General features: G+C 39.3%; 2 protein-coding genes across 11 annotated transcripts; one reads left to right on the forward strand and one right to left on the reverse strand.

The window, feature by feature from the left end:
* Window positions 1–41103: 41103 nt before the first annotated feature.
* PRKAA2 (protein kinase AMP-activated catalytic subunit alpha 2) lies at window positions 41104–112376 on the forward strand. Of its 2 annotated transcripts, none has more exons than XM_039473639.2 (9): window positions 41104–41242; window positions 73005–73146; window positions 88758–88851; window positions 89727–89871; window positions 91106–91193; window positions 93238–93462; window positions 101132–101636; window positions 103228–103354; window positions 104593–112376. In XM_039473639.2, exons 1-9 carry the CDS (start codon window positions 41149–41151, stop codon window positions 104829–104831), a joined length of 1659 nt encoding a protein of 552 aa, XP_039329573.1. In that variant the 5' UTR covers window positions 41104–41148; the 3' UTR covers window positions 104832–112376. The 2 variants fall into 2 exon arrangements, with proteins under 2 accessions (XP_039329573.1, XP_074236983.1); XM_074380882.1 differs by lacking the exon at window positions 41104–41242 and adding an exon at window positions 42420–44552.
* Window positions 112377–113855: 1479 nt separating this feature from the next.
* Window positions 113856–223135, reverse strand: FYB2 (FYN binding protein 2). 9 transcript variants are annotated; one of them, XM_074380877.1, is made up of 20 exons: window positions 222700–223135; window positions 194165–194912; window positions 190671–190832; window positions 188921–188954; window positions 169821–169930; window positions 163995–164029; window positions 156918–156949; window positions 154934–155030; window positions 153090–153249; window positions 146202–146388; window positions 145962–146002; window positions 144146–144209; window positions 142685–142783; window positions 140315–140343; window positions 138446–138506; window positions 129118–129201; window positions 126236–126329; window positions 117137–117293; window positions 116994–117027; window positions 113856–116670 (listed from the first exon to the last, which is right to left on the reverse strand). In XM_074380877.1, the coding sequence occupies exons 1-20, from the start codon at window positions 222706–222708 to the stop codon at window positions 116649–116651; spliced, it is 2259 nt and encodes a 752-aa protein (XP_074236978.1). In that variant the 5' UTR covers window positions 222709–223135; the 3' UTR covers window positions 113856–116648. The 9 variants fall into 9 exon arrangements, 6 of the variants coding, with proteins under 6 accessions (XP_074236978.1, XP_074236979.1, XP_003921560.1 ...); XM_003921511.3 differs by having other exon boundaries at window positions 113857–116670; window positions 146202–146316; XM_074380878.1 differs by lacking the exons at window positions 138446–138506; window positions 140315–140343.
* Window positions 223136–266478: the final 43343 nt, after the last annotated feature.

Consider the following 266478-nt stretch of genomic DNA (forward strand, 5'->3'; position numbering starts at 1 on the left):
GCCCAGTGAAACGTTTCTGTTTCCTTAAATCTTGCAGGATGGGAAAATGAAATCGAGAATGACGCAGACATAATAAGCGGGGCCTTTGCACGAAATGTTCCCTCTGTTGGCGTGCTCCCCTTCTTCAGACCTTTACTATGCTCACCATATCTGCATCTCCCCTGAGGCCCTTGCTTTATTTTTCTCCATAGAATTTATCCAACACTGTGTATCTACGTGTTTGTTTCTTTCCTGTCTTCCCCCCACTATCTTTCACACTCTACTGAGTTAAGAACATTCGTCTTTTCCCCCCTTCTTTCTCCTTGATGCTTGATGCTTGGTAAATATTTGCTGAATAAATTAGAAAATAAATAAATGAGCAAGTGAATGAATGAATTTAGGAGTCGTGAGGATGGCACACACACAAAGGTCTCAGGCAGAGTGCATGATGCTTTAAGATACAGTTGAATTTGTGTCCTTATTTGAGGAGGCCTGCTTCATTGTTATTCATTAGATAAAACAGACAGCTATGGGGGGTTCATCTCATAGCAGCCCACGTTCCAAACCAACCCCACTGTTCTCAGGAATTATACAGTCAGGTTCACTGTTCATATTTGCTGATTGCTTTCTGTCTCCCCAACCTGGATTGTCCCTCCCCACTTAGACATCCTTTTCTCTATTCTTCCCTCCTGCGGCAATGTTCATTGGCTTTTATCTTGCATCTTAAACTGGTGGGCAATTTTTTTTTCTTTTCTTTTCTTTCTTTCTTTTTTTTTTTTAAGACGGGGTTTCACCATGTTGGTCAGGCTGGTCTTGAACTCCCGACCTCAGGTTGATCCACCCGCCTTGGCCTCCAAAGTGCTTGGATTACAGGAGTGAGGCACCACGACTGGCCCACTGGTGGGCAATTTACTGGGCTTTACCATACTGAGAAAATGTCCAGGTTAACCTAGTTCAAATAAAAGTGAAAAGTTTAATTAAGACAAAATTCAGGTGAAAAGTTAAGGAAGGAAACCTTAGTAACATTCTTTGAATATCTAATGCATGCTGGTTCTAATGCATGCTGGTTCCTTTAATATGTATTATCTCTTCATATCAACTCAGTGAGATAATAGCATTAGCTACCACTTACATCTGTTTACTATGTGCCATCCCCAAGCAGTTTGCATATATTATTTAATATGTATCTTATTTAACAACCGTGTGAGATAGGTGCTATTATTATCATCCCCATTTTGGGATTAAGAAAATGAGACTTAAAGAGATTAAGTAACTTGTTCAAGATCATACAACTATGCTCAGGACAGAGCCAGGCTCCAAATGCAGGCAGCTAGAGGTTCAGAGTCTGTGCCTTTAACCAACAAGCTGTGAGAAGCCAGTAGATTATTAGTTGGCTACTGTAGGTTATGTTATCTCTATCTTACAGATGACGGAATCAGGAAAAATCATAATGGTTTTCAATGTCACATAGCTAGTAAATGGCAGAGCCAATATTTAAACCCAATCTAAACCATATATCAAACAATTGATGTATGTGTCTAATTGGTTATTTTCAAACACATCTCAAATTTAGCTTATCTAGAACTATGCCTAAAAAGACGCTTCCCCCAGGGTTTCTCAATCTAAGTAAGTGGGATCTCTCCATCTGTTCATATCCTTCATGCCCTACATCCACTCAGTCTGCAAACTTTCACCGATTCTTTTTCCAAAATAGACACCAAAGTCCATCTCTTCTATCTGCCTTGACTTCAGCCATCCTTTCTTCCTAGCCCACTGCAATAACTTTTCATTGCTCTCCCAGGCTCTACACTTTCCCACTTCTAATTCTCCCCACACCAGCCACAGAATTTTTTTTAATGGAAATTGGATTATGTCACTTGTTAGCTTAAATCCCTCTAAATCTTTTTAGGGGGGGCTTCTGATAACACTTAAAATCCTCATACTGTAGCCTTATCTAACTGCACCTTATTTTCCAACTTTTTAATACACCTTAAAGACATTGGCCTTCTCCCTAATATCATAAGTACTATGATATCTATCAACTCACTGATATTAAGTTCCTTCCCAGTATGGGGCCTTAACATACGCTACTCCATTTATTATGTTTTTTTCCCTCCTTTCTTCTTTTTTTTTTTTTCTTTTTGAGACAAAGTCTCACTCTGTCTCCAGGCTGGAGTGCAGTGGGGCGATCTCAGCTCACTACAATCTCTACCTCCCAGTTTCAAGTGATTCTCCTGCCTCAGCGCCCCCACCCCCCACCCCGGGTAGCTGGGACTACAGGGGCATGCCACCATGTTGAGCTAATTTTTGTATTTTTAGTAGAGATGGGGTTTCACCATGTTGGCCAGGATGGTCTCGAACTCCTGATCTTGTGATTGGCCCAACTTGGCCTCCCAAAGTGCTGGGATTATATGCGTGAGCCACCCCACCCAGTCTTTTCCCCTCCTTTCTATTACCTTACTCTCTTCTTTAAAAAACAGATTTATAGCAATGTAACATAGAAATGTAATTCAGGTATCATAAAATACACCCACTTAGAGTATACAATTCAATGGTTTTAGGATATGCACAAAGAGCATACCATCACCACCACCCGTTTTAGAACACTTTTATCATCCCTAAAAAAAACCACGGTGACTGCTGTGCCAATTAGCAGTCACTCCCTGTTTCCTCCAACCCCTCTAGCCCTAGGTAGTTCCTAATCTACTTGATGTCTCCATGGATTTCCCTATTCTGGACATTTCATGTAAATAGAGTTATACAATGTGTGATCTGAAACAGTTTGTTAAGTTCTTTGTAGATTCTGGTTATTATCCCTTTGTCAGATTGATAGATTGCAAAATTTTTCTCCCATTCTGTAGGTTGCCCAAAGAGATTGGGTTGAGAGGGCACAGCTAACCAGATACAGACAGAGCAATACCTATAGATATGGAGTCATCCCTCCTTGACCTACATTCTTCATGTCATTTTATTAACAAAAGTCTGCATCTTGGCCAGACACAGTGGGTCACGCCTGTGATCTCAGCAGTTTGGGAGACCAATGTGGGTGGAGTTCGAGATCGGCTTGGGCAACATGGTGAAACCCTGTCTCTACCAAAAACACAAAAAATTAGCTGGGAGTGTGGTATGTGCCTGTGGTTCCAGTTACTTACCAGCTACTTAGGAGGCTGAGGAAAGAAAAAAGAGAGACAGAGACAGAGAGAGAGAGAGAGAGAGAGAGCGAGAGAAGGAGGGAGGGAGGGGAGAAAAAAGGCTTAAGGACATTAGACATTTCTTCACATTTAATAGGCATGTTTTTTAATTCTCTATTGTAAGGGAGTGGCTGTCCTCCTTGAAGTACCTAATTGATTCATTTGATTAATCTTGACCTTGTTACAGTTAAAAATTTGGAGTCAGACAGACTTTACCACTTACTAACATGGATAACTGTGGGCAAGGTACTTTAGCTCCCTGCCCCTGACTTTCCCCATCTGTTAGATGAGGAGAGCACTGTTTGTTTTACAGTGTTGCTGTGCAGATTAAATAATGCATATGAAGTTTTAAATAAAATGCTCGATTTTGATAAGTGTTTTATATTTCAGCAACGTAATGGGACTGACTACTCTTTAGGAATGTTACTCTGTAATGAAGGATTAACTCTTCAAGTTTGGTAGCTATTTAAAAAGCTCAAATTTCTGAAATACAGACAGCTGAGAAAAAAAGTGTAGCGTCTATCTCAGGGAAACATATTCATCCAAACAGAAAGGGCAGAAAGAGGAAAACAACTGAAAGTTCAAGAGGCTGTTTAAATTCTTCCTAGGCTTTGTCATGTTGACTTCTGGATTATTTGATTACATCTAAATTCGAGGAAGGGTGATAGAATCTAAATTCCTCCCCTCTGTGACTTACAAGTTGCAAAACTGGTCTGAATGTCCACCTTTGCCACATAGAAAAAAGGCACCTCAGAAAAATTATTCCTTCAATACATAAAAATAATCCACTCTTGGAGCTAAAAAGACTCTTGGTGGTAGCGTGGACCACAGCCTCGTTCTACAAGAAGGAAATGAACCCAGAGAGACGAAAGAATTTGCTTACGATAGAGAAAAACCAAGATCCCAGGTCGTCCCATTCCCAGTTCTGTGCATCTTCCATCCCACCACATTGTTTTTGTCTTGATTTGCATGTGAAGGATTCTGTTTTACCGAAGAATTGAGAACAAGAAACAACACTTACCTTCATACATCTATTCCTATACTTTCTAATTCATAACTCTTTCACATGTGGTTTTCAACCAAAAACATTGGAAGTGTGTGATAACATTTTTTCATAGTCACTATGACTGGGGGTTACTACATGTACCTAGTGATTGGGACCCAGGAATACTGCATAATACAGCATAGTAAATATCCCACGTGAATACAACAGTGGTCCTGTTGAAAAAAAAAAAAATGACACTGATATGGGTCGACTGTGTCCCCACCTAAATTTCATCTTGAATTGTAGCTCCCATAATTCCCACATGTTGTGGGAGGGACCCAGTGGGAGATAATTGAATCATGGGGCTAGTTTTCCCCATACTGTTCTCATTGTAGTGAATAAGTCTCATGAGATCTGATGGTTTTATAAGGAGTTATTAAACACCTATAGCATACCATAGAACCCTGGGAAGGCTCACACCATAGTAGTAAGAGGCTCATACCACAGTAGTAGAACTCAACTAGTCCTAGAGTAAAGGCTACAGAGTACAGGGTTTACCCTAATAAAACTTAAAACAAGCCTCAAAAGTATCAAGCTGATCTTAAATCAGTTAGCATTCTTTTTACAAAGACATCAAAATTTAGATATTGGAGATCATAAAATCACAAGGTCTAACGTCCAATCAAAATGTCTGGGCATACAAGGAAGAAGGAAAAGATTACCCATAGAACAGACGTGGTGGCTCACACCTGTAATCCCAGAACTTTGGGAGGCCAAGAAAGGCAGATCACTTGAGGTCAGGAGTTCAAGATCAGCCTGGCCAACATGGTGAAACCCTATCTCTACTAAAAAATGCAAAAATTAGCCAGGTGTCATGGTGAGTACCTGTAATCCCAGCTACTGGGGAGGCTGAAGCAGGAGAATCACTCGAACCTTGGAGGTGGAGGTTGCAGTGAGCTGAGATCCTGCTACTGCACTCCAGCCTGGGTGACAGAGTGAGACTCTATCTCTCTCTCTCTCTCTCTCTCTCTCTCACACACACACACACACACACACACACACAAAGAAAGAAAGAAAGAAAAGAAATATAATAATAAGAAAGGCCAAGTGGAAGTCTCTAAAATTGCTCCACTTATCCCCAATATCAATATAATAACACTATATCCTGAGGAGGATAGAATGGACTTGTAGCATCCTTAAGGACCTTGAGGATGCAGGGGTAATGATCCTTGTATCTCCAATCGTCCAGCCAGTCTGGCCACTGCAGAAACCAGATGATAGATCCTGGAGAAAGGCGATAGACCACTGCAAGCACAACCAAGTAGCAGTCCCAATTGCAGTTGAAATGCTGGGCATGGTATCTTTATTAAAGAAGATTAATATGACTTCAGGTGCGTGGCATGTATCCATTACCTTGAAGGAGGTACTGTTTTCTACCACAATCAAGAAAAAGGATCAGAATCTACTCACATGGAATGGACAACTATATACATTCACAGTTTTTCCCCCATGGTTGTTATCTTCTGCTATTGAATACTAACAGTCCAAAGAGATTTGAACTTCCTGGATGTTCTGCAAAACATTATATCAATCTGTGATAACATCATATTGATTTGGAGGGATGAGCAAGAAGTGGTTCTCACACTGGAAGCCTTGATATGGTATGTGTACTTCAGTGGGTGGGTGATAAAACCTATGATAATTCAGGGACTTGCTATTTTAATAAAATCTTTTTTTTTTTTTTTTTTTTTTGAAACATGGTCTCCGTGTGTCGCCCAGGTTGGAGTGCACTCGTGTGATTTTGGCTCACTGCAACCCCCGCCTCCTGGGTTCAAGCGATTCTCCTGCCTCAGCCTCCCAAGTAGCTGGGATTACAGGCACCTGTCACTACACCCGGCTAATTTTTGTATTTCTAGTACAGACAGGGTTTCACGATATTAGTCAGTCTGGTCTCGAACCCCTGACCTCAGTTGATCCACCTGCCTCAGCCTCCCAAGTGTGAGCCACTGCACCCGGCCTCAATAAGGTCTTTAGAGCTCCAGTGGTCGGGCATATTTCAGAACATGTCCTCCAAAGCAAAACACAAATTGATGCATCTTGCATCTTTTCATAAATATGGAAGCACAATGCCTAGCAGGCTTCCTCAGGTTCTGAAGGCAATACATTTCACACCCAGAAATACTGATCACATATGGGGTATCATGAAAGTCTGTCAGCTTGGAGTGGAGCCTGGAATAGGAAAAGGGCTCCGCAGCAGATCCAGGCTGTGATGCAAGCAGCTCTGCTACTTGGGTCATACACTTTGGCAAACCCTATGGTGTTGGAAGAACCAATTGTGGAAACAATTGTGTAGAGTTTGTGATCTAGTAGAAGAATCACAATTCAGGTGGTTGGGCTTCTGGATCAAAGAAATTGCACCTACAGCAAAGAATTGTGTGCCTTTTGAAAAACAGTTCCTGGCATGTTACAGGGTCCTTATAGATAGAGAATGAGTAATTATAGGGCACTAAGTGACCAGGTGGTAAGAACAGGCCATCATGAGCTGGCTCTGTGAGCCCCCCAAGTCATGAAGTTGGGCAGTCCCAGATGCAATCCATCATATGATGGAAAATATTACACCTGGGATCAAGGACAAGCCAGATCAGAGGGCGTAAGTGAATTGCATAATCAGGTATCTCAAACTCCTAGAGAACCCTGGAGGAGATTCTTTCTCAGGAGAAATGGACTGCATGGTACAAGGGGTAGACTGTAGTGGCCGTAAAGGTGCACCACTCAGCTCTCCCTTCAAGAAAGAGCTTGCTGTTCAGTTGTAGCTGCAAAGAGTAAAGTCAGTTGACAGTCTCCTGTTTTAGCACCTTCAGGATTCACTTTGGTTTTTGAACTGAGACTTCACTTTTTCCAGGCAATCGCAAGCAAATGACTAAACATAGTGTATGTATGCATTGGACTGAATGTCTGTGTTCCCCCCAAATTCCTATGTTAAAGCCCTAACGTGTCAGGGCTCCCAAGCAGCTCTGCTACTTGGGTCATACAATTTGGTAGACCCCCCCCCTTTATGACTTGAGTGCATCCAACAGAGCCAGATCATGATGGATTGCTCTTACCACCTGGGCACTTAGTGTCCTGTAGTTACTCATTCTATATCTACCAAAACTGTGAATATATTTGGAGATATGGCTCTGTCTCAGCGTGAGTACAAAGGAAAGAGCGTGTGAGGATGAAGCGAGAAGGTGGGTGTCTGTAAACCAGAAGGAGGGCCCTCACCAGGAAATGAGTCCTGCTGGACCTCCATCTTGAACTTTCCAACCTCCGAAACTGTGAGAAAGTACATTTCTGTTGTTTAAGCTGCCCAGTGTATGGTATATTCTTATGGCAGTCCCCAAACAGACTAAGTCAGTATACTATAACCTGTCCAGTTAATACTCAATCAAGACTCTTAATCTTCACTCTAGAGCTCCCCATTAGGTTGGTTAAAACTTTGTCAGACCTACATTGCAGTCTTACGCCCTTCCTATATTGGTAATCCTTCAAAATATCTATGGTTTAGCATTTCATTTTTGTAATGCCAACAGATACTAAAATATTTTGAATCCTCCTCTTCTTTTCTTATGCAGACAGTAACATACTACCCTTGACCCTTAAGCAACATGGATTTAAACTGTGTGGGTCCACTTACACATGGATTTTCTTCTGCCTCTGCCAACCCTGGATAGCAAGACCAACTCCTCTTCTTCCTCCTCATCCTTAGCCTGCTCAAAGTGAATATGAACAGGATAAAAGCCTTTATGAGGCCAGACACGGTGGCTCATGTCTGTAATCCCTGCACTTTGGGAGGCCAAGGCGGGTGGATCATGAGGTTAAGAGATCAAGACCATCCTGGTCAACATGGTGAAACCCCATCTCTACTAAAAATACAAAAATTAGCTGGGCATGGTGGCGCACGCCCATAGTCCCAGGTACTCAGGAGGCTGAGGCAGGAGAATTGCTTGAACCCAGGAGGTGGAGGTTGCGGTGAGCTGAGATCGCACCATTGCACTCCAGCCTGGGTAACAAGAGCGAAACTCCGTCTCAAGAAAAAAAAAAAAAAAAAAAAAAAAAAAAAAAGAGCCTTTATGATGATCCACTTTCACCTAGTGAATAGTAAATTATTTCTCTTCCTTTTGATGTTCTTAGTAACATTTTATTTTCTCTAGCTTACTTTAAGAAGATAGTATATAATACATATAACATACAAAATATATAGTAATTGGTTGTTTATATTATCAACAAGGTTTTTGATCAACAGTAGGCTATTAGTAGTTAAGTTTTTGGAGAGTCAGAAGTTATATGCAGGTTTTTGGCTGTGCAAGGAGTCAGCACCCCTAATCCTCAAGTTGTTCTAGGGTCAGCTGTATACATATACATGTTCTCCATTTTGTTTTTTACATTTATCAACATATCCTGGAGATAACTGCATGGTAATGTAGATACATTTTTATTCTTTTTAAAAAAAATATCAGTGAGGTACTCTATTATATCAACGTGCCATAGCATTTTCTCTGATCCCCTATTGAGGACATTGTGTTGTTTTCAGTGTTTTGCCATCATCTCATTTATTTTAGATGGAGCCTGTATTAGTCCATTTTCACACTGTTGATAAAGACATACCCAACTCTGGGCAATTTACAAAGGAAAGAGGTTTAACAGAGAACTCACAGATCCGTGTGGCTGGTGAGGGTCTCGCAATCATAGCGGAAGGCAAGGAGGAGGAAGTCACATCTTATATAGATGGCAACAGGCAAAGAGTAAGCTTGTGCAGGGAAACTCCCCCATATAGAACCATAAGATCTTGTGAGACTTACTGTCATGAGAACAGCATGAAAAGGACCTGCCCCTATTATTCAATTATCTCCCACTGGGTACATCCAACAACATGTGGGAATTCAAGATGAGATTTGGGTGGGGACACAGCCAAAACCAGTCATGCCTTCCTAACAAGTTCCTCAAAGTTTCAACTCATTTCAGCATTAATGCAAAAGTTCATAGTCCAAAGTCTCATCCAAGATAAGGCAAGTCCCTTCTGCCTATGAGCTTATAAAATCAAAAGCAAGTTAGTTATTTCCTAGGTACAATGAGGGTACAGGCATTAGGTAAATACAGCCATCCAAATGGGAGAAATTGGCCAAAACAAAGGGTCTACAGACCCCATGCAAGTCTGAAATTCAGCAGGGCAGTCAAATCTCCTTTGACTTTATGTCTCACATCGAGTTTACACTGATACAAGAGGTGGGTTCCCATGGCCTTGGGCAGTTCTGCCCCTGGGGCTTTGCAGGGTACAGACTTCCTCCTGGCTACCTTCATGGACTGACACTGAGTGTCTGTGGCTTTTCCAGGCAAATGATGCAAGCTGCCAGTGGATCTACCATTCTGGGGTCTGGAGGATGGTGACCCTCTTCTCACAGTTCCACTAGGCAGTGTCCCAGTAGGGACTCTGTGGGGGGGGTTCTGATGCCACGTTACCCTTCTGCACTGCCCTAGCAGAGGTTCTCCATGAGGGCCCCAACCCTATAGCAAACTTCTACCCAGGCATCCACATATTTCCACACAACTTCTGAAACACAGGCGGAGGCTCCCAAACCCCAATTCTTGACTTCTGTGCACTCACAGGCTCAATGCCACGTGGAAGCTGCCAAGGCTTGGGGCTTACACCCTCTGAAACCATGGCCTGAGTGCTACACTGGCCCCTTTCAGCCACTGCTGGAGTGGCTGACTTGTAGGGCATGAAGTCCCTAAGCTGTAAACAGTATGTGTACCCTGGGTGCAGCCTGTGTAACCACTGTTTCCTCCTAGGCTTCCAGGCCTGTGATGGGAGGGGCTGTTGTGAAGACCTCTGTCACGACTTGGAGACATTTTCCCCATTGTCTTGGGGCTTAACATTCAGTTCCTCATTACTTATGCAAATTTCTGCAGCCAGCTTGAATTTCTCCTCAGAAAATGGGATTTTCTTTTCTATTGTACTGTTAGGCTGCAGATTTTCTGAACCGCTATGCTCTGCTTTCCTTATAAAACGGAATGCCTCTAACAGCACCCAAGTCACCTATTGAATGTTTTGCTGCTTAGAAATTTCTTCTGCGAGATACCTTAAATTATCTCTCTCAAGTTTGAAGTTCCACAAATCTTTAGGGGAGAGGCAAAATGCCACAAGTCCCTTTGCTAAAACATAACAAGTGTCACCTGTGCTCTAGTTACCAACAATTTCATCATCTCCATCTGAGACCAACTCAGCCTGGATTTTATTGTCCATATCATTATCAGCATTTTGGTCAAAACCATTCAATAATTCTTTTTTTTTTTTTTTTTTTTTTTTTTTTTTGAGATGGAGTCTCACTCTGTTGCCCAGGCTGGAGTGCAATGGCACAATCTCAGCTCACTGCAATCTATGCCTCCCAAGTTCAAGTGATTTTCCTGACTCAAGTTCAAGGGATTCTCTTGACTCAGCCTCCCGAGTAGCTGGGAATTACAGGTGTGTACCATCACACCTGGCTAATTTTTGTATTTTTAGTAGAAATGGGGTTTCATCATGTTGGCTAGTCTGGTCTAGAACTCCTGACCTCAGGTTATATGCCCTTCTTGGCCTCCCAAAGTTCTGGGATTACAGGCATGAGCCACCGCACCTAGCCAAGTTCGCTTTTTAATTTTTTTTTTTTTCCAAATCTTTTGAGATAGGGTTTCACTTTGTCACCCAGGCTGGGATGCAGCGGTGTGATCACAGCTCAGTGCAACCCTGACTTCCCAGGCTCAAGCAATCCTCCCGCCTCAGCCTCTCATGTAGCTAGGATTACAGGCACGTGCCACCAGGCCCAGCTAACTTTTTTATTTTTGTAGAGACAGGGTGTCCCTAGGTTGCCTGGGTTGAGTTGGCTTTTTAGACATGCTGAGACTGAGATGCATTTGATATTCAAAGATAAGTCAGTAAGCACTAGATGGAAATAAAGGTCAGGGGAGAGGTCTCAGTTGTTGCCATACATTTGTGACTCATCTGCAAATGGTGTAATTTGAAGTCATGGGTGTATATGAGAATGCCTAAGTATGTAATGAGGACAGGAGAGGCCTAGACCAAGCTTCGAGGACTGACGAGGCAAGCAATAGACAGAAAAGGAGGGGCACACAAAGGAGACAGAGAAATAACAGCACGTGAGTGTGAGTGGGGTGAAAAGGAAGCCAGCAAAAGGAAGTATACAAACGAGAGAGTGCATCGTTGTGTTGATTGCTGCTTGAGGCTGAGTTAAAATGAAGCCATAAAATATTATCATTAGATTGAGCAACAGAGAAGTCATTAGTAACTTTGACAAGGGCAGTTTCAGTGAAGTGATGGAGGCAGAAGCCTAATTAAAGTGAATTGAGGAGTAAATAGAAAGTGAGGTGAGAGAGTGGATACAGCTTTACCATTCAGAGAGGTTTAACTAGGATAGGAAATACAGAAGTATAGAAATACTGTAGCTGGGATGTACAGGCACGCATCAGCACATCCAGGTTTGTTTTTTTTTGTTGTTTTGTTTTGTTTTGTTTTTTCCCACTTTGTTGTAGAGCTGGAGGAGTATGTGAGATTAAGGGAGGTCTTTTACAGATGAGAGAGTATTTGAATACAGATGAGAACAATTCAATGGAGTGAGAGGGTGAGAGAAAAAGAGGAAAACAACGAAGAACCAACCTCCTGAGGAGGGCAAAGGGACTTAGATAAATACTGAAGAACTGGCCAGTCATAAGAGAAAGAACACATCATCAGGTGAGACAGGAGAGAAGGTGAGGGCAGATACAGATGGGTTCATAGATCTAGTGATAAGATTAGGAGACTGTGCCCATCTGATGGTTTCTGCTTTCTCAATTTAATTTGAAAAGAGGTTGTCAGTTGAATGTAATAGGGATGGAGATAAAGATTCTGTGAAACAGGTATCTCAATGAATACGAAATTGAGCTCATAGGAGAAATGTAGTATGATGGTTGGACAGTGCTGATGGCTCATTTTACTTGCCAGTGGGCAATAGGATTGTTCTTATGTACTTAACATCCTGGGTTGTAAATTAATCCAAACTGATCTCTGCAAGAGATAGGTCTGAAATAACAAAATGAAGACTTCACATATCTCTTAGCCCAGATCTTCCAAAAGCAGAATCTGATGCAATGAGTCTATGTTCTTTTATTTTATTAGGGAATACAATCCCAAGAAAGAATAGTTAAGGACAAGTACAGTGAAACAAGGAAGGAGGAAGAGTCAAAGTGAGGAGGTCATGTGAGTTGCTGCCAAGGGCTGTGCTCTTAAGAACCAGAACACACTGCATCTCAGGACTGCCCACTTAGAGGGGGAGGCAGTAGAAAAGAGGAAGACGTTATCCATTGATTGTGATCTATGAGATCGTAAGTTCACCTACTGGGCTTCCAGGTTGCACGTATCTGGATGCTTGCCTCTGCTAGGGTCTAGAACGGGCTGCAAGGCAAATGAAGCCCTGAGATGAATAGAAACAGGTATAAGGAACAGCCAGCAGAAAAGTGCTTTCAACTTAGGCCTCCAAAGGCACAAAGAACGTCTACATCCAAAGAAATCTCTGATACAATTTACAACCAGGAATATGGCTTACCTGATTTGACTAAAGTTGAGTAATACTTTAGAAACACAGATAAAATGGAAATCAGCTCATCTATTTCTGAAGTCATTAACAGACATCTCTTTATCTGGCTGGTGAGCTGATCAGAGATTTAAAAATGTTTTCTACATAGCTGGAGAATTTCAGATTTTATTTGGACACACACACGGGAAGCAATTTTAAAATTATTATCCTAGCAGGGCAGAAAACTCTCATGGGTTATTAATGGTTTTTTGCTTTTCTTTTCCTTTATTTTTTCCTTTGGTGTGACAGGGTCTCAAAGTGAGTTGAGAAGCAAATAGAAGGTGAGAACATAGAGACGACTTTCCCTTCAGAGAAGTTTAACTGGGATAGGAAATACAGAAGTGTAGAAAATAACTGGAGGAGAATGTGAGGCTGTTTTTTTTTTTTTTTTTTTTTTTTTTTTTGAGACAGGGTCTCAAAGTGAGTTGAGGAGAAAATAGAAGATAAGAACATAGATACGGCTTTCCCTTCAGAGGTGTTTAACTGGGAAAGGAAATACAGAAGTGTAGAAATAGCTAGAGGAGAATGTGAGATTAGGGGAAGTCTTTTAAAGATGAGAAAACTGTTGCCAAGGCTAGAGTGCAATGGTGCAATACCAGCAGCTCACTGCAGCCTCGACTTCTCTGGCTCAAGCAATCCTCCTGCCTTGGCCTTCCAAGTAACTGGGCCATACAGGCACACAGCACCACGTCCAGCTATTTTTTTTCCATTTTGTTATAGAGACGGATGGTCTTGAACTCCTTGGTTCAAGCAATTCTCCCATCTCAACCTCCCAAAGTGCTGGAACTGCAACTGTAAGCCACCATGCCCAGCCTTCATGTATATATATATATAATTTACATTTCTCTAATGACCAGTGATGATGAGCATTTTTTCATATGTTTGTTGGCCTCACATATGTCTTCTTTTGAAAAGTGTCTGTTCATATCCTTTGCCTACTTTTGAGTGGGTTTGTTTGTTTTTTTCTTGTAAATCTGTTTTAGTTCCTTGTACCTTCTGGTTATAAGTCCTTTGTCAGATGGGTAGGTTGCAAAAATGTTTTCCCATTCTGTTGGTTCCTGGTTCACTCTAATGACTGTTTCTTTTGCTGTGTAGAAGCTCTGAAGTTTAGTTAGATCCCATTTGTCTATTTTGGCTTTTGTTGCCAATGCTTTCAGTATTTTAGGCATGAAGTCCTTGCCTGTGCCTATGTTTTGAACGGCTTTGCCTAGGTTTTCTTCTAAGGATTTTATGGTGTTAGGTCTTATGTTTAAGTCTTTAATCCATCTGGAGTTAATTTTACTGTAAGGTGTCAGGAAGAGGTCCAGTTCCTGCTTTCTGCACACTGCTAGCCAGTTTTCCCAACACCATTTATTAAACAGGGAATACTTTCCTCATTGCTTGTTTTTGTCAGGTTTGTCAAAGATCGGATGGTTGTAGATATGTTGTGTTGCCTCCAAGGCCTCTGTTCTATTCCATTGGTCTATATCTCTGTTTTGGTACCAGTACCATGCTGTTTTGATTACTGACGCCCTGTAGTATAGTTTGAAGTCAGGTAGTGTGATGCCTCCCAGTTTGTTCTTTTTGCTTAGAATTGACTTGGTTATGTGGGCTCTTTTTTTGTTCCATATGAAGTTTAAGGTGGTTTTTTCCAGTTCTGTGAAGAAGGTTATCGGTCACTTGATGAGGATAGCATTGAATCTATAAATTACTTTGGGCAGTATGGCCATTTTCATAATATTGAATCTTCTTAACCATGAGCATGGAATGTTTCTCCACCTATTTGTGTCCTCTCTTATTTCGTTGAGCAGTGGTTAGTAGTTCTCCTTGAAGAGGTCCTTTATGTTCCTTGTTAATTGTATTCCTAGGTATTTTATTTTCTTTGTAGCAATTGTGAATGGAAGTTCGTTCTTGATTTGGCTCTCTTTAAGTCTGTTATTGATGCATAGGAATGTCTGTGATTTTTGCACATAGATTTTGTATCCTGAGACTTTGCTGAAGTTGCTTATCAGTTTCAGGAGATTTTGGGCTGAGACGATGGAGTCTTCTACATATACAATCATGTCATGTGCAAATAGAGACAATTTGACTTCCTCCTTTCCTAAGTGAATACCCTTTATTTCTTTTTCTTGCCTGATTGCTTTGGCTAGAACTTCCAGTACTGTATTGAATAGGAGTGTTGAGAGAGGGCATCCTTGTCTAGTGCCAGATTTCAGAGGGAATGCTTCCAGTTTTTGCCCATTCAGTATGATATTGGCTGTGGGTTTGTTGTAAATAGCTTTTATTATTTTGAAATATGTTCCATTGATACCTAGTTTATTCCGAGTTTTTAGCATAAAGGACTAATGAATGTTGTCAAAGGCCTTCTCTGCATCAATTGAGATAATCATGTGGTTTTTGTCTTTGGTTCTGTTTATGTGGTGAATTATATTTACAGACTTGTGTATGTTTAACCAGCCTTGCATCCCTGGATGAAGCCTACTTGATCGTGATGGATAAGCTTTTCGATGTGCTGTTGCAATCGGTTTGCCAGTATTTTATTGAAGATTTTTGCATCTATGTTCATCATGGATATTGGCCTGAAGTTTTCTTTTTTTGTTGAGTCTGCCAGGTTTTGGTATCAGGATGCTGTTGGTCTCATAAAATGATTTGGGAAGGTATTCCTTCTTTTTGGATTGTTTGGAATAGTTTCAGAAGGAGTGGCACCAACTCCTCTTTGTATGTCTGGTAGAATTCGGCTGTGATCTCATCTGGACCTTGGCTTTTTGTGGTTGGTAGGCTATTAATTGCTGCCTAAACTTCAGTCCTTGTTATTGCTCTATTCAAGGTTTCAACTTCTTCCTGGTTTAGGCTTGGGAGGGTGCAAGTGTCCATAAATTTATCCATTTCTTCCAGGCTTGCTGGTTTATGTGCATAGAGTTGTTAGTAGTAATATCTGATGGTTGTTTGTATTTCTGTGGAATCTGTGGTGATATCCTCTTTATCGTTTTTTCTTGCATCTATTTGATTCTTCTCCATTTTCTTTTTTATTAATCTGGCTAGTGGTCTGTCTATTTTGTTGATCTTTTCAAAAAACCAGCTCCTGGATTTATTGATTTTTTTTAAAGGTTTTTTGGTGTTTCTATCTCTTTCAGTTCTGCTGTGATCTTAGTTATTTCATGTCTTCTACTAGCTTATAATTTTTTTTTTTTTGATCTTGCTCCTCTAGCTTTTTCAACTTTGACAATAGGTTGTCAATTTTAGATCTTTCCTTGCTTCTCATGTGTGCATTTATTGCTATAGATTTTCCTCTAGGCATTGCTTTTAATGTGTCCCAGAGATTCTGGCACATTCTATCTTCATTCTTGTTGGTTTCAAAGAACATCTTTATTTCTGCCTTCATTTCATTGTTTTTCCAGTCAACATTCAAGAGCCAGTTGTTCAGTTTCCATAAAGTTGTGTGGTTCTGAGTTAGTTTCTGAATTCTGAGTTCTAATTTGATTGCACTGTGGTCTGAGAGACTGTTTGTTATGATTTCCGTTCTTTTGCATTTGCTGAGGAGTGATTTACTTCCAATTATGTGGTCAATTTTAGAGTAAGTGTGATGTGGTGGTGAGAAGAATGTATATTCTGTGGATTTGGGGTGGAGAGTTCTGTAAATGTCTGTTAGGATTGCAGGTCTGAGTTCAAGTCCTGGATATCTTTGTTAATTTTATGTCTTGTTGATCTGTATAATATTGACAGTGGAGTGTTAAAGTCTCCCACTATTATTGTGTCAGAGTCTAAGTCTCTTTGTAGGTCATTAAGAACTTGCCTTATGTATCTGGGTGCTCCTGTATTGTGTATGTATATATTTAGGATCATTAGATGTTCTTGTTGCATTGATCCTTTTACCATTATGTAATGACCTTCTTTGTCTCTTTTGATCTTTGTTGGTTTAAAGTCTATTTTATCAGAGATTAGGATTGCAACTCCTGCTTTTTTTTTTTTGCTCTCCATTTGCTTTGTGAACCTTCCTCCTTCCCTTTATTTTGAGCCTATGCGTATCCTTGCATGTGAGATGGGTTTCCTGAATATAGAACACCGATGGGTTTTGACTTTTTGTCCAATTTGCCAGTCTGTGTCTTTTGATTGGGGAATTTAGCCCATAAGGTTAATATTGTTATGTGTGAATTTGATCCTGCCATTTTGATGCTAGCTAGTTGTTTTGCCCATTAGTTGATGCAGTTTCTTCATTGTGTTGATGCTCTTTACCATTTGGTATGTTTTTGGAGTGGCTGGTCCTGTTTCTTCCTTTCTATGTTTAGTGCTTCTTTCAGGAGCACTTGTAAAGCAGGCCTGGTGGTGATGAAATCTCTCAGCAATTGCTTGTTCATAAAGGATTTTATTTGTCCTTCGCTTGTGAAGCTTAGTGTATTGGATATAAAATTCTAGGTTGAAAGTTTTTTCTTTAAGGATGTTGAATATTGGCCTCCACTCTCTTGTGGCTTGTATGGTTTCTGCTGAGAGATCCACTGTGAGTCTGATGGGCTTCCGTTTTGGGGTAACCTGACCTTTCTCTCTAGCTGCCCTTGGCATTTTTTTCTTCATTTCAACCCTGGTGAATCTGATGATTATGTGCCTTGAGGTTCTTCTTGAGGAATATCTTTGTGGCATTCTCTGTATTTCCTGGACTTGAATGGTGGCCTGCCTTGCTAGGTTGGGGAAGTTCTCCTGGATAATATCCTGAAGAGTGTTTTCCAGCTTGGATTCATTCTCTCCTTCACATTCAGATACACCTATCAAATGTAGATTAAGTATTTTCACATAATCCCATATTTCTTGGAGGCTTTGTTCATTTCTTTTTACTCTTTTTTCTCAAATCTTGCCTTCCTGTTTTATTTCATTGAGTTGATCTTCAATCTCTGATATCCTTTCTTTTGCTTGGTTGATTTGGCTATTGAAACTTGTGTATGCTTTGTGAAGTTCTTGTGTTGTGATTTTCAGCTCCATCAATTCATTTATATTCCTCTCTAAGCTGTTTATTCTCATTAGCATTTTATCAAATCTTTTTTCAAGGTTCTTAGTTTCTTTGCATTGTGTTAAAACATGTTCTTTTAGCTCAGAGAATTTTGTTATTACCCACCTTCTGAAGCCTATTTCTGTCAATTCATCAGACTCATTCTCCATCCAGCCTTGTTCCATTGCTGGTAAGGAGTTGTGATCCCTTGGAGGAGGAGAAGCAATCTGGTTTCAGGTGTTTTTATCCTTTTTGTGCTAGTTTCTTCCCATCTTTGTGGATTTATCTACCTGTGTTCTTTGTAGTTGGTGGCTTTCAGATAGGGTCTCTGGACGTCCTTTTTGTTGATGAAGTTATTTCTTTCTGTTTCTTAGTTTTCTTTCTAAATGTTTGTATTTAATAATCCTGTCTCTTATCTTTATCAGTAATGTTTGTAGTTTCCCCTATGCTTTCCTCATGATAGTGAGGGAGTTCTCATGAGATCTGGCAGTTTCCCCTGCACACTCTCTCTCTCTGCTGCTACCATGTAAAATGTGCTTTGCTTCTCCTTTGCCTCCCACCATGTGGAAACTGTAAGTTTCCTGAGGCCTTCCCATCCATGTGAAACTGTAAGTCAATTAAACCTCTTTCCTTCATAAACTACCCAGTGTCTGGTAGTATTTTACAGCAGTGTGAAAACAGACCAATACAATATCTAAATATTAAAGTTATTATCTTTTCTGGATGATGAAGTTAGGAATGGTTTTAAAAAATGTTTTGCTTTATACTTTGCTATTTGTATTAATTTTCCTATTATTAATATGTATTACTTTTATAAATCAGAAACAATAATATTTTTAGTTACTTTTCTAAATGTATGTTCTGTATCTCCACTAAATGGAATAATTTAAGGTCCAACATAATAAATTTGGGCTCTATGTATGAAAGAATCATTTTCTAGAGTGACAAAACCTTCCTGAAATGCCTCGTAGTATTTCTCTCTTCATCATTACATTTCTTTCTGTTAAAATGTGATTAGTTTTGGCCGGGCGCAGTGGCTCAAGCCTGTAATCCTAGCACTTTGGGAGGCCGAGGTGGGTGGATCACAAGGTCGAGAGATCGAGACCAACCTGGTCAACATGGTGAAATCCCGTCTCTACTAAAAATACAAAAAATTAGCTGGGCATGGTGGCGCGTGCCTGTAATCCCAGCTACTCAGGAGGCTGAGGCAGGAGAATTGCCTGAACCCAGGAGGCGGAGGTTGAGGTGAGCCGAGATCACGCCATTGCACTCCAGCCTGGGTAACAAGAGTGAAACTCCGTCTCAAAAAAAAAAAAATGTGATTAGTTTTTCAGGTTATGGACTAAATCCCCAGATTTTTCTTCTCTCATTCACTGACTGCTTAAACTATTCATAAAACAGTTATCAGTCATTTTCTTGTACTTAATAGCCCCACCTTGAGAGGCAGTGTGGCATGGTAATTGAGAACACAAGTTTCAGAGATGGGAGACTAGATTTGACTTCTACCCTATGACTCACTATTTGTGTGACTTTGGTAAAGTTAACTTTCTGTGCTTCTGTTTCCCCATTCATAAAATATGATGCCTGCAATTCCTGTCTCGTGCATTACTATGAGGATATGTGAGTTCATCCATTTGTAGTGCTCAGAACAGTGCTTGGTATATATCAAATGTTCTTGTGTTACATCCAGTCCAATCCATGAAACAAAAATATATGGAGAGCACTGCCATCACTTCCAGGAATACAGACCTCAGTGCTGAAGCATAAAGCATCCATTCCACTTATCTTACAAAATCCCTAGCAAGAACCATCAGGCAACTGATCCAGAAAAAGCCATCAGGGGATATATCCAGCTTTTTCTTTACTTTCCCAGAAAAGCAGTGAGCAGCAAAGAAGCTGGAGCCAAAAGAATGTGTGTCCTCCAACTCAAGAATTTTCTTTTTCGGATTTTATATCAGCAATATTTTCAAATAGAGATTTTGCCTTAGAGTGAGGCATCTGTACTTCATAATTAAGAAGGAACATAATGTCTTTGGCTTAGGTATCCTCCACAAAACAGGCCCTTTTAAAAACTGTAAAAAAAAATTTAATTATTATAAATTTAATTTTCCAGAAGGTAGGGACATCATTTGTTTTTTCTCTATATTCTTAGCTACAATTAAGCACAGTGCTAGAAACTGTAACCTATCCATTTATACCCCCAGGAGCCAACATATGCAGGGAACAGCAGTTTTTGGGGTGGTGATGAAGAACAAAATGTCAAGCAGTTTTATATGTTATCTTTGTAATTCACTCTCCATCATTCTTTGCAGTAGATAGGAGATGTAAAAGCTGAGGTTCTGAGAATTTAAACATCTCGCCCAAGATGAAATGCAAATGAAATCATGTCTGTTTGACTGTTTTCATTGTACTATGTGTTGGAAATAAGCAGGAATAAATGGATGAGTAAATCTGAGAAAGATCTGGAATTGTCTTTGGAGCTCCTCCTGTGTTTATTTACCACTGTATTCCCAGAACAGAGCACAGTGCATACTTCACAGAAAGAGCTCAATAAATATTTATTGCTAAATGATTGAATAAATAAAGGACAAAGGAACAAATCAAAGAATGAATGGGCAAAAATGACCTCTTAAAAGGGTATTTTCAGGCTTAATATTCAGTCTCATACATTCACTCTATGATGAATTTATGACAAATGCTTCCATTCAGTACCTAGAGAAAGTAGAGGAAGTAATTCATACTTACTTGCTGTAAGTGTAAATTCAGACCAACTGGTTCACAATCACCGGTGGTTTTATTTTTATAAAATAAAGACGTAATAAGTCTCCAGCTGTGCAACCATAAGTTTCATTTGTTTGGCTGTGGGTTCACTTGGAATTGGCAAAGGAATTCAAATACATTTGTGTAGTGTATCCTAAACATATTATTTTCTTTTTGATTCAGAGAACTTTAGGAAAAAAAATTTTGGTTTCATTTTAGATTATTATATTCTGACCCCCTCCCCCTCAAATATTTGGTCTCAAGCTGGTTTAAAAAAAAAAAAAATAAGTCTACAGGGACTCCTGGAGGAACGATTAGATGTTTCCTTGATGCAAATTAGCCCCTAACTTCCTCTTAATACATGCAAGGCAGAAACTCCTAAGTTTAACATAAAATGGATTTGTTTGTAATAAGATGTCAACATGATAAAAACACTTTAATACATCTGCAGGGTACAATGAAAAATTGTGGCAAAAAATCAGCTGTAAAAATACTTTTCATTTAGATCACAAATACCAGATACTTGAGGAATGAGTATTTGTCTTTGTGGAAAGAAGTTTATATCCCACTGGTACTTATAAAACTTTTCTCAATTTATAAAAGTAGGCTTTCTTGCATGATGTTAGAGTATATAAAACTATCTACACTGGGAATGGCATAACATCATCTTGGTTTATACAATTATATTTTCTCCCCTCACACATACAAATCTTCAACATTATAACTAATTTTAGAACAGTTAGCCTGCTTTGAGACAGCGAACTGCCTATAATATTGCAAAGATAGGCCGGGCGCAGTGGCTCAAGCCTGTAATCCCAGCACTTTGGGAGGCCGAGGCGGGTGGATCACGAGGTCAAGAAATCGAGACCATCCTGGTCAACATGGTTAAACCCCATCTCTACTAAAAATACTAAAAATTAGCTGGGCATGGCGGCGCGTGCCTGTAATCCCAGCTACTCAGGAGGCTGAGGCAGGAGAATTGCCTGAACCCAGGAGGTGGAGGTTGCGGTGAGCCAAGATTGCGCCATTGCACTCCAGCCTGGGTAACGAGCGAAACTCCGCCTCAAAAAAAAAAAAAAAATATTGCAAATATAGTGTAGTGAGAATAGCAGAAATATATCCAGGATAAATGTTAGTCATAGATGCTTTTAAAATTTTGGGATCCATTACGAATGTAAAATATTGAACAAGAACTCTTTCTCACTGTTTGAACCGGAATCTTGCTACAAATGAGGAAAATTACTCATGTTTCGTATTCTTGTTCTTTTTGTTATCACAATATCCTTGGTGTATAGTTATGTAACATTGTAGTCACACAATACTTTTTTATTTTATTTTGTTTTTAATGGTCACTGGTACTACAGAAGACTGAAGCATTTACTAAGCCTTAAGTTCTATTTTATTAGGGTAAAACAGAATTTCTGTCTCATGAAAATTATTTGCATTGGATTAGAATGATGTCAATAGATTTTATTATAAAAATGACTCACTGTCCTTTTAAATTTTATAATATAAGAAGAATCATGACAGATCCACAGCTATTGATCACACAAATATACAGACACACAGACATACCCATGGGTTACTGCCTGGCTCCTAAATACTTGCATCTTATGCATACACTCTGGTACTAAAAGGTGAAAACTTAGGTGTGTTAAGCATATTCCATAATCCGTGTATAACATTAGCTTTTTTGTTTTGAAAGTAAATTCAAATATCCTGCCTTTTGTTTATGTTGTTTGTGGCTTTTCACATAAGTGTGTTTATAAAGTCAACTCTTACATTAGTCACTGTTTGCTATAGTAAGAAAAAACCCCAAGATGTTAGTGGCTTATAATAATATAGATTTATATCATGCTTACAGGTCTTTTCATTGGCTACAGTTTTGTTGGGCTATATGTGTTTTTGCAGTCCTGGACTGTCTGAGGAAAGTGCTTCTTCTGGCAGAGATAAGTTCAAGAGAAGGAGCCAATTCATGCAGGCACATTTAAAACCTCTGTAAGGATGTGGTAAATTACATCTACTGAGTTTCCATTGGCTAAAGAAAGACACATGGCCAAGCTTCTTGTTGATGTAGTGACATGCATTCTTCCCATGGGGTGGGCAAGGATATAGGAGAGAAAATACTAGTTGAAAAATAACACAATCTACTATGACTACAGATTAAAAAGCTAAATCATATGCCTGAGTGACAAAAAGAGTTAAATACTAAAATGTCATCGTAAATTTAAGGACATTTTAAATATTTCTTTGGACAACTCCTTGCAAAGAACATGATTGCTTGGAAGCCAGAGTGGAAATTTAGAGAAAGAAATCTAATACATTAATTAAATGTAAGAAAGCATAAAACTAGAGAATATTTATGCCTCGTCTGGGTTTCCTTGGTACCTTGTACTTACCTCTATCATTTTACTTGTCATTATGCTTTCCGGTTTTTCATTTCTGAAGATAAAGCTTTTTCTTTTCTTTTTTTTTTTTAATCTTCATATACCCAAGGCCTAGTAAAATCCTTAGCACAGAGTGGGCACTCAATGAATGTTTGTTGAACGACTAAATGAATGCATGCATACGTAATCCAGAATATATTATTCTTACTATTCCTTTTTCAGTGGTAAAATTATTTATATTATGTAACATGGGAGAAGTAACATACTGTACTTGGTTTTCTCCTCCCTATTTTCTTTTTCTACCTGAGACTTTTCATTTTTCCTTCTCTCAATGAGGTTATCTTAAAAAAACGAAGTTGAACCCTCTCTGTTTGTTATATACTCAAGTACTTTCCTGCTAAGCTCTCTCTCTCTCACTCTCTCTCTCTCTCTCTCTCTCTCTGTGTGTGTGTGTGTGTGTGTGTGTGTGTGTGTGTGTAAGAGAGACAGAGATCTGTGCAAACAATTTTTATTCATTTAGAAAATATCACTGGGATGCTCACTATTCATTTACTATACTACTGATGAAAATCAGTTCTTGAATCAGTTCTTTCTACATTTATTTATTTTGTGATTTGCTTACTGGGAAAACCTTCAGAGATTGACATCACGTAGTTATGAGACTGTCAGGAGGACTGTTACTATACTACACCATTAAAAGCATTTCAAATAGGTTCTATAATGCAGTGCCTTCACAGTAAATAGTAGACAATAGAAAAGAATGACAAAGCTGATGTTAATTAAAAAAAAAAAAAAGGAAATAGTAGAATGCAAACTGTTTTCTATTACAATTCAACACATATAATAAACATTTCAATTTCTATAAGATTATTGCTAAACTCACTTGGCTCCATTGTGTATTTTTTTATGATTTAAACTTCACACTGAAGTCATGAAGTACTTTAAAATGAAGTTCATACAAAACTGCATCTTTGCAAGTCACCCGGAAATAGTACAGATATATCATCTCTACAATTCTCCTTGCTCCTCCAAACCAAGACTTTACAATCTGTAGTTATAGATAGACTAAGCATGTGTCAAAAGTAGAAAACTGTAATCCCAGAACTTTGGGAGGCCGAGGCGGGTGGATCACGAGGTCAAGAGATCGAGACCATCCTGGTCAACATGGTGAAACCCCGTCTCTACTAAAAATACAAAAAATTAGCTGGGCATGGTGGCGCGTGCCTATAATCCCAGCTACTCAGGAGGCTGAGGCAGGAGAATTGCCTGAACCCAGGAGGCGGAGGTTGCGGTGAGCCGAGATCGCGCCATTGCACTCCAGCCTGGGTAACAAGAGTGAAACTCCGTCTCAAAAAAAAAAAAAAAAAAAAAAAAAAGTAGAAAAATACTATTTCAATGTGGCTAGACAAAAGGAAAAGAGATCTTGACACTTAATTGTTCATGACAAAATTTTTGAGGACTTGGATATGATTTCTTCGTCTAGTTTTTGTTTTAAGTGATGTTGGCATTTTTTCCTTATAGGTCAAAATGGGATAGTCTCTAGTATAGAGACTAGATGAATTATCCAAAAATTGACAAAAAGCTTAGCTTGTTTTATAAAATATCAGATTTGGAATGGATATTCAGAAAGTTTAAATTTAGTATCTTAGACATATTATGGAAGAAATAGTAAAAATGATTGAAAATAGTTAATATTGGAATTCTCAAAATTTTTGTTTAGTGCAGAAAAATACTTGGCATATAGTAAGATCAAGTTCTTTGTATCTGATTATTACATCTAGTTGAAGGATTCCACCCAATGCAATCTAGGCTAAGACTCGTGACACAAATAATGTAGAGCTCCCAACATCAAAGGAGTGAGAACATACAAATTCTTGTAGGGATTTATTTTTAATTTATATTTGAAAAATGTTCCTAACAGACGGGAAAAGTAAGGGACTATTCATAAAACTTTCGGCTTGGTTTCACGAAAATGCTCTGTTTTTTGAACAGGAAATAAGGTATAGAATATGCTTTTAACCAAACTAGGAATTCATTTCACCAGTTCATAAAAACTATTTATTCCCTCTACAACCTATCCATATTATCTCTTCAAATGATACCTCTCAATAGATTAGTCTTTAAATAGAGTCCAAGAATAATTATTTATGGCACCCTTTTTCAAGAAAGAGGAAAGAGCGACCTCTATTTTTAATGTTGATAAATGCTAGGTGATGACCAGGTTAAGGGTTACTTGTGACCAAGAAACTTGCCAGAGTGATATGTTCCTGGTTTATCTGATATTATGCCAACCTTTTTCAGGTGAAAGCCTGGAGTTTGCTAGGGTGAGTCCAAATTTTATAGAATGCATTTTGGGCTGATGGCGATGATCAAGAGGTTGTTGAGCTTTTCAGACATTGAATAAAGTAGAAATGGAAAACAGGGCTAAGTATCAAGCACACAGAATAGACTTAACCAGTAAACTAAGAAGCAAAGGAAGAGGCAAGCGATAAGAGTTAACAACAGGTGTGTCTCTACAACCAGAGCCTTTCCAGCAATAATTCAGAAAGGAAGCTGAGTTTGGATTCAAGGAACGTAGTCCAATGTTGGGACTTAGAAACATGACATTTATTAAAGACAGGTTTGATCAATTCTATCTCAAAGAAAAAACAGCCCTCCTTGTCTTTCAGGTTGTTTTCATTAAGCAATTACCACATGACTTAGCTTTTGCCCTGCAGGCATCATAAAGATACCATTAGATTTTAGAATGGGGTAGTAAAGAAAAGGGCATAAAGGGTGTATAATCACTCTTTTTTACAAGTCTGTGTTTCCAAGTGTATTGCAGTAGTCAGTGAAAACAGGTAGCAAAATCCAGTTAACTTCTTTCCTATATAACTAAAGAGAGCTTGGTGAAAGAAATATAATGAGGTGTTATTTAAATTCATGAATTAAAAAGTAAGTAACTTGTTTTTAAATTATTTCATGGGTACAAATCTTCTCCTTGAGAAGGTAAAAGCCTTGAGGGCATTGTTCATGGGATAATTCTTTTGTATCTTGCATGTTAGGCATTAAAATATTCTTGAGGCTTGAATTACATTCTGAAAAACTAGCATTTAATTGACTGAAAAATGTTTCCCTAATGAGTAAACTTTATAGCAAACCAAATTATAATTAACTGAATGAGGCATATTAAAAGAAGTAGATGTTTTATAAAAGTGACTTAGAATCAGTACAAAAAAGAGAATACTTCTAAATTTATTTTTTTCATTGTTCCCAAAACATTTGAGAAATATTAGATAAGCCTTTAAATATACATTTAAAAAAAACAGAGGAAGATAAGATGATTTCTTTTTATTCTTCATGAGGGCATTTTAAAGCCCCACTTAGGAGAATACAGTTGAAGACAGTTTTGACCTCTGTTTTTTTGTTTCCTGGAAAAACTCATCAGAGACACCGTGATAAGCTTCTCATTATACATTATAATTTTTATTATTTTCCTAAGTGTGCCTGAAATTATACACAATTTATTAAGTAATCTATGTGAGCAATCAAGTAAATTAAATAATGAACAAATTTAAGAACAGGATTATGGTCTAGGTGTGGTAGTTTGTGCCTGTCATCCCAGCACTTTGGGAGGCTGAGCTGGGCAGATCACTTGAGCCCAGGAGTTTGAGACTAGCCTGGCCCACATGGTGAAACCCTGTCTCTGCAAAAAATACAGAAATCAGCTGGGCATGGTGGCAGACACCTGTAATGAAGCGTGAGGCACGAGAATCACTTGAACCTGGGAGGTGGAGGTTGCAGTGAGCTGAGATTGCACCACTGCACTTCAGCCTGGGCGACAGTATGAGACTCCATCTCAAGAAAAAGAACAGGATTATGGTGGCAGTGCCATTGCATGGTCACTCTGGAATACTGGGAAGGGTACTAAAGTATCAAATTTGCATGGGGACCTCCTCAAAACACGCTTTGTTCTCCCCCTGCTTCTTGTAGGAGAAGCTTTCTGTGGCACTCATGATGACACAAAGAGGACAAGCAAATTGGGGGAAATAAAAGCTGCCACCCATTTGGGGGAAAATGGAAGATGTTCCCTGAGAAGGTAAGAATTACCCAAGCGGTAAAAGAAAGAAGAAAGGTACGCTAGACTCAGGCAACTCAATTATGTTTTGCAAAGATAATCTCTCATGACTATTCGTGGGTGACGTCCCTTATGTTTTTGCTCAGCCCATTTCCTAAGAAATTTGTTGCAGATCCTGCATTGTAAAGAGCTGTAAAAGAAAGGAATAAAAATAATCTTTTCTTTTCTTTTAAAATTTTTTGTTATTTTTCGTAGCGAAGGGGTTTCACCATGTTGTCCAGGCTGGTCTCAAATTCCTGATCTTGAACCATCCACCTGCCTTGGCCCCTTAAAGTGCTGGGATTACAGGCATGAGCCACTATGCCTGACTCAAAATCCTCTTTTCAATTGGTAAAGGGTTGTAGGCACTATGAAGAGAAAACAAAATCCCTTCTAAATTTTGGGGCTCAAAATGACAGCAAATTGTGTGACACTCAATGACAGCTGAAGAACAAAGAGAAATGGAAATGAGTATGGTTCACTTGGGTTTCATAGAGAACAGAGAGCAGAATTTTGTAAAACAACAGGGAAAATCAGTTCCTGTAGCATTTCTGTTTATCTCCAAGGCTAGCTCGGCCTGAGAAAAGATAATTTTCAAAGTAAAGTTATTTTATTTGGGATTTAGTTTATGAAGGACAATATTATGTTCCTCTAGCCTATGCAAATAAATTATGTCTGGCCATAAGTAGTAATATATTAAATGAGCAAACCAGTTTTGCATAAAAGGCATGGTCTGACTTCTCTCCGGGCATGACAATGGAAATAAAATTCCTTCCTTTTTAAAATTCATTCATCACTACTTAAAGAATGACTCTAATGTGGACATTCTAAGTGGGGCAAGAGGTTGTTATAAATAGATACAAATAATGGTGCAAATGCAGTAGCTTATTGTTTAATAAAATAAATCATATCAGATTCAAGGGTGTTGCCTTTATACCGCTTCCAGTGGGTAAGGGTAGAATTATGCTGAGCACTCCAGGAATTCGTAGGGCTGTGTGCTAATCAAGTATAGCAGTACACAAAAAAGAAGAGTTGAGAATCACAGCTGTACAGGAATATAGCAAAGAATAAAAGTTTTCTTGTCCTTGGGCTTTTATTGTCACTCTAAATCAAGAACTGTCCTAGAAAGTGAGAATTACACAAAAGAGACAAAGCTACACGTAATAGAATGCCAGAGAGAAAGATTAACTCCAGCCAAGAATGATTAGAAAATTATTCATGAACCCACAAAGGGAAGCCTATCAGACTTACAGCAGATCTCTCAACAGAAACCCTACAAGCCAGAAGAGAGTGGGGGCCAATATTCAACATCCTTTAAGAAAAGAACTTTCAACCAAGAATTTCACATCCAGCCAAACTGAGCTTTATAAGCGAAGGAAAAATAAAGTTTTTTGTGAACAAGCAAGCACTCAGAGATTTCATCACCACCAGGCCTGCTTTACAAGAGCTTCTGAAAGAACCACGACACATAGAAAGGAACAAACAGTATCAGCCTTTGTAAAAAATACCAAAAAATAAAGAGCATCAATATAATGAAGAATTTACATCAACTAATGGGCCTAAAACCCATCAGTATGCTGCATCCAGACCCATCTCACATGCAAGGATACACAAAGACTGAAAACAAAGGGAGGGAGAAAGATTTACCAACAAAACGGAGAGCAAAAATAAATAAATAAACAAAAAGCAGAAGTTACAAATTTTGCCTCTGATAAAATAGTCTTTAAAGCAACAAAGATGAAAAGAAGCAAAGAAGGACATTATATAATGATAAAAGGATCAATGCAACAACAAGAAGAGCTAAAGATCCTGAATATATAATGCACCCAATACAGGAATATCCAGACATACAAGACTAATAAAGAGACTTAGACTCCCACATAATAATAATGGGAGACTTCAACATTAATATTAGACAGATCAATGAGATAGAAAATTAACAACGATATCCAGGACTTGAACTCAGATCTGGAACAAGCAAACCTAATTAACATTTATAGAACTCTCCACCTTAAATACACAAAATATACACTCTTATCAGTACCACATCATATCAACTTACAAGTTTAAATGAAATATTGGTTGGTCCTTGTTTGTTATTTTCTTCCCTCATTTTTTTCATGTCTCCATTATTAAGCACAATTATAGGCATACTCATATTTAGACTGCATTCTAGCCCGGGCAATAAAGCAATACCGCCATTCTCTCTCCCTCTTCCTCTTTCTCTTTCAAAAAAAAAAAAGAAAAAAAAAAGAACATTATTCATGAAAGTGGAAAAGGCTGAGTATGATTACATGCTGACTTTAAAGGATAAGGTGCTCTTCAATTGTTAAATAATATATTCTTAAAACACTGGGTATCCAGGTGCTGGGGATATAAAGCTAAACAGGATAAAATCCATGCCCTTGAATATTTTAGGCAGGGGACACATACCCCCCTCCCCCCAAAAAAGACAGAAAAATAATGTCATGGAACAAATACAGTGTCATACCACAATGTAGTGCTAGAGCAGAGGTGATACAGGGCCTCAGAAGAATAAATAGGAAGAAGCCTTCAGTGCTACTTGGGAAGGGATAGGTAAATTATGATAAAGTTATTTTTGAGGCCAGGCAGGGTGGGTCACACCTGTAATCCCAGCACTTTGAGAGGCTGAGGGTGGGGATCACCAGAGGTCAGGAGTTCGAGACCAGCCTGGCCAACATGTTGAAACACTGTCTATTAAAAACACAAAAAATTAGCTGTTATGGTGGTGAATACCTGTGGTCTCCACTGCAACCTCTGCCGCTCGGGTTCAAGCGATTCTTCTGTCTCAGTCTCCCCAGTAGCTGGGATTACAGGTGCCCACCATCGCGCCTTGCTGATTTTTATATTTTTAGTGGAAATGGGGTTTTGTCATGTTGGCCAGGCTGGTCTGGAACTCCCGACCTCATGATCCACCCAACCTCAGTCTCCCAAAGTGCTGGGATTACAGGTGTGCGCTAACGCGCCGGGCCAAGATAAAGTTATTTCTGAACTGAGATTTCATTCACTTATTAATCATTAATTTAACTAACATGCATTAAGTGCCTATTACGTTCCCAGTGCTTGCTCTCAAGGGATTAATAGTCAAATGGTGGAACAGACAGACATGTAAACAGATAAGTACAATGATGGATTTAATTAAATACACAAGGCGCACAGCATTATTAAAGACAGGGGGATCAAATGTGTGTGGGAGGGTAAGGGAAGGCTTCATAGAGGAGGTGAGTTTTTAAAAATGCGGAAGTATTTGTTAGGCTGATTGAGATGGGGAATATCAAAGATGAAGGAAGTTCCAAACAGTAAGAGTGAACGTAAAGGTGCAGTGGCCTGCTCCAGCTTGGTGTACACACAGGACTGACACAAATTTGACATGACTAGAGCTTTGGATAACAAAGATGAGGCAAGAAACCAGGTTGGTAGGAGCCAGATCATAGAGAGCCTTGAATCCAGATTTAAGGACTTTGATTTTTCTCTGTAGACCAGCAATTTTTAAACTGGATTCCACTACCTCCTTGAGTTGCAAGGAAGTTCATTAGGAAGGTGGTATGATTTGGCTGTGTCCTCACAGAAGAGCTCTAATTGTAGCTGCCATAATTCTCTCGTGTTGTGGGAAGGACATGGTGGGAGGTAATTGAATCATGAAAATGGGTCTTTCCCATGCTGCTCTCGTGATAGTGAATAAGTCTAGGGAAACTGATGGCTTTACGAAGGGGAGTTCTCCTGCACACGCTCTCTCTTACCTGCTGCCATGCAAAGCATAACTTTGCTCCCCCTTTGCCTTCCACCACGATTGTGAGGCCTCCCCAGCTATGTGGAACTGTGAGTTCATTAAACCTTTTTCCTTTGTAAATTACCTCATCTCAGGTATATCTTTATTAGCATTGTGGGAACAGACTAATACAGAAGGCAAAGAGCATGCCAAAAAGGCCAACTTTTGGGGGGCTGTGAACGCTAGGCTAAGGAGTTTTAAACACTAATCTTTAGGCTATGTAAAATTATTGAACACTTTTAAGGAAGGAGGTGATAAGCTAAGAACTGTTTTTGGATGATCAATCCACAAGATTTCTGCACTATTCCAGAAATCTGGAAGTCATCCTGAATTGCTTCATTGTTCTTCTAATTAATAACTAAGCAGTTGCTAAATCCTATTCATTCTTTCTCCTAAACAATCCTCAAATCCATTCTTTCCCTTCCTTCCTTACTGGGACTTTAAGTGGCTCAGGTCCTCATCATTTTTCCCCTTGTCAGATAAAAGAGCCTTTAACTTACTGCTCAGTAGTCTAATTTAGTCAATCCTATGCATAACTTGGTCATATCACTTCTTGCACTATTTTGAAATTTATTACCTATTTTTTCCTTTTCCTTTTTTTTTTTTTTTTTTTTTTTTGAGACGGAGTTTCGCTCTTGTTACCCAGGCTGGAGTGCAACGGCACGATCTCGGCTCACCGCAACCTCCGCCTCCTGGGTTCAGGCAATTCTCCTGCCTCAGCCTCCTGAGTAGCTGGGATTACAGGCACGCGCCGCCATGCCCAGCTAATTTTTTGTATTTTTAGTAGAGACAGAGTTTCACCATGTTGACTAGGATGGTCTCGATCTCTTGACCTCGTGATCCACCCGCCTCGGCCTCCCAAAGTGCTGGGATTACAGGCTTGAGCCACCGCGCCCGGCGCTCCTTTTACTTTTTTTAAACACAGTCTCACTCTGTCACTCAGGCTGGAGTGCAGTGGCATAATCATAGCTCACTGCAGCCCCGAACTCCTGGGCTCAAGGGATCTCTCTGCCTCAGCCTCCCAAGTTGCTGGGACTATAGTTATTTGCCACCACGCCCAACTAATTTAAAAAAAAAAAAAATTTTTAGAGACACAGCCTCACTTTGTTACTCAGACTGGTCTCAAACTCTCGGCCTCAAGTGGTCCTCCTGCCTCAACCTCCCAAGTTTCTGGGATTACATGCATGAGCTACCGTGCTCAGCTGAAATGTATTTCTGAAGTATATATGTTTTCCATTAGAGTACAAGTTCCTGGAAAACTGATGTGGAAGTTCCTGAAAGACTGTCATTAGGATTCACTGCTGTATGTTCTTCAGTTATTCATTCTCTCTCACACATCAGTTTGTCCTTTTCTACGAATCATACACGTAGCATACAAACATGCTATATTTTTTCCCTATCTTAAAAAATCTACCTTTGTTTCCATATCCTCCATTTGCTACTATTCCCTTCATAGCAAAACTTGAAATAATTGTATAGAACCACTTTCTCTATTTCTTCAGTTTTTTCATAAACTCACTTCACTCTTTCATCTCCATCACTCCACTACAATGTCACTTGTCACAGTCATCAGATCCAGTAGTTAACTCTTCATCCGCATCTTACTTGACCTTTGAGTAGCACTGGATACAGTGGATAATAATGTCTTAAAATAGCTGAAAATATTCTCTTAAGTTTCCCGTTGGCTTAGGGGATATTTCTTTTTGGGATCCTTTGCTGGCTCCTCTTCCTTTAATAGGTCTCTTAAATCTGGGATGGTTCAGTCCTGGAGTCTCTTCCTTTTGCTGTCTATATTGACTTTCTAAGGGATCTCCAGTCCTATGGGATATATGCTGATGATTTTGAAACTTGCATTTTGAGTTTGTGCCTCTTCCTGAATGCTGACGATTTTGAACCTTGTATTTTTGAGTCTGGGCCTCTTCACTTTGATCACAAACTACCTACTTGGCACGTCCTTTGGGATTGCTATTTAGCATCTCAACTTAGCATGGGCAGATCAGAATTTTTTCCCTCAACCTTGCTTCTTTCCCCCAACTGATTTCTCATAAGCCTTTGACATTCCAGTGGCACCCTTGCTCATCTCACTGTATGAGCCAAAAATCCAAGTCTTTTCTCTTTTTTGATTCCTTTCATACTTCTAATCCAACCACCAGCGAATTCTCTTGGTGCTAACTTCAAAATCTTTATGCCAAATCTGAATACCTCTCACCATTTTCACTGCCACCATCCTAGCATAAGCTACGATCAGCATTCATCTTGTCTACTTCAATAGTCTCTAAATCCGTTATTTTGCTTACACTTTTGATCCTTTAGACTCTTTTCCACACAGCCATCTGGAGTCATCTTTGTTTGTAATTCATATCATGAATACCTCTCACCATTTTCACTGCCACCATCCTAGCATAAGCTACGATCAGCATTCATCTGGTCTACTTCAATAGTCTCTAAATTCGTTATTTTGCTTACACTTTTGACCCTTTAGATTCTTTTCCACACAGCCATCTGGAGTCATCTTTGTTTGTAATTTATATCATGTTACTCTCCTGTTTAAAATCCTAAGACTATATTTGACCAGGTTTTTTTTTAAGCCTGAAGGTTTTAATACAGCTTACCCAGCATAATCTGGCTATAGGCATTCTAACAAACTCCCAATTCTCCTCCACACTGGACACATTGACCTTCTTGCTATTCCACCAGTATGCCTTTTTCACTGTCTCAGGACCTTTGCACTTGCTATCCCAACTACTTCAATGGCTCCTTCCTGTACATAATTCTCAGATGCTACATCCTCAGAAAGACTTTCTGACAATCTATATAAAATGTCTGCTCAACCCTCCCCCATCCCAGCTTTCATCTCTGTATTCATTTATTCTGCCTTTCCTTCACAGCACTTATCACTAACCTTACATTATATATTTATTTGACTCTTTACTTTCTGTTTTTTTCAGTAGAATGTGGCAAAACACTCTTTTCTTGACTTAACCCTAGTTAGACTCCTCTGAGCCCAGCAGGTCCTGTCCTTGGGCATGTCTTCAAGAGCCCAGTTTGAGCAAGAATTCTGCTAAGCCAATTTGGCCAAAATTCCCCACCCTCACTACCTGATCATTCTTGATACGTAACCAAATTTCTCACCCCTGCCCCATTTGCTGGCTAATGGCTGATCACCCTGGCCTGCCTTCAGCAAGAATCCTGTTAGGTCAGTTTAACAAAGAATTACCCCACCCTCCTAGTAATTTTCCATTCATCAACACATCTCATCCCTCCTCCTTGGCTATAAATCTCTACTTTTCTTTGCTGTGTTTGGAATTGAGCCCAGGCTCCGTCCCCTACTGCAAAACCTCATTGCATGAGGCCCCAAACCTATCACAATAGTCCCAAATAAAGTCTGCCTTACTGTCTTTAATAAGGGTGATGAATAATTCTTTTTTTTTTTTTTTTTTTAGGAATACTACCATTATAAGTGGTAAATAAGATAGGCTATACTATCTGTTTTGTTCATTGCTATGTTCCTTTTGTCTAGAATAGTAGTGTGCACTCAGTAGGCATTCAATATATCTTTGATCAATGAATGAATATACTTAGAACAAAGCAATGATATACTCAGAGAATCTAGAAACATTTAATCTGTAGAATAGCTTGTCATGTAACAATTTAAAAATATTTCAACCTTTTACAAGTAGAGGGTGAAAAGCTTATTAATTAATGCTTTAAAAATTATTAACAGAATTTTACAGAATTGAAACCCCAGAGTCTTGAAAGTGTACCTAGTTTAAGCCTACATCCAAATTAAAAAAAGAAATTGAATTATATGATTATTTTTAAATGTCTTTATTCTTGGAAGGAGAATTAGTTTATTATTTACAGAGCATTTAGAACTTGAAATTACCTAATTTATCTTAAGTTGGCATTAATCATGTCAAAGCTTAGTAGTTAACAGGATTGTGCCAACAGCCAAAGCATTAACACCCACTTGAGGTCATTAATAGAGTATTATAAAAGGCTTCAAACAATACGTATATTATATAGTTTTGTCAAGGGCTGTTTTAATTCCAATGGACAGCCATAACAGAGATGATAATCAACTCAAGGTGACATTGGTATCTCCTTAAACTTCTTCAGTTGAAAAGTACAGATAGTCACTGAATCTATGCCAGGAGGAAAATAATTGATTTAACTGATCTAAAAGTGTGTTTGAGCTTTTTTCAGACAAGCTGTCAACACACACATGAAAGCAAGATTCTAAAAGTGCTGTCAGATCCATAATGTTTATACAGCAAAGCAAACAACCTTTGTTATTCCAATTAATGCATCTGCTCATGAAGGCTGTCTGATCCAAAATGTTTTATTTTTTCTCAGCTGCACTGAAAATTATGTTGACTCATATTGAAGCAATTTAGAAATGTACTCAGCCACAAAATGAAAATGGATTATGTGAAGTATAATATTTGTTACTAGGGTACCTGCTAAAAATAACATCTCAAAATTATATATTACATTTCCTTTAAAGGGTTTTAAGTATTGTCACATGTCTCTCCTTATCTCTTTGAAGGGGGCTAGGCCCATGATAGTGTTCTCTCAACCTTACAAACCAATGATGATAAATATCAGGAGGTAAACTGTGTATAGGGAAAATAATAATGTGGCAAGATTAGTTTGTTGAGACACTTTGGTTGGTGACCTACAATACTTTACAGTAATTCCTCTATCTTTTTCCTTTGATTGTTTAATTCTAAAACAGTGAGTGGAGTTTGGGAGTTGAATGTCCCAACAACTGAAAAGTATTTTAGTATTTTATAGTCTAGTTCAACATTATTAGTTTTACCAATAAGAAGTGAAATGATCTGTTTAAGGACACATTGCTAAGAAGCTAAGATGGAACATTAACTCAGGAGATACACACACACACATATATATGACAGACATGTGTGTATACGCATACATACACACCTATGTAATTATATATATGTAATTTTGAGACAGTCTTGCTCTGTTGCCCAGGCTGGAATGCAGTGCTGTGATCTTGGCTTACTGCAATTTCTGTCTCCCAGGCTCAGGTGATCCTCCCACCTCAACCTCCTTAGTAGCTGGGACTACAGGGGCACACCATCAGCCTGGCTATTTTTTGTAGAGACAGGTTTTCATTATATTGCCCTGGCTGGTTTCAAGCTCCTGGACTCAAGAGATCTGCTTGCCTTGGCCTCCCAAAGTGTTTGGATTTCGGGTGTGAGCCACCACACCAGATTGTGATTTTTTTATTCTAAATACTGAGCTTTCTCTAAATAGTGAGCTTTCTCTACTACCTCTTGTAATCATGAATAATTATTGAGATAAATCCAAAAAGACTGGAATATTCAACAGTTAAAATGATTGGGTGTTTCAACAAATAGATGACATTTTTAAAAAAAAGAGTGGGAGGAGAAACCACTCTAGATTAAAAGAGATGTACCAATAAAATGGTAAGTGTGACTTTTTTGATCCTGATTAGCATAAGCCAATTGTAAAACTACATGCCTGAGACAATCAAGGCATATTAAGCACAGAGTGGCTATTTCATAACAGTAAGGAATTAGGGTTAATTTTGTTAGCTATGATATGGTTGTGCTAAAAAGAAATGTTTATCTGTTAGAGCTATGTAATGAAGTATTTACCAGCAAAATAATCTGGTTATTTAGTTTAAAATACTCCAGAGGTGGGGTGTGGTGGCTCACACCTGTAATCCTAGCACTTTGGGAGGCTGAGGTGGTTGGCTCACCTGAGGTCAGGCATTTGAGACCAGCCTGGCCAACATGGCGCAACCCTGACTCTACTAAAAATACAAAAATTAGCTGGGTGTGGTGGCATACACCTATAATCCCAGCTACCCAGGAGGCTGAGGCAGGAAAATCGTTGGAACCCAGGGGGCAGAGGCTGCAGTGAGCCGAGATTGTGCCACTGTACTCCAGCCTGGGTGAAAGAGCAAGACTCTGTCTCAAAACAAAAACAAAAACAAAAACAAAAACAAAAACAAAAACAAAAACAAAAAATGCTCCAGAAAATAAATTTTAAAAGTGCAGAGATAGATTGGTAAATGCTGACAGTGTTGATCATCACAGATGTTAGGATTATTTATGCTACTCTACTTTTGTGTATGTTTGAAGTTTTTCATATGAAATTTAAAAAAATGTAATTACTGAGTTTGTACTCCCTGTAAAGTACCACAAGCATGCTTCATTACTCATCAAGTGTCCAACTTTTTTATTTTAAATTGGAGACAACCATAGAAGCCCTATATCATGAATCTATAGATTTCTAAGATGCTAACCCATGCCTCTCTAACCTCACTAATGACTGCTACACTGAGATTTAAAATTATGCTTTGCATTTAACATGTGCATACATAAAATAAAACTGCACTCTTCTCTGTATTGTTGTTACTTGATTCTCTAGCTTAGTAACTAACCTTTTTAAAATTCAATTTAGCAAATATTTTGATATACCAGATTCCACTAGGCTCCAGGAACAGCAGGTGGGGTATGAACATATCATTTGCATATATTACATTTAAGTAAAAATACATATATGTATATATCTACATGTATGTATGTATGACATATATGATAGTATAATTGATAAATGCTATATTAGCTATATTAAACATGTACAATGGAAAATCTAAAAAGAAACATGTAATGAAAAACTTGATGAATTATGCTTAATGTCAGAATTATCTTTGTATTCTATTTAAAAATTTATGAAGAGGTAATCAGAGACTACAGCCCCAAAAATATAGAAAACAGGTATTATAGAGGTACGTTGGATGATTAATATATAAAAAATACTATTATTTTTCTTGATTTGGGGATATTTGTGGCATTTGTCAGCTTTTATAAATTTGTAGATAATTGTTTTTCACTTCAAATACTTTCATACCCAATTTTTCATTTTTTTTTTTTCTTAAAGAGGTTCCCCCACATTGTATAAACTTCAGCTGCCACATTATCTGAATCTGTTTGGATATATATATTTTGCCAGACACTGTCCCAAGAGCTAAGGATACATTAGTGAACAAAATAAGAGAAAAAAACCCTCTCTTCTTTTGTGAAGTTTAGATTCCAGTTGGGAGAAACAGACAAAACAAAAATATGATAAGCACATAGATAGTATGTCAGAAGGCTAGTGCTATGTAAAAAAGTTAAGGAAGATCAGGGATGGAGAGCACAATGCAGGGAGCATGAGTGAAATAAAACAGCAATTTAGGCCTGGCAAAGTGGTTCATGCCTATAAATCTCAGTAATTTGGGAGGCTGACGGAGGAGAATCACCTGAGTCCAGGAGTTTGAGACCTGCCTAGGTAATAGTGAGACTCTATCTCTTAAAAAAAAAAAAAATTAATTACACACAAAAAAATGAAACTGCAGCTTAAATAGGGTGGTCAGGGTAGGCTTCACCAAGAAGGTGTCTGTGAGCAATGACATGAAAGAACTGGTTGCTCATAATACCAAGGGTGTCTAATACAGTATATTAGTTTAGCGGTCCTGCATTAATGTCCTATTCAGGACTTATTTTAGAACATTTGAAGTGAAACAACCCCAAAATTTCAGTAGTAGGAGGGTAAAGCAGTAATAGTTGGTTCAGGGCCAAGAACTGAACACCTGCCTGGGCACCAGTCTTAGAGATTGATACTAAACAACAGGGGCGTGAAACCTTCATTGGAAGATAATAAAATGGCAACATTGCATTTACCAGAACATCTCTAGGGGTGACACCTCCAAGGGGCGTGACTCTTAAGGAGATCTAGTCTGATTAACTGTTGGGTTTTCTATTGCTGATTAGGATGAGGCAAATACGGAACCATATCTGGTGTCCAGGACAACAGAAGGCTCAGTGCTGCCACCAAGAGTTGTTTTTCTTATCCATGTAGCATTCAACCTTTCCTTTAAATAAAAGCCAGAAAAAGAACAAAAAGTACTTTAAATACTTACAAGTTTATAGGATATATTATTGGACTGCCAAAGAAATAATAAAAATATGAAAATGGAACCACAACTATGACAATTTTTAATTTTCTTAAGGCACCATACATTCTTTTTGTATAGGCAGCTGCAGTATAGTTGGGAGACTGAAGGACAAGTCAGAACTGGATATGAGTTTTGACTGCCACATTTTAGCCCTGGGGAAATCAGAAAGGGAAAAACTAAGTTTTATCATCTATAAAATGGAAATAATAATCTATCTTTCTTTTATGACCATTAAATGAGATAATTGTGTTTAAATGAAGTTCTTAATCAACAAAGTACCATAGATGTTTCACATAAGAATAAAACTATTAAGGTAGTCCACAGTAGCTATGTAAGAATCATAGTTACTAAGTATATAATAATTTATAGTATTTATAAACAAGTAGTTAAGACAGTATGAAATGCTTAACAATTTACATTGGTCTTTATGTAGCTTCAGGAAAGCAATCTAACTTAAAAGTGAAGACTTTTCAACATCTTTTAAGGGGATATTAGAGCAGGAGACATATACATCTCATATCTCAAAAGCAGAATAAGTTTTTTCTTACTCACTTGAATACTGAAGGAATGACCCTTAACCAAATGAAAGTTCAGCACAAAAATAACTGGCTATTTTCTCAAAATTGCCAGCTAGGTAGAGTGATTCCTAAATGATACTTCTTGTCAGCAAGAAAGATGATCTGAAGAATGAACAAGAATAGCCTCTATTTAACAGCTGTGATATCTATAATTCATAAGCTGTGATCATCTCTCATCAGATTGTCTTGATGTCTAGATGAGAATGTTTGAAATTTCTGTATTTAGTACTTCTCAGAAAACAAAGTTTTATTGCGTCCTATTCTTTTTGATCAATACATTTTAATTTACATATAAACAGTGTTCCACAGACTTCATGTTTGAGGAATGTGACCTTGAAACTCTATTGGCATGCAATGCTATAAATGTTTGACTAATCCTTAATTACTTATCCTCAAACAGCAATATTTTACTGTTTTAAAATTTTTATTTCATTGGTAAATAAAAATTATAGTTAGTATGTATATATTTTGAAATATATATATATTGTGGAATGGCTGTAATTCAAACTAATTAATACACATATTATATACTAATCTTTTTGTGTATGTGGTGAGAAGCAAATAAACTTTAATCACTGAAAGAAAAACATTAAAGAATGGACAACATTAAAGGAAGGAAGGAAAGGAGGGAAGGAAGGGTAGGAAAGAAGGAAGTGAGGCAGAGATAATCACTTTACTACCAAATTCCTTGCCAGTCTTTTTTCTTTTTTGGAGGTGGTGGGGGAAGGTCAGTCTCTTAATACACTGCCTAGGCATCATGCTTCTAATTTCCTCTTATCATTCTTTTCACTTCTATATCACATTTATTCTTCCTTCAATATGTGACCTTGTATTGCCCTCGCCCTTCACAATTCCACTGTCACCCACGTATTTTACTTTCTGGGGGCAGAATATTGTTTCCCTTTCCACGTCTTTCCCATTTCCCTCTCGTGCAGCTCTACCACATTTCGGCACTCTACGCTTATGTAAGCGTGGTAAAACTACATATGTATATAAGCATGTGCTAAAATACACTCGAGCCAATACCGTGACTGAGGTTTTTTGGAAAACTGTGGGCAAATTAGTTAAAATTGAGAGCTCTGGAGGAGAGGGTCTCTTTCTTCTACAGGAAAAAATAATTGGGAATTGCAGAATAAGCACAGGAGGGCAATTCAAGAGAGCACAGAGCTGTGTGCCTTCTCCCCGCGCCGCGACCTGTCTCCAGAAGCCTCAGCCGAGACTGGAGGCGCTTCCCGCAGGCTCTCCTGCCCTTTGCCCGGGGCCCTTCCTGCCGCCTCCGCTCCCGCCTCTTCCCTTTCACAGCCCCTCGCTCCCCACACCCCAGGCCCGTCTCTCGTCTTCCAGTTCGACTCCCACGCCTTTCCATTCCCTAGGATCGGGGGCCCCCGTGTCACTCCCCTATTTTCACTCCCTTCGGTTTTCCTCAAAAAGGGCTCCCCGCCTCCCTCGCGGCCCCGGCCCACCCCTCGCAGCACCTGCCGCTCCTTCCCCTGACTCGGACCCCGCACACCTGGCGCAGCCCCTCCCGCACTCCCGGCCCCCGCCGTCGCCGTCTCGGCCTCCGCGCTGCCCCCTCGGCCCCGCCCCGCCGGCCGCTCGCCCGGCGCTCCCCACCTGGGCCCGGCCGGCCCAGCGCCCCCTCCCGGGACCCCGCGCCCCTCGCGGCTCCGCGCGCGCCGGCCCGCCCCCCCCCGCCCCGCGGGGCCCGCTGCACTGTGGGTAGGCGGCGGCGGCGGCGGCGGCGCGGAGCGGCAGGCGGCGGAGCGAGGCCGCGCGCGCCGAAGATGGCTGAGAAGCAGAAGCACGACGGGCGGGTGAAGATCGGACACTACGTGCTGGGCGACACGCTGGGCGTCGGCACCTTCGGCAAAGTGAAGAGTTGAGTACGCGCTCCGGCCCGCCGCGCGGCGCTGCGAGGCTCGCGGGAGGCCGGGCGGAGCGGCGGGAGCCCCGGGCCGCGGGCGGGCGCGGGGCTGGGCGGCAGGTGGAGCGGCCCCGGCGGCGCGGAGCTGGGGCCCCGGGAGGGCGGCGCGCACCGCCTCGCACGGCACGGGCGTCCGGGCCCCGCGGAATCCGGAGAAGAGGGCGGGGGTGTGGGCTGCGGACGGGCGTCCTGGGTTCCAGGTCCCGCGCCCACCTGCCTTTCTGGAGGTCGGAGCAGGGCACTTCTGTCTTCTCTGGCCTCAGTGTCCACCTGTCCTCCCAGAGCCGCGTCCGCGAGGCGCCTCCCGGCTCGGACACTGTAGGCGGAGGGCCGGGGACCATCCGTGCTGTGAGGACTGAGGCGCCGCTTCGTGCCGGGTGCCCTGTTGGGTGCTTTGCATGGGATGTCATTGAATCTTTACAGTGACTTGGTCAGCATGTTGTCCTCACCCTAACGGTGGGAAAACTAGGACCCCTGGAGGTGTAGTAACATGCCCAAGGTCACACAGAAATGGGCAGTGCCAGGGCGAAGTCTAAGATGTCCTCCAATTCTGGTCTTGCTGGGAGGTCCCTGCCATCCCCAGATTCTTTCTTGTTCCAGGACTCTCGGTGGGTGGGGGCGACTGCCTTAGGGGATGCTCCAGGGCCGGAGGTTGTGAGTCTTTATTCCCAAACGCTGGAATGCAGCTGGGTTGAATCGCAGGTTAATTAGAAAGAGGTCTGAAGGTGGTTGTGTTTGTAAAATGGCTATGGGGAAGACTTCTGGGATAAGGAAGAGAAAAAGGTTCCTTGGTGTTTGGCGGATTTGAGGCTGAGGAGGTCATTCTGCTAAGGTCTGCCTTCATAAAGATAGGATCCCGTTTTGGGAGTCGAAAAACAGGCTGTCTTTGAAATGTTATACGTACTTTATCAGAGTTAAGTAACTAGTAAAAAGGATGGTTAAGTATTGAACTTTCATTTTTTTTTTTTTCCGTTAATTAGTCACATGGGATTTAATTAAACTGTCCTCTCTCCAGAATACACAGTCCATTAAAAATACTCTGATTGTTACAAATCCAGAATAATAAGTGAAACATTAGCTTTTTTTTTTTTTTTTTTTTTTAATACTCTCTTTGCTGAAGAAATGCTGGGTAGGCAGTCTGGAAGTTGTATTCTGAGGTCTCTGTTTCCTTGTAAAATTCATGTTTTAACCGCAAGTCAAGGCTGTTGAATAAGTAGAAGAGACTCATTGTTCATTCCTGTGGTAAGGATCAGCTCCTGTTTTCTTGCACATATTTAATACCCATTCATTTGTTCAAGCGCACCTGCAACGTGGTAGGCACTGTTCTAGGCAGTGAGGATACAGCAAGGAAAAAAGCAGCTTTTCATGGAACTTACAATCTAGTAGGGGAAGACAGTAATCAGAATATATGTAAAAGGCATGTTTAGTTTTATTGAGAAAAATGAATCAGGGAAGGAAAGATAGGGAGTTTTGTGAGATTGTCAGTTTTCAATAACGTGGTCAGACAAGGTGGTATTTTTGCAAAGAAGTAAAAAGTTTGCAAAATTATTTGCCATCCTGTGAGGGTTATGAAGTCCTGGGTTATTTTTGAAAGACCTTATAAATCGAGTGGATACTTAAAAGGTGTTTAGGATGAATACAGGAAGATCCAGGGATTGGATTAATGCCTGTAATGTTATTTGTCATTTAGTATCATTACTAAGGACTATTGTGTTACAACATAATACAATTGCTCAAGCAAACAGTGCCTTTGACATTTGGACAGGTACACTCTCAGAGTTATATAACTTAACCCTATGTCCTTTAAAATTGTATTAAAACTTTTTGCTTATCTTTTTAAGTTCTTATTTTGTAATATGAAGGTAGAGTAGAATACCTATCAGATCAGTCAGCCCATTGTCAAAGACAAATCTCTTGTGTATACTTTTGAACTGTCTCCAGGCACTGGCTTCTTAAAATATAAATGAACAGAAGGAACTTTATGAGAAATCCTTTTCCTGGAGAAACTCTGTCCAGTGAACAACCAGTTGAAGGAGTTTTCCTAACACTGTGCTAGATCCTCTCAAAAGTGATGCTGTGGCTTCCTATCCAAGATTAGGATCAGTAGAATTGTTTAATAAAAATTACAGAAACTGCTGTGGTCTACAGTTACTCATTTAATCATTCAAGGGACAGGTGAAACAAAAAGCCATTTTTTTTTTTTTTTTAAGAAAACAGCTTTATTGCCCGAGCACAGTGGCTTGTGCCTGGTAATCCCAGCACTTCTGGAGGCTGAGGCAGTCGGATCACTTGAGGTCAGGAGTTTGAGACCAGCACATGGTGGAATCCTGTCTCTACTAAAAATACAAAAATTAGCTGGATGTGGTGGCAGCTGCCTGTAATCCCAGCTACTGATGAGGCTGAGGCAGGAGAATCGCTTGAACCTGGGAGGCAGAAGTTGCAGTGAGCCAAGATTGTGCCACTGCACTCCAGCCTGGGCGACAGAGCAAGACTCTGTCTCAAAAAAAAACAAAACAAAACAAACCCAGCTTTATTTAGGTATATTTTACATATGAAATTCAAGTGTACAATTCTAAATGTACAATTCAATGATTTTTACGAATTTTACCAAATGTTGCAACTGTCATTATAGATCAGTTTTAGGACATTTGAGAAGACCACAGTAAGATTCCTTATACCCATTACAGTTAATCTCTTTCCTGCTCTCAGCCCCAAGAAATCAGGAGTCTGTTTTCTACCTGTATAAGTTTGCTTTTTCTAGGTACTTCTTCATAAACGTGATCATTCAATATATCATCTTTAGTGTCTAGCTTTTTATTTTTATTTATTTGTTTTGAGACAGTCTCCCTCTGTCCTTAGGGTGGAGTGCAGTGGCGCAATCTCGGCTCACCGGAACCTCCGACTCCCTGGTTAAAGGACTTCTCCTGCCTCAGCCTCCCGAGTGCTGGGACTACAGGCGCATATCACCATACTCAGCTAATTTTTGTATTTTTAGTAGAGACTGGGTTTCACCATATTGTCCAGGATGATCTCGATCTCCTGACCTTGTGATCCACCCACCTGGGCCTCTCAAAGTGCTGGGATTACAGGCATGAGCCACTGTACCTGGCCTTTGTCTCGCTTCTTTAACAATGCTTTTGAGGTTCATGCATGGCATAGCATGTGCCATTAGGTTCATTCCTTTTTATAGTTGAATAGTATTCCGTTGTGTGGATATGCCACATTTTGTCTACACAAAACCAATGGAACTAGGAGTATTCACATGTAAGTCTTTGTGTGGAATACATTTTCGTATACCTTGGGTAGATACCTAGAAGTAGAATTGCTGGGTCATCTCATAGTTTTATGTTTTACTCTTTAAGAAGCTTCCACGCTTTTCCAAAATGGTCACATCATTTTATAACAGTCCTATCAATGATGTATGATAATTCCCTTTTCTGTGCATCTTTGCCAGCATTTGTTATTGTCTGTCTATTATAGCCATTCCAGTGGGTGTGAAATAATATCTCATTGAGGCATTAACTTTGCATATTCCTAAGGACTAATGATGTTGAACAATTGTCTCATGTAATTTCTAGTCATCTATATATTTTCATTGATGAAATGTCTGTTTATATCTCTTGCTCATTTTCTAATTGGGTTACCTGTCATCTTATAAGTTGAGTTATGAGAATTCTTTGTGAATTCTGGATACAGATCCTTTAATGGATATGTTTTGCAAATATTTTCTTCCAGTCTGTGTGTCTTTTCATTTTCTTGTGTCTTTTGAAGTATAAAAGTTTTGAATTTTCATAAGGCCCAATTTATTAGTTTTTAAAATTATTTTATGGACTATGTTCTTGGTGTCACAGGTAAGAAATCTTTGCCTAGCCCAAGTCTCAAATGTTTTCTTTTATGTTTTCTTGTAAATGTTTTATTATTTTAGCTCTTTAATTCTGTGATCTATTTTGAATTCTTGTTTATGGTGTGAGGTGAGGTTCTAAGGTTAACTTTTTGCGTGTGATAACCAAACGTCCCAACAGTTTTTGTTGAAAGCAGGTGCCTTTTTAATTGTTGTAGATTTAAGACATTGTAAAATGAATTTCTACTAAAAAAAACTTAATAGTAGATTATTTAATTTTAAAAGGTTGGCCAGGTGTGGTGATTCACACCTGTAATCCTAGCACTTTGGGAGACAAGGCAGGAGGATCCTTTGAGCCCAGAAGTTCAAGACCAGCCTGGGCAGCATAGGGAGACACTGTCTTAAATGGATAGACATATAGACAGACAGATAGGCAGACAGACAGATAGATAAATGGTTATAAAAACATGGAGATGGAGAAGTGAGGAGCATTTTATATGCTTTCTTTCTTGACTTTTTTCCTTTTTCTTATTTGTTTATTTTCATTTTTTAGAGATTATGTTGGCCAGGCTGGTCGTGAACTTTTGGCCTTAAGCAATCTGCTGGCCTCAGCCTCACAGTATTGGGATTACAAGTGTGTCTCACCATGCCCAGCTTTGACTGTTATGCTAATTATAGATTTAGAAATTTTAGGCCAGGCACGGTGGCTCATGCCTATACTCCCAGCACTTTGAGAGGCCGAGGTGGGTGGATCACTTTAGGTCAGGAGTTTGAGACCAACTGGGCAACATGGTGAAACCCCTCTCTACTGAAAATACAAGAATTAGCCAGGCATGATGGTGCGCACCTGTAGTCTCAGCTACTTCGCAAGTTGAGGCAGGAGGGTCGCTTGGACCTGAGATGCTAAAGTTGCAGTAGGCCGATATCGTGCTACTGCACTCCATCCAGCCTGGGTGACAGAATGAGATTCCAGGAAGGAAAGAAGAGAGAAAGGAGCGGGGGAGGGAGGGAGGATGGAAGGAAAGGAAGGAAGGAAAAATGGAGAGAAGGAAGGAGAAAAGAAAAGAAGAAAGTTGCAGTGGGTCGATGTTGTGCCACTGCACGCCAGCCTCGGTGACACAGTGAGACTCCAGGAAAGAAAGAAAGAGAAAGACAGAGAGAGACGGAGGGAGGGAGAGAAGGAAGGAAGGAATGAAGGAAAGAGGGAAAAAAGGAAGGAAGGAAAGAAGAAAGGAGGGAAAGGAAGAAGGAAGGTCAATTTTAACTTCATTTGTTGATATATCAATTTATGGACCAAAGTTAGGTATAATAAGCAAAAATTGAAAATGGCAGTTTTAATAGCAGCAGTTTTAGTTTTAGTTTTTTTTTTTTTTAATTTTAGGTATATGGAAATTTTTCTTTTTTTTTTCTTTTTTTTTTTTTAAAGACGGGGTTTCACCATGTTGGTCAGGCTGCTCTTGGACTCCAGACCTCAGGTGATCTGACCACCTCCAAAGTGCTTGGATTACAGGCGTGAACCACCACGCCCGGCCTCTTTTTGTTAATAATTAAAGCCTTATTTAAAATACTTAAATTTTCTCCTTCATTAGTCTATTGTATTATTAGATTATTGGGGGAATGGTTTTGGAAATAGATTGGATGGTCTGTCAGTTTAAAAGTAATACTTTTTATATATTTAAAATTTTTCTCTATATTGGTTAAGTTCTCACTCTGGATACGGTAGAAATCCTGTTGGAGAGCTCTCATAATTAGACTTGCTCAGTTCTTACCTAACTTCTCTAAAGGTGATAGAAATTATAGAAGAATGGTTCTGTTGTTTGTGTAATATAAAGACTGGTTGAAAAAAAAATTACAATGCCAATTGTTTATTTAAAAAGAAGCCTGCATTTTCAAGGTGAGGAGTGGTATATATGTAGTTTATGATTTAAACAATTTTTTTTTCAACTTTTTACTCCAGAAATACGTTTATCCATATGTGGTTTATGAAATTATCATTATTCATTGGAATTATACACCAAGGGATACTTAGGTTCTTGTCAGAAAAGTCTCATCAAGAAATTACTCTTTCTATTTTTTAAATAGTTAGCTGAGTGGCCTACAGACTGCTTTCAAGAATTTAAGTAAATATTTTACTAATTCCCAACGTATTTTTGAGATAACAGGAAGGATAAACCAAAACTTAAAAAAGAAACAAAAACACGAAAAGTGTTACTTTATTTTGAAATGTAAATGTCAAGTCCTAAATGATAAATCAAATTTCGCACAACTGTCCCTTCAATTGATGGAACTAAAAGTTATGCCTATGGTATTTTGGTCCGTTGCTAGGATTTGTTTTTGACTTGCATGCTAATGTGGAATCCCTGAACAATTTGAACTCCCTAGGCCTTGTTTTCTTCCCCTCCTTTTTTTTTTTTTTTTTTTTTTTTAAGGCAGGGTTTCACCATGGTGGTCAGGCTGGTCTTGAACTCCCGACCTCAGGTGATCTGACCACCTTGGCCTCCAAAGTGCTTGGATTACAGGCATCCAATCTATGAGGTCCTTTACAGTGGTATTATTAAATTGATTTTTAAAAGATAATTCCAAAAAAGGGATGTATTTAATTATGCATCCTGGTTAATGAATATTTGAATTCCTGAAGCTGAAATGTTGATGTATTGTAGAACAGAGGAAAAGGAAACATATTTGTAACACTTCAGTGATAAAAGCTACAATTTGATTAAGTTGTTACTATATTCTAATCACTATGCTATATATGTACTGGAGTAATCCTCCAAGTTTGTTATTATCTCCATTACTCCCAGAGTAATCCTCCAAGGTTGGTATTATCTTCATTACTCTTAGAGTAATCCTCCAAGGTTGGTATTATCTCCATTTAACAAATGAAGAAATTGGGAATCAGATACTTTAAGTAACTTGTCCAGGGTTCCAGTGCTATTAAGTGGTAGAACTAGCAATCAAATTCAGAGTTCTCAGACTGCAAAGTGTCTAATCTATGGAATTTAAAGTGAAAATGCCTAGTATGTTCTGAGTTTCAAACCTACAAGGATATGATTTTCTATGTCTGCTTTTATTTATCAGAATTGAGAAAGTAAGATTTAAATATTTTAGTTCATATTTAGAGAGAATGTTTTTTGAAATGCCGTATATAGATGATTAAAATTTATATTTTTATTTTTCTAACTTTTACTTGGATGCCTCGATCTATTTCATTTCTTATAAGTCTACTGAATTCTGCCAGTTTTAATCCATGTTTCTTAGGAATATTAATGATTTCAGTGTGTTTACTCATATAAAAATAGTCTTGACTAAAGATTGCCAGTAACCTTTAGTAACTGAACTAAAGAGAACTTGTACAAATGATTTTATGTTCTAGAAAAAACATTGATATAAGAAGGTATTAGCTGTGGAATTTAATTCCATTTCTTCTACTAGTTGACCTTTGGGAAAAACCATGAAACTCTGAGCCTTTGTTTCCTCCTTTGTAATATGCCAATGATAAAACTTGGCCTGCCTACCTTCTAGAATAGTTATGAAGATCAAATGAGTTGAGGTACATAAAATGGCTTTGGAAAAGATAAAATGCTATACAGATAGATGAGACTATTGTGGAGATGATGAGAGGCATGGCAATTATAGGTAAAGTCTGCACCCTGTGTTAGGAAGTACTTATTTTCCACTGAAATGCCTTCAGTTCTCACACCAACATTGAGACAGAGCTGTAGTAATCTGCCCCTATTTTGTGATTTCCTAGGTTGAAGAAAGTTCTTAATGACTACTTTATCTGTGCTTTAGGATACTTAATTAATGTTTAGGATACTTATTGTTTATATTAAAAACAATATCCTTTATAAGTAAGTCATATAATTTGTTTTTTCACAAATATGGAAGATCAATAAAATAAGAATGAAATGGAAGTAATAGTGAAATAAAAGTGAATGTACATAACAGGTTATTGGGTAAATTGATTTTACTTTTGAAATTATGCACATTTTAAACAAGTGTTAAATATTGGTTCTAAATAATGAAACTGTTTTTTCTCAAATAGTGGATTAGTGATTGAATTAAAATCAGTTGAATTATTCTCTCAAACAATTAGGCAAATGAATTATGTGCTATTTAGGCTTCTTTTGCTGATATACATATATATATATATATATATATATATATATATATATATATATATATATATTGTAAATTTTTTAACATGATTTTGACATAGGTAATTGTGTCCTTAATATCTGAATGGATTTTGTTCATTTGGTGTAATCAGTTGATTGACTTTCAAAGGAAACAATGTTATAAATGATAGCTAGTTTCAGAGTATGTCCACAAAGGCAACAAGATGTAGCATATATATGTACTCTGTAGTATATTGAACTTAGAAAACCTGGTGTGGAACCTTTGTTCTATGTGACCAATCTATAAAAAAGAGAATAATACCATATGTTCTCTTCTAGTGTTGTGAGAAGTACATGAGAAAATGCACATAGATGAAAAGGCACTCAGAAGTACTTATGTACTTTTGTGTATGTAGACACCATTATGTACTTAAACCTGCAGTTAGCTGAACTGTGAGAATAATCTGTGATCTGGTTCGGAGACTAGAAATTTACTGATAAGAGAGAGGGAAGAATTTACTACCTCCTGTCTTGTTTTACTCAGGTCTTTTTTCTGCAAATGATTATGTTCAGAAACCTCTAATTCTGTAGAAGCTGCTCACTTTTCACCCTCTTCTGGGCAGCACTTGGAAGGCATATATACGCAAACACATTATGTGTGTGTATATATATCTTCCAGATCCCATGGTATCTATCATAGAAACTCTTGGAGGAAAGAGGCATATGCTGGGAAGGGGTAAAGTATGGGCAGCAGATGGCATTTAGTATGAATGGGTCATTTTAAAGTCATAGTCTACATGAAGTAGAACCAAATTAAGGCTATATATTTTTTTTCAATACAGAGACTAAACTCTGAGCTAAAAATGCCTTTCTACCAAACTTTTTCTTGTACGTTAAAACATTGAATATGTTATAAAAATGAGAGCAAATCTACCTAGTGTATTTATCAGCTACAAATATAAGAGAAATGTAAACCTTAAATCAGACTTATATTTTTATCTGTTATTGAAGTGACTGAAATGCATATGAAAAGCAATGTGTTTATTTTGAAATATGGTGAACCTTTTTATTTTTAGTATGGTGTTATTAAGGAAGGAATATCCGTGTAAATTAGAAAGTTTGTTTTTTTAGATGGAGTTTTGCTCTTTCGCCCAGGCTAGAGTGCAGTGATGTGATCTCAGCTCACTCTGTAACCTCTGCCTCCCAGGTTGAAGCGATTCTCTTGCTTCAGCCTCCGGAGTAGCTGGGATTACAGGCATCCTCCGCCACGCCCTGCTAATTTTTTGCATTTTTAGTAGAGACAGGTTTCATTTTGTTGGCCAGGCTGGTCTCAAACTCCTGACCTCAGGTAGTCCATCCACCTCGGCCTCCCAAAGTGCTGGGATTATAGGTGTGAGCCACTGAGGCCAGCCTATAAAGGTTTTTATAGTTTGATCATATATTGAGGTAATACCTTAGCTCCATGAACTTTCTCCCTTTTTCTTGCTGACAAAACCCTGCTTTATCTTGCTTCTTTTTGTAAAAACATTTCAAAATGTCCACTTATCTTACGGTCCATGTTAGTTTTCTTGAAAGCATTTGGTACTGCTTTGTAGTAATAATACCACCCCATTTCTTCTGAGATTCCCATGGTTTCCTTAATGATAGGGAAAATATTTTGTAGAGGAAGTATTAATAATTTTCGAAGCCAAGCAAATAATTTAATTTGATCTCGCAGGAAGATCTAATCTCAAATCCTTGAAGAGATAATGAGTAAGTGGCTGGCATAGGCCCTTAAAACATTGAATATGTTATAAAAATGACAGCAAATCTACCTAGTGTATTTATCAGCTACAAATATAAGAGAAATATAAACCTTAAATCAGACTTATATTTTTATCTGTTATTGAAGTGACTGAAATGCATATGAAAAGCAATGTGTTTATTTTGAAATATGATGAACCTTTTTATTTTTAGTATGGTGTTATTAAGGAAGGAATTTCAGGCAGTTATCTCTGCTAATAATAGAAGGCTTCTTCACCCCTGCAAGGGAACAGTAATCTTGCTTAAGTGGTGTCTTATGTTTGACAGTGTTTGCCTCTGATAAATTTTATGTATTTCTTTGGGTGATACCTTTGTTTTTAAAGTATTCATAATTCTCTTTTTAATCTGCCATTAGGTCTTTTTAAACAGCCCTTTATATGAATAAAGATAATTTATAAAATTTTGCTATGTCTCTTACTCTAAAAGTATATTATTAATATCCTTTGTTTTTTCAGAGCCATTTTTCTTCAAATTATATTTTTACATGCTATTAAGAACATGATGAACAGTATGTTCTTATTCAGTATCTCAGTTTCTAAATTATAAATGAATTATAAGGTAAGTTAAAACTGGCTGTCATAATATAACTAAAAATTTTAAATATACCATACTTTTAAAATTTTTCTTTTCTCTTTTTTTTTTTTTTGAGACGGAGTTTCACTCTTGTTAACCAGGCTGGAGTGCAATGGCGCGATCTCGGCTCACCGCAACCTCCGCCTCCTGGGTTCAGGCAATTCTCCTGCCTCAGCCTCCTGAGTAGCTGGGATTATAGGCACGCACCACCATGCCCAGCTAATCTTTTGTATTTTTAGTAGAGACGGGGTTTCACCATGTTGACCAGGTTGGTCTCGATCTCTTGACCTTGTGATCCACCTGCCTCGGCCTCCCAAAGTGCTGGGATTACAGGCTTGAGCCACCGCGCCCGGCCTTCTTTTCTCTTCTTTTCTTTTTTTTTAAGACAGAGTCTCACTCTTTTACCAGGCTGGAGTGCAGCTCACTGCAACTCTGACTCCTGGGTTCAAGTGATTCTCCTGCCTCAGCCCCCTGAGTAGCTCGGGCTACAGGTGTGCACCATCTCACCCAGCTAATTTTTGTATTTTTTTTTTAGTAGAGAGGGGGTTTTACCATGTTGGCCAGGTTTGTCTCTTTCTACTGACCTTGTGATCCACCTGCCTCAGCCTCCCAAACTGCTGGGATTACATGTGTGAGCCACTGTGCCTGGCCCATACTTTTTTTTTCTTGGGCAATATGATCAGTATAAGTTATTTTCATTTTCTTTTTTTAAAATTTATTTTACTGTTTCTAACTGCAGATACACACTTTTTTTTTTTTTTTCCTTTTATAGAGACAGGGTCTCATTATGTTGTTCAGGGTGTTCTCAAACTCCTGGGCTCAAGTAATCCACCCACCTTTGCCTCCCAGAGTGCTGGGAGTACAGACATGAGCTACCATGCCCAGCTCTTTTTTTTTTTTTTTTTTTTTTAATATGTTTGAGTATAAATTGGGACTACATGATATTCCATTATTGATTTCAGTTTTTCCAGCCTTAATTAATAGAATAATGCAATCCATATATATATTTGCTGTGTTTAGCCACATTAGATTTTAAGCAAAATATTTTTATCAGTGTGCATCTATTCATGAAAGATCTGCTCCTATGATCCAAATGTCTCCCATTAGGCCCCATCTCCAACACTGGAGATCAAATTTCAACATGAGATTTGGATAGGACAAATATCCAGACTATGTGAAGTGGCTAAAAGGCAGAAGAACAAAGCAGAGTTTAAGTCTTGGGAGACAACAGTTGGAGTTCACAGTTTCAAGGAGAGACTGATAAACAGTTGGGTTTTTGGTTGCAACCCTCTGAAGACTAATATCCTGCTTAGAATAAGCTTAATCCCAGATTGATCTGCCTCTTACCTTTCTTCTCTGGGGAAAAGTAGAATGGTCAGAGCCTCTGCAGATTTTCACAAGTAATGTTCATCATTCCAAGAGGCAGGGCAAAGATAAGAGAAACAGGTTTGTAGGGGATGCAGATAGTAAATATATCAGGCATGGAATTTTAAGTTACTGATACTTTTGTTTAAAGTGGAGAATTTTAGCAAAGGACTAGAATCTATAAAAAATAAAGGAAATTCTAGGACTGAAAAATACAATAATTGAATTAGAGCTCTTTAGATTCCATTGAAGAGAGGATTAGTGATTTGGATGATAGGTCAGAAGAAAATATCTAGACTGAAGGACAGAAAGACAAAAGGATAAAAAGGAAGTAGAAGGCATATATGGGAACACAATGAAAAGTCTAACACAGGTATTATTGGAACCCGTATAGAAAAACGTAATTGCTAGCCTCCATTTTGTTTTTTTTTTTTCTTTCTATAAAACGATAACCTCAGGTTTACCTTCTTTTAATACAGTTTCTCTGGACATATACCGAGATAAATGTGATTTATCATTTCTATTGCCAAACAACAATATTTATTGTAAAAATGACCTGTGATTGGTTAACTGCATCTGAACTGGATTTACCATTTCTACCAGCATAAAACTTACAGGGAAATAGACCTTCAGTTTCCCTTTAAGGTGTCTCTTCAAATTCAAGCACCTTCTGGTGGGAGGCTTAGAAGCTCCAAGAATGGGCTTATTATAGGATGTATTTCCAGTTTGAGGCTTGTGTATGCTGGAGTGTACTTTATTCACTCATATGGGCTTCACAACTTCGTGTACCCTTGTGTGATGAGGAGGTGTGGAAGTAGCAACTGAATGTTTCAAGGATTCCCAATGAAGATGTTTTTGATTATGCCATCCTGACGTTCTGTGTTTCTGTACTAAATTCTTAAAAAAAGCTAAGTAAAACTGATGTAACATTACCACCTTTTGTGTCCTGGAGTGTGAATGTCATCTTGAATCCAAGACCACTGATGGTCATACAGAGTAGGTAACACACAATTCCAGAAAAAGAGGACAAAGGGAATGGGGCAGAGGCAGCATTTGAAGAGAAAATGGCAGAAAGTATTCTAAAACTGATTAAATGCCTCAAGCCACAGATTCCGAAGTCCCAAGCAGAATAAATATAAGAAAACCATTCCTAGAGATATCATTGTGAAATTGCTCATAACCAATTCCCTTTCCTTGAGTCTCACTTATGCTGGTGTAAACTCTATCTATCCTTGTAGAAACGGAGGAAAGAAGTTGAGAATATCTTAAAAGCAGTCAGAGGGGAAAAAAGAAGTACATTATCTTCATAGGAACAATAATAAGTTGACTCTCAACTAAAACAATGAAAACAAGAAAAAAATGGAATGGTACCTTTAAAGAGATAAAAGAAACAAATGGCCAGCCTATAACTTTATGCCCAGCAAAAATGTTCTTTTAAAAATAAAGGCAAAATGCATTTTTATGCAAACATAAATTGAGACAATTTGTCAACAGAAGACATAGTAAAGGGAACACCAAAGGGAATTCTTCAGGAAGAAAGTGATCCCAGGTGGAAGCAAGAAATGCAAAAAGAAATGAAGGGTGTTGGAAAGTCTTAAGTATGTGGGTAACTAAATAGGTACTAACTATACAAAATAATATCATCTTGTGAGATTGAAAATATGTAGGAATGAAATGCAAGAACAGAAAAGGCATGAGAAAAAATAGAGTTAACAGTATTCTAAAGTCCTTGCTTTGTTTGGGAAATGTAAAAACACAAATTTTTGTTAGACTGAGGTAAGTTAAGGATGCATGTTGTAATATCTGGGGTAGTCATTAAAATCAAACTTGAGGCTCTAGAGAAAAAAACACAGGTCATGTTTCTCATTTTGTTTTGGAGAGAATTCTAACTCATTCCACAACTCTACTTTAAAAAGAAATTTTATGGAATATAAAATTATGTAGTCAACAAAAAAACATTCAGAGGCAGTTAATGAGAATGAAAGGGGAGTTGTTTGAAGACAGGAAAATAAAGGAGGATGAATAAGAAGGAGATGAAGTATGTGGAATAAGAGAGAAAGAAAATAGACACGTAAAGACTAGAGTAGGAAAGACATGAGAGAGTGCATGGTTTATAAAGCTTTGGGATAAGTGTTGCTGGCAGAGTCTACTGAATGCTAATACATTCTCAATAGTGTTAAAGAATTTATACCGGTAAACTTTTTTTCCCTCTTTTTCTTTTTCTTTTCTCTTCTGTTTTTTCTTTTTTTTGAGGCAGGGTCTCACTCTGTCTCCCAGGCTGGAGTACAGTGGTGCGATCGTAGCTCACTGTAATCTCAAACTCTGGGGCTCAAGTGATTCTCCTGCCTCCTCTTTTTATTATTATTATTATTATTATTATTATTATTATTATTTGAGAAACAGTCTTGCTCTGTCCCCCAGGCTTGAATGCAGTGACATGATCTTGGCTCACTGCAACATCTGCATGTAGTCCCAGCAACTTGGTCGACTTGGGGGAGGATCGCTTAGGCCTGGGAGGTTGAGGCTGCAGTGAGCTGTGAGCATGCCACTGTATTCCAGCCTGCATGACACAGAGAGACCCTGTCTCTAAATAAAAAAGCAGAATAAAGCATATCATGTAATTAAAGAAATTAGGTATAGAGCAAGTCTTTACTAAAAAAAATCATCTCCATAGATCTTTCCTGATCTATTTAAAATAGCCCATTTTCCTGTCACCTTGTCACTCTGCTTTCTTCATATATCATCTTTACATCATTGTTTCTTCTTTTAGGAAATTTTCTTATTTTTTTGCCTTCTAATGCACCAAGAACAACTATAATATTATACATTTATTATTTATGTTCTCTACCAGAATGCAAGTTCCATTTTTTTTTTCACAATTCAAGGCAATGCCTAGTACAGATCCGACACTCAGAACATATTTGTTGAATGAATGAATGAGCAAATGGATGTCTAGACTAATGGGGTAAGAACAATTAGGAGAAAAAAAAGTCTTTAAGGATATACAAGTTCATTCTCTTAGTAAAATTTAAGTTCATTTTACATATTTTATTAGGAGATTTAGAGACTCTTAAGACTTTCAGTCCATGGGTTATTTTCTTTTCTTTACAGCACCTCTTGATGAATAACCTTAGTATATCTGATCCTCACAAAGGCCACAGCCCTACCCCAGTCTTACTCTCTAACTGAACACAGCAATTCTCCATACTTGATTATTTTCATGCATTGTTCCTCCCTCCTTAGTCTGTCACTACTAGACTGTATGCAACTTCCATTTTTATCTATCTCTTCACTGTGACCTCCTTTCTCAAAGCTAATGCTAGAGATAATGTTTATCCTCTTAAGCATGCAAGTGAGCACTCTTGATACATTGTCATCAAGGAAGCCTGATTATTGAAGGGTAAAATTGCGTGAATTTTGAGCTTGGGTGTTAGAGGCAGACATACCATCCTGTCACTCACTGATTTCTGATTTCCAGTTTGCTCACTTGTAAATAGGGCATAATAATATTTACCTTGCAGGAGTTTGGGGAATTAAATGTATATGTAAAGTGCTATTTAATAAAAATGGTACTTATTTGATAAGTCACAGATCAAAAGGAAAGGAAGTCTCTTGCTTCCTTGTCAGAACCATCCTTTAGAGAACTTTATTTTATTTTATTTTTGTTGAGATGGAGTCTCACTCTGTTGCCCAGGCTGGAGTGCACTGGCGCAATCTCAGTTCACCGCAACCTCCACCTCACAGGTTCAAGCAATTCTCTGCCTCAGCCTCCCAAGTAGCTGGGATTACAGGTGCCCTCTACCACGTCTGGCTAATTTTTGTATTTTTAGTAGAGACAGGGTTTCACCATCTTGGCCAGGCTAGTCTTGAACTCCTGACCCCGTGATCCACCCGCCTTGGCCTCCCAAAGTGCTGGGATTTACATGAGTCACTATGCCTAGCCTAGAGATCTTTTTTTTTTGGCAGAACTAGCTGAGGTTTTATTTTGGACCAAAAAACAAAACAAACAAACAACAACAACGAAAAACCAGTTGAATTGTTTTGCAGCTGGAGGCATGGGCAAGGGAGGTCTCCAGCGGTTGAGCTCAGGGTTAGGGCTGAGCATCAGGTGAGTCTCCTGTTCCCGGTGCTTCCCTGCACAGTGGCCTCCCTCTGAGGCTGCAGGGCAGCCAAAGGAAGGGCAGGCTGGGAGGGGCTGCTGCAGCTGTTCACTTGGGCAGGATGTCAGAGAACTCGAGACACCAGCCTCCCATCATAGGTCTCAGTCTTCTTCACAACCACGACCTTGGTGGAACTCGTGCAGCCGAGGGAGCTGGAGCCTGTGCCAGAGCCAAAGCTGGAGCCCAGGTTGTAGCTGAGGCTGGGGCTTGTGAGGCCCCCATAGACAGAGCTCAGCCTACCTGCATAGCCACTGGTGGTCTTTGTAAGGATACTCATGCTCTGCATCCCAGACTCCAGCCAGCTCTCCTTGCCCTCCAACAGCTTTCTGTAGGTAGCGACCTCAATGTCCAGGACCAGCTTGACGTTCATTAGCTCCTGGTACTCTTGTAGCTGCTGCGCCACATCCTGCTTGGCCTGCTGCAGGGCGGCCTCCAGCTCAGATAGCTTGGCATTGGCATCCTAAAAGGCCAGCTCCCCACAGTGCTCGGCATCTGCAATAGTGGCCTCCAGGGAAGCCCTCTGGCCTTTGAGGCCCTCAATCTCAGCCTGGAGCCAGCTAATGTTCTGGTTCATCTCAGAGATCTCAGTCTTTGTGTGCCGGAAGTCATCCCCATGCTTCCCAGCCTGCGTCTGCAACTCCTCATACTTGATCTGGCACATGTTTGCCTCAACCTGGCTATGGTTGGCAATGTCCTTGTACAGCAATGATGCTGTCCATGTCCAGGGAGTGCTGTTGTCCATGGACAGCACCACAGATGTGTCTGAGATCTGGGACTACAGCTCGCAGGTCTCCTTTTCATGCAGTTGCCTGAGGAAGTTGATCTCGTCAGTCAGCCCTTCCAGGCTAGACTCCAGCTCCACCTTGTTCATGTAAGATTCATCCACATCCTTCTTGATGAGGACAAATTCATTCTCCATCTTTGTACGCTTTTTGATCTCATTCTCATACTTTTTCTCCAGCCCCTGCATGTTGTCAAGCTCCAACTCCAGCTTCAGCTTCTCCTGGCCCAGAGTCTCCAGCTGCCACTGAAGGTTGTGGATGTAGCTCTCAAACATGTTGTCCATGTTGCTCTGAGCCATCTTCTGCTGCTGCAGGAGGCTCCACTTGGTCTCCAGCATCTTGTTCTTCTGCTCCAGGAACTGCACCTTGTCGATGGAGGCAAACTTCTTGTTGAGGGTCTTTATCTGCTCCTCCTCCTGGGTGTGCACGGCCTGGATGTTGGGGTCCACCTCCAGGTTAAGGGGGCTCAACAGGCTCTGCTTGACTATGATGGTGGTGATGCCTCCCATGCCCATGCCGCTGGCCCCACCATAGCCTGCGCCCACACCACCCTGGAAGCTGCTGTTGCCCACTCAGGAGAAGCTTGAGGAGCTGATGCAGGCACCGGGCCCACTCATGTAGGAGCAGCTGCTGAAGGCCTGGGGGCCAGAGGTGGACACATTGTAGGACTTCTGGGTCACCCTGATGGACATGGTGGAGGGCAGGAGTGGTGGCAGTTGGGCTGAACTGGGTGGAGATTTCAAGAGCGGAGAAGCTGCTTCTCCAGCCTAGAGAACTTTAAAGGATTTTCAGGGAAAGGAAATTTGGAGAAGAGCAATGAGATTGTTTTGTTTCATCATGGACAAAGAAGAAAGCCTTGTGTTGTTCTGGCAGGAGTCTGGGGATGGTAGGGGTCAGAACATATATGTATTACGTAACGCTACTGACTGCCAGAGTTACGGCTCTTGACACGAATGAGTAAACGTTGCTGACCACCCCATGAGGCTCAACTGGCTAATACATGTTTAATCTCTTGGCTCGTCACAGCTTAGGTATATAGTGTCCTTCAAATGTTCTTAACTTTTTTTATTGTACTCCATATACAAAAATGTACCGGCATCTTTTACATAAATCCTCAATGAATTTTCACAGACTGAACACACCCATGTAACCACCACTTAGATAAAGACATAGAAAATGACCAGTATCCCAGCAGTCCCCTCGTGTCCCATATCAGCTACTATTTCCATCTTCCACACCACCAGTGGGAACCACTATTCATGGATAATTTCACCTGTTTTTGAGCTTAAAGAGACAGAATTCTACTGTATCTGGCTTGTGAGATCTATTTTGTTTGTGAGATCTATCTATGTCATTGCATGTAGTTGTAATTCATTCTCATTGCTATATAGTATTGCATTAAGACCATGCTATTATTTATCCATTCTGTTATTCCTGGGCATCTGGGGTGGTTTTTACATCTTGGTTATTATGATTAATGCTGTTTTACACATTCCTGTACATGTCTTTTTTCTATTTTTATTATTTTAGAAATACAGGAATTTGAAATCATATATGTAAATATTATTTTAGAAATAATGTTTTAGCTACTCTCACATTTCAGAGTCTTGTCATTACTAGGAGTATTTTTTCAGTTATCTACCATGGCTTTTTAGGATACCATATTTATTTTTATTTGTTTGAGATCCAATACTTTTGAATGCATATACAATACTGTAACAGGTACCTGCTAATATAACATTACAGCCGGGCGCGGTGGCTCAAGCCTGTAATCCCAGCACTTTGGGAGGCCGAGGCGGGTGGATCACGAGGTCAAGAGATCAAGACCATCCTGGTCAACATGGTGAAACCCCATCTCTACTAAAGGTGCAAAAAATTAGCTGGGCATGGTGGCGCGTGCCTGTAATCCCAGCTACTCCGGAGGCTGAGGCAGGAGAATTGCCTGAACCCAGGAGGCGGAGGTTGCGGTGAGCCGAGATCGCGCCATTGCACTCCAGCCTGGGTAACAAGAGCGAAACTCCGTCTCAAAAAAATATATATATATAACATTACAGCTATAGATTTTTTTCACTTGTCTTTTTGAGTTACAAGCTTCACTGTTCTGTAACCACTTAGTATACTGATTTTTAAAGTAGCTTTAAAAGAGTTATTTAGAATGATACTTTACATTTGTAAGTGTGAAATCATTCTTCAGGGATAATTATACTGCCATATCCTTGATATGTTATGTTTTTATTGTTACTGATTCCATCAGAAGTTTTCTCCCATGTAGTAAAGATTGATACATTTGTTAGGCAAGTGTGTCTTACATACAGTCATTTGTTGTTCAAAATAATTTAGAAAGTGTCTTCTTAAGATAAGGGAATTTATGAGAACTTGAACTTAGGAAGAATCCCTTTTTTACTGAAGTTTAACTTTTGATTAAGAAAAGAACCATCAGGTTATGTTTGGGACTATTTACATTTGAGAAAAAGATCTGACAGCACTTCAAAAAATTCATGGAAAAATGGAATTAAAAGATAAAGATAAAAATAAAAATATTTTAAATTTTAATTTCATTTTAAAAATTAAATACCTATAAGGTCTCACCAGGCTGGTCTCAAACTCCTGAGCTCATCTTATCATCCCACCTCAGCTTCCCAAAGTGCTAGGATTGATTACAGGCATGAACCACCATGCCCAAACTGAGGGTCCTGAGAATTTAACCGTGTTAGTGTAGTCTCTTTTACATTACTAACTAAAAGAAAATGGGTTTCTTTTAAAGGGTTTTTTTTTTTTTTTTTTTTTTTTGAGACGGAGTTTCGCTCTTGTTACCCAGGCTGGAGTGCAATGGCGCCATCTCGGCTCACCGCAACCTCTGCCTCCTGGGTTCAGGCAATTCTCCTGCTTCAGCCTCCTGAGTAGCTGGAATTACAGGCACGTGCCACCATGCCCAGCTAATGTTTTGTATTTTTAGTAGAGACGGGGTTTCACCATGTTGACCAGGATAGTCTCAATCTCTTGACCTCGTGATCCACCCACCCCGGCCTCCCAAAGTGCTGGGATTACAGGCGTGAGCCACCGCGCCTGGCCTGGGTTTTTTTTTTTTTTTTTTTAGATTAGGAAACAAAGTCAGAAGGAGCCAAGTCAGAACTGTAAGGTGGATGCCTAATGATTTTTCTTGAAAATTCATGAAGATTATCCTTGTTTGCTGAGAGGAATGAGCAGGAGCGTTGTCATGGTGGAGAAGGACTCTTTGGTGAAGCTTTCCTGGGAGTTTTTCTGCTAAAGATTTGGCTAACTTTCTCCAAACACTCTCACAATCAGATGTTGTGGTTGTTCCTTGGCCCTGCAGAGAGTCAATAAACAAAATACCTGAGGATCCTGAAAAACTGTTGCCATGAACTTTGCTTTGTTTTTTGTTTGTTTGTTGTTTTTTAAGAGACAAGGTCTTTGTGTCACCAAGGCTGGAGTGCAGTGGAGCAATCATAGCTCACTGCAGCCTGGAACTCAATAAGTGATCCTCCTGTCTCAGCCTCCTGAGTAGCTGAGACTATAGGCCTGTGCCACCAAACTTGGCTAATTTGAAACAATTTTTTTGAAGAGACGGGGTCTTGCTATGTTGCCAGGCTGGTCTCGACCCCCTGGGGGTTGAGAGGCGAGGGCTCAAGCAGTCCTCTCGCCTCTGTCTCCCAAAGTGTTGGGATTACAGGTGTGAGCCACTGCACCCAGCCCACCTTTCCTCTTCACCAGTATACATACTGTGCTTTAACTGGACCACTTCCACCTCTTGGTAGCCGTGGTTTGGCCTGTGCCTTGTCTTCAGGATCATATTGGAAAAGCTATGTTTCATATTCTGTTACAACTCTTCAAAGAAATGCTTCAGGATATTGATGGTACCTATTAAAAGTTTCCATTGAGAGCTCTGCTCTTGTTTGTAGCCTATCTGAGTTCAACAGTTTTGATACTCAGTGAGTGGAAAGTTTGCTCAACTTTAATTTTTTAGCCAGAGTTGTGTCAAACTGAATCAATTGAGATGTCTATGACGTTGGCTATGGCTATCATTTTTGCTGGTAATTGTCGGTCCTTTTCAATTAAGGCATGAAGAAGATTAGTTTTTTTTTTTTTTTCTTACAAACCAGTGTGGGTGGTCTGCTGCTGTGGGCTTCATCTTCAAAATCATCTTGTCAGCCAGGTGTGGTGGCTCAGCTCTATAATTCCAGCACTTTTAAGAGGCAGAGGCAGGAAGATTGCTTGAGCCCAGGAGTTTGAGACCAACCTTGCCAACATTGCAAGACCGTATCTCTACAAAAAATAAAAAATTAGCTGGACATAGTGCTGCACGCCTATAGTTAACGGCTTCTCTGGAGGCTGAGGTGGGAGAATCACTTGATGCAGAAGGTCGGGGTTGCAGGGAGTGGTGATTGCATCAGTGCCTTCCAGTGTGGGCAAGAGTGAGACGCTGCCTCAAAACAAAACAAAATAAAAAACTCTTCTTGTTCCTTCTTAAAACGAATTACCCATTTGTGAACTGCTGATTTCTTTGAGTCATTGTTCTCATAAACGTTTCATAAGACCTCAGTGATTTCACCATACTTCCATGAAAGCTTCAATATGAATTCGATGTTTGTTTTTGCTTTAACATTAGCAGAATTCATGTTGCTTTAATAGGGACTCTTCAGACTGATGTCTTATTCTCAGTGCCTCAAACTAGATCCTGTTTAAACATGTAATAGTTTATTTTGGTACAAAAGTTTTTTGATATCCATGCATAGTTTTTTCATAATATGCATTTCCATAAATGTTTTGAATTTTTTTCTTTTTTTAGTTCAAATGTTGTTTCCGGTCTATTATTTACTTATTTATATTTAATAAGTTATTTTTAACTTTAAAAAATATTTTATCTTTTCTCATGCATGTTTGTGTGTACAATTTACTGTCTGTTTTTAACAGTAGCACTAGGACTGTTCAGGACTCTTAGGAAATGCAAAGAGAGCAACCATTTTCCCATTGAGGATTGCTTTGGAGATAGCAAGATACAGGTTTTAATCACAGCTCTAAAACTGATTGCTTATGTGAATTTTGGGTAAGTTTCTAAACTCTGTGAATCTGGATTGTCTCTTCTACAAGAACTCTTGTAGAGTTTAAATAAAAAAATATAAAGTGCTAATGGAGACATACAAACACATGTGCATATGTATATGTCTACACACACACACACACACACACACGTACATACCAACAACCTGGTATGTATGAGACACACATTACCATTATTAATATCTGCCTTTCAGAATTACCTATTTTTTATTGATATCATAACCACCTTTCCTCAATTGCTTTATCTTTTAGGCCCCAGAATTGTCTGGTCTTTCCTGCCTAATACCCACTCTAGTTAGTTCCTTTCTTTTTTTTTCTTTTTTTTTTTTTTTTTTAAGACGGAGTCTTGCTCTGTTGCCCAGGCTGGAGTACAGTGGCACAATCTCGGCTCACTGCAGCCTCTGCCTGCCAGGTTCAAATGATTCTCCTGCCTCAGCCTCCCAAGTAGCTGGGATAACAGGCGCCGACCACCACACCCAACTAGTTTTTGTATTTTTAGTAGAGACAGGGTTTGCCATGTTTGTCAGGCTGGTCTCAAACTCCTGACCTCTAGTGATTCGCCCACCTTGGCCTACCTAAGTGATGGGATTACAGGCATGAACCACTGCACCCGGCCTAGCATGTTCCTTTCTAAAGTACAGTGTATAAGTACTTTTCTGTCCATTTCTTAGATCTTTGCTACGTAAAGTTTAAGTCCATAGATTAGCAGCATTGAAAACTGCTTATAAATACCTTAAAGGACTTGAGCACTTTTATGCATTGCCGTAGGTTATAATACTTGGGAGTGGAATCACTGAGTCATAGAGTATATAGTTTTAGTAGTTATTATGTACTTTGTGTCAATATATTGTTTTCCCAAGTGTTTGCACTAATTTACATTCCTCCAGCAACATGTAAAAGTTCCAGTTGCTCTATATCTTGATGGATACATGGCACTGTCTGTCTTTTTTATTGTGCTGTTCTGGTGGGTATATTATGGTATTGTACTGCATTGTGGTCTTAGTTTACTTTTCTCTGATGACTCATGATATTGAGCACCTTTTCTAGTTTATTGATCGTCTAGATTTCCCTTTTTCAAAATCTGTTTTTCTGTGAGACATATACCTTCTTTTGTAATGCCTGGACCTTGAGTAAATTGTAGTTCTGGTGCTGATGGTTATTATTTTTTCTATCGATTCTTTTCCATATTTAGCAGCTTCTGGAATGCAGTACTACATAGTATTCCTTGGAACTTGGAATATATAGATAATGACTTTAATAGGTATTTGTTGGTTTGCTCAGATATGAGAGTGATTAGCACACCCAGCTTACATATGCCTCATATTCTAAAGCAATAATACCAGCAGATTATTAGGCCTATATCATATATTCATGTACCCCATATTAGCATTAGTCATGCATTTTTTCTGTACAGTAAATAGTTATATGTCAGATATTGTGCCAGATGCTAAGGATCAATGATAAATGAGACACCGACCCTGTTCTGAAGTAGCTGGCCACTATAAAGGAGATCAGTAACAACAACAGAGTAGGTAATTACAGCACTTGATGTTAAGTGCCACCAGGGAGAGGACCTGTGGGAATACAGTAGAGCATCACTTAATTCAGACTGTTGAGTTAGGGATTGGGGTGCTAGTTAGGGAATGCTTACTGAAAGACTGTACTTCAGCTGAATTTTGAAAGACAAATGACACATAGACATACGATGCATTGAAGATTCGGTGAATGGGAATTTAAATGGTTCACATATTTAATGACATTCATTTATTCCACTCAATACAATTCCAATGAAGTTTGCTGAATTCTTATCATAAACTGGGCATGTGTTAGTTCTGGAAATGAGAGACACAGATTCCTTATGGGAAGTTCCAAATAGTTCTAAATGACTGAAATACAACAGTTGAGGTGAGGGAATGGTGAACGATGATACAGGAAAGACAGACAGACAGACAGACAGACAGACACACACACACACACACACACATATATGTAAATACTATGTGTTTATAACACGATATGAAGTTCATTCTGATTACCTTCTTATCCCAAGTTTCTAATTAGCTGCATAACATGCTGTAAGTGTAGAATGGGTACTTCCCAACATCAGTGGAGCCTCCACTCTGTATAGTACCATAATTTGTCTTGACCACCAGAGCTTCTATCTAAAATCATCATACAAAATTCTTGAATCTTCCCCTTGCTTTTCATTTTAGTCAGCTTGCTCCACCTGTATTTAGAGGGTGTACAGAAGACTAAATCTTTCTTACTACTAAAATATTTCGTAATTTATGGACATTTTGGTCAAAAGCAATTTGTGGAAAGAGAAGTATTTCTAATCCTGGAGTCTACAGAAAAGGAGATAGTGGAGCTGGCTGGGGACTGATACATATGCCTTCCTTCAGAGCCAAAACTTATGCATACTTGCTCCTCATTTCATTCATTCTTCCTCCCAACTTTTTTCCCCCTCCACTTCTTAAACTTAGGGTCAGTTTAAAGGTCTGGTCCTCAGACTGTTTAGGATCATGAGGGGAACGTTGTAACTGGTGGGCAAAAATACCACTCTAACTGGAAGTCTATGTCTCCAGCATCTAAACTTGGAATTCTGAATGTCACTTCTCCCAAACCCAAATTATTACATATGGTGTGTATTAATAAATTCTATAATACTTTTAATGTTAACGTATTATTTTAGACATTATGAGGTAAATCTTTTGTTGGGTAACCATAGATTGAAGTATAGTATAATCATTAAGAACAAAGGCTTTATAATCAGATCTGGATTTAAATACTGATTTTGTTCATTTCTAGTCAGTTTGAATTTTTCTAAGCCTTGGTTTTCATGTCTATAAAATTTCCTCATAGAGTCATTAAAGGTTTAAAATGAAACAATGTAAAATATTAAACATGTATATACACATATAGATACACACCTGTTAGGTATCCCTCACAGATTTGTGAGAAAGAATAATTGTCATTAAATAGCCCCTGCCACAAACCTGGGTTATAAATTGACTCCTGTGGACACCCTGAAGGATGATGTCCATTTCTTGGTAGTCTCTCTTGTGCCTTCACTTGGAGACCCTCCTGAAGGATTTAGTGCACATTTTTTTAGTCTAGATTTTAAGTCAGACCACCCCAAATATGTCCCAAAAATTCTAAGAAACTTTTTCAGTTATGGTAATACAATGGTAGACTTGATTTTATTTATATAGATAAAATATGGTGATAGACTTGATTCTACTTATTATATAGGCTGTTAATTTCCTGGGAGCACTATGATGGCCACAATTCCAAAGAGAAGAAAAACTTTTCAAGCACCAAGAAAGTACCTTACAAACCAATGCTGTACACCAGTCAGGGACTCTTTAGAGATGTAAGAAATACCACATTCAGCTCCTTGTTCAGTGGAGCATGTGAAAAAGTACTTAGGTTCTTTTTGTGGACTAAAGCTTTATTTGGCATAGTTCAAATTATTATGCAGTGTTTCCATAGCTTTTAGATTTTGGCAACTCTTTGTTTGATCCTAGTGGAAAAATAGATTATAATTTAGGCCTAAAATAATTATTTTTAAATTGTTCCTTTTGGTTGTTTCATTAGATATGATAATATCCTATATTGTATATTAAAATAGAATGAGGATGTATTTGATATGAATTACTGTGGGATGATGTACAGATACAGAAGTGTTCCGAACTATGCCTTATAAAACTATAGGGTCTTGCCTGTGGTAAAAAATGCTGGACTTCATATGGGAACGATATTGGAAATTTGAAAACTTACGATCTTTGTGTAAAGCAGTTGTGTATTTATACCTATATAACACAGCTGTGTGAAGTTGTGTCTTTCATATGAAGAAAAATGTGTCAAAACTGAAAAACATCCAGGAAGTGGCAACCAAAGTCATCAAGAGGCAAGAGTAGCTAAAAAGCTTTGTACCCTTCACTGTGGAATGATCTTCAGGGATATCATTAGAAAAGTCTTAGAGTTGGAAGGGGAATTAGCCTTGATCTACTCCAACCTGTTACTTAGTGCAGGAATTTATCTTATGATAATTCTGATAAATGGCTGAGCTTCCTTTGTTTGAATACTGAATGGGGTGCATTAAGAGTGCTGATTTTGGCAGGGCACGGTGGCTCACACGCCTGTATTGCTAGCACTTTGGGAGGCCAAGGCAGGCGGATCATCTGAGGTCAGGAGTTCCAGACCAGGCTGGCCAACATGATGAAACCCCATCTCTACTAAAAATACAAAAATTAGCCAGGCCTCCCTGGTGGTGCATGCCTATAATTCCAGCTACTTAGGAGGCTGAGGTAGGAGAATTGCTTGAACTTGGTTTGCGGAGGTTCTTGTGAGCTGAGATGGTGCCCCTACACTCCAGCCTGGGTGACGGAGCAAACTGTCTAAAAAAAAAAAAAAAAAAAAAAATGCTGATTTTGGGGACTTGCTGCTTGGGTTTAAATCCTAGCCCTGGCTACTGGGGTCTGCCATGGCCACTCACCTGCTGGCTGAGTGACCACTGGCAAATTCTTTTTTTTTTTTTTTTTTGAGACGGAGTTTCACTCTTGTTACCCAGGCTGGAGTGCAATGGCGCAATCTCGGCTCACCACAACCTCCGCCTCCTGGGTTCAGGCAATTCTCCTGCCTCAGCCTCCTGAGTAGTTGGGAATACAGGCACGCGCCGCCATGCCCTGCTAATTTTTTGTATTTTTAGTAGAGATGGGGTTTCACCATGTTGACCAGGATGGTCTTGATTTCTTGACCTCGTGATCCACCCGCCTCTGCCTCCCAAAGTGCTGGGATTACAGGCTTGAGCCACCGCGCCCGGCTGCAAATTCTTAACCTCTCTGCAAATTTTTAATCAGCTCCATTTCCTGTCTTATTATTGTCAGCATCTGTGTCCTTGACATAAGGGACCTGATCTCTGACCCCCTCCCATCTACTATTGAGAGTTGAACTGAGAATCAAGCAAATAATTGGTTATACATCTGGTAGAAAAAAAAAGTGTATTCAGCATACAGTAGTTACCTTTAAAAAAAGAAAATGTTAGTGTAGACCAGAGTGGTGAAAAGGAACTTTAGAGGAGGCTTCATGGATCAGACAGGTCTGTTAGTTGAAGGAGAATCTATTGACTATTCCCAGTTCTGCCTTCTAGAACAATAGAAATCAGTTTAATTCCTTCTCTGTGACAACTCTACACCTTATCAAATGTAAAATATAGAAGGTATAGTTTGGGTGAACTTGGATTTTTCCCCCTTAAAATTCCATAGCTTTAGAGAGTATTTTGTGTGTTTTAGCTAAAATTTGGGAAACACAAAATAAACCACTAATGGGTGATAATTTTGTAGAGCTCTTTAAATTTTTAATCTAAAAATTGTGTAGACTATAGATTACAATTTATTTCCATCAGCTCAAATATGGTTACCCAGCAAAATTGGAAATTTGAAGTAGATTCCAAACCATTTGAATTTTAAAATATTCTAATTAGTGTATTATTTAGATTCAGCTTTAAGTGACAAAAATCTTCAAAATAAGAGTGGCTTAAACAGAAGTATTTTGCTGTCTTATAAAAGTCTGAGCAGGTGATGTAGACTGTTGTCATACCTGATGGTGACAAAAAATATGATTTTCTGTTTCCTGTTGCTTTCCCCTTCTGAAGTCTGGTCTCAAGGTACAAATGGTGACTTTGATATGCCAGGCTTCAGGATGAAGGAAGGGATGAGGAAGAAGTTGCCAGGGACATTTCTGCTTTGTATGTCATTGACTGGAACATACTCATGTGGCCACATCTATTAACAGTTGCAAGAGAGACTAAGATGCAGGCTGTATGCTGGGTAGCCATGTACCCAGTTGTAATTTGGGAGTTTCATGTCAGGGAGAAAGAAAGGTGCAGAAGATACTGGAAGACAACTAGCAGTGTAATGTAATTAGTACGGCTACTTACCTGAGTAGGCATTCATTAGTTGTTCAGTGGATGAATGTTTCTAATTTTCCTGCCAAAGTAGGTATTGATCTGGATATTTACTTATATAGATGATAAATAATGACAAGATTATTTATTCTTAGTGTTTTTAGAATTTTATTTTTCATCTATTCTTTATGAGTGTGGTGTATCTGACAGTCTTTAGGCAGATGTAACGCTGTGTAAGATTTACTTCAGTTCATTTATTGCTGCTTTTTTCCCCCACCTAAAACTTGGAGGTGTGTTAAAAAAATCTCTTTTCATGTGTCTGTAATCAACATTTCTGGCATATGCTTAGCAAATGTTTTTAGCTTGAATAAATGAATGGGAATAAAACTTTGAGGCATCCAAGGCTTTTCTTTAAATTTTTTTTTTTGTTTTGCTTTACACAAAGAAGAGTTTATGTCTATAAAATGTGTATAGAAGAAATTCTTGACCTTATATCTGTATTTATTACAAGATTTTCAGGAATATTCTTTCAGCTTTCAGGTGGAATGTGGTTAAGTTTGGATTTAATTATGGTTAAGTACCAATTATGGTGTTAATAGGCAAAAAAAGGCTAGTATAATTCAGCAAAAAGGCAAGATTCTTAATGCATTTGGCTTTTTCAACCTCAGATACCTGATTAGCTTCTCAGTATGCTTAACCGTTTCAATGGAAAATGTCATTTTTTTTTCACTGCTTCATAAAGAAAATTTTTTTCTTGTATAAAGCCAAATGAGTCTATTATTTCGTCAACTATCATAGGCAAAGCAGTACTTGATCATTATTTTCTAAGTGAATTCACTTAATGTTTTGTTTGCGTGTTCTCCAGATTAACCATATGTCATTAAAAAACAAAACACCCATCTGCTTAGCTATTAGAGTCCTTGGTCTTACTTTTTGATCAGGAAAGATCACATATGTTCTCAGTAGACAGTAACTTAATTGTCAAGTGGGAAAGGAGGAATTTAATCTTCCATATAGTAGGGGTTTCAGCTCTCTTTATTTCATTGAGGCTATCAGGGATTTGAGGAGAGAGGTGTATTTTTTAGACCACCCTGGCAAGGTGTTTGGGTGTTATAAAATTTCCAAAGATGAGTAATAAACTACTCAGGCATGAAGAAACCGTTTAGCTTATTTTAATTAATAGAAAGTTCCTAGAAATCGATAAGATTTTTCTGGAGTCTTAGAAAAATAATTTGGAGTGTTAATAAGTTACATTGCTTGAACTTGATATGTCTCATTTTGTTTGTTTTATATGCTGAGAAAGTAACTTTCAAGATTCATTAAATTTTTGAGATAATTTACAGTTTGCAAAAGTTATTAAGATAAAAATAATCTCCAGTGACAAAAACTCAGTTCTTTCTAAATCATCGCATTACATGTTTGGAGTACTCTGACTGGGGTTATCACTGTGTGGTGGTTATGCTGACTGTGAAAGCAGACAGCCCAGGTCAGATGTTGTGCCACCACTTGCTGTGTGACCTCGGATGACTTATTTTTCTGTGCCTCAGGTTTCTCATCTATACACTGGATTATAATAATACTTCATAGAGTTGTGGTAGGGTTGAGAGAGCAGGGCAGCTACCACTTAGAATAAAGCTTAGCACATAATAAACAATAGGTGTCATTAGTGATCGCCTTTGTCATTAATGTTTTTGTCATAAGGAGTTGAAATATGACTCCAAGAAATATTTAGGAGATTATGTCAGCTGACTTTCATTTGCAGCATATACGCTATGTGCTATGAAGTGAAATAGAAGACACAGGTTTGGTGAGGAAGAAGGAGGAGAATGCTGAATGTAGTTTTTTTGTTTTGTTTTTGGTTTATCTTTTTTATGAACAGCGTCTCACTCTGTCACCCATGCTGTATTGCAATGGCGCCATTTAGGGTCACTGCAACCTCTGCCTCCCGAATTCAAGGGATCCTCCTGCCTCACCCTCCCAAGTAGTTGGGACTGCAGGCATGTGCCACCACACCCAGATAATTTTTTATTTTGAGTAGAGATGGGATTTTGCCATGTTGCACAGGCTGATATGGAACTCCTGGGCTCAAAGGAACGGCCCACATCGGCCTCCCAAAGTGCTGGGATTACAGGCATGAACTGCCATGTCCAGCCCTTGAATTTAGTTTTGAGTGTGGTGAATTTGAGGTGTTTGTGGGATATTAATCTTGAAATACAAATTTAAAGGAGAGACAGAGGTCACTGGCATATGGGTGATAATTAAAACTACGGGAGATGAATGACATAACGTAAGGGTCTACCTTGGGCCAGGTTTGAAACCTGGGGACACTTAACCTTCAAAGAGCAGGCAGAGGACACAAAAGAGACCATCTGAGAGTTAGTAGGAGAAACAGGAGAGAGAAATACCACCAAAAAGAGGTATGGTGTCTGATGAAACAGAGATTATAGTAATCTGAGAACTGAAAAGTATCCATGGCTTGATATTTTGTGACTCTTTGGTGTCCTTGGAGTGGAGGTAGAAACCAGATAGCTGTGAATTTAGGGATGGTGATAAGGGAGGAAAAGAAGGCAACAAATGTAACTACTGTAACTACTCTTTTGAGAAGTTTTGATGAGACAGGTTGGAAACTAAAGGAGGATACAGGATCAGTGGAAGAGTTTTGGAGGATATACGACTTGGGCAGTCTTAAGAGAAAGAGCTATTAGAAAAGAAAAAAAGTTGAATATGAGGAAAGTGTAGAAAAGTTGGGTTAAAGGTGAAGGTTGATGAGACTGGCCTTGAATAGGAGGAGGGGTATGGATAGAAGTAAGTCTTTAAGATAGAGGAAATTAGGGTTAACCTGTAATCCCAGCACTTTGGGATGCCAAGGTGGGAGTATCACTTGAGCCCAGGAATTCAAGATCAGCCTGGGCAACATAGTGAGACCCCACCTCTACAAAAATTTAAAGAAAAATTAGCAGGGGAGGCTGAGCATTCTTGTAGTACCAGCTACTGGGGAGTCTGAGGCAGAAGGATCACTTGAGCCCACGAGGTTGAGGCTGCAGTGAGCTATGTTCACACCCACTGCATTCCAGCCTGGATGACAAAACAATACCTTATCTCGAAATAAATAAATACATAAAAAGATAGGAAAAGTCACTCCTAATGACTTCAGGTTCTCTAAAGAAATAAAAAGGGTGTTTGTCACTGAAAGGAGAGTTAGAGAGATGTTTTGAGGAGAATGGTGAAAGTTTAGAATAGAATTGAGGAAAATAGGAGAGGTAGCTGACAAATTTGTTCCCGACTGAGGGATTTTTCATCTGAACAGTATTGAAAGATATCCCTGTTAGTGTGGATGCCATGAATGTGTTATATGAGAAAGCAGAAGGACTATATTTAACAAAGCGTATATTCATTTAGCATCTCTGTGTACAAAGCACTTTGCCCCAAGGAGATTCAGATGAGCACTGGTCATCTTGTCCAAGGAGAGTATGAGCTAATAGCTTAGGTTATGTGATTTGTCACAAACACAAATATTTATAATAGATAAAAAATGGTAAATGACACGAGTTTTATAAACATACTGTAACAGTTTGAACGAGATAGAAATTTCATCATACAGAGAGAAAATAAGAGGACTTTATGAAAAAGGCACAAAAAAGGGCTAATGTGAATTTTCTGTTGAAATAGTAATTATTGTGAATTTTTGATTTATCACACTATTTATTCTTCTGTAATACAATGACTGGCATTAAGCAGAAGAAGAGAAATGAGATTATTGAAACAGTGAGTTCTCTTCTGTTCAAATGATGTTCTAAAGTTGATTATATTTTAGAATATAGAATTCAGTAATCATTTTCACAAACATTCCATAAATATGAACATCTCTGTTAGGTGCAAAAGATACAGAGATGACTAAGATACAGTTTCTATCCTCAAAGAGTGCATACTCTAATAGAAGAAATAGAAGTACAAATAACTTCAGTTTTGTACAGTGACATAAAGATGGTATACAGGAGTAAAGACATTTAGGGCACAATGGAAGGAAGCATGAATAAATGATTATGTTGATATGACAGCATGTTTTTTTCCTTTTTCTTTCCCTTAGTTGGAGAACATCAATTAACAGGCCATAAAGTGGCAGTTAAAATCTTAAATAGACAGAAGATTCGCAGTTTAGATGTTGTTGGAAAAATAAAACGAGAAATTCAAAATCTGAAACTCTTTCGTCATCCTCATATTATCAAACTGTAAGTATTTTTGTATGTTATTATATCAAAGAGACACCTGTCTTAAAACGTTTTTAAGGATTTTATAATTGTTTATCGTTAATCTTTTATAATTTTTTTCATATATTCAGCAAGTATTAATTCACTTAACCTTTATCAATCATTTTTTGCATTCTCTTGGTTAGAATGAACAGGCATTGTTTCTAAATTGGTACTCTTTTCAAGTGATGAATGAAGCCTTAGAAGTTGATTCTTATCCAATTTTAAATGTCATTCAGGGCTTTGATATTTCTAGATTCTTTTTTATTTTTTTTTTCTAGTCAGTTTTCACTAACGTATCAGGGTATTTTCTCTTTGGAAAGATAGAAAGTATATGCCAAAGATTATTTCACGTAGTATCTTGTAGAACTGAAAGTAGTACTATAATCATAAAGCTTTTAGAAAGGCAAATGTGTTTTTTTTTCTCCTTGGGATATATTACAAACTTAAAAGTCAAGTAAATTGGAGATAAATAAGATAATTAATTGAAAGATAAATAATTATTTAAAATTGACTAGACTCTAGAAAATATAAAAAGTATGCAATAATGTGTTTCTTTCAATCATTTGAAGTTGCATTTTAATATTTCTTGAGAAAATATAATGTGCTAGACACTGAAAATTGTCTTATTTATCTTTAAACTTGGACACAGTTTTATGAAATAAGTATTGCTCTTACTTATTGAGCACCTGATAGTGGCCAGGAACTGTACCAAGCATTTTTTTTTTCAAGTTTCTGCTGAATGTATGGAGCATTTTACATATATAACGTAATATCATCTTCATGATCAGTGTCTAAGGCAGGCTTACTTTACAGATGAGGAAACTGCATCATCTAACAAGTAACAGTAACTTATCCAAGGCCACACCTCCAGTAAGTCACAGAGATGGCGGTTGTGGTCAAACCCAATTCTAAATGCCATGCTGTTAATGCTCCAGCACTGCAGTTTTTCTTAAAATTGAGAATTATATAAATTCATTTTAAAGAAAAAGTAAATTTATGGAACCCTGATTTTGACTTAATTATTTTTAATGTACCGTTACTTAAGTGTTTAGAAACAAAGCCCTATGTTTAAACTTTATATGTGTATAGTTTGAATACAATTATGAAACCAAAAGAAATTCACAACTTAAATGCAAAAAAACACAATGTAATCAATGGACTTAAAAGCAATATCAATAGTATAATATGACAAATAGTAGTGTTTTGTAACAACCAGATCACTGTTAGTGAGTTTAATAGTAGAAACAGTAGGATACGGTCAAATACTAAATTTATATTGTGATTCAAATAAGATTGGTACAGAGAAAGCATGTTCATATAAATATACTATTAAAAAAGCAGTATTAATATCTCTGAGATGTTCTTTGATAGTTCATTAATCAGACATTATATTTAGGCTGACCTTTGTCAGTGGGCAGTCTTTGAATGTCAGCATTAATGGGAACAACTTGATAACCCTGTGGAGTTATGTTGTTTACTTGATGACAAGAGGAACGTGTAAGTGTGGTGAGCAGAATAATACTCGCATCCCCATGTCTTATTTCCTAATTCCTGGAAATTGTGAATATATTAGGTTTGATGGCAAAGGGTAACATTGCTAACCAGCTGACCTTAAACTAGGGAGATTATCCTGGATCATGTAGGTGAGTCCAATATTAACACAGTGGTTCTTAAAAGTAAAGGAGAAGGGTAGAAGAAAAGAGTCAGAGAAAAAGTCCTGAACATGGAAACAACATCTGAATGATAAAATGTGAGAAGGACTCAACTGGCCGTTGGTGCCTTTGAAGGTGGATAAAGGGGAGCATGAGTCAACGAATGCAGGCAGTCTCTACAAGCTGAGAAATGCAAAGAAATTCTGCCGCAGAACCTTCAGAAGGTAACACAGCTCTGCTGACACCTTGATTTTAGCCCACTGAGACATGTCAAGCATTTAAGATAAAGAACTGTAAGGTAATAAATTTGCGTTGCTCTAAGCCACTGAGTTTGAAGTATGGCAGCAATGGGAAACTAATACAGCATCATTCTTAAAATCCTTAAATAAGTGGCTGGTCCAATTATTGATGAGACTTGGAACATTTATTTAGTCTTTACTGCTGTACTTATTATTAGTGAACTATGGCTAATTGGTGTTTTTAATGAAGGGACCCATGCAATGCATCTTACCGGCAGCATGAGTATGCCACTGATTGTTCAGAGCAGGCTTTCATGGAATTGGCGTTCCATTGGATGACCGATGATGACTCAGTTCTCACATCACTGCTGTGAAACCTTCATTCTTAGAGTAAGCTTCAATGTCATATGGTCTTTGCTTGACATTCACTCAGTTGTAAACATAAACAAAAACCAAGGTCCCTGAAATGGCATGGCGGTACTTGCTTATAAGGTTATCATCTAGGCCCCGTGTATTAGGTAGTCCAGAGTATGTATATAGAGGTTTTTAAAGATTATCCCAAGAATTAAAATTCTACCCATAAGCTTGGTGACTCACCTCTCCTGTCCTTTGTTTCTTTAACTTTAAAATGGGACACCTCATTTGAGGATTAAATGTGTTGGCATTGGTGTAATGCCTAGTATTTAATGAGCATTGGGCCACAGCAGGAATTAGCAACTTACAAACTAATTCCACTCCTCTTTCATTATTTTAAACAGTTTTCACTTAACTGAAACAGTTCATCTCTGACTTCAACTCCTTATTTTTAATGACTTTGTTGTAGTTACTGGGTAACATCTAAGCTAAATCTCTTTGCTCTTCCCCACTAGGTGTCCACTTCCTATGAGAAGAGAAAGGTGAAATGGCCAGACTGAAAGTGTCATAGGCTAGAATGGAAGTGGAGAAGGGAAAGATCTTTCTGTATTTGCCTTATACCTGACCTCATCACTTAAAGACTCTCAGGAAATTTTACCCATTTGGGTATGAGTCCTACTATCTGTACAGTTCCTAAAAACACAAATCAGATGTTATCGATAAGCAGTTGCAATTGTCATGAGGATTCTAAGCCTTCTTTTCCTTTTTTTTTTTTTTTTTTTTTTTTTTTTTTTTTTTTTTTTCAAACAGAGTCTAGCTCTGTTGCTCAGGCTGGAGTGCAGTGGTGCAGTCTTGGCTCACTGCAGCCTCCGCCTTCCAGGTTCAAACAATTCTTGTGCCTCAGTCTCCCAAGTAGCTGAGACCACAGGCATGTGCCACCACACCACACCCTGCTAATTTTTGTATTTTTCATAGAGACAGGCTTTCTGCCATTTCACCAGGCTGGTCTCAAAGTGATCAGCCTGCCTCAGCCTCCCAAAATGCTGACATTACAGGCACGAGCCACTGTACCCGCGCATGAAGACTTATTTTTGATGTCATATTTTTCAGTGTTTTCTTGCCTCCATTTCTATATTTACTTTCAATCATTTTATTTTTGTTTGATAATTATCTCATTCTGATATGGAGCAATTATTCTGATATATATAGCAATTATTTAATTGCTGTTTTCTGAAGGAATTATAGAAGATGGTCAGAGTTGCTCAGAAATTAATTGGCAGAGGTGAATTTACAGCTTAAAACTTTTGGCTTATAGACTTGAGATTAATTTATTCAGCTACATTGCCTCTTTAATTGTAGGTCTGATCTTACAACAAAAAATTCACGTATTCTTACTACAGAACAAATTTATTGACATAGTCTCTAACAGTGTTAGTCATTTAAACAGAGAGAGCAACCTTATCCTTTCAGTGGTTTTCTTTTATGTAGTCTTGGCCTAATTGTCAGGAATAGTTTTCTTGTTGCAAAAATGAGCCTCTAGAATTAGTAAGAAAGTTTGAGCACTGAATCCCAAGAATGAAGGATATTTATTGCATGGTTTCCTTATTAACCCAAATTGGAAAAAAAATTACATATGAATAGCATCAAACCCAGTGGTAGAAAATTAAGAGGAGAAATAGGATTTAAAGAAAAATCCAAACTTCCCATGAAGTAGACTCTGTTGAATTGACTTTTGTCCCTGTTTTTCTTTCCTCCATAGTTCTTTTTTTTTTTTTTTTTTTTTTTTTTTTTTTTTTTAAGACGGAGTTTCGCTCTTGTTACCCAGGCTGGAGTGCAATGGCGTGATCTGGCTCACCGCAACCTCCGCCTCCTGGGTTCAGGCAATTCTCCTGCCTCAGCCTCCTGAGTAGCTGGGATTACAGGCACGTGCCACCATGCCCAGCTAATTTTTTGTATTTTTAGTAGAGACGGGGTTTCATCATGTTGACCAGGATGGTCTCGATCTCTCGACCTCGTGATCCACCCGCCTCAGCCTCCCAAAGTGCTGGGATTACAGGCTTGAGCCACCGCGCCCGGCCTCCCTCCATAGTTCTTAATGCAACTTGATTTTACTTGATCGAAAGATGAATGCTTGCTGTTCTGGTGGAGATGATTTTGCCTGTCTAATTCTTTTTAATCTGTCTTATTTAACCTATGGCCAGCTTTTAACATCATTAACCACCACCTTGAAATGTTGTAGGCTCTAGGTTTCCATGACACCTCAGCCTTCTGTTTTGTTTTTTTCATTCTTGTTCCTTCTGAAAACTTTCTTTTACAGGCCTCTCTTTATCTTCCTGGCTGTTAAATACAGTATTGTTGCATTTAAGTACACCGAGTTAATTTTCTCAGTGAACCCTCTTTTGATGATTTCATCTACTACCATGGTGCCATTTGCCATCTCTATGCTAAAGATTTCCAAATCTTTATGATTTCTAGCCCTTTTATTTCTCCTGATTTTTGAGCACATTTGTCAAACTGTTTATTGGATGTTCACGTTCTTTTTTTTTATTTTTTAGACATACTTTTGCTCTTGTTGCCCAGGCTGGAGTGCAATGGCATGATACGGTTCACTGCAAACTCTGTCTCCTGGGTTCATGTGATTCTCCTGCCTCAGCCTTTCAAGTAGCTGGGATTACAGGCATGTGCCACTACACCCGGCTAATTTTGTGTTTTTAGTAGAGACGGGGTTTCTCCGTGTTAGTCAGCCTGGTCTTGAACTCCCTACCTCTGGTGATCTGCTCACCTTGGTCTCTCAAAATGCTGGGATTACATGCCTGAGCCACCATGCCCAGCCTTCTGGATGTTCACATTCTAAAGTCACTGAGTCATCTGAAGCTAAATTTTTCTCTCTCTTCCACACTTACTCCTCCTCTATTTTTGGGGGGCAGGGGAGTGGAAGGGAAGTAAATGAAAATACCATTCATGCAGTTTCCCAAGCCCCAAACTTGGGCATAATACTTAATTTCTTCTTTTCCCTTATTTCTTACATACAATAAATCATTAAGGTCTACACTTCTTTTTCCTAAGTGTCCTCTGAATTTCTTCATTTTTCCTTGCTCTGTCAGGTTACCATCTTTTATTTGTTGAACTTCACTGTTTCCTCTGCTTGGAATACTTTATCCACATCTGCCTCTCCCTAGGCTGCCAATTCCAACTTGTCTTTTAAGTGCAATTACATTTTACCCTTGAACAGTATGGGTTTGGACCATATGGGTCTACTTATGTGTGGATTTTATTCCGCCTTTGCTGCCCTGAGACAGCAAGACCAACCCCTCTTCTTCCTCTTCCTACTCAGTCTACTCAGTATGAAGATGACAAGGATAAAGGCCTTTATGGTGATCCATTTCCACTTAATGAGTATTCAGCATATTTTCTCTTTCTTATGATTTTCCTAATGACATTTTCTTGTCTCCAGCTTATTTTATTATAAGAAACAGTATCTAATGCATTTAACATGCAATATGTGTTAATTATTTATGTTATCTGTAAGGCTTCTGCTAAACAGTAGGTTATTAGTAGTTAAGCTGGGGAGGAGTCAAAAGTTAAACGTGGATTTTTTACTGAACAGGGGTTGACACCCTAACCCCCACATTGCCTGAGGATCAACTGTACCCCTGAAAACCTGCTTTACCCAGTAAGACTGGATTAGGTTCTAACTCCTCTTTGCTCCCAAAGCACTCAATGTTTACCTTTTCCAAAGCCCTTAAAGTGCATTGTAATAGCACATTTTCTTGTTGGTATTTCCCGCAAAACTGAAGTACTTAGGAGCAGGAATTATGGTTTTGTTTTCTTTTATTCAAATTTTTATTGAGCACCTACTGTGGGATGGGTGCTGTTCTAGGCATAGGGGATATAATATTGAAAGATGAAGTCTCTTTGTTGTGTTTTTTATGTTCTGGACAGTAAGGAAACAAATTAACAAGATCACTTTAAGCAAAGATAAGTGCCATGAAGAGAATGAAACTTGGTGCTGTCACAGAGTGTGACTAGGAAGGAAGAAGGGCTAATTTAGATTAGGTATGAGGAAGCCTCACTGAGAAGATAGGTTTGACCTAAGACCTAAGTATGATAAAGACCTAGACATTTGAAAATCTGGGGACAGAGTGTTTTCAAAGCCAGGGGAAGAGCAACATCCAAGAGGTGAAACAAACTTCAAGTGTCGTAGGCAAAGGAAGATTATGTAATCTCAGGAATGGAGTGAGGAGAAGAGAATTAGTTCAGGAATTCAAAGAGTAGATGGTGATCAGATAACAAAGGGATTTGAAGACCTTTCTAAGAGCTTTGATTGTGTTCTAAGTGGGAACTTTTAGAGAGTTGGAGAAATGATGTCATGAGTATAGTATGGAATGAGTATGGTGGCAGAAGTAGAAGCAGACAGACCAGTTGGGAAACTATTGCTACACTCTACCTAGGAGATTATGGTGGCTTTAACCAAAGTGGTAATCTAGATTTGTGTTGTGTAATACAGTAGCCACTGGCCACATGTGGCTGTGTACATTTAAATTAATAAAAATGAAAAATTTAGTTCTGTGGTCAAACTAGCCACATTTGAATCACTTAATAGCCGCATATGTTTAGTGGCCACTGTGTTGGACAGAGCAGATAAAAAACATTTTTATCATTGCAGGACCTTCTATTCAACAGCCCTGTTTTAGATGGAGAGAAATTGATGGATTTGATACGTATTTTGGAGAGAGAACTAATTAATTACTGATGGGTTAGATAAGGGAGGAGAAAGAAAGGAATTTATTTATTTATTTTGGCATAAGCAACTGGGATTTTGAACTTCGGTTGAGCAACTAGGTAGTGGTGTCATTTTCTGAGATGGGAAGAATGGAAAAGAAACATTAGAGAGGGGTGAAAATGAAGGATACTGTTTTGGCCATATTAAGCTAAGAATCCCATTAGACATGTAATGGAGATATCATATATTGTCTTTATCTCTCCAGCATCTAGCACAGTAGTAGGTATTCAGTAATTACTTGTAGCTCCATATAGAGTTTGAACAAGGTCCTGATGGCTCTAGGAGCCCAAGCAAGAACAAAAGAATGAAAGTGTAAGGAATGTGATATATTGGGAGCAAACAATCTGGTATGACTGGTTCACAGAGTATATATAGGAAAGTGGAAAAATATGGCCAGAAAGACAGGTTGTTTGTTGATCCTTTCATTTAACAAATGACACCATTTAGGCACTAGGGATACAGCAGCAGACAAAAAGGCAACAACAAAATCCTTGCTATAATGGAGGTTGTATTAGGGTGTGGCGGAGGGGCAGTGGGGAAATAATAAATCTCCTATTATATGATATGTCATATATTTAGACAGTGAGGAGATGAGGGGATATGCCATGTAGATATCTGTAGGGGGAACGTGACACATGGAGGGAGCAGCAAATACAAAGGAAAGTGGAAATTCCTGCAGGTCAGAGATCACGGGAGCAGAATGATCTAGGAGGATTAGAGTAAGAGATGAGGTCAGAGACATAAAGCCAAGCTGTGTAGGGCATTACAGGCCACTGTAAGGACTTTGGCTTTTACTCTTGATTAAAATGGGAAGCCATTGGAAGGCTTTGATGAGAGGTGTGATGTGATCTGACATATGTTTAGATTGTAGCTGAGCAAGAGTTGAAGCAGGGAAACCAGTTAGGAGTCAATTGCAGTAATCTGTGTAGATAATGTTGGTTTGAAATAGAGCACAGTGTGGAAGTGTTGAGAAGTAAGCATGTTTTGTATGTACTTTCAAGGTAGAGTCAACAGCATTTGCTAAAAGATAAAATGTGGGTTGTGAGAGGAAAGAAGTTAACGATGACTCCAAGGCATCTGGCCTCGGCAAAAAAACCAGGATGGAGTTGCCAGTAACTGAAGTGGAGAAGATTGTAGAAGGAACAGGTTTGAGGTGGGATGTTAGGGGGGTGGTTTCAACAATTTAATTTTGGTTTTATGAAGTTGAAATGCTTAATTAGGCATCCAAGTAGAGATGTAAGTAGGCTGTTGAATATGTGAAATCTGGAGTTCAGGGGAGAGGTATAAGCTAGAGAGAGAAATTTGAAATCCATCAGCAGATAGACTCTATTTAAGATATTTAAAGGCGTAAGACTGGATGAAATCACCAAGGTTATGAATATAGATAAACAAGAAGTCCAAGGACTGAGCACTAAAATACTATGATGCTAACATGTCTGAAAAATTAGGAGGAACCAGTAAAGGGAATGAAAATGGTTAGTGGAGTGGGAGGAAAATTAGGAGAATCATGTATCTTGAAGCCAGGAGAAGAAAGTGTTTTAAGAAAAATCACCGACCATCCCTTTTACTGATGAATATTGAGTAAGACAAGAACTGAGAATTAACTGTTTGATTTGGCAATGTGGAGGTTGCTGCTGTCTTTGAAATGAATCATTTTATTGGAATGATGAGGGCAAAAACCTGATACAAAGAGTTTAAGAGACAATATGAGATAAAAAAAGGGGGGATAGTAACTATAGGCAGCAACCAGAAGGGAACGTGGAATCTAAACAAGGTCTGCTTTTTAAAATGGGACATATTATAGAATGCTGGTATGCCAAAAGGAGTGATTCAGTCAAGAGGAAGGAATTGATACAAAAGGAAGAGGGGCTAATTATAGAAGCCAAGTCCTTTGGTAAGTGTGGGAGAGAATCCATTGCATAGTTGGAGGAGTTAGTCTTCGAAAGTATATGACCATGGAGTGGTTGGCAGTATATGGTGTGGGAAAAGATAATTAGAAATAAGGTGTTCAAATAACTTAAAGGCCATATGTTAAGATATTTAAAGTCTTAAGACTGGTTGAGATTACCAAAGATATGAGTATAGATAAACAAGAAGTCCAAGGACTGAGCTCTAGAGCACTATGATGTTAACATGTTTATATCACAGATCATCTATAAGGATATCACTTACCTAAAACAGTGACGGTAGTAGCAATAGGGAAAAAGACATTAATTCAGAATGAGAGGGAGTTAGTAAGAAGATTGACTAATGACTACAATGTGGAAAGGTATTAGGAGGTATTATCTGATGTCCTGCACTTCAAAGACAATGAGATTTTTGAGGGAGGAAGTTTTGGGTAAGAATTTCTTTTAGATCAGAGTTCGTTCATTACTCGACTATGCAGATTTGCCAGCATTTAACATTTCATTAAATTAATGTGAATTAATGCATCTAGCCTCTGACCAACAATGGCTTCTAATGTATCAGAAAAAGAGATACATTATATATTTTGGCTGGAGGTATACTACACTACCTAGCCTTTCAAATGAAAACAAAAATTGCAGAAATGAAACTGAAATCTGATCACTCTTAAATCTCTAGATTTAACAATGGGTTAGAAGTTGTACATTCTGCTGCTATAAAGGAAACAAACAAAGCTGATACTGTGGAATCCTCTTTAACACAAGCCAACTGGTTTCTTCAACAACAACAAAAAATAGATGGAGGAGCAACCTATGCATTAGAAGAGACATAAGAGACAAATCAACCAATTACAATATATTGATTGTGTTTGTATCAAGAAATCTTCTGATTGGATATTTGATAACATTCATGATTCTTAAAATTTATGCATGATAACAATATTGCATATTGTGCATACACATGCATACACACATTTCTTAAAGTTACCCTTTAGAGATATGTATGGATTTCTTTACAGAGGACGTGAAGGCCAAATTCATTGTGAAATGTTGGTGTAAAACATACTTTTACAAAGTTAATAACTACAACATTAATTAACTTAGACTCTAGATTGTTATAGAGAATTTGAGTTATTCCATATGACCATACATAAATAAGAAAAGCACTGCCAACTCAATAAACATGGGCAAAAGACACAGCATTTTATAAGAAGAAATGTGTATGATGTTTTGCAAGTGTTGAAGAATATATAAATTCACCACTTTTCTAAAGATTTTAGCATTGCCAGACTTTCTTTGGAAAACAGTTGGCATTATCTTTTCAGTTGGAACATACACAATAACTGTGACTCAGCAGTGGACTCATCAGAATATGTCAAGGAGAAAATCTAGCCATGTAGAAGAATGTTTGTCTTAGTCCATTTTTACATTACTATAAAAGAATACTGAAGGCTGGGTAATTGATAAAGAAAAGATGTTTAATTGGCCCACAATTCTGCAGGCTGTACAGGAAACATGGCGCTGGCTTTTGCTTCTAGTAAGGGTCTCAGGATGCTTACAATCATAGCAGAAGGCAACTGGGAGCCAGGCTGTCACATGGTGAGAGGGGGAACAACAGAGGAAGGAGGAGGAGCCAGGCTCCTTTAAACAACCAGCTCTCTCATGAAATGAGCAAGAACTCACTTATTACTGAACCAGTAGTGCTAAACCATTCATGAGGGATGGATCTATGCCCATGATCCAATCACGTCCCACCAGTCCCCGTGTCCAACATTGGGAATCACATTTCAACGTGAGATTTGGAGGGGGCAAATATATAAACCATACCAATGTTCAAGCAGCAAATAATAGCAAAATTGTAGAAACAACCTACTCTTTAGTGGTAGAGTAGATGAATAAATACAATAGGGTATTGTATTTATTAATGGTCAAATAAAATAACTATAGCAAACACAATATGGATGAATCTCAGTAAAATAACTACTAGAATATTACATAGAGCATGACACCTGGTTTTTAAAGCAAAGGCCAGTGTAACATATATATGAGTTATTCTTATATATGAAATATACATAGGTACAGTGAGGGGATACACACACGTATGTACATATATAAATGGTTTAAAAGAGGTAGGAAGGAAAGGATAAACAGGACATTCAGGATGACAGCTACATTGGGTGAGAAGCAGATTTTCTCCTTGACATGTACTGATGGGATGGGGAATACAGATCCCTGTATGAATTAGATGGAGCTGTTGTCAAGGTCTTGGCCTTTTGTCTGAGTGATGGGTTTGTCTGTATTACCTTATTAAAAATAGTAATTAAATAAAAGGATATTCATGGACTACTGAAGACAAGTATCATGAACCAAGGATGATTGCTACATTTCTATGTAACTGAGTTCTAACTAAAGAAAAATCTTATGTGTATGTAGATACATAAATAATATAAAATCTTAATAGATTTGACCACCACAAAGGTGTACTCATGAATGTTGATTTTTGGCTAACTTTAGAAAGATTTCTGTTTTTGTTTTTGTTTTTAAATTTTTATATACTGTTTTATGTGGATATTGCCTAAAAATGCATATTACTTGGTCAACTGGAAAATGCTTAGGACTTCTCTGGATAATTAATTTTTTTTTACCAATTATAAATGCTGTTTCTGAAAAATTTTTAAAGCACATTAGTTTACTTCTCTGCTGTACTAAGAAGATAATACTGACACGTATGAGTGATACATGATTGAATTTCCTATAATACTTCAATATACTTGTAGTTTAGAAAGCACAAGAGATTTGACTTACTCAGGCCAGTCTTAGAACGTAATCTTGGAATTTGCCTTTTCCACTAAATCCTTAATGTGAAACTGTCTTCTTCAGACTTCTTTCTTCTGAAATTTGTTTCCCTTTGTCCCCACCCCATTCTGGTTAGGAATAGAGACAGGGAAATTTTATTGGTTGAAGTTATGCTGTAATTTTGGTATGACTTTTCAGTTTCAGATTACTCTGGTTTTGGCTCCAAGCACTCACATTATTTAAAAGTGCTAACTTATACATTTACTGAAATACCTACTTTGTTATAGGTAATTTGCTAAATACAAATTCATTAATCAAATTATTGTAATAATAAAGACATACAATTACAAACTGAAGTGCGTATTTTGAAGCTCAGGAAAACGGATCTGTGAGTGCAAAAAGGCACCTCACCTGGACTTAGGAAGTGACTTTTAAGCTGAGATCTAATCAGCGCTCGGGTCATAGTATAGGATTCAGGTCAGTGAAAACAGCTTATACAAAGGAGTTGTAGCAGGAGGAGGTACAGCATGACTAACATTGAAAAAAGTAGTTTGACTCGGTGTTGTGACTCAAAGGTAAGACCAAACAGAGATGGCAAGGGCCTGATGTTTTCAGGACCTAAGAGCAATGGGAAACCTCTGAAAATTCTAAATTGGGAGGCTACTGGAGATCATATTTATATTTGAAGAGACTCTTTATTTAATGTCTGTCTTTCTGGCATAACTGTAAACTCCACAAGTAAAGGCACCTGCGTTTGATTTCACCAAGTACAATACAAGTAGGTACTCAATAAATGTTGTATCACCATATAATAGCTCAGTGTCTGGCAGACAGTAAGTGCTTAGTAATATTGTGGTTTTCAATGCTCTAGACTGGCCTTTAGTGTGAGACAGTGGCTGCTAAGGATTTAGAGGTCTCATAAAATAATTCCTTCCAAGAATATCGATTGAAGACCCGTGATATACTCAGAAATGACACCCAAATTTATTTATTAGAATGTTATCACTTTTCTTTTGTGCCCCATCTAGGATGTACAGAGCACAGAAATGATAGAGAATTGTTACTAAATCAAAGCAGCCTACAGTGAGGTGTGATAGCAGATGCATCTGCCCTACACTATTCAGTTTACATGATCACTTTGATGCCTGTAAAGATAGCTTTTATAAAACTCTGAAAGCTTATACACACACACACACACACACACACACACACACACACACACAATTTTTTCTAGAGCTCTCAGTATAATTACCTTCCCAAAGTTCATTTGAAATAGTCTAAATTTTTCTTTAGTTATATTCATTTATTTTATATAAATTAGGATACCTTGCCATGTTTCTTCCCAAAGACTAATGATTGCTATTAAAAATATTTCTTCTGGATGGGTGCAGTGGCTCACGCCTGTAATCTCAGCACTTTGGGAGGCTGAGGCAGGTGGATCACGAGGTGAGGAGTTCAAGACCACCCTGGCCAACGTGGTGAAACCCTGTCTCTACTAAAGATACAATACAAAAAATTAGCCAGGGTGTGGTGTTGTGTGCCTTTAATCTCAGCTACTCGGGAGGTTGAGGCAAGAGAATTACTTGAACCTGGGAGGCAGAGGTTGCAGTGAGCCGAAGTTGCACCGTTGCACTCCAGCCTGGGTGACAGGGCAAAACTCCATCTCAAAAAAAAGAAAAAAGAATATATATTTTCATTCTGAAAATTTATAATTATTTTCAATATTATAGCTCTAATACTTTGCTTTTTTCATGCATTTAATTTATACATGGTATGTGCTCTTTTAAAATATATAGTTATATTACCAACTTTCCGGCCAATTTCTTCCTCCTCTTTATTGGGAAGTAGTAACCAGGCCCATGAACTAGCACATACTAGCATCTGTGCACATTAATAAAAGGTGCCCCATCTGGGTGGACAAATTACCAAAAGGTTCTGCTGTGTCTGACACATCCTATGTCATGACACACAACTTGAAGGAGAGCATCAGCTCCTATTTGTGCCTTCTGCTGGGGCCCTTTAAGCCATGCAAAAATGACACAGCTATATAATTAGTGGCCCTAAGTAGTAACTAATTATAAATTAGATACTGCTCATAATCAACCAGATGATAGATAAACCTTTATAGACAAGCAACTTATTTCAAAAAGTAGAATAATTTTTCATTTATATAAATATCTAATGCAACCTTAAGTTAAAACATTAATATTATAGGTTGGGTACAGTGGCTCATGCCTGTAATCCCAGAACTTTGGGAGGCCGAGGCAGGCAGATCACTTGAGGTCAGGAGTTTGAGACCAGCCTGGCCAACATGGCGAAACCCCGTCTCTACTAAAAATATAAAAATTAGCCGGGCATGGTGGTCCATGCCTGTAATCCGAGCTACTTGGAAGGTTGAGACAGAAAAATCGCTTGAACCCAGGAGGTGGAGGTTGCTGTGAGCCGAGAACTTGCCACTGTACTCCAGCCTGGGTGGCAGGGCGAGACTTTGTCTCAAAATTAAATAAAAATTAATATTATATTTAATTTTAAAGTCTTCAAAACTTGGTTTGGTAAAATTGTGTGTAGGGGTATAAGTTGTAGTTTTTGGGAAAATATTTTATTTTACCAAATAAAGCTACATTTTAAAATTATTTTTTAATGTGCCCAGCTTTGGGTACCTAGAAACACACAGACACACACACACACACACACACACACACACACAGAGTTAATTTTTCATGATAGAAATTACCATTTACAAAAGTAAAGCGGTGAGACCCCATGTATGTTTTATTAGCTTTAACAATAGTCAATTCATTGTTTTATCTGCTTCCCCCCCATTTCCCCTACACCACATTATTTTGAAGTAAATCTCAACATTATCTTTTTAATCTGTAAACATTTCAGTATCTACTCTAGAAAATACTTTTTAAATTCTAAATAACATAAACATAGTGTCATTATCACATCTTAATTAAAATAATTAACAACATTATCCACCACCTAATCAGCATGTAGACTTTCTTGATTATTTCATAAATGGTTTTTAAAGTTGGTTTGAATAAGAATCAAAATAAGTCTATATAGTATAATTTGTCAAATTGTCTCTTGAGTTACTTTTAACATATAGTTTATCCTTTCCCTTTTTTTCTTGCATTTTATTTGTTGAAGAAATGGTCATTTTTCACTTTTTGGATTTTGCTGAATATATCTCTGTAGTATCATTTTCCATGTCCAGGAAAAAATATATATGATATATATATGTTTTACAGAAATGAGGTCTTGCTATGTTGCCCAGGCTAGTAAAATACTGATTTTAGAGGATATGTTCCACTTAACTGCCAACATGATGCCTATGCTTTTCAAAATTTGTTCCAGGAAATCATGTTGAAGATCACTTATTTTCTTTTCTTAGCACTTTATATATGTGCTGTTTTAGTTTTACTGTCAATTCCCCAAAATGTTGCCCTGACCTCAAGTGATCCTCCCACCTCGGCCTTCCAAAGTGCTGGGATTAAAGGGATGAGCCACCATGTCTGGCCCAAGTATATTTTCTACTTATCTTTAAATATATAATACCTCATCTTCTTTGCCTGTAAACAAATTTTGTTTAAATGGAAAAATTAATGCTTAACTTAGTTGTTGAGAGGGAAAGATTTCAAAAATTAGTAAACCTGAAAGGGAGAATCTGAAGGAATGGCTATGAGCCTCAAGAAATAGAATAATTTTGTAATGCTCCATGTTTATAGCTCTGTGATTATTTTGAAAACATAAGTCGTCTTAAAGTATTATAAAACATTGAAATATAAAAGAGTAGAAATGCCCTGTTGATTTTGGTCAAAGTAACATATTTTGTTAACTTTTTTTATTAACCGAAAAGATACCAGGTGATCAGCACTCCAACAGATTTTTTTATGGTAATGGAATATGTGTCTGGAGGTGAATTATTTGACTACATCTGTAAGCATGGACGGGTGAGTAACATACCATCTAGTACACTAAACTTCTAAACTAATAAGGCGCAAAGTATTGGGAAATAGCACACTGCAAAGATATTGTCAAGGTTGAAGTTGTTTCTATAATAATGCTCAAGTAAAGATATACAGTGTTAGACAAAATTTCTTGTATACCTTTTGAAATACTGATTTTAGAAAACATGTTCCACTTAATTGCCAACATGATGCTAATGCATTTCAAAATCTGTTCCATAAAATCATGTTGAGGATCAGTTATTTCCTTTCCTTTGACATATGTTCTGTTTTAGTTTGTTTTACTGTCAATTCCCCAAAACATTGTGCATAATGATATTAATTGAAATTTAAATATTACTGCTTAGCAACAACAACAAAAAAAACTCATCTATTGACATGTTGAGCTTTGACAAGCTTTTGGTTGGATGTTTTGTCTGATTTGTTGAGAATTCCAACATCATTCTAGCTTGCTTAATTTTATTTAGCCTTATGAAATTAAAATTCTTGTTAAATAGCTGTCCCTATTATTATTTTATTATTATTATTATTATTATTATTATTGAGACAAAACCTGACTCTGTTACCCAGGCTGGAGTGCAGTGGCGTGATCTAGGCTCACTGCAACCTCCACCTCCCAGGTATAAGCAGTTCTGTCTCAGCCTCCCCAGTAGCTGGGACTATAGGCACATGCCACCATGCCCGGCTGAATTTTATATTTTTAGTAGTGATGGGATTTCACCACATAGGTCAGACTGGTCTCAAATTTCTGACCTCAGGTAATTCACCTGCCTCAGCCTCCCAGAACGTTGCGGTTACAGGCCTGAGCCGCCTCGCCCAGCCCCAGATATTCTTAATGCAATTTCTTTTATGCTTGATAGGTTGAAGAGATGGAAGCCAGGCGGCTCTTTCAGCAGATTCTGTCTGCTGTGGATTACTGTCATAGGCATATGGTTGTTCACCGAGACCTGAAACCAGAGAATGTCCTGTTGGATGCACATATGAATGCCAAGATAGCTGATTTTGGTATGTAACTCCAAGGTTGTTTAGGAATGTGCTAGCTACCTTTTAAAGCATGTCAGTAACAACTTATAGAACTAAGAACTTTCCATTTCAAACATGTGCATCCTGTACCATGTAAAGGGATTCGTTGAAATCTCCTTTGCAGCTTTTTCTGTTCATTTAAAAACACTTTAAAAATGCGGATACCTCTAGAGAAGTTAGAAGGCTGTCATTAAGATAAATTCATTCAATCTGCATTTTCTCCTAAGAAAATGATGCATAACTGTTTTGTTTTGTTTTGTTTTTGAAGAGAAGGGAGGAATCCCAAACTTCTTTGGAAAGTCTCATGAAAGTGTGGGCAATTTCCCTGATGAATGCATATAAACAGAGGTACCTGAAAGTTTGCATGTAGTTTTGGAAAAACACCCTTCTGAATTGATCCACAAAGAAGTCCTTAGGGTAACATAACTTAATTAGAGCATAGTTTTTGTCAGGAGTAAAAGTACATAAAATGTGATTTTTATACTCCAAACACTTTCTGGGATAAACATACCTTAAAAGGATGCCTTAATAGGGTATTTGAGAAAAAGATTAGGAAGTGAGAGATTAAAAAGGTAGACAGGTGCCGGCTAGTGTTGCCTATTGTGATCTTTACCTTGTCTTTAATCTAAAAACTAGGAAACTGCTTTTTCTATTTCTCTTCCTTCTCTAAATCATGAAATTCATTTAGTGTTATCACTCAACTAGATTTTTGGTTCAATAGATTATATTTTCTATGTTGAATTAAATATTTCTAAATTAAAAACTTTTGGAACATAATCTCTTTATGAGTTGGAGCCCATCTGGTTTCTAATTATAGAATTTAAAGAGGCTTTTGAAAGCATACAACAAAAAAGTAGTAGTTTCTGTTTTATTCTTTCAACTATGGAAATAGATAAATAATATTTTGATGTTTTCATGTTTGGGAAAGTTAATGTGCTTCAGAATAACCTCATTTGTGAAGGGAATCAACATTTTTATTTAGAAAGAAAATTTAGTTTCACTCATACGTGTGATGTTCTTTAGCTTTTTTGTTATAGTGTAAGCACTCTGAGACAATCTCTTTCAGTCAAATGCTTTCCACTGCCTTTTGTAAAAAATAAAATAACTAATAAACGATGCATGGAGGATTAAAGATTTGAAATTTTGTTCATGTTTATATCACTTTATTTACTTTTTAAAAAATCTAGCACCAGATAAACATCACTTTTATTTTTAGGATTATCTAATATGATGTCAGATGGTGAATTTCTGAGAACTAGTTGTGGATCTCCAAATTATGCGGCACCTGAAGTCATCTCGGGCAGGTAATAATCAGTGAAGCATAAACTTTTTGTAATCTTGTGTTCATTCTGATAACATTTAATTATATTCTCTTTGGAAGGTAAGATTTTAACATGGTAGAACTGGTTGTTCATTTATTTTTCAATTGTTGAAGGGATAATGGTTATATTAAAAAATTTTAAACATTTCATTTAGATGTCATCATGAATATACCTATGAAGTTTTCCCCATTAGAAAAATAACTGAAGTAGATCCCGATTTAACATCTCTTTTATTTTAGAAAAGTATAGATAAGAAAGTAAGAATTTGCAAAATATAAGCTAGTGTCATTATTTATTTATTAGATACAGTTCTTTAACTTGCATATTTTTCAAAGTGTATACACCATTGTTTTATGTTTTGTCTTTGGAAGAATGAGACTTTGGGGGACAATATTGTTTCATAAAATTAAACTACACAAATAGAGATTGTGTAATTACTCATATAACTGATTCATTGGTGCATTATAAAAATGTTTATACAGATTGCAATGGTAAACTCAAGTCTTTCTACAGTGATCAATGTGTGATTTTTAAAAGTTAACAGAATCCTATGAGTGAAAATATGGTAAAAGTATTATTGCAAATAGCAGATACAGTATTATCTTAGTCCATTTGGGCTGCTGTAAGAAAAATATAATAACGTTGATGGCTTTTAAACAACAGAAATTTATTTGTCACAGTTCTGAAGGCCGTGAAGTCCAAGATCAAGGTGCCAGCAGATTTGGTATCTGGGTGAGGGTCTGCTTTTGATAGACTACTGTATGCTCACTGTAACTTCACATGGTGGAGGGGAGGGGGGATCTCTCTGGGGTTGCTCTTACAAGAACACTAATCCCATTCATGAGAACTCTGCGCTAGTGACCTAATCATACCTCTAAAGTTCCCACCTCCTAATACTATCTCCTTGGGGGTTAGGATTTCAACACTTGAATTTGGGGAGGCTGTAAGCATTCAGTTCATTGCAAAGAGTTTGAACAATACAGCAAATGATGTAAACAATTGCCATTTTTATGTAAACATTATATCCTTTTTATTGGAATAGAGATTTACTTTGTTAGAGATTTATTTTGTTACCTCAAACCCAGGTTTGAGTTTGATAATATGCTGTCATGGGAATTGTAATGCTGTAAGAGGAAAAAAAGGAATAACACTATAAGCATAGGTTATCTGGATCAAAGCTAATTTTAGTCATATGAGCTAGGAAGTGCTGAGAGTGAAAGTGCTAAATATGCAGGATAATGTGATACAGGATAAATACTGTCTACATAGTACTAATATAGTACTTCAATGTTTAAAAAAAATTTTTTTTTTTTTTTTGGAGACGGCATCTTTCTCACCCAGGCTAGAGTGCAGTGACACAATCTTATCTCACTGTACCGCCTCCTGGGCTCAGGTGATCCTCCCACCTCAGCCTCCTAAGTAGCTGGAACTACAAGTGTTCACCACCATCCCTGGCTACATTTTGTATTTTAAGTAAGAATAGGATTTCACCGTGTTGCCCAGGCTGGCCTCAAACTCCTATTCTCAAGCAATCCACCCACCTCAGCCTCCCAAAGTGCTAGAATTACAGGTGTGAGCTACAGTGACTGGCCTTAAATATTCTTTAAAGGTGTGCCAGGGCTAAAAATTCTATTATATGTATATTTTCTTGTAATAGTTCTTTAAGAAAAAGATTTAACCTATACACTATAGTATTTTTTCAAGTTTATGGTCATCTACTTTTGTTTCCCTCAAAAATCAACCACAGAAAGTGTTTCATTTTTTAATTAGTATGTTTTCAGTTAAATGAATTCGTGACAAATAAAAATACCCTATTCACTTGGCAGACTTGAATAGTAATTGGCTAGCCTAATTATTCTCTTTGAGGAGCAACCGTTGAATATTGGGGAGTGGCCATGGACTTCAGTAAAGACCTTGGAAATAAATATGTACTGAAGGTAGACTACCTATATATAGAAGTAGGATACATGTAGAGAGAAATACTGATACTTGCATTTTAGGTTTGTGCTGTCATCTTTTTTCTTAGATTGTATGCGGGTCCTGAAGTTGATATCTGGAGCTGTGGTGTTATCTTGTATGCTCTTCTTTGTGGCACCCTCCCATTTGATGATGAACATGTACCTACGTTATTTAAGAAGATCCGAGGTGGTGTCTTTTATATCCCAGAATATCTCAATCGTTCTGTTGCCACTCTCCTGATGCATATGCTTCAGGTTGACCCACTGAAACGAGCAACTATCAAAGACATAAGGTGATTCTTATTTTTGTTTCTGTTACGTATATTTTCTCATAAGAATAGTAATGATGTTAATTGCATGATTCTCCTAAAGTCTCATTTCCTGCCCTCGCCACCTCACCCCTAGCCAATGAAGAGAAGGGGAAGTACCAGTGCTTCAGCCATATTGAACTTGTCCTTGTTTCTTAAACCTAACATAGATTTTATGTCTTCATATCTTTGTTTATATTATTCTCTTTGCCTTGATCCCTTTTCTGTTTTCTTTTTTGACCTGATAGACTTCCATTCATTCATTAACATTCCACAGGTGCTTTTATTTCTATTTTGTCAACATTTTGTTCATGCTTTTCTTATTTAATTCACATCCTGTATCTAGTTGTTTCTCAGTGTGTCTTTTTTTCTTTCTTAAATTATGATATTAGGGTAAAGAGTGTGTCTTATTCATCTTTACTTATATAATGCTAAAAGGCCTGGAAATATGGTATGTTTAGAAAGTGTCTGAAAAAATTTCAAATGGAGAAATAGAGTGAGATTTATGTATTTTACATATGGTTAAAAACGTAGAGCATAAAATGTTTTGCTAAGTTTTTGATTTCAATAGCTGCTACTAGGCTTACTGTGAAGGCGCTTGTATCACGTGAGAAACTTTGGAAAGTGCCATTGCTAATGCACCTATGAATATGACCTTTGTATATCACATACCTTTGTATAGTAGCAAGATGATTCCTTGCATTCTGCTTATCTTATCAAGGCATGTTTCTTAGAAGTTTTTTGTTCTTACCTAAGATTTCATCCATGTTTGTTTACAAACACATTCTTTTGACATCTTTTCAGAACTCTTCCTCTTCTCTTCATTAGCCAGCAAAGACTTTTTTTTTTTTTTTTTTTTTTTTGAGGCAGGGTCTCTGTCACCCAGCCTGGAGTGCAGTGGTGTGATCACAGCTCACTGTAGCCTCAACCTTCCAGGCTGAGATGAACCTCCCATTTCAGCCTCCTGAGTAGCTGAGACTATAGGTGAAAGCCACCACACCCAACTAATTATTTTTTGTATTTTTAGTAGAAATGGAGTTTTGCCATGTTTCCCAGACTGGTCTTTAACTCCTGGGCTCAAGCGATCCACCCATCTTGCCCTCCCAAGGTGCTGGAATTACTGCACCCAGTCCCAGAAAAGACTCTTTTGAGACCTCTGATCTTTGGAATTTCTTTCTTTTCTTTTTTTTTTTGAGATGGAGTCTTGCACTGTTGCCTGGGCTGGAGTGCAATGGCACAGTCTTGGCTCACTGCAGCCTCCACCTCCTGGGTTCAAGCAATTCTTCTGCCTCAGCCTCCTGAGTAGCTGGGATTATAAGCACCCACCACCACAACCAGCTAATTTTTTGTATTTTTAGTAGACACAGGGTTTCACTGTGTTGGCCAGGCTGGTATCAAACTCCTAACCTTGTGATCTGCCTGCCTTAGCCTCCCAAAGTGCTGGGATTACAGGCGTGAATCACAGTGCCCAGCCAACCTTTGGAATATTTAAATGATGGCTGAGGTAGCTGTTTATGTGACTGCTGCTGATTTCTTGCAAGCAAGGACTGATGATTCCTTTTGCATTTATGTATCATTTCCTTTTCCCAGCCTTTCTTCAGTGTTCCAAACCTCATGTGCAAAAATATAAAAGTGTAAATTAGCCATCAGATTTAATTATAAAAATGAACTTAGGAGGAAATAAAGCCCTTTGTGTTTATAGTTCTTTAGCATATATTGTTCTCTTAATTGACTATTTTTTAAGAAAATTAGACATGCTGATGTATTTGCAGCTGCTTGTATCAGCATATACATTTAGAATAGTAATAGGTTGGGTGCAGTGGCTCACCTCTGTAATCCCAACACTTTGCAAGGCTGAGATGGGAGGATCACTTGAGCCCAGGAGTTCAAGACAAGCCTGGTTAACATAGTGAGAGCCCATCTATATTAAAAAAAATTTTTTTGCCAGCTTGGTGGCTTACACCTTTAATCCCAGCACTTTGGGAGGTCGAAGTGGGCAAATCATGGGGTCAAGAGATCGAGACTATCCTGGCTAACATAGTGAAACCCCTTCTCTAGCAAAAGTACAAAAAGTTGGCCAGGTGTGGTGGCACAGGCCTGTAGTCCCAGCTAGTCAGGAGGCTGAGGCAGTAGAATCGCTTGAACCCTGGAGATGGAGGTTGCAGTGAGCCAAGACTGTGCCATTGCACTCTAGCCTGGGTGACAGAGACAGACTCTGTCTCAAAAAAACAAACAAAAAATTATTTTAAAAGTCAGGTGGTAATAACACTGATTTGTTACTTTAAAACAGATGTTTGTATATTTATAGACTAAGAAAAATGTCATATGTTTACTGGTAAAAGTTAATTTGCACATAGGTAGATGGCATGAAACTATCATTCATCTCTGTACTTTAATATGATAACTTGAATCTATAGTTTTCATCTCTTTCTACTTATCTATATTCAGTTTTTTAATGTTTTGGGATTCTTTTTATTTTTTAATTTTTTTATTTTTTTAAGAGCTGGGGTCTTGCAATGTTTAGCAGGTCTTGAACTCCCAGCCTCAAGCAGTTTTCCCATCTTGCCCTCCCAAAGTGCTAGGATTACAGACATGAGCCACCACACCTGGCCAATGTTGGGAATTTTTGATTTGATAAAATAGAGTTCAGTAAGGAAAATAGTTACTAATTATTGAAAAATTACAAAATAGCAAGCATTTTGCTATATGGCTTGACTATGTTATTGCATTGATTTTTCATAGGTAGCTATAAATCATTTTACAAACCATGAAATTGAATCCCAGAAGGGTTATGTCATGATTTATGTATCTGTTTGCCCCTATTAAATTATAAATTACTTTAAATTAGGGACCAATTATTAATTCATAGCAAAATGCACAAAGTCTAGCACATATTAAATGTTGAGTAAATCTGTGTTTGTTGAAAATTGCACAGCTAATTAGGAGCATAACTGGGGCTCAACTTGGAACTTAAACTGAATTCAAAACCTGTGCTATTTCCACAATTTCAAATTGTATCAATTCTATGACATCTGTTCTTCTGTTAATCTATCATTTTATTTACATCTTATGCTACTATATACTTACTGTCTTAATATTATTTTGTACATCTATTATTTTCTTGTAAGATAGCCATTGGAGGTTGGAAAATATATCTCTATATTTATTTGCTTATTTAACCATTTTTGCTTTAATTCATTCAATCAATATTTCACATCTGCTCTGTGCAAGGTCTTGTGCTAGGTGCTGGGAATATAGTGGTAAACAAGATAGATATTGTCCTCACAGAAAACACATCTTTGTGTCCCCTAGGTACCTTAACTTAGTAATAGTATTAATGTTATTATAGTTAAAATGAGAGGTCTGAAGTTCAACTGAGCACGAATCCCAGTGCTTCTGTTTCTTAGCTATGTGCACTTTAGTTACTTCCCACATACATTAGAATTTGGGGGAAGGCAGTCGTAGATTGAACCATGTCAAAGTGCCATTTAAGTAGTCTAAAAATGAATATCAGAAAATGCAAATATTCAACTTGATATAATTGAAGCTTTTAGAACAATGTCTAGAACATAGTGTTAGCTATTAACCTTTTAGCTGTACTTAAAGAAATTTGGGCATATCATGGGGTTTCTAAAATTTGATAGTCTTTATAATCTAACCTTAAATCATATATCAATTTCACATTTCAGCTAGTAGTGATAGAAATACATAATTTCTGATGCCTGTATAATAGCCCATGTGAAGTGAATTGCTTTTGTCTCAGATGAACTTCCATAAACATTCTAGTCACTGATCACTTTGTAGAGTTAGTTCAGAAACTGACTCCTGAAAATAAAAAGCTTTTAAAATTGGTAGTTGTTATAAGAAATTATGGTCATTTGACTAAATTAATGACTTAGAAATCAAAATTTAGATGTTTCCTTATTTTTTAAAATTAATTTTAAAAATATAATTCACATATTATAAATTTATCCCATTAGAGTGTATAATTCACTGGCTTTTAGTATATTCACAATGTTTCACAATCTTTACAGCCATCTAATTCCAGAACCTTTTTATCATCCCTGAAAGAAACTATACACAGTAATAGTCACTCCCCATTTCCCCTTCCTCCCTAGCAACCACTAATCTACTTTCTGTCTTTATGCCTGTTCTGGACATTACATATAAATGGACTCAAACTGTATGTGGCCTTTTGTATCTGGCTTCTGTCATTTAGCATAATGTTTTTAAAGTACTTTCCTACTGTAGATGTATTAGTACTTCATATTTTTTTGCTTGAAAAATATTCCACTGTATGAATATACTACATTTTGTTCATTAGTTGATGAAGATTGATTTTTTTCCAATTTGTGGCTTTTATGACTACTGTTGCCCTGAACATTTACACACAGAATTTATATGGTTATGCTTTTATTTCTCTTGGGTATATACCTAGAGTTTATAATTGTCATATGTTGTTGTTGCTGCTCCTGTTTGTTTGGTGATTTCCTGATCTGATTCTGCAAAATCTGTATTCTTTTCTTTTATATGGCTACCGAAATCTCTCTTTGGTTAGCTTAATGATCAGCTATTGATTATACAAAAATTTTCTTAAATACCCTGATCTAGTAAGTTTCCCATCCTTTGCTGATGGGCTCTGTGTGCATGTTGGGGTATATCCTCAGTGCTCCGACAGGCAGTTTGTAACTCTGCCTTAGCCTTCATTTCCTGCTTGTGCAGAGCCTCAAAATCCACCAGTGAAGACAAATTAGGGCCCTTTCAGTTTTTCCTCAGGCAAACACACAACCCTGCATTTGTTTCTGGCCTTTCTGAGTCCCAGAAATACATCAGAACTTTCCAAAGACCTCTCTGGAACTTGTGTTTCCTAATTTTTCCTTTTAAGTGTCTTGGTCAGCTTTTCATTTACCCAACTTTCACTGCTGCTTCAGGTATGTTAGGATGTTAGACAGTTGCCATTGATTTTTTTTTTTTTTTTTAAACAAATGCCCTGGGGAGAAGGCTGTTTGTGAGAGTAAGCTCTGAGTCAGGTCATGTAAAAACCAGGCTTGTGAGTGGGAGGTTTCCAGAGAACTGCTAGGTAAGTAAAATAATGACAGTTCTCTCATGGCATTCTGTCAGACAGAACTCTCTCTGACAGTTCTCTCAGTTTGGGGCAGCTATATACTATTCTGCTCCTCTGTTTTCCCCACCCCAATGCCCCAGTGGTTGTTAAGCTCCTGGTTTTCTCAGTTCTGTGATTATGAGGCTGTTGGTTTTCAAGGCTGCCATGGAACTGGACAAAGGGAAATGGACACAGGACAACTTAAAAAGCCACGAATATCACCTTTCTTACTGAAATTCATCCATTTTTCTTGAATAGACAGTCTTCAGATTGTTGCAAGCCTTTAGTTCATTTCCAGGGTTCTGAAAAAGTTGACTTTGACTCTTTTTGCTGGTATTTTGCTTTATGAAATAATAGATTTTTCCAGTTTATTTTGAAAGTGTTTAACTTCTCTATTTGTCATTTTTAAAATATTAGACAAGTAACATAATTTTTTTGTCTTTTGTTGCTTCTTTTGTATCTGGGTGTGGTGGTGCACACTTGTAATCCCATGTACTTGGGAGGTTGAGGCAGGAGAATCACTTGAACCTGGGGGGCAGGCGGAGGTTGCAGTGAGCCGAGATCACAGCACTGCACTCCAGCCTGGGCAGCAGAGTGAAACTCTCTCTCAAAAAAACCAAAAAAATTAGAAAAGATCTATCTCAGTTATTTTTATTGCTAAACATTAATAGGTGCTTAATATTATTATATAGCAAATAAACACATGAATGAATTTTTGTGTTCATACTTTGTCTATTCATATATTTATTCAGCATTTATTGAGCATTTACTCTATACTAGGTAGTGGGGTAGAGCTAAATAAGGTGTGGTCACTATTTCAAGAAGCTCTCAGTTAGTGGGCAAGATTAAGAAAAAAATCAATAACTATAAGAATGTGTTGTGATAGAAAAATCTAGTAGCTGTAGAAGTTTTATCTTTGTACATATCCTCAGGGTCTGACACACCATCATTTCTCACTTGGACTATTGCAACTAGCATCATCATCATCATCATCATCATCATCATCATCATCATCATCATTTTTATCTTTTCAGTTCAGTTTTTATACCACAAACAAAATGATCTTTACAGAATGATAATTAGGTTATGTTACCCCATCTCTTTAAAATCCTTCAATGATTTTCATCAACCCCCAGTTCAAATTATGAGATTTCCTTTTTATAGCGTCCAATTCTTAGAAGTATCTGATATCATATAGCACTCCATCTCAACTCATTCTGCTTTCATGATGTTGAGCTCATTCCAGTTCCTAGAGCACAGCACAACTCTTTTTTGTCTCATGGTTTTTGCACATAATGTTTCTTTTGCTGGGAATATCTGTTCCCCAACTATTTGCATAGCTGACTTCTGATCATTCTATTGTCTGCTTAAATATTACTCAGAGTGGCTTCCCTGATCACCCACTTCTCATTCTAAATTAAACATTCTCATTTTACTCTATGCAATTTCTCCTGCAATATTTATCTCAGGATTTGCTTATTTGTAACTGTATTTCTATGTATATTTGTTTAATCTCTATTCAGCTAAAATATAATCTTTGTGAGGAAGAGTGTTTCTTTTTGTCCATGGTATTTCCTCAGTAAATATTTATAAATAAATTAGTCAGTGAGTAGAAGACATTCAGTCAAAATTTGACTTATCTTCATTTTCATTTGCACTTATCTTAGGGGAAGCCCAGTTCTACCAGGTAGCAATAATCTTGAAGAATTAGTTTGTGTTAGATGAAAAGGGTTTGGCATTCTAGGATAACAATAGTAACATCAAGCACAAAGCCCCAGAAGTATGAGAAAATATGGCTTAGGAAAGCAGTTCTCAAACTTTTTGATTTTAGAATCCTATAACTCTGAAAAATTACTGAGGACCTCAAGAGGGATTTATTTTAATGTAGGTTATATTTATAAATATTTACTATATTACAATTAAAACTGAGAAATTAAGAGAACATTTAATTCATTAAAAAATAACTATAAAGCCACTATGTTAAATAATACATCTTTCATGAAAAATAACCATACCTTCCCAAACAAAAAAAAATTGTGAGACGAGACATTATTTTATATCAAAGACAGCTAGGTTCTCATACCTTCTTCATTCAATCTGTTGCATTATTTCATATAAGTTGAAGTATATAAAGAAGATATGATCTCAGATAAGTGGTTGGAAAAGAAAAACATATTTATTATTATTAACACCAACTTTATCATTAAGTATTGGGAAGCTGTTAAACTCATACAAATAATACAAAATTTTAGTTTTGCTTGAAAGCTTGAATTTTGTCATTGGCAAAAAATATTGCTGGTTGTTTTCCTTAAAGTGATGGGCTTGCTTTTTTCATTTTTGAGAGAATTTCAGCCAAATGCTCAAGTCTTTTTAACCATAGTTCTTCAAGGATAGTGGGTAATTAATTTGCTCAGTGTCACATAGCTAGTAAGTGGCAGAGCTAGGTCTAGAGACCAGATCTTTTGATTCTATTATGTTGTATTGCCCAATGTCTAAATTATTTGGACTTGCCAAAGCATGTCTTACAATAGTGTATTGTGTTTTTCCTAGAGAGCATGAATGGTTTAAACAAGATTTGCCCAGTTACTTATTTCCTGAAGACCCTTCCTATGATGCTAATGTCATTGATGATGAGGCTGTGAAAGAAGTGTGTGAAAAATTTGAGTGTACAGAATCAGAAGTAATGAACAGTTTATATAGTGGTGACCCTCAAGACCAGCTTGCAGTGGCTTATCATCTTATCATTGACAATCGGAGAATAATGAACCAAGCCAGTGAGTTCTACCTCGCCTCTAGTCCTCCATCTGGTTCTTTTATGGATGATAGTGCCATGCATATTCCTCCAGGCCTGAAACCTCATCCAGAAAGGATGCCACCTCTTATAGCAGACAGCCCCAAAGCAAGATGTCCATTGGATGCACTGAATACAACTAAGCCCAAATCGTTAGCTGTGAAAAAAGCCAAGTGGCATCTTGGAATCCGAAGTCAGAGCAAACCATATGACATTATGGCTGAAGTTTACCGAGCTATGAAGCAACTGGATTTTGAATGGAAGGTAGGAAATTATAATGTATTAGGATCATTTGTAGAAGCCATTTTTCTATATGATAAGCTGCTCTGAACTGCTGAGTTGAGTACTAAGCACAGTTTTTTTCTAGTAATATACCATGCACATTAAAAACAAACAAAAAATAATCTCTATAAGGATAAAAACCAGTTGATACCAGAAACCAACATATTTCGAATTATAGAATAGTGTTCTTGGTCAAGAAAAAAAGTAATCTTCTAGAAATCATCTGAGAAAATAGCTTACTGGTTTCAGCATGCATCATAGCGATGGAAAATCATGAGTGGCTTCAAAGATAGTTTGTTTTTACTTCCTCCTTTTTTAGGGAGGTTTTTTTCTTTTTTAGGGGACAGAGGCAGGTGGCTGTAATAGCTACTAGTCAATACAAATTATACCATCACACATATTTATTCAGTCAATAAACACTTTAAGTTGTGATATTCTGTCTTCTTTGGCTAGTGCTTTTAATGCTTATAGTACATTTTCCTTACTCTCGGCCCACAGTTTTGCTTTTCTTAAAAATTAGTGCTCGATTTCATTCTAGTTCTGTTTGAATATGTGTGTGGGGAGGAACATTTTTCCATTTCACATATGCCTTTCACTCTTGTTTTCTTGAGGATTATAAAGGAAGAAGAAAAATGTTCCAACTTACCATGTAAATATAGATTTGACATGTTCAAATAAATTAATCATTTTCATTTTATTAATTGTACATGAATATTTTCTTAAAATTATATAAAAAACGGATCTCTTTGTTTTGAAGCAGTCTTTAGTTAATTTAAAAAGAGATGTTAACATCTTTGAAATTCTGTACTGAAACATTTTTGAAACTAGTATCACAGATGTTTTGAAAATCCAGAATATTCGATGCAGTGGTTTTTTTTTCGTTTTATTTATTTATTTATTTTTTTGAGACAGAGTCTCACTCTGTCACCCAGGCTGGAGTGCAGTGGCGCCATCTTGACTCACTGCAACCCAGGGTAAAGTGATTCTCCCACCTCAGCCTCCCTAGTAGCTGGGACTAGAGGCGCCCGCCACCACATTTGGCTGATTTTTTTTTCTTCTTATGTTTTTGTAGAGACAGAGTTTCACCAAGTTGCCTAGGCTGGTCTCAAGCTCCTGGGCTCAGGCAATCTACCCACCTTGGCCTTCCAAAGTGCTGGGATTACAGGCATCAGCCACTGTGCTTGGTTCTCTTTGTTCTTTCTGCTCCATAATCATCTATGAACATGTTTAAGCAGAGACTGGGCAACCAAATTATATTCAATATTTTAGAGTTGATGTGTATCTAGAGTGAAGGCTAGACTTCATGTAATCTGTGGGTTCTCTTTGTTTCCTTTATATTTCTCTTTTTTTTTTCAGTACCCCAAATTTATTCAAGTAGTTTTTCCTTTAAATCTTAATTGCCATATGGTACTACTAGTGGGGGTTAAATAAATGCTAAATTACCAGTAATATAAAAAATTATTCAGATATTCCTTTCCTACCTCACACATACTAATTGCTTGTTTTGCCATTTTTTGCAATGAAAAGGGAGATATTTTTTAGTTTATTATTTTTAAATGATTTTTCACTTTAGGTAGTGAATGCATACCATCTTCGTGTAAGAAGAAAAAATCCAGTGACTGGCAATTATGTGAAAATGAGCTTACAACTTTACCTGGTTGATAACAGGAGCTATCTTTTGGACTTTAAAAGCATTGATGGTAAGGAAGCTATGCATGCATGAGCTCTGAGAAGATAAAATTTGGCACTAGTTGACCAGATGTTAAAATCGTCTCGAAGACATCCGGTGGGTAGGTCCTGCACTGGTTTTTAAGTAATCTAGACTTAACCAAAATGTAAGTGACATGAAAAGGATGGAAGACATGTTGAATACCCCTTACCTGGAATCTTTGCACAAGAAGTATGTCCATGGCATAAAAGAATCATTTGAAGTGTTGGCCGAGGAGCACAAGTAAGGAACAACAGAGAGGCAGGCTTTACCTTTTAAATGAACTGACTTGTCAGGGCTTCGTCAGGTTTCTCCATTCATGTTTTATTAGTTAGTATTGTAATGTCTAAACTTTCCCTTTCATCACCTTTCCTCATCCTGGGTGGCCAGGGTGACGAAATAGGTCTCTATTGGGATTTAGGTTGGAAATAGGTACCCATGGCAATCAAGGAGCCAAAGGCGTCAGGGAAAATTGTCACATCCAAGAACTTAGTGTGTGCTGAGGATTAAACCTGAGTAAACCAAATGTGATTATTCATTTCAGAGGCCCAAGTGGGAGAAAGCCCGAATAAACCAAGGGTCAGGTGATAGATGGAACAAGAATGGAACTGAGTTTAGAGTTAGGGAAGTTGTTTTAAACACAGCATTTAAATTTTACTCTTGAGCTACCATCAACTATGTATGGTAGTGTTTATATGTATCCCAGACCTCTTCCATTGAAATTACATGTTGTTGCTATTAAATTGCAAATTCTTGGGAATGACTCCAGACCTATTACATCAGAGTTTCTGGAGACTGGTCCTGGGAATCATAGAATCTGCAGTTTTAACAGGATTTCTCTCACTTTGCACCCTGTCTTCCCAAGGCAGTGTATCATGGTAACTTTTATTTTCACCTTAATGATTTTTTTTGTTGATATGCTAGAAGAAGATAAGTTGTCAAGAATACACTTCACATGCAGAGATAATATCAATGACAAATACTCCAATTTGAGAAGGACTTAGGGACCACATTTTGACTCTGTGCTAGTGTTGTGATTGGTAGTGATGTTTGTTAAGATTGTTGGAAGGAAGAGGACTGTGCTCCTAAAACAGTGAAACATGACATATTCAGTATTAAGTTGCCCTCATTCAGATGTGTTTACTTAATATTCTGAATATTGTAATTTCATAGGTAGGGTTTGGGCAATTATGCTTTTAATATAAATTGCTCTTCTTTGTCCTATTTCAGATGAAGTAGTGGAGCAGAGGTCTGGTTCCTCAACACCTCAACGTTCCTGTTCTGCTGCTGGCTTACACAGACCAAGATCAAGTTTTGATTCCACAACTGCAGAGAGCCATTCACTTTCTGGCTCTCTCACTGGCTCTTTGACCGGAAGCACATTGTCTTCGGTTTCACCTCGTCTGGGCAGTCACACCATGGATTTTTTTGAAATGTGTGCCAGTCTGATCACTACTTTAGCCCGCTGATGATCTGTCTCTAGTTTCTTTCTGTTATTGCTCTGTGAAAATCAGATATATTCTTTAAATTTTTTTCTTACTTTTGGATAACATCTGCTGCAATACTAATTGAGACACATGAATTATTTCCAGGGGACACACAATGCTATTGAAGTTACTGAAAACAAAATATCTGACATCTTATTTACTTGTAGAAATCTGTAATTTTATTGTGACTATGATAAATTCACATAGGCAGTATCTTTAATAGGTTAATATTGATGAGGATTTTAAATTTCCAATAATGAGTTCATTACAGATGATTAACACACCACACTGGCGAACCATCTCGATGTAAGGGTGGTTTGGCAACACCTCCTTGTTTTACTGTTTAGTGTAGATAAGTCCAGTTTTCTTCCTAAATTTCAGTAGGCTTTCTGCTGTGTTTATCCCCCCATTTTTTTTTTAACAAAAGATGATTAAAAAGTAAAAGAACCGCTAGTAAGATATTATTTAAATGTTGAAATCTTAAAAACCCGCCCTCAAGATTTCAGAAGCCAACTTCTGACAGTATTTTTACAAATACTGCCTAGTATATTCAGCAAGAAGACTGGGGTCATGTAACAGGTAAACACAATTTTCAGATTCCTTAAAAACAGCTCTAACTAACTCAGGGTTTTATCTTGTGATTTCCCTGAATAATATGTTTATCTTAAGAGCCTTCAAGTTTCAAATTGGTATTGAAACATCTGGAATTGCAACAATTTTTGTCTTCTACGTAAACTTACATCGTTTAAAAAATGCCTTCAAAACCTACCTTTCTCAAATTCTTTATGACTCTATTATTTTTGCATTTCACCAACAGTGATAAAATAGTTAAAGGATCAACAGTTCTTTAAATGAGAATTCTTATCTTTGATCTTCATTTTGTGTGTCAGGTGTTAGGGTCCTAGCGCACCTCACAATGCTAATTCTTCATTGGAAGCCACTCCCTTCACTCCACCTATCCTAGTCACTGCTATCTTTGTCTATTGTGTGATCCTCAGTGGTTGAATGATACAGCTTTTGAATTTTTTCTAGTTTCAAGTTTGAAAACACTGTTCTGGACCTAAGGGCTTTTGTACACTTCCAAAGCTTGATAGGCTGTGACCTTCACTGTTGAACCTGATAGGGCAGGGAAGCTTTGAACATCAAGAAAAAAAAAATTATCTCTTAAATAAGTATATATATATATGTATATATATATATATATATATATATATATATATATATATTCACACACCAGTGCTTTTAAGCAAAAACCAGTTTTTTTTTTTTTTTTGCTTTGTGCAGATAATAGTTTATTGATTATGTTTTGTTTAAAGTGTTTTTAAATTATGTGTGATTTATCTAATTTGTATTTATTCATTTGTTATTTTAACTGTCTTATTTACCTGAATTACCCTAAAAACACTAAGCTCTTGAAAACAGAAAAATGACATTACCTGGAAAGATTTCTCTTTGCCAAAAATAATGTATGTACCAAGAGGCAAATGACAATGTTAGACCAAGTTTCTTCCATGTTAGTGGAAGACAGGCGGGTCTGTCTTTAAACATTCTTTGAATCAGGAATTTGTATTGTTTCACATCATATGACTTTGCAGATCTTTTAAAAACTGATGTTAAATACCTTATTAGTTCAGCTTCTTAATATCAAAATAAGAGAATGGTTCACCAATTTGGGAAAGAGGGCGGGTTGCCATTTGAGATAGTTTAAGGTTTAATTATTGAAAGATTGCCATCTTGTGGCACCAAAGGGTAATTAAGTGATTATTTGTATAGGGAAAAGCAGTCCTGCTGTGTTAGTCTGATGTGCATTATAGATATGGGATAGTTTTGGGTTCTCCAAATGGGTACATACCTCTTTTGGGAAAAACAGGGCCACCTCATAATATTTGCCTGGTTATGAATGGAATTAACTTAGAAAAAAACAAACTAATCAGCTTAACCCTAATGACAAAATACACAAAAGTTTTGAAGGCAGAAGGAATCTAGTGGTGTTTTAGCTCCATTGGTCTAATAGATAAGATATTAAAAATTTGTTCATATCAAAATTACCTTATATGGATGATTGCCATGTTTTTTGAGTGTTAATTTATTTACTGTTTTCTAAATCTTGCCAGTATTTATGAACAGCTGTAGTTTGATAATTTACTGAATTTTAGAACTAATGGTCACAGCTTGGGTTCTTTTATGTGCATCCTTTTAAAACAGCTATTTCATGAATCTAGGTGGTTGGTTTTTAGAGAATATTTCGGAAGACATAGTCCAGCACAATAAGGTAGAACATTGTTACAGCAGGCTTTTTGTTGCTTGTGGGCAGATAAAGGGAAAGAATCAGTTGTTAACCCCGAATTTCCATATTTCAGTCTTGTAAACTATGGATGTGGTAAGTAGATGTGGGCTAAGAATAATTTCCTCCAGTTAAGACTCTGGAGGAGAGCTGCTATTATTAGGTTACAGATAAGGCCTTAGTTATATCATGGAAATGGACTCCATGTGCTTCGAGAACTGCATTTCCCAAAGTATATCCTGTGAGATGCTCCACAGAAAAAATGACCGCATGGACTAAGTTTGAAAATTGTTGCATTCAGTTTTCCCATCGAAGGTGACAATGGATGTAAGCATTAAAGACTGACAGGTCTTTCTGTGAAAATAAGAAAACGATGTAACTTTGTTGAAGTTTGCTTTGTCAAATTTTTCATTTAAAAAAGCTTAATATCCAATGCATTTTTAGGAAAGTATTGTCCCAGAATGCCATAATTAAGGTAGTTAATAATTAAGTTAGCACTTCCTTTTATCAGTTGTTGGGAAGAATCTGACTGAAAATTAGAGTCATTTTGTTTTAACTTGTAGACAGTTTCATCAGGAGTGAATGCTGGACTAAATAGAATTTTTATGTCTGCAGCTTGTTGCATGACATCTTGGTTTTCTTAATCAGCTTGTGTTATTTTTTGAGTGCAACTTTATTCTTATGGATGAGTGACTGAAAAGCCTGAAACAAGATTACTTGTTAAAAAAGTCTAAGAGACTAGTGACTCACGCTTATGCCTCTATGGATGATAAATTCTGATTCTTACTTTTAAAAGAAGTCACTTATTCTTACTTTTAAAAAGTCACTGATTCTTTTAAAATGTGTAGTCAGTGAACATTTTCTAAATGCTTTATGATACCATATGAAGATCTAATTCCTGTTGTGTTTCAATATAGAAATAGGTAGATACCTTCTCAGACTGAATACTGTATACAGAGAGGGAAGTAGGCAAACCATTTGCAAGTTGGGTTTTGGTTTTGATTAACAAACCTTTTAAGAGACACTTTTGTAATCTCTAGTGTTTACATTCCTTGATACTAGGTATCTGTAAAGAGAATCCAGGAGTCTAAATTAATCAGAAATAATTATATTTCTATGTCAGGGTATTGGCTATATGTAGCACAAACAGTTCTCCATTTTCTGCAAATGCGTTTTTCAGGACAGTTTTATAATTCTGGGTTTGCTTTTTCTTATTCCCTAGCCAGTTTGTACTCAGGGAATACAAATTGATTTTTACTGTTAAATGAGACATAGTTTAGAAAATAATCATAAATAACTATTACAGATTTTTGATCGATTTGGATTTATCTGTAGCATCTAATAATGTACAGTGTACTGAGTTAATGTAGGTGCTTCACCTTCCATTTATAAAATGTAAACACCTGGAACATGCCTGCCACAGATACCACTTTGTTCACTGGTTAATAATTTACATCCTATTAATGGTTGTAAAATCTCAGTATCTAATTGCTAGACATGTTCACAATTTTGTCTGTTTTTATTTGTTTTTAAAGTCCCCAATTTTTTCAATCTGGCATTTATTTACTTGGTTCTCCTGTGTCACCCTGTGGCTTTTTAAATAGGGAATGTAATTTATTTTAATACTAGTTCTCAAAGACTCTATTAAAAACTCTGGATGAGGGATATGTGCAATCTGTTGGTAAGACACATCCTATGTTTGGCCTCATTTTTATAACTCCTAAAATGGGAGAGGTAGATTTTAACACTTTAAGGTACTTTTGAGCTTTAAAGTTATTTTCTGCTTTTTCATATGATTGTGTTAGTGTTCACTTTTTATATATTTAGAGTTTTTATACTAGTGTGAATGTTTCTGTTTTGATTTGGTAAGGCATATCAAAGGTATATACTTGAATATTTTTCTAAATACAGCTGCCAGAGGAATGCAAATAGCAAAAATCATCCAGAAAACCAAACATGGTGAAACATCATGTCCATTTGGCATGAAGCAAAGCATTACAAATTTGGAGTAATGAAAGTGTTCCATATATTTTTTATAGTGATTTTTCGATCTAGAGACCCTCCATATTGTTTACTACTATTATAATAACTTTGTGAGGTAACCAGGAAAAGCATTTTTGCCATTTCCAGATGAGGAAGCAGGACCAGAAAGCTGTTCATAGAGCTTTAACGCCATGCAGGCATTCAGCAGTGATCAATTGCTCTTTATAGGAAACCACCTTTCCTCTGGGGAAGAACAGTCTTGAATTAATAAAACATCAGAGTGGTTGAGTAATAAAAATAAACACAGATGTATTGCTTTCAAGTCTTAGAGTGGCATAAAGTAGTCTTAAATAAATAGTTCTTAGTTTAATTATTTGAACCAGTTGACTGTACTAACGAGATGTAATTATCTGAAGTATTTGTTAGCATATTGGTTTTTGTAAATATTGCTAAGTTATTGAGGGTGCTTAAAATACTGAAGAAACTTTAAGACATGATTCTTCTTATAATTTTATGTAATTCTCATAGCACAATCATTTTTAAGAAAAGAAAACTAGGCCAGGTGCAGTGGCTCATGCCTATAATCCCAGCACTTTGGGATCCTCAGGTGGATCACCTGAGTCAAGAGTTCGAGACCAGCATGGCCAAGATGGTGAAACCTCATTTCTATTAAAAATACAAAAATTAGCCAGTGTGGTGGCAGGCCATGTATAATCCCAGCTACTTGGGAGGCTGAGGCACAGGAATCTCTTGAACCTGGGACGCAGAGGTTGCAATAACCAAGATGGTGCCACTGCATGCCAGCTTGGGCGACAGCACAAGACTTTGTCTGGGGGGGGGGGGGAAACTAGTCCTAGTCCCTGACCTAAATTTTTATAGTTTTTGACTATTACCTGAATTCGGCTTATCTAAATTTCATATGCAGATCGATAATTTTTCATTTTGTATTTATAGTAGATGATATATTTTCATAGAGTATAGTTCTAATTTACAAACACCTAATTATTATTAGCTTGACAGAGTTTCTCCCAAACCTTACAAAACTTTGAAATGTACTTAAGTTTGAGCTTTAAAAATTATAAAAACTTCATTTAAGCAAGTTGCTGGCATCCTTACTAGCCTTTCCACATATAATTGTGATGCATTTGATGTCACTGAACAGTAATAGCATGAAGAACAGGTCTCACAGTCTAGACTGGATTGAGTTTTAATTAAACTTCTTCAGCCATAGCCTGATAAGAATCAGGCTGGGTCTAGGAGAGTTATCAGACTGTAGGCCTGTATTAATTTTGCAAGCTAATGTTAATGTTTACTGCCAGTGTTGCATAGCAATGCCAGTTTCCAGTTGTGACTGTGTATGTGACTTTTGGTAAAAATGGTTTATATCTAAAGTAGTTTAGATTTTATGGAAGTAGCTCATGATTGTTTGGACAAGCAGGGTAGGCAAACTGCAATTACATTTAAAGTGTAATTAAATCCTAGAGTAGCACATTCTGGAAAAATGAAAGAGTTTTGAATTTGGAGAATATCAAGCATGAAAACTTTTTTGAATAATACATAGAATTTTGACAAGGTTCTTACAGTGCATACAGTGTAACCTTTTTTGAGGCAGGTGGGTGGGGGTGGTTGCTACTTAGTGTTGATTTAAAATCTCAAAGAGGAACAAAAATATTCTAGCCAAGGAGAATTGCATTGTTAGTTTTTTTTTTTTCTAATTTAAACGTGCATTTTTCAGTTACACATTTTTTAAAATAAGTTTTGCTACCAAAAATGACCATTTTTCTAGACACATAACATTTTCCTAAAGTGGAAAAGAAATGGATTCACTGTTCTAATAAAAACAAAACCAAACACTAAATCGTGCCTTCTCCCTTAAATTATAGGAAGAGTAATAAAATCTTGTTCAAACTATATTTTATTTTTTTTAATCCCTCTCAGTTCTCCTTAGATCTGCCTCCTACAAATGATCATGTTTGCATCTGTCCAATTGAGTTCCCTTGGCCAAACTTCACACTATCGCTATCAGAGGTTGTTCGCTAAATGTATTTTTCTACTTTTTTTTACGTTGATTGACTTTATAAGTCACCTTGGACATTTGGCTGCCTTCTCATGCTTTAAAAATTAATGCAATGAACAGCAGTTTTTACATTTTAACCCTTTAAAAAGTTTGTCAAGGAAACAACTCAGAGCCAAGAACAAAGTCTAACTTGGAATCTGCTTCTTCCTTTGGCTGCTGAAGCAGCAGCAAATCACATAACCTCATTTAGTTTTTCCATTTAAAAGTATAGATAATAACCTACCTCACAGATGTGTGTGAGAAACTGTTTGAAAGCCCTTGTTTAAATACAGGGTTTATATCCCCACATTCAATGTAAATTCCTTTTTTTAAAAAAAGAAAAAGTATCTTTGATACTGATAGGATGAGTATCTTGATTTTTAGATAAGATCACAGTTTCACAAATTGTGTTCATAAGTTACATTTATTATTTCTTGAAACCTCAAATATTCAAATATCAAACTTGTCCTTTGTTGTAACAATATTCAGAATCTCTTCAAGTGTTGGCTGAAGTTGCCTTAATGTACCAAAATACAGCTCTCAAGACTGTTCACAATTATCTGTGGTTGTACAATGTTTTGAACAGTTAATGTAAAGTTGTTATAGAACTGTGAACTCTAAGGATAATATCTTTATTGTTTTAGGAAGAATGGTTGTATTCTTTGTCATATATGCTTAAATATACAGTGGATTTTGAGTGCAACAAATAAAACTGAAAGTTAACAGCCATTAGGTTGTGTCATGACAATCATAATATAAGATATAACATCTTCCTTTTTTCAAAAACATCCTGCATTAATTCATTCTTAGCCTACCTTTGAAAAAAAATCCATTGACCCATTGGAGTACTTCATTACATATTTATTGAAAAAAAATTTAATTGTTAAAATTGGGACCACTTTTTATAATTGGTTTCAGGGAAAAAAATAGACTTTCAGTGCTAGTGTGTTCAAATAACTCAGTTTCAAGTTTCAGTTTTGTTTGTTACATACTTTTTGTGAGTGTTACATGATGTGGGAAGGATTTGTCTTCTAGTAACCATATGGAAAAGATGTCTTCCTGAATTACACAGCACTTCACAGTTACAGATTCTCCCTAATTAATGTTTGCACTGTATGAAACTCCTAGGTAACACAGAGAAGCAGCCTGAGTGCTTATAAGCTTTTTTCACAAAATCAAATTAAAGTTTCTGGTTAATTTGAAAGCTACTTTTGTTTCTGCTCCGTCATTATGCTGATATTCTGCACACCAACTAATAGTTACAAGAAAGTTGTTAGTGGAAAAGATTGCCTATGACTCATTGGTGATTTCACACCATCTTTGTTCGTTTTTGTCATCTTGTACTTTCTAGTTTTAACTTGAGCTATTGCATGAGTTTTCTATTGTTGCTGTAACAAATTACTACCAACTTAACAAAATACAAATTATCTTATTCTGTAAGTTAGAAATCCAGCGGGCTCACTGAAAATTTCTACCTCAAGTCACACAGGCTGAAAACCAAAGTATCAATGGGGCTGGGCTCTGGAGGAGAATCTGTTTCCAGGTGCATTGTTGTTGGCAGAATTTCATTCCATGCTGCTGGAGAACTGATGTCCTTGTTGCCTTTTTGGTTGTTGGTTAGGAGTCATTTAAATCTTCTAGAGGCCATCGTTCTTCCTTGGCCCATGGCTCCCTTCTTCTTCAAAACCAGCAGCAAGGGGCTTATGCTTTGGAGCTCTCCTTCCTTCTCTTCAACTACATGTTTCTGACATGCTGAGACTGACTTTACCACCTTCCTTTTCAAATTTTAAGGGCTCATGTGATTAAACTGGGCCCACCTGGATTATATGCTTTTTGAAAAACATACTCCTCATGAAAAAGAAAAATGCAAGCATATTAAAATCAGGATACAAAGGTAAAGATTTCAATCCACTTTTTCTAAACTTTTTTAAGGAAAAGAATGGATTTGTTTTTATTAGTGAAAATATTTTCTATTTCCTAAATTGCATAGGTAATAGATGCTTTCTATAAGAAATTTGAAAAGTGAAGGATATGGGAAGAATATGAGAAAAATGTCACCCATAAGAAGAGGTAGCCACTTCTTAGTTTTGTTATTATATGTTCATATTTTTCCTCTTCCATTTCTTCCCCCCTAGAATATACCTTTTAAAAGTTTTGAAGATTTGCAGGAGAGGGCCTGGTCAAGAAGTTTGCTACGCCATTTTGGAAGAAGAGTGAGTATATCAGAGACGAACTCAGAAGTGGGAAGGGAGGTCTTGGGACATCTTAAGGTTGCTAGAGGGCCTGGCCAATATATAAATGAGTTTATGGGTAGGCCAGTGTTAGCGTCTGTTACAGTAAAGTGTTTTATTATGTTATCTTTTTTCTGATGATCCCATTATGTTCACTATGTTTTTATACAAAATTGAAAATAAAATATAAACTTAGTCTTTCTATTGAAGCTTTACACTCAGCTAGGGTTTCTAGGAGACAGATGACATCTGCTTAGAATGTCACGGAAGTCTTAGTTATGGTGTTTACATTCTTGCAGATTAATAATGTGAGAAGTATAGTTTTGATGCTTTGATTCAAAGAATGGAGGAAATGTGGCTGATATTAGTGAAACAAACATAATTGCATTAAGTATGAATAAAAAGGATAGAAAAACAATCATTTTTTTCTAAAAACCTATACCATATCAAATAATAATAAAGTACTAGTTTATATTACACCAAATAGTTTATACTTAAAAATAATATATACTGTTTAATAGGCTTTTAACACTGAACATTTTTTCTGTCTACACACACAAAAATTACATACCAGTCATTCTTTCAAGACTTATCATTTGAAGTTTAAAAATGTATTTTTGTTTTCAGCATCTTTCAACTTCAGTAAAAGCCAGGTACACAAATGATACCACTTACATAGTAGTGTGTATTAAGGATTTTAGACCACTTTTATATTATTACATTATAGCATAACAACTACCCTGTGAAGTAGACAAGATGAGAGTTATTAGCCCTGTTTTATTTTTTTATTATTTATTTTTAGGTGGAGTCTCACTCTGTCCCATAGTCTGGAGTGCAGTAGCGTGATCTCAGCTCACTGCAACCTCCATTTCCCAGGTTCAAGTGATTCTCCTGTCTCAGCCTCCTGAGTAGCTGAAATTACAGGCATGCATCAGCACTCCTGGCTAATTGTTGTGTTTTTATTAGACACAGGGTTTCACCATATCAGCCAACCTGGTCTCGAACTTCTGACCTCAAGTCATCTGCCTGCCTCGGCCTCCCAAAGTGCTGGGATTACAGGCATGAGTGACTGTGCCCAGCCTAGCCCTATTTTAATAATGAGGAAATTGAGATGCAAAGAGCTGAGTCGAATTAGAACAAGGGGCCATGTAATGAGGTGGAAAGTGCAGGGGACAAACCTATCTGAGTTCAAATTTAGTCCCATTGTTACTCCAAGATTTAAAATGCTTCATGGCTTGGTGAAGTGGCAAGAGTGATATGTGGTATATGATTCTCTGTTGGACAGGATTATTGCATGGAAGATATCTGCTCAACATAGTCATTTACTCTTCTTGCCTTGTCTTTTATAATGCCTACTCTAACAGTGATTGTCTTGGAGAGCAGGAGAGGGCTGCAGTGGCCTCTTACTGGGTAGTAAATTTAGTTTGGGGCCCCAAACATCGAGTTTGGTCTCTGGTCCCAGCAGAAAGATATTTCCAAAATTTAGTACCAGGCTTAATTTCATCTCCCAGAAAAGAAATCTCAAAGCCATTCCCTAATTCTCCTCTCTCACCGCTACATCTAATTAGTCACTAAGACATTCTGTTTTACCTGTGTAATACCTCTAACGGGGCTTCTATCCCATATATTTCTTCTATTGCTGCTGTCTTAAGGTGTAATGCCATTTTGCCTAAAATATTGCAAAAACAATTAGTCTGTCCTCCATTATCCATATGGCTGATTGCTTCGCATCTCCCAAATATCTGGCATTTTCTTACCATCCTCCAAATATGCCATTTTCCTATTGCGTAACCCTAAACTGGCTCCTTACTCTCTAGAGGAAACAGTACAAGTGAAGTCTGTCACATTCTAGCCCCACCTTACTTCATTCCAAACAGCTCTTGCCATTTTCCACCAGACATCTCACACTCCATTTACTTTGAATTTTTTCATAATCACCAGACAGAGCATGGGTCTTTCATCTCTATGCCTTGTCTAATAAATAAACATATTTAAAGGTCAAGCTTCAGTTTACCTTCTCTGTAAAATGTTTTTTAATCCTTTAGCTGTTCCATTCATATCTTAATTATGTTATTTGTAATAATCTCTGTGTTCCCTTCTCTAAACTCTGAACTTTTTGAATACCTTTTATTCTTGTCTTTTAGAATAAGCTTGGCCTTTATTGGCAAATGTCATTTGGAACATGAAAAAAAGAAAAAAGAATGTAGAAGCTTTAAAAAAATGGCCTCAGTATAAAGAACAAGGCCATGGAAACACATTCCATCATGCTTGTGAAGGCCAGAATCATTCTGCTTGAAGAACTGAGTGAAATTCTTCAGTTTTTCAGTGCCAAAAAAGCCACTTAAACATTTGAAACGGTTAAATGTGTATGTGGAATTTATTTCTCTTATTAACATGCAGTTTACCTCTTTAAAAAAAAATAAACATTACAGTTCAGCTTTAAATTTTTATTTAATTCCGTATAAATGAAAGTACATAAGAATGCTATTATTTGAACAGGTATTTGAGCATAGACAAAATAATGCCAATTGTTCTTATTGTGAACAAAAAGATGTTTTAAAGTAATATAGCATATGTATTATTTTGTTAAGTATATTTGGATCCTTCTTAAAATGATGGGTAAGCTTAGGAATAAATTATTCTTCAGCAAACTATTCCCAAAAGAAACCAATGTGGAACAGTATTCATATCAGTTAATTTTTGTGATAAAGTAAAAGGACATGTATACCTTGATTTTTTTTTTAAGACTGAGCCATAATTACTTTAAGATTATACCTTAAACTTGAGTATTTAAAAGCACTTCATTACGCTATTTACTCTTCAGAATTAAATTATTCCAAATTTGAATGCACAACATCTAGAAATTACAAACACTCGTGTACTAATATTAGAAGCAAACTAACCATCTGCACAACTGACTAGGTGCCATAAGGCATGATTTCTAACTTTGGATATGGCTCATTAAATAAGTGCTCAAATGCTAACACATACTGTTTCACATTCTCTTGAACTGGCAGTGAAGTAGATACTGAAATAGACATTGAAAGATAACCTTTTAGGAGTAAAACCAACATCTAAATGTTGAGGATTTGTTTTTATTTTTCTCTTTTGAGTTCTGAACCAAAGTTTCCACAGATTCCACCATCTCAGAATTTAGACATGTAAACTGAAACTGATGTAAGGCAGGACTAAGATCTTAGGACTAGTTCTCCCTTGTGCAGACCATAGCATTTGATCTTGATCTTCTAAGGTGACCAACTTTGATGCCTGAGAAAAAAGAAAAGCATGCAAACGTTTTAAAATATAGGACAATGAAACAGTGAGTGAGAGATTTCTAGGGAATTTCTGATCTAGTTTAATATGTTTGTGTTTCTTTAAAATGTTTATAAAGCTGTGTAGAGAAGTTAGATGGCATACTCAGGAGACACAATAATAAAATCTCTTCCAATGTAATCCTTATAGAATAGGGTACTGCATGTCTAATTTTTTAAACTTCCTGAATTTCAACAGATTCGGTAGTCTCTTCAGACAAATGTATACAACAGGGTATTAAGAACTCATGATGTAAAGTATAAAATCGAACCACTTACTTGAAATCTAGATGTTCAATGAGCACATATCCATCTATAGAAACAAAAATCACTGTTAATTTGAAAGGTATAGAGAAAATGCTTTAAGGTTTTTTTAAAAAACAGTGATTGAAATGTTGTGAAAGATAAGCAAATAAACTTACATTTGCCTTTAGAATTACGACATATCACTAGATTTTGCTCAGTGGTGTCAATGACTTCCAGTTCTTCTCCAGGGGTTATTGGCAAATCAAATATTCCATTTTTTGAATTACTTGAACAGGCCACTGCTGTGTTGATGACAATAATCTCTTTGTTGTACTGGAATGAGAAATTACTGATCAGACCATTCTTGCATAGTTATTTTTTATAACAAAATTAATGGAGGATATAATATAGTAACCTCAAAATAAACTCAAGATACTATTGACTAGTTAAATAACACATATGGGAATAGAAAATAGGAAGGTGTGCAGTTAAAGGAAAGTCATTTAAGAAAATAATAGTATAATGCTGCAATCTCACATTTGTTTAGTATGATTATATTTTCAAAGTGTTTTTCACAACCATTATTTTTTCTCTCAGATCTTCTTAACAAATTATTTTTAGTTCTGGGGTACATGTGCAGGATGTGCAGGTTTGTTACATGGGTAAACGTGTGCCATAGTTGTTTACTGCACCTATCAACCCATCACCTAGGTATTAAGCCCAACATGCATTCACCATCTTTTCTGATACTTCCCTCTGCCCACCTTATCCCCTTACAGGCCCCAGTGTGTATAACCATTATTTCATTGTACTAGAATGAGCCCTGGTGGATGGGGTTGTAATGTAGGTATGAATTCAGTACCATGGATGGTAGCTAACTGTTCCATTTAAAAATTTACCTACAAACTCAGAAAAGAAGTTAAAAAACAAAAACAACAACAAAAATTTAAAAACCTCTGTGTAGTGCCTTAGAGTTTATAATATTCTTATATACTTATCATTTCTAGAGGACATTCTTTCCACCCTTTTTTTCTGTGTGAGCTTATATAGCTATAATACATGTTATTTTAAAGTAGTGGGAATTGGCTGTATCTAACTGGGGCCAATTCCCATTCTCCTTTTGTATTCATAGGCAGGCAGGCATTTTGATAAAAACTCCCAAGAAATTGAATTCCTGACCATGGAAATTTTTTCCTGAAAAATTAGCTGGCCTATACATCTGCAGTACACTACCTTCTAATGCACTGAAATCTGTTGACCACAAATAAACAGTTCGAGAATATGCAGCTTAGATTACAGATACCAACTTCTAGGGTAACCAGATATCTCCCTTTGCCAGGGACACTGTCTTTTTATAACTAATGTATCTATCTATAACTTTATGATTAAGAGAGCTTCCTTCCACTCTTAGAAGTATCCTGTGTTTGGATAATAAACTACAAGATCAACCTATACCAAATGAGATCTGATCTACAGGATAGATTTTTCTTTCACCTAACAAAGTAATTGCTTCCTTATTGGCTTCTTACCCTTTTCAGGCCATTGCTCACTGTGAATTCATAGTGATTTCTTAAAATACAAATCTGATTAGGTCACCCTTCTATTTATAAAGCTCTAAAAACTCCTTATTGCTTTCAGGATGATATCTGCACTGCTTAGCTTGAGATTCAGGGTGCTTTGCATACTGTCAGTCCCCATCTCTCTATCTTTGTCCCCTTTATTGAAGCTACATCAAGCTACATGACAATCCTTGAATACATGCTATTTACTTGAAATACTCTTTTTTTTTAAATTGTACTTTAGGTTCTGGGGTACATGTGCAGATCATGCAGCGTGCATAGGTACACACATGGCAATGTGGTTTGCTGTCTCCATCCCCCCATCACCTACATCTGGTGTTTCTCTCCATGTTATCCCTTCCCAACCCCCCCACCCTCCGCTGCTGTCCCTCCCTTGGCCCCTCCCAAACAGACCCCAATGTGTGATGCTCCCCTCCCTGTGTCCATGTGTTCTCATTGTTCAACACCCGCCTATGAGTGAGAACATGCGGTGTTTGATTTTCTGTTCTTGTGTCAGTTTGCTGAGAATGATAGTTTTCAGATTCATCCATGTCCCAACATTATGGCTGCATAATATTCCATGGTATATTACGTGCCACATTTTCCCTGTCCAGTCTATCATTGATGGGCATTTGGGTTGGTTCCAGGTCTTTGCTATTGTAAACAGTGCCACTGTGAACATACATGTGCATGTGTCTTTATAACAGAATGATTTATAATACTTTGGGTATATACCCAATAGTGGGACTGCTGGGTCGAATGGAATTTCTATTTCTTGGTCCTTGAGGAATCGCCACAGTCTTCCACAATGGTTGAACTAGTTTATACTCCCACCAACAGTGTAAAAGTGTTCCTATTTCTCCGCATCCTTTCCAGCATCTCTTTTCTCCAGATTTTTTAATGATCGCTGTTCTAATTGGCATGAGGTGGTATCTCAATGTGGTTTTGATTTGCATTTCTCTAATAATGACTAATGATGAGAATTTTTTCATATGTTTGTTAGCCTCATATATTCTTTCGAAAAGTGTCTATTCATATTCTTTGCCCACTTTTGGATGGGTTTGTTTTTTTTTTCTTGTAAATCTGTTTTAGTTCTTTGTAGATTCCGGATATCTAGCCCTTTGTCAGATGGGTAGATTGCAAAAATTTTTTCCCATTCTGTTGGTTGCTGGTTCAGTCTAATGATTATTCCTTTTGCTGTACAGAAGCTCTGAAATTTAATTAGGTCCTATTTGTCTATTTTGGCTTTTGTTGCCAGTGCTTTTGGTGTTTTAGTCATGAAGTCCTTGCCTATGCCTATGTCCTGAATGGTTTTGCCTAGGTTTTCTCTTGGGTTTTTATGGTGTTAGGTCTTATGTTTAAGTCTTTAATCCATCCGGAGTTAATTTTAGTGTAAGGTGTGAGGAAGGGGTCCAATTTCTGCTTTCTGCAAACTGCTAGCCAGTTTTCCCACCACCATTTATTAAACAGGGAATCCTTTCCCCATTGTTTGTTTTTGTGAGGTTTGTCAAAGATCAGATGGTTGTAGATGTGTGGTATTGCCTGCAAGGCCTCTGTTCTGTTCCATTGGTCTATATCTCTGTTTTGGTACCAGTACCATGCTGTTTTGATTACTGTAGCCTTGTAATATAGTTTGAAATCAGGTGATGTGATGCCTCTGGCTTTGTTCTTTTTGCTTAGGATTGTCTTGGCTATCCGGGCTCTCTTTTGGTTCCATATGAAGTTTAAGATGGTTTTCTCCAGTTCTGTGAAGGTCATTAGTAGCTTGATGGGGATAGTGTTGAATCTATGAATTACTTTGGGCAGTATGGCCATTTTTATGATACTGATTCTTCCTAACCATGAGCATGGAATGTTTCTCCATCTGTTTGTGTTCTCTGTTATTTCCTTGAGTAATGGTTTGTAGTTCTTCTTGAAGAGGTCCTTTACATCCTTTGTTAGTTATATTCCTAGGTATTTTATTCTCTTTGTAGCAATTGTGAATGGAAGTTTGCTCATGATTTGGCTCTCTGTTAGTCTGTTTTTGATGTACGGGAATGCCTGTGATTTCTGCACATTGATTTTATATCCTGAGACTGCTGAAATTGCTTATCACTTTCAGGAGATTTTGGGCTGAGATGATGGTATCTTCTAGATTTACAGTTATGTTGTCTGCAAATAGAGACAATTTGACTTCCTCCTTTCCCATTTGAATACCCTTTATTTCTTTTTCTTGCCTGATTACTCTGGCTAGAACTTCCAGTACTATATTGAATAGGAGTGGTGAGAGAGGGCATCCTTGTCTAGTGCCAGATTTCAAAGGGAATGCTTCCAGTTTTTGCCCATTCAGTATGATATTGGCTGTAGGTTTGTCGTAAATAGCTTTTATTGTTTTGAGTTATGTTCCTTTGATACCTAGTTTATTGAGAGTTTTTAGCTTAAAGCACTGTTGAATTTTGTTGAAGGTCTTCTCTGTATCTATTGAGATAATCATGTGGTTTTTGCTTTTGGTTCTATTTATGTGGTGGATTATGTTTATAGACTTACGTATGTTGAACCAGCCTTGCGTCCCTGGAATGAAGCCTACTTGTTCATGATGGATAAGCTTTTTGATGTGCTGTTGCAATGGGTTTACCGATATTTTATTGAAGATTTTTGCATCTATGTTCATCATGGATATTGGCCTGAACTTTTCTTTTTTTTTATTGAGTCTCTGCTGGGTTTTGGTATCAGGATGATGTTGGTCTCATAAAATGATTTGGGAAGGATTCCTTCTTTTTTATTATTTGGAATAGTTCCAGAAGGAATGGTACCAGCTCCTCTTTATATGTCTGATAGAATTCAGCTGTGAACCCGTCTGGACCTGGGCTTTTTTTGGTTGGAAGGCTATTAATTGCTGCCTCAACTTCAGCCCTTGGTATTGGTCTATTCAAGGTTTCAACGTCTTCCTGGTTTAGGCTTGGGAGGGTGCAAGTGTCTAGGAGTTTATCCATTTCTTCCAGGTTTACTGGTTTATGTGCATAGAGTTGTTTGTGTAATCTCTGATTGTAGTGTGTATTTCTGTGGAATCAGTGGTGATATCCCCTTTATTGTTTTTTACTGCATCTATTTGATTCCTCTCCCTTTTCTTTTTTATTAATCTGCCTAGCAGTCTATTATGTTGATCTTTTCAAAAAACCAGTTCCTGGATTTATTTAATCTTTGAAGGGTTTTTTTTGTGTCTCTCTCTCCTTCAGTTCTGCTCTGATCTTAGTTATTTCTTGTCTTCTGCTAGCTTTTGAGTTTTTCTGATATTGCTTCTCTAGCTCTTTCAATTTTTGATAGGGTGTTGATTTTAGCTCTTTCCTCACTTCTCATGTGGGCATTTATTGCCATAAATTTCCATCTAGACACTGCCTTAAATGTGTCCCAGAGATTCTAGTATGTTGTGTCTTTGTTCTCATTGGTTTCAAAGAACATCGTTATTTCTGCCTTTATTTCATTGTTTATCCAGTCGACATTTAGGAACCAGTTGTTCAGTTTCCATGAAGCTGTGTGGTTCTGAGTTAGTTTCTTAATTCTGAGTTCTAATTTGATTGCCCTGTGGTCTGAGAGACTGTTATGATTTCCATTCTTTTGCAGTTGCTGAGGAGTGATTTACTTCCAATTATGTGGTCAATTTTAGAGGAGGTGCAATGCAGTGCTGAGAAGAATATACATTCTGTGGATCTGGGGTGGAGATTTCTGTACATGTCTACTAGGTCTGCTTGGTCCAGATCTGATTTCAAGTCCTGGATATCCTTGTTAATTTTCTGTCTTATTGATCTAATATTGACAGTGGAGTGTTAAAGTCTCCCACCATTATTGTGTGGGAGTCTAAGTCTAAGAACTTGCTTTATGTACCTGGGTGCTCCTGTATTGGGTGCGTATATATTTAGGATCGTTAGTTGTTCTTATTGCATTGATCCTTTTACCATTATGTAATGCCCTTCTATGTCTCTTTTTATCTTTGTTGGTTTAAAGTCCATTTTATCAGAGACTAGGCTTGCAACTCCTGCTTTTTTTTTTCTTTTCTCTCCATTTGCTTGATGAATCTTCCTCCATCCATTTATTTTGAGCCTATGTGTGTCCTTGCTTGTGAGATGGATTTCCTGAATACAGCACACTGATGGGTCTTGACTTTTTATTCACCTTGCCAATCTGTGTCTTTTGATTGGGGCATTTAGCCCATTTACATTTAAGGTTAATATTGTTATGTGTGAACTTGTTCCTGCCATTTTGATGCTAGCTGGATGTTTTGCCCATTGGTTGATGCATTTTTTTCATTGTGTCGATGGTCTTTACCATTTGGTACGTTTTTGGAGTGGTTGGTACTGGTTGTTCTTTTCCTTCTTTAGTGCTTTTTCCAGGAGCTCTTGTAAGGCAGGCCTGGTGGTGATGAAATCTCCATTGCTTGTCCATAAAGGATTTTCTTTCTCCTACGCTTATGAAGCTTAGTTTGGCAGGATATGAAATTCTAGGTTGAAAGGTCTTTTCTTTAAGGATGTTGAATATTGGCCCCCACTCTCTTCTGGCTTGTACGGTTTCTGCAGAGAGGTCCACTGTGAGTTTGATGGGCTTCCCTTTGTGGGTAATCGAACCTTTCTTTCTGGCTGCCCTTAGCATTTTTTCCTTCATTTCAGCCTTGGTGAATCTGACAATTATGTGCCTTGAGGTTGCTCTTCTTGAGGAATATCTTTGTGGTATTCTCTGTATTTCCTGGACTTGAATGGTAGCCTGGCTTGCTAGGTTGAGGAAATTCTCCTGGATAATATCCTGAAGAGTGTTTTCCAGCTTGGATTCATTCTCTCCGTCACAATCAGGTAAACCAGTCAAATGTAGATTGGGTCTTTTCACAGAATCCCATATTTCTTGGAGGCTTTGTTCATTTCTTTTCACTTTTTTCTCTGTTCTTACCTTCTCATTTCATTTCATTGAATTGATCTTCAATCTCTGATATTCTGTCTTCTGCTTGGTTGATTTGGCTATTGAAACTTGTGTATGCTTCGTGAGGTTCTTGTGCTGTGTTTTTCAGCCATCAGGTTGTTTATATTCTTCTCTAAGCTGTTTATTCTAGTTAGCATCTCATCTAACCTTTTTTCTAGGTTCTTAGTTTCTTTGCATTGGGTTAGAACATGTTCTTTTAGCTCTGAGAAGTTTGTTATTACCCACCTTCTGAAGCCATTTTCTATCAATTCATCAGATTCATTCTCCATCCATCTTTGATCCCTAGCTGGTGAGGAGTTGTGATCCTTTGGACGAGGAGAGGAGTTCTGGTTTTTGGTGTTTTCATCTTTCTTGCACTGGTTTCTTCCCATCTGAGTGGCTTTATCTACCTGTGGTCTTTCTGGTTGGTAACTTTCAGATGGGGTCTCTGAGTGGATGTCCTTTTTGTTGATGATGAAGTCATTTCTTTCTGCTTCTTAGTTTTCCTTCTAATAGTCAGTCCCCTCTGCTGCAGAACTGCTGGAGGTCCACTCCAGATCCTGCTTGCCAGGGGATCACCTGCAGCAGCTGCAGAGCAGTAAGGGTTGTTGTCAGTTTTCTTCTGTTATTTTCGTCCCAGAAGGGTACCTGCCAGATGTCGGCCTCAGCTCTCCTTTATGAGGTGTCTCTTTGTGTGTACAGGGGTTGGGGAGCTGCTTGAGGAGACAGTCTGTCCCTTATAGTAGCTCAGGTGCTGAGCTGTGAGCTCTGTTCCATTCAGAGCTGCTGGGCAGGTAGTTTTAAGTCTGCTGCAGTGGAACTCATAACTGCCTCCTTTCCCAGGTGCTATGTGGCGTTCTCACAACATAGCAGCTGTTCTAGGAAGGTCAGCTTTATTTATAAGTTCCTGTCATGCTGCTGCTTTTTTTCATAGATGTCCTGCCCCACATGGAGTAGTCTAGTCACAGTCTGTCAGTAGCGGTGTTGCTGAGCTGCTGCAGGCTTTGCCCAACTGCTATGTGAACTGCCTCGGTAGTGGTGGTCGCCCTTCCTATTTTTGTATTTTTAGTAGAGATGGGGTTTCTACAAATAATTCCTATTTGAACCCAATCAACTTTGGTTCAGATAGGAATTATTCTATTTTAATGAACTAAAACAGGAATGTACCCAAATCTCTCATAATCACTTTTAATGAACTAAAAAATATTTTATGCACGTTTACAAAATACTAAGTAGTCTTGTAGTGCTCTGCACATGGATATGAAGATGAATAAATAACCTTTGTTGTCTAGGAGCTCATAGTTTAATATGATGAACATGTAATTTCAATTATGTTAATGTGTGATAAGCTATAGGTAAACAGAAGAAGAATAATTTCTTTAATTAGAATGTTTGATCACGCCTGTAATTCAGCACTTTGGGAGGCTGAGGCGGGTGGATCATGAGGTCAAGAGATCAAGAACATCCTGGCCAACATGGTGAAACCCCATCTCTACTAAAAATACAAAAATTAGCTGGGTGTGGTGGCATGCGCCTGTAGTCCCAGCTGCTCGGGAGGTGGAGGCAGCAGAATTGCTTAAATCCAGGAAGTGGGGTTGCAATGAGCTGAGGTGGTGCCACTGCACTCTAGCCTGGTGACACAGCAAGACTCCATCTAAAACAAAAAAAAAATAAAAGGAGGAGGTTTGGGCAAGTCTTCCTGGAGAAGAGAAGATGAGAAGATGACCTGATTGGGGCTTGATAAATGAACAAGAGCTAGGCAGATGGAGAAAAGTGCAAAGGTGTACCAAGGCAGCACTTAGAGGGATGAAATAGCAATCAAAGATAGAGGAGGTTCATTCAAGGGACAGAACTCTGAGCAGTTTGTTGCTGAAGCAGAAGGTACAAGGCAAAGAGTGGCAAGAGATAAAACCAGGAAGATGGGCAAAGGTCAGGACATAAAGAGCTTTCTATGCCATGTTAAGAACCCTGTACTTCAACCATTTTGCAAGGGGAAATGTTTGAAAAGTTTTAGGCAGTGATTTAGACAAATTTTATGAGCAGGATGCACACTTTGTCTCTCTCAATCCAGTGTCTAGCACATGGAAGGTGCTCAAATGTTTCCTAATGAATAATTCTCACTTTGACAATATATGATATCAGGGAAGTTTGAGCTTTTAGAATAATGAAAAAATGTTCCATGACTCTTAATAATAGAATAAGAAGGCAGAAAGCTTCAGATGCTGCATCATTCATTTGTTCATTTTGTTTTTTCATTTGCTTGTTTATTTAGGCATTCATTTACCAAACATTATTCATACAGTTTTATGTCAGGCCCTGCCTGGGGAACAAAGTTGAATGAGACAGGGTTTCTTCTTCAAAACAGACCCAAGAGATTAATTAGTTCAAGATTCACACACACACACACACACACACACACACACACACACACACACACACAAATGCTTTAATGCAACTAATCAGTGTTATAAAAGATTTGTAAAATAGATAAATAAAATATGCTGAAGGAGTAACTTAACCTGGACGAGGTAGGGAGGAGTGGGTGGCATTTGAACAGAACCTTCAAGAACAACTTAGGAGTATTTTCAGGAAGAAGGAATAGCATGTATAGACATGACAATATAGATATGCATCAGGAAAAAATAGAAATGAAATCCTGGCTTTTTGTATCAAAGATCATGTCTGTATCTCAGAGAGCCCAAGGCATGGCATGCTTCCAGAATTTTTTTTTTTTTTTAATGAAAGCTCCTAGCTATTAATATTGCTAATTTTTACCTTCAGAAGAGAACATACCTTAAATCTTTCTCTAAAGAGTTTTTCTTCTCTTTTCATTCTGTTCTTTTCTAAGTTTTGCCTCTTGGTTTTGAAGAAATTTCCAGGTGAGAAACTAGCAAGAAATGTGCAGGTAGGTAAAATGTACAATAATAAAACTAAGTTTCTGAGTTTACAAAGTCACTTCATTTCAGGATAAATTTCAGGTATAATTTATGTGTAGAATTTTATATAAAATAATACATATACAAAATCATGCATCTTTATTTATATGTACCCAGACAGGTATGTATGTTCATAATACAAACACACATATTTCCGTTAGACTAAATTGTCAAACTGATCAGCATAATACCAATTGCTTTTCTCCTTAATTAAAAAAATATTTTTGATGGCAAGATAACTTGGAACAAAACCACACTGGTTAAACAAATGAAGGTAAACAAGAAACTTGTCTGAATGAGACTTAGAGACATAACTTTTTTTTTAAAGGGAACATTTAACATTTATAAATGTTCCCATTCACCTTCAGATTATTTAATGGAAACCAGTAAGAATGAGTAAGCAGCTTACTTTGTGTGGTTTTCTAAGTTGTTAAACCTAATTGGGGATCACAAGTCTACATGGCTCAATCAAAGCGCTCTCCAGTTTGCTGAATGATTTGGATGATGAATACCATTAAGAAAATAAAGATGCCACAAAACATGTGCAAAAATTTCAGCACGTAAAAGTAAATAACCCTAGATAAGTATCTGATTATACTCTTACTCCTCCCTCTTGTTCTTCACGTGAGATTTGGTTTTTCTTTTAGCAGTTTAATATATTAACAGAAGTAAAAAGTCAACCAAGTCCTGTCAGTTTTATTCCAAAGTGTCTCCTACATTTATTTCCAAGATTATAGCCACTGCCATATTTCAGTTTATCACTACTTACTGCCTGAGATACCATCTTCATCTTACCTCACCTTCCTCAAATCCATTGGCATACCTGCCTGCAGAGTCATTTTTCTAAAAGTTATGCACTCTATTGCTTAAAACCTTTCGATTTCTTTCTACTGCCAATAGGATAAAGTCTAAATTCATTAGCAATTTATTATCTGGCCTGATCTACCTTCCCAGCTTTATCAGCTGCCCTTTTCCCTGCACATATAATGTCTACTGGGGTCATCTTAGGAAGTGAGCTATCCTTTTCATGCTGTTATACCTGGGATACTGCTATGGTTTAGATATTTAACTCCTCTAAACCTCATGTTGACATCTGATCCCCAATGTTGGAGTAAGGGCCTAATGGGAGATATTTGGGTCAAGGAGTTGTCTTCCCCCTGAACAGCTTGCTGCTGTCCTCAACTCTCATAGTTTCCTTGAGCCTAGCACCTCATTTGTTAAAATGAGCCTGGCTCATTTTAAAAAGAGCCTGGCTCTTGTCTTCTCTTGCTTCCTTTTGAGCCATGTGATCCCTGCACATTCTCCTTCACCTTTTGCCATGAGTGGAAGCAGCCTGAGGCCTTTGCCAGAAGCAAATGTCAATGCTATGCTCTGTATACAGTTTCCAGAATCATGAGCTAAATAAGCCTCTTCTTTATAAATTACCCAGCCTCAGGTATTCCTTTATAGCAACATGAACAGACTAACAGATACCCTTGGCCAACTTCTCTTTAAACTTGCCATCATCTTTGATTGATAAAAGACTAATAAAAGGGTTAAACTAATATAGAAAGCATTTCTTATTGGTAGAATACATTATGGTAGAAATCACTTTAAAATGATCAAACATCATTTTATCTACAGAAATAACTAACCTTACTGTAATGTTTACAAAGTTACTTGGTTCAGAATAAAAGTATACTGTTATATCACTGTGTTGTAAAAATAAATAAATAAAAAGGCACTGGAAAATTGTTTCCTAAGATGACTATTTGTAGTTAACAATATACTGAAAAGCTTTTTTGGGGGAAGGTCAAAAATATTACTAATAGTTGCACTCTTGGAATTCTGTTTTGTTATGCTGTGCAAGTATGAAGTATGAAGTTTAAGATAGAAAGTTGCTTTTCTAGTCTGTTAATACATCTTGCCAACCTGGAAAAAATAAATTACATCAAGTCTAAACCTAAAGAAAATAAACTTATGAGAAGGGCTACCCAATGCCATCCTCTCAGTCTCAGACACTAATGTCTGGTTTCCTTTGCTGCACCCCAGCAGGATTTTTCTAACAGGTTTCCCAGAGCGGACAGACTACACAACGTTCACATCTCAGTGAATATTTAGACAAAGGTTTCCCCAAGTCATTTGTCAAAGAAAGTACCTCATATCCTGCCCCGTGTCCTAGCAATTGAGAAGATGGATCAGAGTGCAGTAAGTAACCGCTTGCCTCAGTAAAAACATCCTCTCACAACCACTTGGGAACTTTAATCACATGAATGCAGGTTAGAAATTGACTCAGACATTTTCTTTTAAAATTTGAACACTAATTTCAGTCATAACTAGAATTCTATTTTACGGAAGTCAGTCTTACTATATAATACCTAGTTTCTTTTTTTCTCAAAGTTACATTTAAGTTCTAATTGGTGTTTTATTTACATTATGTCTTATAGGGGGAAGTTCTTAAAACCTAAAAGACGACTGGGAATTTTTCATTGTTTGAAAATAGCTAACTTGAAATCTTTTTTCACTTCCTATCCACCAAAAATAGGGAGGAGGATGATGAAGATATATGTGTATGACAGTATTTGTATATCCTTAGTCCCTTTTAATCCTCTCAATTGCACTATTATGTAGGTGTTGTTATTCTCATTTTGTAAATGAAAAATCTGAGAATTATTTAATTACTTATCTAAGGCCACATAGCTAGTAATAGGTATAAATTGCAGCAGTTAAGCTATAATATAAGTGCCTCTGTGTTCCCACCTTTCTGATTCTTCAGCACTGTTTTTCTCTTTTTCCTTTGATATCAGAAACTTGGGTTTCCATGTTTTCGGTTTATCTTCATCTCTGAGGAGAAATATATTTTGAGGAAGTAAATTAAGACTGAAATAGGCATTTGTGGAACCATCAACACTTCATGGGCAATTATGTTTTATAAAAAATTAAGCTATCTAGAAATATATTTTGATAATCCTTGGAAAGGCCATATAGTAAATATTTTAGGCTTTGCAGGTGATATCATCTCTATGGCAACGCTTCAACTCTACTGTTGCAACTTTATACACAGAAACAAGTGGCAGGCCATATATGGTCTTCAGGCCATAGTTTGCTGACCCCTGATGTGTGCTAATCCAAATTTGAAACAAGATGCAAGAGATCAGCCTGCTTATAATCACATTTCCTCTTTTTTATGAGCCTCAGGTTTTTTTTGTTTTTGCTTTTTTTTTTTTTTTTTTGCCTTTAAAATGTGAATAGTACAACTGAACTCTATTGTGAAGCAAGGCTAAGCCAACTAGCATGTAACAGTGATTCTGGGCAAACAGGATGCAGGGACGGGAGAAGGTCTTTATTATAGAAGTAACTAGTACTTTTTAGCATCTATGTGTCAGGTCTTATGCTAAGAATCTTACATTTGTTAACTCATTTGGTTTTCAAAGTAAATATTGCAACAGTCCTTTAAACTGATCACTCAGTTTTACAAGGGAGGAAATGGATGAGCAGAAAGAATGAAATGGATGGTCATAGTATGACCATTTTGGAAAACAAGTTGGCATTTTCTTATGAATTTGCATTCCCTATAATTTGCATTTTTCCCTTTTTAAGTATATCTTCTAGAAAAATTCTTGCACACATTAACAGGAACCATGAATAAGAATAATTGTGGCAGTATTATTTGGAAGGGCCCAAAAACTTAGGAACTACGACAATAACTTACCAACAATTGAATGGATAAATGAATTGTGGTATATACATAGAATGGAATATTATAGAACATTAAGATGAATGAAAGGAAAAATGAAATATTCTATTTGAATAAAATGCAAGGAAAATGAAAGATTCTATTTGAATAAAAAAATTATAGAACTCTATATAGTATCTCATTTTCCTAATGTTCAAATCCCAAATGAGACAATATTTGTATCATATGTTTGTTAAAACCATCCTTGTTTTAAACAAGGAAATGAAAACACCAAATTTATGAGAACAGTTACCTTGAGGGAAGCGACACATGATGTGTACAAGGGAAAGAGGCCAAGGTATTGTATTGCTTATACCTTGGGCTCTTTCCCTGATTATGTTCTAGTTCTTACGTTGAATGGTGGGTTCAGGGCAATTTGTTTTACCATGATTTACTACTTTTATTGTGTCATTATTTACAACTTTTTGTTTTCTTTTGATTTTTACAAATGATTTTTTGTTTTTGTTTTTGTTTTTTTTTTTTTGAGATGGAGTTTCGCTCTTGTTACCCAGGCTGGAGTGCAATGGCGCGATCTCGGCTCACCGCAACCTCCGCCTCCTGGGCTCAGGCAATTCTCCTGCCTCAGCCTCCTAAGTAGCTGGGATTACAGGCATGCACCACCACGCCCAGCTAGTTTTTTTGTATTTTTAGTAGAGACGGGGTTTCACCATGTTGACCAGGATGGTCTCGATCTTTCGACCTCGTGATCCACCCGCCTCGGCCTCCCAAAGTGCTGGGATTACAGGCTTGAGCCACCGCGCCCGGCCCAAATGATTTTTTTAGAAAAAGAATTCATCCAGGTTCAGTGGTCTGCACTTTTGTAGCTCAAGCTACTTGGGAGGCTGAGGTGAGAGGACTGCTTGAGGCCAGGAGGTCAAAGTGCAGTGTGCTGTGATCACACCTGTGAATAGCCCCTGCATTTCAACCTGGGCAACATAGCAAGACTCCCTCTCAAACGAAAGAAAAAATGAATTTATTCTTTACCTTAATTTGGTATTTCAGGGTTCTCTTCCATCTTATGCCAAATTACATTTCCCGCTTGTAACACCACTTTCCTGATCATATATGCCTTATGGTCCAACAAAACTTCCCAAACACATGTGTTTTCTATTTACAGTTGTCCACTCCTCCTCTTGCTTTTCCCTTTTCTCTCATCTTCTTTTGCTCTCAGTCTCCACCTGTCAAAATTTTACCTATCTTTCGTGTTTCAGATTGGCACAAAGATTTTTGATTGCCTAAATAACAGTAATGTCTACCTATTCTGAGCTTCCAGATTACCTTGCCCATTTTTAGAGCAGGTCTTTGTTAACTAATTTATCAAATTATGTTTTGGTATCATGCACATGGTACAAATATGAAAGCTACAGTCTGGGCCTCAAAGATTTCCCAGTCTAGCAGACAAGAAAGTCAAGAAAACAGACCATTACCATTCTGAGAAAAATGTCTTGATTAAAAAAGGGAGCACCTAACTTAAATTGATAAAGTCAGAGAGGGCTTCTTAGAAAAAAGTAAAATCTGAATTCAGTTTTAAAAAACAAGGGATAAAATACCCAGGCAAAAAAATACGGCAAAGTGTGTTACAAGTAGAACTATTCTTTTGTTCTTAAAGTATCACCTCCTTGAAGAGGCTTTCCCCAGCTATCAAAACTTTAAAACACCTACCAGCACACACACTGCATTCACTCTCTTTCAAAAATATCCTGTTTCAAAGCAACCAAATTCCAATGTGTAATTATAGAGTTATTATTTATTTATTTATTAGTCTCTCTAGTCCCATGGGAATAGGAATTATATCTCTTTTGTTCACTGCTATATACTCAAAACCTAGCACAGTGCTGTGGCACAAAGGACCTGTTTAATAGATATTTGTTGAAAGAATTGATGAAGTTGGAACAAATTGTGAAGGTTTGGAAATGTTTGACAGCGTATCTGGTCTGAGGAACTCCAAGTATTACAGTGTGGATGGAACACAGGAATAGTGGGTAAGCAGGAAGAACAGAAGAAGCTAAGAGGTTGCCAGGGGCTGGATTATGAGTAAATTTTATGTCTTCCTAAGCAGTTTTGACTTCATTCTGAAAGTGATGGTTAACCACTACACAGCTTTCAGCTGTTGGGTGGCAGGTGGTCACATTGTATTTAAGAAAGTTTGGAAAATAAACTGAAATGGAGGTATGATGACCATTGAGTTGTAGTAAACTGGTTCAGAAATAATAAGATTCTGAATTGTGGCTGTGCAGTGGGGATGGGAAAAGTAGGAACAGTTTGATTTATTGGAAGAGAGTGATGGGAAGGGAAGGGCACAAGAGGAGGAGGAATAAGAGATAAACTAGTGTTCCAGCCTAAGCAACTGTGTGTTTACTGAAACAGTCACCAACATAGAGAGCAAAATAACCAAACTTGGGGCTCCATCTTCAGTGCACCCAATGCTGGAGCGCCCAGATATATAAGGCAAATATTATTAGGTCAAAAAGGAGAGATACACCTCAATACAATAATAGTTGGGAGACTTCAGCATCCCACTCTAAGCACAGGACAGATTATCTAGAAAGAAAACCAAAAAAGAAACATCCTATTTAAACTGCACCATAGACCAAATGGACCTAACAGACATCTACAGAACATGTCACTCATGTTCTGTATAGTATACATTCTTTTAATTATTAATGGAATATTCTTCAGAACTGTCCATATGTTAGGGCACAAAGCAAGTATCAACAAGTTTTTAAAAATCAAAATTATATCAAGTATTTTATCTGACCCCAGTGGATTAAAGCTAAACATCAATAACAAGGGAGACATTTAAAATGATACAAATGTATGAAATTAAACAACAAGCTCCTTAACAACCAATGGGTGAAGGAAGAAATTAAGGATGATACTTAAAAATTCTTTGATACAAATGAAAATAGAAACACAACATGCCAAACTTATAGGACAGAGTAAAAACAATATTAAGAGGCAAGTTTATAGCAATAAATGCCTACATCCAAAACTACAGATTTCAAAAAACCTATCTAATTATTTGTTCCAAAGAATTAGAAAAAGAAGAACAAACCAAATCCAAAGTTAGTAGAAGAAAAGAACTAATGAAAATCAGAGCAGTCATAAAATTTAGATAAAATGCAAAAGATCAATAAAACAAAAAGTTGGTGTTTTGAAAAGAAACAAAATTGACAAACTAATACCTAGACTAGAGAGAGACACAGGGTGAGGAGGACAGGGGATGGGAGGGAGGAAGGGAGAGGGGGACAAGAGGGGAGGGGAAAGAGATGGTGAGGGTGTAGAGGAAACTAGATGGGAGGGTGAGTTCAAGTAAATAAAGTTCAAAGTGAAAAAAGAGTCATCACTTAGAGACTACTGTGAACAACTATCTGCTAACAAATGAGAAAGCCTAGAGGAAATAGCTAAATTCATGGAAATACACAACTTACTAAGATTGAACCAAGAAAAAATCAGAAAACTTGAAAAGACCAATAACAAGTAATGAGGTTGAATCAGTAATAAAGAATCTTCCAAAAAAGAAAAGTCTAGGACTGGATGGCTTCCCTGATAAATTCTACTGAACCTTTAAAAAAGAACAAATCAAATCCAAAGTTAGTAGAAGAAAAGAAATAATGACCAGAGCAGTTTCCTTTAAAAAAGAATTAATACCAAGTCTTCTCAAACTATTCCAAAACATTGAAGCAGAATGAACTCTTCCAAATTCTATGAGGCCAGCATAACCCTGATACCAAAAGCAGACAAGAATACAAAAAAGAAAAGAAAATTACAGGTCAATATCCCTGATGAACATAGACACAAAAATTCTCAAGAAAATATTAGCAAACTCAATACGACAACACATCAAAAAGGTAATACACTGTAATGTAGTATGATATATCCCAGAAATGCAAAAACATATTAGTGAGATAGATCCCCAAGTCCAGGAGGTTGAGGCTGCAGTGAATCATGATCATGCCACTGCTGCACTCCACCTTTAGTGACAGAGAGAGACCCTGTTACAAAAAAACAAAAGCACCTCACACCCAGGGCATCCTTCCTACATAAAACCAGGCTGTTCTCCCTCTGTAAGCTCACACACTGATCTCTGGGCTCACTTGGTGAGCATATCCCCAGAGAGGGTAGGTGTCAGGAAAGAGCACTGCCTTGGGGGCAAGCCACCCAGATCTCAGACTTACCTCTGTGTTCAATAGCGTGGACAAGTTAGTAACTCAGCCTCAATGTTCTCATCCGAAACAATTTAAAATAATTTTTTAAATTATAAAAATAGAGATGGAGCTCCACTATGTTGTTCAGGCTGGTCTCCAACTTCTGAGTTCAAGTGATCCTTCCACTTCTGCCTCCCAAAGAGCTGGGTTTACAGGCATGACCCACTGCACCTGGCCAATTGGGAACAATTCTAATCTATCACGGAGGGTTACTGTGATAGAAAGAGAAGTATCAGGCTGGGAAGGTTTCAGCTCAGCTCATGAATCACTCGCTTCATCTTGTGAAGGCTGAAATTCTCTAGCCAGCACCCCCTCCATGGTCACACTGATGCCCATCAATCAGACCACCAGGAACATGCCTGCAGTCAACAAAGTTGGGTTATTCAACATAGGCAAATCAATACACATGAAACATCACTGCAACAGAATGCAGAACAAAAACCATATGATAATTTCAATAGATGCAGAAGAAGCATTTGTCAAAATTTAACAACCTTCATAATAAAAGCTCTCAATAAATTAGTTATGGAAGGAAAGTACCTCAACATAATAAAGGCCATATATAACAAACCAACAGCTAACGTTTTACCTATCTGGGAAAAGCTGGAAGCTTTTCCTATAAAAACTGGAATAAGGCATGGATGCCCACTCTCACCATTTGTATTCAGCAAAGTACTGGAATTTCCAGCCAGATCAATTAGGCAAGAAAAAGAAATAAAGGGCATCCAAGTGGAAAAAGAGGATGTAAAATTGTCCCTGTTTGCAGACAACGTGATCTTATATCTAGAAAAACCTAACAACTTTACCAAGAAACTATTAGAACTGATAAATTCAATAAAATTATAGGACACAAAATTAACATATAAAAATTAGTAGCATTTCTATACATGAACAATGAACTAGCTGAAAAAGAGATCAAGAAGGAAATCTAGTTTATGATAGCTACAAAAAAATAGGAATAATTTAGCCAAGGAGGTGAAAGACCTCTACAAAGAAAATGACAAAAAACTGATGAAATCAACTGTGGATGACGTAAACAAATGGGAGGACATCTCACGTTCATAGATTGGAAGAATTAATATTGTTAAAATGACCATTCTACGCAAGACAGTCAACGGATTCAATGCAATCCCCATCAAAATACCAAAGCCACTTTTCACAGAAATAGAAAAGACAATCTTAACATTTGTTGGAATCACAAAAGACCCCAAATAGCTGAAGTAATTTTGAGCAAAAGAAAAAATCTGTATACAGTACGGTACCAGACTTCAAAATATTCTACAAAACTCTAGTAACCAAAACAGCACAGTATTGGTATAAAAGAGACACATAAACCAATGGAACAGGATAGAGAACCCAGAAATTAATCCAAGTATCTACAACCAACTGCTTTATGACCAAGACATCAAGAAGACTCAGTGGGGGAAGAACACTCTTCAATAAATGGTGCTGGGAAAACTGGATATCTATATACAGAAGAATAAAACTAGATTTCCCCCTCTATCTCTTACCCTATACAAAAATCAAACAAAAATAGATCAAAGGCTTTAAATGTAAGACCCAAACCTATACAATTATTAAAAGAAAACATAGGGGAAACACTTCAGGACATTTGGTCTAGGAAAAGATTTTTTGACTAAGACCTCAATAGCACAGGTAACAAAAGCAAAAATGAACAAATGGGATTATAGCAATCTAAGAAGCTTGTGAACAGTAAAAGAAACAACAGTGTGAAAAAAACTTATAGAATGGAAGAAAATATTTACAAACTCTTAATCTGACAGGTGATTAATGCCCAGAATATATAAGGAACTCAAACAGCTTAACAGAACAAAATTCAATTAAAAAATGGGCAAATGAACAGACATTTCTCAAAAGATGACATTAAAATGACCAATAAACATATTTTAAAATATTCAACATCACTAATCACCAGGGAAATGCAAATCAAAACCACAATGGGGTATCATTTCATCCCTGTTAGGATGGCAGTCATCAAAAAGACAAAAAATAACACATGCTAGCAAGAATGTGGAGAATAGGAAACTCTTCTTCATTCTTAGCAGGAATATAAAGTAGTACCGCACCTATGGATAACAGTATGGAGGTTCCTAAGAAACTGCAATCTACCCTGTGATCCAGCAGTTCCATTGCTGGGTATTAATACAAAGGAAATGAGATCATTATAACAAAGAGACATCTATGCTCTCATGTTTATTGCAGCACTATATGCAATAGCCAGCATATGGGATCAACTTAGGTATCCCACATCAAATGAATGGTAGGGAAAATGTGACATACACATGGCAGAGCACTATTCAGCCATAAAAAATGAAATAATGTCATTCGCAGCAACATGGATAGAACTAGAGGACATTATGTTAAGTGAAATAAGCCAGGAATAGAAAGTAAGCATGGCATGTTCTCACTCATATATGGAAGCCAAAAAGTTTGCTCTCCTAGAAATAAAGAGTAGAACAGAGGATGCTAAAGGCTGGGAAAGTAGGGAATAGAGAGAGATTTGTTAAGGATACAATATACAGTGAAATATGAGGAATATGTTCTAGTGTTCTATACCCCTGATATGGTTAGGCTTTGTGTCCCCACCTAAATCTCACCTTAAATTGTAATCCCCACATAATCTATGGAGGGAGGTGACTGGATCATGGGGGAGGTTTTCCCCATGGTATTCTCATGATAGCAAATGAGTTCTCATGAGAGCTATGGCTTCATAAAGGGTTCTTCTCCCCATCACTCTCTCTTTTCTCTCTCGTCCACTGCCATGTAAGATGCACCTCTTCCCTTTCTGCCATGATTGTAAGTTTCCTGAGGCTTCTCCAGACATTCAGAACTGTGAATCAATTAAACTTCTTTCCTTTATTAATTATTAGTCTTAGGTATTTCTTTATAGCAGTGTATAAATGGACTAATCCAACTACTCTGAGATAACTACAGTTAACAATAATATATTATGTGGTCTCAAATAGCTAGAAGGAGGATACTGAATAGTCTCAACACAAAGAAAAGATAAATGTTTGATGATGGATATGCTAATTACCCTAATCTGATCACTATACATTTTCTGTATAAAAACATCACTATTTACCTGAAAAATATGTACAATTATTAGATGTCGATTTAAAAATAACATCAAATAACAAAGAAATAACAAAAACATAGAAACCTACAGAAGTACTTTCTTTCCTTTGGAGGATGGCATAATTCACAGTTTAAGATATAGAGAAGACAAATAATACAAGGACTTAAAAATATTCATTAAATTTAACAAAGGAGTTATTAGTGACCTTACCAAAAATAAGTTAAATGGTATAATTGGAAACCTAATTGCAGTGAGCAAGGAAAGATGAACCATATATGAGCAGAGGAGACTTTTATTTTTAACCAGTTGGTGAGGAGGAAAGGTATAAATAACAAGTGACTGGAGAAGGGGCTTAAGGATGGCTTTTTAAAAGAAAAAACAAAACAAAAAACAGGGCCTGGCTCCATTGCGCAGGTTCCATTGCCCCGGCTGGAGTCTAGTGGTATGATCTCAGCTCACTACAACCTCCACCTGGGAGGCTCAAGCTATCCTCCCACCTCAGCCTCCTGAATAGCTGGGACTACAGGCATGCACCACCATGCCTGGCTAGTTTTTTGTATTTTTAGAGAGATAGGATTTTGCCATGTTGCCCAGCCTGGTCTTGAACTCCTAGACTCAGGCAATCCGCCTGCCTCAGCCTCTCCAGGTGCTGGGATTATAGGCATGAGCCACCGCATCTGGCCATCTTTTTTGATAAATTATAGTTGTTAGTCCTTGAATACAGAGGTTCTGTCAAATAGTGCTTGCTATCCTCCATGTTGTTGTGTACACTGGAGATAATTAAATAAATGTGTTGAACAGAGTTTCAAGTCTAAATTCAAAGCTAAAAAACAGAAACAGACTCAAAAGCTCCAATGCCTTTTGAATCACCTACCACTGTTGGATCATCTATGTTTTCAATGTTTTCCCCTCTTAGTGAGAAGACTATCTCAAGTTGACTTATCTCCAATGATCTGAAAAGATGGTTCTGTGATCATAATTAAGAAAGCATCAGGAAATGGGTCAAATATCAGCAGGGATGACCAATAAAGTAAATTGACTTACTTTGACTCTTTTTCACTCAGGTCCACATCATCATAGATAATAACTTCCTGAGACCTAAGTTCTAGGGTCAAGACAGGATCAAAATAGTCTATTATTAAGCATGGTTTATGTAATCACTGGCTTTCCAAATTATACTCAATTACCTAATTATCTAGGTACATCTTCAGGTCTGTTTTAGCAAAATCTGATCACAGAATATAGATAGGCTAGAAGAATAAAGAAAAATATTCTCTACTTGGGGAGAAATTCAACTGAAAAATTTAAAAAAATAGTGTAATGTCTCAGTATCTCAAAACATATATTTATATTAATTTGATTTCACATAGAGTTCCAGAAAAATATGAGTTGCTCAAAGACTCATTTTTAGACTAGGTTCCCATCTTTCTCTTTCTTTTCTCTTTCTTCTCTCTTTCTTCTCTCTCTCTCTCTTTCTTTCTGACAAAGTCTCACTCTTGTCCCCCAGGCTGGAATGCAATGGTGGGATTTCATCGGCTCACTGCAACCTCTGCCTGTTGGGTTCAAGCGATTCTCCTGCCTCAGCCTCCCAAGTAGCTGGGATTACAGGCACCTGCACCATAGCTGCCTAATTTTTGCATTTTTAGTAGAGACAGGGTTTCACCATGTTGGCCAGGCTGGTCTTGAACTCCTGACCTCAGGTGATCCATCCGCCTTGGCCTCCCAAAGTGCTGGGATTACAGGTGTGAGCCACCGTGCCTGGACTATGTTCCCATCTTTCTGGAATTGGACAAATAATATACTGCTAGAAAGGTGAGAGGTCTTTTCTTAACCCCAGTGGGGGGAGGGGGACAGCTTAACAAAATAGTAAGTTGATTTTTCTTCCATGGTTTTAATTTCAAATCGTTGGCAATTGCTTCTTTACAATAATCTTGCATAATGTTGAATCTGACTTAGTGCATAATAATAATTAGACATTTTCAGTTTAGGATATTCACATTCCTTGGCACTCTACATAGAATTACTTGATTTTCAGGTGATTTGCCACTGAACAAGTTTGATACCTTCTGGTATAATTATTCACTTCCTTATTTTATTAAATATCTTTAAATGTGGGTGGGTATGCAATGCATGTATATCCTAGGTCAGCTTTTTTCTTTTAAACACAGACCAAGGATATGTTGAGACGTGGGATTTTATCAGGTGTATATAATCATCATTTGTTTTTTAGTTTAGCAAACTCATATTTATGAAATATATATTTGAATTGTCAAGTTCGAGTGACATCCAGGTAGCCACAAGCTAGAGCCCCTAAACAAAAATTAACAAACAACAAAACCCATGACCCTCTTTTACTGACAAATTCAATATACTGAATGTGTATTGACAGCCTACTATGTATCAAGTACTGTGCTAATTTATGCACTATTGTTTTAATGGAAAAGCAAACAATATTCCAATGGCCCATTCTTGAGTCAGTTAGTTTGCTGGTGGCAATGTGATCATATTCAATGTATAATGTCTTAATTAGGATGACGGAAGTCAAGTCCTTCAAAAGGCAGTATGATAGAATGCAAAATGCATGAGTTTCATAGTTAGAGAGACTGGAATACAAATTCTGGATCACTTAAATATGAATGTAGGTCCTACAGCTTCTCTGAAAAGGTATTATAATATTTATTTTTCTAGAATTTTAAGAGGAACACATCTGTCCCAGGGCATGGAATATAGTAAAATATTTTTTTTTCTCAAAAGTAAAAGAAAAATACTGCCGTGTGAAACATCTTCCTTGATTTTGGTAGATCAATTTTTCATCAAATGTGGAAATGCAGGAAGGGTTACCATTTCTTTTCCCTGCCTCTGAACATACAAAAGCTGAGTACTTTTGGTCAGCAATAAGCAAATGGCACTTACCTAAATCAGGCAGCAAAATGGAAAATGCACTGTTGATTGACAAAAGACAAAAAAGAGTTAAGGGGTAAAAGCCATGTTCAGAAATATGAGCTGACATATCTCAAATAACATATTGATGATGCTGGATTTCCTTTCTTGCCCTGGGATTTTCCAACTCCAAGGAAAATGGTTTCTCTGATATTAACAGATGTCACAAGATGTGCACAGGATGTTACAGGAACAAAAACACAAAGGAAACATAGGTAATAGATGTTTCGGAAGAGAAGTTCAGGGGAGGCATTCAAGAAGGGATAATATTTGATCAAATTTTGAGGGAAAACCAGAACTTTAAGAATGAAAGAAGGCTGGAGGAGGACAGGTACATTCAAGAATAAGGGAATGTCATGCTCAAAGCATGGAGGAATGAGACACCATGGCAGAGTCTAAGCTCTATAGGCTATGTGGATGGGGTGGTAGTGAGTTAATTTTAGTGAGAGACAGAACTAGAGAAGTAGAATGGGGACAGCCACGAAGTATTTACTTGCTGGGGTAAGGAACTGGTTATTTGTTCTAAATGTTTTATGGAGCCAACAAACAGTTTTGAGAAAAAGGTAATCAGAGTTGCATCTTAAAAATATTAGCATTCTCATCTGGATCAAATATTATGGGACTGCAGGTTATCATGCCAATAATTTTCTCTCAGAAAACATCTAATCTGCTAAGGCCAGGGTCTGCCTTTGTGCATAGGGTCTTGTTGACCACAGGAGGTAAACTCCCTCTTCTTTCATAGTCAGGACTACAATTTATAAACCTCATGTTCTGTTGGTAGATGTAGATCCAACTGACAATTGGACTTAAAATTACAAAACTCAGCTGAGTACAGTGGCTCACGCCTGTAATCCCAGTACTTTGGGAGGCCGAGGTGGGTGGATCACTTGAGGTTGGGAGTTTGAGACCAGCCTGACCACCATGGAGAAACTGCATCTCCAATAAAAAAGTACAAAGATTAGCTGGGAATGGTGGCGCATGCCTGTAGTCCCAGCTACTTGGAAGACTGAGGCAGGAGAATTGCTTGAACCTGGGAGGCAGAGATTGTGTTAGCCAAGATCGCGCCATTGTACTCCAGCCTGGGCAACAAAGGTGAAACTCAGTCTCAAAAAAAAAAAAAAATCACAGAACTCTGAACTTTATATTCAAACTTCAGGGTAGAACAACATAATTCTATCTCACTATAGGTAATGACATTTGGCAAATTATTTTACCATCTTCTGCCCTCACAAAATACATCTCTATATCTGTATATCTACACTGATGTTCCCTGCCTTACAGTGGTCTGACTTGCGATTTTCTACTTTACAATGGTGTGAACGTAACATGCATTCAGTAGAAACCTACTCTGAGTACTCTTAAGACCATTTTGTTTCCACTTTCAGTACAGTATTCAATAAATTACAGAGATAGTCAATACTTTATTATAGGCAGGCTTTGTGTTGGATGATTTTGCCCAACTGTAGGCTGATATAAGTATTCTGAGCATGTTTAAGATGGGTTAGAAAGCTATGATGTTTGGTAGATGTGTTCAATTCACTTTTAACGTATTTTGGAATTGCAATGAGTTTCTTGGGACATATCCCCATCATAAATTGAGGAGCACCTGAATATCTACATCTGTATCTTATCTATTGCCTGCAAAGTGTCCTCAGAGTCCCCCTTCCATTATACGCAGGAAAAAACTGGAATGCTGTGGGTGTAAAAAGGAAGTGATATGCCCATGGTTGCACGTGGAATAAATGGCAGAACTGGTACTAGAATCTAGAATCCAGGTCCCCTCACGTCTCTTTCTAGTGCTAGTGAATTTGGAACTTCTCCCAAAACTGGCAGTCAGCCTAGGTTATCTCAGAGAGTCTAAGAATTTGCAATACACAAACTGTTCAGCTGAGCAGTTCATCTCCCTCTTCCACATACTACTGCTCTCAAGGGAGATTAATTAAATATGGAACAGTAGACAAATAAAAACTACTGGGACTTGCAGGGCCCAAAAAGCATAAAAGGACATGATAAGCAACATAATGCTTAGTGGTAACAACAGGAATAGGATGGTAAGGATGGTGAGAAAAGTTTCCTTTCTGGACTTTGCTTAAGATTTTCCCTCTACCTCATTTTCAAGCTTTTCTCCTTCACGTTCTCAAACGGGCATGCCACTTTCTCATTAATTAGTTTCTGTGGGTGTAGCTCAATCAAAAATCCACAAAAAAGGGTCAGGTGATGGCCAGGCCCTTGGTTTTAGTTTCTTACATCCCCTTCACTATTTCTGAAGTTGGATGGAGAACATCAGCCTGTGTTTCTACAGGTTAATCCTCCCACAGAAAGAGATTTAAAGGGACTTCTTACCTTAAGTTTTCTTTTGACTTGGTTTTCTTTATTTTAAATCTGTCCTTTTCTTTCTTAAAGAATTGTTGCAGTCTTTTCAGTGCTTCTTTTCCATCTAAACTAAGAGGAATCAGAGGATATAAATAACATGGCATTTAAGAGAGTACTAGAGATAGAAGGCTGTTGTATTATTAAATCAAATGCTGCATGTTCTCACTTGTAAGTGGGAGCTAAACAATCGGTATGCATAGACATAAAGATGGAAATAACAGACACTGGGGACTCCAAAAAGGGGGAGGGTGGAAGGAAGAATAAAGGTTGGAAGATTACCTATTGAGTACAATGTTCACTATTTGGGTAGTGGGTACACTAGAAGCCTAAACCTCAGCATTAGGCAATATATCAATGTGTCAGACCTGCACATATACCCCCGATCTATAAAATAAAGACCCAGAGGCTTTGGTTTCATGTCCCAAACACGTCCATCCCACTCAAGAAAAAGCAAGAAAATGCCTTATTGAATTCTATGCTTTTCTTCTTTGTTTTGATGTGATATGAAATAGCACACACCAGTCAACTATGAAGGGAGTAATTATATTTCAAGAAAAACTACCCCAAGTAGTCTTGTAGTCTCTATTTTGCAGATTTTATGAAGTAGTCTTCCCTTTAGAGGAAAAGATAACTTAGGGAAATGTAGTTTACAAACTGTACTAGAAATACATTACAGAAAATCCTGGCTTTTGACATTCTTACTGATTTTTAATGTACTGAATTAATACAGCAATGGTGATACATTGATTACTCAGCTGACAATTACAATTCTGTCAAATATCCTTTTAGGGCTTTTAGGGGATAGGGTGAGGGAATGATATGCCCACATCATGCCAGCCCACATCCCCAGTTCAGTCTCCTGTGTCCACTTGAACCCTTAAACTCCTAGCTTTTGACCATTGCTCTTTTCTTTTTCACAACATGTCCTTAATAACTAAACTTGTCAAATAATACCCAATTGAACAAATTTTATTCTTGATAACACTGAATCACTACACGTTATATTAAGCCCAAATCCCACAGTTAGCCCTACTCACTTACAAAGAGAAAGGTAAGTCATAACCATTGATTTGTTCCTGGAAAAGCTGCTACAGAATTCAAGCAAGTTTTATTAATATTTACTTTTCTTTTGTTATTTATTTGCTAACCCAATATCAAAGTCCTTTACTCTGGGAAATGGGTATTTCTCAAAAGAGAGAACAATGTGATTTAATAGGCATAGTATATATTGAGCACAATTACAAGTATTCTATTGATCACAATGGAGTATTAAAATCAGTTATCATTACTCTCAGTGTGAATCTTTCCTAAAAGATGATGATGGGAGTCAGGGGTGGCAATGGGGTGGAGGGGTTCCTTGCTTACAGCTGGCTTTACTAGACTAACAGGAAGTATCATTAGCCTACAAAGCCAAGAGAGAGAGAAACTCACTCTATCTGTGGATAGTTGTTCTTTGTCTTGTAGACATCTTCATACATTTGTTCTCTATTTTCTTCTGAAATTACAAGAAAATCCTACTTATATTCATTACAATAGCAATAGTTCAGATTCATATTTAACAAAGATTATTACTTACTACATATTTTGGTCTTTCTTTTGTTAAGTAGTTTTTACTGAAACCCACTGCTTTTAAAAGCATATAGTAAAAATACTTAAACCTCTATAAAAGTATCTATAAATAAAAATTAAGACTCATTTCCACCTGATTCTAAGTTTGAAATGATTTAGTCAAAGAAAGTTAGTTCTTCAATAGATTCCTTCTTCCCTCACTCCTTCCTGCATTTAATACATAACAATCAGAATTTACTAAGCATCAGACATTGCGCTGAATGCTGGGTAAACCGTGCAAAACAAGACACATCTTGAACAATCTCTTCCTTCACAGCATGGCTTTGGCCTAGCCCAATGCATAAGCTACACAGATATACTTTAATTGAATCCTAAAACAGAGTCTAAGGGAAAGAACATTGAATTAAGGGTCAGGATTTTCAGATTCAAAACTCAACTTTAACACACAATGAGCTTAAAGGAGTCACTTCTCTGTGTCTCAATTTTCTTTTTACAGTGAGGTTATTGGGTTTAATGATTTTTAAGGCTGTTTTCCCCTCTAAACTTCTGGGATTCTAAGAAGATAAATCAGAGTAACATTTGATTCTTTCTCCTCCATTGCTTTTTCTTTTTCTAAATCTATTTTACAAATAATAATTTTATATGTATGATGCATAGCATGTTTTGATAATTGTATACATAGTGTAATGACTAAGTTAAGCTAGTTAACATTTTCATTACCCCACATACTTTAGTGGTGAGAATTTTAAAATCTACTCTCAGCAATTTTCAAGTATATAATAATGTTATTAACTATAATCACTGTGTTGTACTATAAATCTCCTGAAGGTACTTCTCCTAATTGAAATTTTGTGTCCTTTGACCAACACCTCCCCATTGCTTTTTCATTTATTCGTTCATTCATTCAACAGATTTTTCTTGAATATCTAACATGCACCTTGCCTTATGGTAGGGGCTGGAGAAAACAGTATGCCCAAAGAAGGTAATAATCTAAGAGGGGAGACATTAATCAAAAGGTCACATAAGTATAAAATTACAGCCATGACAAGTACTATGAAAAAGAAGTCCATGGTACTATTAGATTGTACCAAAGAGAATATTCCCTTGGAGAATAATGACTGAGCTGAGATAAGAAGATTAAGAGTCAGGGATGCAAAGGGACCCAGGGGAGGAAACAGCATTTCAGAAAGGGAGGGGAAAAGCATATGAAAACACCCTGCTGTGGGAGCTTGGCAAATTATAGAAGCTAAAAGAAGGTCAGCATAAACTGGGTCTCAAAGATAAAAATTGAGTGTAGTGTGAGATAAGGCTCCAGAGGTCTGTAGGGGTAGGTTAGACAAGGACTGTAGATCATGTTAGAAGCCAATCTTAAAAGTATTGGAAAGCCAAGAAAGTGTTTTAAGTAAAAACATTCCCATATGAGACTTACATTATGAAAAGTTCAGGAAGGAAGTTAGTTCACTTTTACCGTAAGAATCTCTTACCAGCGTCTTCACATTTCTGATTCTAAAAGCATTTATTAGCACGTACCTCGGTATTGCTTCTCTTAGCTTCCCATCACCCTTTCCAATTGGTATTATTAAAATATGAGTAAGTAAAAGGCATCTTATCACTAATCAGCCATAGAAGCATTCTGTAATTCCTACTGGGAGTTTCAGAAATGTCTTCCTATACTTACCACTATTTGAGGCAAATGAGCTAGAGAAGTTCAACCTCGGTCTATGGGAGAAAATAAAAAAGACCATTTTTGAACCTTTAAAGTCTCATCACATTCATCTTGCTGAAAGACTGGAATAGTTCATGTCTGAATACGGCTATGAATTACCCATACCCTAAATATTAACCTATGCCAACAGATAAAGAGGGGTAGTTTTATGGTTATGACAAGTTTACAACTCTGTAGAGTAAATGTACTCACATCTCTTTCCTGGGGTACTCGACATCATCATACACCTCCTCCGAGACGGAACTTGGCTTAGAGACCCCTAGGTCTAAAGCTTCTTTAGTTGACTCCAAAACCTCCAGATACCCACCTGAAAGGAAATCAGAAACCCCCCTGAAGAACATCTCGTCAGCTGCCATCACAAGGTCATTCACACGTATCACTGGCAATGGAGGCAAGCATAAGAAAAGTCAGATTAAATATGCTAAAATTGAATTATAATATTGGCATGTATGATCCTTGGGCAAGCCACCTAACTTTGCAGAGCCTCAGTTACGATTATCTGAAGTAGAGGATAATGATGCTAACACTGAATCATGTAGTTTTGGCAAGGATTAAACACATATTTTGAAGGGTACTGGTTACCTAGTAAATAGTAACTCCCTTTTTTTATGGTTCTTCCTTTCATCACTGACCTCAGACTTTGAAGTCCACCAGGGTACATCCCTGGGGCTTATCTCTCTACACCTAGATGATTTTATCTAGTCTTAAGGCATTTCTTAAAGCAAAATTTCTCAGACAAGTTGACTGAGCACATATCAATATACATTATTCATTCATTCATTCTGGAGTATGCCAGGTTAACAAATGTATAGGGATTAATTTGTTAACCTGGCATACTATCTTCTGGCTAACTCCAGTTACAGTAAGTAGCTAAATGCAGATACTGGTTTACTCTACAGAGTTGTAAACTTGTCATAACCATAAAACTACCCCTCTTTATCTGTTGGCATAGGTTAATATTTAGGGTATGGGTAATTCATAGCCATATTCAGACATGAACTATTAATCAGACACATAAAGTAATATACTTGAGAAATAAATAATAAGCAAATTAACTTGTATCTATTTATTAAATGAACCAAGCAATAAGAGTTTATTCTCTAACAAGAAGTCAGTTAGCACATAGGCCCCAAACCATCTCAATGAATGTCAGTTCTCAGAGGCATAAGGTCCTGCTTTTTCTCAAGGAGTTATCAATAAATTTCTCCAACACAAAACAAAGATGCTGAACACACAGTTGCTTAATTCCTAGTCTGCAGCATTTTTTTTTTTTTCCTTCCTCGATCCTTCCTTTTGGCTGAAGCAAACGCAAAAGTTTATGGCTTCATTTTAAAAACACTGACAACTCTCAAATTTACATCTCCAATTTAGATGTCTCTCATGAATTCCAGATACTTTATCAGCCTTCACACCATTTCCTTTCGGTTGTCTAAACATGTTACATTCCAAACCAAACTCATAATTTCCCTCTGCAAGTTTGCTCTTCCTGAAGTTTATTCAATTTCATAAAAGGGGCAATTCCATCCTTTCTGTTGCTCAGGCCCAAAACCTTGGAGACAACCTTGATTCATTTCTCTCTCATTTCCCACTTCCAATCCAAAGCCATCTGTCCACTATAGTTTCAAATTATATTCCAATTTCAAACACATCTCAACAACTCTACCACAGTATCTTCCTCCAAGCTACCACCATTTCTCACCTAAGTTATTGCAATAACCTCCTAACTGGTCTCTCTGATTTATCTTACATTTTATTTTCAAGACAGAAGCCACATGATTTTTTAAAATACAAATCAGATCATGTCTTTCCTGTACTTTCGAAAGCTTTCAATGGTTTAAAAAATCTCATTTATGGTCAATGCTAAGATTCTTGCAATGTTCTACAGAAGCCCCTTGTTATTTCTGTGACCCCATTTCCTACTATACTCTTTCTAAGTCACTCTGTTCTAGTCACACTGCCCTCCTTCCGGCTCCTCACACATATCTGGCAGACTTCTGCCTCAGGGATTTGCACTTTTTTGTTTTTCTCCTCCAAGGTCATTCTTATCCCAAATACACATATGGCTCTCTTCCTCAACTACTTAAGAAAAACGGCAGCTTCTGTCACCTCCACTTGCTGCCTTAACTCTCTTTCCTTGCTTTATTTTTTCGTAATATTTACTGTTAATATCATTCCACATAGATCTTTTATTATTTATTGTCTGTCTCCTCTGATCAGAAAGTAACCTCCATGAGAATAGGAATTTTTGTCTGTTTACTGCTGTACACCCCCATTTCCTAGAACAGTGCTGGGCACATAAAAAGCACTTAATATTTTTGAATTTCAAATGATTTGAATGCATGTGTTTTCTAACTAGTGAATGTAGTGTATTACCTTTTAGTGTTTACTGATATTTTAAAATTTATATCTACTATCTTAGTACATATTTTAATTTTTTTCTTCTCTTTATCTAACTAAAGTTTCTTCTCTTTCTGCCATTGTTTTCTTTTTTATTTGTTTCTTTCACTTGTTATCCTTTAGTAGCCACAAGCGTGACCACTATCCTGACTTCTAATCCCAGCAGGACTTATTTTTGAATGTTATAATGGAATAATTTAGTATGTGCTCTGTGGTGTCACTTATTTTCATTCAATATTATATTTGTGAGATTTATCCATATTGTCGCAAATCATTTTAATCGGCTCATTCCGATGACTTTATTCTATTGTGTGAATAAGTTACCATTTGTTTATCCATTCTACTTTCGATGGGCATTTGGAGAGATTCCACTTTGGGGCTCTTATAAAAAGTTTGGCTATGAACGTTTTGTATGTGTGTTTTGGTGCGTTAAAGTATGCACTTACACTGGGATATATACAGAAGTATGGAATTAATAGGTGATAGGATATGCATATGTTCAACTTTAGTGCTGCCAAACAGTTTACAAAATGAATGTCCCAGCTTACAATCTCCACAGAGAATGAGAGTTTTAGTTGCTTCATATATTCACTAACACTTGATTTTTTTTAGTATTTTTTAAAATGTAGCCAATTTGGTGAGCAGAAGTTGAACTTTAATAGTGTATTTGCCTTTAGGATAGTCTCTTTGGGGAAGGGCCTGTTCAATATTTTTCTAATTTCACTATATTTCTTTTTTAAAAAAATCGACTTCTACTTTATATTTTCTGAATACCAAGCATTTGTAGAAGATGTATATTCAAAATATGAGTCGTTTATCAAATATGTACATATTTGATACGTGAATGATATATGTAAATAATGCAAATATCTTCTCCTACCCAGTGACTTGCCTTCTCACTCTTTTAAAAAAAAGTTTTTAAACAATTTACTTTATGTTTGTTCTGAGACACATTGCAGAATGAGCAGGTTTGTTGTGCCATAGTGGTTTCCTGCACCTATCAGCTCATCTAGGTTTTAGACACTGCATGTACTATGTATTTGTCCTAATGCTGTCTGTCCCCTTGCCTTCTACCCCTAACAGGCCCCAGTATGTGATGTTCACTTCCCTGTGTCCATGTGTTTCTCATTGTTCAATACCCACTTATGAGTGAGAAAGTGTGGGGTTTGGTTTTCTGTTCTTGTGTTAGTTTGCTGAGAATGATGGCTTCCAGCTTCATCTCTGTCCCTGCAAAGGACATGAACTTACCCTTTTTTATGGCTGCATAGTATTCCATGGTGTATATGTGCCACATTTTCTTTATGCAGTCTATCATTGATGGGTTGGTTCCAAGTCTTTGCTATTGTAAATAGTGCTACAATAAACATACATGTGCATATATCTTCATAGTAGAATGATTTATAATCTTTTGGGTATATACCAGTAATGGGATTGCTGAGTCAAATGGTATTTCTGGTTCTAGATCCTTGAGGAATCACCACACTGTCTTCCATAATGGTTGAACCAATTTACACTCTGACCAACAGTGTGAAAGCATTTCTATTTCTCCACAGCCTCACCAGCATCTGTTTCCTGACTTTTTAATAATCACCATTCTAACTGACATGATATGGTATCTCATTGTGGTTTTGATTTGCATTTCTGTAATGACCAGTGATGATGAGCTTTTTTTCGTATGTTTTCTGGTCATGTAAATGTCTTCTTTTGAGAAGTGTCTGTTCATATGCTTCATCTACTTTTTGATGGGTTGTTTTTTTCTTGTAAATTTGTTTCAGTTCCTCGCAGATTCTGGATATTAGACCTTTGTCATATGAAAAGATTGTAAAAACGTCCTCCCATTCTGAAGGTTGCCTGTTCACTCTCATGATAGTTTCCTTTGTTGTGCAGAAGCTCTTTGGTTTAATTAGATCCCATTTGTCAATTCTGGCTTTTGTTGCTATTGCTTTTGGTGTTTTAGTCATGAAGTCTTTGCCCAAGCCTATGTCCTGAATGGTATTGCCTAGGTTTTCTTCTAGGGTTTTCAGGGTTTAAGGTTTTACATTTAAGTCTTTAATTCATCTTGAGTTAATTTTTTGTATAAGGTATAAGGAAGGGGTCTGGTTTCTGTTTTCTGCATATGGCTAGCTAGTTTTCCCAGCACCATTTATTAAATCGGGAGTCCTTTCCCCATTGCTTGTTTTTTTCAGGTTTGTCAAAGATTAGATGATTGTAGATGTGTGGTGCTGCCTTCTCACTCTTTTAACAGTATATTTTAATGAATATATCCTAGCTCTTCTAACTATTTCAAGGCTAAAGAAAATTAATACTGTTACTCTCTTCCCAAACAATTACCAACCTTAGGACACTTTAATTACATCCTCAATATAATTACTAAGAATGCTGAATATTTTATAACATTTTAGTCCTTCTTCAATTTGACATTATTTTGTTCAGTTAATGTTTTGGCTTTTTTTTTTCTTGCATCCAAAACTTTCTATCTGTGATTATTTTCCTTCTGCCTGAAGCACATGCTTTAGAATTTCCTTCAGTGCATTTTATCTGGGCAATAAAATATCCCAGTTTTATTTGTCTGATAATATCTTACTTTTCTTTCATTTTTGAAAGACATTTTCATGAGAAATAAAATTTCAGGTAGACATTTAATCTCTTTAAGCAAAATGGTATTCTTGTTATACACTCTTAAGAACTTAGTCAGAACTCAGTTGTGTTTTTTTCTTCTTGTAGGTGACTGATTTTTTTCCCCTTGTTTTTAAGGTCTTTTAAGATATTCTCTTATTCTTTAATGTTCTTCATTTTGCATGGCTAGGCATAGATTTCTTTTCTTTATCCTTCTTGAGAATTTTAGGGTTCCTGGATTTGCAAATTTATCTCAACAATTTTGGAAAATTCTCAGGTAGTTTCTGTTTTATCTATTATTTCTTCTTCCTCATTTTTCCAGTATCCTTTTATGACATTCTGATTTTATTGCTATTTTAAGACTTCTCACTTTATCTTCCATGAATTTTATCCTTTCTTACACTCTTTTTTGAAATCATTTTCCCCTGTAGAATGAATTTTAAATAATTTCTTTAAATTTATCTTTCAGTTCACTAATTTTCTCTTTAGCTGTAAGTAATGTGATATAAAATGCAATCACTGCATTTTATCAAATTATCAATTACTTTTTCTTTTTCAAATATTTTAAAAATATGGTTATTTCCTATTCACATTATCCTCTATTTTTAAAACATATTAAACATTTTATGGGTTGTACCTGATAATTCTAATATCTGCAATATCTTGTAGGTTTGTTATGCTATCTGTTCTGCTGGTTTTCCCTCATTGTGAGTTGTTTCCTTGTGTTTGGTTATTTTTGAATATCAATTGTTAATATTCTAAAGAATATTTTGAGTGAATTATTTGAAATCTAGGTTAAAAGTAACTAGGGATTTGGATTTCGGTAAAAACCATCAAGGCCAAAGTTAGCTTTGGCATGCACCTCCCAGGTTTCTTGGCTACTACAGGCCTGTGGGTGCTTTCTTTATAAGTCAGTTCTGTGATACTTTTATGAATGTTTTAAAAATTTTATTCTTCACTTTGTTTTAGTCAAGAGAGTCATTCGTATTGTCTAGTACACCATATTTTTAGATACTAAAGTTTGATTTATCCTTTCATTCTAAAAAATTAAGTTGGGTTTCTCCTGTGTGCCCAATAGTGTGCCAGGTTACAGAGATAGAGAAAAAATACCAAATGGTCTGTGATTTCAAGGTACCCACAGTGTGCCATGGGGGAATAATATATAAATTTTGAATTATAAAGTAAGGCATGATATAATTTTTCAATATATAAAATAAATGAAAAGGACTAATAGTTATTTAACATAGGAACCAGAAACTTTATATGCATTAGCAAAAAGCCTTAGGAATTTAATAGTAGTATCACTACTTACACATGAAAGTAAGTGCATTTCCCAAGATTACAGGGTAAGTACAGAAATGCTTTATTTCAGATCCTATTACTGTGGTCATTCTGTTGCTGTTGAAGTATCAACTGAAAGGGTAGCAAAACCAGGAGTGGAAAAAGTGATACCAAGTCACTGGGATATTGTCTGTGTCCCTGGATCCAACCATGACTAGACTTTCTGCTAGGTGAATCTCCTTTCCTTTTTGTGTTTACCATAGTACAGTTTGATTACTGTTGCTTGCAATCAAGGGTCCTGACTAACATGAAGGTAAAATGCAACCCGAATAAAGTCAACAAATGATATCATAGTATATCACCAGTACATGTCAATGATGTGAGCCTAGACAACGGGAGCCAGTATATGTAAAAAGAAGAATAAACATTTGCTGAGTACCTGTCATATGATATACTGTCAGGTTTGGTCCTCATAAAAGCCCTGTGAGGTCCATCTTATGATGATCCCTTTTTATAAATGAAGAAACTGAGCTGCAAGTACATGAAGTCACTTACCACACAGTTTACTAACCAGTTAGATTTGAACTCAAGACTTCTGCTTTGAAATTCAGTGTTTTTTTTTTTTTTTTTTTTTCCACTACTGCGTAGCTCCCTCACTAGGGCAAGTCGCTTGGCACATAATAGATGTTCAATAAATATTGGTAAAATAAATTAAAATTTTTGTCATGTTCAGCTTTAAAAAAAAACTGGTAATGATGAAGAGGATCAGGAAGAAATGCAACTTACAGTGGCCTTGGGAGTCCCTGGCCAACTTTGGACCCTCAGGGCAGGGATTTGTCTGGATGACATCAGTCATGGCCTCCTGCTTTCCAGCCAACATGTTTCTTCTACCCATGTGGACGCTGGTCATCTGGAGTTTTTCAGGTGTCTCTTGATAGGCATCTGCCTAAACATATGCAAAAGGAAGAGTACTATAGGGCTCTGACTTACCTAATCAGTTCTTTGCTTACTCGTACAGTGTTTCATTCATTCCTCAGGGATAACAATTATTTATCATTTATTTAACATTAAAATAATATCTTACTAGACTCTAAGTTTCCTGGAGGTGCAGACTATATTCTTCATTACCTCTGAATGTCCAATGAATGCCTGGCAAAGAGGCAGCTTGCAGGAAACAGTCAGGACATAGGGTGTACTGAGTATAGGGCAGGGTTTTTATATTTCATATAACTTAATCATCATGATACCCTATGAGAAAAGTATCATCAGTCCTCTTGATCAAGAGTTTAGAAAGTTTAAATAACTGGTCACTGGTTCCACTGTTAGTATCCACTTAGGCAGGACTTGACCCCAGAACCTTGTTCTAAGGGATGCTGTGTATTCCTTTTCATTTCCTTCTTTTTGCCTACATTTTATCTTCCCACTCACCATTTTTCTGTTCCCTGTCACTTCTTTCTTCACTCACCTTCTCTAGCATTTTCAAGCACTTACTGAAGGCAAGACAACATACTAAGCTCTAGAAGTAGAGACAGAGTTTCTTAATACTTTGGTCTTGGATATAATGCATGCAAATGATTAATTAGGGTATAATGTGATAAGTGTTATTTACAGCAGTATTGCTCACTGTCATTGAAACTGAGAGGATGAAGAGGTTGGTTCTCTTGGCTGGGAGATGGGTTAGAGAAGATCTTGAAAAGCAGATTTTATTAAACTGTATTTTCCAAATATCAGTAAGAGATTGATAGAGCGGATAAAGGAGTATCTGACAGATACACCAGCACAAGAAACGGCACAGGGGATTTGGGGAAGTGTTCATGTCCTTATAAGGGTAGCAAGGAGGCTGATGATAAGGGAAGAGTTGAAGGAAAAAGATGAGGGAAGACAGCCTGGAGATGAGGTTGAGAAAATAAACGAGAATGGGGCTGAGGTATGAAGAGTCTTGTATGTAATGCAAAGAGTTTGGCCTTTAGGAGTCAGGGAGGGGAAAACCCTGATCAAATTTACATTTCAAAAATGTTCTGAATAGATTGACAGGAAGAGATCCTGAAGAGAGAAAAAATTAGAGTATTTTTGGCGATCTAAGTATTTTATAATTGTCCAGTGAAAATGAGAGAAGGGTATTGTCCTTCTGACTACAACAGAGTAGACATGAGGATTGATTATGAAAATATATTTGAAAGTACCTGGGAAAAGGCAATGTAATTGATAGGTATAAGGAGCAAATTATCCTGAGTTTTGGGTGGGATATTGGGCAAACTGTCAGAAGAATAAGAGGACAGGCATTCTTTTAAATCAGATTACTAAGAATTAAATGTATAAGTGGGGGAAATGACAAGAAGGTAATGAGGTCAGTATTTTGCACAAATACAGTGACCATCATTCTTCAGTGTAGTCCCGTAATGAAGGCAGTCCCCTCACTCACCTAATGTATGCTAAATAACATTGAACAATTTCTGAAACCCAAAGTCCCTCCATAAAAGAAGGAAGTGACCCTTTGTTAGTAGTTTAACCCTGTATCTGGCTTATGCCACAGAGCCAGCATTGAAAAAGAGCAGAGCTTATGATTTTTCATGCTAATATCCTTGGTCATGTATCTCTCCTGCCCTCTCATATGCTCCTAATCAAAGTACCTTGAAAGCATGGTTTGAATGTGGTTCCTTTTCTGTGTTTTTAGGTTCCAATTCACATGGCTCTTTTTCCTTCATTTTTTTATCTTCATGTTTAGCACTGAAATGTGAAGAGATACAAGAGAAAAAAAATGAAGCTTAGAGTGTTTAAATCATAGTGTACTGCTCAATCCTAAATAAAATGAATGGAAAAAATAGATTTAAACAAATATGAATCATTTTTTCTTAGATGAAGGGACTAGAATCAGATTGATTATATACATAGCTTCCCTGAGTTTCTGTCTGTTCCAGTTACTGCAGAGTGTCAATTTCTGCTTAAAATCTTCTAACTCTCCACTGCTTGAAGGATAAAACTCAGGTTTCATTGTGATCTGGCCCCTGCCTTTCTTTCCAAACTCATCTCCTGCTGATTTTTAACTCCGCTCTTGCTTGAGTCTAGACTCTCAGAATTCCTCAAACCCACCACTCAACTTGAGCAACTCTCTTTTTGTTATTATTATTTTTAGATGTGCCTTCCACATCTTATATTGCTGGCAAATGCAACGCCCTTCATGATATGTCCAAATCATCTTACCTCTGAGCATGCTTCCCTGATTCTCTCAAGCAGTCATGCATTCTCTACTCTTCTAACAGTTCTTCTACGTTGTCTTACAATACATGTGTCTATGATTATCTCCAATTTCTCCACATTGCCTTGTCAACTACTAAAAATCAATGCTGTGTAATCCATGGTAGGAATAGCTGGTTTTCATGCCTCACTTCTGTGTTGCGAAACTTCCATAGCAGTGATCATATTTTATTGTGATTTCCTATTTATTTGGTCATTTTACCCTCCAGGAAACCCCTCGCCCCCAACTACTCTAGCTTCCCCTCGCATCTTGGATCAAGGGTAGAAAATATGTCCTATTCTTTTTTATACCTCAGAATCTAGCAGTGTCTGAAGAGTAAAAGCTCAAAAAGTGTTGCACTAAATAATCATTTAACCTGTGCCTACCATGTGCCCAGCACTGTGCTAGTGCTACAAGATATTTATGAGAGTTATAAATTTAGGGACAAGCAGGAACTCAGGGAGAGAGAGTAAGGTAGCCCACCCAGCTAAAGCAGATTTTCTCCATGATTCAGCACTTACGTTTTTAGACTCAACCAGGAAATTTTGATATTTGCTTCTGCAGAGCTTACCAACCATGCTTTTTCTAATGTATTAGAATAACTCCAGGGAGGAGGGCTAGAAACAGACTCTGAAGAGGCAGGTAAGAGCACTGCTATGTGCCAGGACACTGCTCTGGACCCAGGAAATGTGAGAGGTACCAGAAACACCAAGAACAATAAAACATTGGCCCTACATACAAGGAGCTCCCAGACAAGAAGGGGTGAATTGGCATGTTAGCAAACTACATACAACACCATTTATGCAAACATATGTGTACCTTACAGTGGCACCACAGGCAAGGGACTGGTTACTTCTGAGGGAGTGGAATGAAGGAAGGGTTCTTACATGAGGGGATGTTGATGGATTAGTAAAAGCCTTGCCAGATGTTAAATTGGGGTGAATGAATGACTTAAAAGAGCAAAGACAGAGAGACTTTAAACAGTAGGGTACATTTTAGGAATTGTCAGTTCTTGGGAATTCATGTTACTGTTATTTGCCTGTTTGATTATGTGACTCTCCTACTAATTTGGGAGCTCCTCAAAGCAGTAGCAAGGTCTCCATCGCTGCAAGAGACCGAGTGGTGAGCACATATCTGGCACACGTTGGGTACTCAGTAAATGTTTGCTGAGTGCAGCATGGGCTAGAATGAGATCAGAGGTGGAGACAAGGCAGGATCACGGATCACTTCCTCTGTACTAGGTACCTTGCAAGATGCCAGGAAAACAGAACCAGGCTAGTTCAGTTTGGAAACATAACTGGCCCATAGAAGAAAACTAGTTCGGTCATCAGAAAGTCAGTGGTTGGACAGATGCTTTTCTTTTTGAAGAGAAAACTCACCTAGGTTCTTGATAGGGGAAATTCTTCCAAGGCTGAAAGTAAAGAGGAAAATGTTATTTTCATAAATTGACCTAAATTAGGCTCTGTTATTTGGTTACAGATTATTAGAGACTACAACAAAAGGTGAGGGGAATGAAGCCTCAGTATAGAGAAAAGGCAGACAGTGACCACAGAAAGTTCCAGGAACTGTTGTGGTGGGGCTAAAGATCAATCGGAAATGAAAACAAGCATTTCTGAAGTTATAAGGCATGCCCAAAGGAATGTATGTTGTGACTCAGGAAAAGTAATTGCTGTATGCATACCTTTCCAGGAATGCATCTGTAGCATAAAGAACTTCTAAATCCTATGAGAAAATATGAATTTGTGGTATTTAAGCAATATTTCAGTGGGCAAATTGGTATTCAAAAGTGCACAAGTAATGCTGGAATTTCTCCCTTATTCACTAATCATGTGCTCTGTGATCACCACTCAAATCATGCATGATCTATATTTGGCTCCATTAAAATTATGTCCCAATGATCACAATGTAGCCCCTCATTTATTCAGTGATCATATATCTGGTGCCATTCATTATTTGAAATCTGTCTATGAATCCTGAAGAGAGCAGAAAATATCTAAGCATTTAAAGTGCCATCACAAAATCCAGGCTGTTGCTCATTATACTCTCCTTTGAGGGCAGCCCTGCAGACCATTTATTCAGGGACTATTGGTTCTCATTTTACACATAATTCTAGCAAATTAGATGCAGCAAATGGTCAAATGACAAGTCAAACAGACCTTGTTTTATATCTTTATTACATGATTTACAGGTTACCAAACCTCTCTGAGCCTTAATGTTGTCATCTATAATATGGGAGCAGTGATATCAGCTCACACGGTAACTACAAGGATTAAGTGCTACTCTATGAACAAGTGCTGTCACATCAGAGGGATTTGGTACGTGCTTGACCACATGAAAAACTCATTGCTAGACACAAAAATACTGACAGTAGGAAAAAAAAAAAAAAAGGAGAAAAGAATACAGAAAACTGACTTGTGATCTGCAAAGGCTCAAGAGCATCTCATAAGAAGATCACTGAAGATGGCCAATTAGGAGCAGCTGAGGATTGCAGCTCCCAGTGAAAGCACAGAGGATGAGGGGATACCGCATTTCCAGATGGATTTTTATTGCCCACAGACCAGGAGATTCCCAGGTGGAAGAGTCCCACAGGTTGCCAGCGCGGCTGTGTTGGCCAGTGTGGCAGTTCTCTACAAAATACACAGGTCCAGGCACTGTTTTAGCTGGCAATTGGAGCTCTGGGAAGGCAGAGTCACCCATTCATCTGATTAAAAATGGGACTGAAACAGGGAGCCAGGCCAGGAGATTCCCGGGCAAAAAAGCCCCACAAATCTCAGTGCTGCTGTTTCAGCCAGAACATTGGATCGCTGCATGGGAAATCACAGTGCCTTTTCAACAGGTGACTGGAACACCTGGGAGACAGAGTCAACCTTTCAACTAAAAAAAAGGCTCTGAGGCAGGGAGCCAGGTGATCAGGCTCAACTGGTCCTACCCCCACAAAAAAAACCAGCAATTGGAAACGCTCTGGGTTGAGAGTTTCACAGCAAGCACAGCTGAACCTGGGAAGGTCCAGCTCTGTGGGGGAGGGCCATCTGCCATTACCGAGGCAGTCCACCACTACTTTGGTAGCCTGCCATTGTTGAGGCAGCCCACTGTTGCCGAGGCAACCCGCCATTACAGAGCTAGGTCACCATTCCTGAGGCAGTTCTAACTACACCCATATAAACAGGACTGCAGGGAAGTTCACATGGCAGCTGGGCGGAGTCCACAGCAGCTGAGAAAAGCCTCTGCAGGCAGACAGTGACTAGGCTGCCTCCTCGCTGGGAAGGGCAGCCCTGAAAAAAAAAAAGACAGCAGCACAACGGAAACTCATAAAGCCCTAACTCCCCAGGACAGCGCACCTGGGGAGAAAAAGGGGGGTTATGAGTTCTGCTGCAGCAGACTTAAACATACCTGCACAGCAGCTCTGAATGAACAAGGGAGATGACAGTTCAGCACTTAAGTTCCTATAAAGGACAGACTGTCTCCTCAAGTAGCTCCCTGACCCCCGTATATCCAAAGAGTCACCTAATAAAGGAGAGCTCAGACTGACATTGGGCAGGTATCCTTCTGGGACAAAGATAACAGAAGAAGAAACTCGCAGCAACACTTACTGTTCTGCAGCCACAGTGCAATCAAGTTAGAACTCAGAATTAAGAAACTAACTCAGAACTGCCCAGCTTCATGGAAACTGAACAATTGGCTCTTAAATGTTGACTGGATAAACAATGAAATGAAGGCAGAAATAAAGATGTTCTTTGAAACCAATCAGAATGAAGACGCAACATACCAGAATCTCTGGGATACATTCAAAGCAGTCTCTAGAGGAAAATATATAGCAATAAATGCCCATATGAGAAGCAAGGAGAGATCGAAAATTGGCACCCTATCATCAAAATTGAAAGAGTTAGAGGAGCAAAATCAAAAACACTCAAAACCTAGCAGAAGACAAGAAATAACTAAGATCAGACCAGAACTCAAGTAGATAAAGACAAAAAAAAAAAAAAAAAACCCTTCAAAAAAATCAATGAATCCAGGAGCTGGTTTTTCAAAAAGATGAACAAAACTAGCCAGATTAATAAAGAAGAAAAGAGAGAATAATCAAATAGATGCAATAAAAAACGATAAAGGGGTTATCACCACAGATTCCACAGAAATTTAAACCATCTTCAGAGATTATTACAAACAACTCTATGCACATAAACTAGTAAACCTGGAAGAAATGGATAAATTCCTGGACACTTGCATCCTCTCAAGCGTAAACCAGGAAGAAGTCGAAACCCTGAATAGACCAATAACAAGGTCTGAAGTTGAGGCAGCAATTAATAGCCTGCCATCCAAAAAAAGCCCAGGTCCAGAAGGGTTTTCAGCCAAATTTTACCAGACATACAAAGAGGAGCTGGTACCATTCCTTCTGAAACTATTTCAAATAATCCAAAAAGAGGGAATCCTTCCCAAATCATTTTATGAGACAAACATCATCCTGATACCAAAACCCGGCAGAGACTCAGCAAGAAAAGAAAACTTCAGGCCAATATCCATGATGAACATAGATGCAAAAATCTTCAATAAAATACTGGCAAGCTAATTGCAACAGCACATCAAAAAGCTTATCCACCATGATCAAGTATGATTCACCTGGGAATGCAAGGCTCGTTCAACATACGCAAGTCTATAAATGTAATTCACCACATAAACAGAACCAAAGACAAAAACCACATGATTGTCTCAATTGATGCAGAGAAGGCCTTTGACAAAATTCAACAACGCTTTATGCTAAAAAACCCTCAATAAACTAAGTATTGATAGAACCTATCTCAAAATAATAAAAGCTATTTACGACAAACCAACAGCCAATATCATACTGAATGGGCAAAAACTGGAAGCATTCCCTTTGAAATCTGGCACTAGACTAGGAAAGCAGGAAGTCAAATTGTCTCTATTTGCAGACAACATGATTGTATATCTAGAAGACCCCATCGTCTCAGCCCAAAATCTCCTGAAATTGATAAGCAACTTCAGCAATGTCTCAGTATACAAAATCAATGTACAAAAAATCACAAGCATTCCTATACACCAATAACAGACTTAAAGAGAGCCAAATCAAGAACGAACTGCCATTCACAATTGCTATAATGAGAATAAAATACCTAGGAATACAACTAATAAGGAACATAAAGGACCTCTTCAAGGAGAACTACACGCCACTGCTCAACAAAATAAGAGAGGAAACAAACAGATGGAGAAACATTCCATGTTCATGGTTAGGAAGAATCAATATTGTGAAAATGGCCATACTGCCCAAAGTAATTTACAGATTCAATGCTATCCCCATTAAGCCACCAATGACCTTCTTCACAGAACCGGAAAAAGCCATTAAACTTCATATGGAACCAAAAGAGAGCCCACATAGCCAAGTCAATTCTAAGCAAAAAGAACAAAGTGGGAGGTAACACACTGCCGGACTTCAAACTATACTACAAGCCTACAGTAATCAAAACAGCATGATACTGGTACCAAAACAGAGATATAGACCAATGGAACAGAACAGAGGCCTTGGAGGCAACACAACATATCTACAACCATCCGATCTTTGACAAACCTGACAAAAACAAGCAATGAGGAAAGTATTCCCTGTTTAATAAATGTTGTTGAGAAAACTGGCTAGCCATGTGCAGAAAGCAGAAACTGGACCCCTTCCTCACACCTTACACTAAAATTAACTCCAGATGGATTAAAGACCTAAACATAAGACCTAACACCATAAAAACCCTAGAAGAAAATCTAGGCAAAACCATTCAGGACATAGGCATAGGCAAGGACTTCATGACCAAAACACCAAAAGCATTGGCAACAAAAGCCAAAATAGACAAATGGGATCTAATCAAACTCCACAGCTTCTGCATGGCAAAAGAAACAGTAATTAGAGTGAATCAGCAACCAACAGAATGGGAAAAAATTTTTTGCCGTCTACCCATCTGACAAAGGGCTGATATCCAGAATCTACAAAGAACTAAAACAGATTTATTTACAAGAAAAAAAGAAGCCCATTCAAAAGTGGGCAAAGGATATGAACAGACACTTCACAAAAGAAGATGTACATGAGGCCAACAAACATGAAAAAATGCTCATCATCACTGGTCATTAGAGAAATGCAAATCAAAACTACATTGAGATACCATCTCACACCAGTTAGAATGGCGATCATTAAAAAATCTGGAGACAACAGATGCTGGAGAGGATGTGGAGAAATAGGAACACTTTTACACTGTTGGTGGGAGTGTAAATTAGTTCAACCATTGTGGAAGACAGTGTGGTGATTCCTCAAGGACCAAGAAATAGAAATTCCATTTGACCCAGCAATCCCATTACTGGGTATGTATACAAAGGATTATAAATCGTTCTACTCTAAGGACACATGCACATGAATGTTCATTGCAGCACTGTTTACAATAGCAAAGACCTGGAACCAACCCAAATGCCCATCGATGATAGACTGGACAGGGAAAATGTGGCACGTATACACCATGGAATATTATGCAGCCATCAAAAATGATGAGTTCGTGTCCTTTGTAGGGACATGGATGAACCTGGAAACCATCATTCTCAGCAAACTGACACAAGAACAGAAAATCAAACACTGCATGTTCTCACTCATAGGCGGGTGTTGAACAATGAGAACACATGGACACAGGGAGGGGAGCATCACACACTGGGGTCTGTTGGGGGGAAATATGGGAGGGACAGTGGGGGGTGGGGAGTTGGGGACAGATAGCATGGGAGAAATGACAGATATAGGTGATGGGGAGGAAGGCAGCAAATCACACTGTCATGTGTGTACCTATGCAACAATCTTGCATGTTCTTCACATGTACCCCAAAACCTAAAATGCAATAAAAAAATAAAAAAAGAAGAGCATCAACTATGTCCACTCGGTCCCTTATATTCAAGAACATGCCAAGTTATTAAGAAAGAAGACATCAGATTCCACTCACTGAGCTTAAAAGACAGAGATGAACACAAAACATATCTGAGAGTTAAGATATTTTAAAATTAAAAATAATCTTATGTTTTACTTAAAATTGGGATAAAATGGGATAAAATTCAGTTACTTAAAGAGTTCACTTGCGCAGAACAGTTTATTATTTGCTGATGTTGCCAGGTACTTGAAGCAGTTTAATAGGCTATTTCTACTCCCATTAGTAGAAATAATAATCATTTGTATTTTTCTAGTGACAAAGTGTATCCACAAATCAATGATTCTTACCAGCATGCATAAGAAAACTAAAACAGAGAGATGAGGCATTTAGACTAAATGTATCCATTGAGAAAAGAGTAGAAACTTAACTGATCCCATTAAAACACTCGGTAAAGGCCTTCTATGAGCCAGGCACAGTACTAGGTACTTAAATACTTGGTTTGCCTTACTTCTTCCAGATATTCAGTGAAACAAGTATTGGTCACTTTACTTATTGAGCATCTACTACTGCAGATGCAGTAACCACAAGACATATGCTTCCTGTTCTCATGGAAAATACACCTTTTCTTTTCTTTTTTCTTTTCTTTTCTATACAGGGTCTCAGTCTGTCTGCTGCCCAGGCTAAAGTGCAGTGGTATGATCTCAGCTCACTGCAACCTCCACCTCCTGGGCTCAAATGGTTCTCCTGCCTCACCCTCCCAAACAGCTGGAACTATAGGTGTGCACAACCATGGCTGGATAATTTTTACTTTTTTTTTTTTTTTTTTTTTTTGTAGAGAGAGTGCTTCACCATGTTGCCCAGGTTGGTCTTGAACTCCTGGGCTCACATGATCTGTCTGCCTTGGTCTCCCAAAGTGCTGGGCTTATTGGTATGGGCCACAACGCCTGGCCAAGAATATACCATTTTACAGAGGACATATCTGAGTCTCAGAGAGGTGAAATACTCTGTTCCAAGCACTTACTAATAAGCTGTTTACTTTCATTTATCTTATATTCATTCTCACAAGGACCTCAGATGTGGCTGCTAAATGGACATTGAAGATCACATAGGCAGGAGTTGAGACTGAGGCCAGCAGTGATTCTGCCTGGGCCGTAATGAGGTTGCTATGCTGCCTCCAGGTGGCACCTGGCACCACATCCAGCAGGAGCCCAGAAAGCATGCCTTAATGGATCTGAAAGCCAGGATATGCCTGGATTGTGCCACAGAACTCTTCTCTCTGAAAGTCACAGTTAATAAAAGCTAGTTGTCACTGGCCGCCACAGAAAAGGGCTATGGATAAATTGGGACCATTTCCTTCCATCCTATCACAGATTTTTGTCTCTGACACTAACAGGGCTCAAAGTTCAGATTCTTAGAAGCTGGAGTCTAGAAAAACCTCAGAAATAGGAGGAAACATGAAAACAAAGACATTTCTTCTCTTATAAAACATACTACTTTAGAATCAACCTTGCATGCTTATTTTTTACCTTTAGTTATAATGTTGATAAGGAGAAACAATACCTTTTGGAGTTCTTCAATTCCAACTTCGTAAGTTGCTAAAATAAACATAAAAATTATTTCAAGGCAGTTTATCCACCCATTTCTTATAGTACCCAGGATTAAAGCAGTTATAAAAGATTGCAGAGTTCAGTTTTCTCACCTTTTAGAACATCAGACTATGTAAGGCTCTATCTACAAAGTCTGGAAATTATGGGGTCAGTGATCATAGTTTTAATTTCTGTGGGGATTTCCAGAATGGAATTTACAGTCGATGACGCGTGTGAGACCATTTCAGTTTCCTGTTTTGGCAAACAGATACGTACTCCATGCTTAAAAGAAAGCACTAAAATTTAGTGGCAGCTCAGAAGGTAAACATGAAAGGAAAGAGAAAGGAAAAAGCTTAAATCCCATTTCAACAAAATGAATTCTCTATCATGCCCCTCCAATGCTCTGTTCCACAGCCATTTTTATTTCCTTAAATACAGCTTGAAAAAACGAGCCCACCAACTAAGGCTGACCCACCTTTCAATTTTTCCAATACTTCTGGGGATTTTATTTAATGACATCACGCCAATCTTAAGTACAGTGATACATCACTTAACAATGGGGATGTTCTGAGAAATGAATCATTAGGTGATTTCATCATCATGTGAATATCACAGAACATATCTACACAAACTTAGATGGTATAACCTACTACCTACCTAGGCTATAGGGTATGGCCTATTGTTACTAGGCAACAAACCTGCATGGCATGTTACGGTAGTGAATACTGTAGGTAATTGTCACACAATTATAAATAGTTGTGTATCTAAACATAGAAAAGGTACAGTAAAAATACAGTATTATCATCTTATGGAACAACTGCTGGATATGCAATTCACTGTTAGCCAAAACATTGTATAGCACATGACTATATTAACAAATACAAGTAGTGACAAGAATTTGAGTTTAGACACAGTCCTGCCACTTCCTACATAGGGTATTTCAGACAAATTACTTCATTTCTTCAAGCCTCAGCTTGCTCGTCTATAAAAATGAACCAATTGGTACCTGCCTTACAGACTTATTGGGGAGATTCAAGGAAACGATGTAAGAAATTTAATATACTTAGCAGAACACTGGACATTGTATAGAAAATGGCATTTTTAAAAATAAAACTGCTTGTTTGGTTTTTCTTTGCTTAAAAGTTATTTATGAAAGTTTTCTCCCTACTGTTAATGAACATATGTGCATAAAAGTAGGACTCCTCCCTCTGTTTTTCTCTTTCTTGCTGCTAAAGTTCTGAAGCTTTAGAAAACTGATCAAATGACATGTTGCATTTCCAAGCTTTTATTATTCTAAACATATAATATGCTGATAAAATAAATGAAATGATAGGTTTTCTTTAGGGACTATCAACATATAACTGTTGGCACAGATCTAAAATGCTACATGGATAATTCATAATATGTTTTTCAACTTGGGTAATTGTACCCATAATATCTTAAATTGGATAATTGTACATTTATTAATACTTTAAAAATACCTGTTTGTGATACAGTTTGCCCAGTATCGATTCCTGATATGAATTTGCTTCCCCATTATAAAAAATGGTAATCTCCTTCTTTCTACCCCAATTTATTTACTTGTCTATGCTTCTCAGAGAACTAACAAATCATGATCTCATTTGCTTCTCCTAATCTCCTGGGGATGGATATTATTACTTACTCTATCTTAGAAATGATGAAACCAAGGCTTGGAGAAGCCTTACTTGCCATGGTTAGTAAACAAAGATAATACACATTCGATTAACAATGTATTCATAATTTGTTACTGCCTTTTAAAATTTATTTTATTTTATTTTTTGAGATGGAGTTTCGCTCTTGTTACCCAGGCTGGAGTGCAATGGCACGATCTCGGCTCACTGGAACCTCCGCCTCCTGGGTTCAAGCAATTCTCCTGCCTTAGCCTCCTGAGTAGCTGGGATTACAGGCGTGTGCCACCATGCCCTGCTATTTTTATTTTTATTTTTGTATTTTTAGTAGAGACGAGGTTTCACCATGTTGACCAGGATGGTCTCGATCTCTTGACCTCGTGATCCACCAGCCTTGGCCTCCCAAAGTGCTGGGATTACAGGCTTGAGCCACCGAGCCTGGCCATTACTGCTTTTTAACAAAGTGGAGTTTCTTTCATGGTAAGCTAACCTATGAAAACTTAGGTAGGAATTCCAACATATATTTCAAGGTAGGAATATAGAGGATAAAGGGCCACATCCCAAAGGGTCAGGAATGGACTAGGAATTATGACAAGAGCATGAGAGTCCTTGCTACTTTCTGCACAGTTATATAACCCTCTCTCCACTGACTAGTTTTATCATGGGGCAGAGAAAGGACAAAATCTGAAGATGGTCCTCAGCAACCTCCAACTGCTAGTGTCATAACATGGTCATGTCTTCACAGTCCTTTGTGCCTTGTCCTCATCCTGTCTGTGTAACCTTGCAAAAGTCCCGTCTCCTCTTTTACACCTGGAGGTGAAATGATTATTGCTAATAAAAATAATAAATTAAAAGAAACTAACATTTTTTATACTTATAGATAGCAGGCACTATGCCAAGCATTTAAATGCATTATTTCATTTAATTCTCATGATGGTCACTACTATTATTCCAATTTTACTGACAAGGAAACAGCCAGTGGGATAAGTGAAGTAAATTGCCCAAGATCACTCAGTTAAGAAATGCTTTCAAATTTTCTTCCATCCATGGCTTTATTAAACAGAATATTATGCAGAAGCATAATAGAACTCTGTCTGAAGGTATCTCCAAGAGTCTCCAGGACTCTTCAAAAAATACTCTGGACCTAGAAGTACGGTCTGCAAAGCACTTGTCTATATACCTCTGAGGACAATTCTGCAGAGCTTTTAGAACAGCCTGAATCATGTATACCCAATGCCAAGTTCTATATAAATGAAACCTCACCAAAGGCACTAGCGCTGAGCTAAGCAGTAAACAGGGATGGTCTTCTTTGTTTTCTTGTCATTGTTCAAGGGACAGAGTCATCCAATGGCAACAGCAAAAGCCAACTACCTTGACCTCTTTCTCCTTCCTTCCCTCTCTCTCTCCCTTCCCCCTCTCTCTCCGTACCCCTTTGAAAGGTATCGTTTAGATGTCTCACCTTTGGTGTAAAAAAATAAAGAGGAAAGATCTATTTCAATTAACTTTTGTATAAGGTGTGAGACTTGGGTCAAGGTTTATTTTCATTTGTCTATGGCAATTGCTTCAACACCATTCTTTAAAAGGCAGTCTTTCCTCTGTTGAACTGCTTTTGCATCTTTGTTAAAAAAAAATAACAATAACAGTTGGGCATATCTGTATAGGTCTATTTCTGAATTCTCAATTCTGTTCCATTGTTCTACGTGTCTCTCTTTGCCAGTGCCATGTAGTCTTGATTACTACACTGATCATTCTTAAAACTGGTAGACTAATACCTCCTTTTTATTTTCAAAACTGTTTTTAGCTATTCTAAATCCTTTGCCTTTCTATATGCATTTTAGGATAATCTTGTCTGTATCTGCAAAAAATCTTACTGGGATTTTTTATAGGGATTTTATTAAACCTGTATATCATTTTGAGAGAATTGACATTTTTGCTGTCAATTTTACTGTGTTGAGTCTTCCAATCCATAAACATGGTATGTCTCTCCACTTATTTAGGTGTTCTTTGATTTAATCAGAATTTTATAGCTTTAAGCTTTTAGGCCTTATCATTCTTTGTAGGATTTAAATATAAATACTTATCTATTTTTAAGCAATTATAAATGATATATTTTTCAATTCCAGTATTTTTGTGTTCATTCCTAACATACAGAAATACAACTAATCTTTTGTATGTTTATTTTGTATTCTACAATCTTTCTGAAATTATTTATTAGTTCTAGGAAGGTTTTTGTGTGCTTTTTTTGTAAATTCCTTGGGAACTTCTATCTAGATAATCATGCCACTGTGAATAAGATAGTTTTATTTATTCCTTTTCTATCTGTATACATTTTGTTTCTTCTGCTTGCTTTATTGTGCTAGCTAGAACGTCCTGCACCATGTTGAATAGGAATGCTAAGAGCAGACATTCTTGCCTCTCTACTTTTCAGAGTCCTCTAGTATTCTTACGTTTTCTTTACATATATAATGCCTGGGGCTTTTAGATGTACTTAGCAAGATCAATAGGAGAAAAGTACGTCTATTCCATCTTCCCAGAAACAAGAGGTCCACTTCACCTGAAATGCGCTACTTGCAGGGGGGTGGATTCTAAGGGTGTCATGTGGTACAAAGAGAGAAGGACCTGGCTCTGATTGGAGCATCCCTTTGGCTCTGTGAATTCTTAGCCTTGTAGAAAGACATATAGTTGGAATTTGGCCCAAATGGTGCCCACAGCCTTTCTTTTCAAAGTGTGACCTGTAGACCAGCAGCATTGGCATCACCAAAAACTTGTTAGAAATGCAGAATTTCAGACCCCACATCGGAGCTGCTGAACCAGAATCTATATTTTAACAAGATCCCTGGGTGACTTGTGTGAACAGTAGAATTTGAGAAGCCCTGCTCTAAAGCAGGGTTCCATATACTCTGAATATAGGGCAGCATTGCCTTTTGGGGGTGTTGGGCAGGGTCAAGGGTTGCTCTTCCTTTGGCTAGTATTTTAAAAACCATTTAGGGGAATTTAGATTGCCCAATCTAAAAGAGAGGCAGTTTTTCTAATAGTTCTCCAACCCCTTATTTACTGAGGGAGAAGAGGGAAATTTCAATAGGTCCTGATCCTTAACTCATGAACTTCCTACGTATGTATTCCCAGGAAAATGACTTTCTTTTCCAGAACCTTGGGGTTCCTGTTTATACAATGAAGAAGTTGCACCAGATGATCTCATTTTAACCCTCCTTCCAGGGAAGTCAAACTTCCTTGAATAAGACGTAGCATAAACTTGCAGAAAGAGCATGGAATTTAGAGGTAGCCTGAGCCTGTTTCACATTGTAACTTTATTTCATGTTATTTTTATGGCCTCATGCAATTAAATCTTTCTGATCTTCAGTTTCCTGTCCCAAACATTAGGGGTGATCAAACCACTCTATCAGCAGGGCTGTACACAGGGAACCTAACACAGAACTACAGTATCCTATAGCGCAAGCTCACTAAATACTAGTGTCTATTTCAGCACTAAAATGTATGCCTTTTATAGAGAACTGGCTGATATTATAGGCAGAACAAGAACATTGCAACTTGTAGAAATGCTACAAATCTCTGTTCCCTCATCTCTTTACTGGAGAGGGTCTCTTTACTCACAAAGAAGTCCTGAGGATTGTCAGCAAAGTCAGAGGCAGGAAGACTTAGCTCTGAGCCAGTGGTCAGATCCATTAAACAAATCCCTTGCTCCTATTCAGACTGAACACAGGGGCCTATTTCTCATGCTCTGTTATCTTACTCTCCACACACCAAGTAACCAGGGGACTTCCAGAAAGACACCAGGAGAAGAGAGATGAAGTTTCTATAGGAAGAGAAGGAAGAAAAATGAATCGTCATATCTTGATTTTCCCTACCACATATCTATAAAGGCAAAGCAGCTGAGTCGATTGGTAAAGAGGAGAAAAGAAGAGGCTGGGAAGGCAGCAACAGGAGTCATGAGATAGCATTGATGCCCAGCTGGATTTATATTTATTTTTAAGAGACCAGACAAAGAAAAGAAGAAAAAGAAAAAGAAATAAGATGGTAGTGCAAGATGGCTGTGCATTTCTAAACTTACAGTTAGCTAAAGGGAAAATACCATTTTTGACACATTTTCATTTCACACAGGGTTACAATATTAATTGGCTTAGCAGACTTACGACCAGCAATTTCTTTTGCAGTGCACAGGTTAATGGAGTTGCCAGAGTATCTCAGACATGAAATTGTTGCCTCATAATTACGTGGTTCTTCAAATTCTGCACTGAAAAGCCTGGAGAAAAAGGGTTATTTAAAATGTAACCTTTTTAAAAACACATTTTAAAAGCTTTTTGTATTTTTTCCTCATTAGAGAAATAATATAAATATGTCTGACCAATACGGTGACCTAAGCATATTTGGGAGGCACACACCCCTACTCTTAATGCATAGGAATTCTAGATGAAATATAGCAATGCAAATACCTTTATAAAGATGATACAATCCACATAGAGATCCACAAAGTAAAATCCCCAGGTGCCAGACACACAGAGGAAACTCACAATTAAAGATGCAAGTAAGAACTGCAGTCAAGGGACACAAAGGGAAATTGAGACCAGATAAAGAGAAATCTTAATGACTGGGCAGCTGGGGATGGAATGTCTGAGTGAGAACCATAAGCCTCATCTGAATGGGAAACTGAAATGGAGCTATCAGCATCAAGTCCAGAGTTCCAATATGCTGTTCCATCTGTAAAACAGGTACTAAAACATATCCATCCACTCTCCCGGGGAACGAACTTGGAAGTTAGCTATCTAACTATGGGTAGAGGAACTGAAAGAGTCACCAGTGAGAAATCAGAAACTTGAAAACCCAGCACCAAATACATAGGTGGGGTATAATATACAATCTGTCTATTTCAGAGACACAAAGCCAGAATTGATGCTTGAAATCTGAATCCCCCTTGTAAAGGCAAATCTGAAATTATTCTGTAAAGATGCTTCCGTAATCCATGGCACCTGTAGTTTCCAAAGAAAACAAATTCTCACTCAAAACAAGCTGACAGTGAAAACTGAAAACCATACAAGGAAATGATCTGCAATAAGAGAGTCAGAAGGTATAACTAATGGGGGACCTAAATAATAGAATAACATGAAAGTTAATTTAAGATATATGTGTTGTAAGCATTCAAAGAAATAAAGTGAAGAATAAAAACCATTAGGTAAAAACAAGAGACCGAGGATAAAGAACACCCTATAGATTTGGAGAAAGGAGAAAGGAGTTATAGAAATCATAAAATATAGTTCTTAAAAAAATTTTTTTTTAATAAAGATGGGGTTTCACCATAGTTGGTCATGCTGGTCTTGAACTCTCAACCTCAGGTGATCCGCCCGCCTTGGCCTCCAAAGTGCTTGGATTATAGGCGTGAGCCACTATGCCCAGCCTAAATATAGTTCTTAAGAGAAAAAAATTAATGTGGAGGTTGAACAGTAGACTAGATGCAGCAGCAGAAGGAATTGATGAACTATTATTATTATTATTATTTATTATTACTATATATTTTTTGAGACAGGGTCTCACTCTGTCACCCAGGCTGGAGTGTGGTGGCACAATCTCAGTTCATTGCAGCCTCAACCTCCCAGGCTCAAGCAATCTGCACACCTCAGCCTCCTGAGTAGCTGGGACTACAGGAGTGTGCCACCACACCTGGCTAATTTTTTTGTGGAAAGGAAGTCTCGTCATGTTGCCCAGGCTGGTCTCGAGCTCAAGTGATCCACCTGCTTTGGCTTCCCAAAAGTACTAAGATTACAGTCATGAGCCACAGGCCTAGAATTGGTGAATTATTTAGATATGAGAACATTGCCCAGAATGTAGCATAAAGAGATAAAGAGATAGAAAATATTTAGAAAGAAGAGAGAGGGAGCATAGAATGAGAAAGTCCAACATACATATATTAAGGATTCTAAAAGGAAAGGAGAAAGAGAATGATGAAAATGAATCAATATTCAAATTATAATAGCTAACCTATTATTTTATATAATAATAATATGGAAGGTAGTGGAAGAGGGCTATGAAAATTATTCTCAAGTCTTTGCATTATTTAGGAGCAGGACAAAGATTTTGATTAACATTAAGACTTTGTAAATTATAGATGTCAAAATTTAATCATAACTATTAAAAAGAATATAAATAGAGTATTCAACTTCTAAACTAGTGGAAGGAAAATATGCAGTGAAAAGACTTAAATATTTTTTAAATGAAGGAAGAAAAAATACAATTATAGAAATTGCATAGTAAATCTTAATTGGGAAAAGTCCAAATAGGTCAGGGATTGCAACAAATGCAGATAGATTAAGCTATTCCAATAAAATAAAGAGTACCTGAATTGATATACTTTGTAAAAGCAGCAGACAAGCCAAAGATCCAAGCTAAATGGATGGAAAAGAGATAAAAACCAAACAGTACCAAAGAACACTGACATAGGTATATTTATATTAGACCAACTTTAGTGTGACTGATGAAGAAAATGAGAAAGGGTACACAGGAGTGCATACACATGTAAACACGTTAGAGATAGGAGACAAAACTAGAGACAGTTTTAGGCTTTTTGAAATCTAAGAAAATGTTATTATCTGCTCTCTACCAGTAACTTAAAAATTTTAGAGAAAATTGGCAAATTCATAGGAAATAGAAAATTACCATACTGACTAAGAAACATAAAACTAATAGCCCAATAAATCATTAGAGAACTTTTATCAGTAGTACACACCTCCACTCTTTCCTCTACCCACCTCCACCCTAACCCGCCTCTCTTCTTGTTCTCTACCAAATAATGTTGTAGGCAATTTTTAACGAACTATTTGAGAGGAAAGAAAAAGAGGAAAAGCTACACTACTCATTTTAAGAGGTTAATATGATTTTGATATGAAGACCACTAAATGATCAAAGAACAAGAGAAAATATAGCCCAATCTCACTTGAGATTATAGCCTCAATTTACTAAATACTGAAAAATGAATCAATCAGTATTAAAAATAACTCAACAATAACTAAAATTTATTCCAAGACTTAAAGGATGGCTTACCATCAGAAAATATGTCATTATAATTAATCATATTGTTTCAATGAAAGTGAAAAGATTATTTTAATATGCAAAAAAGCATTCCAGGGAGATAAACTTTCCTTACTAAATTACCCTCCAACAAATATCATACTTAATGGTAAAGTGTAACAGACAAAGAGTATTTAGAGTCTATCAGGAACTTTGGCAATAAGGAAAAGACAAACTCATAGAAAATTGGACAAAATTATATGCCAGTCATCACAGAAGACTCCAATTGAATAGCTTATAAAGGTAAACTCCTAACTTCATAGTGAACAGAGAAATGAAAATCAAGATAATGAAAATTTAGTTCACACTCATCAGATCAGCTGGAATCCCAGTTTGAAAATAATACCTTATTTGGCAAAAAAATGGAGAAACAAGAAATCTTTATACTGCTTTGAGAGTATGAATTGTCACAACCATTTTGGAGAATAATTTTGCAATATCTAGTAATACTGAAGTTATTTATTTACTATTGTTTAGCAATTCTACTTCTAAGTAAATAGCTTTGAGAAACTTGCTTATATTTACCTACAAACATAGGGTTACTGCGGCATTATTTGAATTGGAAAAAATTTACAACAATCTGCATGTTCCTCAGTGAGAAAAATGCATAAACAAATTGGGATGTGTTCATATGATGAAACACAATACAGCAATTATGAACAAATGACATATACATCAACATAGATAGAGTATGAAAACACGGCTTTGTAAAAAAAAAGTTGCAGAAGGATAACATTAGGTGTCATTTATACAAAAATTTAAAATACTATATCCTTAACAGACATATGAGTTTATAGTTCAAGTGTAAGAATATACTAAATGGATACACTCGTAAATTCATGATTGGAGTTGCCTCTGCAAAGGGAGAAAGGGAAATGGAATTATGGAGTGCATTCATAATTTTCTCCTCTGTACTATCCATATTTAGAATGAGGTAGTTTCCATTTGCTATTGAAGATGCAGTTGAAGGGGACTAGAGTTAGGGTTAGGGTTGGGTTGAAGGTTAGGTTAGAGTTGAAGGTGACTTCAGCTGCATCTGGAACAAATGGAAAATAACTACATCACAGCAAGTGTGGATAGTATCAAGGAGAAAAAAATTACACATAACCTTCACATTTTAATATAAATGAGGTCTTAGCATTTGATAGTCTTCCTGAATTTTCATTTATATGTATATTCTTACAGTTGTTATCATAGATGGTGAAAAAATTGTAGTTCTCTCTTTTTCCCTTCATTTATTATAATCATAAACATTCTACCCAATTGTTTTCTATTCTTTGTTTGGCTATTTCACTTATTTTCTATTTTTCTTTTGTGCATATTCTCTGTAATAATTCTAAAGATGCAATAGTTCATTTTGCTGAAAAAAAATTATGAACTCCAATGAATGAAACAGTAACTTCTTTAATATTTTTCCCCTCCGCCTTCATCGAGTAATCAAGAGAAACTTCCTTAAATTATCGTCTATGCCATATATCTCATGCTTCAATGGCCTAACAATCTCATTTGGTCTATGGTAACTTAATTTTATTAATAAGAAACAAAAAATTGAAAGAAGTTGTCTAATCAATTTCTCAGACTACTTCAGTCAAAAGTAAATATTTAGATAATTACAGATAATTACAATGAAATTGTATTCAGATAATTACAATGAAAATTTTACCAAATGTTTATAAAAAAGGCACCTCCAGGATCAATTTTCTTTACAGAGAATCAGTGCTGGGATTATTGTTAATAGGAAAAAAGAAGGTTGCAGATGCATTTTAACCTCCTTTTTTGCTACCTGAGAATGTGTTTTACCTTTATCTCTGGTCCATTAAAACCAGATCTGAGATCCACCTTGATTTTATACAATGTGGATCAATATAAAGAACTTGGATTGGAGGAAAGATATAACTCTATGATTTAAATCTATCTATGCTTCAACTTCTTTATTTCCACATTTATGAAAAATGTCTACAGGACTATAGACTGTATACGGGGAGGCAGCACAGACTATGAGGCAGACTGGAGTGTGAGGTCAGACAGATCTGAATTTGAATCCTAGCTCTCTTGTACATTCTAGTAATAAAGTACTTGGTAAATACCTTAAGCCTCCATTTCCTGCTCTATAAAACAGTTCCAATAAAATCTACTTTAACGGTGTATTATGGACATTGAATGAAATATTTGCCCTCTGCACATAGGCATTCCACAAAAGGGAGCTAACAATATTAGTGTATCAGAGGACAGAAATACTGTATTATAAAATGATAAGTATTGAGCTTTACATCTTGTAAAATTGTTTATTAGTGGCATAGCATCAAGTTTCTATCTTTTCTTACGTCCTTACAGAAAACCTCTAGGTATTTATATACTAAATTATAAAACTTTAACGTTTCTTAGTGATATCTTCAACATTATTGGTGTTCAAGAAGCAAAAACAGCTCCTTCAATACAAGTGTTCAAGATTATTTACGAAACCAGAAGTTTTCTAAGTTTGGACTCTGGGAATCCTATCTTCAAAGTAAATTTTTTTTTTTTTTTTTTTTTTTTTGAGATGGAGTTTTGCTCTTGTTACCCAGGCTGGAGTGCAATGGTGCGATTTTGGCTCCCGCAACCTCCGCCTCCTGGGTTCAGGTAATTCTCCTGCCTCAGCCTCCTGAGTAGCTGGGATTACAGGCACGCGCCACCATGCCCAGCTAATGTTTTGTATTTTTAGTAGAGACGGGGTTTCACCATGTGGACCAGGATGGTCTGGATCTCTCGACCTCGTGATCCACCCGCCTCGGCCTCCCAAAGTGCTGGGATTACAGGCTTGAGCCACCGCGCCTGGCCAAAATAAATGTTTAAACAAATGGGAACTCTCTAGCTAAAGGATGGACAAGTGACCTCTCACAGTTGTTTCCCCTTGCCAGTCTACCTCTGGTCCACAGTCCTAAGAGGCCTCTGCAGAACCCCTCATTGTCCTTTGGAGAATAATTAGTTAACCTCTGTATTAAGCTTTATGCTCTAGAGAAGTGGCTCATACATCTCATTCAAACATCTGTTCACTTGGTCAAACGGTGAGATTATTAATTACACTAACAGCTACTATTTCTTGAGGGTTTACCATGTATTAGACACGGTACGCAGATTCATTATCTGCACCTCTCATTGAATGTGTGGTCTTGAGCAGTCACCTAGGTTCTCAGAGCCTTCATTTCCTTGTAGGGTCACTGTGAGGGTTTAGTGTGAGAATAACTGAATCATCATGTGGGAAAGGCCTGACAGGTGAATTCCCTTTCTTGGCTTCTCCTGTGCCCCACTGTATGATGATGACTCAAAAAGTTTCATTGCAAGAAAGTTCTAGAAGATCTAAAGAGCTTGCATTCAATAGAAAGATTGGGACTTGAACAGCAAAACCTGTTAGCTATACTTCCATATTTATTTTGTCAGGTTGAAAATGTAGTTTCTTTCCCTTATTTCAATGAGCCATGCATTTTGGAGACGGGATGAACAGGAGTAGCTTAGTCAGCATTTGCTCTGTGTAACATTCCACAGGTTCCTGGTGACAAGGGAGTGTGACACCATCTGATTTCTCAATTATCCAAATCCCAAACCGAGCAAATTTCTATTTCCAATAAACATGTAAAGTAAGAATACTCTACTCATATCCCTTCACCCTAAGAAATCCTTCCCTTGAAAGAAATGATTGGTGATTAGACTTTTAAAAGTGACATCCATGCTAAATAGAATGGATCTCAAAATGCACTTGTGCCAGGTTCACAAAAATGTATGATGGATTTCAAGGGATTTTTTTCATAAGCTACTAAAACTTGTGTCGTATACATATTAGATAATGGTTACAGGTAACGATCAATGAATCAGTAGAGCAGAATGGTTCAGAGGGACATAGGCTTCAGAAAGACAGACGTGGCAGTGAATCTCAGCTCTCGCTGGGTGGGTGGTATGACCTAAGTCTCTTCACCTTTTAATTCTCTTTATATGAGAATGAAATGATATGCTTTATGCCATGATTAGTGTAGCCCTTGGCATAAAGCATTTGCTACTTCTGCTTCCATTATGACTGCTTCCATTTGTGCTTCAACTTCTACCACCACCTCCACCACTGCTGCTCCTGCTTCTACCATTTTTATAGAACACACACATATGTGTGCATATATATACATCTTTATATGTAATATATATTTTTATTTGTATATATATGTGTTTACACATAACCTTACTGTGATGGTTAATACTGAGTGTCAACTTGATTGGATTGAAGGATGCAAGGTATTGATCCTGGGTGTGTCTGTGAGGGTGTTGCCAAAGGAGATTAATGTTTGAGTCAGTGGACTGGAAAAGGCAGACCCACCTTCCATCTGGGTGGATACAATCTAATCAGCTACCAGTGCAACTAGAATAAAAGCAGGCAGAAAAACATGGAAGGACTAGATTGCCCGAGTCTTCTGGCCTCTATCTTTCTCCCGTGCTAGATGCTTCCTGTCCTCGAACATCAGACTCCAAGTTCTTCAGCTTTTGGACTCTTGGACTTAGACCAGTGGTTCGGCCACAGATTGAAAGCTGCACTGTCAGCTTCCCTGCTTTTGAGGTTTTGGAATTCATACTGGTTTCCTTGCTCCTCAGCTTGCAGATGGCCTATTGTGGGACTTCACCTTGTGATCATGTGAGTCAACACTCCTTAATAAACACTCTTTCATATATACGTCCACTCTATTAGTCCTGTCCTGTCCCTCTAGAGAATCCTGACTAATACACTTACCAATTCTACTATGACTTCTAATATAACAACATGCAACAAATAGAACTTCTCTCTGCCCTAGGCACTAGGTATATCTTTTTAAATGTGTGTGTGTGTGTGTGTGTGTGTGTGTGTGTGTGTATGTGTGTGTATATCTCCCAGTAATTTCTACAAAGGATCACAAAACCATGTTCACCAAGTAAATGTTATTAAAGCGCTGCATAACTTTATAAAATATACCATCTCCTCTGGCCAGATATTTGAAGAAGCCAGATATTTGAATCCAGAATCTGAAGTCTTAACCATTATGCTGTATACCATCTTACACAGGGGATGTACCAGTTGAAGTCAAACATGGCACGAACAGATCACACTGTAATGGAAATCATCAAGAAAGAGGTCATCAGAGTATACAGCGAGGAGGACTCCAAAGGACTGTCCAGACTATTAGCTAGAGACATACGGGAGAAAAGTATGTCTGCTCATTATGCAAAAGTAGAGATGCTCTCAAATTTCCCATTAAGTTACATGCTATTATTCACTCTTTGAACAAACTATATTCATGTTAATGTTATATACATTATCTCACATAGTCCTCTCAGTAGCAGTATGAGGCATTCTACAGATGAGGAAACAGGCTTGGAGATACTCAGTAACTTGCCCAAGATAGCACTGCTGTTAAGCAGCAGAGGTGGGTCTTGAAACGAGACCTTCCAATTCCTAGTCCATTGGTTCTCTCTTCAGCTCTGCAAGTCACTCTAGAAACAAGGGAAAGTTGAAAAATGAAAATAATAAAGCACTGGACCATGGTGAAGGTCAGGGAGCTTGTGAGTGGACTTTAGATGATATTTTTCAAAACCTTGTTAGGCTGACCCAACAGTTCGCAGATCAATTCTTCTGCATATTACTTATATGGGGACAATGTTATGGGGAAGTCCTTTTTCTCTGTTACTGACATTATCACCTATAAAATGAAAGATATTACTATTTATTCTGTAATTGGAGGTTAAGGTGGAACAGTGGATCAGGGTGGATTTGGGAATGACTTTCTAAAAGCACTTTGTCTTCTAAGTGTTTTTAGAAACTCACACAACAACTAAGGCGCATTCTCTTTTTTCCGCTTCATTCAGGAACAAGATCTGATAAAGCAGATTCTTAAACCAGTGGCAACTTCAGCAGCTTGATACAAAATGAACCTAAGCCCTCCCGTTGCTCACTAAAGTCAAATTTTAAAATACCTTTGTTTCAAATTTCAGAGTGTCTTCTATGAGGTGCACTATAATATCTAACCCCACTTGTTTTACAGAGAGGGAAGTGAGGTCACCCTCTGAACTAGTGGCAGGCTGGTCACCCAACTGCCTGGTCTCTCCTGCCGCCTATAGCATTCAACGTTGATACAGACAAACTCTGCTATTACAAACCAATTACAAATCTCTGCCATTTATTAAGAGCTTACAACATTGGAATTCTGTTTTGGTGACCTAGAGATATTTATCTGAATCCTTACAACATCCCTGGGGGAAGGATTTGATTTTACCATTTCCCATATGAGAAAATAGAAGGCCCAGAGACATCAAGTATCTTTCCCCAGATCACACAGTTAGTGTATGGAGCTCAAAAATATGAATCCAAGTTTATCTGCTCCCCCAAATCGATGCCCTTAACTTCATGTAACATGCTCCCTGGATCTTCTAATTTTTAATTCATTCAATTTAAACACACTTTAATTATGCAGTTGGTAAAAAAGAAATATTAGACCATCTCTCTGCTTTTGAAGAATTTTTTATTCAGACAGGGAAATGAGATAGACTCAGGGAAACAGAAAATCACAAAAATAGACTGGATATGATTGAGTCTTAAGCTGAGTGCCATCTAAGTCCATTCTATTCTTCAGCCAACATTTATTGAACAACTATTAAATGCTGTACGCCCCCTTCCCCATATATATCTTACCACTACACCCTGTAATCATGTCAAATTACTCATAGTTCTTGAACACATCAGGTTGTTTCCTAGCCCTTCACTTTTGTCTCTGTGATTCATCTGCTTAGTTATTACAACCTTATCAACAACATCCTCTGTGCAAACCCATATTTTGTTCTCCTAAAATCCTGATTGTCATTCTCCATGACTCTTCTGTAGTCTATTTTCCACTCAGCAGCCTGGACGAACTTCTCAAAATATAATTTAGATCTTGTCACAATCCTGCTTAAGACTTTCCAGAGGCATCCTAAGGTTTTCAATATTTATAAAAAAAATAACAGCTAAGCTCCCCACCTTTATGATCTCCTCTCTCTGCACGTCCCCAAGGTACTGCTCTAGTATTCTCTTCCTCACTCATCACACTCCAAACACGCCAGCCTCCTGTCTGTTTTGCAAGGATGCCTTGCTCTCTCCTACCTCGAAGACTCGGCAAAGGCTGCTCCTGCTATACGGAATGCTTTCCGTGTGACCCACTATTTCTCAACCACCAGGTCTTACCTCTGTCCCCTTTAGCAAGGCCTTTTTTCAGCCAGCTTTCACATAGCCATCCTCCCCACGTATTTCTGTATACCACTGTACTTCTTGTATACCCTCGTCAATCATTCTCACAGTCTTGAAATTATTTTTTTACTTTTGAAACCAGTTAAATTTTCTCTCTCTTACTCTAGGATCTTGAATATCACTTGCTGCTCAGTAACCATTGCTTCATCCAGTGTCTGGCACATTACTGGGTCCCAGTTAGCAAATGGTTTTTTTTTTTTTAGATCCTTCTGCCTGATAAGAAGTAGCTATCAGGTGACGGATCTGGGAGAAGATGGCACACACAGGAAAATATAAGTACTTCTGGTTGATCGGGGAAGCTTGTTCTGTTTGAGGAGCAGCCAAAGGCCAGTCCATGGGTGGAAGACAGCATACAAAGGTGAGAGGGCTTAGGAGAGGAGTTTGGAGAATAAATAGTGACCACAACCTATAAGAATATATGTAGGTATAAGGAAGTATAAGGAAGGATATACTTGGCCCTGGGAAAAGTGTGTCATTTTTTAATTTTATTCCCAATATAAGATGCATGCTAAAAGCTCAATGATTAGCTTAATTAAACAAATATTTGATTCAAAAACTAATGAGTCCAAAGGAGAAGAGAGAAGAGAGTGCCTCTCATATGGGCTAACGTAACCAGAACAAGCTTCTTGGTAGGATGTCACTTGGAGCTGAATGCTAGACCATGAAGGAGCAGAGGAAAGAGGATCTCACCTGAGTGCCTGCTCTCACATGGCAGTAGCCCTTACCTAATATGCAAGGGCAAAGGAAGTGCTCAGATTGTCCTATTTAGCTTTAATATTAGAAGGATATAATATTGGACATGCAAACCAATGCAAAATATAAAGAGAACAGAATCTTGAAATGTTTTCTTTATTAGTATAAAGCTAATGGAAGGTGATATCATTCTGTCTATCCATCCTTCTCCCCTTCATTTTGTTTATCTGTTATTCCACTGGCCCATCACTTAGGCGTTCAATAATTATTGCTTGCATGCCCACTGTGTGCTAGGTCCTGTAAAAACAGAGGTGAAAAATATAGACCACCCTTCTTTCATGAACTTGCAGTCTAATAGATATCTCCAAAAACACTTCATGGTGGAAAAATTTTAGCTGAGATAGGATAACATAGCTGAAAATCTTTAATTTGGTCCTGAGTTCACATCCTGAGTAAACTCTGAAACAGGGCAAGCCATGGTTTCTCACCTATCATATGGGAATATTAGTATAGCCCTCCTAAGACAGTCATGGGTCTAGAATGAGTGAAATATATAAAAAAGGGCTAAGCAATGCCCAGCACGTGGCCATACTCAAACAGTTGTCTCTGTTCAACCTTACTGAATATACCTAGGTACAAAACTAGGCCCCAAGTCTGCAAATGGTGATTTTCTGGTTTCTTCCTCAACCATGACTTTTCTGGCTTATCATCTGAATGCCGCTGAAGAGAAAAAGCAAGACTTGGTTCCAAAACCTTTCATATTTTAGCTCCATTCTGGGCCAGCCTCCCTCACACAGCTCCCTCTGCACAGAAAATGAAATCCTAAGGCAGGCAATCAAGAAGTCCTGCCCAAAGCATACCCAGGCTCAATGTGTAGAGCAGGCCATGACTCTATCAAGCCTTGCCCTCTTTTGTTATAGGTAAAGTATTCTTTGAGTCCTCAGTAAGACAGCCTGGAGTAGTAGTTGAGAGACTGTTCTCTGGAACCAGGCTGACCAGGTCAGGCTCTGGTGCTGCTGATCCATATGCATCATCCTGGATGAATTCACCTCTCTGTGGTCAGAGACTGCACAAATCACTTACTGTACCTCATTGTGATTGTGGTGGGAGTTTTAAAATAAGAGAGTGGACATAAGGTACAAGTCTTTATCTGTGGAAAGTCCTCGATTAAGAAGTTATAGGTGAGATTTTTTTTTTAAGGAGGAATATTTGAAACAAGAAAGAAGAGCAAAAGTAAATTCACTGCTCCATGTGAAAAGCAGGCCAATCAGTGGCCCTGTTGTGTCCCCTGAAGTCCAGTTAAAAAGGGACAAGAACTAATCAAAGTGGCTTAAACTGAAACTACCTGAATGTTCTGGGTCTAAAACTCCACAGGGCACAGGCTTCAAAAAATTTCTTCTCTTCATTCTTTCCTGTAGTGATTCAATTTATCCCAGCACACTGGGATTTCCTGGCCTGCTCTCACCTCTCGAATATCACTACAAGGAGGCTGTTTTGTTTTTGGTCAATCAGGTCAGGTCTGTACCAGTCTTAATTACCTGAAGTGCAGCCATTCAGGAAAGAGCACTGTAGTTGCAAACAATTTTAAAACTAGCCGTAAGTGATTCTGCTGTACATGTATAAAGTCACCATGACATGCTTTTTGTTGCTGCTGTTATTAAGTGGAAAAAAGGTTCAAAGACCTTTCAGGAAGGATCCTTCTAATCTCACACTGATTGTGTGCCAAGCACTTCACCTGTGTTAATATCAACATTGATGGGATCAGCAAATAACCTCTATGTTGTCCCTAGATTCCTCTCTTTCCCTCACATGTCACTCCCCACAGCTGATCCAGCAATTGCTGGTTTCCTCCAAAACAGATCTTGAATCGATTAACTTATTTTATTTCGTTTTGACCACCCTGTCCATTCAAGTTACTTAACCTCTCTGCGAGCCAGAGTGCTCATCTATAAAATGGGATAGTACTAGCTGCTTCTTAAAATGGTCATAAATGAAATCATGCATAAAGTACTTAGAATAAACACTGAGTGTGGGTTGCTAGTTTTACTGTGGTTGCTGTAATGACTTCGTAGGATGTCTTTCTGTTTCCACCCATTTTCCCATGAAATGTATTATTAATACAGCATCCAGAATTATCTTTACAAAATAAGTGTCAGCTCTTGTCACTTCCTGGCTTAAAACTCTCCAATGGCTTCCCAACACGTTTAGAGCAAAATCCAGATTCTTTCCATGGCTCACAAGATATTCCATCTCCATTTCCTGAGCTCACTGTACTTTAGCCAAGATTCCAACCCCTTTCTTCTTCCTTAAAGGTGCTAAGGGTGTTTCTCCCTTTAAAAGCTTTAGCCTTTGTGCCAGTTACTTCTCTCCTGGGATGTTCATCTCCTAGATCTTCCTTTAACTGGACTGCATCCTTAATCAGTTCTCAACCCAATGCTACTACCTCAGAGAGGTCTTTCTTCATCAATCCATAGTAGATGTACATATTTTCCAGGTAATGTGATATTTTAATACATTCATATGATGTGTAAAGTTCAAATCAGGGTGATTGGAATATCAACCACAATTTTCTTTCCTTTTTTTTTTTTAAAGTTCTTCTAAAAAATTCTGATATGAGAATTTTTTTTTTATTGCATTTTAGGTTTTGGGGTACATGTGAAGAACATGCAAGATTGTTGCATAGGTACACACATGGCAGTGTGGTTTTCTGCCTTCCATCCCCTCACCTCTATCTGTCATTTCTCCCCATGCTATCTCTTCCCACCTCCCCACCCCCCCGTCCCTCCCCCATTTCCCCCCAACGGACCCCAGTGTGTAGTGCTCCCCTCTCTGTGTCCATGTGTTCTCACTGATCAACACCCGCCTATGAGTGAGAACATGCAGTGTTTGATTTTCTGCTCTTGTGTCAGTTTGCTGAGAATGATGGTTTCCAGGTTCATCCATGTCCCTACAAAGGACGTGAACTCCTTGTTTTTGATGGCTGCATAATATTCTATTCAACCACAATTTTCTTTATGCTGAGAACATTAGAATGATTCTCTTCTAGCTATTTTGAAATGTACAACAGATGACTGTTAATTATTGTCACTCTACTGATCTATTGAACACTAGTTCTTATTTCTTCTATTTAACTGTATAATTGTACCCATTAATCAATCAGAGAGGCCTTTCTTGACCATCCCAAGCCTTATTTCACTCTCAATCCCCAGTTCTTATTCTAATACTCTTAAAATTTTCATTTGTAGTACTTGTTACTATGCAAATAAGGACTGCAGATGCATTTTGTTTGGTCACAGCATTGTTGTAATTATCATTATTTTAGAGGCAGGCCTTCAGTAAGGCATCTATTCCGCACTTCCACAGGATCAGCCACTCCCTACTGTCTGACACAGGTCCTAGAGACAGTCACATGATCTGCCCAGCCCTGGAACACACTGTGTTTCCCACTCTGCTAGGGGTAGAAAGTACAAAAACACACATACAAATATGTTTCCAAGTACTAGGCATAAAAGAAGTCATTGGGAAGATTCAAAATAAGCTTATCAGCTTCAACTTATTTTAAAAGCGTAGGAGCATTTAAAGACTATCTTCCAAGTGAAAATACAAAATTAAAAACTTCAGGAGAGAAAATGGTAAACTCTTGAGAATTCACCCACAGACCCTCCCATGAGAAGCTCTGCGGTCATCTTCCTTCTCCGAAAATCAACAGCACCTCCTTTATGTGTCTGAGTCAGATTCCCCGAGTCAGGACTATCTGACACTTTTTAATGGGAGAAGAGCCATATTTATAGCTAATGAATAAAATATTAGCCAACTCTGCTAAGTACTGACAGAGACCAGTGCTCATTACTGCCCTGGGACTAACCTGCTTTGCTCACACAAATAGGGGCTGCTTATTCAAGAGGGATGCCAGCCAGCTTGGTTTGCATAAAAGAGTGATGACAAAGAATAATCTCCAAAGAGCCATCTTGCCGTTGGGAACTAAGACATTAATATTTCAGAGGTAACAAGCGATGGAGAGGCCAAGGTTTACAGAAACTGAGACTCACTGAGTTTCTTTTGTGTGTTTCATGATTGATACAATTTATCTCACTTGGCCTTGATGACAATAGAGCAAATAACATTACTGTGTCCACTTTACAGATGTTTATATCAAAGATCTGAACTGTTAAATGACTTGTCTAAGGCCTGGAAGAGGGGTTTAAATCTATGCCAATATGACTTCAGAATCCGTACTTGTTCCTTTACACAATGCCACCTCTTATATTTTATACACAATATAAAGAGGTCTGGAAATTTTGAAAGATGGCTATTGTAGGTGTGCTGAGTTAAGATGATTAAAATATGTATACATAGAAATACAGCTAGTAGGCTGGGCATGGTGGCTCACACCTGTAATCCAAGCACTTTGGAGGCCAAGGTGGGTGGATCACCTGAGTTCGGGAGTTCAAGACCAGCCTGACCAACATGGTGAAACCTCATCTTTAAAAAAATAAAATAAAATAAAATAAGAAACACAGCTAGAACACAAAGACTCCTGTTTTATATATTATAGTTGAAAATAATGAGAGTTTTTATTTAGAGAGGAATGTAGTCCTTAGATGTTTTAAGAATTGTCACATAAAGAAGGGGTAAAGGTGATGTCTGTTGTACCAAAAAGTAGATCTTAGATAGATGGTTTAGAGTTTGAGTAGGGAGGCCAATTTTTTTTTCCAGATCAACTTGAAGGACTTTGAAATAAATAAATAAATAAATAAATAAATAAATAAATAAAGGTGTACACGTGTGTATGTGTTTGTGCATGTTAAGATATTTTATTTTGTACACTGCTATATTTTCGATGTATGTAGGTGTTTGGCCTATAGTGGATGCTCAATAAACACATGTTGAATGAATAGAATTGGCTCTGACAAAGAAAAACATAAGACTCTCCAGGTGTTGAGCTCCTTGTCAATGAATTTTTGAAGAGACTAAAGTTCTGAGCATAGATTCTTGCCTTGCTGGGAGGTTATATAATAGCTAAGCAAGGTTTACTGAACACTCTCTAGATGCTAGGCACAGCCCTAAACACTTTAAGGTCATTATTTTATTTACCCTCACCACGGTTGTATGAGTTAGGTAACAACATCATCATCATTTCGGAAAAATAGAAACTGAGTAGATCTTAGGATGTAGATCTTTAAGATGATGAAACTATGCATCCAAAGAAACACAGCTAGAACACAAACACTCCTGTTTTATACAATATGATTGAAAATAATGAGAGTTTTAATTTAGAGAAGAATGTAGTACATAGATGTTTTAAGAATTTTGCAAAAGTTTTTTTTGTTTTAAGCTTTGCAGAAGTTAAGGCATGTTCCCAAGTTTACATAGGTGTTAATTTCTAGGGCTTGGATCAAAACCCAGGCTTTCATTAGCTTTGTGCTATGTGGCTTGGCTGCCTCAGATAATTAGCACATACCCTAGTAATGAGAGCCTACATATACTATTTCTAATCTAATATCTGAATGGAAGATTAATACCATGAACATGGAAGACATTTTTCCCAAACAAGTGCCAGTTTCCATGGAAGTTACAGCTAAAGCTACTGCATATTACGGCATTTACTTGTTCAAACTAACTTAACATTGGCAAGATAAGCTCCAAACTTTTTACCATGGCACTTAATGCATTGTAGGACCCAACCTCATCTCTTATTGTACATATTTGAATATTTTTGTCTGTTTATTTCCTTCTCTTTAGAGTCTCCTTTTGTCTGTTTATTTCCTTCTCAACCTCCTTGCTTTCAAACATGTTCTATTTATTTGTTATAGAATAAAAATCCATTGGTCTGTCTGTTTGTCCATCTGCCCATTCAACCATCCACCCATCAACTACATCACAAATCAACTACATGTCAGAACAGTGGTTCTATCAGGGAACAATATCCTGCCTCACCACTTCATAGTCTCACAAAAGGGAACACATATGTAAACCCACCGAATCCTACCTATTATGCGGGATACACCTCCAGGTCTTTCATCTTCCACGAAGTTTCCCTAAGTTTTCTGGCCCCTCTTTATGTCTTTAGTCTTTCACTTTTTCAGTGCTATGACCCATATCATAATTGCCGTTTAGTGAAACCTCATTTCAGAGGGAGATTAGGTTCCCAAATCAGTGTGAAAGGACAGAACAGTTAAAATGGACCCTGTAAATCCCTTAGGAAGATGGTAGGTACCATGTGGAGACTGACCAATGGGCCATCACAGCAAGTTTGTCCTCCATGTTGAAACAAATTACTGTTTCTTTGATTTAAATGCCAGAGAAAGGGTCGGCTTAGATTAGAACCAAACCATAGGAAAAACAAGTATCTAGTTAAACACAACAGTCACCTTACACTCATAATCCTACTGAGATGCTCACAATATGAAAGAACCAAGGGCAACTGAGAGTACAGCAGAGGTACATTTTCCCTTTAAACTATCATACCGGGACTGTGTTCATTGAGTAAATGACGCAAATCATTGCCTGAGCTATTTAGAGTATTTTCTGTCTTTCACACAAATGCACAGAAAACACTTCTCCACTGACCTTTCTTGTGATGTCATTTATTTCTTTCAAAGGGACGACTAACTCAGGACTTCTCAGAGCACATAAATTGTGTCTAACACCACACCATCAGTTCCTTGTTGAACAAGATTGTCTTATCAATTTCCTGTTGTACGAGATCCTCCAAGACGTGGTTCCTGTTTACCTCTACAATCCCATTTCTATACCGTTTCTATACACACAAATTAGATGTGTTGCCTCTACCTACAGTGTCCCTTTCTATGCTCTGCTGCAAATGTGCATCTTCAATACTCATTTCAGTTGTTTTCTCTTCAGGGATAGGTTGGTTGGATCAATACCCCATTCTTCACTCCTTCCTGCATCCCTGCCCTTTGCCAGGAAACTTTCAGCACCCTCCCACTCTGGTTCTGGGCTTGGCCACATTACTTGCTTAGACCAATAAGATGTTAGCAACTGTGACACAGCGAGGGCTTGCAAAGTGCTTTGTGATTCGGCTTGTCTTGCTTTTAGCAGCAGCTGTAAGAAGAGTGTCCCTGCACTAGCTTGCTGGATGAGGAGAGACAGATGTTGCCAAGTCAAGGTGCCCAGCTATCCCGTCAATGCAATCCGAAATCAGCCAACTGTAAGCTTCCCCGCAATGTGTGAGCCACCTCAGCCAATATCAGCAAACTTGCCTAGATAGCCTGCAGTCAACTGCAAACATATGAGCAACCCCAGCTGACCCTGGCCCAGATCAGTTGTACCCCACAGACTCATGCATGCAATGAAAGTTTTATTGTTAGCATGTAGCATTATTCTAGCAATGGAGAATTGATACTTCTGTAAAGACTTCCCTGACTCAAGGAAATGTAACAACTTCCTCCCTTGTGCAACCTCTGAATCTTATCCTTTCCTTATTACAAAACTTACCACACTTTTCTGTCATAAACATTTGATAAAAGAATAATGTCATATGATTATTTGTTGTTAAGTTTGGTTTTCCTTCTAAGACTAACCTTTTTCAGAACAGGAACATCTTTGTAAGGGAGGTGAGGTCTATAATCAATGAAGTTATGGCACATCTGGGTTGGAATCATGGCTCAGCAAGTGGCAAACTTTCTGAGCCCAAGTGTCTGGAGCTATAAAATGTGTGGCAGCAGCAACTGTGCACCCCTCTTGAGGCAACAGAATGAGAAGTCTGTATAAAATAGCCAGCTGAGTGCCTGACACATCAAAGGTCTCAATAGATATTATTTGGTTAAGTGAGTTAATGAACTGATACTTCTATGACAAAATTCTTAGAAGAAGTGCACCAAAAATAGAACATTCTTTATCCCATTACTGATTCCTAACATCATACCAGCTGCCCAGAGCATTCTTTAGCCTCTAATTCGATTTATGACTATGAAGGCTGATGTTTCAATTTACTAAACCCAACTGTATATTAAAAAAAGTACCTCCAAGGACTATCTTTGCAACTTAATGTCAGCACATAGTTAAATGCAATTTATTTAATCTTTTGTTTACAACAAAAGTTGCAGTTTATTGCTTATAAATTCACTCTTTCTAAAACCTTTCTGAGAAATACAGATTCTTGGCTTGTGCTAACTGCCTGCTGTGGGGCAGGCTAAGTAGCTTCTGTGATGGGCTATGTTCCTACACAACTAAGGAACATGTACTCACCTCTCTGAAGGTAGGGAACCCTCTTCCACAGTCACTGCAAGAGAAAGAGGCAGAGTGAAAAACAGGAGTGTGCAGCAGCCTGGTTAAAGTGAATGATGCTTGTGCGGTGACTTGACCCCATAGACAATGTGAAGAGTGGAAGCTTGACTGTGCCCCAAACATTCCTTCCCTCCATCCCAGCACTAGGGGATGCCTGTCCCTCCATTGCAGCACTCACCCACATTTTACGGTATAATTTCTTGCTTACGGGTACAATCTCTTGCATTAGACTTTGACCTCCATAAAGACCAGAACCCCTGTGGGGTTTATCTCTTAATCTCTCATTTTCATCATAGGACCTGGTACAGAGATTATAGCTGCTCAATGTTTCCTTGAAATAACACTGAACATTTACAGAGCACTTCCTGGTATGCCAAGCACTATTTAAGCTCTTTCCAGGCTCATTATCCACACAATAATCCTAGGAAATCAGTGGTATCCCCATTTTATAGATAAAGAAAATTATTCCCATTTTATAGATAAGGAAAATGAATTCCAGTGATTAACACGCCCAAACTTAAATAGCTAGTGAGTGCAGGAGCTGGGATCTACAAAGTCCATTTTATCACAAAAGACTTAGCACTTTGTTCTATGTTGTTTGATTAATATTCTCCTCATTCAGAGAGGTTATTGGAGGCCTGAATTAGTTAATGTGCGTAGAAATCACACTTATCCTTCTTTGATTTGGATGTGGCCATATCAGTAAAATATACTAATAAGAGCCTTTCTCCCCACATAGAATTTTCTTCTCAAAAATGTGGTCCCTGGACCAGCAGCATTAGCACCCCATGGGAACTTGTTAAAAGGCAAATTATCAGGCTCCTACTCAGACCAACTGAACCAGAAACTCTGAGAATGGGGCCCAGCAATCTGTGTTTTAATAAGTCCTCTAGGTGATTTTGATATACACTCAAGTTTGAGAATCATGAAGTTAGAGTAATTTAACCATAAAGTTGCCCGAAGCAGTTAAAATGAACAAAGACTGCATTAGCTCTCTCAGTGTACCTACCATCTGCTGGTGCTGATGGCCGCAGTAAAGCAAATGTTAGCTCAGCAGTACGTTTTTTCCCAAAGTGTATGTTCACCTTGTGTTTCATTAGAGCAAACGTAAGCTAAGTCATTGAAAATGTCAACAAGATCAGATTGTGGTGGGAGTGGTGAGGGATGAGAGGTGTTCCTTTAAATAGTAGAAGAAGACACAAAATAGCACAGAAAAATGGCTTCCAAGGATGTTTCAGTTTCTGCAAGGGATCAGAGGGTTTGGGGGTGTAGGCTTTCAATTAATTACAGATCACAGAGGCCTAAGGGCCCCCCCCTAAGGATCTGAGGTCAAGTTCAGACTGACTTTCTACCTTTTCACTCCCTCCCCACTTCTCCTGCACCAATTGTGTTGACAACACAGGTTTGTGGGAAACACAAAGGTTTAATGCCTTCCTGCTCAGCAACTTTTTGTTTTCTTCCTCTTGGACAGATTCCCGGTGATCAAATGCTTTGTTCTCAGGGGAAGTGGGCTGGTCCAGGAGCAATAAGGGGCCAGTTCCCACAGAGACTTCATTTCATGGGCAAGCTGCCACAGCCCCTGCATGAGAGTAAGCAGTGATGGATGTCCAGCCTCATGGAAAAGCGGCAGTGTCATTGCCACCTGGGAGAAGATGTGGAGACAGAAGTGACTCCTGATAGGCCATGTGGAGGGCCCTGCACGGTTCCTTACCTTCCCTTTGAATCTGGGGAACAGCAGCTGGCTGCCTCTGAAAGGCCTGGAGGTTCACGATGGGGGGCCTTGAAGGCTTTTGGGGAGGAGGACCCACAGAGTCGATGGAGGGCAGTGGCTTCATTTTGGGAAGGTGGTGATGCCTGACATCTGGCTGTTTTCCTGAACACAGACAGTAAAAAAAACATAGTTCTGATTATTTCCATTTCATACCTTGTTGGGTAAAACTGGTTTCCTTGCCTCCATCTCAGTCCCCTCTAATCTATTCTCCACCAACAACCAGGTTGCCCTGATCAATAACTAAACCTGATCAGTTGCTATGCTGCTGTTTTAAGGATTTCCTCAGCATGATATTAGTCACTTTATCTCTGCCATTTCTTTTTTTTTTTTTTTTTTTGAGACGGAGTTTCGCTCTTGTTACCCAGGCTGGAGTGCAATGGCGCGATCTCGGCTCACCGCAACCTCCGCCTCCTGGGCTCAGGCAATTCTCCTGCCTCAGCCTCCTAAGTAGCTGGGATTACAGGCACGCGCCACCACGCCCAGCTAGTTTTTTTTCTTTCTTTTTTTTTTTGTATTTTTAGTAGAGACGGGGTTTCACATGTTGACCAGGATGGTCTCGATATCTCGACCTCGTGATCCACCCGCCTCGGCCTCCCAAAGTGCTGGGATTACAGGCTTGAGCCACCGCGCCCGACCAATCTCTGCCATTTCTATATCACATGGCCCCCATCTGTGTTTCTAAAGTCTTTGCTTGGCATATTATATACCTTACTTCCCCTCACTTAAAACACAAATATTTTTCATATGCATCACTGGCTTCTCCACCAGATTTAATTTAGATAGCCTTAAAAAGCTCTTATATATCCAAAATTTTGTTCATGTTTTTCTTGGTTCTGGAACAACACTATTCCCTTTCTTGGCAAATTTCAATTCATTATTTTAAGGCTCTGCTCCAATGACACCCCTTCTCTAGAAAGGTTTTCTTAATTTCTCACAGGAATCAAGGCCAAAATCAACATCTGATTTGTATCCCTGTAGCACATTGTTAATACCAGTACATCAATATCTTGGCGCATTGGAGGCACTGATCTTTGTTCCCATTAAACTTGGGTTCCTGTGGGTGGGGATGATGTCATACAGATCCCCCAGCACCAAGCACATGGCCTACCTCACAGGAGAGAAACTGTGATTATTAACTGAAAGGATTCTTCAAGCATTTATGACATGCAAGTAATACCAGCTCTACAAAGAGGAATAAGAACTGATCTGGGATTTCCAGAGCTCACAGCCTAGGACTGGCTTCAAGGCTAATTTTGTGATGTCTGGGCACCTCTGTCCTGGAATTTTCCAGGAAAGTTCCAATTTTATATATATTTATTCTCTGCACTCTTAAATCCAACTCCAACAGAAAGTCTAATATTATATATGACAATCATATTTGCCCTTTACACTGAAAATAGCACAAAATCTTATGTAATCCAACTGCCTTGATTTTTGATTTACGTAAGACAGTAGTTGACGACACATGCCATTCATGCTAAAATTTAAGAAGTGGCCTAGAATTTTGCATGTACCCCTGGGAGACTTCCTGTGCTCTCCTCCATCAGCTGGAGGGGAGGAAAGCTTCCTTATTGCTACACCCATAGGGGGTTACAGCTTCAGAAACCCAGGCCCAAAGTTCCTCTCTTCTTTGGCTTTAATTACAGGTCATGTTGTCAAAAACTAGTTGTTATCAAATTAGGAAGACGATATAGTGAATATTAATTATCACTTACTAATTGGGCTCCTAGCTTTTACTAGGCACTGTGCTAAGCAGTTAACACACTTATCTCATTTAACTCTCTCAATAGCTCCATTTCAGAAGGATGGTAGATAATTATCCTCCATCTGAAGGATGGTAGATAATCCATCCTTCTTTCCTTTCTCTCATCCACCCTTCTTCCCATACATCTTTCTTCCCATCTGTCTTTTCTTCTTCTTCATCCCTTCATCAATAACTATTTATTTACTATATTCCAGGCATTGTTCTAGGAGGTGGGGATAGAGTTGAGAACAAGAACAGATACAGTCCTACCTTCAGACATTTTTATTCTAATAACAAGAGATTGATGGTAAACAAGTAAATAAACAAACAAGATCTTTACAGAGATCTATTCGTTCTATGAAGGAAATGAGGTACTATGACAAGTGTGAACTCTTGCTGCTGAGGCAGTACATTTTATATAGAGAGGATAGAGAAAGCTGACCTTGGAAAGTTTTATTTGAACTTAGATCTCAATGCAGCTACGAAAGCTTAAAGTCACGAGTTTTTGAGGAAGAGGGGATGGCAAGAACAAAGGCCCTTTACAAAGTCTGTTTAAGGAACAGCAAGAAATCTAGTGTGTTGACTATGGGCAGAGAGCTAGGGGAAGACAGGTAGGAGATAAGTCAGACACGTAGCAGGGACCAGCAACGCAGGGCCATGAAGACCACAAGGCACGTAGTTTGGATTCTGTTCTAAGTACAAAAAGAAACCATACAAGGTTGTAAGGAGGCAATCCATCCATCCACCCTTCCATCCACTTAATCAATTGTTCAATAAATTTTTTTTGAGGACTCACTCAATCTGGTCTTCTTATTCTAGGTGCTAGGGATATGGTAGCAAAACAGACAGTCCTTATCTTTTTTTTTCCTTTTCTTTCTTTCTTTTTTTTTTGAGACAGGGTCTTGCTCTGTTGCCCAGGCTGGAGTGAAGTGGTGTAATTTCAGCTCACTACAACCTCTGCCACCAAGGTTCAAGCTTCTCCTGTCTCAGCCTCCCAAGTAGCTGGGATTATAGGCACAGGCCGCCATGCCCCGCTAATTTTGTATTTTTAATAGAGATGGGGTTTCACCTAGCTGGCCAGGCAGGTCTTGAATTCCTGACCTCAAGTGATCTTTCTACCTTGACCTCCCAAAATGTTGGGAATACAGGCATGAGCCACCATGCCCAGCCAGTCCTTATCCTTTTTATAACTTACGTAATACTGAGGTGAACCAAGAGCTTGGTGGCAAAACCAAGAGCTTGCTGATAGATTCAATGTGAAGAATGAGGGAGGAGAAGGGAAATAGAGCATGGCTTCTAAGTTTTGGTCTGAGAAATCATGAGGATAATTGTGTTGTTTACCAAGACAGACAATTGGCGACAGATTTGAGTTATAAGAGAACACTCAGGCTCTAAGAAGTTACATTACATAGATTGCCTGAATTCATGCAGTTTGTAAAAGCAGAGGTAGGATTCAAATCCAGGTTTTCCAAAAAACTATCTCACAATGTACCTCCAGAAGATTAAGCACTTTACCCAAACCCAAGATTTCAATTTAGCAGATGGGCCTAGAATGTAGAATATCACGCTGAGAGTTTCGAGCAGCGTTGCCCAGGTCACATACATAACCACTGTGAGTCAACAGGTTTTAAAGTAGGAAAACATGACAACCCCTCCCTAGTCCCTTTCCCATGGGGATCACATTTGTTACCTGGGGCCTGGCTGGCAAGCTCACACTCATAGATAGGCTGGTAGGTGCTGCTTGCTGGGCTCCTCTCAGGATGTGGGTTTTCCCAGCCCTTCCTGATATCTTGAGAAATTAGGAAACAGGGATCTTCAGAGATGGTAAGTAATTTTTTGGGGGTCACCAAGTGCTTCTGGTAAGGAAGAGTCTGGGCTCCTTTTGTTTCCAGCTTTTTTCTGGGTTCCTCTGGAGTAAGCCCCATGCCTTTTTGTCCTTCCAGATGGAAGGACTTATTTCCACAGTTGGCAAGGAGAAGGGCTGATGACATTTCACTTTTCTGAGCTGAAACCTTCTCCCAGTTCCAGAGTTTGTTTCTGAAGCTACTGGCCACCATCACTTTTTCCTTAGTGGTTAACTCAACATTTGATTGAGTCACATTGAACAGCAGAGAAGCTTTCTGTGAACTCACTGCAGAACATACAGTGGACTTTACTAGAGGCCCTAGGGAGTTAGAACATTTTGAAATTTCACTCTTCTGAGTCAGCTTTGTTTTCTGAGGTTGAAGAGGCTGGGACTCACTACTGGAACGATATGGTGGAAGATTCTTGTGGTCGGATGAGAGGGGTTTTCCACTGGTCAAAATTTGAGATGACTGTGTGCCTCCAATGTCACCCTTTGGAGAAACACCTGCCGGGAATTGAACAGGTCCTGGAAGAGGTGGAGCATCAAGATTTTGAAATTTGGCTCGCAGTTCCTTGAAGTTTATTACCCCTTCCTAAAGCAAAAAAAAAAAAAAAAAAAAAAAAAAAAAAAACCCACAAAAAAACAAAAAACAAAAACAACAAAACAAAACAAAACAAAAACAAAAATGGAAAGAAAACAAACAAAAAACAAGTGTCTTATTATTCCAAGAAAAAAGCCAGTGTGATTAGCTGATCTTACCGTATGTGAGATCTCACTGATCTCACTGTGTTAAAGTGCTCTAGCTATTGGTATAATGCAACTGCTTACCTAATGGGCAATGTTAGCCAGCAATGCTGTTGTCTATATGAGATAGAATGAAAACACTGTTTCTTCCTTAAACACTTCAGGGATGTTTAATTTTCTCATAGCATATGAAGAACTCCTATAGATAGTACTAAAAACAGCAAACTTTGATACAAACTTTTGAGGGCTCTCCACTGCCTATAAAAATAAATTCCAAACTGCTTTATACAGAATTCAAGATTCTTCACAATGTTGTCCCAACAAGCTCAAAAGTGGGTGGAATTATGATCTCCAACCACACGACTACCCTTAAACCAAAAAGCACTATTTGTGATTTTCTTAGACCCTCCTACTCTCTATCACCTGGAGTTTGCTTTGCATCCTTCCTTCACCAAATGCATCCCCCTCAGCTTGTCATCACCTTTCTTGCAATTCACTGCCTACTTCTCCATCAATATTTTACCTAGGGAATGTAATTCAATATGCAAAAAATATATATATATATATTTCCATTAAAAATTGGGCAAAGGACACAAACAGAAAACCAAATACTGCATGTTCTCACAAGTATGAGCTAACCATTGAGTACACATGGACATAAAGATGGAAACAAAAGGCACTGGAGACTATCAGGGGGTCAAGGAACGAGGTGGGTGTAAAAGTTGAAAAACTACCTATCAGATCCTATGCTTACTACCTAGGTGATGGAATCATTCATACACCAAACCTCAGTGACACACAATTCACCCGTGTACAAGCATGTGCATGTACTTTCTGAACCTAAAATGAAAACCAAAAAAAAAAAAAAAAGCTTTCACCTGTGGATGACAGACATATCTAACTTGTTTCCTGTCTCCTTGGTACTTCCATAGCTTTTTCTATCTTGCCTGTTGAACTTAACATTATGGAGTGGAGAAAAGAACAAACTTTGGAGTTAGACAGACCTACGTTCATATTAAGACTCCACTCTTTCTCCTCTAGGAAAATATGGTGATCTTCCCTCCAAGTGCCTCATAAAAATAAATCATCAAACAGTAGAAGGATTAGGGCCATTATATGTGAAATGTCCATTACAGTGCCTGACACATAGTAGGTCCATGCTAAATAAAAAGTTCTTTATCAGAGGCCACATAACCCTCTTGCATTTTTAACTCTCCTTGGGAAATGATCATGCTCTTCCCTCTAAATTCAGCTCCAATTTGCTACATGAAAATTGTGGTAGCAATGGGAGCCCAGTCTTTAGGGCAGAGGAAGGAGCGTGATGGGTTTATACAGTGAGCTGACTGGTGGTCGGGACAGGTAGCTGTAGGCTTAACTCCTGCTCCATGTTCTTCCTGCTGCTCTTTCTTCCTCCCACCTAGACTGCATTAGATTTTTTTTTTTTTTTTTTTTTTTTTAGATAGAGTCTTGCTCTGTCGCCAGGCTGGAGCACAGTGGCGCAGTCTCGGCTCACTGCAACCCCCGCCTCCCAGGTTCAAGGGATTCTTCTGCTTCAGCCTCCCGAGTAGGCGGGACTACAGGTGCCTGCCAAACACCCAGCTAATTTTTGTATTTTTAGTAGAGACAGGGTTTCACCATGTTGGCCAGGATGGTCTTGATCTCTTGACTTCGTGATCTACCTGCCTCGGCCCCCCAAAGTGCTGGGATTCCAGGCGTGAGCCACCGCATCTGACCATCATTAGATTTTACAAATGTGTTTTGTCATCTTTTGCTTTCACAAGAGGTAGGATAATGTCTAGTGGAGCCATTGCAAAAAATAAGAGCCATGATCCTCTCCTGAATATCTTAAAGGTTTTTAATTTCATGTACACAGACCATCTCCATGGCAGTGACTTTTGATTTCACCATCAAAATGTTGGGCAACCTTTTCTCACTATATTTACAGTTGACTCACACCTGCCTTCTGAAGATTTTGGAAGGGAGGGAAATTGAACAAGAAGCATGAAGCAAGTGTCTGGGAGCTTATGTGCATGCACTCTCTCTCCTTTTTCATCTCTTTGTTCTCTCTCTCTCCCTCCCTCTCTTTCTCTTTCTTACACACACACACACACACACACACACACACACACACACACACATGCACCCAGAAGACAAGTTAATTCAACTGCACTTTCTCTCCCTTGATGTAGCAGAAGCCAGCACTGGGCATGAAATCAGGAGATCTGAGTGTGAGACTCTGTTAGCCATTCTTCATTTATGTGCTTTGGGCAATTCACTTCACTTCCTTGAGCCTTATTGTCCTCGCGATAAAGTGAAACATATTTCTGACAGCAGTTCAAGGTTATTGTAAGAATCAAATGAGATAACTGAATATACACATAAATATTTTGTACATCGTGGTAAAATACACATAAAACATGCCATCTTAACTATTTCTAAGTGTACAATTTGGCAGTGTTATGTAGATTCACATTGTTGTGCAGCCAATCTCCTGAACTCTTTTCATCTTGCAAAAATAAAACTCCATATCCATTAAACTATTCCATATTCTGCCTTCTCCTTCTACACTCTGTCTCTGAATTTGACTATTCTAGTACTGTATAAGAGGAATCATAAAGTATTTGTCTTTTTATAACTGTCTTATTTTCTTCATTTTTAAGGCTAAATAATATATCATAGTGTATATATAACACATCCAGTTTATTCATTCATCCATCAGTGGGTAGTTGGGTTGCTTCCATCTCTTAGCGATTATGAATGATGCTTCTGTAAGCATAAGTGTATAGATATTTCATTGGAACTCTATGTTCAATTCTTTTGAGTGTGTTCCCAGAAGTGGAATTGCTGGATTATATGTTAATTCTATTTTTAATTTTTGAGGAATCTCCCTTCTGTTTTCCATAGCAACTGCACTATTTTACATTCTCACCAACAGTGTACAGGTATTCCAATTTCTCCACATCTTCACCAACACTTGTTTTTACAATAGCCATCCTAATGGGTGTGAGTTTGTCAGTGGTTAATATTTTTAAAGTAATACAATGATTATTTTCAGTTCTTCACTATCTGAAGCCACATGGACTACTACTGAACAATGTTATTGCTTAGTAGATTTTAGTCTCTATAGGATTAATTAAGCAAAGCCCTATGAGATAGAATTATGGATTTGATAACCTCCAAACCAAGATTCTATGCAAAGATCACTGGTTTGGGGGGAGCAAACCTGATTATGCCTGGCTCTTTACTCTTTCAACACATGTTCATTAAGTATCTACATTCAGACCTAACATTGTTTTACACAGTCAAGGGCTCTGTTGTAATGTCAAGGAGAGGCAGGAGATAAGCAAGTACACAAGAAAATTTTAGAGACAAAGTGCTATGTGGAGAATTAAATGGATTATTCAATAGTGACTCAGTGCCTACCACTGATTTTCCGAGCTACATAGAAAAGTAATTTCTTCTCTCTAGCTCAGTCTTACATCAAATTAGAGGTTGATCCGGGTGATCTCCGAAACCCCTTCTGACTCTAATATTTAGATTTTATTTTCCTTACAACCAATGGGAAATAGATGTGATGCATTTTGTTTTTTATTATTCATCAGCCATAGGTGGAAGCTCAGGTTTGAGGACATGAGGAAAACTGTATGAAGATGGTTTGGAAGGTGGCCATGGTTAAAACCTTCTGGTTAAAACCATTTCATGTTTCAGCTGCACCCCATTCAGTCCCCAGACCCCATTGATCTGGACTCTTAAGCAGCCCATGAACCCCTTTTATTCTTTCTCACTTACTGCTTGGAATGAGTTCTTCATGGTCTCTGCTTCTACTCTTAGCCCCTCTAATCCACCATTTACTCAGCTGTTAGACAAACTTCTTTAAAAACAAATCTGATCATACAAGTGCTTTATGTGCTTTAAAACCTTCAATTTGGCATCCCCAAAGCTTTCAAATAAGCTCAAACTCTTGATTAGCATATAAGACTCACCCTAATCCGAACCCTCTTAATGCTCCAACATCACACTGGGGCTTCCCCCAGCACGCTTACTTCCATATTGCCTCACCAAGTTGCTGACATTCTTCCAAACCTGTTTTACCCTTTCACGTAGCTGTAATTTTGAAAGTGCTGCCTCCAATGCTCATCTTTCTAATTTCTTGAACTAGAAAATACCTCCTTGTTCAAACTTTAACTTGTGTCATCTCAAAATATTTATTGATTGCCTACTATGTGCTAGATACTAGGGTTATGAAGATGAATGAGGCAATCTGACCTTTCAGAACTCAGAAAATGAAGGAGACAGACACAAATTGGTTGTTTTAACATAATACAGGAACTTACTAAATATATAGCACAATGTCTGTGGAGGGAACGTAGAAAAGGGGCTTATGATGCAAACCTGGTTGCCAAGCAGGTTTGCTAGAGGGGATTTCCCAGCTTAAACAGTCAGCCAAGCAAAGAACAGAGGAAGGCAGTCTAGAGCATGAACACAGAAGGCACAGCCTGGGAAACAGCATGGCATATACGGGAAGCAGCAGCAATTCCACATAACTGAAGCCCCAGTGTGCAGTTACATGAGCCTGGAGGAGCAAGGAGAGGCGAAGTCTTAATGTCATTGGGCTTAATCTTCAGAGTCGGTGAGGCACTACTGATGAGTTTCCTGGTGAGCAGCTAAAGGCAGTTTCTAACTGATTCTTCTTTCATGACCACTCTATGTAAAGCAGCATCTCCCCACTCTCTACCTACCTTACTCTAGGTATAGACTGGCTCATCCAACCCTTTCTAGTGAGCCTTCCCCTAGCACAGAGCCTGGAAAGCTTGGAACCACCACTCCCTGGCACTCTTTCAGCTGGAATTCTGCCCGACAGAGGTGTCCATGGCTTGAGAAATGAGCCCCTGAGGGTATGGCCACTCAGGGGAGAGCATATGCTTTGGGGAACATCTATTGGCAGAGATTCCTGTGCTGTGTAATGGGTAGGAGCATTGGTGGGTTCACACAGGAACCGGCCCATTCCCTTAGCTATAGCATCTAAGCTTCTTCTCAGTTCTGGGAATTCCTAAAATTCTTAAAAGGATTTGCTTTTTATAAATCCTTTTTCATTCATATTTACAATAACAGATTTGGTTGTCTTCAACACCAGCAACAAAAACACTGGTCAGTACAGCCTGGTTTGTTTTTCTTTACAGCACTATCAAAACCCAGCATAGGGTCTGTCTCCCTCCATCAGAATGTAAGTTCTTGAAGATAGGGACTTTGTTTGTAGTTCAGTATTTGCCCACTGCTATTGTGCCAGTGCTTCAATAAAAATGTGGTGAAGGAATGAATCCTTGATTCACAAGTCTTTTAGAACATCCTTGAAACAGGGCCAGTATCCTATTTATCTTGGTATCCCCAGCAGTGACAGAAGTGACCCACAAAATCTTTGATGAACGAGTTAATCAGTGAATAGATATTTAGAAAAGTTAGCTGGTTCACGTAATACATGAACTGTAACTCAGCAGAATCTTAATTTTTTTCCTGCATCATCTTTGTGAAAGTAGTTTAGAATGCCCAAGGAAATAAATGATCTAATTGCTATCGTGTCAAAAGACAGCCCTAAAAATAGCCCTGGAAAATAGCTTGGTACTTCTGATTTGTACTGGGCAAGCTTCAAATACCTCATCTGGAAAGTACAGGCCAAAACAATCCCAGAGATATTGTGGGAACAACCTAAGATAAAAGACAGTGGTGTCCTCTAAACAGAAAGGGTATATCTCTTTGATATGAAAATTAACCAAGGAGGTAGCATTCAAGAAAAACAAAGACATTACTATTTCAGAAGAATGAAGAGACCAGAGTAAAATAGTTGGAAGTCTGAATCTCAGCTATTTAAGTGTGGCAGTTATATTTAGATGAACGTATTTAGTCATTAGGGAAAAAGACTCCATCAAACAGATACCTTTTATTCAGTGTTTATGTTACAGAAATCTAAGGAATAATAATATAATAACAAAAATGGGCAGACACATGATATTACCATATACCAGACACTGTTCTAAGCACTTCATATACATTAACTCATTTAAACCCATGTATTCTCAGGATACAGACAAGGATAGTGAGGCATCTAGGGCTTATGTGACCCGTCCAAGGTCATATAGCAAGGAAGGGTCAAAGCTAGGAATCAAACTCATGCAACTTGGCTTTGGGGCCCATATGCTCTATTCTGAACTCCTCCAACCCAAGAATTTGCTTGGTGGGTCTAGAAACTTTTTTGGCTATAATTTTCTAGACACAAGCTAATACCTGATCATGTGAGCATAGATGCTGTAATCTCTTTGTGGGAAGATTATTTTCCACTTTGCTAGTTTCATAAAATTGATAACTATATTTTTTTCCATTCTCATCATCCTTATTAACAACCCTTATGTATTATATCTTAATTAATTTCCACAATAACTGCACCAATTAGGCATTGTTACTGACCCCTTTTTATAGGTAGGGTAGCAGAGGTTAAGTAACTTTTCCCAGGTTACGTAGTTAGAGAATGATACAGGAATTTGAATCCAAGTCTGTATAACTCCAGGACTGTTTTTCTTTATTCTGCTAATATCCCTTTCTTATAAATTGAGCTCTAATTTAAAATTTTTCCTTTAATTCATGAAAATATCATAATCAATTTTGTATATGTTACATTCACTTTAGAGATTTTGTAAATAATTGTAGCTCTAATCACACCATTGAAACAAATCAAAATCCCAAGAAGCCAATTTGCATTGGCTTTTAAGACACTTTTTCAGATGTTTTGATATTTACACTGACGTGAACAAAACACTTAGTTAATATAATTGGCACAGCTTTTAAAATGTTAATAAATAACATGGCCATTGTGACCATGTATCTTGGATTTTTCAAGGTAGTTTTCATTTAATGTAATTTAAAAGATGATGGGAAAATGCAGAACCAAATAACAAAACTCAGTGTTATTCCCTTTCAAAGTAAATTTGCAAGGGATAATAAATTGTGTCAAATCACGTCTTGATCTCTGCTTTATAAAGCATGGCACAGACAGCTGTTTCGTCCTTTCCTGAGTTTACCCTGCTGCAGCACGCTGCTAGGTAACCCTCTCTATGTCACAGCTCTCTGCCTTATATCTTCAATGGCATTCATTGTAGATATAAGCTGCCTTGGACAAGGACTGCAGGTGCTCAATAAGTTAGTAATGACTTGGTAAGTGAATGTGGTCATGAAAATATACATAAGTTCCAAAAGGAGATGATACCATTTTATGCACATTTTTAACTGGAAAGTAAAGGTTAACTCATTTCTGAATGCCCACACACTGCTAACTATTGCCTTCCACAGGGAGAAGCAGTGGCAATGTCAATGGCAATGGTTAATCACAAGTCTGAACCTTCCTCTGTGGTGAGTACATCCGAGAGCCTTAAGGAATATGCAGACTCAAGATCCAAGGCAAAGAGAAGGGAGCAAAAGCCAAGAAATTATGAGCCCAGGAAGAGAGGCAGTAGTAGCTGTCAAATCCTATCTAAGATGGAAAGAAGTAGAAGTTGATTAAGTATAGCATCTGAGTCACCCTTCATGAATAAAAGAGCTTCAATTCAACCTTCACTACTATAAAAGCTATAATAATGGTGAAACCGTCTGGATTCTTGGTACCAATGATTAATTCCTGTGAAGGGGTAGGAACAACAGAGCACAGAAGTGCTTGAAATCTTCCCATCTGCCCTCTGAACTCACACTGTAGTTGTTAGTTGACATTAAAGCTTAAGGTTAGAAAGGTTAAAAGCGTCCTATGTAAAGACAAAAGAACCAATCGTTGCACCCCCATTATCTGTCAAGTCAAATAAGTACTTTTAATCTCTAGGTTGGGTATGAGCAAGAATCCCAGCTCCATTAAATATGTGACCTTGAACAAGCTACTACTAAATCTCTCTGCATCTGTAAAATGGGGCCAATACTACTCACCACGTGGGGCATAAGGTATCAGTTAAGTATTACAAACTTCCTAAGTGCCCAGCCCCTGGCCAGTGCTCTCGGTGAGGCTGCTCCTCCTCTAGTTGCAACCACATATGCCATCTGCTCTCCCTCAGCCATGACGCTGCCCACTGCAGACTGCAAAGGCAGCTCAGAGTCTTGATGGTCCTCATACATCATATGCTTTCCTCACCTCAATAACCTGTGCGTTACCACTATGCTGCCTTAGCCCCAGCCCAAGTGGGAGGCAATAGTTAGCCAATGACTTGTCTTCCCCTAAAACATGAGGCCAGTGAGCCTTACATCCCCATTTACCTTGGTCACCATGAGAAAGCCAACCTGGTCTGAAACACAGGGCTTATTCCCCACAGACCTCTGCAGTATTACCAATTGCATCCCATTTCTCACCCTTCCCCAACCTCCCTAACCTTCAGTCTGAAAACTTCCTCATGTCCTCAGTCTCTTCTATGAACTTGTCCTCTACCTTTTTGCTCTAACTCAAACTCATCTCTTTCCTGAGGACATGGCTTCTCTCCCAAGCATGGCTTTCCCCTTCCACACTCCTCTCTTCCTGGGTCAGAAAGTGGAGTAAAGTGTTTTCTTAGCTTGTCACTGCTGCTTTCAAATTATTTTTTCTTCCTCAGTATCACCAATGCGTGCAAAGGGCATATCGAACTAAACCTCCTGCTTCCCACTGATGTCTTCCACAACATTCCTGGTCACTCCCTTTTATTTATTAATGATGTTAGCACCTGGCTTACTCCTCTTTATTACTACTCTCATTGCAATAAACAAATTCCAAATCCATGCAGATAACCCTTCCAACACTTTGGCCTCGTATCTGATGCTCATCTTTCACCCTATTTCAGCCATTAATTTCCATAGATACACCTTAGACCCTGCTCTGAGTAATAAATGAACCATCTCCAACATATCAATTTCAAGTACCCTACTCCTGGACACCCATCCCATCTTACCCACTTGCCTTTTCTGGTGCCCCAACTCCAGCAATGCTTTTCCTTCATGGACCTTAACACTGCATCTCTACTATCCCCTCCCATCTTCATTTCCCTCTGTATCCAGATTGGACTCCATAGACTATCTTGAGAATCACTCTCTGGAATACATTTTAACTCTTGCCTCTCTCCCACGCCATAGTTACTTGAACATGGATAAGGTATGAAATATGCCTAGAACTCTATCCTTGGTTAATCACTCTTCCTACCCTTTATCTATACCTGAAGCAGAATGAAACCCAGGGTGGCTCCTGTCTACTTTGCCATTTGTAGGGGCTGGAATTGTCTACCAGAGTGGGAGCATGCAGAAACTTGAAGTCCAAGTTAAAGAGTTAGAATTTTATTCCATAGGCAATGGGGAGCCTCTGAAAGTTGTGAGCAGGAGAATGACACAGTGGGCCACTTCCTTCAGGTTTCATGCAAGGCACTGATTTCCCAATCCTTCTGGCTTCTTTCCCATCTGGGGCAAGTGCCTCCCTCTGCTTACTTCTGTCTTGGTGCTTATTATATTCTATCTTATCGTAACTATTTACTGGTCTGCCTCTCCCACTAAACCTCATCTTTTTCAATGCACGGACTATGTCTTTCCATCATTGTATCTTCAGCTGATAGCTGGGCTGGAGCAGTTCATAACACTTCATCCCCATTTAGTGAAGGTAGTTGTGCAAGCAATTGCCTACCTATAAGTACTGTGCATGGAGTCAATGAAAATATAGTGAAGAATGAATTAGTTTGGTTTGGCCCATTCAGGAAATCCTTCCCAAAGGAAGTAAGATTGAAGGATGAGTGAGTTTCCATTGTAGAGAAAAGGGCTATGAAGACATTTTAGGCTAAAGGAACAGCATAGGCAAAAGCATGGAGGTGTGCAGGTCCGTCGTATTTTCAGATTGGAGCAGGTAGAGTATCAAATGAGTGGAGCAGGAGGAAGAAAGCCATTATTCTTCCCAGAATCCTTCAGAAGTTAGGGCCTTCAAAGCCTTCATTCAATGAAGTAATGAGGAATCAGTTGCCTTTTCAGGGCAATAAGAGGAGGAAATATTTTGGCGCAGGGAACCCTTCAGTGGATGCAAGATCATATCACTTTGCCACTTTCTCATCTGCATCTGCCTACAGTCCTTGTCATGAAGGCCTTTCTGTCCATCTAGCACCAATTACAGAGCCACTAGAACTTTCTTCCAAGAATTCCAGTAGAACACTGGCATCGACACAATCATCTTCCTTGGATCAGCATGAAAATGTGTGTGTTGGCGGCCTCTCTATAAAATCTTTTCCATCCATTTCTTTCTCTGCACAAGAGCTCAGTCTTCATGTCTTCCTCTTTCTTTGCAGCATTGCTTGGATTCTCTGAGATTTAGTTACAGTGCTAATTTAGATCTACAATCCTTATACAAAAATCCTCTGACCAGATTTACTTTGGAATTCAAATTTATCCAATTTTAGAAAGGTAATATATTACAAATTCTGTATATGTAAACCCTAGCAGCATCCTGTGATCAAATATGTTACCACTTCTGCAGTAAGACATATTAATGTTCATCTAATGCAAGATAAATAAAGACCATATATTGTCTCATGTTGGTTCAGGCAAGCTTTTGAAACCAAAAAAGTTAGGAAAAATTAGTGGGTTTCAGAGCTTATTGGATTTTGGAATTGTGAGTAATGAGATCATGAACTTTTCCCTACCCACTTCCTCAGGATTTTTCATGAAGGAATAACAAAAAGCAAGACAATTATTCAGCTCCAGGCATGATCAATGGTAGCTGTACTGATAGTTACTCCTTGGTTCAGCTGGTTGTCTTCTTCTACTTAGATTTTTGCAATCATTTTCTAACTGGCAACCCAGCCTCACACAAAAATGTGGCAGGGATCTGATAGCTCTAAAATACAATTCCATTCTAAAATGTTCCTCAATTTCTTTTTAAAAATAGTAGTGTTTCACAAATATCTATCAGTTAAGATGCTAATTCCTTCTCCTCCTTGATCTGGTCCCAAACCACCACTACATGGCTTTATGTTGCAGTCACGTAGAACTCCTGGGCGCCTGCTAGTGTGGGTCTTGCTTTCTGGCACCCTATCACAGCCCATGGTGGCATGGCCAGAATGCCATTGCACATCTACTGTCCAAATTTTACTCATCCTTCTAGGCACAGCTTACATGCTTCCGCCATCAGTGGTCCCTTCAAAACTTAACCTCTCTCTCCGCAGACCTTTTCTGGCAACGGTTTTTAATCCTGGCTGTGCATGAGAATATCCTGGGGACTCCTGAGCCTGCCCCACTGAAAGAGAAGCTCCAGGGACTGCATATTTTATGAATCACCTTGAGTGCTTACTGTGTGTCCAGCTCAGCATCCGGTCCAAAGAACACATTGGAAAACATGTCTTATAGCATTTCATCTGCAAATCTCTTTTGGTTTTATGCCCCTTATCATTTTTCATATCCTACTAAAACTATTCAGGTAGATGCTTCATCTGCCCTGTATTCCATAAACTTCTTGAGCTCAGGTAGAAACACATACTCATTTTGTAGAGCACACAGGTTCAAACATGAAAATTTACTCCTAGTAATACTCAATAAATATTTACCAAACTAACAGTGAATGACATGAATGAATATATTTCGGGAATAATAACTTCCAGAGAGGATGATCTTTTAAAAAGGCTTTCTTTTAGAACTAAAAATTAATTTTATACCAATGATGCATCTAAAGTACAGGTTCAGGCCAGGTGTAGTGGCTCAAGCCTGTAATCCCAGCACATTGGGAAGCTGAGGTGGGCAGATCATTAGAGGTCAGGAGTTCAAGACCAGCCTGGCCAACGTGGTGAAACTCCATCTCTACTAAAAATACAAAAAAAAAAAAAATTAGCTGGACGTGGTGGTGCATGCATGTAGTTCCAGCTACTTGGGAATCTGAGGTGAAAGAACGGCTTGAATCCAGCAGGCAGAGGTTGCAGTGAGCCAAGATGGTGCCCCTACACTCCAACACGGGTGACAGAGTAAGACTCTGTCTCAAAAAATAAAGTACAAGTTCCATCATGCCACTCTTGTGTTTAAAACCTTTCAATGGCTCCCCGTTATCTTGTTGATAAATGATACAGTCCTTAGCCGAACGCATAAGGTCATTTCTGATCTTTTCCTGTCTATGGCTTCAGCTTCATTTCCCACCACTTCCTGCCTCTAACTCACCCTTCCAGTAAAACTGAACTTGCCTCTCTGCCCCCTGCCCCCCCAAAATGCCCTTCCCACCTTTATTTGCCTGGCTAAATGTATTCATCTTTTGAGATTTAGCTGAGTGACCAATTCCTCTCAGCAGTCTTTTCCAGTTCTCAGGTCGGACCAAGCGTGTGTGCTTGCTCCATTTTAGTACATTCTGCTTCCCCTGTCTTTCCACTCGTCTAGTTTTATTGATTAAAGTGGGCTGCATATGTGTCCCCTTTACCACATCCCCTTCGAACATGTGGATCAGATTGTATTATCGTGTTCTTTTTACCTGTGCTTCTGTTACTGTGCCTAGGCACACAGAGAGTAGATGGACAATACGTGTTATTTTGAATTAAACTGAGCAGATTAGAAAGCATTTGTTGTATATTTGTGGGTGGGGTAACTGGGGGAAAATCAGGAGTAATTCTAGATAAAAGAAAATGAAAGGTGTGTTGGCTTCTTACTATGTTAATGCATTTCCGGGCACTGCGCATGGTAGCATGTGCATGTTGTCTCAATTACCACAATCCTAACAATTGGCTTCTGAGCTGTGCCCCCTGAAGATGAGGACAAAAGTCAGGATCAATGCTTTCTGAAGCTTGCCAGGTCACATGGCAAATGAGTGCTGAGCCAAGAGATGAACCCAGCCCTGACATCAAAGCCTGTTGATATGGTTTGGCTGTGTCCCCACGAAAATCTCACCTTGAATTCCCACATGTTGTGGGAGGGGCCCAGTGGGAGGAAATCGAATCATGGGGACAGGTCTTTCCTGTGCTGTTCTCATGATAGTCTCATGAGATCTGATGGTTTTATAAAGAGGAGCTCCCCTGCATGAGTTCTCTCTCTTTGCCTGCTGCCATCCATGTAAGTCGTGACTTGCTTCTCCTTGCCTTCCACCATGATTGTGAGGCCTCCTCACCCACATGGAACTGTAGCCCCTGACATCACAAAGCTATTGTGAAGCCCCCCAGGCTTCTTCCACCCATGCCCACTAGCCTGTTCTGTCCACAGTTCCTTGTGTCACCAAGGGACTAATGCAGTGATCCTGACCTCTCTTGTCAAGAACACACTTCTTTGCTGCTTGCTCCTTTTGAGCATTTGTGTGTGATTATTTGGAACAGTTAGACTTGCCACGTTGGGTCAGTTTTAGGAATTGCTTCTAGCTAGAGGGACTGGTATCCTTCCAAGTCTAGCATGTGGGGTATGGAAAATTGCTGTGGTGTGTGGTAGGGTTTTCGTTTTCTTTTGTCTTGAGTTTTATTTCCCCCTTTGGTCTCCTGGCTTTTTCCTTTCCCTTTCCTTCTCCATTGGCCAGCTTGGGCCTTCCCATGCCATCCTTCTAGGAATACGCCTGCCCGCTCTGTCTGCCGGCAGCATGCTTTCAGCGCCCGGGCTCAGGCCTGCAGACTGGGCTGGTGCCTTCTCCGCCTCAGGGCGTGAGAGTTGGTGAAGGGGCTTTCAAAAACTGATAACCAGAAAAAGGTAAAGTCTTTGGTAGTTGCTACCCACTCAGATCCTGGAAGGCAGCAAGGTTTTGTGGATTTGGATTCATGAGGCATCAGCCAGGCCAGGACCTGGGCTTGCCAAGAGCAGAGGCCCTGCCAGCAGCCAGGCTGCCACCACTTTGGGGGCTTTGTGTACAGAGGTCCAGGCCAGAGACCTCATAGGCTGCAGAAATCTGGGGCAGCCACCATCAAGAAGTCCCTCCCAGGGGCCAGAACTCCTTTGCCAGCATGAATTTCTCACGTCGGGACTGCATAATTAAAGCAGTTGCAGTTTTGTTTTTTGGTTTTTTTTTTAACAGCTTTTTTTTCCCAGAAATGATTTGTAGTTGTGTGAGCAGCACTTTGCCCTGATATCTGTGCTCTGCAATAAAAACCAGATCTCATATATTTTGAAAAAAAAAAAAAAAAAAAAAAGACAAAAACTTTAACACCGTTTCCTGTATAAATTACTCAGTCTCGGTTATGTCTTAATCAGCAGCATGAAAATGGACTAATACACTTGTGATGTTTTAAAATTAACTCTATGCTATTCAACATGCCTTTTCTTTAATAACAGTGTTTTCCCTCATCTTTTCCAGGCTCATCCAACCATCATTTGTTGTACGCCTACCACAGGTAACATAAATGCATGAGGCAGACACAGGTCTTGGCATCCTGGGGTTCACGGTCTCGTAGGAAGGGTGGACACACAGACAATGACAGCACCCTGAGGTCCCTGCTGTGATGGGGCAGCACCAGAGGCAGGACAGGAAAAAGCTAACCAGGCTGGGGACAGAGGGACCTTCCCAGAGAAAGTGAGACAGACATAAAGAACAAATAGGAACTGGGTTGTCAAAAGGGGGAATGAAGTTATAACAAGTTGGTGCAAAAGTAACTGTGGTGTTTGTCATTGAAAGGAAGGGTAGAGGAGATGGCATTTCGAATACCTGACCTGAGAGAGTCTGGCATGTGTGGGTCTCTGGAGTGGGGAGTGTGGCTGAAATGGGAGATGAGAAGGAGAAATAGCGCTGGGGTGGGGGTCTTGAAAGGTCTCACAGGCCACTAGAAACAAACTTAACAACACAAATTTACATGTTTATGTCCCAAAATTCCTTTACAGAATATACTGGGAGATCATGAATATCAAAATGATATTTTGCAACCTTCAAATCCCCTCACTCAAGGCAGAGGCCTATGAAGAACCCTCAAAGCCACGTGAAAAGCAAAGGGAGATAATTATTCATTGCAAACAAATGGGGTTTATGACGCCTTTTAGGAAATCAGCCAAAAAAAAGTGCTGTGGGCCTGATATAGCTCCAAGATACTAAAACTGCATTTTGTAGTGGAGTAAGGGTTTCAGAGGAAAAATTGGGCCACATACACCCACAGGTTCAAAATGTAGCTTTCAACAAAAGGCTCAAGTTTAACTTAGTTGTCAGTCTGGGGATCAGGGTCTGAAGTCAGAATTTATGATCTCTGCAAACACACCAAGTCCTCCAACAACCCGATTACAGCCCATCCTGATGACATGCCCCACACTCACTCAGCGTTGCAACTGGGGGCCAGAACAGGAGGCTTCACTAGAAACTGCCTGCCAGGGAGCTGGAAAAGCGACCACAGAGCGTTCTTATTTGAAAGGGTTTCCTGCTCTCCCGGCTGCCCTCTCCTGCTGCGGACAGAACAGCCGCTCAGTGTCTTCTAGGTTTATGACAGTTTTAGTTAAAGTGTAATTTCATGAACACTGAAAAAAGAAGGGTTGAATAACCTCTTTGAGCCACTTTATTGCTTTTACTCCACAGCTATGATGTAAACTCCTCAGCCGATGTGGCCATTTTAATTTCTTAGATTTGTTTTCTATATTAGAATCCCAGCTGCATGAAGAAGCAGTAAAAGAAATCAAAGACATCATTCTAAATGCATTAGGGGCAGGCTTTACAGGTGTTAGATGTTTCTGCTTTTCAAAGAAGATAAAGCAGCTCCTGTCTGGTTTTCTGTCCATTCAGGACCCTATTTCCCCAACAATAGCAATGGAAGTCCTTTTTAAGATACGGAGTACTAATCATTATCATCATGCTCATCACCTCTGCTACTTCCACATCACCCATTACCGCACCCCACTAATTACTGAGCGTGTACCACTTCAGTCGATGCAGTGAATCACCGATTCTGAGATAGAACCTCAGATTCTTCTAACAACTCAGCAAGGTAAGTGTTGGTCTTCCCATTTTATAGATTAAAAAAACTGAGGCTTGTAGAGAAAGCAAGTTTAGCTTAGGGATTGGAAACCATACTCTGGACTTTGGAATCAGGTACTCTGTGTTTGGATCACTGCCCCTTCAATTTTAGCTAGGTGATTTTGAGTTTAACTTTCATTCTCATCAGTAATATGGCAAGAATAATAGTATTTACCCAATTGCCTATTAATTCAGACAACCCATGTTAAGTATACCAGTGCCTGGTACACAGTATATTTTCTAGAAATGTTGGCTACTTATGATTATTATTGTCATTATTATTATTACTGGTGTTGTTAAAATTTGCATTGTTTTCAAGATGTAAGTTTGAATTTAACAATGAGGTCAGATTCTGATAGTCAAGATTGTTTTATTATACTACACTGGGTTAGGCCCTTTTTATATGTTATTATGTTTACTCTGCCACTATACAGCATTAGAGAAAGAATGAACTCCATTTTACAGATGAAGAAATTAAAGCTGGAGGGGTCAAGTCAAGTTACTGGCCTAAGATTAAAGAGCTAGTAAATAGCAGAACTAGGCTGGGCGCTGTGGCTCACGCCTGTAATCCAAGCACTTTGGAGGCCAAGGTGGGCGGATCACCTGAGGTCTGGAGTTAGAGACCAGCCTGACTAACATGGTGAAACCACATCTTTATAAAAAAATAAAAAATAAAGAAAAAGAAAAAGAAAAATAGCAGAACTAGACCTTCTGACCTCGATCCCCTAGCTCTTTCTAGCATACTATCACAACCTCAATTCTTGGCTGCAAGCAGTCAAGAAGTGCAACTGAAGGGTGTTTGAAAGACCTTTTATTTGGGACAAAATTTTTTCAGCCAAAATTGATGCCTAACAGTCTTTCTGCTTTCTAAATATGTATTCTGCTAATCCACTCAGTAAACCTCAATATCTTCTTTACTCCAGGAACTTGCAAAGCCAGACCTTCTTGTGAGAGAGGTTTACAGCAGCAAGTAGTTACACACCAGTACCTGACAAAGACTCCAGGCACCAGCTCCCACTTTCCTTCACCTTGGGAGTTTGACAGCTCTGAGGGGCCAGCAACACATTCTGCAGCCCAGCTGGTTTCTCAGGAAAGAAGCATCCTTGGCCCTTTGGAGGAAACCATGCACTGATGGCTTTAAAGAGAAACTGTGTGCTGTAATAGAAAAGCATTAACTAGGAGAGCCCTGAGTAGATCTGTATTCTAAGGCAGTCACGTTATATTTCATCTCCATCTGTGAAATGGATATGACGGTTTATAGCAGAGATTTCACTAATGATCCTTGCATGGAGAAGAAGCTGAATGATGGTAATCTCTGTCTAGATTTCCTGCCTGCCTTCTTCATCATTAGCTTATTTAATCAATAAATGTTCATCCTCTATATTAGATGTGAATCCAAGCTACCAAGTTGTACATCTATTATGTTGTCTCACACACACACACACACACACACACACACACGTATATAGATACAGATCTAACATGTAATAGTTCTACCTCGCCATTCACATTGGCTACCATATGACCGACACCTAGTGCAGTTTGTAACTCAGTGGCCCCACTGCAGACTGCACACTTCAGTGGTGACAGTGATGAAAAAATGTTCTCTGCTCTCACAGAACTTCTAGGCAAATGGGTAGCTTTAAAGATCTACAGAGATCATTCATTCAATTACTAGTTCAGTGCCAACTATGTACAAGGTAGTGATCTAGACATGTGAAAATGCACTGTAAATTGTAAAATATAATACAAGTATATTATTAAGAGCTATTTTCCCCTTATCTCTCCCTCTGAATCCTTTTTTTCCTCTACCTCGTCTTACCTCTTCTAGTTCATCTACTTCACTAGATTCACCCTTCTTTCTTCCCCCACCCCCTTGGGTTTCCTAACATAGTGACCAGAGCAGAGAAGACACTGTGAATACTTGCTGAAGGAATGAATGCTTCTGTGGTTTTGCACATTTCCCTCTCTTCCCAGAATGCTCTTACCGATGTTTATTGTCCGAAAAATATTTGTTTCACATGACTGAACTGAGCTGCAAGTTCCCGAGGAAAGCTTCCGTCAGGGTACAGTGAGAGGCAGCCACTCTCCTGTCTCCTCGAGCTCCTGTCCCTCCTCTACTACAGTGTTTATTACACTTGTTTTTTACATTTCTCCCCCCTCCTCCCTAGACTAGGAACAGCTTCAAGTGCAGCAACGGGGTTAAGAACATGGGCTTTGGATTTTAAGTTGAAATCCTACCTCTGTGAATTCTGGCTCTGTCACCTTTACAAAGTGATTTCAGTTCTGTTTTCTTACTTCCTGGTGAGTGAAATGGGGATACAGCTTTTCCCATCCCAGGACTGCCATAGACGTTAACCTTGGCTTGTTGCCTGACACAAAGCAAACCCACAATAATAATATTTTCATGAAGATAGTTGTGATGTGGATAAAGAGAAAGAAGAGAAAGGAGGAGGGGGGAAAGGGAGAAGGAATAGAAAAAGGAGGGAGAAGAAGGAAAGAAGGAGAAAGAGGAAGACAACGATAATCTTGATGGTCATGGTGATTTTTAGTGATGAAATGACTGTGGCAAACTATACGTTCAGTAAACACGTTCAGAATTAATTGACCTGATGGTCTCAGATGGAAAAATTGTATCAGTTCTGTTAGGTGGCATTTTAGTTTTCAGTAATAGAAATGCTCCAGTTTTGCCTTCTTCTTTTGCACTCATGGACATAAACTCATTCCATGAAGTTTTCTTAGAGTTTTCCCTCCAATCTGAACCCTTTGGCTCTAGTCATTCTGTGAAATTACCCTATGAAGTTACCCTCTCCCCCACTCCCCTCTGCTTTCCACCCAGGCTAGCTAACAGTGCTCGTTCAGAACAAGGGGCATGGGACCCGCTCTACAAACATTTAGTTCTGTTCTGTTTAGACTTAGACTCAGTTCACACACTCATTTTCCACTCCCTCCCAGAGGCTACCTTTTTCTCTCAGCAAAGAAGAAAAAGAAGACTTTAGCAAGACTTTAGCAAGACTCAAAGAAGACTTTAGCAAGACTCTTTTTAAAAAAAAGGCCTGAGGAAACTGAATGGAGATGGCCTTGAGCTGGTCATATGGACACTGGGTCAGACTGTGTTACTTAGCTGAGAGATGCCTGTTTGATGTAAACAGCCAGAATAATTAAAGGGCAAAAATGTATCAGGCACTGCTGCCTGGAACACACAGCTTAATGGAACATTAACAGAGATTTTTCTTTGGATTGATTAACAAGAGGAAATAATAAGACTTTAATGTCAGCTGATGCTTTATTTTTCCCATTTTTTGGAAGGGAATCCTATTTGGATCTTTCCACAATCCTTAATATTCTATGTGTTTATCACTGTATTTGCCATGTTTTATTATAAGTATCTGTTTATTTTTCTGTTTCTCAGTAGATGGTGAACTCCTTTGGTGGATATCATCATCAACAACAGCTAACATTCACTGGGCACATGTATGCACCGGGCATGATTCTAAGTGTTCTCTATGCATTAACTCATAGCAGCTCTAGGGGAAGAAAAGTGTCATCAAGCAGGTAGCCACTCCCATGGAGAATCAGAGAGATCAAATAACTTGCCAAAATTGACACAGCCAAAAAGTGGTAGCACTGGGATTCAAACCCAGAAGCTGAAGGTTTATAGCACACATTCTATAAGAGTTCCTCTCTTTCAGAAACTCTAGAATCATGATGTTGTCCTCAAGTAGTTTAGCCTCAAAATGCATTTTAAAACTTTTTTTTCCCCTTTCTTTAAAACTTTCTTTCCCCCCCTTCCCACCTGACACTCCCTTGCACTGGCTGCCAGCTTATCTAATTATGGGCTTACTTAGAAATTCCAGGGGCTAATCTTGAAACAAACCAGCCATGGCGACCCAGCTGTGAAATTCCAGAGATTACCTCCAGGCAGTTTGTCAGCAACCCAGCCTTTGTTAAGATGATGCCAGCTCCAGGTGGACCATGGCTCAAGACAGCCACTAGAACAAGACAGAAGAACCTCGCACCAGCACCACCTTCTCACGCCTCCCATTCCAAGTTCCTCTTTTTAAACTTCTTTCCTAGCCTAAAGTTTCCAATGGTCTTTTTGTTTGTTTGTTTTTTGGATGGAAACTGTGACCCATCAAGGCAAAATAATTTGTCTAAGGGCACAGAGGCATGCATGGCAAAGACCAAAGTCACACAGAGGTCTTGAGACTCCTAATCCAGTGCTCTTTCATCCATACCAGAACTTGAAGAAAAGGTTCTTGTAATGGGAAAAAAAAAAAAAAAAAAAAGCACTGTTTTTAAAATAAACAAACAAACAAACAACAAGAACAAAAACCCAGCAGCAACATATACTTCTGGATGATTTTTTTTAAAGAGAGTGGAAGGTGGCTCTTCCCTGTTGATCTTTTAAAAATAATGCTGCTTTGTTTTTCTCTACCGACTTTTCGGTTGTTAAAAACCTTTCCTAACCATATTTTTTTTCTTTTTCTTGACTAAGATCACACTCTTGTCTTTGAGGTAAGCCATTGGCTAGTTCATCAAAAGTCGATGGCAGAGGGCTCAGAAAGTGGTTTGTATTCAAATGTCAGCTCTGCTACAAATTTTCAATTGGAGAACTTTGATTATATCAACAACTATGAATATTGGTCTAGGATTTTATTCTTTTCATAATACTTTCAAATACATTATTCTATATATTTTTTATAAACAAAATTATCAAATAGTTATTATTAGACACACTTAGAGACAGGACATCTGAAACTCAGAAGATAAGTGATTTGCTCAAGGTCACATTCCAAGTAGACTCAAATTCAGGTTTCTGGCTTAAAGATTTTTTTTTCTTAAACTTCTGTCCTACATGCCATTCACTGTCAGCATGGGAAAAAAAGAACCAAACTAGTGGTTAGGAATGGGGACTCTGGAGTCAGGCACATTTGAGTTTGAATACTGATTCTACTCTGTCTGTAAAATGGGGAAGATGATTAACAGTAATAATATAGTGAATAGTAATAAGTAAAACCTCCACTTTTTTCCGGTATTATGATACAAAATTACTTAGTATTTCTGAGGCACATTAGTTATAACTTCTCTGTATTTAATATGTCCTAACAAAATGTTTCATTATTTTGATTAATCTTTAAAACTTTCCCCAGGGGTTTGTTATTTCGGGTTTTAGAGACGTGAAAAGCTAAAACCCGGAAGTCAGTGATCAGGGAAAAATACTGGCCATGATTACAGGATCATTTCTGTCCATTGTCCATGCCGAGAGGTAATAAACACTTCTCAGATTTCTTCTCTGAAGAGCTAAGCACAGCTGTCATTTGGGGAAAGGTCAAAATAGCAACATGATATAAAACACCTCCCAGGCTGATGGGGGAAGAGCAGTGCACACAGTTATTTACATAAATTCTCTTACTTTATTTGCTGAGATGGTTCATGTATTAGTTGCTAGGGTTGTCACGGTAAGTCCCACAGACCACGTGGCTTAAACAAGAGAAATGTATTGCCTTATAGTTCTCGAGGCAAAAGTCCAACATCAAGATGCTAGCAGTGTTGGTTCTTTCCTGAGGGTTGTGGGGGAAGGATCTGAACCAGACCTCTGTCCTCGGCTTGTAGATGGCTGTGCTCATGTTCACATGGTGTCTTCCTTTTATCTTCACATTGTCTCACTCCTATGCATCTCTCCAGCCTCAAATTCCCACATTGTATTAGGACACCAGTCATACTGGATTAGAGCCTACTCATGACCTCTCTATAACTTGATGTATTAGTCTGTGCTTACACTGCTAATAAAGGCATACCTGAGACTGGGCAATTTATAAAGAAAAAGAGGTTTAAATGGACTCCCAGTTCCACATGGCTGGGCAGGCCTCACAATCATGGTAGAAGGCAAAGGAGGAAGAGCAAAGGCATGTCTTACATGGCAGCAGCAAGAGAGTGTGTGCAGGAGAACTGCCTTTTATAAAACCATCAGATCTCATGAGACTTATTCACCATCATGAGAACAGCACCAGGAAAAACCCACTCCCATGATTCAATTACCTCCTGTCAGGTCCTCCCAGGATACATGGGGATTATGGGAACTACAATTCAAGATGATATTTGGGTGGGGACCCAGTGAAACATGTCACTTGATCACCTCTATAAAGACTCTGTCTTCAAATAAGGTCACATTCTGAGGTGCTGGGGGTTAGGACTTCAACATGAATTTGGGAGGGGGGGTACACAATTTGACCCATAACAGTCCTCCTGTTATTACTATAAGTTTTGTTTATAGAATTAACTGCCTTTGAGTTCATTGAGCTGTTCTAAGCTCTTTAAATGAATTAACTTATTCAAGCCTTGGTTGAATGTAAAGATGTAGGTACCATTTTTCCTTATAAATGGCATAACTGGGACACAGAGAAATTAAGTAACTTGCTCAACACTGAACAGCTAGTAAACAGTAGAGCCAGATATTTAAACCAGTCACACTGGCTCAGAGTCTGCACTTTTAAGCACCAGGCTTTGCTGCCTCTGTTAGCAAGACAAAAATCCTCGCTCCCTGGAATCTCATAGTCTAGACCTGGGTCTGATCAAAGGGCCTGGGGTCTTGCAAGACCAGGAAAGACCAACTGTGGCCAGGGGGTAGGGAAGGCTTCTCACAAAGGTGATGTCAGAGGTGAGTCATAAATGAGGTGACGTCCAGCATTCTGGAGAGGAGAATGAGCATGCCAATGCAGCAGGCTATGAAACTGGAGCACAAGGGATGTGGTGCAGGTGAGGAGGCTAGAGTCAGAGGACACAGGGCAGGCACAGAGCTTGGATTCTACTCCATGGACAGTGGGGAACAACTGGAGGGAATCTGGCAGCAGACTGACATGATCAGATTTTCCTTTTAGGATCATTTCTACCCAGGGGAAATGTGAGTGTGCAGTTTAGAGAAGGGAAGATTTGACTCCATGGGAAAGGAATGACAGGCTAAATGCTGAGGTCAGCACTGCTGCATAAGACTGGCTGGCAAGGACATCAACCCTCCAGTAGTACAGGTCACTTAATGAGTCACTGTCAAGGACTAAACACCACAATTCAAGAGGACTCTAGAGTGCAGCGTCTCAGGAAAGATGGACAAGATATGCCCAGTCTTTTGGACTTACGACTAATTGTGTGATTTTCCTTTTTTCTCCTTCTCAGAAATTCTCCCAGAACTCACCAGAATCCTCACCCTAAATGATCAGAGCTTAACCCAGACCCAGTCTACTCTCCCAAGAACATGCTTGTTAACAACAGACCATCCTTATGGTACAGATCCTCTCAGCAGGTCCACCTGTGTAGATGTTACCCTATCTTGTGACTTATTCCTCAAAAATTGAATTGTTTATAAATAACCCTCTAGAATTGCTCTTGAAGCCTAAGTGGGGTTTCACAGACATTTAGACCTGTGTTCCGTCAAATATAAGCCATGCATGACCTTGGAACATACTGCTATCCCAGCATGTCGGAACATGACAAGACCTCAGTGATATTTAGTTGGACCTCCCATTTTAGAGGTGAAGCCCCTCGGTGGCTCTTTTGGCTTGCAGGATAAAGTATATATGGCTTTGAAGGCTGTTCCACATCAAGCTCCTATTTACTTACTGGGATTCCACTCTGGATACTCTGTTTTTAAACCTTCTGCTCTAGTAGCACCTTGCTGCTGAGTATCCCTGACTATCATCCTGCCACATTACCCACCTCTGCTGTTCCACCTCTGCTGCCCCCTCTGCCTTCTCCCCTTCCTTCCCTTGAGCGTTCCCTGATGAAATGCTACTTCCTCTTCCTCTGACATTTAGCTAAGACACCAGCTTTTCTAAGGAGCCCAGGATGAACCCCATCCCTGGTCAAGCATCCATTTCCAGTGCTTCCATCAAAGCTTGTGTGTTTCTCCATCAATATACTTCTCATGAAATACGAAAATTGTCTGTTTTCTTGACACTCTTACCTGCAAAGCTGAACAACTAGATGGGATCTAAGATAGGGCCCTTCTCAGAAATTCTAAGACAGGCCTGAGTGTAGAGTCTACTGAGGAGATCTGACTTAGAGTTTAACCTTAAATTAAACAAGAACATTCATGGAGCAGCCACTATAAATGAGGCACACTGGATAAGCCGTTATGAAGTATGTTGGCACTTTCTGCCTCTAGGACTCAAATTTCCCTGTAAAATGGGAGTTTGTAGTCTGGTTGGCATTTGAGAACTTTCTCACCTCCTATATTTTATGATTCCATGACTTGTGCAAATCACTTATAAGAGGCAAAAGTAAACTTAAGTACACTTCAGCTATAACTCCAATGCTCATTCATCAAAAATTCAAGCCCCATTTTTGTAAGCTCCCTGACTGGCCAGCTCTCCTAGCTCAAAATGCTACAATTCTCTCTTGCAAGGACTGTGTAACTAAGTGAAAATCTACTTGATCTACTTGGCTGAGGGCATGCACTAGACTATACCTCTAACTTAGAAAAACTCATCAACCTGTTTGGGTGTCTAAACTACAGAATAAAAGAAAATTCTGTAGGGTTCATTTGAGCCTTATGTCTATGAGGAGAGAAAGACTTTTTAAGTAACTACACAGAATGAAGGATATATCTAATAGTCCTGATATCTGTTAATGAAAACAAACCACCCCCAAAACAGAGTGACCTAAAACAAAAAACAATTTTATGGGATAGGAATTTGGACAAGGCTCAGCTGAGTTCTTCCTCTGTTCCACAGGGCATTGGTAAGAGTCATTTGGCTGCATCTCACCAGTGGCTGGTCTGGTCTGGGAGGTACTGATTTTAGTCTTGCAGGAATGGCTAGAAGGCTAGGCTTAGCTGGAACTGTCAACCAGAGTGTCTACATAACGTGTCTGCAGCAAGAAAGTCTTGGGGTACAGACTACTCACATGAGGGCTCAGTGCTGCAAGACTAAGTGTTCCCATAAATGAGGTAGATGGAGCATGATCTTTTATGACACAGTCTCCGAAAGCAGGGTCACATGTGCCACACTGTATTGGTCAAAGTAGTCATGATTTCGATCAAGGGATGGAAACATGGGCACCACCTCTTTATGGGAAGATGTCAGAGAATGTGAGGTCAAGTTGTAAAATCCCCCATGTAACATACACTAAACCTCAACTACACACCCAATGCTATTCTAAATAATGTAATTATGTTATCAAGATGATATTTCCTGCCTGGGCCACTTTCTTGAACTCTAAACATGCCTGCACAGTCCCCTAAACATATTGCATCTAAAACCATCTCCTAATCTTTCAAACCTGCTCTGTGTTAAGTTATCTCAGTAAACCTTGATTCCACTCCTCCAGATGTTCCAAGTTTACAATTTGGAGTCATCAACAATTTTTATTTATTTATTTATTTATTTATTTTTGTCGAATTCATCAGTAAATCCTGCTGACCCTACCTTTAATCTATTTCCGGAGTCTGACCATTTATAGCCACTTCATTGCTAAGACTGTTCTGAGCCACCATCCTCTCTTGCTTGAATTACTGCAATAGTGTCCTACCTGGTCAGCCAGCTTCTGCTCTTTCTGTCCCTAGTATCTATTTTGAAAACAATAGTTAGACGATCCTTTCAAAACGTAAGTTGGATTGCATCACTTCCCTGTCCACGATGCCCAGGTGGCTCTCCATCTTGCTCAGAGGAAATGCTCAAGTTTCAATAATGGCCTCCAGGGCTCTGTATCGTCTGACCCCACTCTCTCCTTCACTTCCTCCAGCTCCAGTCATTCCTTGAACACACCAGCGAGCTTCTGCCTCAGGGCCTTTACATCTGCTATGAATTCTCTGTAGAATGTTCTTCCTTAAGATACCCGCACAGCCCACTAATTCCCATACCTTTTTCAAGCTTCTGCTCAAACACTGCCTTCCATTGACACCTTTCTTGAAACGATCTCATTGAAAGTAGCAGCCCCTCTTCCTACCTGGCCATCCTTCTACCCTTCCCTGCTTTGTGTATGTACGTTGCACTGCATGCCATTTGACCCATATGTTTGTTTGTTTGTCTTCTCTCACTAAAACATGAGTTTTAGGAAGGCAGGTATTTTCGACTGCTTCACTGCTGCATCTGCAGCACCTGACGCAGGACCTGACCACACAAACATGTGCTCAATAAATATAGATTGGATACATGATTATTTTGTTAATTACAAATAAAACAAAACGAAATCATTCTTTCAAGATGAGAAACCGCTCATTTCTCTTTTTTTCTCTCTCTCTGAGCACTGAACGTTATATAGTCGTATTAGCTTATCCCATAAAAATGCGATTAGCTAACAAACAGGCTGTTTTCTACATTTTTATCTAATTTGCTAACATTCTTCCTGCTGTCCTATTGTAATCCTTGCTAGCAATGCTTGGCTTATACTTGGCATTCAACAGTTGTTATCGACACACGTAAGCTCATGTGCCAGCTCTGCTGCCAGCTACGTGACACTGAGCAAGCGATAACCTTGCCAGTTACCTCACCTGTAATAAATGGGGCAGTGGCATTGACCTCACTGTCTTGTCATTGGATAAACTGAAATAATGGATGCCAGTGCAGATCCTGGCCCATCAGAGGTGGCAATAATGTTAGTCAGTTTCCCTTTTTTTTTTTTTTTTTTTTTTTTTTACAAGCACGCTAGATCTATTCAGTCTGCACTTCCCCGTCAAGGAGGAGTTTCTCAAAAGTCGCTAAGTAGAGGTGGGGGTGGTGGGGAGAACTCAGAGGAGGGAGGTGAAGTCGTACCAACAAGCCCCTGTTCACCCCTTTCCAAAACTCAGCTATTTGGACTGATCTGCCACAGAGAGAAAGATGCCCTGTGCCCTGAGAGCTTTTCCCGACCAGCAAAAGCTGAAATGGATTTAAAACCAAACATGTGGGTGAGAAGCCACATGATTCATGGGAGAAAATGACTTGACTCCAAATGGATAATATGGAAGTACAGAAGCAGCACACATGCACACATCAAAAGAAACTGACCTACTGAAGACAGGAATAGAGGACAGCAGAGAACTGGACAAGGAAAAAGGAAGATGTGGTCAGTCAGGCGCAACGTCTCCAACTATGCCAACAGCACTCCGTCATCCGAGGGTCACGGAAGGCTGGCATGGGGCAGGGTATTTCCCCATAGGTCATCTCTATTTATACAAGCACCTCTGATAGTCTCACAAACTAGTTACTGCACTAGTAATTCTTTTTCACGACTGAGGGACTGGGGGCTCAGGATAACCAACACACTTGCCCCAGACTACAGTTAATAAGGAGCAGAGTCCAGACTAGAGCCACAAGCCACAAAAAGGCACCGCACAGCCAGCTTCCCAGCACCAAGCATTGCTCTCTGACCAGAAGGCTCGCTAATCACTGGAGAGGCCGGGTACAGTCCACAAGGGCACGTAAACAGAGAGAAGCCAGCGAGCGCTTCCACAGTGGACCTGGGAATAGGTCAGGAGTCCCACTGGCCGGGTGGAGCTAGGCCAATGCTGTCATTCCTCAGTACCTCCTGTCTTCTCATGCTCCAGGTGGCACAGGACATGGCACACCCCTCTTCCCTCCCACCAGCGCTGAGCAAAGCCAGTGTGAGCAGAACTGCACTGACTGACACCTGACATGTTTATTCCTGCCCAGGAGGCAGGATGCACAGGCAGTTTTTCCCCAGGGCTCTCAAATGGGAGAAACCTGACCTGCAAGAAAAGACACATAGAAAGCCAGCAACAAAACAGAGACAGCCTTACCTCTTCCATTGCTTTCCTCCAAGGCAGAGTTGGGGAGACGAGCCCAGCCTCCCAGAGCTGGGTCCCCAGGACAGCAGTCTGCTTTCCTCTGCCTCTGCCAGCCAAGTAGCAATCACTTCCTACAGGACACACCTGAGCCCAGGCTCCCCACCTGCACCATCTGGGCGGAGGCTCCTCCCTTGCCTGGGGCTGGGCCAGGGCTGGCCTCCATCCTCCCAGCTTCTCTTAGGCCAGCCTTCAGGGGACTGGGGAGAGTCCTCTGCCTGCAGTCCTGCCAAGCCCACCTCTTCTCAGCAAGCAGCTTTTCCCATTGCTTCCCTTAGGCTGGTCTGACAGTCGCTCACTCTTCAGGGCATTTCCCTTTGTGCCCGGGAGGAAGGAGCTGCAGGAACGGGGACGGCAGGCTTCTGTTAGTACAGACTGAGCGGACTGGACAGTGTAATCTCTGTTAGTAACAGCCTCTGCCAGCTCCGCCCCTGCAGACGGCTACTTAATTTCACAAACTCTTTCTCACGGTCAGGGAAACCAAAGCCCAATGGGAACGCGTGCCTAAGCCCACAGGGGCATTTAGTGGAGGCCAGAAAGGGAGCTAATATAAAGGAGCACCTGTTTTGGGCCTGATACTTATCCATTTTAAATCCATTTAAAATGGATTCCCATTTTAAAAGGTGAAGAACGGCTGGGTGTGGTGGCTTACACCTGTAATCCCAGCACTTTGGGAGGCCGAAGCAGGTGGATTACTTGAGGTCAGGAGTTGGAGACCAGCCTGGCCAACATGGTGAAACTCCGTCCCTACCAAATATATAAAATATTAGCCAGGTGTGGTGGCATGTGCCTGAAATCTCAGCTACCTGTGAGGCTGAGGCAGGAGAACTGCTTGAAGCTGGGAGGTGGAGGTTACAGTGAATCAAGATGATCATGCCACTGCATTCCATCCTGGATGACAGAGTGAGACTCCATCTCCAAAAAAAAAAAAAAAGTGAGGAAATGGAGGCTCAATGAGATGGTAACACCTGCCCATGGTCGCAGGTAGAAAGTAGAAGAAGTAGGGTTGGAACCAGATCTGGCTGATGCTAAAGTATTTTATTTTGCTGGGGTTAGTTTTGTTTGTTTTTGTGACAGAGCTGGAGATGGAAACCCAAGCCTCAGTTCCCAGTTTTGGAGTTTGCAGCTTTCCTGGGGCTGGGGATGGGCTGAGTGGGTCACCTGTGCCCTGCTTTATGTGTAACCGGTGTGACTTTCTTGCTTTGCCAAGTCCTTAAAAATCTTCTCCTGTCCTGACCAGGAAGAGGAGGTGGAGGGCAGGTGAGGAGACCCCACCTGAGGTCCATCTCCTCTAACACGTGATTCCTAAACCGGGCTGATCATCAGAGCAGCCCAGGAATCTATCAAAAACACAGGAGTCAAGGCTCAAGCAAGACACTACATGAGTGCTTCTGGCCCAAGGACTGGTAGTTTGGATTTTACAAAAGCTTTTTTTAGGTCACAGACCTAAATGAATGAAAGGCAGTAAAAGGATGTGCCTTTTACATCCTTCCTCAACACACATACACACAGGCTAAAATAACAACTTCTCAAAGCAGTACTCACTGTGTGTGATTGTGCAGACATTTTCCATTCTGTTCTGAGCCATGATATACCACTGAACTAAATAAATGGTGGCATGACTCTGTTTGGCCAACGCTGCTGTGTAGACTGCTCCCACTCAGTTGAGGGGCCCCTTCCTGAAGCTAAAGGGGACTCAGGCCAAAGGTCATCTGTAACATTTCCTCATCAGGCTAGTTCAAGCTCCCATGTGTACACGTTTGTAAATAAAACAATGGAGAAAGCTCTGCGGAGAACTTGGAGCCCTCCCCACAGTCCAGCTGATGATTGGGCTGGCCAATACCCTTTGCTCCTAGTGCAAGGGCTCCCTCTAGTGGCTTCAAGCCAGCCTACACTGGCAGAGGGGGTGGAGTTAGGCAGCAGGACTCATCTCCCCATTCCTGGAAGGGCTGGGAGGTCTGTGCATTTTGCTTTGGTTCAGGGCCAGTTACAGTGCCAGGTCCTGGGCACTAATCATTGGTAGCTGTTAGAGGTGGGCACCGTTTTGCCAGTAGGCTTATGAGCTATGACTCTTGGAATGACAGAGGATCCCTTGCTGTCTTATGATCCTCTAGGACGGTGCTAAACTCAGTTTCCCCACTAGCTGTTTGTCCTGGGAAAGTCCACTCTCAGCTGTATGTTCCTCATCTTTAAAAGCAAATAAGAGCCTTGCAGCGTTGGCTAAAGGACTCATGGCCGTGGGAAAATCGCTTGATAGGATGCTGAGCAATGAGTAAACACCGATAATGCCAGTTCCTCTCCTTCTTTTCCCTCTCCTCCTCCCCAATTGTTGGTGGCGGTGTCATTATCAAAGTGCACATGTAGCACTTGGATGTACAGTGAGGCAGCATTGTTTTATTTCCCTGTAATCATCCCTGTAATCATCTCATGGGCCCCCATTCCATGAATGGCAGATCCTTGAGTTAAGTGGCTGTAAGGAGAACTCATACATGCCCACATGGGAGGGTGTAGGCCGAAGAAGTGGAAAGTGCAGACATTGCGGGGAGAATTTTGGATGGGAAATTTGGGGGTTGACCTAAGTTGCAACAGATATCACTATACCTTATGAATAAGTATTTCCATTCAGTAAAAATGTATGAAATCCTACTATATGCAAGGTGCTTTGGTGACCTCCCGCTAGCTTTAAGCCAGGGTGAATCTTCCTGGCCTAAAGCCAGGAAGATTCACTTAATCATGGAAAAAGAAATGACTGACCAAGCACCTATTGCCTGGTGGGACTAGTGCCCCAGACCTTGCAAACATCACTTTATTTAGTCCTTTTTATGATCCTAATTTTCCAGCTGAGGAAACTGAGGCACATACAAGTTAAGTCACCTCTTCAGGTAACACAAACAGTCAAAGATCAGAGACTTCAATCCAGGAAGCCTGGCTTCAGAGCCCGTGCTCACAGGCACTGTTTGCTTCTATTTAAATCTTTGAGAAATACAGAATCATAAACTCACAAAATCTGAGAGCTCGAAGGGTTCGTTGAAGCAGTTTTTTCCAAACTCAATTTTAAAAGTAGTCTGTGAGAAAGCTTAGCAGATACTTAGGCTGAAGTCTGGCTCAAAATCTTCTAGATATTTCTAGTCTTTCAAGCCCCTAGCTCCAGTTTGCTCTTCTGCGTTGCAGGGATGATGTGCCATACTCTCCAAAAAGCGCCCGTCCATTCTTCGGGGTGCTGAGCAGCAGGAATCAGTATTCCTAGCACATTCTTAATGTTTCCAAACCTTACTTTCAATCTCAGATTCTGCTTGGAGCTTTGCAGTATTTCCTATCATATCTCAGTCTTTCATTCCTTAGCAAACATATTACTTACACTTTGTACCATAAGCAATGGTGTGAAATAGAATACCCTGATGTAAAAAAAAAAAGGAGCATTTAACACAGATCTGAAAATGGGAAATCATATTCACTCACCTCTTTCTAGGGTAAACTTTGAGCACTGCACATTATATTGTGACAAAGCCAGATTGTACAATTGATTGTCAGAGTTAGGCTGGTGCTGCTAGAGTAACCTATTATTAATATTAAAATTCTTATTAGTTAGATTAATCATTTCTGAGGATTTCCAGCACAACATGTAATTTATTTATGTATAATTTATATCCTGGCTGCTTTCAAAAGGGAGAGAAGGAAAGATGAAAGAAGTTAAATTTATTGAGAGGCTGTTGTGTAGCAGACTACACAGTTGAATTTATTTTCTTTTATTTCTCATGACAATATTGTAAGATAAGAGATGCTATCTCTGGTTGATGAATGAAGAAAATGAGGCTCAGAAAGTTTGGGCAGATGTCCTGGCCATGCAGAGAGTCCAGGTCTATTTCTCCACCTGAACTCTGCCCTGCCCTGATTCCATTGCTCTGTTCTCCATTCCAGGCTGGCTCCAAAAGGAGCTGAGGAAGTGGACCGTGAAGAAAACAGGTAAAAAGGATGATTTAAAATGAAGATAATAGCCATGCAGAAGACAGGGCAGGTGGGAAGCTAGGAAGGGATGGGTAATCAGGATGGAAACACGGGACAATTAGGATAACATATACAATGATTTAAAGATAAAATATTTAAGGAGAAAATGCCTAGAATTATCTTGGAGGTGTGTGTGGGTTCGAGAAAGGTCTTGCTTCCATTTTACCAGTTTGTGAAGAATGTTTAATCCAGCTGGTTTCCCTTTTTCTTGAAGGAAGCTCACATCTCAATTTTGTGTTCATCTAAGTAAACATCTTAATAAGTATGTAATAATTTAGTCAGAGCTTTTTTGAAGGATGCTAAGCAAACATGACCAAGACAAGTTGCTTTTCTTTTAATAGTCTTTTAATAAGAATCGCAGCTTTGAGCCAGGTGCTGTGCTTGGAACCCTTTTGGTTCTTGTAAAGAAACCATCTTCCCCCACTAATGCCAGTTACATTATGTATGCATCACTCAGATGAATTATTAAGATGTTTTCTGATATGCCTGTCTTGTTGAGATCAAAGGAACATCATTCCTCTGTGGGAAGAAGATGGGGCTTGCTTGGAAATAAGAAATCTTTTCCAACGTCAACCACTCCCATGTTCCATCATGCAGAAAAGTGAGTCTTTACACAGAAGACGCAAGCTGGGAAGCCCCATCTCTCTTTGGGTTTGTTTTTCTTGGGTCTGGACTTCAAGGCATAGTGATACCACATGAATGCAATATTCAGAGGCTCAGAGTACTAGGATGTAGGAGTGGTAGGTCTCTGCACAAAATCCACAGGTCAATCGGTATCTTAGTCTGTTTGTGCTGCTACAACTAAATACCTTAACTGGGTAATTTGCAAACAGCATAATTTATTGCTCACAGTTGAGGAGGCGGGATCGAGATGACTGCAGTTTTTGTGTCTAGTGAGGGCTCCATGTCTGGTGAAGGCTTGGACTCTGCCTCCAAGATGGTGCATTGAACGTTGCATCCTCCAGAGAACACAAACACTGTGTTCCTACCTGGTGGAAGGCAGGGACTCAAAGTGCTAAAAAGGGCCTAGTTCTCTCTGGCTCTTTTATAAGGCATGACTCTCTTAAGCTTCACAATGAATTTTGGAGGAGGCATAAGCATTCAAACCATAGCAATTGGTATGTGACTTACGGCTGATAATTTAGGTAGCAATTTCACATATGTTGGAAGGCTCTGTCAAAGTCTAAGAGTTTGAACCATTTCTCCTTATGCGGAGCTGGGAGGCGTAGCTTCTCTCCCACACTTTTGCACACTCCCATGCATGGACTTAAGGCATGTGTATGCACATCCCAGTGTTGGCAAAGGCACGGTCCCTGCTCTCAGGAGTTGCTGTTTCTGATCCTTTATCATCCTGAAAGCAGCCCTAGGGATAGTACCTCCTTTCCTGCTTCAGTGTCTATTTTTCCTCCTCATGTAGCTACATTGCACAGTGGCCAGCAGCCCAGGCTCACACTGCCAAGAGCTGGTGCAACAGCTTGTAGGGAGGTGGGATGTGGCAGGCCCCACCACCTCGGCCCCATGTGACAGATCTCAGTTGGCTAGTTCTGAATGAGGATGCTGGATGAGACAGGCCGTTTGGCCCTTGTTCAGATTGCAAGGTAAGAGTCCTTTGTCATCAAAATGAAGGGCTCCTGGGAAGGGAGGTGGCCTGTGTCAATGAGATCCTGTTTCCCACTGTCTCCTAGAGCAGAAGATGCTACTCAAGCCATAGGGGAACAATCTGCATGCACATCAGCCAGGCAGAACTGAGCATGGAGGTCAGTGTACTCATTCAAAGGCATCGATCTCTGCGGCAGTTAATCACCTATATAAATGTTTGTAGAAGTGAATGACCTCATTTGATGCTCACAGCCAGCTAATAAAGAAGGCAGGGCACATAATGGGACCCATTTTACAGATGAGAGATCAGCAGCTCAGAGAAAAGATTTGATCAGGGCAGGATTTGGGGAGTGGAGGAGGAGGAAGGAGCTGGGAGGTCTAGAGAAGTGTTACAAAATAACCTGGAAGCTCCCTGCTTGATGTAGTCACCCTTCTCACCTGCTCCCTTCCTTTCTCTTGGCTCCCACCTGCATCCTGCCCATGCCCACATCCATGACTCTTCATTCATTTAGGAAATGCTTACCTAATTTCCACGATGGGCTAGGTTAGAGGAAGACACGGTGGGGAATATAATTCACACTCTTCTCACCCTATGGAACCTGTAGTCTAGTTGGAGTGTAAGGCACTAAACAAACAGCTGAATCGTATGAGTCCTCATACTCTCAAGTGCTATGAAAAAAAGGAGGGAATAAAATAACAAGGGCCCCCACTTTGTCAAAGACAGTCATGAAGTCCGGTCATTCCTGAACGCACTTACTCATTCATCCAACACATATTTATTCAACACCTACTCAGTGTGTTGAGCTAGGCTCCGTTCTATGGGTTGAGGACTCACCATGACCCACATAACCAATTACCTGCTGCATTTCTCCTTTGGGTGTTTCATAGATAACTCAAACTAAACAAGGCCGTAATGTAACCAATGATCTGACCCCTAAATTATCCTGAGAGGCATCAAGCTCATCCCCTTTCCCGAGCAGAAAGCTTGGACATTCCTGGCTCCCACTGATGCTTCAGTTCTCAAGTGCAGTGGGCTATGCCTCACTCAGCAACAGTCAGCAAGCATGCCTGCTCGGCACACATTCCCACAGTGGGTGCCCAATGGTCACTGGCATGAAATGGGCACAATCTTTGCATCAAGGGAATTCAAGTCTAGCTTCACCTCGGGGGACGACTAAACCTCAAAAACATCTCTTCAGTCAATTTGGTTCTCTCGTTCCTCTCTATGGGGGATTGTAGGTTTAGTTCTGGGAGGGGTACCCCTGCCTCCAATCCCCCACCTCACACCAAATGAATCTTCTTAGTGTTACCCAACTGACCTTCACAAGACAAATCTGACCATGACACTCCACCATGGAAAACATCGTCTGAGTCTTTAATGCCTACAGGGGCAAGTCCAAACTCCTTCCCAGGACATACAAGGATCCTTAGGATCAGCCTGTTGGAGCTTCTCCAGCCCCGGCCCCCATCGCTGGGTTCCCTACACCTGCTAGACTGAATTTCTTCATTCCTGGGCTCTCCATGCTGCATCTGGCCTCGGGATATTGGCCTATTCCATTTCCTCTACCTGGAATGTTGTCCCTTGCATACCTGTTACCCACCTGTGCCGTGTCCCTTCACCTTCCAGAGCTAGTGGCAGTGATGCTCCTGCATCGAGCCTTTTCTGATGACGGCAGACAGGTGATTGACTCAGTTCTGTATTTCCACAGTTCCTTCATCATTCATCCCATAACTGGTCTTGCAACTACAAAACTGGTTTTGTTTCTATCCACATAGTAGCTTCTGTGAGTCCTTCACAAACTCCCCACCTTCCCAGGTATTTCTGAGAATCTTCAAAGGCAACTTCCTAAGGGCCCCCAGGTCCGACTGTCAGCTGGACCCATCACAAGTGGCATTCACCATGGTCTTTCTTTCCTGCTCCAATCCAGAGCCCACAAAGCTGTTGGAGGAATTGCACTACCATCGCCAGAGCCTGTCCATCATGACAACACCAGTGTTCTTTTTTAAAAAAAATTATACTTTAAGATCTGGGGTATATGTGCAGAATGTGCAGGTCTGTTACATAGTTACATGTGTGTCATGGTGGTTGGCTGCATCCATCACCCTGTCATCTACATTAGATATTTCTCCCAGTGCTATCCCTCCTCCAGTTCCTCACCCCTGACAGGCCCCAAACACTAGTGTTATTGAGTGGGCTTGGATCAGACTAGATGTGAAGAACTTCTCATGTATAAACTCATTTTATTTTCACAACAACAGTGAGTAGCACTCACCCCCCATTTCACAGATGACAAATCCAAGACCCAGGGAAATGAGGGTCACACAGGTCAGGTTACAAGGCTGGTCAGTGGGAGGGCTGGGCTTTGCGTTTGGTCAGCCTCATCCAGAATGTATTCTTACCTGCTGTGTGTGGGCCATCCACGGAGCCTCTGGACTCCAGCTCAGCCCACTGCCCTGCCCTTGTTCCTCTGCCCCTGTGCCTGTCTCTGCCAAGTAAGCAGTGGGGCCTTCAAGGACAGAAACTGGTTCTTACTGATTCTCTACCCAGCTCAGTGCTAAGCCTCCAATAAATGTTCTCTTAGTCAATATGTTACCTTTCTGGTGAGATTTCATTCGGTGGGATTATTTTCCTTTTCTCATTTTAGGTCTAAGCTTCTTCTCAATAGCAGGTCAGCCTCATTTACAGCCAAGCGTTTAGAAGGACAAAAGTGATTTGAGAGATGTGTGGGCCAGGAAAAGGTAGAACAATCCTCCACTGTGGTGGGAGCGTTAACCTCTGGCCATTCCCAGATCCCCTTTAAATGCGTGGTTTCTATTCATTTGGCCTCCAGACCAATATGGCAATGTAACAATGCTCTGGGCAGCATTGAGGAGACCACGCGGCTGTGTGCTGGCCTCACACGCAGGCGAGCATTTCCGCAGTCAGCCTGTTATCCGAATCTTCCACTTTGGCCATGAAAGTGCATCTTCTCGTCATCTGCAAATTGCACTGGGCTCTAGGAATAACTGTAAACTGGCCTCACTCTGGCTAAAGGCACCTATCAGAGCTGAAGAGCAGAAGCATAATGGCTCCTTTGCCACGGTCCTAAGGGCTCCTGCCAACACTCCCAGTTTTTCTGGATTCTCTTAACTCTTCTGATCGTGATGATCTCAATCCATACCCAGTATCTCACCATCTGTCAGTGATCCGCAGATGCCATGCAGGACGTGAGTGGGTGTTAACTTGAACAAGAGGATTGGGGTTGGGGAACCCAGTTAGGAAAAGTGGATAAGCTTTCCCAACCAGGAGAAAAGCTATCTGGGGCCACAGAAGGAAAGAGCCACGAAAGTGTCTTGGAAAGTATAAATATAAACATGATTTATGATAAGTAAACATGTTTGTCCATTCACCCATTTACTGGTTATGTGATTAAACCAACCATTTTCAGGACCTGCTGGACAGGGAGATAAGCTGATCTATCTGCCAGGGTCCAATTAGGAAAACAGAAACCGTTCTACATGTTGGAAGCAGGAAATGTAATATGGACAATTGGTTACACCAGGAGAGCTGTGAGGATACCCAGAGATTAGCAACAGCTGGAAGCCACGAAGCTACAGGGACAAATTGGAGGTGGAGTCATCAGGGTCTAGGAGCTCGAATTGCTCAGAGGAAGTGTGAGAATCAGTAAGGGAGAGTAATGGCCACCTCTACCTTCTGAGACCTCTAGAGAGGAGAAGTCCCTGGCTTCTCCCTTCCTCTCATCCTTCAGTAGTCTCCTGGGAGTGCCTTCCATTGACCAAGCCCAGGCAGAAGCCAGCTGATGCAGGAGCCTGAGACCCGCAGCCTGTCGGGGTCGGAGGTCCTGCCATATGGAGGAGAACAGGGCAGGGCTGAAGACTGCATCTGTGGGCAACCTCTCTCACAGCAGGTACGAGGGATACAAATACTACAAAAGAAAACAGTAAGGACCACAACTGACTTTTTAAAAGCCCCTGGATCAAAATAGAAAGAGCAATGAAGTCCTTTTTTTTTGTGGAAGGAAAGGGTTCATAAAGCTTTTTGGAGGAGATAGTAAGAGCTGGGTCTTGATGAGGCATGAGAGTTTGACATAAAAGCAGAGAGAAGTCACTTCAGAAGGGGCAACGGCATGCTCGGGGCACAGCTTCTGGAATGGGTCTGGCATCCTCAGGGAACAGAGAGAACTCTGGCAGAAGTGCAGGGTGTGTCAGGAAAGCCATCCCACGGGGAAAGACGAGGATGTGTAGCAGCTGTGCTGGCTTTGAACTGTGTGCTGAGGACATCAGATTTAGCCTGTAGGCTGGGAGAATTCTGCTGCAGGGTGGCTGAAGGAGGATGGTCCAGATCATCTTGGATGCAGAGGAAGAAGGTGACACCCTGCCACCTCCCTGTGGCCCTTTTCCTCTCCACTCTTCCACTTCTCCTTCTGTTAAGCAAATGGAAAACTCATGCACCCTCCTGAGTATTTGCTCTTCAACATTTATTCTAATGCCGGGTTCCAAAATACTTTTGTAATTCTCCATGGATGATTGCCTTCAGATCCTTAGATATGTTATTTAAAAAGACAAATCTTTGCTTTGGATTTGCAAACATAGATTCAGTTGTGGTTTTGTTTTCTCCTTTTTTTCTTTTGAAACCTTTAAGGGGATTGGGAATTAAATCGGATTCATAATGCAGTTGATAAAGCCACTATGATTTTTGTTAAAATTGAGGTATAATTAATATGAATTGAGCTATGGCTCAAATATTCATTGGAATATGAAGTTCACCTCTCTAGGTGACTGCTCAGAAGAGCAGCACTCATTCGAATATCTAAGTAGTCTGTTTAAAAATCAGTCTCATTATTTTATGATTAAGTATCATATGATTTGCCTTAGTCATGAAGAGCAGAGGAGAAGAACAATACCTCTCATTTGTATAGCACCTTACACTTTCTAAAACACTTGCAAAAAAAAAAAAAAAAAAAATCAAAGGAAAGTACAAAGAAATAAAGGGGGGGGGGAGCAGAAGAGCAAGGAAGTGAATTATTCTTATGAGACTTTTTTTAAAACACTGCACTGTCAAGAGAGACAGAAAGTCAATATCTGAGCATATTTCAAGAAGTCAGTATCTGAGGATATTTTAGGAACTCTTTGTCAGAGGTGAGGAAGTTGAAACTGACAATGTCCAGTTAACTTACAGATTTCTGAAAGGTTAAATGAACATTTTGAGCCATCAAAATAATATTCACCATCTACCCCTACAGTTTCTTTCTTATTTCAAGGGAAAAGGCGTACCAGTTGTAGCCTCGCTAGCATCCACTTAACCCTGCTCCCCTTTCCCTCAGCTTTAAAACATTGCTTTTTAAAAATGTGTGCTCTCATCCTTTCCCCGCTCCCACTTAAATCCATCTGTGAGTTAAGGAAAAGCCGGTTCCTCCCCCTCCACCACCCGTGCCCCGCCTCTGCCAATCAGATTCCATCAGCTCCAGGTGTTGGACCTGATTGGCGGTTCATCAGCACCTGTTCTCCATCTCAACAAAGGGTTGGGTTCAGTTGCGAGCATGTGATCTAAGCCGGTCCAATCAGAGGATTTTTTTCCTTGAAATACTGGGATGGGCTTTTCTCTTGCCCTTAAAGCTCATTAGGAACATGCAGTAGCAGGAATTGCTGACTGCCATCTTTGACCATCAGGGGAGTCAGGTTAAGAATGAAGCTTTACCAAGCAGAGTAGAGTGGTCCTTGAGTTGCTGGAAGGATTAAACCATGTCTAAGGCTTAATCTAGGCTTGAAGTTTCCAGCTCTAGAAACCAATAAATCCCCTTGCAGCTGGCCTATTGGAGGTGAGTCTTTTTCTTACAAATACAAACCTGGGTGACAACCACAAAAGTACTCTTCTAGCATGAAAATACTGCTTATGTAAAAGACAGTAACTTTTAAACCAGCATTTATTCAGCCCTTATAGTTACCAAATGTTTTCACATACATTGTTTTGTTGATTATGTATGTACCCTATCTTTAGATGAGGAAATGGTGGCTCGGGGGGTTAAGTGACTTGCTTTAATAGTGAAGGCAAGTGACACTGGCTGCTGTAACAGTCTTTCTGTCTCAGCACTTTACCATATACCATATATATATATATATATATATATATATATATATATATATATCCTGCTCACATCACAATCTGATGAGAACTAGGTGGCTTTCCTGGGTAGGTGTCCTTTAGGTGATGACTCGTGGATTTAGTTCACCTCCCTTAGGTGATCTTGATGTTTTGGAATATTTTGTGTTTGTTGGTGTGGATTTAGAGACAGGATACGTGAAAAATCTCTAGGGAAGCTACAGAGGTAAGGGCTGGAAGCGTGGCATCACTTTTTCCCACGCCCTACTGTCCAGAACCCAGTTGCATGGCCAACTGCAAGGGAGGCTGGGAAATACGGTCTTCCTATGTGTCCAGAGGAAGAGGGCGAGCATCTCTCTGTCACCCCTGTGGAGGGCCATCCCAGGATCCTGCCTGGTGAAGCTTGTAAGTGGGCCAGGATTCTAAGCTGAGTGTCTCAGACCATGGACTCCTTCTGTCTGTTTCTCTCCCTCCTGTTTCTTTTTCTCCTCCACCTCCACCCCCAACACACAGTTGTATTTGGTTAATCCCTTCCATACGTGGTTACCCTGCTTATGAAAGGCCAGCTGATATTTCTTCCCTCAGTATCTTCTTAAGGGAAGAAGAAACCCCCAGCCTCCTTGACATTTGATAGAACCACAGAGGCTGTTGTTACTTTAGAAAAATGTTCACCACATAATAATGTATATGAGGAATTGATCATTTACTCACTCTCAAAGCAGATGGACTTTATAAGCAGAAGTGCTCTGTAATGCAGGCATGACTGGGAAGAATAAATCAAATTTCTCTGTGTACTTAGGGGAGAAAGAATTAATTCAAATGCAGGAGCTGCAGCTTCAGGTCCATTTACGGAAGCCGCAATCCTGCATCATGGCCACCAGGGGGAGCGCTAGGCCCATCCCTGCACAGATAGCTATTTTTAGCGCCCGCTTCTAGCCTCGAGGAAGAACCAAAGAAATAAGACTATGATACTTTTCTTAAAAAAGCGGACCAACTTATAAATTATTTGTAAGTCCAATAAAAGGCAATTATCAACATTTCCTACTATTTCAAGAGTAATACATTCTATGTTAGAAAAAGATTCAATTTATTCCACGGCTATGATTCAGGCAATGGGAAATTGGGAGACAAACGCAACCCCCCCCCAAAAAAAATTGTTATCCTGTATAAATCTCTGTCTTTCAATCCCGAATCAGAGGATGTGAATTCTGGCCCTAGTGGGAATGAGATATTTGCCCTGAAGGCAGTGGAATTTGATGGGCTGGGGAAGGCGACTAGAAGGTTTGTGTGTGCAGTGACACTGTGTATGACTCTCATTCTTTCCACAGCACAAGGGAAGTGAATCAGAGCACTCTTGTCCAAACAACGGAATAGTGAGCAATAGCAAATTGTTTTAGGAAGTATAATTTCATTATTTCTAACCCTATAGGCATACAATATAATAATGAAGCTGAGAAGATATTCTCATATATGTAATATATATACACACACAGATACATGTGGAGATATATATATACAGAAAGACAGAGAGAGAGAGAGAGAGAGAGAGAGAGTGTGTGTGTGTGTGTGTGTGTGTGTGTGTGTTTCGCTATGTTGCCCAGGCTGGCCCCAAACTCCTGAGCTCAAGCAAATGTGTTCTCTTGCCTCAACCTCCCAAAGTGCTGGGATTCCAGGCGTGAACCACTGCTTCCAGCCAGGAGGGATCCTCTTTTATTAAGCAAAATTGTTGTTTTCAAAGAGCCCTCCTGTTCTTCCCAAGCATTGTATGAGCATCGCTCTCTTGCCAAGCAGCAGTGTCGTGTGATAGGACAAGCATGATTCCTTGACTCCAGAAAAACAGAGCCCGAACCTCACCTCTGTGAGTCAGTAAAACTGAGACCTTGGGCAAATAACTTAGCCTCTTCCGTCTTTGGTTTCTATGATACAATACCTATCTTCCAGAATGAACATCAAGCTGGAATGAGACAGTATACATGAGTACCCAGCTCAATAAATATTAGCTTTCTACTTTGATAAGGTCTCTTGTTTCGCTAAAGATGGCAACAAACACATTTGAACTGAGTTGTTGGATTCTATGTTGTCACATATCTGAGTCTGTGCGCCTGGATTAATGAGGCCATGGCAGGGATGAGGAGTGGGTGAGGGTGGACCCACTCGGGTGTGGAGGCAGGCTACTGAATCCCTAGCCCTAAAGAGAAAGCATGTTGGCAGAGATGTGTGTTCTCTACAGAACTGGGGCCCTTCACTGAGCTGAGAAGGGCTTTTTCTCAAGCACAGAGAACAAAGCCGCAGGCAGTGGGAATGTGAGCATCTAAACCAAGGCTCTCATCAGCTGCTGTAACTACCTTTTCCTGACTATGTGACAAGCAGAACAATAGGAGCTGATAAACCTGAGAACCTCTGCTGGTGCAAATGACTGAATGTTTGTGTGCCCCCAACATTTGTAAGTTGACTCCTAACCCCCAATGTGACAGAATTAGGAGGCAGGGCCTTTGGATGGTGCTTAGGCTATGAGAGTGAAGCCCTTACAAATGGGATTAGTGCTGTATAAAAGGGGCCCTGGGGAGCTCCCTCACTGCTTCCCACCATGTGGGGTTACAATGAGAAGCCAGTGTCTGTGAATAAGGAAGTGGGTTTTCACTAGACACCGAATCTGCCGGTCCCTTGATCTTGGACTTCCCATCTCTAGCATTGTGAGAAATAAAATGCTTGTTGTTTAAGCTACCAAGTCTGTGATATTCTGGGGTTATGGTAGCCCAGATGGACTAAGATAGCTAGTATCTGGGGGACTTGGAGATGTAAGGTATAGAGCTTGGAAGAAGGTGAGTTGCAGGCATTCTGCAGATCACCAGGACTCTGGGGGCCAGCTCAGTGCTCCAGAAACAAGAGATAGCTGGCCGGGCGCAGTGGCTCAAGCCTGTAATCCCAGCACTTTGGGAGGCCGAGGCGGGTGGATCACGAGGTCGAGAGATCGAGACCATCCTGGTCAACATGGTGAAACCCCGTCTCTACTAAAAATACAAAAAACTAGCTGGGCGTGGTGGTGCGTGCCTATAATCCCAGCTACTCAGGAGGCTGAGGCAGGAGAATTGCCTGAGCCCAGGAGGCGGAGGTTGCGGTGAGCCGAGATCGCGCCATTGCACTCCAGCCTGGGTAACAAGAGCGAAACTCCGTCTCAAAAAAAAAAAAAAAAAAAAAAAAAAAAGAGAAAGCTGATGCCCCTAGAGAAGAAGCCTATGTACCACAAGGTTTGCCATAAGGCAGTACAGCGAGCCCAGCACCTGCTCCCCATACACAGAACTGGTCTTGAACCACTCATTTTCACCCACCCATTCATGCTCCAGGCCTGATCCCTGTTTGTGAGCATCAGCCCAAGACCTCATACTCATCTCTGCTGTTTATTCTTAATATCCCTCCACCCCAGTCCTCCACCTTTCTCAGCCTCTGTCTGTGCCCTGGGGGATGGCACCACCTGAACTTCTTTGCTGCCTGTTCAGGTTAGGAAGCTCCAGCAGGAGTTCCCTAAGTGGGATAAGAAGAAAGTCGAGGTACTTCTTCCCTGCCCCTCTTCCTACTTGGGCATGAAACTCTGCAAGCCCTGGTACCCTTCCAGCAACCGCAGCTCTCGCCACCCTCCTTGCGGCCCCATCCCCACGGGCCTCTAGTGTTACTCTTTCCCCGCCCCATTCCTGCTGTGCTCTGTGTGGTGATGGCTTCCTGCTCTTGCTCTGGCTGGGTGCTCCACTCTTTTTCGTCAATTCCCTCGACCCTATTTACACCTCCTGGAGACGTCTTGTCATTAAAATCTCTGCTTTTCTTTTCTTTTTTTTTGTATGTAATTTTTTTTCTTTTATTTTTTAATTGCATTTTAGGTTTTGGGGTACATGTGAAGAACATGCAAGATTGTTGCATAGGTACACACACGGCAGTGTGGTTTGCTGCCTTCCTTCCCCTCACCTGTATCTGTCCTTTCTCCCCATGCTATCTCTTCCCACCTCCCCACCCCCCCGTCCCTCCCCCATTTCCCCCCAACAGACCCCAGTGTGTGGTGCTCCCCTCCCTGTGTCCATGTGTTCTCATTGTTCAACACCCACCTATGAGTGAGAACGTGTGGTGTTTGATTTTCTGCTCTTGTGTCAGTTTGCTGAGAATGATGGTTTCCAGGTTCATCCATGTCCCTACAAAGGACACGAACTCATCGTTTTTGATGGCTGCGTAATAGTCCATGGTGTATACGTACCACATTTTCCCTGTTGAGATATCATCTCATGCCAGTTCAAATGGCAATCATTAAAAAATCTGGAGACACAGATGCTGGAGAGGATGTGGAGAAATAGGAACAATTTTACACTGTTGGTGGGAGTGTAAATTAGTTCAACCATTGTGGAAGACAGTGTGGAGATTCCTTAAGGACCTAGAAATAGAAATTCCATTTGACCCAGCAATCCCATTACTGGGTATATATCCAAAGGATTATAAATCGTTCTGCTATAAGGACACATGCACACGAATGTTCATTTCAGCACAGTTTACAATAGCAAAGACCTGGAACCAACCCAAAATCTCTGCTTTTCAACCACCTGGGGTGAATTCTGTTTTCCACAAGGGCCCTGATTTATAGATATTGTCTCTTCATAAGTATTTATTTACATATTATCTTATTTTAGAGAGGCGCTAAGAACTTACTTTAACTTTTGTGATAAAATGTAAAATCACAAAAGTGAAAGTAAAATTTTAAAACATGGGGACAAAGCATAAATTGGAACCCTAGACAAAACTAAGAAAACTGCACCATAATGTCCCCAGCTGCTTATTGGCAAGCTACAAATGTAGCCCCTTGTTCTCCAGATGCCCACAGAAAATGTACAGCCTCTGTTGCATGCAGAGTCTACGCAATACCAATAAACCAAGTACCCTGCACAAATAGAACTGTATGGGACTAGAGTCTTAGCAGCATTCGCTTAGCTGTAATGAAAAGAGTTTTATATGGAACAGTACCAGAAAGGGGAAGACTAGTTGAAGGTGTTGCCATAAAGATGCCCTTGGCAGTGAAAGAGAAGGGCACATCCGAGAAATCTGAGAACAGGAACCACAGCGTGGCCAGCCCTCCCAGTCAAGGCACCTCATCCAGGGCACCTGCAGAAATCTCAGCAGCGGGGCCTGCTGACTCTGCAACCTTGTGGTCTGCCATTAGCACAGCTGAGCTTTCTCTAATGGTTGGCTTCACTCTGCTTCCTTTCAGCCAACAATTTGCTCCCTCAAATGTCTGTGATCTTTCTCAGAGTTCTGGTAACTCAGGTTTCCACACTGTTATCTTTTTGTTTGCACATAACATCAGTTTCTTCAGGATCTCTGTTCTATCTCCTAGTCTCTCTCTGGGTCTTCAACCAGCCTCACTTTCTGTGCTGATTCTCCTTATATCTTTCAATTCAGGTTTTCCAGAGTGAAACTATGATTGGCCATATTCTCTTTGGACAGAACTTTCTGTATTTGGTCAGATCATAACTGGTGCTTAGTCAGGTATCCACCCTAGCGCATTTCGGGGGCTGCCAGGGTGGGTAGGGTCACATGCTAAACGTGGCAGCTCCGGCTTGTGGTGTGGGCAGGGCAGTTTCCTTTGGAGCAGAAAGATCAACCCATATAGACTGCCTCATCTGGACTCTGCCCATTGACAAGGAAAATCCCGTCAGTAATTTTTCACTCTTCATGAAGAAACTATGGATGATTTGTGAACATCTGGTCTCCTGGACTTCCCTAGGAGTCTGGTCTCCTGGACTTCCCTAGGAGTCTCTATCATGGCTCAGTCCTCTGTAAAAAAAAAAAAAAATCCTACTGATCTACTCCAGCCCTGAAAGTAGAATGCAAATGGCAGAGATAATATGGCGGGGGCAAAAACAGTAGATATTTGATTTTGGTGAGGTCATTGGTTCTTGGGGACACCAGTGTGAGCTGGGGGCTATAAGACAAATACTGACCGTTCTTGCTAGTAAGGACAGAGAAGGTCTCTAGCTTGCAATGAACTGACTCAGGACATGAAAAAGATGAGCTGTGGATGATGTCTCTGAAGGCCTCCAGCTGAGCATGGCTGGGAAAGGCAAGCAATGTCACATAGCCAGTCTGGAAAGTGTGTCCTTCTGCAGTGTGGACAGCCATCAGAGGAGAACTTTCCCCAGGGAGCTTAGCATTGGTGAGTGCTGGCAGAGCCGGAGTTCTAACCCTGCCACATATCAGCTATGTGACCTTGGACAAATTACTTGATTCCTGAACTTGTGTCTGCATATATAAAATGCAGACAGTAATATCTACTTTGAGGAGCTGAAGCGAGAAATACATGATAGAGTGGTTATGAAGCACTTGGAGAGTAAGCTTTCAAAAAAGGATAGCAATTTTTATGATGATGATTCTTGGTGGAGCTGCTGACCTGTTTTCTAATATCTGCAATAGGACTTGGGTTCCCAGTGACTTGAGGATAAAGGAACCTTTCAAATCAAAACGAGAAATTGTGCCACTTACGATGTGGCAGCCATAACATTTTGGGTAGACAGGGTGGTGGTTTTAAGCAGAGACTGGGGCTAGGTACTTCACACAGCTCAGTTGGCTGTGGGTTGAATAACCTACTACAAAACCTAGATTTGGAATTAAATTTTTAAAAAAGGCAACGGTACAAGTAAAGATAACAGGTCTCCCCAGAGGCCTGTTAGAAAGCCTCTAACAGGTTAGAAAGCATTTTCTTGCATGGAGACACAAGAATGGCTCAGTCCGTTACAACATAACCCCGTGCCTGAAATCCTGGAGGTGGTGCGGGCAAGTGCAGGCAACCTTGACCTCATATTGGAGCTGCCATCTTTCACAACAGCCCTCTCCACCGCTATCTGAGATCCTTAGTTCCAGTAAGGGTGTGAGCTCTAAGTCACTGAACTCTGTCTACCTACACCAGCTGGGGAGGGCTGCAGAAGGCCAGTGGCTTAGGACTTCTTTTTTTCCTGCCTCTTCAGGGAAAAACTGTTTCCCTTCAGCCAAAGGGGCCATTTCTACAGTCAGAAAGGAAAGAGCCCTGCTCAGTCTTGTTGCCAGGTGCAGGCTGAATTATCTTGCAAAAGCGACTGGAGTCTACCCTGGCTGAAGTCAGCGAGGTTGTAAAATCACTTCCCTGAGGCACTCCAGCACCCAATTTGAAGATGAGTGGGGATTTGCATGATTCAACGGAATGTTTCTTTCCAGTGTCAGTGTTCAGTCAGTCGTGAAGGAGGAATTTGTGAGCAAAGCTTACCGGCTGTGTTGGAGATTCATTCTTGTCCTTGTCCGGAGGGACTGGAGGAGCAGTGGCAAAAAAAGAAAAAAAAAAAGAGCAAAATCTTCAGGACAAGTAAAAATAAATGATGCTCAGGAATGGGATGTATCTGCTCCACTGGGACCTTGTGAGGCTCTCTTTTTTGGGGATGTGGGGGATGAACCAAGAAAACTTTTCTAAGTCTAGATCCTCAGTGAAAGGGACACTAAATTGCTGAATATTTACTCTGGGTTAGGTGCTGTGTTAAGTCATTTACATAACATTTTCTCATTAGATTCTTACAAAAGCTCTATGAAGTCCTCATCTTACAAATGAGGAAACTGAGGCTGAGAGAAATTAAGTAATGAGCCCAAGGAGACACAGCCATAAAGGTGCTCAGCTGACTCAGTACTACCCTACCCAGGGAGACACTCCCTGGAGTTGTGGCTGGAATTCACACCTGAACGTGTTTATTTCCAAATACGTGTCATGCAGTCTGAGAACAAAACGAGCCAGTATGCTTGCTTTGTACTTAGAGGCCCCATGTGATCTCCCTAAAAACAGGTTAATAGGTAGCTGGAAGTTGGGGAGAAGTAGAGTCTGTATCCTGCCCTGTGGTTTAGTGGATAAAGCTGGAGATTGGAGTCCTCAGCCAGGCAGAATTCAGAGTCATGCTGATCCACTTACTGGGTATGAAATTTCAGGAAATTCATGTATCCTGTCTGAGCCTCAGTTTCTTCATCTGTTTACATGGATTACTAATGGAACTCAGAGTGGTTGTCAATATAATGGCCTTGCTGTATGGTATAGACTCCACAATTATTAGATTTTCCTCTCTCGTGGTTATCTATTGTGGTATAACCATTTCAAAACCTAGCGGCTTAAAATAAAGCAATTTCTCATTTTGCTCACGAAGCTGCAATTAGGTTAAGTCTCAGTGGAGACACCTTGTTCCTTCTCTATGCAACATTGGCTGGGTGGCTCATCTGGGAACCCTCTTTCAAGATGGCTCATTTGCATGGCTAGCGAACTTCTTGTCAGTTCCGTTTGAGATGGGATATTTCTCTTGACCCCTTTGTGTGACTTGTGAAGGAGTGACTCATTTACTCAGCCTGCAGCTCTGAATCCCTCACGGGAGGGGGAGCTCACAGGTGAGTGGGTGCAGGAGCCCAAGCAAATGAATGCTGGAACAGGTCAGTTGCTCCTCTCTGGTGGGATCAGGCTCTGTGCAGCCCCACAGCAGGGTTCAAGTGCATTACAATGTTCTTTTAGCTCTGCTACCCAGAAAGGGGTGTCTGGACCCCTGGAGCCCCAGAGGGTGTATGTTACAATCAGTACTCTTTTAGCATTTGCTGTCCATGAATGGCTAAGCATTTACCATCTCAGTGGAGAGTCAAGGTGACAGCCTTTTATATCCTGCCCTCTTGGTACCCCAGTTCTTGTGTAGTGTCCAGGAAGAATCAGGTCATGTGAACAAATTGAAGGGTGGTGAATGCAGAGGGTTTTATTGAGTGGTGGAAGTGGCTCTCAGTGGGAAAGGGAGCTGGAAGGGGGATGGAGTGGGAATATAATCTTTTCCTGGAATTCAGCTGTCCCTGACTGAACTCTTTTGTGAAGTTCCCCAGTCAGGCTGTCCCTCTAAAGTCAAACTGGTTTTCTTCTACATCTGGCTGCTGCTTCTCTTCTCTCTACTCTGCTCTTTCACCAGTGGAGCTTGGGATTTTTATGGGTACAGGGTAGGGGGCTGTGGGGTCAGTGTGGTTTTGAAAAAGGCAACATTCAGGCAGGAAAACGAGGATGTGAAGTTCTCATTTAGGGTCATGGGTCCAGGCTTGAGGTGGGAACCCTTGCCAGGGACCCACCTTCTTCTACCCAATATTTCTCTGCCTCCTGTCCATATCACTTTCCACACTGGTCTGTTCACGGAGCAGCTTGTGCTTCCTCACGGTATGGTTGCTGGATTAGAAGAGCAAGTGTCATGAGAGACATAAATAGAAGCTATTCATTTATTAAAGTCTGGACCTGGAAACTGGCACAGTACTACTTCTGCCACATTTTATTGGCCAAGAAGTCCCAGAGCCTAAATTCAAGGGCAGGGGACATTAAGGAGAGGAATACCAATTAGTTTTAGGATCTTTTGTTTTGTTTTGTTTTGAGATGGAGTCTCAAATTCAAGTCTAAATTCAAGGGCAGGGCACATTAAGGGGATGAATATCAATTAGTTTTAGGATCTTTTGTTTTGTTTTGTTTTTGTTTTTGTTTTTGTTTTTTAGAGATGGAGCCATTCTATCACCAGGCTTGAGTACAGTGGCATGTTCTTGGCTTACTGCAACCTCTGACTCCCTGGTTCAAGTGATTCTCCTGTCTCAGTCTCCCGAGTAGCTGGGATTACAGGTACACACCACCATGCCCAGCTAATTTTTGTATTTTTAGTAGAGATAGGGTCTCACAATGTTGGCCAGGATGGTCTCGATCTTCTGACCTTGGGATCTGCCCACCTCGGCCTCCCAAAGTGCTGGAATTACAGGCATGAGCCACTGTGCCCAGCCAGGATCCTGTTTTAAAACTGCCATACCACAGTGTGCCCTCTGGCTTCAAATTAATTACGTTTATTTATTTTTTTATTTTTATTTTTATTTTTTTGAGACAGAGTTCCGCTCTTGTTACCCAGGCTGAAGTGCAATGGCGTGATCTCGGCTCACCACAACCTCCGCCTCCTGGGCTCAGGCAATTCTCCTGCCTCAGCCTCCTAAGTAGCTGGGATTACGGGCATGCGCCACCATGCCCAGCCAGTTTTTTGTATTTTTAGTAGAGACGGGGTTTCATCATGCTGACTAGGACGGTCTCGATCTCTCGACCTCGTGATCCACCCGCCTCGGCCTCCCAAAGTGCTGGGATTACAGGCTTGAGCCACCGCGCCCGGCCTAATTATGTTTGTTCTACATGCCAACTATATCCGCTGCATCCCAATACCCCCCAAAAGCCTCATCCCATTATGGTGTTAGGTTCAGCCTCCAGGTCCAGGCTCAGATTGAGATGCCAATGAGGCTCCTGGGGTGCAGTTCCTCAGATAAAGCTCTTCTGATCAGAAGTCCTGTGCACTAGAGGCAAGTCCTCTGCTTCTACTTACAACAGTGGGACAGACACACTTAAACCACCAGAGCAGCAGTGTTTAGTAGAAGCTGAGCTGCTAAGTCAGTCTGATGGGCAGGGGGGTGTCTTGTAGCAGCCTTCTGCCATGGACTGAGCACAGGCTTTACCACTAGATGTTCTGGCTTCCAATGTAGACTCTGCCACTGATTTTGTGGGTGGCAGTGAGTATGTCTTTACATTACTTAGAACCTTACTTCCCTTTTCCTTAAAATGGGAATAATAATCTGCACTTCACAGGTCTCTGTGGGATTTAAATAATTTACCATATTTGAAATTGCCTGGAAAAATGCCTGATGTAAACTAGGTAATCAATATGAGAATACATTTGGCATATGATATTTATTTCACAACATGAATGCAAGACTCGAAGTAAATGAAGGAGATTTGTAAACTGTACAAGTTTTGTGAAAGAATAATGTGTGTTTGTTTCTTTTGCTAACGTCTGTTGGCTGCTTCCCAATCCAGGCCCCAGCATCAGCAGTGAGGGGTACCCTCTGCCCCAGGGCTAGTGACAGCTTGGTCTCTGAGGCAAAAGCTGGGAAAGGGAGCTGCTAGCTGCACATTAACCAAAAGTCATGAGACTTTCCCTTTCCTTTTGTGCTTACCTTTGCTCTGAAGCCACCAGATTTCACCCACATGGGATTACACCAATATATAGCAATCCAGCTTTCGGAGCTAGAGAACATTTCTAGAGAGGATAATTAGATGAATCTACATTGTAGCCAAAAGAGCATCAGGGGTGGGTGGCTATGCGGTTTCTGTTTCTGAGAGTCAAAGATGAAATAGAAGTAATATGGGCTTAGAGGTAGGCAGACCAGGCTGGGCGCGGTGGCTGATGCCAGCACTTTGGGAGGCAAGGTGGGCAGATTGCCTGAGCTCAGGAGTTCGAGACCAGCCTGAGCAACACAGTGAAACCCTGTCTCTACCAAAATACAAAAAATTAGCCAGGTGTGGTGGCGTGCACCTGTGGTCCCAACTACTCAAGAGGTTGAGGCAGGAGAATTGCTTGAACCTGGGAGGCAGAGGTTGCAGTGAGCTGAGATCATGACACTGTACTCCAGCCTGGGCAACAGAGTGAGACTCCATCTCAAAAAAAAAAAGTAGGCAGACAAGGGTTCAAATCCAAACACTGTCTCTTCTTGACTATGTGGTTTTGGGAATGTCCTCTCACCCACAGGATCCTCAGCTTTCTCACCCTGAGAAGTAGAAAAATAATCATCCCAGCTGATGCAGTTGTAGAAAGCACCGAGACAATGCATGCACAGAGCTTGCTTCATTGCCTGATGCGGAGGCAGTGCCAGGCAGGTGCTACTTTATTCTTATTGGGATAGCATGAGATAATAGTATCCACCTCATGGGCTGGTATAATGATTGGATAAATTATATTCAGAGCATTTCCACAGAGTTAGACATGCAGAAAGTGCTCAGGAAGTGGTAGCTGCTGCCATTAATAATTTTAATTTTAGCAGCAACAGTGTTAATCACACTCAACTAACAATCTTTGAAAGTTTCTATAAACTTGGAGACGAGAAGAAACTTTGAAAGTTTCTTTTCAATCTTTGAAAGTTTCTATAAACTTGGAGACTTGAATTATATATACAAATGCCCTGTGAAAGATTTCTTCTGTAAGAGCCTGGTTATAAACAATTTATTTGCACAAAACAAGGAAATAAAAAATATAAACAGAAAAGGAGCCATATTGAGACCAGTGCCCACAATTTTGTTGATGGTTCACATGAAAGAGTGCACAATAAAATCTCCACTTTGAAGATGGCACTGAATTTTTTAGGCAATGAGAAATAGTAAGTGGAACAGGCTTACTGAACAGTTTAAACTGGGGCCACAAACCAGATATGGTTTTATTTATTTTCCGGTCACTGCCTCCAGCTAAGCTCTGTCTAAATCCACTTTCCCATATCTTATTGGTAAGTCCACAGCTTTTTGGTCACTTTCAGCAATGTGGCTAAACTCGCTCTAGTATTTTAACCTCCTTGTCCTAACCATAGCACTCCATGGTCCCTACTTAACCCTCCTTGTGTGGGCTACTTGATCAAGTGTCCTGCCTTCAGAAACCAAAAGAGAAGTAGGCACCAGTTTCTGTGTTTGTAAAAGTTCCCAAACTCCAAGAGACCTCTCTTAAGAACCAACCCAAATGCCCATCGATGATAGACTGGACAGGGAAAATGTGGTACATATATACCATGGAATATTACGCAGCCATCAAAAACGATGAGTTTGTGTCCTTTGTAGGGACATGGATGAACCTGGAAACCATCATTCTCAGCAAACTGACACAAGAGCAGAAAATCAAACACCACATGTTCTCACTCATAAGCGGGTGTTGAACAATGAGAACACATGGACATGGGGAGGGGAGCACCACACACTGGGGTCCGTTGGGGGGAAATGGGGGAGGGATGGGGGGTGGGGAGTTGGGAAGAGAGAGCATGGGGAGAAATGACAGATACAGGTGAGGGGAAGGAAGGCAGCAAATCACACTGCCATGTGTGTACTTATGCAACAATCTTGCATGTTCTTCACATGTACCCCAAAACCTAAAATGCAATACATACATACATACATACATACATAAGAAGAAAAATGATGAAAAAAAAAGAACTTTCTTACAATGTTTCCCTTCATGTCAAGGTGGTCCTGGGCTGAAATCTCACATTCTGCAGCTCAGTGGTCAGCAGACTGGGGAATATAATGCAGCATAGGTGAGCTATTGATACAGTAAGGCTGTCTAACACTTACTTATTCCAACACCTAGAGGTTTAGACCACACTCTTTCTCAGATATGTGGCTGGCTGAGCAGCCTGTTTTCAGGCTATTGCAGGTGGAGGGTCAGCTGATTGAGTCTGGATTTGACCGAGCAATGCTAATTCAGGCTGAAGGTATGCAGGTTTGCTGGGCCCTTCTGTTCCATGTGTCTCTTTTCCTCTGGAATAGAGGGATACCTGAGGCATGTTATTTTTATGATGATAACAGAGACGTAGAAGGGCACCTTCAAGTTTCATGACCTCACATGACTATGTTCAAAAACATGAAGGGAAATGAGGGTTCTCCCTGTACATCTCTTTGTTTCCACCAGAGTGGTAGCTTTCCATAAAACTTACCCAACAGATGTTCCTCTGTATCTCATCCACCAGGACTGAGTCCCATGTTCATCTTCACATAGATCTCTGGAAAAGGGAAAGAGATGACCGTGATGGGCTCAGAAAAATGCTTGTTGAGTGAATTGAGTTTTGTAGAAACAAGCAATCCTCCTTTAGATTCCAGTGTCACTTCTGAGAACAAGCAAAACACATGCCCAGGTTAAGGTAACTAAGTAAAAGGAAATGAGGAGGGAAGAGGAGGAGGAAGGATCCAGCTTTATGTTTGTTTGTTCTACTGAAACACAACTGTAGTTTCAGTAACATAGAGTGATAATATGCTCAGAGTCTGAGAGCTACACCAGAGCTTCCCAAGCCTGGGGGGTCCTTATTTCATATTCAATAAAATAAAAGCAGTGGCAGTAAGGAAGTTAATAACTTTAATAACAATATACTATAATTGGCTATTAATAATAATTAGCTATTTCTAATACTTAGGTATTACCAATTAAGTGCAGGCACTTTCTTTAGAGCTTCATAAATATGAATTCATTATTATGTATTGCTCACAAAGACTGAAGTGGCCAATTGGCCTCAACGAACCACACTTCCTGATAGTCACACCCTTGGATGGCCGCCTCCCACACTGATCCTGGAGTTGGCCTGCAAGTTGCTTTCACCAGTGGGACATTGACAAGTGTGAGAGAAGCAGAATAATTCTCTTTTGGGAGTCAGCTGCCATGCTGTAAATAAGCTTCAGCTAGACTACTGAATGAGGACAGGCCATGTAGCGAGAAACCCTGCCTGATGAGAGGCCGTCTCTCATGTCCCAGCCCCAGTTTAGCTCTTAGCTGAACAACCTTCCACAGAATCCTGAGAAATAAGAAGCCAATGTTGTTTCCAGCCACTGAGTTTTTAGACGGTTTGTTAGACCACGGTAGAAATGGAAACAACTGGTACAACGAATGTGTGCAAATTCCTTGGACAATTTATGTGAGTGACTTTCTTGTCCTTTCTCACTCTTTGTGATCAGTCAGAAAAAGCTAAGGGGAAGATTATGAGCCTCACAGGGCTCATTCATTCATACATTCAACATGTATTGATTGCATGCCTGCTCTGTGCCAGGCAGTGTGCTTGCTGTTGGGGTGCCACCATGAGTAACCAGCCCCGGCCTTCATGATGCATATAATTTATGACACAAATCCCTCCTCCCTGAGGCCACTCTGGAAACATGAGTAGTACCCCCCAACAAATATATCTTTTGTTTTCTTCATAACCTATTACGCTTCTGTCTCTCATCGAAATCTGGCGTTAATCTGCTTGTAATGTCAAAGACAGGGGGCTAGGCAGACTTGGAGATCAGGTTAACTTGGCCTCAAATCCTCTCTCCTTCCTGCCTCCTTTTGGCCTCAGTTTTCGCTTTTTTGGATCGGGCATAAGAATTCCCACCTAAAGCTACTGTAGGGAAGGCAGGAAAAGCACATGTGCTCAATAAATGTTAGTTCTTCTTTTATGGATTGAATAACTACATTCAATTTCAGGGTAATTTTCAACAGAGGGCAGTTCATGGGCATCTGGTCTGGACCTCTCCTGTTTGCTACAATGCTGATGCTGACAAGAATTTTGCACCAAGCTCTCCTGATGCACTATACCTTCCCTGACTCCCTGAACCTATGCAGTGGACGGCTGAGCCTGTGACCCTTGATGCAGGACCACTTGTCAACAGAGTGCTACCAAAGACTCTCATGTACATTATTTCAATTACTCTTTCCAGCAGGCCCGCGAGGCAGGTGTGCTTAGTCTCATTTTGTAGTCGAGATACCCACGGCTCAGAGAGCTAAAGTGACTTTTGCAAGGTTACAAAGACAATTGGTGGCTGAGCTTGCCTTGAAACCCAGGTGCCCTACCTCCTGCCTTAAGGTCTTTCCAGTCTCTTTGCACGGCTTCCCTGCCACCCCCCACTGCCTAGTGCTACATTACAAAGACCTTTGAAAAGTGAGACCTGGAGCATTCTCAAGAAATAGAGGCAAGAATGCACAGTTATTGTTTTTCTTGCAACTGTGTACATGGGGGGCATTAACATTCACTCAGGAGCTGCTGAAATCCACTCAACCAGAATGAGGCTGGTGAGGAGAGAACTGACCAAATTTGTTTACAGTGGGCTAATCCGGCTCTGTCTCACTCCACACAGCCTGGGAGAAAGTCTAATTACAGCCTGGCAGCCCGGAGTATCTCATGGGAAGACAAATCTTGAATAAAAGTATGAAAACAGACTTGAATGGTGTGTGTGTGTGTGTGTGTGTGTGTGTGTGTGTGTGTGTGTGTATGTAAATTTGCTTCCTGGTCCTGCAGTTTTAAGAAGGATTTCTGAGATAAGGATTACATAAGCCTAAGCTTGCACGCTGGAGGAGGCAGTGGAGATGAGCTAGCCCTCGGGTGTGGACACTGAAGTCCAGAGAAGTTAAATGACTGTTCCAAGTTCACCCAATGTGGTCTTGATATAGGTTGGCATAAGAAATCGGGTGCCTGACTCTGGAGGTTCTGAGTTCCCTCTGAGGAATCCCCAAGGGCTTCCCCTTACGTGGCAGGTGCATGGTGTTCCAGGTCCTAGGAGTTAGTCTCTGAGCTGGTTTCTCTGCCTCCAATCCTAACTCCCCGATCCCCGCCCCTCAGTGCATCCTCCAAGGTGACTCCAGAGCGCAAAGTACAAGTCTGATCAGGATGCTCCAGAACTTCATTCAGTTGTGCCTCTGTGTCCTTAGGGATGAAATACAAATCTGAGTCTTAACAAAAAACAAAAACAAAAACAAAAAAACTCCCACGAAACCCGAAGTTACTGGATGTGGCTTTGCCTGTCCTTCTGCCAATCTTTCCCATGGTATACTTGGTTCTAGCCCTCCAGATAGCTGATTGAGCCCCAAGATGACCATGCTCTTTGGTACCTTCCTGGATTTGCTCATTCTGTTCCCAGTGTCTGGGATGCTTGCTCTTTCTTCCTCTTTCTGTTTTTTATTTGTTTGTTTGTTTGTTTGTTTGTTTTTCCCCTACGAGAAGCTGTTTATTTGGATCATTGCTCTATTTACACCTAAACTTCCATCTTTTTTTAAATTAATTAATTAATTAATTATTAATTGCATTTTAGATTATGGGGTACATGTGAAGAACATGCAAGATTGTTGCATAGGTACACACGTGGCAGTGTGATTTGCTTCCTTCCTCCCCTTCACCTATATCTGGCATTTCTCCCCATGCTATCTCTCCCCAGCTCCCCACCGCCTGCTGTCCCTCCCTTATTTCCCCCTAACAGACCCCAGTGTGTAGTGCTCCCCTCCCTGTGTCCATGTGTTCTCGTTGTTCAACACCCGCCTATGAGTGAGAACATGTGGTGTTTGATTTTCTGCTCTTGTGTCAGTTTGCTGAGAATGATGGTTTCCAGGTTCATCCATGTCCCTACAAAGGACGCAAACTCATAGTTTTTGATGACTTCATAATATTCCATGGTGTATATATACCACATTTTCCCTGTCCAGTCTATCATTGATGGGCATTTGGGTTGGTTCCAGGTCTTTGCTATTGTAAACTGTGCTGCAATGAACATTCGTGTGCATGTGTCCTTATAGTAGAATGATTTATAATCCTTTGGATATATACCCAGTAATGGGATTCCCAGGTCAAATGGAATTTCTATTTCTAGGTCCTTAAGGAAGCGCCACACAGTCTTCCACAATGGTTGAACTAATTTACACTCCCACCAATAGTGTAAAAGTGTTCCTGTTTCTCCACATCCTCTCCAGCATCTGTTGTCTCCAGATTTTTTAATGATCGCCATTCGAACTGGTGTGAGATGGTATCTCAACGTAGTTTTTATTTGCATTTCTCTAATGACCAGTGATGATGAGCATTTTTTCATATGTTTGTTGGCCTCATGTATGTCTTCTTTTGTAAAGTGTCTGTTCATATCCTTTGCCCACTTTTGAATGGGCTTGTTTGTTTTTTAATTGTAAATCTGTTTTAGTTATTTGTAAATTCTGGATATCAGCCCTTTGTCAGATGGGTAGACTGCAAAAAATTTTTTCCCATTCTGTTGGTTGCCAATTCACTCTAATGACTGTTTCTTTTGCCGTGCAGAAGTTGTGGAATTTGATCAGGTTCCATTTGTCTATTTTGGCTTTTGTGGCCAATGCTTTTGGTGTTTTGGTCATGAAGTCCTTGCCTACGACTATGTCCTGAATGGTTTTGCCTAGATTTTCTTCTAGGGTTTTTACAGTGTTAGGTCTTATGTTTAAGGCTTTAATCCATCTGGAGTTAATTTTAGTGTAAGGTGTCAGGAAGGAATCCAGTATCTGCTTTCTGTACATGGCTAGCCATTTTTCCCAACACCATTTATTAAACAGGGAATCCTTTCCCCATTGCTTGCTTTTGTCAGGTTTGTCAAAGATTGGATGGTTGTAGATATGTTGTGTTGCCTCTGAGGCCTCTGTTCCATTGGTCTATATCTCTGTTTTGGTTACCAGACTTCAGTACCATGCTGTTTTGATTACTGTAGCCTTGTAGTATGGTTTGAAGTCTGGAAGTGTGATGCCTATGCCTTTGTTCTTTTTGCTTAGAATTGGCTTGGCTATGTGGGCCCTCTTTTGGTTCCATATGAAGTTTAAGGTGTTTTTTTTCCAGTTCTGTGAAGAAGGTCATTGGTAGCTTGATGGGGATTGCATTGAATCTGTAAATTACTTTGGGCAGTATGGCCATTTTCACGATATAGATTCTTCCTAACCATGAACATGGAATGTTTCTCCATCTGTTTGTTTCCTCTCTTATTTCGTTGAGCAGTGGCTTCCAGTTCTCCTTGAAGAGGACCTTTACGTTCCTTGTTAGTTGTATTCCTAGATATTTTATTCTCTTTGTAGCAATTGTGAATGGCAGTTCGTTCTTGATTTGACTCTCTTTAAGTCTGTTATTGGTGTATAGGAATGCTTGTGATTTTTGCACATTGATTTTGTATCCTGAGACTTTGCTGAAGTTGCTTATCAGTTTCAGGAGATTTTGGGCTGAGACAATGGGGTCTTCTAGATATACAATCATGTCATCTGCAGATAGAGACAATGTGACTTCCTCCTTTCCTATTTGAATACTCTTTATTTCTTTTTCTTGCCCGATTGCTCTGGCTAGAACTTCCAGTACAATATTGAATATGAGTGGTGAGAGAGGGCATCCTTGTCTAGTGCCAGATTTCAAAGGGAATGCTTCCAGTTTTTGCCCATTCAGTATGATATTGGCTGTTGGTTTGTCATAAATAGCTTTTATTATTTTGAGATATGTTCCATCAATACCTAGTTTATGGAGGGTTTTTAGCTTAAAGGGCTGTTGAATTTTGTCAAAGGCCTTCTCTGCATCAATCGAGATAATCATGTGGTTTTTGTCTTTGGTTCTGTTTATGTGGTGAATTACGTTTATAGACTTGCATATGTTGAACCAGCCTGCATTCTTGGGATGAAGCCTGCTTGATTATGGTGGATAAGCATTTTGATGTGCTGTTGCAATCAGCTTGCCAGTCTTTTATTGAAGATTTTTGCATCTATGTTCATCATGAATATTGGCTTGAAGTTTTCTTTTCCTGTTGAGTCTCTGCCAGGTTTTGGTATCAGGATGGTATTTGTCTCATAAAATGATTTGGAAAGTATTTCCTCTTTTTGGATTATTTGGAATAGTTTCAGCAGAAATGGTACCAGCTCCTCTTTGTATGTCTGGTAGAATTTGGCTGTGAACCCATCTGGACCTGGGCTTTTTTTGGGTGGTAGGCTCTTAATTGCTGCCTCAACTTCAGACCTTGTTATTGGTCTATTCAGGGTTTCAACTTCTTCCTGGCTTAGGCTTGGGAGGACACAAGTGTCCAGGAATTTATCCATTTCTTTCAGGTTTACTAGTGTATGCACATAGACTTGTTTGTAATAATCTCTGATGATGGTTTGAATTTCTGTGGAATCTGTCGTGATATCCCCTTTATTGTTTTTTATTGCATCTATTTGGTTATTCTCTCTTTTCTTTTTTATTAATCTGGCTAGTGGTCTATTTTGTTGATTTTCGAAAAAACAGCTCCTGGATTTATTGATTTTTTGAAGAGTTTTTTGTGTCTCTATCTCTTTCAGTTCTGGCCTGATCTTAGTTATTTCTTGTATTCTACTAGGTTTTGAGTGTTTTTGATCTTGATCCTCTAGCTTTTTCAATTTTGATGATAGGGTGTCAATTTTAGATCTCTCCTTGCTTCTCATGTGGGCACTTATTGCTATATATTTTCCTCTGGAGACGCTTTAAATGTGTCCCAGAAATTCTGGTATGTTGTGTCTTTGTTCTCGTTGGTTTTGAAGAACATCTTTATTTCTGCCTTCATTTCATTGTTTATCCAGTCAACATTTAAGAGCCAGTTGTTCAGTCTCCATGAAGCTGTATGGTTTTGAGTTAGTTTCTGCATTCTGAGTTCTAACTTGATTGCATTGTGGTATGAGAGACTGTTTGTTATGATTTCCATTCTTTTGCATTTGCTGAGGAGTGATTTGCTTCTAATTATGTGATCAATTTTAGAGTAAGTGTGATGCAGTGCTGAGAAGAATGTATATTCTGTGGATTTGGGGTGGAGAGTTCTGTAAATGCCTATTAGGTTTGCTTGTTCCAGGTCTGAGTTCAAGTCCTGGATATCCTTGTTAATTTTCTGTCTTGTTGATTTAATATTGACAATGGGGTGTTAAAGTCTCCCACTATTATTATGTGGGAGTCTAAGTCTCTTTGTAAGTCATTAAGGACTTGCCTTATGTATCTGAGTGCTCCTGTATTGGGTGCATATATGTTTAAGATTGTTACCTCTTCTTGTTGCATTGATTCTTTTACCATTATGTAATGTCCTTCCTTGTCTCTTTTGATCTTTGTTGCTTTAAAGTCTACTTTATCAGAAATGAGAATTGCAACTCCTGCTTTTCTTTGCTCTCCATTTGCTTGGTAAATCTTCCTCCATTCCTTTATTTTGAGCCTTTGTGTATACTTGTATGTGAGATGGGTTTCTTGGATACAGCACACTGATGAGTTTTGGCTTTTTATCCAATTTGCCAGTCTGTGTCTTTTGATTGGGGCATTTAGTCCATTTACATTTAGGGTTAATATTGTTATGTGTGAATTTGATCCTGCCATTTTGATGCTAGCTGGCTGTTTTGCCCATTAGTTGATGCAGATTCTTGATTGTGTTGATGCTCTTTAACTTTTGGTATGTTTTTGGAGTGGCTGGTACTGGTTCTTCCTTTATATGTGTAGAGCCTCTTTCAGGAGCTCTTGTAAAGCAGGCCTGGTGGTGATGAAATCTCTGAGGGCTTGCTTGTTCGCAAAGGATTTTATTTTTCCTTCACTTATGAAGCTTAGTTTGGTGTGGTATGAGATTCTGGGTTGAAAGTTCTTTTCTTTAAGGATGTTGAATATTGCCCCCCACTCGCTTCTGGCTTGTAGAATTTCTGTTGAGAGATCTGCTGTGAGTTTGATGGGCTTCCCTTTGTGGGTAACCCAACCTTTCTCTCTGGCTGCCCTTAGCATTTTCTCCTTCATTTCAACCCTGGTGAATCTGACGATTATGTGCCTTGGGGTTGCTCTTCTTGAGGAATATCTTTGTGGTGTTCTCTGTATTTCCTGGACTTGAATATTGGCCTGCCCTGCTAGGTTGGGCAAGTTTTCCTGGATAATATCCTGAAGAGTATTTTCCAGCTTGGATTCATTCTCTTCGTCACATTCAGGTACACCTATCAAATGTAGATTTGGTCTTTTCACATAGTCCCACATTTCTTGGAGACTTTGTTCATTCCTTTTTACCCTTTTTTCTCTATTCTTGCCTTCTCATTTTATTTCATTGAGTTGATCTTCGACCTCTGATATCCTTTCTTCTGCTTGGTCAATTCAGCTGTTGAAACTTGTGCGTGCTTCGCGAAGTTCTCGTGTTGTATTTTCAGCTCCATCAATTCACTTATATTCCACTCTAATTTGTCCATTCTCATTAGCATTTGGTCAAATCTTTTTTCAAGGTTCTTAGTTTCTTTGCATTGGGTTAGAACATGTTCTTTTAGCTCACAGAAATTCCTTATTACCCACCTTCTGAAGTCTGATTCTGTCATTTCATCACACTCATTCTCCATCCAGCCTTGTTCCCTTGCTGGCTAGGAGTTGTGATCCCTTGTAGGAGGAGAGGTGCTCTGGTTTTGGGTGTTTTCATCCTTTTTGCACTGGTTTCTTCCCATCTTCATGGATTTATCCACCTGTTGTCTTTGTAGTTGCTGACTTTCAGAATGGGTCTCTGAGTGAACTTTCAGTTTGTGGATTTTGAACCTATTTTTGTTTCTTAGTTTTCCTTCTAACAGTCTGGCCCCTCTGCTGTAGGACGCTGAGGTCCACTCCAGGCCCTGCTTGCCTGGGGATCACTTGCAGCAGCTGCAGAACAGTAAGTGTTGCTACCAGTTTCTTCTTCTGCTATCTTTGTCCCAGAAGTATACCCGCCAAATGTCAGTCTGTTATCTCCTTTATGAGGTGACTCTTTGGATATATGGGGGTCAGGGAGCTGCTTGAGGAGACAGTCTGTCCTTTACTGGAGCTCAAGTGCTGAGCTGTGAGCTCCAGGTACGTTTAGGTCTGCTGCAGCAGAACTCATAAACTCCCCTCCTTTTTTTCCCCAAGTGCTCTGTCCCAGGGAGTTAGGCCTTTATTTATGAGTTTCCATTGTGCTGCTGCCCCCCTTTTTTTTTCAGGGCTGCCTTGCCCAGCAAGGTGGCAGCCTAGTCACTGTCTGCCTGCAGAGGCTTTGCTGAGGTGCTGTGGGCTCTGCCCAGCTGCCATGTGATCTTCCGTGCAGTCCTGTTTATATGGGTGTAGTTAGACCTGCCTTGACAATGGTGGCATGCCTCTGTAATGGCGAACTCTCTCTGTAGTGGCAGATTGCCTTGGCAATGGTGGGTTGCCTTGGCAATAGCTGGCTGCCTCAGCGATGGCATACTGCCTCTGTAGTGGCGGAGTGCCTCAGTAATGTCAGACGACCCTCCCCCACAGAGCTGGGCCATCCTGGTTCAGCTGTGCTTGCTATGAAACTCTCAACACAGAGTGTTTTCAGTTACTGGGTTTTTTTTTTGTGGGGAGGTGGGACCAGCTGAGCCTGATCACCTGGCTCCCTGACTCAGAGTCTTTTTTTTTTTTTGAGACGGAGTTTCACTCTTGTTACTCAGGCTGGAGTGCAATGGCGCAACCTCCGCCTCCTGGGCTCAGGCAATTCTCCTGCCTCAGCCTCCTGAGTAGCTGGGATTACAGGCACACGCCACCACGCCCAGCTAGTTTTTTGTATTTTTAGTAGAGACGGGGTTTCACCATGTTGACCAGGATGGTCTCGATCTCTCGACCTTGTGATCCACCCACCTCGGCCTCCCAAAGTGCTGGAATTACAGGCTTGAGCCACCGCGCCCGGCTTTTTTTTTTTTTTTTTTTTTTTTTTTTTTTTTTTAGTTGAACTGTCAACTCTCTCCCAGGTGTTACAGTCGCCTGTTGAAAAGGCGCCAGGATCTATGTGATTTCCTGTAGGGCAACTTACTGCGCCAGCTGAAACAGTGGCACTGAGATTCTTGGTTTTTTTTTGTCCAGGAATTTCCTGGCCTGGCTCCCTATTTCAGACGCCCATTTAAATCAGATGAATGGGCGATCTGCTTTCCCGGGGCTCCAATTGCCAGCTAAGAGGGCACCCAGGCCAGTGTATTTTGTACAGAGAACTGCCGTGCCAGGGCTTCGGCAAAGCAGCCGTGAGGGCCAAAACAGCTGTGTGGGCCAAAACAGCCCCACCAGTTAAAACAGCTGCGCTGGTGACCTGTGAGGCTCCTCTGCCTGGGAATCTCCTGGTCTGTGGGCAATAAAAATTAGTTTGGAAATGCGGCATTCACTCACTGTCTGCGCTTTCACTGGGAGCTGCAATCCTGAGCTGTTCCTAGTCAGCCATCTTCCCGAGAACCTGTCTCCAGATTTTTTAATGATCACCATTCTAACTGGTATAAGATGGTATCTCAATGTAGTTTTGATTTGCATTTCTCTAATGACCAGTGATTATGAACATTTTTTCATATGTTTGTTGGCCTCATGTATTTTTAAAGCAACTTCTGCATCAACCAAGCTCCTATCCCTTTCTTCCTGCTTCCTTCCAAGCCTAAGCCTCACATCAGCAGCCATTGGTGGCTGCCCTTTGCAGCTCGCCATGAAACACTTACCCCTAGACATAGCCTGGTGTTGGGCAGGGGCTGTGTTCTCTTCATCTCTGAGTGTTCAATACCCATCACAGTGCCTAACCCTAAGCCTCAATGGAATGAATGCAATAACTGATTGCCATGTGTGTTATATCACTGACTATAACATAATAGTGAAAAACTTGTCAGCTCTCCCACAGCTCAGGTTCTGACTGATCACTCCATTTGGTCACTATTGGTCTGAGACTTAAAGGCTACAGTTTCTTTAAGGGTCGCATTTCAACTGTAAATACTCATGGGCTGACAATATAAAGATGCCTAAAATACATAGAAAAATGGTGCAAATACAGTGGTCTACTATATCAGTTTCTCAGTGACCCTCGTCCCATTACTGATTCTTCAGATGGCATGTTGGGCACTGGCTGAGAGTAAGCCCAAACACAGTAGCCATAGGTAGGTATTTCTGGAACAGTGAATCATTACAGAAAGGATGATGTATTAGTCCATTTTACACTGCTGTTAAACATACCCAATACTGGGAAGAAAAAGAGATTTATTGGACTTATGTTCCACTTTGAAATCATGGTGGGAGGCAAAAGGTACTTCTTATATGGTGACAGAAAGAGAAAATGAGGAAGATGCAAAAGCAGAAACCCTTGATAAACCATCAGATCTTGTGAGACTTATTCATTACCACAATAACAGTATGGGGGAACCACCCTCATCATTCTAATTATCTCCCACCATGTCCTTCTCACAACATGTGGGCATTATAAAAGTACAATTCAAGATGAAATTTGGATGGGGACATGGAGCCAAACCATATCATTCCACCCCTGGCCCCTCTAAATCTCATGTTCTCACATTTCAAAATCCCAACAGTTCCCCAAAGTCTTGATACATTTCAGCATTAACCCAAAAGTCCACAATCCAAAGTCTCATCTCAGACAAGGCAAGTCCCTTTCCACCTACGAGCCTGTAAAATCAAAAGTAAGCTAGATACAATGGGGGGCACAGGTATTGGGTAAATATGGCAGTTCCAAAAGGGAGAAATTGCCAGAACAAAGTGGTTACAGGGCCCATGCAAGTCCAAAATCCAGCAGGACAGTCAAATCTTAAAGCTCCAAAATGATGTTCTTCGACCCCAGGTCTCACATCCAGGTCACGCTGATGCAAGAAGTGGGTTCCCATGGTCTTGGGCAGCTCTGCCCTGTGGCTTTGCAGGGTACAGACTCCCTCCCAGCTGCTTTCACAGGCTGACGTTGAGTGTCTGCAGCTTTTCCAGGCAAATGGTGCAAGCTGTTGGTTGATCTACCATTCTAGGGTCTGGAGGATGGTGGCCCTCTTCTCACAGCTCCACTAAGCAGTGCCCCAGTAGGGACTCCGTGGGAGCTCTGACCCCACATTTCTCTTCTGCACTTCCCTAGCAGAGGTTCTTCATGAGCACCCTGTCCTGCAGCAAACTTCTGCCTGGGCATCCATGTGTTTCCACACATGTTCTAAAATCTGGGTGGAGGTTCTCAAACCCCAATTCTTGACTTCCATGCCACTCTCAGGCTCAACACCACTTGGAAGCTGCCAAGGCTTGGGGCTTTCACCCTCTGAAGCCATGGCCCGAGCTGTACATTGGACTTTTTCAGCCATGGCTGGAGAGGCTGGGATGCAGGGGACCAAGTCCATAGGCTATACGCAACATGGAGACCCTGGGCCCAGCCCATAAAACGATTTTCTCTTACGTTTTTGGGCCTGTGATGGAAGGGGCTGCCATGAAGACCTCTGACATGCCCCGGAGACATTTTCCTCATTGTCTTAGGGATCAACATTGAGGTCCTCCTTACTTATGCAAATGTCTGCAGCTGTCTTGAATTTCTCCCTAGAAAATGGGTTTTTCTTTTCTATCACATCATCAGGCTACAAATTTTCTGAACTTTTATGCTCTGTTTCCCTTATAAAACTGAATGCCTTTAACAGCACGCAAGTCACATCTTCAGTGCTTTGCTGCTTAGAAATTTCTTCTGCTAGATACCCTAAATCATCTCTCTCAAGTTTAAAGTTCCATAAATCCCTAGGGTAGGGGCCAAATGCTTCCAGTCTCTTTGCTAAAACATAACAAGAGTCACCTTTGCTCCAGTTCTCAATGAGTTTCTCACCTCCATCCGAGACCACCTTAGCCTGGACTTTATTGTCCACATTGCTATCAGGGTTTTTGTGAAAGCCATTCAACAAGTCTCTAGGAAATTCCAAACTTTCCCACATTTTCCTGTTTCTTTCTGGGCCCTCCAAACTATTCCAACCTCTGCCTGTTACCCAGTTCCAAAGTCATTTCCATTTTCAGGTATCTTTTCAGCAACGCCCCACTCTACTGGTACCCATTTACTGCATTAGTCTGTTTCCACACTGCTGATAAAGACATACTTGAGATTGGGAAGAAAAAGAGGTTTAATTGAACTTACAGTTCCACATGGCTTGGGAGGCCTCAGAATCATGGGAGGTGAAAGGCACTTCTTACATGGTGGTGGCAAGAGAAAAATGAGGAAGATGCAAAAGCAGAAACCCCTAATAAAACCATCGGATCTCATGAGACTTATTCATTATCACAAGAACAGTATGGGGGAGACTGCCTCTATGATTCAAATTATCTTCCACTACGTCCCTCCCACAACGTGGGAACTATGGGAGTATAATTCAAGATGAGATTTGGGTGGGGACATGGAGCTAAACCATGTCCCACCATATCAGGTGGGAAGTGAGAAGTTTACAAAGAAAAACAACATTCATTATGATTTTGCCTGGAAATGCTTGCTCATTCAGATCAACTCATTAAACATCAATTAGGTACTGTGTGTGCATATATGATATATATCTGTATGCATATACACACTTAGATATATTTATAAGCCCAATAATCATGAAACCCACCAGATGGGGGAGTGATGAAGGCATAGTGGTAAAACAACTTGCCCAAAGTTGCAAGACTGGTTTGTGGCTGTGTTGAGATTTCAATCCAGTTATGTTTGGACTTAAAAGCTGAAATCTTCCTATAACTGCATAAAACATGCACCTACTATGTGTCAACAGTGGAAATACAGAGATGATTTAAATCATGGTCTTTACCTTCAAAAAGCTCATGGGCTAGTAGGAGAACAGAAAGTAACAGGCATCTCAGTGTGGTGCTGGGAAGGAATGGAAGGCTGGAAATGGTGGGAAAAGGCGACGTGAATAGGGACATTGTTTAGAATTGCCTACTCATGGTGACCTCACAAAGCCAACCATCTTCTAGTGGGCTTTAGGATTGTGCTTAACGTCTCTGCATGCAGCATTCTCCCTTATTGCTTGCACCAGGGGCAGATGAAGCTGGCCCGGCTATGGAGAGCTAGTTTCACTCACTGACTCTCACTTACCTGGTTCACAAAGACTCTGGGCCAGGCACACTTCTGCCTTTTGGAAGTTCACAGAAGTCACAAGCAGGATGAAGGATGAACCATCAAGTCAGTGGTCTTTTAAAGTGAGTGGCACGGCCCGGCACTGTGGGAACAGAGTGCTATGCTGCACCAAGTTTTGAGTGAAGGCATTGCAGAGAAAGAGACAATTGACGGGTGGATGAGGCCTGGAGAATTTGCTCAGGTTCAGAATTAACTCTGTTTTTATTGCAGCCAAATTACAACACAGATTTTTCAAAGGACCACCCAGATTTGTCCAGAGCTGCTTACAATGCTGAATGCCTGTTTGAGAAAAGGTCTTTAATTTCTACTCTAATGAGCCAGACACTGACTCCCTCTCATCCAACCCCCTTAAATGCAAATACAATGCTTCAGTATAAAGTGGGGGGCAGCAGGCATGCATTAGCCCATTCATTGTTAAGCCTCTGATTGAGACCAATTACTTAAAGCAGCCCCACTTCATTTCTAGCTGAAAACCCACTGCTAATGTCTGCTGGCTGCTACCAGGGACTGAAGAGGCAATCAGGAGGAAAAACAGATATAATAGACATGTAATCTTACAAAAGGTGAAGAAGGGAGGATGGGGAAGGCAGTGGACAAGAGAGGCTCATTTGCTAATTGCAGACTTTTTACCAGGTACTGTGCTGAATATTTTGCAGGCTTCTCCAGTGAGAGAGCAGAGTATCATCACCCAGTATTCCCACTGACCCACCCACACATATACACATACATAAACAGCCCCCAGAGAGATATCTTAAGCAAACCCACAAAACTGCATGTTCAGCCATCCATGTTGACTACGAATCTGTCGGCTGCAGAGAAACTTTATGTCTTCTGTGACCATGGTGAGATTGGCCACGTTCACATTGAAGTTGCTACTTTGAGTTGGTCTCAAAGTTTTCAACCCTTGAGGTACCATAATGGTACTGGAACTTGGGTAGAAGGGGCCTTTCTACCATGTTGCCACCTGGGATCTACAGCTGGAGTCATTCCATCAGTTTCTGCTGGTTGCATCATCCTGCCAGTGGGGCTCACAATCAGTCCAAGGAACCAGGACACAGATTTCTCACATCCTCCCTCCAATGGTCTCTTTGCCAGATCCCTCCTTTCTTCCACTTTCTCCTTTCTTGGTACTTAAATGAAAGCTTTCATGCATATGAATGGAGAAAAATAGATTGTGAGAAGGGTGAGCACTGTTTGAATAAGGCAGCAACAGCTGCTCAAAATGCCCAGTTGTGAATAGATTCCTTTATGTAGTGTTTAAATGTCTTCATTTTAGATACTTAAATATCTTTAGATGAAATATCCTCATTTAGTGCTTAATCCTATTCTGTTAGGTATTATTTTATCCATTTTGCAGATGATGAAACCAAGGCTAGGAGACAATAACTGGTTAGTGGCACTTTCTGATCTAAAGCTGTGTTTGTTCCACTCCACCACGCTGCCTCCATTTGCACCAGATTTGCAGAATTTAGCTCTCCTATTTGGACTGGGCAAACGCAGGGCCAGCACAGAGCGAATGTGATGCAGAGCTTCCAAAAGCTTTGCAGAGAGCACAGATCTGAATGTCACCCTGTGGGAGCAGTCTGAGCCAACAAAGGACGTGTTCCATTCTGAGGTCATAACTCACAGGCTGACTTAGATAGTGAAAAGTGTTTCCCTCAGACAGGCAATGTGTTTTCAGAATGAATTACCATCTCACTGTCTGTTCTGCATGGTATTTTATAACTATCTATCTTTGATAACAAAATGCTACAATTAAGGTGGAATCCACATATGCAAACCTAACAATTTTGTGGCATTTCCCATTCATCTTAGAACATTTGGGCAGAAAGCAGATAGATGCCCCTCCCCCATCCCAGTGCCTGCATGCACACATGCACACACACACACACACACACACACACACTCATAAAGGCACTGAACACCCCCATTTCTTATTAGCTTTCCTCCTTTGATTTCATCCCGTGATGATTTTGCTTTCTTTATCTCCTAGAAGTTATAGTCACTCTCTGCTCTGGCATAATAGAAAATTAGACTTGGAGCTGGAAGACCCAGGCCTTGATCCTGATATACCACTTAACAGTTGCACCAGACCAAAAAGATCTGAAGTTTTGCATCTGGACAGAGTATAAATCCATGACTCCAAGATTCACCTGCTGTGTGACTGCAGGCAAATTGCTTAACCACTCTGAATTTCAATATCCTCATTTTCAAAACTGTGTTACTATTACTGGCCTTGCACAATTGCTGTGAAGATTGAATAGACATATAGGGTGTCAGGCACTGGGCCTGGGATTCCAAACATCTTAGTTTCATTTTCCCCTTTAATTACTCTCTCTCTGACTTTCAAGATTCTCTTCAGGATAATGATTAGTATATATAATATAATATAATATTATATAATATATATTACATATTATATATATAAATATATTTTATATATATATATATATATATATATATATATATATATATATTGAGATAGGGTCTGGCTCTGTCACTCAGGCAGGAGTGCAGTGTGTGATCTCAGCTCACTACAACCTCTGCCTCCCCAGCTCTGTTGATCCTCCTACCTCAGCCTCCCAAGTAGCGAGGATTACAAGTGCACACCACCGTGCCTGGCTAATTTTTGTATTTTTTATGGTGATGGGGCTTCACCATGTTGCCCACTATAGGATACTGATTTTTATCTCACAAGATTATTTTAAGAATTAAATAAGAAAATATACCGGAAAGTATTCTGAAATCGTAATCTATTTTTTTTTCTTTTTTTGCAACAGAGTATTGCTCTGTCGCCAAGCTGGAATGCAGTGGCTTGATCTTGGCTCATTGTAACCTCTGCCTCCCGGGTTCAAGCGAGTCTTCTACCTCAGCCTCCCAAGTAGCTGGGACTACAGGCATGCGCCACCACACCTGACTAATTTTTGTATTTTTAGTAGAGACGGGGTTTCACCATGTTGGCTAGAATGGTCTCCATTTCCTGACCTCGTAATCTGCCCCTTTCGACCTCCCAAAGTACTGGGATTACAGGCGTGAGCCACCGTGCCTAGACGTAATCTATTGTTAATTGCTGATTTGCTTATTCACTCAATCAACAACTGTTTCCTGTTAAAGATTTATTGTTAAGTGACACGAATGAGCGTAAAGAAGAATTGGACACAGAATTTACACTAAAGAAATGTTCATTCTCCAGTTGCACCCTGCTCCCCTAGAAGAATATGAAGCAAAAATTAGAAGTGCTGCTAGCACATTTATGAGGTTTAACTTCCAAGGAGATACCTTTTCAATAGAACCACCAGCGAAAGAGCCATGATGGATCTGACATTTGAGAGGCTGCTTGGCAGAAAGGGAGGAGATGATGGATGAAGGCAGCTCAGGTGGAAGACCCAGAAGGAGCCGGGCCTCAGCAGCAGCAAAGCGTGAGGAAGGTGAGGGGAGCCTAGACCGCGCTGTCGGGGACCATTGCAGAACTGTGGTTGATAACACTGCAAAAATGAGCTGAGACCCATTTATGAAGGAATCTGGACTTTTATATAAAACGGGGGAGCCGCCGCAGCTTTCTAAGCAGGACACTGATATCAGAGACTGTTTTCGTGATGATGAATCCAGTAGTGCTGTAGAGGGAGGGTTGAAGTGAGGAGAAGTGGAGGCCCACTAGGAGTGGGTTACGAGAGCTTCAGAGAGATGAGGCCCTGACATGGATCAAAGACAGTGAGGATGAAGGAGAGAAGCTTGGAGGGAAAATATGACAGCAGAATATGGTGGAATATAAGGGACCGTGTTGGGGTTGGGGTGGGAGAGGTGATAAAGGTTAAGGAGGAGTCCTGAAGCCATTGAGGGCTGGGATAAGGAGAAAAGACATCAGACATTTCAAGAAGGAACTGCTTTAGGAAGGAAGACCCAATAGCTTATATTTCAGGGATCAGGGGAAGGCAGACCAGGTTTTCTATGGGGCAGTATTTCCCAGCCTAGATATTATTGATATTTTGGGCCAGACAGTTTCTTGTTGTAGGAGCTGTCCTGGGTATTGCGGAATGTGTGGCAGCATCCCTGGCCTTCACCCGCTAGATGCCAGTAGCACAAACCCTTACGTTGTGATAACCATAAATACCTCTGAACATTGCCAAATATCCCCTGAGGGCAAAATCACCCCCAGTGGAGAACACTGTTGTAAGGAGGTTGTCTCCTCATGAGAAAAGCAGAGGGTTCTGTGGATCTGTGTCAGGAACTTGGACTACAGATGGGAAAGGACGGGAAGTTGGTAGAAAGAGGTGGCTTCCGATGTGTCATCCTGAGCTGCCCCTGGGGTGTCCAGACAGAACACCCCCCATTGGCCTCCGTATCTTCAGTGAAAGTCTTATGAAGTGTCAGTCGTGCTGGACTATTGTGGAGCAAGGAGAACGTGTGGTGTTCCAGGTAGGATAGAACTGAGGCCAAAAGGACCCAAGAGTCAAAATGAAAAGAGGTGGGAGAAAGAGAGACACAGAAATCACAGACTCCAGGGGCTTCCCAGGACCCAGAATCCACATTTACTTCTGTCAAGTTTACTAAAATCTCTGAGAAAGGGAAGATAATAACAATTTGGCGACTTTTAAAAAATCTGCGCATTTAAATCAGAAACACATTTTCTTAAGCATACAAGTCATTCATTAAAATTTCCCCTAGTTTTGAGATCAGTAATATACTATTGGACAGTGCTGCTAATGAGATAATTCAAATATTCCCAAGGATACTGAGAAGCTGTACAACCTTGGGCAACTTACTTACTTTCTCTGGGCTTCCGTTTTTTCATCTGCAAAATGGAATTAATAATTTCCATCTCATATCCCTG

The sequence above is a fragment of the Saimiri boliviensis genome, chromosome 11 (genome assembly GCF_048565385.1).
Source record: "Saimiri boliviensis isolate mSaiBol1 chromosome 11, mSaiBol1.pri, whole genome shotgun sequence".
Classification (NCBI taxonomy): domain Eukaryota; kingdom Metazoa; phylum Chordata; class Mammalia; order Primates; family Cebidae; genus Saimiri; species Saimiri boliviensis.

Coding starts and splice junctions, on each gene's coding strand:
- FYB2 (XM_074380877.1), bottom strand. Junction 117,294..126,235: donor TCTTTAGAGAAAGATTTAAG/GTATGTTCTCTT, acceptor TTCTCATTCCAG/TACAACAAAGAGATTATTGT. Junction 116,671..116,993: donor ATTGAACATCTAGATTTCAA/GTAAGTGGTTCG, acceptor CTTTTTTCTCAG/GCATCAAAGTTGGTCACCTT.
- PRKAA2 (XM_039473639.2), top strand. CDS start 41,149: ATGGCTGAGAAGCAGAAGCACGACGGGCGGGTGAAGATCGGACACTAC. Junction 73,147..88,757: donor CATCCTCATATTATCAAACT/GTAAGTATTTTT, acceptor TTAACCGAAAAG/ATACCAGGTGATCAGCACTC. Junction 103,355..104,592: donor GGACTTTAAAAGCATTGATG/GTAAGGAAGCTA, acceptor GTCCTATTTCAG/ATGAAGTAGTGGAGCAGAGG.